General features: G+C 52.0%; 3 protein-coding genes and 1 long non-coding RNA gene across 20 annotated transcripts; 3 read left to right on the forward strand and 1 right to left on the reverse strand.

The window, feature by feature from the left end:
• The first annotated feature begins 8993 nt into the window (after positions 1 to 8993).
• Positions 8994 to 87108, forward strand: CCDC85C (coiled-coil domain containing 85C). 7 transcript variants are annotated; one of them, XM_025271089.3, is made up of 7 exons: positions 9035 to 10110; positions 67998 to 68071; positions 74032 to 74070; positions 78102 to 78209; positions 82954 to 83049; positions 83339 to 83437; positions 84237 to 87108. In XM_025271089.3, exons 1-7 carry the CDS (start codon positions 9306 to 9308, stop codon positions 84324 to 84326), a joined length of 1311 nt encoding a protein of 436 aa, XP_025126874.3. In that variant the 5' UTR covers positions 9035 to 9305; the 3' UTR covers positions 84327 to 87108. The 7 variants fall into 7 exon arrangements, with proteins under 7 accessions (XP_044788807.2, XP_044788804.2, XP_044788806.2 ...); XM_044932869.2 differs by lacking the exon at positions 82954 to 83049 and having other exon boundaries at positions 9018 to 10110; XM_025271091.3 differs by lacking the exon at positions 74032 to 74070 and having other exon boundaries at positions 9037 to 10110; positions 78105 to 78209.
• A 367-nt stretch (positions 87109 to 87475) lies between these two features.
• CCNK (cyclin K) lies at positions 87476 to 117473 on the reverse strand. 5 transcript variants are annotated; one of them, XM_025271085.2, is made up of 13 exons: positions 117359 to 117459; positions 104467 to 104538; positions 103090 to 103339; positions 102332 to 102413; positions 100741 to 100872; positions 96389 to 96494; positions 95834 to 95891; positions 94918 to 95087; positions 94328 to 94599; positions 93666 to 93699; positions 91504 to 91557; positions 91091 to 91162; positions 87476 to 88841 (listed from the first exon to the last, which is right to left on the reverse strand). In XM_025271085.2, the coding sequence occupies exons 3-13, from the start codon at positions 103284 to 103286 to the stop codon at positions 88216 to 88218; spliced, it is 1803 nt and encodes a 600-aa protein (XP_025126870.1). In that variant the 5' UTR covers positions 103287 to 103339; positions 104467 to 104538; positions 117359 to 117459; the 3' UTR covers positions 87476 to 88215. The 5 variants fall into 5 exon arrangements, with proteins under 5 accessions (XP_025126870.1, XP_025126869.1, XP_025126872.1 ...); XM_025271084.2 differs by lacking the exon at positions 104467 to 104538 and having other exon boundaries at positions 117359 to 117473; XM_025271087.2 differs by lacking the exons at positions 104467 to 104538; positions 117359 to 117459 and adding an exon at positions 117224 to 117349.
• A 490-nt stretch (positions 117474 to 117963) lies between these two features.
• Positions 117964 to 196604, forward strand: SETD3 (SET domain containing 3, actin histidine methyltransferase). 7 transcript variants are annotated; one of them, XM_025271078.3, is made up of 15 exons: positions 117967 to 118134; positions 122049 to 122112; positions 134335 to 134477; positions 134589 to 134698; positions 136110 to 136202; positions 138343 to 138491; positions 140805 to 140877; positions 141182 to 141438; positions 182197 to 182255; positions 183142 to 183256; positions 188109 to 188183; positions 189121 to 189287; positions 190177 to 190262; positions 193435 to 193595; positions 195270 to 196604. In XM_025271078.3, exons 3-15 carry the CDS (start codon positions 134464 to 134466, stop codon positions 195714 to 195716), a joined length of 1806 nt encoding a protein of 601 aa, XP_025126863.1. In that variant the 5' UTR covers positions 117967 to 118134; positions 122049 to 122112; positions 134335 to 134463; the 3' UTR covers positions 195717 to 196604. The 7 variants fall into 7 exon arrangements, with proteins under 7 accessions (XP_025126868.1, XP_025126863.1, XP_025126864.1 ...); XM_025271079.3 differs by having other exon boundaries at positions 134371 to 134477; XM_025271082.3 differs by lacking the exon at positions 134335 to 134477.
• A 35772-nt stretch (positions 196605 to 232376) lies between these two features.
• On the forward strand, positions 232377 to 235680 carry LOC123330761. The gene is made up of 3 exons (XR_006546875.2): positions 232377 to 232505; positions 234223 to 234460; positions 235418 to 235680. It is a non-coding gene; the product is annotated as an uncharacterized LOC123330761 (long non-coding RNA).
• The last annotated feature ends 47209 nt before the right edge of the window (positions 235681 to 282889 follow it).

A 282889-nucleotide genomic window follows, 5' to 3' on the forward strand; every position in this document is an offset into this window, starting at 1 on the left:
TGCAGGAGACGTAGGAGACGCAGTTTTGATCCCTGGGCCGGGAAGATTCCGTGGAGGAGGGCCTGGCAACCCACTCCAGTATTCTTGCCTAGAGAATTCCAGGGATAGAAGAGCCTGGTGGGCTACAGTCCTTGGGGTTGCAGAGTTGGATATGACTGAAGCAACTTAGCACGCACACAGGTGAGCCTAAGCAGTCGGTGCCCAGAGCTGACAACCACTGATCTGACCCACTGGCCTTGTTCAGAGTTAGCGACTTCCTTGTGTGCTACTTATACTTAGTCACTCAGACGTGTCTGATTCTTTTCGATGGCTCAGCGGGTAAAGAATCGGGAAGATCCCCTGGGGCAGGAAATAGCTGCTTCCTTAGTGTTACTTAAAGTGTGGCCTCTCTGAGCAATGGTATCGAATCAAATCCTGCAGAGAGAATTTTGGGTGAAGTAGAAAAGGGAGAAGGCAATGGCACCCCACTCCAGTACTCTTGCCTTGAAAATCCCATGGACGGAGGAGCCTGGTAGGCTGCAGTCCATGGGGTCGCTGAGAGTCGGGCACGACTGAGCGACTTCACTTTCACGTTTCATTTTCATGCATTGGAGAAGGAAATGGCAACCCACTCCAGTATTTTTGCCTGGAGAATCCCAGGGACAGAGGAGCCTAGTGGGCTGCCGTGTATGGGGTCGCACAGAGTCGGACATGACTGAAGCGACTTAGCAGCGGCAGCAGCAGAAAAGGGTAGCTTTATTGCTTTGGCAGGCAAAGGGAGACACACCAGCTTCTGCCTTGAAAAACTGTGTGTCTCCATTGCAAAGAAGCTGATGAGGGTTTTTATAACACAGTCAAGTGTGTGGGGTCACTGACTTGGGTGTGAGCAGGATGGTCTGATTCTTGATGAGCTTCTCTCATCACGTTCATCTGGCCTCAGGGGGTTTCCTGGCTGCTCCTCCCTTGCTTAGCAACTGTTCAAACCCACACTTTGGAACCAGAGACAGTCATGACGGCTCGAGACGTGCCAATAAGAAATGGGGACAGAAAGGCCTGGGAGCCCCACAGGGTCTTGCTCAGCTTCATTAGGACCCTGACTCATTTACAGGGGCTCTGACAGTTTGGGATGCTAAGATGTGACTCTCCACTGCAAAGTTGGGTCCTGGAATTGGGTCTTGGTGGAGCTGAGCCTATGCTGGAAAGAAGGATTAGCCCTTCTCCTAGACTCTCAGAGTCTCTGGCTGGGCTCTGGGGGATTCCCAAGCCTTTCCCTAGCAGACCAGCACCCCACCTGTCTCGCTGTGTGGCTCAGGGTTTGACTCTGCCTTTTCTCGTGCATTTAAGTGTCTCTCCATCCCAGCAGGAGGAGGGAATGATTCCATTTCCTCGTAAGATCCAGAGCCTCAGGGAGGGGCAGGACGCCCCAGGTGTAGTATCAGGTTAGAGACACAGATTCTAACTCCAGGGCTTTCCTACTTAGCCAGCTCCCTCCTGTATCATTCATTCATCCCACAAACACTCTTAGTTCCCAGCTCTCTGCTGGGAGGACACTGGGGAACGTCCTCTTGTTCAGTGCTGCTCTTGCTCAGTCTCTCAGTCGTGTCCAGCTCTTTGCGACCCCATGGACTGCAACATGCCAGGCTTCCCTGTGCTTCACTATCTCTTGGAGCTTGCTCAAACTCATGTCCACTGAGTCAGTGATGCCATCCAACCATCTCATCATCTGTCACCCCCTTCTCCTTCTGCCCTCCATGTTTCCCAGCATCAGGGTCTTTCATAATGATCAGCTCTTCGCATCAGGTGGCCAAAGTATTGGAACTTAAGTAACAGGCCTTCTAATGAATATTCAGGGATGATTTCCTTAAGGATTAACTGGTTTGATCTCCTTGCTGGGCCAGGGACTCTCAAGAGTCTTCTCCAGCACCACAGTTCAAACGGCGGTAGACAAAGAGGTGGACCCAACTGATGGTTTGGTTGGTAAAGTTACGCATGTCACAGCTTCTGCCCAACTGCGGGCTCGCCTGGGGGCTGGAGGCGGGGGGCAACTTCACTACAGCCCAGCCTCACCCAGATCAGGTCACAGGAGGAATTACTGTTACCGCTGTTGTTGCATCAAACAGGAGGGGGCAGGCTGGAGAGAGTGGGAAAGGCTGGTCTTGGAACTGGCAGCAGCCACATTAACAATTAAGGTCTTCACTGACTTCATTTCCACCATCAAAGCATGAAATATTCAGCAGTGGAGGAGGCTGGTCTCCGATCTCCGCAGAGGGCAGGGCCGGAAGGGCAACTGCCCAGGCCTGGCGGGCAGGGCATCTAGAGGCTGAGGTGGGGCCTGGGGGTGGGAGTGGGGGGCCTCTGGGGGCGTGGCCCAGAGGTATCTCAGGCAGATGGTGCAGCCGCAGACCCCCCATGAACACGGCTGGGAGGGTCCCAGAGAAGGGCGGACTTTGTCCTGGAGGAGGGTACAGCTGCAGGCAGGCAGATGGAAACCCCATCACAGGTGGGACTGCTCGCCTGGGCTTCCCCCTTCCTAGCGCAGTGATGAGGGTCACAGAGAAGCGCCGCTGGCCTCAGAGACCACGCGTCTGGGGTCTGGAACTGATCACCTGGAGTAAATCCTGTGTATCTGACAAGTTAGCATGAGTCATGTCTCACTGGTATCTCTGCACATTTGAAAGTGTCAATTTCGATAAACATTTCAAAGAAGTCACAGTGGGCAAACCTGCTCTACTGTTTCTTCCTCCCACCCCCCAATATACTGGGCACCTCCAGTATGAAATTTAGCCAGGGTTTCTCTTGTGCTCTGAGAGCCACGAGGGTACAGACCCAGGAGAAGCTTGTGCTTGTGAGCATGAGGACACAGACGGCAGTATAACTGCCGTTACAGCAGAAAACTAGAAACAAAGGTCCTTCAGCAGGAGAAGAGAAGTCAAGGTAATGTGTTTGTGCGACGGGAATTAGACGGCGGAGTTCTCAGCTGGGGAGGTTTCGCTCTCAGCGGCCATTTGGCAAGGTCTGGAGACATTTTTGTTCTTGTTTTTTAATGTTTATTTTATACTGGAGTGTAGTTGATTTACAATGTTGTCTTGGTTTCAGGTGTACAGCAAAGTGATCCGGTTATATTTATCTATTCTATTTCCATTTAGGTCAGTATGGAATACTGACTAGAGTTTCCTGTGCTATGCAGTAGGCCCTTGGTGATTATTTCTTTTATATATAGTTCCCTGGGTTGGGAAGATCCTCTGGAGGAGGGCATGGCAACCCACTCCAGTATTCTTGCCTGGAGAATCCTATGGGCGGAGGAGCCTGGTAGGCTATAGTCCATAGGGTCTCAAAGAGTCAGACACCATTGAAGTGTATCTGTTAATTCCAAACTCCTAATTTATCCCTTCCGGGCACCTCCTGCCTCTGGTAACCATGAATTTGTTTTCTAAGTCTGAGTGTCTGTTTCTATTTTATAAATGAGTTCATTTGTATCACTTTTTTAGGTTGGAGACATTTTTGGTTTTCACAGTAACAGGGGCAGGGGTGTCACTTCCATCTATTGGGTCGAGGCCAGAGAAGCTGGTAAACATCTTACACTGTGGAAGACGGCCCCTCCCCGCCCCTACAACAAAGACTTCTCCAGTTCAAACTGCCAACGGTGCTGAGGCTGGGAAACCTCGCTATACAGCCAGCGGTGCAAATAAATGAACCCCAGCGACATATTTCAACACAATAATGCATGACTTAAAAGCTTGCTGCCAGAGAACACATGAAGTATAATACCATTTGAATAAAGTTCAAAAGCATTCAAGATTAAGCAGTATATTACAAGGGGGAAATACAGCACTATGAGATACAGGAACAAGCAATGCAACATTTAGGATTGTGCTCACCCTGGAGTCAGGTGGGCTGGCCAGGTGACCTGGGAGGGGCTTCAGGGGCCAGTGACATCGGTGATTCCTTAAGCTGGGCAGTAGGGTTCCAGGCACCTGCACTGCAGTTTGCTGCGGTAGGAAATCACTTGTAATGAGAAGACTAGTGTTTTGAAGTGCATGGAGCTGGGAGCCCATCCTTCAAACAGCTCTCCTCTCTAGGTTTCCCCGAGGTTTCCTCCCCTCCCCCTCCCCTCCCCCTCCCCACCGCCAGTGCTTTGCTCCTGGGGGCAATGTCAGCAGCTGCAGGGGGAGGAGGGTATTTCATTGGTTCCAGAGGGGAAGGGAGAGGCAGGGAGGGATCCCCCACCACTGAATTGATCCCTAAAGGCAACTTTCTGTCACTTCTGCCCTGGCCTCTGGCCGGCCTGGCTTTGCAGTCTTCTGACTGTGTCTCAGCCTCAGCTGACTCTCTCTGATCCATTCTTCCCCTCACAGCTCCAGTCACTTGCTCTTTATCAAACAAAACCTTCCAGGTCTCTCTTCTGCTCTGTACTCTTCTGTGGCTCCCACTGCCCTTAGGTTGAGTGCGTGCCTGTGCTCAGTTGCTTCAGTCGTGTCAACTCTGTGTCACCCCAGGACTGTAGCCCACCAGGCTCCTCTGTCCGTGGGATTCTCCGGTTAAGAATACTGGAGTGGGCAGCCATTTCCTCCTCCAGGGGATCTTCTCGATGCAGGGCTTGAACCCCTGTCTCTGACATCTCCTGCATTGGCAGGCGGGTTCTTTCCACTAGCACCCTCAGGTTAACGTTGAGGCTTTTGCCTGTGAGATCGGTGGTTCTGGAAGCTGTGCAGTGCATCACTGACTTCCTCATCTCCAGCACCCAGGGGCCTGGCAGCTGGGTAAGGATGTGAGTGAGTGAGCCCACCCTCCCCCTAGACCTTCCAGTGCTGTGCTCCAGGGGCTGATATCCCAGTAAACTTGCCTGCTAGTGGCCCAGAATCACTGCAGTTTCCCCACTTAAAAATGTGAGAATTGAGACCCTTCATCACTAAACCTGATATTCTGTGCCGCACCCATCCCAGAAGGAAGTCGGTGGCAGCCCAAGGCCATAGCATCCTTTGTAGCCCTGTTTGCCAGGGGCAAGCACTAGACTTCCTGGACAGCCCTTGTTTCAATGTACCTCAGGGTTTGCATCTGGAAAATGGGTGCAAATGTCCTTGTGGGAAGATTGTCCTGATCCAGAGGATGGGGAGAATGAACAGGGAGAGAGGCACATTTCTCCAGGCTTTGACACTGGCCCTGTGAAGGAAGGCTCAGAGGAGAAAACTGGCTCAGAGAGGGTAAGGGACTGGCCTAAGGTCACCCAGCAAGTGGGTGAGAGAAGAGCTGTGAGACAGAGCTAACAACACACAGTGATTGATCTGTCAGCAGGGAGAGCTGGGAAGCTCTACCCAGGGTCCCTCCAGAGGCGCAGGGAGTCTCTCTGGCTTGGGGACAATGGGGAAGGAGGAAGCGGGTGATGGGCGTGGTGCGGGCAAAGCGCAGGCCTCCCCATTGTTGAACCAGAGTCACAGTGAAAAGGGTGTTGCCAAGCAGTGGCATGCAGGAGGCTGCAGTCTATGGACTCAGAAGGTCGTGGGTTTGAATCTCAGCTCATTCACTTGCTTGCCTTGTGACCTGGGACAAGTGACCTAGCCTGTGAGCCTTGGTTTGCCCCTCTGTAAAACGGGGATTGAGGACTGCATTGAGGACTCGGTGGGGCAATCCCTGTGAAGCCTTGCCCAGGGCTGGGTAGATATGTAGCAAGTGCTCCGCAAACGCTGCCCTTTATTGGTAACAATTCCAGTTGCTTTTCCCTGGGCCCTGATTTCACTGCGGCCTCTCAGCTGCACATGGTGACTTCCCCCGCTCAGGAGTGCAGGGTGGGGTGCAGAGAAGAAGCCCCAGAGTCCGGCCCTGGACCCGTCAGCTGCCATCGCCTCGCTGACCTGCAGAAATCCTCAGCCACCACACAAACCTCCACTGGCCACACCAGAGTCCTTGGACATCCACCACCCTCTGAACACTGCCCATACATGTGCACTCAGTGATCTGAGCTTTGTGGAGACAAACAACACAGCCAATAGGAATCCATGTTAAATCCTCCAAGGTGTTAATGATGTCATTCTGATCATCACGTGAGGGCTGGTTTAGGACCCCCGGCACCCACTGGGTGTGTGGTAAGAGGTGATGGTTATTATTATTGCTGCTGCTGCTCTTAGCCGTCAGAGCCCCAGGAAGGGGCCACACTTCCTCTGGAACTATCCCCTGCTGTTCTCTGCCTCTTTCTACCCCTCACCATTGCTCACCTCTGGGCCTTGGCTTTGCTGCTGCCTCCACCTGGATTATCTCAACCCTCTCCTCCCCCATCTACAGTCTGATAAACTCTTACTCTTAAGATTCCCCTCGGTTCGGGGTGGGGGTGAGGGTCACCGCCTCCGTGGCCTCAGGATGCTCCTACAGTGACATGTTCTGCTCCTCTCTTCTGTGGTACTTACCACACTGCATTTCCAATGCATATCTGATTACACACATACATATGCATTTATGCATAAACACTCAATTAATTATGTTTGTGTGTTTAGGAAATCAGTGAATGAAAGTGACCTTAGGCAAGTCATTTCCCTGCTGGGGCTCAGTTTCTTCATCATTAAATGTGGGACTTAGACTCAACTGATCATGCATTTACTCAGCAAACAGCAAAGAGTGGCTGCTGGGAGGTCTATGCTCAGGGCCCAGCCACAGAGGGATAAGAACCCCTTTCCCTCCCAGTGTGGAGACAATTTACTTACCCCTAGCGTGCTCTTACCATTTTCCAGGTTCACAGACCGTGTGACCGGGAAGCATTTTGTCTACTAAGTGTACTGGTTGTCACCCTAGCTAGCTCTCAAAAGCATTTGTGGGGCTTTAAATGGACACACACAGCCCTGGAGATTCAGAAGAAAAAAAAAAAAATTGAGGAGTGGTGGTGGTGCATCTTTATTTTTTCCAAGACCCAGAGCTACTTTCCTCACTACCCTTTCCTAAACATCTATCTATATGGAGAAAGGGGCGGAAGGGTGAGGAAGGGAGTAGTGAATCTGTACTATCCTGCGACACCACACCCCACCTCTTTTCCACATATGGGCCAGAAAAAGAAAAGAAAGTGTTAGTCAATCAGTCCTGTCCAACTCTGTGCGTCCCCATGGACTCTGGCCCACACAGACTCCTCTGTCCCGGGGATTTCCCAGGCAAGAATATTGGAGTGGGTTTGCCATTTCCTTCTCCAGGGGTCTTCCTGACCCAGGGATCAAACCCAGGTCTCCTACACTATAGGCAGCTTCTTTACTGTCTGAGCCATCAGAGGGAAGCTCTTAAAAGGCAAATCGGGTTATGTTGTGTCCTGCTAATTCCCCCCCACGGCTTTCCCAGCTGCCTTAGAATCACGGATGATCTGGCCTCTTTGACCTCATCTCTCACACCTCTTCCTTGAATAGGCCACTTAGAGCCAACCCTAGGGCCTCTGCACTAGCAGTTCCCTTTACCTGGAGTGCCCTCCCCCTTATCTTTGTCCTCCGTCACTCAGACAGCAGTTTAGACCGCACCTCCTCAGAGGTCCTCCCTGACTACGGGATCTAAAGTAACTGATAATCACTTTCTGCGACAGCAGCTGGTCTTAATCCCCTGCACAGCACTTATTACAGCCTCACAGTTCTCCAGTTTGTGGATTTTCTTCTCGCCCCTCCTCCCCGCAGAGTGCAAAGACCCCCCAGCGGGCAGTGGCCGCCGGTCCCCTAGAGAATCCCCCAGTGGTCCAGAAGAAGCCTGGCTTAGAGGAGGCGCTGTACACGGTTGTCCAATGAATGGTTGGGTCTCTGTAAGCCGGGACAGCCGCTGCCGCGCGAGCGCGCGCGCCGGGCCGGGGCGCTCTCTGTCGAGGGCGCGGGTTTTATCTCCAAGCGGGTCCCGGGGGGAGGGATGCCCCCCTCCGCCCGCCTGGCAGCAGACTCGCCGTAAATGCACTTCAGGGACGCGAGGATAACGAGATGGATTCGCACAAGCTGGTGGGGGGAGACCCGGTTGCCAGGCGAGGCAGCCGGTGGGGAGAGTTTTTTATTTTTTTTTTTTGCCGTGGAATCGGCGCCCCCGCCCCGAGTTAAGACCCCAGTGAGAGACCTTCCCCTCCCCAGTGGTCTCCACGTCGCGAGTCACAGATTCCCTCCCGCATTCCGGGACGAGCGGTCGGGTTGGCGGGGGAACGGTGCGTGTTTCTCAAGCCCTCGCCCTCTCGGGGCAGGGAGGAGGGTACGGGACCTCGATCCGGGACGGCGGGTGAGGCCCCCTGGCCCTCCTGGGGCGCACACGCCGGCGCCGCAGCCCCCGGCTTGAGTGGAAAACGCTGCAACCTCGGCGCACTCCAGGCTGGGGACCACGGTGGAGACCGGGGTGGAGGAGGAGCCGGGGGTCGGGAAGCGGACAAAGAGCCGCTCTCCGCCGGGGAGAGAGACCCCCCCCCGGGCCTGAGTCCTATTGTCCGCCGTATCTCAGACTAAGCTGGACTCTGGTGCCCTCGGCAGAGAGAAGGGGAGCTGTCCTTCCGATCGTGGGTATTTGTTTATTCGGGGCGGGGGACGGCGGGCGGGGCGCGCGGGCCCAGGAAGGGGCTGGGCGCCCTTTTCCACGCGTCTCCTTTAAGGGAAGCCCTGCCCTACCTTTCCCACCGTCCCCCCCCCCGCCCCTCCCCGCCGCCGTACCTGCATTTTAAAAGCGCCCTGTAGCCCTGGGATTGGCGGAGGCCGCGTCCTCCGGCCGCAGAAACTTGAACCGCGGAGGAGGGGGGCGGTAGGCAGCCCGGAGGGTGGACTGTACCATCTCCCGCGGCGTCCCCCGAGTGCGCCCCGCCCCTCCCACACACCCCCGGGGAGGCCCAATCGGACGGGCGCGGGGGTGGGACCACGGCTCGAGCCCGCCTCTGGCTGGGCGCCGGGCGGGCGGGCGCACAGCGCGGGGGAGACGTGGGGACCCGCTGCGCCTCTGCCCGCCCGCCCGCTCACTCCCCCCGGAGGCGGGGCCCGGGCCTCGTGCGCCCCGCCCCTTGCCCGCCTGGAGTAGGCGGGGCGGCTGTGGCTCCGGAGCTGGGCCGGGGGCGGGCCTCCGCCTGCTTAGCCGGAGCCGGGAGAGATCCTGGCACCGCGGCAGCCGACGCAGCAGCGCTCCCAGCTCGCCGAGTCTCGAGACTCACCGATTCCCCCGGGCGGCCCGGGCGGCGGGCAGGCGCTGCGTGAGGGCGCGCGAGGCAGCGCGGGGCGGGCCGCACGCTCCCCCCGGCCGCCACCACCACCCCCACCCCACTCCGCCGCCCGCGCGCGGACCGGCCCAGCGCAGCCCCGGCACGGGGAGCGCCGGCCGGGCGAGGGCGCGGGCGATGCCGCGGTGACGGCCCCGCCATGGCGAAGCCCCCGGCGGCAGCGGCAGCGGCGGCGGCGGCGTCGGAGGAGCTGAGCCAGGTGCCGGACGAGGAGCTGCTGCGCTGGAGCAAGGAGGAGCTGGCGCGGAGACTGCGGCGCGCGGAGGGCGAGAAGGTGGGCCTCATGCTGGAGCACGGCGGCCTGATGCGCGACGTGAACCGGAGGCTGCAGCAGCACTTGCTGGAGATCCGCGGCCTCAAGGACGTGAACCAGCGGCTGCAGGACGACAACCAGGAGCTGCGCGAGCTGTGCTGCTTCCTCGACGACGACCGGCAGAAGGGGCGCAAGCTGGCGCGCGAATGGCAGCGCTTCGGGCGCCACGCGGCCGGCGCCGTGTGGCACGAGGTGGCCCGCTCGCAGCAGAAGCTGCGCGAGCTCGAGGCGCGCCAGGAGGCCCTGCTGCGCGAGAACCTGGAGCTCAAAGAACTGGTGCTGCTGCTGGACGAGGAGCGCGCGGCGCTGGCGGGGGGCGCGGGCGGCGCGGGCGTCGGCGGCGGCGGCGGCGGCGCCGGCTCCCGCAGTTCCATCGACAGCCAGGCCAGCTTGAGCGGGCCACTGCCCGGCGGCGCGGCGGGCGCGGGTACCCGGGACGTGGGCGACGGCAGCAGCACGTCGAGCGCGGGCAGCGGCGGCAGCCCCGACCATCACCACCACGTCCCGCCGCCGCTGCTGCCTCCCGGGCCGCCCAAGGTCCCGGACGGCAAGGCCGTCGCCACGCGCCGGTCCCTGGACGACCTTTCGGCGCCGCCGCCTCACCACCGAAGCATCCCCAACGGCCTGCACGGTAAGGACGGCGCCCGCCGGGCAGGGCGCGTCTCGGGAGCAGAGCCCTTTTCCCCGCGGGCGGCCGCCACTCCGGACCCCTCCTCCGGCCGGCGTCGGAGAGATCGCCATCCCGCCCGCGGTGGGGCTTTTTTTTTTTGGTGCTGAGTTTTCCGGTTAAGCGATGGAGGCGTGTCCCTGCTACGCTGAATCCGCAGCCTGTCCGGGACCCCCAGACTCCTCAAAAGTTTCTCCAATCTGGGACCGTAGGGCTGGCTGGAGGTGCCGCAGCTCTGCCTGGAAACCCTGGCCCGGGACCGGGAAGTTTTTAATGAGGAGGCGGGGGGTGGGGGGGGGGAGTGAAAGTGAAATTTTCCCTCTTCTTGGAACAACAGGCAGCCCTCAAGCAATGATCACCTGTGTGCCGGGGCGGAGCTGGCATTCCACCTGGGCTTCTCCGTGCTGTCTGTCCCAGGGAAGGGTCACAGGCCGCTGGGCCCAGAGTACTGAGGTCGGAGAACCTTCCTGGTTTGCTATTACTCCTGCCTTTCTCAGCGCTCCCCCGACTCCCCCTGGGAGGGGGGACCTTTCTCAACTGAGGCTCTTAAGATTTCCCAGAAGATTATAGGCTTGGACTGGATCCTGGCATTCTGTCTCCTCGGGCCTCAGTTTCCTTATCTGTAGAATGGAGCTGGTAAGCCCTACCTCCCGGATGTGAGGCAGAGATAAAAGCCTCTGAAGGGGTCTGTAAACTGCTGCTCACTTTCCTGGAAGTGCCAATGTTGGCAGCAGCGGCTGGGGTGTGGGTGGGAGGACCTTTGGCCTCGGGAAAGCCCAGCTACTGTATTCCAGCCCATGTGACTGCCGGGCCCCAAGCACTCTGTAGGAGTGGGGCAGCTGGTCGCCCTCCCCATCCCCAGCCCTCTGATCGGTGGCTGTCCCTCCTGCCTCGCTCCTCTCCCTCCTCCCTGTCTTTCCACATTTTTGGTGGCTTGGCTCCTGCTTCTGGTGGCTGTTCCTGCTGCCTGAACTATTTGCCTGAAGGTGGAGATTAAACAGCCCTTTCTGGTTCTCTTTGAAGGCTTTCCTAGTTCAGAGAAAATGTATCTAGGCCTTAAATGACTGTTCTTCCCCTGAGTGACAGCCTGGGAGCCGGGTGGGGACGGGACGCGCTCTCTTTGCTTTGGTGGCCAAGTGGCCTCTGCAGGTGCCTCGGGGTTGGGGGTGGGGTGGGAACTGGACCCCTGGGGAGGTGGGGCACTAGCCCTTGGCAGTTTTTATTTACCTTCCTAGCCTGTGGGTTGGGGCAGGGCTAGGTGTAGAGGCATATTTTGTTACTGATTAGCAATCTAAGGCTACAACTTGGGTTTCTCTCCAGTGACTCTGTATCCACCCCACCTCCCACCAGCAAGCTCCTTAAGGCCAGTGGGAGTAGCTCAGAGTTAGGTGATTTGCACCATTTGGGGAATGAGGAGTCTCAGTCTCAGCCTCTCTGGTCTTGTTTTCTGGGGCTGGGGTGGAGGGGTGGGGCTTGGGAGGGTCAGATTTCTGGGCCTCGGTTTCCCCAAGTGCGGTAGGAAGTGGAGGACTGCGGCAGTCTGTGGCTAGGAAGCGAAATGTTTCTGGTTTTCAGCTGCGTCATCAGTGACACTTGGCAAGGGTGTTTCTCTGCAGGGCACTAAAGTGTCAGGGCATATTGGCAGAGAAGTTCTGGCATATTTTGGACAAGGAGACATGGACCCTGTCTTCGTTTGCTGCTGCTGGCAGCAGAGCAGCTGTGGAGGACTGGATCCCACCTGAGGTTTCCCAGCCCACTGAAGGGCAGGGTGGGTTCGAGCTGTAGGTTTTCCTGTAGAACCCACGCTCCCCCAAGACCCGTGCACACAGGGAACAGGACTGCCACGATTCTGTGGTGACACGCTTTGGGTCGGGGTGAAATAAGCACTCAGCGTTATGATCACAAATTTCACTCATCAGTGGGATTGTTGTCAATTTAGTTTTGTCTCAAAGTTGAGTGTAGCCTTGACATGTTCTCCCAACAGTATGAGTGGGATGTCTGGAAACAAGGAAAGTCCCTTCTCTTCAAAGCCACTCTTCTGCCCTTGGACCTGTAGTTTTGGGTGGAGAGCAAGCTGGAGATGAGGCAGATAACAGGCCCCAGTCTGGGTGGTGGAAAGTGGAATCAGATAACAGACTGGTGCCTCATCCTTTGCCCTCTCAGCTTATCCTCACAGGAACCCTGCGAGGCAGTATTATCCCCATTTTACAGTCAAGCAAGTAGAGGCTCAGAGATGTTCTGAGCAATTCCTGGGAAGGCAACTGAGACTGCAATGTCAGCTGTCAGTTGCCTGGGTGGTGCTGCGGGGGTCCTGTACTGCTCAGGCCCCGGGCTTGGCTCTCATCTCTGGCCTGTGGTCATTTTGGCTGATAATATTCATCAGCACACACTGCTGACTCCCCGTTCTCGATTCCGGCTCACGTTTGCCCTGCTTCTCCTGTCCCAGCAAATGTCACTTCCTTATCGGTGACCCCTGAGCAGATGGTTGATAACCTCCGTGCCCGGAGGGCTCAGACAATCTCCTGTTTGAATCTCTTCCCTCTTCCCTCTGGCCAGGGACTTTCGTGAGCCTCTCTCTGCTCCTCTTCTGTAGAGGGGGTCCTCCTCTATCCCTGCAGGCAGCGGGCCTCAACCGTTGTCAGGACCTTGTCATGCATGTTTCTCCCAGGGATCCTCATGAGAAAGAGAGGGACCCGTTGGGGGTTTGCCAAATAGACATCGGCCCTTCTCTTTGAAACTCTGTTTGCTGTTTAGACAGATAGCTCTCCCAAGCTGGTGTCTGGTTGCACCTCCTGGGGCGCAGTGGCCCTGTAGTCCTGTCCCGAAGCTGCAGGGTACCTGCAGCCCTGCTGGGCGCCCTCGGGGCCCTAAGAGGCTGTGGTGGGTGGCGGCCCATCTGTATTCCAGGTCCTCCCAGGCTGGGCCTGTGCCTGACCGGCCTGTGAATAGGAATTCAAATAGGCCTTAGTCTTTTTTTTCCTTTTTCTTTTTTGACAGAGGTCTGGGCTGAGCTGATTAAAGTCTGGACTGGGATGCTCTTTGCTCTAATTTAGTGGTGGGTGGGTGGGGGGGGCAGACTGGGACAGGCAAACCCCAAACATCAGAAAATCAGGTTTGCATTTTGAACTAATGCAGTTTTCAAACAAAAGTTATTTTTAACAGTTCTCCCGTTCCCCTCCCTGTCCCGCGTGTCCCACCTTCTTTCTTCCTCCCGCTGCCCACCGTGTGCCCATTCACCTCCATCCCAGCCCTCCCATCACGTCACATGGCCCACTCCCCCTTCCGCTAACCCCAGAACGAGGGCCTCCAGCAGCCCTTTGTACAGGCCCCGTTTATACCTTTAAAAGTTTGCATAAAGAGTTTGAGCTTCTCAAAATAAGATGTGTTTGTTCTCCTGCTTGTGTTTTTTTTGTTGTTGTTGGTTTAAAGGGAGGATAGAGTGAGGGTGGTCTGGGTCTTTAAAAAAAGAAGGAGCCTCTGGCCTTGAATAGGTCTTTTATGAGGGGAATCCCAGCTCAGCAGCCCCGGGGCAGGATGCTAATGTGCAGCTTTTCCTAAACCCAGCCAGGCCTGGGGGCAGAGGTCAGTGAAGACAAGGAGGCGGGGTTGAATAAGCCTTTTCCCCTCCCTCCCCATCCTGACCCCACCACCCATCACTGGCCTTGGGGTACCGTGCCCCCAGGGCCAGGAGCTCGCTGGCTGGTAACCCAGGGCAGGTGCCCTGTGCTTCACAGTTTATACCTACCGCAGAGCATCCCAGTCCCAACTCCATTGTGTTCAGAGCTCCCAAGTTGGTCCCATATTGCAGATGGAGAAACTGAAGTCTGGAGAGGTGTGGTGACTAGCTCCCAGTCCTGTGGGCTGGCTGGGGCAGAGAGGGGTGGCTGGATCAGTCCAGCCTACCGCCCCTCTGGGCCAGGACAGTCTGAGGACCACCCCCCACCTCTTCGGGAGGCCCCACCAGCAGTGGAAGTCTACTCGGAGCTTAATCCTGGCAGGGCCCCTGTGACCTGTAGATGGACCCAGGCAGGGTGGGGCCCATGTAGCTAAGGTGTGGCTCCCCTTCTCAGGCCAGACCCAGAGCCTCAGTCTTGCTGTCCTGTTTTCCTTGTCTGAAGTTCCTGGCCCCAGAGATCTGTGGATGGGAAAGTGCCAGCTTCCATGCACCGGGTCACTCCTCACTTCTGTTTTCATTCCCTGGCTTCCCTGCCAGACAGCTTCCCTCTGGGTCGCAGCCCCACCAGGCCCCTCACTCAGGGCCTGGCCTCTGAGTTCCTAGGACACAGACTTGGTTTTGTGTTGATCCTGGAGTGGGGCGATTAAACCCTCCACTGCTCATGGTCTGTGTTTTGCACCCGTGGGGGATTTCCTACGCTCTGCTTGTCCTCCTCATTGGCACAAAGCATTGGGGGCCTGGACCCTGCTCGAGTTCTGGGACCTCTGTTTTCTCATCCGCAAAGTGGGAAGCCTTGACCTGCCTCTGGTTGAGGAAGGAGGAGCGTAGGGTTGTGTCTAAGGTGAGCAGCGTGTAAGAGGAGGCAGCTTACTGCACATGGAAGCCTCGATTTCCTCATCCGTGTCCCGAGAACTGAGCCTCAAAGGATGGGCTCAGGGACTCCCCTCTGTCACCTGGACTCCTGCAGACTTGCCTCCTTGGGGTGGGGCTGCGGGATCCCCATCACATGCTTGTGAAGGGGTCCTTGTGCCTGCCCCCTGTCACAGCCACAGGAGACCTTGTCTGGTTGAATGGAAGGGGGTGGCATTCCAGCAGCAGAAGCAGGTCTGCAGGTGGGTCTGGACCAGGGGTGCTGAGAGCCCAGGACCTGCAAGGTGCTTTCCCAACCTGCGGGGAGGCAGGGGGCCTGGAAGCCTCTTGGGAACAGCAAGAGCCAGCGTGTTGAGCCAGGAGATGAAGGGCTTTGGAGTTGGTGAACTGCCACTAGATGGGCCGTCAGCCCAGGGGGGTTAGTGCTGTGTGCAGACCCCCAAAGTTCCAGCAATTCGGACTTCAGCTCCCGCAAAGAAGCGTGGTCCAGGCGGGCCTGGTGGCCTCTGGAGGTGGGGAGCTCCCCATCAGGGGAGGCATGCAAACCCAGGGCATTCCTGAACCCACTGCAGTGAAGCGCTCAGACAGCTGGGCAGCTGGTTGTGCGAGTCCAGAACAGAGCAGAGAATAGTCTGGAGGCGGGTGGGTGGGGCAGGTTGTTGAGAGAATTCGCCCTTCAAGCAGGAAGGAAAACAAGAGCAGACGTTTGAGCGGTTACTCAGTCTGAGAGTGCCACGCGTGGTGATTCATGTAGCTGGGCTTGGGGAGTGGCAGCTTGGGAGTGTCCATCTGGAGTCTGTCGTGGTGTGGGCTGGGTTGGGGGCCTCCGGGGTCACAGGAAAGAACCTTCTCTGCAGGGCCTCAGACCAGGCGTGTCTGCCCCAAAGCCCCGCCTGCCTCCCTGTGACTCCTGATGTCTGGGGTCAGGGGCTCCACCCTGAGCTACTGGGGTGCTCAGGCAGAGCGGCACCTGTGGGTGACACACCCTCTCTCTCTGCAGCCTCATTGTGCCTGTCCATGGAATACTTACACCCACGGTGGCTCTGCCCACGCCTACAACCTGGGTGCCGGGGAGGGGGTTGAGGGGGGTGGTCCCTGCAGGGAGTGCCCTGGGATTTCAGAGCTGGGAAGAAGGCAGCACTTATCTCCCTGGAGCGAGGTAATGACAGGACCCCACTGGCTTCCCTGAAGCCTGGCAATAGAGGAACAAGTTGGTCTGCGAAACAGACCTGACGCTCTTTTGATCGTGAACAGGCAGGAATGGGCCCCCACACCCTCAGCTTCCAGGCACCGAAGCTGGTCACTGTCATCTGTCCCCTCTTGCTGTTCTCTGCTGCCGCAGGCAGGCAGGCACGGGCAGGAGGGTGGAGGGCAGGTCTGGAGCTGGGTCAGTTCCCTAGTGATGGATGCCTGCCTCTTCTTGAGCAACTCACTGTTGGTCTCCACTGTCCAGGGAGCAGGGCAGAAAGATCAGGAGTTGTATTGATTCGTCGGTAAATGTTCTTTGGATCACCCTGTGTATGGTGTTTAAGCAGAGGTGTGGAGCGTCATTTAACCAGAGCAGAGGCCAGGGGCCCTGGGGAGTAGGTGAGGGTCTGTTTCCCTTTCCTCCTTCCTGCTTCCCCATTGGCCAGAGGCCCTGGTCATTTGTTATTTCCTGAATTCGAACGTGGGCTTTCCACTCCTCTGTTGCAATGCGGGGTTGCGTCTTAGAATCAGCGTGTGTGTTTACTGCAGGGTCTTCCCCACCCTCACTCTGGAAAATCGGGCATCTGTGACTGATGGTATCTTAGAGAGGAGGAAATGCCATGCCTGGGAAAGCCGGAAACTTGGGAGCAAACTGCTCGGAGCCCTAAAGGCTCTCAGAGGAGACTGGGAAGGGAAGGGGACCCGCCCCAGGCTTGGCCACACCGGTGCCGAGACGCACCGGGGCGGGGGTGGGGTGGGGTGGTAGGGGTCCCCGTTTCTGCTGAGGAAGGGGCTCAGGGCAGAGAGGCAAGTCACATCAGGTCACTTGGGGGTGGGGAGGGGGCCGTCCACGTGAAGCTGCAGCCTGTATCCCGGCCACCGCTGTGTTACTTTATCATGCTCCCTTTGCTGCTCTCACAAGTGCCCTGGTTTGGCTCTCAGCCTCTTCAGGGGTGCCCGGAGCTGAGTGGAGGGGGGTGGCTGGGGCTGGGAGCTGAGACGGAGCAGGTCCATGCAAGCAGAGGAGAGCAGGGGAGAGGCCAGGCGTGGAGGGAGGAACAGCTGGAGCACTGGCACATCTGGCTCGGCGGGGCAGCGCTGACTGCGCGTGCTGGGGCAGGTGGCTCTGTGGCGCTGCTCTCACCGCGTCCCCCGCTGCAGTCCCTGGGCTGGGCTCTTCCAGCTGTGAGCGGTTCCAGCTGTGACCTTCTCTCTGAGAGTTTTTCTGCAGTCAGCTGTCCCGGGCGCACTCAGAGACTGCCACTTTCCATAGTCCGTCTGCTCCCTTCCCCTTGAACTCCGCTGAACACACACACGGGGGCCCCAATGCTGATACAGTCCCCACATCTGGGGCGGCTTCAGGGGCATGGGTGTGCCCCCTCCCACCCCCCGGGTCAGGGCTCTTTGTGTGGATTGAACAACGCAGAGCCAACGGCCGCAGCCCCCTCGTGAACTGACCTCACGCAAGCCCCGTCTTCTCTCTGGGCCCTCGTTTTGCCCCTCTGTAAAATGGGATGCTTGGGTGGGCCACGCCCAGGGTGCCAGAGACCCTCACATCCTCTGGCCCCTTGACTCAGCGTTCCTAGAACTGGCAGAGCCACAAGGAATGGGCCACCTGCCCTGTCCATCCTGCCTCTGGCCGTCACCTTTGTGGTTAGGTCTCTTGAAGGGGCAGGTCTGGGTGGTGGCAGGGCTGTGGCTGCCGAGATGACAGGCGGGCTCCTCTCTGTCCAACACTGAGGCCAAAGCCAGTGGCTGGCCAGCCTGTCCTCGTGAGGAGCCATTGTAAGGGCCCTGGTGGAATTACCTGCCCCTGCCATCTGATCGCCTTCTGCAGGCCTGGGTGCTGCTAGAGGAGAGCGCTGGGCTCTGGTCCCCTGGTGTGGGTTGCCCGGGACAAGACCAGCTGTTCTGGACGTACGCCATTTGCTGTCCTGTCTGTCCCCAAGTCCATAACCTTCCCCAGGGCAGGGTCCAGTCTTCCTGGCATGTGGTAAGTGCGCAGTAAATGGTGGGATGAGAAATGAGCAACCCAGAGGCGTTGGATGAGTTCTCCCTCTGGTTTTAAACCCAACGGTGGTCCATCCACTTTGGCCACCTGCCTTTCTTTCTTTTTTTTTTTTTCCGTTTGTGCCATTTGGCGTCAAATGGCCTTCAACTACTTAAAAAAAAAAACCACATCACCTCCCCAACCTCCAGGGTGGTGACTTGTGCTTCCCACTGCCCCTCCCCCCCGCCCCCTGACTATTGCCTTTTAACAGCTCCTTAGAAGTACATCTTTGCTTTTATCAGTGGTTCTCAACCTTGGCTGCATATTAGACGTCACCTTTGGGAACTTGAAGAAATGTCAGTGCCTGGACCAGTTCTCGGAGATGGGCCCAATGGGTCGGGGGTGTTGGAGATGCTCCCTGGGGGCTCCTCCCCAGTGGGAAGCTCTGGGAGACAAGCTGTGGGGTCCACGGGCCGCCTGAGCTGGAGGTGGCCTGTCTGCAGGTCAGCTGGCGGCAAGGACACCTCCCCACACTGGGGCATCACAGAGCCCAGCCTGCGGGCCTGGAGGCTGGTGTCAGCTCACGTTAGCCGTGAGCGTGAGACAGGCCCGTTTGGATGGTCGCTTGCCCGTATTTGCCGCCTGGATGCCCAGGGAGCTGGCTATGGTCTGCCTGGAGGACAGTGGAAGGCTGGGTCTGAAGCTGGCCTGACGTTTGCTGAGCACCCGCCCCAGCCCTGGTCACGGCTCGGCCTGGTGGTCCCCCCAACCCCCCTGCCCCCTGCCGCCCCCCGGAGCCAGAGCAGGCTGCCAGGCATCAGGCTGAGAGGCACTGACTGCCTTTGTCAGCCCCGTGGAGCAGGCGGTGGGTGGTGGTGGGGTGGAGGCTGGGCCGCCCCAGAGGGGCTGGGGGCCTGCTTAGGGCTGCGGTCAAGGGGACAGAGGTGGGCAGGGCTGACAGCACCCAGACGGCAGGAGGGCCGACCCATTTCCAGAAATAGCCCACGCACTGTCAGGGAACCGTCTCTTTGTCTTCCCCGATCTGTCTTTCTGTCGGCTCTGGGCTGTAAGGCAAGAAGCAGGCGCGCTCTTGTCTTGGAATCAGAGGCTCCGGGAGCCGCCCCCCCCCCCCCACCGCCCCCCACAAGGGTCCGATTGTGCGGCGCCCCTGAATGGGCCCGCCCCGCCCCGAGCGCACCGACTCCTGTCCTAATGAGCCCGCTCTGGGAGTGGCCCTTTGTGGCGGGTTCCGGCCACACTGCCTGTGCCAGGGGCTCCCAGAAGGCTCGATTCACATCTCCTGGAGCTCCGGGGGTGGACAATGGGAGCTCCCGCCCTGCCCTTTCGCCTTTTCCTCTGTGTTTTCTGTATTTTGGGGGAATGCGCACACACACTCCACTTCTATACGGGACAGAAAATCAAACCACAGGTTTCTCGCCCTCTCTGCAGCTTCCAGCCTTGGTGGGGGGACGGCCGGGTTCCCAGCCCCTCCTGTGGGACCTCCCTCCGCCACTGTCCCCCTCCTCTTGTTTCTGGGTCTCTCCTGGCTCCTTTCCCCTGCAAACAGGCTCATGTTTCCTGGTCCAAAACAATAAACAAGATCTTCCCCCTTCTGATCCCTGCCCCGCTCCCATCTTCCACTGCTCACTTCTCCCGGGAGCATCGAGGCCCAGCCCACCTTCCCACCCACCGCTTCTTGGCCCCTGGCAGCCCTGGGCCCCAGGACAGGCAGCTCCCGCTTGGCCCATTGGCTTCTCCTCATCCTGACCTCCCAGTGGTGTTTGATGCCCACCATGGGCTCGTCTGCTAGAACAAGGCTGTGGGCCGCTCAACCCCGACCTCCCTGGCTGCAGCGTTTGGGTGTCCAGCTGCCTCCTGCCTTTGCCGGGCATCCTCCCTCCAGGAATGAGCCCCTGGTCTTTCTCTACTTCTCTCTCCTGGCCTGGATGTCCAGCTGTCTAGTGTCCTGCTCAGCATCCGGCTGATGGTGCCCTCTGAGTCGGGGCTCCTGTGTCTCACTGACACCCCTGTGCCCTCCAGCTGATGGGTGGCGACCCTGCCCCAGGGTTTACTGGCTCTGGTCCTGAGCTGCCCACTAGCCACTGGAGGCTGTTTCAATCCGAGTTAATTCAGATTAAGTAACAAGAGCGGTTTGGTTTCTGAGCTGCACTCAGGCTTCTTGCAAGCGCTTTGCAGCTTGTTGTCAATGCAGGAAAGGAAGCTCTCTGTTGTTCCAGAGAGTTCTGTGGGCAGTGCCAGTCTGGAAAACGCCTGGCTGGGCCTTCCGCTTGGTCTTGTGCACAGAAGGAAGCAGGTGTCAGGGACTCTGCCCCTCCCTGCCAGGCTCCACGCACCTCCCCAAGGTTCGCCTGCCTCGCAGGTGCACAGCAGGCCCTGAGGGCTTCTGTTGGCAGGAACCCCCTCTCCTGCCTCCTGCCCCCATGGGAATCCCGCTCTTCCCTCGAGGCCTAGGTCTGCCCTTCGAGGTGGCCGGTCACCAGCTGAGTGAGCAGCAGTCCGCATCCTCTCGTCCACTGGTGTCCGCAGGAGCCTCTTGCTGGGTGCCCTGCAGCCATGGATCTCCTGCTGGTGGCCTTGTGTATGGGTCCACAGATCTGTGTAGGAAGCCCAAACCAAAGAGGCCACAGGCAGGGCTCCCGGAGGCTGCGGAGGTCACCCCCTCAGAGCCCAGCCCCTGCTCCCAGCCTCAAAATGAGACCAGGAAGCCTGCAGGATCAGAAAACAGAGAAACGGCTTTTGAAATGGCGGGGTGAGGTGAGGGGAGGGGTGCAAGGGAGGGGACCCAGGGCCTCCGCTCTGTCTCCTCCCCGCCGTCCATGCCGGCAGCATCCTGGCTAGTTGCCAGCCCCCAGCAGGGTCCCCCTGCCGCCCTCTGTGGCTGTGACGGGCAGTGGGCAGGCACACCGTTTCAGGGTTAAATGAGCTGCCGGAGTCCAGCCGTGGGTTGTTATGCCAGCTGGTCTCCCTGGCAGATGAAGCCATTATGCACCACACCTGGGGTCCAGCCCTGGGCTCTGCCTCGCTGATTGCTGCCCCTCTATGAGCCCACTGTTGGGTTTTGGCGGGGAGGGCAGAGGGACCAATGAGATCACAGCTGGATGGTGCCCCCGTGCCTCCTCCCCCTCCCCCCTTGAGGGCCCGCTGGGGCACTGGGTTGGCCTCTGGAAGACGAGCTAATATTCCGGCCTTCCCCACCTTGGGGGCCAGAAGGGTCCAAGGAGAGCCCCTTCCTAAGTCATCTTCCTCTGGAAATGCAGCTGATGGTGGTGGAGCCCTTGGTGGGCGGGATCCTTGGCGTCAGCTCCCTGGGGGTCCACTGACCCCTTCTTCTGCCGCTGCTGCCCCTCTCCCTGATCTGGGGCCGTGGGTTTCCTGGGAGCCCTGCCCCACGCCAGCCTGCAGCCCCCCAGTCGTGGGAACCCCTCCTGCTGACCGGGGGCCACTCTCGAGTGTGGTCAGGAGGTCCGGTGGATGCTTCCTGCCCTCCCTCCGAGGTCCCGGCCCTGGAGGGTGGTCCTCACCCTCGAGGTGATCCCTGACCTTGGAGGGTGGTCCCCAGTGCAGTTTAATTTCATCTCACGCCTCTCCCTGCAGGGTCCTTAATCCCTGTCGTCCCCCCAAGTTGAGACCTGGTTCCCGTGAGCACCGGCCTGGCTGTGGGCAACGTGATCCGCTCCCCAGTGTGTGTGGCTGGGTCCTTGTGGGCAGTGCGGGATGAAAAGACCCCTTGTTTCTGGTGCAATTCAAACTCTCTCAAACTGGGCAGGAGAGTGGCCAGCGGGCCGATGGGCGGGGGTGGGGTGGGGGTGGTGTGGGGAGGCCAGCCTGCCCTCTTGCTCTCCAAAACGGTGCTGCAGGTGGGGTCCCTGGAGCTTTCTGGCCTGGGGCTTTAATTTGGGGGTCATGATAGGAGGGAGACAGCCAGGCCCCCTCAGCGTCCTCTGGGCCCTTGGCAGGCCCTGTTGCTTCAGGGTCAGCTGTGCCCCGCCCTGTGCTGACCTTCGGTGGACACGCGTGCAGTGGTCTCCTTAACCCGGGCATGACAGGCTTTGGGGAAACTTGGGTCCCCAACATGACTGCTCTTGTGCTGTTTCTAAGAGGTGGGGTCTATGGCCCAGGAAAGACCCAGAACTACGTTGGGAGAGACAGTGAAATCCCTCCCTGAAGGTTTTAAAACAATTTTTAAAAAAATGTATATATATGTGTATATAAAGTGAAAGTGAAAGTGAAGTCGCTCAGTTGTGTCCGACTCTTCGCGACCCCATGGACTGTAACCTATGAGGCTCCTCGTCCATGGGATTTTCCAGGCAAGAGTGCTGGAGTGGATTGCCATTTCCTTCTCCAGGGGATCTTCCCGACCCAGGAATCGAACCCGGGTCTCCCGCAGTGCAGGCAGATGCTTTACCGTCTGAGCCACCAGAGAAGATAATTTTTGTTTAGTTTCTTTTTTAAAGTTTTTATTGACATATAGTTGATTTGCATTGTGGTTTTAGTTTCAGGTATATAGCAAACTGATTCAGTTGTACATATGTATATAAACATATATTCTTTTTTTATATTTTCTTCCATTGTAGGTTATTGCAAGATATTGAGTGCAGTTCCCTGTGCTATATAGTAGGTCTTTGTTGGTAATATATTTTATATGTAATAGTGTATATATTTTAATTCCAAGCTCCTAATTTATCCTCATCATCTTTGCCTTTGGTAACCATAACTTTGTATTTGTCTGTGAGTCTATTTCTGTTTTGTAAATGAGTTTGTGTCTTTAAGATTGCACATATAAGAGATATAATATGAAAATTTTCTTTGGCTTATTTCTTGATACAATCATCTCTGGTTCTTGCCATGTTGCTGCCATTGGTGTTATTTCCTTCTTTTTATGGCTGAGTAATATTCCATTGTATATATATCAGTATTTCCCTTCATGGGATCTTCCCAACCCAGGGCTTGAACCCAGGTCTCCCGCATTGCAGGTGGATTCTTTACCAGCTGAGCTGTAAGGGAAGCCCAATATATGTTGTATTACACCTTTATCCATTCCCCTATCGATGGACATTAGGTTGCTTCTCCGTGAAGCCTTTGAAAAATAAGAATGAATGAGCTTAACGCACGCCTAGCCAAGAGGCTCCATGCAGGACGCAGGGAGTGAAATCAAATGGCCTCTCCCTTTGCTGAGCGGGCGTCCTGGACACCTCCCATCTTGGATTGAGCCTGTGGTCTAGCAGGTTTGGAGGTCAAGTTCTGGTTCACCCCCACTCCACCATCTTCAGAAAGTCACGCCTCTGCTCCTCTCTCTTTTTTAAAGAGTAATTTTATTTGTTTGTGTATTTATTTTTGGCTGTGCTGGGTTTTCGCTGCTGCACTGACGTTCTTGGGTTGCAGACAGCGGGGCCGCCCTCTAGTTGCGGTGCGTGGACTTCTCATTGCGGGGCCTCTCGTTGCAGAGCACAGGCTGTGGGGTGCGTGGACGTCAGTAGCTGCGGCTCTCGAGCTCTGGAGCACAGACTCAGGAGCTGGGGCGCACAGCCTTAGGTGCTCTGTGGCGTGTGGGGTCCTCCCAGCCCAGGGATCGAGTCCGTGGCTCCTGCCTTGGCAGGTGGATTCTCTACCACTGAGCCCCCCGGACGCCCCTGGTCCTCTCTTGCAGTTAAGGATTCAGGCTTCGGTAGTTGTTTCCAGGCACGTCTCTGCTTCCTGACTTTCTCTCTGTGTGTCTCTTCCCTTCTGCCTTGTTTTCCTGGGGCCTCAGTTTACCAGCTGGGAAATGAGGCAGCTGGACCAGGTCCATGGGGGCTCAGAGACCAGAGAGGAACCTGGGGCAGGTTCTGGACGCGGGGTTCCTTCCGGGCCTCAGTGTTGCCCTGGTGGGCGTTCCCAGCCTGGCGCCTTCTCCCCTGCTGAACCAGTGCCACTGGGGCTTTTTTTCCTCTGTGACATTGTTGTCTGTGGGGCTTCCAGGATCCACGGTGGCTCAGTTTCTAAACTCAGGCCTTTGCCTTCCTAGTGCCTGCCCAGGTGGGGGCTGCCCTGACCGAGAGTCAGAAAGCAGCGCCCGGGAGGGTTGGCTGCCTGCCCTCCCCCACCCCCTACCCCCCGTACGAAGGCTTAGCTTTCCAAGCTGGCCCCCCGCCCCCCCGAAACCAGAGGTGCACGGGCCAGCTCCCCGAGGCTGTGGGCACGGCGGCCATCACTAGCGGGAACAGAATGAACGTGGGAAAGTCTCCTAATTTCCTTCTTTTGAATTGCAACCTCCCTCTTCCTGTAGACCGGGCCTCTGGTGACTTTTGAATCGGTCTGTGGGCTGCCGTTCTCTGGCTGAAAATACCTGCATTAGTGCCTCCTTCGCCTTAATGAAAACGGCAGGCTTAGGGCATCAGGGGAGGCCTGGGGCGAGAAGGCGGCTCTGAGTCTGGACTGATGGGCCAGTGCCCAGCCTGTGACTTTGGCTCTGAAAGGTGCTAATGTGCTCGTGTGCTGGCTGGGGTTTTCAGCCTTCTGGGGAGGCTTTGTGGGTTCGAGGGAGCCCTGTGCCTAGCTGAGAGGCCTTGTCTCCCCGCGTCGTCCCCACTGGCCCCTCCGTGGCCTGCTGATGGGTGCCTAGAAGAAGTGGGAAGGACACTCGCAAAGGGGAGAATGGGGTCTTGGAGGCCTCGGGGGTGTGTGTGCGGGGCTGCAGGTAAGGGGTGGCCGAGGGCAGACGAAAGGGACCGGGCTTGCCGTGTTCCTCACAGGGACGGGGAGGGTGGCATGGCTTTGTCATTGGCGTGGCAGACGTTTCTAGGGCTGCCCGTGGTGCGGGCCTCAGGGCGGGAGTGACCACCTGCTCCAGTGTCCTATTTCTGCACCTGGCAATGAGGCTGCGGGAGGAGGGGTTGGCCCAGTGCAGGCTGGGGTGGTGGGGACGGGCAGGGAGGGCCCCGGGGGCACCTGCGCTGTTGTGACTGCCCCGGGCAGCGCGGTGCACCCGGCGCCCAGCCCTCAGACCTGTGTCTGTCCTTGGCTGGTCCTCTTAGGTGGGGGGAGCCCCTCAGGCAGGGGAGCGGTGAGCTCCCACTCCCCCTCCCTCCCATCCCCTCCCCCACCATCCCTTCCCCCTCCCCCGGGCGGCTCTGCTTTATCACTGGTGATGCAGACCCTGGGGTTAGGGATCTGAAAGGGCCATGCTGCAGAGAGTGGGAATAAATCCACCTACACCCCTCATTGGTTTTTTTTTTTTTTCTTTCTTTCTAATAAATTAGAAAACCAATATCCACAACCTCCCTCAGAGGTCTTAAGTAAGACTCAGTTCTGACCACTCTTATCAGGTACTGAGGCTGTTTTTGGTTCGTAGAGGATGATGGGGAGGGGGTGGTCCTGGAAGGGAGAGTGACCCCGGGCAGTGACGGGGGGTGGGTGTGTCCGGGCTGAGTCTGCGCTGGACTCTGGGCCGCCCCCAGAGCAGGCGGCTGCCTTGGATAATGTGCCCTCACGTCCTGACCGCTGTCCTTAGAGTTTATCCTTTTAATACCCCGAGGGGCATGAAGTGTCTGGTGGTCCCAGGAGGGGAGTTTGTGGGGAGGAAGGAGGTCCTGGTGGGTGGCTGCCCTGCTGGGGGAAAAGGGGAGCCGGCCTGGCCCCACAGGAGCCTGCGGGGCCCCAGGTCAGAAAGGCAGGGGCCCTCGCGAGCTCTGCAGGTGTGCCTGTGGCCGCAGGGCTTAGCTGTGACTTGCCAGCCCCGAGGCTGCCTGGGGTGACTTGGGGTCTTGGATCGGCAGCAGCAGGGGTGGGAGAAGAGGCAGTCGGGGGTCCTGGGGTTCGGGGGCGGGGGGTGCCTCGCTGACACGTCACCGTTCCTCTTCATGTCCAGAGAGGCTCAGACAAGGAGGTGCTTGTGGGCAAAAGAGTGATGAGCTGGCATCTGGAAATGACGCCTCAGTACAGAGCGTGCTTCCTAAACATGCGTGCATGTATCATGAAGGGCCTTCAGGAGGAGTCCCCGGGTTGCTGTGGCCCGGATTGGGGCCTGGATATGGGGAGGAGAGCTGGCCCGGCCCCACGGCACAGAGCGGGGAACGCAGGCCTCGGGCCCATAGGATTTCACAGGTTCCCCCCAGTCCGTCCCTGAGCCCAAGTCCTTGCCTCTGTCCTGGAGGGAGGGTGGGGGTGTTGGTGGTCTTCTCCGCTCCGCGCCATGCTGTCTCCAGCAGAGTGCCACCAGCGATGCGGGGTGGCAGTGGTGGATGGGACCCGGGCCCCAGTACTGCTGACCCCTGCGTCCCTCCCCGCAGGCTGCTGGTCCCCGCCCAGGAGACAGATGGAGTTTGATGTCTGAGTTTGCACCTGTGTGTGTGTGGGAGGGGGACAGTTTTCTCTGGGAGCCCTGGAGGAGGCTCAGGGAAGGTCCCCCGTTAAAAAACAGAGACATCACTTTGCCGACCAAGGTCCAACTGTGGTGCGGAGAAGACTCTTGAGAGCCCCTTGGACTGCAAGGAGATCCAACCTGTCAATCCTAAAGGAAATCAACCCTGAATATCCATTGGAAGGACTGATGCTGAAGCTGAAGCTCCAGTACTTTGGCAGCTGATGCAAAGAGCTGACTCATTGGAAAAGACCCTGTTGCTGGGAAAGATTAAAGGTAGGAAGAGAAGGGGACGACAGAGGATGAGATGGTTGGATAGTAGCATCATCCAGTCAACGGACGTGAGTTTGAGTAAACTGTAGCAGATAGTGAAGGACAGGCTTGCTTCAGTCCACGACAGAGTAACTGAACAACAACAGAGAGGCCCCAGTGACATGTTGGGTGGTCATTACCAATGACATGTTGACCCAGCAGTGACATGTTGGGTCATCATTACCATGGTCTGAGCACCACCCAAGGCAGGCAGGGGCCACGGGGAAAGAAAGTCCTGCCCAGAGTGGGACAGTCATTGCTGCAGAGAGGATGGGGGAGGCCCCCGGGTAGCCGGCCTGGCCCTTGTCCCTGTGTCCTGAGCTCGACCACCGCCCAGCCTCTGACCTGAGGTCCGAGGGAGGAGGGGCCTTTGGCCTCTCACGCTTGCCACTGCGGGGCTTGGTCAGGGCCAGCTTGCTGGGTGGGTTTCATCTGGAGCTGCGATTCAGTTTCCTGGCGGGCACTGGGTGCCACCTGACAGGGTCCAGATGGAGGATCCTGAGCTCTGGTCGTGGGTCCACCCGTGTGAACCCAGGCAGGTCACACAAACTCGAATGCCTCACTTTTCCATGTCTGTTTGATGGAGTGACCTTGTCCTATTCATCTTAGGGCTGTTGAGAATGGATCAAGATGTGTGCGTAGTAAGAGCAAGAGCAGCCTGGTAGGAACAGTAGTGGGTGTTCCGTGCTATCTGTGTATCCACGTGTTGAACCTTCAGAAGGCACAGGCACTTCAGTTTTCCTGTGTGGACGGGAAGAGGAAGCGGAGACCCGGAGAGGCTGAGCAGCCCAGATCCAGGGGAGAGAGGGGAAGAACGGGGCCTGGCTCCGGGGCCCGCATCTCACACTGGGACCCTGCACTGCTTCTCTGCGCACACGACGCAGTGCACAATCAACGCATCTTCTTCTTCTGAAATAACTGCCTTGAGAATTCCCCAGCGGTCCAGTGGTTAGGCCTGGATGCCCTGGTTGGGGAACCAACATCCCACAAGCCACGTGGCATGGCCAGAAATAAATACATAAATGACAATGCCTGTTTATTATAGAAAATTTGGAAAAATAATCACCGTGGGCTCAGCACCCAGATGGTGTCTGTGAACCAGAGTGATGTGGCCTGAAAGTCATGGGTGCATTTTCCCACTTTCCCTGGGGGCACTGGCCATGGGAATGGGTGAGTTAAGGAGATAATCAGCAACATCCAGTTTGAGTGTGATGTTTCTCCCCTCTGCGGGCAGTGGGGCAGTTGATGGACTTGAAACATACATGTCACTGGAACACTTATCCTGGAATTTCTTGGCTCCAAAGCCCCGCAGGGTTTACTTTTCTGCAGCATGTCCTACATTACCGAGTCTTCCCAGGGCGTCACTGCTCACTCCCCTTGGTCCCCCCCACCCCCCATCTGGGATGCACAGCCCCCTGTTGCAAGCCTGAGCTCAGCCTTCCTAATTTATCCTGAGATCCCCTGAAAAGAGTTGGGCGGGGGTGGTGGTGAGGAGCCCTGGACATCATTCCCCACAAATGTGTCCAGCTGGGGCTGGGGACACCCCTCCAGCTGCTGTGCCTCACCTGGTCCTTTCATGCCACAGACGCCACCCCCTGGCTTATCCTGGTGGGGATACAGAGTATTGCTCACACCTGAATCATCCTTTGCTTATTGTGTGCCCGTCAGGGAAGACTTGGAAGGTACTGAGAGAGTCAATGTTTGAAATTTGAAAATCGCCTATAATCCTGCCCTCTGGAGAGAACAGGTATTAACATTTTGTTCCTTTCCTAAAGGAAGAAATAGATGCTGGCTCGAAAGGGAGGTTTGTGCACACCTTTTGTTGACTTAAAAAAGCAGCAAGATGTTGAATACAGTTCACTGTGCTACACAGTAGGTCCATGTTGTTTATTTTATGTATAGTAGTATATATCTGTTAATTCCAAATTTATCCCTCCTCCCCAACTTCCTCTTTGGTAACCATAAGTTTGTTTTGTATGTGAGTCTGCAGGTAATGCCATTGGCAGCAGCATGGATGGACTTAGGATCATACTAAGTGAAATAAGCCAGACAGAGAAAGACAAATAACATATATCCCTTATATGTGAAATCTAAAAAAAAAAAAAAAAATCCATTCAAAAGAACTTACGTAAAAAACAGAAAGAGACTCACATACAGAAGACAAACTCTGTTAACTTTTTATTTTGAAATAATTGTAGACTCACCAGAAGTTGCATTTGTGCTGCAGAGGGCTCCCTCATGCCCTTCCGTACCCCCACCCCCTCACAGGGGCATCTTCGTGAGAATGAGCATTATTGAAACCATAGCAACGATGATGAGGCCACACAGTGATCGGACCTCAGACCCTCCCTCTGACCGGCCGTCTTTCCAGTGTTCTCATTCCTATGTGCGTGGAGAGTTTTATGAGCTCTTGCCACATGGATAGAGTTGTTAGACACAGTTTTTTTTTTAAAAAGTGTTGCTGTTTAGCACCGTTTGCAGATTTACAGGGCCACTGAGAAGACAGCAGAGCCACCCGTGAGTGCTGGGCCGCGTTCTCCTGCTGCCTGCTGGCCCTAATGGTACTGGTACGTTTGTTATGGTTCCTGAGCCGACACTGATTGTGTGTGTTAACTAGAGTCTGCACTTCCAGATCTTAGCTTTCTAATTCTGTTCAGGATGCTAGCTAAGACATGCTTTTTTTTTTTTTAATATTTGTCTATTTGACCACGCTGGTCTTAGTTGGACACGTGGGATCTTCATTTCAGCCTGTGGGATCTTTAGCTGTGGCATGTGAACTCTTAGTTGAGGTCTATGGGACCTAGTTCTTTGACCAGGGATTGAACCCTGGGCCACCTGCACTGGGAGCTTGGAGTCTTAGCCAGTGGACCACCAGGGAAGTCATGGACATCCTCCAGGTGGTAATCCCACCTTTTCTTTTTTTCAGTTGGTAATCCTACTTTTTTTTTTTCCAGTTGGTAATCCCACCTTTTTTTTCCTGGGAGCTTGTTGAGAATTTCTCTCAATTTATTAAAGTATTGCTGATTTACCAGATTGTGTTGCCAGTGTCTCAGCAAAGCATACTGGGCAATTCTCACTCTTCATTTTGAGTGGCCCTCTGCTTGTCCCATCTGTGAGCCCCACCGGGACCTTCAGAAGGGCCACTGCAGTCCCTCTGGGCTCCTTTGGTCATGTCAGTGTCCAGCCTGCCCCATCCCCCGATGGGGGGGGTGCAAGGAGCAGACCAGGCACCCCTTTCTCCTGAAGCAGGGCGGCTTTGGGGGCACACGGACCTCTCCCAGAGCGCCCCTGGGTCCCCCAGACTGGACGAGGTCATATAAGAGGGCAGAATGTGGCAGTGGGGTGGTGTGGGGTCCAGGAGGAGCTTGGGGCTGGCTCTGCCCTCCAGGGCCCCATGATCCTGTTGGGGGGGGGGGTGGGTCCCGCCACCTGTGTACGACCTTGCAACCCAACCATTGCTTGGCTTAGAGTAACCGCTCAATCTGGGGCCACTTCTGAAGGGTCACTGACCACCACCCACTCTGTGGCCTCTCCCGGCCTGGCTGGGAGCAGCAGGTCCCGCCAACAGGATGTTTCTCCCCAAGCCCGCTGAGAAATCCTCTGGAAACCCTCCTCTGACCCTGGTGCAGGCAGGCGAGAGAATCATGGACAATGGGACCGCGAGACAAAAGGTAGCTGTCAGCAGGGTCAGTGGGTGTCCCGCGCCAGGGCGGGCCGACCATCAACCGTTGGGCAGGTCACTCGATTTCTGCCCGCTGGGTGGGGGCCATGAAGGAGGGGGGAGTCAGGCCGGGCCTCAGGCCCCCAGGTGCCACGCTGCATCCTTTAGAGCTCAGAGTTTTAACTTCTGGGCTGTGTGCTTTGCAAGAAGTCCAGACCCCTAGAGGGTCTAACCCGGCTTGGCATGGCGTGGTCTGTGGCTGCTTCTGGGGCTCCATCCCCCTGCTCTGTCCCGTCTTTACCTCGACTACCTTGTGGTTTATGGTGGACCAGTGCCACTGTGGGCATGGGTCTGCAGTCTCCAGGCATGGGTGCTTCCACCCCGATCCCTCGGTGCTGAGACTTCACCCCCCAGGCCCACTTCTGCTCCAGTGTTCCTGGAGCCAGCCTCTCAGGTGGCCTCCCTGCCTCCAGGGTCTCTACCTCCAGCCGTCACTCTGGCCTTCCAGAATGTTCTTCTGAAAACAACAGTCCCTACCTTGCCCCCAACCCATAGGGACCCTCAGCCTCAGAATCAAGTTTAGCTTCCTGGGGACAAAGTTGGAGGCTCTCGGACTCTTTTTCCACACACCTCACCCATCCCTTCTAGAAGCTTCCATGACCCCAGGCCCGTAGCAGTTCCCGAGTGCCATCCAGGCTTCTGTGTGCCCCCCTGCCTTTGCCTTGACCATCTCCTCCACCTCCAATTCCCTTCCCGTTGACTCGCCTCCCGCCACTTGTTTGGAAGATCCCGCCTGTTTGCAAGCTATGGCTGAGATGCTGCCCCCTTTTCCACATTTCCGGCCACCCCTTCCCCCAGCACTGGGGGTGGATCTCTGAGTCGGGTTTCATTCTTCCTGGGCCATGGCGGTTTCCTCGTCAGCCTCCTGCCTGAATTCCCAGGACGGCCCCGCATCCTGACTGTCACGGGTCTGGTACCCACTGCCCGAGTCGGGAGTGCCCTGTGCTGGTCCGTGTCTCCCCTGCTGGATGCCAAGGGCCACGCTGAGTGCCCAGCTTCTCCTCCTCCATCTGGGCCTTGGTGTCCAGGCCCCCTGCTTCCTGCCCCCAGGGGCTCCATCCGTCTCGATGACCGGGTTCCGGGGTCACTGTGTGCCCCACTCCCAGGCTGACACCCGGAGTTGTGGGACCCAGCCAGATGGGGGTGGACAGGGGGTGTCTCGGGCCACCCGCAGTCAGGCAGCCTGACCCCGTCTGTCCTTGTTGTCCTTGTTGGTAAGATGCGGATGGTGAGGGTCAGGAGGGGTGACGGCTGGCAGGTGGTGGTGTGTAGGCCCTTCCCACAGAGGCTGTCCCAGCCTTGTAGCAGGTGGGGGTGGCCAGGGCCCTGCGCATCACCAGGCAGCCCCCCTGGGTCATGAGGGCACCCCCTCTGCCCTCGGCAGTCCTGATCCTGTTCCTGGCGTTTTGGGCTCTGCCTGGTCCTTCTGTTTCTTGCCTGGGCTCTTTGGGCTGGGTTCCGGGCAGGCTCAGAGTCGAGTGGACTGAGCTGGTCAATGGCCCCTCGGCTGCCAGGGGGCATCTGGAGCACCAGGGACCCATCACAGGTGGCCTGGGGTCCTGCGGGGTGAGCTGGAGGAGGCTGGGGGGTGGGGGCCCGCCCCACTGGTCCCTGAGCTCCGAGTCTCCTGACTGTGGAGTCAGCCACCAGCTTCGCGGATTAACCAAGCTGCAGGGATGACGCAGGGTGCTGAGGGAGCGTGGCCTTTCTCAGCGTCCTCTTGACCAGGCTCCTGAGAACAGGGTCTGCGTTCTCCCTGAGCTGCCCTGGGCCCAGTGCCTGGTGTCAGGCAGGAGTGGGGAGAAGGTTCCCTAGGGGATTGGGGGCTTCCCAGACGGCGCTAGTGGTAAAGAACGTGCCTGCCGGTACAGGAGACATAATAGATGTGGGTTTGATTCCTGGGCCAGAAAGATCCCCTGGAGGAGGGCACGGCAACCCACTCCAGTATTCTTGCCTGGAGAATCCCATGGACAGACGAGCCAGGTGGGCTACAGTCCATAGGGTGGCAAAGAGTCAGACACGACTGAAGCGACTTAGCATGCACTAGGGAATTGGCTTAGGGAAGACCCGGGGTGGGAAGGATGGAAGGTGTGTGAGTGTGTATGTATATGGGAGAGAGTGTGTGTCTGTGTGAGGGCCGGAGTGTGAATCAGAAGGTGCATGTCCGTGTGTGTCTGCGAGTGCCTCCATGCTTGTGTGTGTAAATGTGTGTGAGTGTGTGTGTGTGTGTGTGTGTATGAATGAGTGTGTGAGTCACCAACCCGCCCACACAGCCTGTCCCTGCTCCCCTCGGTCATGTTCAATGGCCTGAAAGCATCTCTCCCCACAGCTATTTTTGCTTTCGACCTTTAGTTAAATGCTCACAATGCTGGGCTGTTGGTGCGCTGCCGAGTTTATGACATGTAATTGGGAGAGAGGACCGTTCGTCGCTTTGGGCCCCCATGCTCCTCCCCACCCCCAGCCTCTTGCAAGAGTAGAGCTGACTTCTGCAGGCTTTCTCCCGGGGTGAGGATTTGATGATCTGCCAGGTGGTGTGACTGTACCCACGGAAGGTTCTAGGTTTCAGTGGATGCTGTCTGTATCTGTATTGATGTTTACAGGCTCATGACACCCTCCCACCGTCCACACATCCGGGTTGTGAGAGGGAGGCAGTTGCTGACCCACACCCCCGTGGTGCTGGCAGGGGTCGGAGGCTCTGGGAATATTGACCCTTCTTTCTGCTGAGTCTTAAGCCTCCATGCAGGTGAGGAAGCTGAGGCCTGGAACGTGGAGGGAGCTGGCTTGCTGAGAGCCAGGCAGCCCTGAGCCCTGAGGTGCCCCTGGGAGATGCCAGAGCAACAGGACAGAGCCGTGGAGGGGTGGTGTCCTCAGCGTGGAGTCCCCCCTGGCACACCCTGGAACCCAGGGGCCAGTGGAGGAGGAGGAGACCTGGGGCATTCCGGGGTCGGGGGCCCCGTGTGACTCGCCGCCCACTTGCTGGGCAGGTTGTCCCCCTCACCCAGCCTCTGTCTCCTCCTCTGTTCAGTGGGCTCAGGGACACTCAGGCAGTTCCACGCGCTGCACTGGGGACCCACGCCCAGCGCAAAGCAGGCCGTTGATGGGAGAGATGCCTTTGTTCATCCACCGTGTGTGTTAAGTGCCCTGAGCACCGGGGATGGCCAAGGCACAGACTGGAGAGTAGCGAGGAGGCAGGCTGGGAGTGCTGTTTCTGGGGTTGGAAGCACTCCAGCGCGGCGCAGTTGCGCTCGCATCCCCTGCCGATGTCTGCTCTGACTCGAGGCCTCCACCGGCTGCAGAGCGAGCGGATGGGGGTGGGGGGCGTCCCTGGGGCATCCGGTCACTGGTGCCCGCCGTGCGCCCAGGCCGCCTGGGTGGGGGGGACAGCTCATCGGTGGGTGCAGGAAGGGCTTCTGAGGCGGGCATCCAGGCTGATGGGGCGGGCAGGGTGGTGTGGAAAGCGTGCTGACTCACTGTGCTACCTTGGGCGTAGTCTTACCCTCTCTGAGCCCTGATTTCCTGCTGAGTGAAGCCTCTGGCCCTCACGCCCCGCCCCGAGTCCCCCGAGGGTGCTGCGGCGTGAGAGGACGGTAAACCCGAAAGAGGCCGTGCCAGCCCTCAGCAGGGTCCTGCGGCCACGAGGCCTGGCGGCTTGGGGCGAGTGTGGACTCTGGGGGAGCTCTGTCGCCATCCGCACCCCACAGGCCCCCAGCACTCCAATGTGGATGTGGGCCTCGGCTCCTCGTTGATTACCTCCTAGATCTCCTGTTCTTGGAGGTGTGGCTGCCTCCCCAGAGAGGCAGGTCCCACCGGTGAGGTTCATGGCACGTGAGTGGATGACGCTGTTCTGTCCTGGGGACACGATGGCAGGCAGAGGCGGGGGTGAGCCTCCTGGGGGCTCCTTCTCCTGGGCCAGCCTGGTCCTGTGCATTGGAACCGGAAGGAGCACCATGCACTGTCCGGCTGGCTCACCCCATTTGCAGTGACCCACAGGACCACGCTCAGTCTGGAGGCCTCTGGCCCTGGGTGTTAGATGTGGTCCATGGGGAAAGTTAGCAGCCGCTCTCTGATTTTTATTTTACTAAGGGGTCTGATATTCCCCACCAAATATCACAGCTTGCCTTGGTTATCTGTCAACCCCTGGGATGTGCCCTGGGCCCCGCTTATGGGGTTGGGGCTCCTCTTTGAAGATGGGGGAGATGTGACCATCATTCAGGCCATGCCCATCAGAGCTGCACAGACAGGGGAGATTTGTGGGGTTGGGTGGGGGATGTGGCTGGCTTTCCCTAGGGTTTCCTATGGTGACTTGAGTTCTGGATGTTTGAAATAGAAGGGCTCACTGGCCCACAGGCAATTCAGATTCTCGATGTCCACTCTTGTCTGCGCAGCTGTGAAACACAGGCCATCTGTGAGGATCTGCCTGTGGGGAGCATGCCAGCCTTCTCCCCTGGGTGCCCCAGGGTGGGCTCCTTGGCCTGGAAGCTGCTTTTTCGTTGGCTTTCCTTTCTCTCTCATGGCCTGTGACTGCCCCTGTGAGGAGCCGGGAGCCTGGAGTGGGCTCATCTCCGTGCAGGGCCTGGAGTGCAAATATCCTCCGTACAGATCTTGGCCCGGAGACGGCCTGGATCAGGTGAGGGCATGCAGCTTTGCACAGACATTTGTGAATGATCTCCTCCAGGGTGGGCCGCTGTGAGCCCCAGGGAGTCTCCTCTGTTTCTTGCTGGGTCCTCACGGCAGCCCTGCAGGGGGGTGCCTGCCACCCACAGAACGGGACCAGGCTCATGGAATGGTCCCTGGGTCCCGGTGTCCTCAGAGCCCTGTGGAGTGAGCGGTGGGCAGAGGGCCCAGCACCGTCTGCGAGTCACGGGGCCTCCGCGTCTCCCGGGGCCCTTGCTGCCTCCCTCGTGCGGGCACACACGTGCCTGCTGAGTGTCCTAATTCCCGTGCTGGGCCCAGGGTCAGGAAGCGGGCCCCACCCGGGGCTCCCGTGTCAGGGAACTTGGCCGGATCCTGGGGGTGTTGCCCGTTGAACAGGAAGGAGGAGGCCCGGATGCAATCCTTAAGGCCACGCTCTGGCTGTAGTCCCCGCCTCCAGGACTCCTTTCTTCCTCGTTGCTGGTCGAAGCCATTTGCTTGTTGACCTTGGCAGTCCCTGGCGTCTCAGGAACCCTGGGCATATACATGGGATGACCCACGAATGGGCAGCAGCATCCCACTGATGGCCCATTCACAGCCGGGCCTGGGCGAGGACCCAACGCATGACCTCGTTAACCTCCAGAATGCCCTGTGGCGGGCCCTCCTGTGGTCTCGCCCTACACAGGTGGGAACAGGTTTAGGAATGTTCGTTTCCCCTGGTCAGTGCTGAGCCTCCAGCACTGCCTGCCTCCCTGCCATTCTCCCCTTATCTCCGTACATTCCCTGAATTCCAGGCCCTCCTGCCTCCTACCTCCTGCGTGCCCCGCATCACCTGCCCGGCTGAGCCTTCCAGGTCATCTTTATCCCCACGGAGCCCCGGGTCTGGGTTGAACTTGCTGGATTCTCTGTGCCTCGCCCTGGGGGAGGGGTGTGCTGGGCGTGTGTCAGGCCCGAGTTGAGGGGAGAGCCCGCTGTGGTTGGGATGGTGTCCAGCAGGCATCTCTGGCTCCCTGGGCCAGGGGCGACTCCAGCTGAGATCTAGCTGCTTCTCCTATGAACACACGGAAAATCCCCAGAAGTTTTCACTTCTCCATTGAGCTGCTTGCCCCCAGCTCCCCACGCCCGCCGTGAGGAGGGCTCCCCAGTCCTCAGCTGTGAGCTGGTGGGACGGCAGAGAGGAAGGAGCAGGTGTCGCAGAATTTAACTCCGACCCAAAGTCCTGGTAGCTCAGTTGGTAAAGAATCCACTGGCAATGCAGGAGACCCTGGTTCGATCCCTGGGTCGGGAAGATCCACTGGAGAAGGGATAGGCTACCCACTCTGGTAATTCTTGGGCTTCCCTTGTGGCTCAGCTGGTAAAGAATCCACCTGCAATGCGGGAGACATGGGTTTGATCCCTGGGTTGCAAAGATCCCCTGGAGAAGGGAAAGGCTACCCACTCCAGTGTTTTGGCCTGGAAAATTTCATGGACTGTATAGTCCATGGGGTCACAGAGTCAGACACGACTGAGCAACTTTCACTTTTAAAGCTGGCAGGCGGACGCCCCCTCCGTCAGCCAGGATGCACGGCTGAGACCCCGGGTTCCAGGTGGCTGCTGCCAAACATAGCCCTCCACGTGTGTCCTTCACACCCCAGGGTGGTGGGCCGGAGGACTCCAGCGAGGCGGGGTCAGGCCCCTTCCTCGGGGAGGTAGCCTCTCATTTGTGGAGGGGCCGCGGTGCGCTTGCAGAAACCAGAGGCCTTCTGCAGGTTGGGGGCTGGCGTTAATACGCCCGGGAATCTGAGGCTCAGAGATGCGGAGGGACTTGCTCAGGGTCACCCAGCAGCTGCCTGGGCCTGACCCGGGCTCCTCTGTCCCCACCCTCACCCTTGCATGGAAGAGGGGCAGAGGGCGTTGAGGGTCCAGGTGGGGTCGTGGGGAGGAGTGCATTTGGGGGACAGTGCTTCCTGAAGTCCTCTTGGAAGGCTGTCTCTCCCCGCCTCCTCCCCCCAGCAGCAGCACACCCCTGCCAGCCTTGCTGGAGGACAGGGGACCGTGTGTAATGGGTGCCGCCCGGGGCTGTTTAGAGACAGTGAGGTTGGAGCCCAATGATGCTGCCCAGGGCGCTGCCTGGGGGTGGGGGGTAGGGTGGGGGATAGGGGTGGGGGGGTGCCCTCTGTCCTTGGAGTCAGAGCAGCCGATCTCAAGGGCCTCATCACGACCAGCAAGGCCGCGAGCAGCCTGCGCCTCGAAAGGGAATTGAGGCCCGGAGTGGAGAGGGTGGTGGTGACCTTGATTGAAGGCACAACCTCAGCCAGTGCCTGTGTTCGGGTGCCGGCTGAGGGAATGTGCTCTAAGAGATGCCAGATGACGCTCAGTGATGTGGAGACAAGCCCGCCCCCACAGCGGGCAGTGCGGGCCACTGGGGCAGCCCCCTTCCTTTGTCCCTTTGGGTGACTGTCACGGAATACCCCTGCCTGGGGGTGTTATCGGGAAAACAGAAGTGTGTTGCTCCCATTTCTGAAGGCTGTTGGTCCACGATCAGGGCGCCGGTTCCTAGCTGCTGCCTCCTCCCTGTGGCCTCACTGGTGGCAGGGGGAGGTGGGGGGGGGGGGATGTCTCTTGAGCCCCTCGTGAGGCACTCATCCCATTCTCGGGGCGCCACCTTCCTGGCTTCAGCCCCTCCCAAAGGCCCTGCCCCCAACAGCATCACCTGTGGGGGTCAGGACTGCAGTATGAACTTTGGAGACACACAGACTTTCAGACCATAACAACCCCTACACCAGGCAGAGCCAGCTCCCCCGGGGGGGGCGCCGGTCAGAGTCCCGGCTGCCCACGGCTCCTTCCTCTGCAGGGAGCCCCCCCGGGGGCTGACGTTCACTCTGGGTGGTCGGCCCAGCGGTGGGTGTGTTGAACAGTGGCAGCAGCAGCATTGGCAGAGACGCTGGGGTCTCCAGGAGACGCTGAGTGGTGTGTGGGTGGTGGGGCGGCCGTCTCTGCCTGGTTTCTGATGTCCCCAGAAATAGCGGCAGCCTTGCCTGTCCCCTTCAGCATCGGGCTCTGTCACTTGGCGTCTCCCATGGTTACCATGACGTTCTGAGGTTTTCTTCATCCCGTCTTATGCACGGGGATGGTGGATGGAGCTCAGAGGTCCAGGAGCCTTCCCAGGGTGGTCCTGATGCCACCAGGGAGAGGGGCAGGAGCCCAGGCTTCCTGCCCTTTACCCTCTGTAGTACTTCAGACGGGAGCTCTCTGTCGGCTGTTTACTGAGCACCTGTTTCATGTTGGAGCCTCGTTGCCATGCTCCTGGATAGTCCCCGGAGCAACACAGACAAAAAACTCATTGGGGAGTTTGTTGTACAGTCACTAAGTCATGTTCGACTGTTTGCAACCCTGTGGACTGCAGCACCCTAGGCTCCTCTATCCTCCATGATGTTCCAGAGCTTGCTCAAACTCATGTCCATTGAGTCGGTGATGCCATCCAACCATCTCATCCTCTGTCGTCCGCTTCTCCTCCTGCCCTCAATCTTTCCCAGCCTCAGGGTCTTTTCCAGTGAGTCGGTTCTTCATATCAGGTGGCCAAAGTATTGGAGCTTCAGCTTTAACATCAGTCCTTCCAATGAATACTCAGAATCGATTTCCTTTAGCATGGACTTGTTTGATCTCCTTGCTTTCCAAGGGACTTTAAAGAGTCTTCTCCAACACCACAGTTTGAAAGCATCAATTCTTTGGCGCTCAGCCCTCTTTATGGCCCAACTCTCGCATCCATACATGACTACTGGAAAAACTATAGCTTTGACTATGTGGACCTTTGTTGACAAAGTGATATCTCTGCTTTTGACTATGCTGTCTAGGTTTGTCATAGCTTTCCTTCCAAGGAGCAAGTGTCTTTTAATTTCATGATCGCAATCACTGTCTACAGTGATTTTGGAGCCCAAGAAAATAAAATCTATCACCCTTTCCACTTTTTCCCCAGCTATCTGCCATGAAGTGATGGGAGCGGATGCCTTGATCTTCGTTTTCTGAATGTTGAGTTTTACACCAGCTTTTTCACTCTGCTCTTTCACCCTCGTCAACAGGCTATTAGTTCCTTTTCACTTCCTGCCAGTTAGTTTGGTATCATCTGCATATCTGAGGTTGTTGATATTGTTCCCGGCAATCTTGATTCCAGCTTGTGATTCATCTAGCCCGGCATTGCGCATGACGTACTCTGCATAGAAGTTAAATAAGCAGGGGGAGACAAACTAGCAAACAAGTCAATGAATAAGAGAGGTGTGTGTGCTGGTGAGCACCGGGAAGAGCAGACAGGAGGCGGTGGCTGCCATCAGGGAGGAGCGGGCCGCCTGGACCTCAGCCGGGATGAGCAGGAGCTGTCCCTGGAGGTCTTCCAGCCCAGGGAGGATGTGGAGGCGGGTGGGAACCAGCCTGGTGCTTTCCAGGACAGGATGCAGGCCACTGTGGCTGGAGCCTGGTGACCAAGGGGGCAGAGTGGGCGGGGCGGTTGGAGTTAGGATTTTATCTAAGTTGGGCAGAGGTGACCGTCTCATTCACACTTCTGCGACGGCTCTGGGTTGCCTGGTGGAGGATGGGCTCGGGGTGGGGCGGGGCCCCTGGGTGGAAGCCCCTGCCGTGTCCTGGCGACAGAGGCCACACGCGCAGCTTTCAGTCTCCTTGCTGAAGACTAGGCGGGGAGGAGATGACACCCCAGCTTTTCTGGTGTTGGGACTTACGTGATATTTCTTAGAGAAAAACAATTCATTAAAACACAAAATTCATTTTTGAGGGAGGCGTGGCTCTTTCCCTGGGGATGGAGGAATTTCGAAGGAGGGAGGGCTGTGCCTTGGCCATTCACAAACATTCCATCCGCCCCCCCCACACCCGTGGCCAGGGATGCAGAAGTCTACCTTCTCGGGCTACCACCCTGTGGAGGGGAGCCCATGGACTTGGGGGAGCATCTAGGGGATCTCACCCCTACCGCTGATTTCCAGAGACTTCCAGAGCCTGGGGTGGGGTTACAGGACCCCGTGTGGGGACCCTCTGGGCCTCAGGTTTGTGCAGACGCCCTGGTGGGGGTAGGGGGCCCACACTGAGCAGTTTCTAGCTCCTTTACCCTCTTGCCCTGTCCCTTCAGCCCCCCTCCCTGTGACTCTGGGCTAAGATGAAGGGCCAGGAAGCTGGCAGGTATGACAGTCCTTCCCTCCTGCATGTCAGGAGGCAGGAGGGAAGGGGTCAGAGAGACTTGATTTCGGGGACGAGAGTGATTTGATTTCTAATCAGCCTGATGGGGCCTGACTCAGGAAACCAGCCGCAGGGGCCTGGAACTCTATCTGCCCGCCCAAAATACGTGCATCCGTCAGACCACAGATTACCCCGTGCCTGTGATTCAGCTTCCCACCCACCTTTCTCTCCAAGGAGTTCCTGGCATCATAAATCTTGCTGCAAACAGAGGGCAGGAAAGGAATCCAAGGTGGTACGGGGCACTCTCACATCCATGGCTGAGTCTGACCTTCCAGGCGGTGGAGGACCCGGCCGGCTCCCGTCTCCAGCAGCCCATCCAGGGACGCCCTGTTACCACAGCCGTAGGCCGGCCCTTTTCTCCTCTGAGCTGCCACTCACCACCCGTCACTTGGGGCTGGAGTGTGGGTTCAGCACCCCAGGTGTACAAAGGGTACTTGGTTGTCATGGCAGCCAGAGCTGGGTGTTCTCATGAATTGGTGACCGTTATTATTATTGTTGGCTTCCCAGGTGGCTCAGTGGTAAAGAATCCGCCTGTCAATGCAGGAGACATGGGTTCAGTCCCTGGAGAAGGAAGATCCCCTGGAGGAGGAGATGGGGTGGTCCCTGCTGTGGTCGCTTATCTGTAGAGTGGGGTTGATAAGGGACCCGCGTCACAGGGCGTGTGTGCAGCACGGGGCTAGGCACGCAGGCCACCCCCACGTTCCTCCACCCTGAGCGCAGTGGGAGGAAGCTGGGTGAGGGCCCCTTTCAGGGTTCTCAGCAAACCCCAGTTTAGCTGCTGTGTTACCTTGGGCTGGCCGGTTAACCCCTCTGTGCCTCTCTCCTCATGGGTCAAGCGGGGGATGCTCGAGCCTTCCTTATTGCAGCGCGTGGCGAGCGCCGGCTGGGGTGACGTGTGTGTGGTGCTCAGGCGTGTCAGGATCCAGGCCGTGATGGCTGCACGCGGACGTCACCCCCGGTGGGTGGCACTTGGCTTCAGGAAGTGTATTTCCAGCCCCACATTGAGGGCTCCTTCTTCAGAGCCAGCCTTGCCTGCCCAGGTCCCCTCTTCTGCCCATGAGCTGCCCAGTTGAGGCCGACCCTCAGCTCCAGATCCTTCCCACCAGCCCAGCATCAGCAGATGTCGCACACGAGCCTGTGTCTGGGGCAGGAACCTGGAGAGAGGTGCTCATGGCAGCTCTGTGTGCTCTCGGGAGCCCCCCGTGTGCGGCCCCTCGGCGGCGGGAGAACCAAATGGAGGTCTCGGGCTCTCATGGGGCCTCCTGGAGCGCTGCGGGATCCCGGTCTGAGGTCTGAGATCCTGGTCTGAGCCCCTGGCTCAGGTGTTGGTTCCAGAGTGTTCTGGCATCGTGGTCTCAGAGAGCAGCTGGGACCCTGTCTCTTGCCTTCTTCGAGCCTGTCTGGATAAGAGGCTTGGACTTTCGTGGCTTCGAGTTTTGTCTTGGCACCAGGGGACCCCGCCAGCCGTCATTGCCGAGAGCCCTGGGCGGTGGTGACCACCGCCAGCCATACTCACCATTTTGGGATCCTGCCTGGTGCAGCTGAGCAAAAACCACACTGGCCAGTGGTCTGTTTGCTGGGGGACTTCAGTGCTTCAGCAACCAGCGCCCTGTGTCATGTGGCTCCCGGCTTCCGGGTTCCTGGGTTTAGCTTCCTTGACGTGGGGCCACCCCTGGGAATTTGGATCTTGCTTTGTGGATAAGGCATTGGGTCACATGGGTCTTTAGTTGGAGTTGGCCATGGTGTGGCCGGGTTTGGGAGCAGGGGCTAGACAGTTAGGCCAAGAGTTGGGGTCTGACCTTCCCCAGGGCGGTCTCTCTCTGCAGCTCCCCCTCCCGATCCCCGGGACCCCTGTCAGCCCACCCGTGTTTCTGAGGCTCGCTCCTGCTGCCGTGCCAGGCACCAGCCACTCCAGGAGAGAGGGCTCTGCCCACTCCTGAGACCACGTTCGAGGTGGAGCTGGGGGTGGGGACCCTGGAGGAGCCCCCCGACAACGCCCCTGCCCCCCCCCCCCCCCCCATTTCCAGCTCTGTCTCTGACGAGGTAATCCTCTCCTTTGTTGACAGCCTGACTGAAGTCATGTTTCATCTGCCCTTTTCTCTGAGCCTGTGTCTGGCTTTTGGCCAAACCCCTAGCAATCACACAACTCGCAGTAATCCTTACGTTTGCGGGATGTGTGGGCTGGCCGGCCCTGTCCCGCAGTCCCAGGAAGGCTCAGCTTCCTCCTCCCTGAGGGCCCCGCACTCCTGTCAGCTGCTCTGCGTCCCCCTCGCTATCGACACAGGGTCCCACGGCCACTTTTGTCCTGATCGGTGTATTCACATCCTGCCAGCCCATCAGGAAGGTGCTGTCTTCTGAGGGTTGGCGTGTGTGTCCAGGGGTCCACAGAGGAGGTCTCTGCGGCTCTCCCCGACCCTGCAAGGAAGCTGGGGAGGGGGGATGTGCCTTCAGATGCCTGGGGGCAGAGGTTCCAGGACACAGAGGGGCAGAGGAGGCTGGAGAAGATTCTGAGGGGTCCAGGGGCCCTCTGAAATTCACACACGTGGCTAGTAGCACCTCCGCCCTGGGGCTGCAGGCCTGGGTTGCACAGCAAAGAGACCTCCCCCTGCCGCTCTGCTGAACAGCTGTGGATGCCCCCTAATACATAAGACTGGCCCTCCACTCCCAGCGGAAAATGGGCACAAGGTGGCAAAGCTGGGGACTCTGGGACCCCGTCCCCCTAGGCAGAGACAGCAGGGCACAGAAGCTGGCCCAGGGCCCTGATTTGGGTGGGTCTGGTCCAGGGAGGCCAGAGTCGGGGAGCTAATTCACGGAAAGCGGGGAAACATCATAGACACAGACCCCCTGAAGACACCCATCCCATTGTAAATAAGCCTGCATCTGCCGTGCCCTGGACAGGGAATCCCTTCTGCTCTGAGAACGAAGGCTCTGATGGAGCTTTTCTGTCTTTATTTCTTTTTGCATTTTATTTTTATTTATTTGGCTGCGTCGGCTCTTAACTGTGGCACGCAGGATATTTACGGAATCCTTGGTTTTGTGGCTTGCAAACTTTTAGTTGTGGCATGTGGGATCTAGTTCCCCGACCAGGGATTGAACCGGGAGCCCCTCCCTGCATGGGGAGTGAGCTGTCTTAGCCACTGGACCGCCGGGGACATCTCACCCCATGGAGCTCTTTACAAAAAGTCCAGGGGTCCTGATGAGGGCCTTAGCAGAGGGGTCCTCTGCCGGTCACCACCCCGCCTGGTCCACCCGGAGGATTCCTGTCCCTGCTGCGCCCCCTTCCTCGGTTCCCGTGGGTCCCGGTGCTGCCCCGTCTCATCGGCCGCCAGACTGTGTGTGCTGCTGCCTGGGTCGGAGCAGGCCTTTCCGGGGGCCCTGGGACTGCTCCTGCCACGCCATCCCCTCGTCAAGCCAGACCAGAGATGGGGGCTGCCTTCCCCATCCCTGAGACGCGGGGCCCGAGCGGAGGTCCTGACCTGGGCCATGCTGTCCGCTCGGGGACTCGGGGCAGCTCTCGGTGTGGGGTAAGGGCAGGGGGTTGGCATCTGCAGGCCTCGCCTGCCCCGTGATGTCTGGGCATGGCGGGTGTGGCAGCGTAGCAGCGCCCTGACCGTGGCCGGCCCTGGGCATGGTGGGTCTCATGGAAGTTCTGGCTCCTCTGGGCTTCCGAGATCAGAGCCCCTGGGTCCCTTGCTATCAGCGGAGGGCGAGGGACAGCGAAGCGACCACGAGTCCACTGCTGCCAGCAGGAGGCAGGCCCCAGCTTGGAGGGACACATCTGGGTCTTAGGGGGTCGATGGGCGTGGAGCTGGGTTTGCTCAAGGCCTTTTCAGGGCAGCAAACACCAGGCAGGAGGCGGGCACCTCCTGCCCAGACACCGACACTGTGAGGCTCCCCTGCTGTAAATGGGTGCAGAGGTCACAGGGTCAGCCGGGGGTGTGTGCATTTTTGTCTCAGGGAGCTGAGGAGGCCTTGGCACCTTACTCACTCTCCAGGAGGGTGTGGACAGGGCGCCCCACCTCCCTGGATGGCTGGCGGAAGGGGAGGGTGGGGGGCGGGCAGCGGGGCGGGGAAGGGGGAGAGTCAGGAGGCCATAGGTTAGTGATGAAGAGTCCAGCTCTGAGTAGATCAGTCCTGGATGCAAAGTCTTAGACCCACCCAGGAGCATTCTGGGTGATGCGGGCACTTGACACCACCCTCAGGAGCCTCACTTTTCCCATCTGTGAAATGGAGCGACGACAGCATGTCCCTCGTTGGCCTGAATAATTCGTGGTGAGCGAGCCTTCCCCACAGTTGGTGCTTGGGAAGGACTGCATGGTTTAAGCCTGGAGGATGTGGGGTCCTCGCCGCCCCCTCCCTGATCTCTGGGGATCCTCTTTGACGTGTCCCTGGCACTTCTGGGTCATGCCCGTCCATCTGCTCGGCTGGGCTCCCAGCGGCCTTCGCTTGCCCTGGGGTGGGGGCTGCCTGCATGCCCCTTCCTGCACCATGATGCCCCCCGCCCTGGCCTGGCCCGCGGGGCCCGTGTGTGTTTGTGGCCATTCCTGTGTGTGTTCTGCTCGTGTCAGGCTGCCCGGCACAGACTCCTCTTGTAGTGGAGCAGCAGGTGATGGTTATGAAGCAACTGGGGCTGGCGGGGTGGCCGTGGCAGGGGGTGGGGGTGGCCTGGCGTCCTGCTGGGCTCCACGTTCATCACAGTGGCAGCCTGTCCCGCCTCTTGCTCTCCGGGGCCACGTAAATCATGGGGACACACACAGGCCCCTGGGTGGGGCTTGTTACCTGTCTGACTTCTGGGTCTCCATGTGCTGGAGCCAGATTACTGCCACTCAGGTTGGATCATCTCTGGGAGTGAGTGTTCTCGATGGCCTGGTTTCTACCAGGGAGGCTGAAATTGCTCCCTCTCAGTATAGCATGTTGTGTGCCAGAGGGGTGCCTGGCCCGGCGCCCCCTCACGGGAGTTGGCTCTCCTCTGCCGTGGACCTGCTCCCTGAGTCCTGGGAAGGACCGCAGTGGTCTCAGTGGAAGAAGGACCTCTGTAAGGAAGGGGCTAGCACCACGTGGAAACGCCCCGCACAGGAGCAGCAGCCTTGAGCTGTTGGCAGAGGTGGGAGGGGCTGATTGTGGCTCAGGCCTCCTCCTGGGGCTCACAGAGGCCCGTGGTGCCTGGCATGGCCCTTCCCATCTGATGTTTCCAGACCCCCCACCGCCTGCCCCCCTGCTGCCCTGGGGAATGCCAAGGGACTGCCCGGCAGTGGGACTCAGCCACCCTCCTCCCCTCAACTTCCTCCCCACACCCAGGCCCTTCTGTCCCCATGTTCAGAGACCCCGGCCTCTCGGACTGGAGTTTTCTCGTGACCACCCCTGGGCCTTAACCCCTGGGCTTGCAGAGGGCCAGAGCAGTGCTCTGAAGCCGTGCTCTGCTGTGTTTAAGCAGGCTTGTGGTGTTTCCACGGCCCCCTCCCCCTTTGCCGTCTTGTTTGCCTTGACGGGTACCATGGATGGATGCCGTCGGTGGGGCGTGGAGCTGTGTCTGGGCAGGCGGGCGATCTGGGCACACTTCCTGCTGCCTCAGTGGCAGAGGGAACTTTTTCAGTTGTGGACTCTCTCTGCACCCTCAGTGTCTTTGTGGGTTAGATGGGAGAACTTAATGTGAGCCGCTTGGTGAGGTTGTGGTGAGGCTCAGACAGTGTGATGGGGCAAATGAGCTTTGTGTCTGTAAAGAAACCTTCAAGCTTTAAAGAGCCGCAGGACAGACATCCCAGCTTCATGTCATCAGCAGGCACGAACGCTGTGTGCCCTGAGACAGTGAGCTCCTGGGCAGGAGCCTCAGGCGCTGCAGCCCCGGGTGAGGCCCGGGGCAGGGGTGGCACCCCTTGTCTTAGGACCCCCGACCCCCTCTGCAGCCTCCCCTTTCCCCCTGCCCATCTTTCCACCCTGGGTTCCGCGTTGAGGCTTCGGGAGGCAGGGGTCTCCGAAAGGTCAGCTGAGGATCACATGGGTCAGCTCTCCCGGGTGACCTTGTTCCGTCCTGCTCAGAGCCCCCCAGGACCTGACCAGCTGGGTCCCGTGACTGCCACCCGTCGTGTCGTGGGGCCCTGGGAGCCAGTTCCTTGCCCACTGGATGGGCGCACAGCCTCTCCGCCCTGTGGCTGTGAGAAGTACCTGGGGGAGCTGGCTGGGTGGAGGGCAGGGGTCGCAGGACTTTCTGCAGCGCTTGGGGACCAGGGACCCGGGAACAGGGGTCCCCTCATGGTTGTGCTGTAGCCTGAGCTGACCGTCCCTGGCCAAACCAGCGGGGGGGACAGTGGGCCCAGTGGCCTGTGACTAAGCTCTGCGTGCAGCCGCTTGGCTGCGCACTCAGGGGCCCGGGGCCACCCGGGGAGGCTCCGTTTCCCTTCGCTGCGGTTGGTTGTCCCCAGCGGCCGCTGCTCCCGCCCGGATTCCTCGCAGTTCCTGAGTGTTCCCTGGACAAGCACACGTTCCTCACGGCCTGTTTGCTCCTTTCTGCCCCCAGCTGCTCCCCACCCCCGTCCTGTCGCCGCCCCCTCCCCCCCACCCCCAAGCCGGCACAGTCTGTCCAGAAGGTCTCAGATTGGCTGAATGCCCTTCTTTTTCTGTAAAGACAGTTTAATTTGGGCTGTCCCTGAGAACCCGTGACAGGCTGGACATTGTTGGTTGGTGTCGTGAGATGAGCCCGGATGACCCAGTATCCAGCCCACCCGCCCCAGCTTCGTGATGGCCTTAACCAGACACTCCCCACAAGGGCCTGTCAGTCACCACCCGGGAGGGGACACATGGGACCTGGGAGAGGCACACAGTCAGATGGTGGAGGCTGATTTTGGGGAAATGGTGATACAGTGAGGCAAGAATCACAGAGAGCTTGAAGGGCTGGTGCAGAGGGCAGGCGTGTGTGCGTGCTCAGTCGTGACCTATTTTTTGGGTCCCCCGCCCCCGCCGTGGACTGTAGCCCGCCAGGCTCCCCTGTCTATTGGATTCTCCAGGCAAAAATACTGGAGTGGGTTGCTTTCCTTCTCCAGGGAATCTTCCTGACCTGGGGATGGAACCCAGGTCTCCTGCACTGCAGGCAGATTCTTTACCCACTGAGCTAGGAGGGAAGCCTGCTAGGAGGGGGAGGGAAGAATACTGGAGTGGGTTGCAATTCTAGAAGGCTGTGTGGGCGAGGGGGTGTCGGAGAGGTGCTGCCTCTTTCCTGACGAGCTTGACCCTGGTCTGCAGCTGCAGGGAGGCCCAGGCAGATGGACGTGTCTTGGGGTCACCTGGGTCCTGTTCCTCTTTCCCAGCCACTCCGGGTATGGATGGTGGGGGTGGCAACACTCACCAGGGGAGGCACTCCCCAGGTGAGAGGGCCAGGAAGTGGCGAGGAGGCCACATGTGGAGCTACAAGGTGTCCAACTGGCTAACTCCTTCTCTTCGGAAAATGAAGGGCAAGCCAGAAAACATTCCTCATACATAACGGGAGACGGATGCTCTCACGCCTGCTAATGGCAGTGTGATAGGGCCAGTCCCTCTGGAGGGCAATCTGGTGACTTTTAGAAAATCGCAGAGGCATGGCCCCTTTGGCCCAGCAGTCCCTGTGCCAGGCATTGGCCCTCAGCAGGCGTGCAGATGGGGCCCGCCCCAGCCCTCTCTGCGGCCGAGCTCATGATGGCTGAGTTTGGAGACAGCCCAGGAGTCCCCTGCCGAGGACCCGTGCCTGCCACCCACCCCAGTGCCCTGGGAGCCCAGCTCAGAGGGAAGGCGGGACTCATCCAGCCCCGCCTGGCTCGTGCCCAGGAGCGGCCCGGCCCACCTGCTCCCTCATGGGCCGTTCACAGGACTCCTTGCCCGAGGAGAAGCGTGCAGGGGCTGCTGGCACATGGAGGCCCCAGGCGGCCCCCGGGAGGGGTGATTTATGCCTGCCTGCTGGCAAGCTCTGCGCCTTCTGCCAGCCCTGGGGGAGCGTGGCGCCTGGTGTCTCCCTGCTTGCTCTGCTGCCCTCCCCATCTCGTCCTGGTGTCTTGCAGATACTGAGTGACCCCTTAATCACCAAGCAGTTTGGCCTCCTCCCCTGGGCGGGGGATTACACCTGCCTGAGGTCCTCTTGATGGCCCAACTGGGCTCCACGCCGCCTGTGTCCGTGGGCTGGGGACTGGGAGGCAGTCAGGGCAGGGGTGAGCGAGATATGCCTTGGGCCAGTTCCCAGGTGTCCTGCCCACAGCCCCTGCTGGGTCTCGACAGGATGAGCGATTGGCTTGAAGGGGCTGCTGGCCACGCCATGCCATCTGGCGGGGCTATTGTGGGCCACACAAAGGATGGAGCGCAGCAGGGCAGGGGCCGGCTGCGCAGTGGACGGAGGGACCGGGAGAGGACCCTGGCCTGCCGGCCCGCACCCAGCTGGCGGGAGCCGGCCTGTTTCTCCCTTCTGTGGCCGCGGCTTCAGAGCAGAGACCTGGTTTATCACTTCCCGGGGCGCCGAGGGGGCAACTCCTCACCCCCCGACCCCCCTGAATCTTCGGCTAGAATGCTTTAAACAACTCTGGTTCCGAGCTGATTTATTGCTCTGCTAAGATGCAAAGGCAGTTTTATGTAGTAGGTAATTAAGTGGCATTACGGACGGCTTGAGAGTAAGTGGCTGCTGTTTTAATAATTAAAATAAATGACCCCTTGACTGCTTCCCGACTCGATACTGTTTTCTCAGTGTTGAGACCCTGGAGAGGGATGGGGCACACGTGTGTGTGTGTGTGTGTGTGCGTGCGCGTACGTGGGTGTGCGTGTGCGTACGTGCATGAGTGTGAGCTCCGTGTGTGAGTGTGAAGTGCGCAGGGGAGGAGGAGGTGGTGGTGCCTTCAGGATCTCTGGTTTCCAGGACGGCCCTCAGGGAGCGTGTGTCACTCGGAAACACCTCCCTTTCCCCCTTCAAGGCCAGGCTGACCCTGGGCGGATGCTGGGCGTCACCTCCCCCCACTGTGGGGCACCCCTGACTCAGCCAGCTCTGGTGCCCTGTGGCAGTGGCCATGCTGCCCCCGGGGAGGCTCGGTTGCAGTTCTCGTACTGCGAGGTAATAGCCCCTGCCTCCCGTGGTGGGCATGTAGGGCACCCAGGGACATGCCAGCCCTCCTTCACTGATGGGGAGGCGGTGAGCGCCAGCTCTGCGTGGGCACTGGCTGGGGGCCGCCGCTGTCCTTGAGGCTCACATGAGCTGGGGGGGTGGGCACAAGGTCACGGGTAGCAGAAACACCGCGGGGAGCAGGACTCAGTCCTGGGAGGGACCTCGCCCCCGGCTGGAGCATCTGTCCGTCCAGACACCTGCCACCTGCTGGGGGCTGTACACACTGGGAGGGGCTCGGGCCAGCCTGCTGGGGGAGGCCATTGTCTTCTGCCCTAGACTGTGCTTTTGTTTTGTGGGGGAATTGCCTTCCCCAAAAGATGTGGGTATCACACAGTGGCACCTCCGTAGTGTTGCCCCTGGGCGAGCTGCCTGCCAGGCATTTCTGGGTGGAGAATGGCCCAGTGAAGGAAGCAAGGGGCCTGGTGGGCAGTTCTGCCTCGAGGTCCTCACATGAGTGACCCAGGAGAAGGGGAGAGGAAGGAGGGAAATGTACACATTTTGGGAGGGCCAGGCCTGGTACTGGGCTCCCTGTGTCCTGCGGAATCGAGTTTAACTGAACTTCCCCAGGGCTTCCCAAGTGGCGCTAGTGGTAAAGAACCTACCTGCCAATGCAGGAGACATAAGAGTCATGTGTTTGATCCTTGGGTTGGGAAGATCCCCTGGAGGAGGGCATGGCAACCCACTCCAGTATTCTTGCCTGGAGAATCTCCATGGACGGAGGAGCCTGGTGGGCTATGGTCCACAGGGTCATATAGAGTCAGACACAGTGGAAGCGACTTAGCACAGCACAGCTCTGCAGTGATGGTACTTCTTTCACAGCTGGGAGGGTGATAACTCAGAGCCAAAGCCACACGGCGGGGTCGGGCGTGAAACCCCCTCCATCCCGGCCCTCCACACTCGGTCTGTCCTTCACTGAGGTATCCTAGGCCCCAGCGTGGGTGGGCACAGTGTCGGGAGCTTGTGGGTTGCCAGGCCAGCTCCCTTGCCATCTCGTGGCCCCTGCCTGGCCCAAAGCCCGACATTGAACTTGCAGCCCTGGGGGCCCCCAGGAGTGCCATGTGGCCAGCAGGCGCCTCCAGCATTCTGGGCCTTGGTGGTTCTTTCTGGAGCCTGGAGTGTCTGAGGCTGCTTCTGGCCTTTGCTGTGCCCGGCTGTGCCCTCTGTGACGACGTGTGGAGGGGGTGGCACACCGGGGTCGAGGGATGCGGAACGTGGCTGGGCCGGCTGGGCTCCCAGGCAGAGGCAGGCCCTGGCACAGCCTGGCCCTCGGAGGGCATGTGCCGCCCTGTCTGCGGGTGCCTCACCCTGGCCCCCCTCCCCTTCGCTGCTATGAGCTCCCAGGGCAGGCCTTTGTCCTCAGAGTCTGCCTCCGGGGCCAGGCACAGAGGACACACCTTCTGAGTGTGATCTGGGCCTGGGTCTGTGGTTTGAAGCCCCTCCTTCCTGACCCTGATGATCTGGGAGGCTCCAGCCTCCCCGATGCCCTTGTCTTGGGCTAGTGAGTGTCTTTTCCAGCCGGGTAGATGGATGGGAGGTTGCCATGGTGGTTCTGTTGCCAGAGGGACTCGCCCAGGTTCATGCCAGCCCAGGGCTCAGATCCAGACACGCTGAGTCTTACTTTTGCCTGTCGCAGCGAGGGCAGCCACGGGAAGGTCACCCCTGGGTGTGGGTGCTTCCTGCGGGATGGGCACAGCCTCCTGAAGCTGCCCCCTGAGAGCGGTGGCCTGGGGTCCTGCCTCCTGGGGGCAGAAGAGAGGCACTGTAGGCCCAGGAGGGAGATCGGGGTGTGGGGTGTGTGTGGGCAGGGCCCCTCTGTGCTGGGGTTCCCTGAGGACCTGCTGCCGCCTGTCCCACCCCTCCCCTGGTCGCCATCTGCATCATCCCTGAATTTTGGATCCTGGACGCTGAAGATGCTCCTGAAGATCCAGGAGATCGCGCGGCCCCCAAGGCTGTGAAATAAGCCTCACTCCTTCCCCTCGTGCCCCTTGACCCTGGGAGAAGGGCCGGGCTGCCTGAGGCATCTCTCCTATGGCTGAGTGAGCTCGGGGACAAGCTGTGTTTGGGCCTCGGGGTAGGAGGAACTTGCGAGACCAGGTCAGAGGTCTTCGGGTCCAGCCCGCTGGACAGGCTGAGGCCACGCCATGAGGCCATGGCTCCGCCGGGTCTGGTACAGAGTGGCCACAGCTGCCCCCACGTTCTGCCCTCCAGGGGCAGTGCCAGCTGGTGGTGTGTGCATGTGAGCGAGTTGTCCTAGCTGACGGAGGGCCCTGACCTGTGGCTACAGCCAGTGCTCCCAGTGCAGCTGGAATCCTGGCGTCCCCCCTGGACTTGGTGGTGGGGGTGGGTGGGTGGCTTCTCTTCCTGGTTCTGAAACTCCCTGGACCCCTCTCTAGATCCGGGTTCCCCATAGAAGGGATTTCTCATGTTCCCGGGACTCTGGAATCAGGGCAGAGCTGGGCGGTGGCTGTTGATGAACCAAACTGCACCCTTGGGGAGGTGTGTGACCCGCACAGCGACTCCCAGCTTGGAGTGTTTCTGCACTTGGGCCCTGCTTCTGGGGGTGGGGCTGGGGTGGCAGGGCAGCGCATGCATAGCTTCCTCCCTCCGGGGGCCTCTGAGAGCGAGCCTGTCCTTGGCACTCTCACTCCGTGGCATTGGAATGCCCACGGGGGAAGGGCTGGGCCCACTGGACATCGCCAGGCCTCTTCCCCTGCCTCTCCAGAGAGAGCCTGGCGCCGGAGGACGGGGGGGCTGTAGAATTGCAACACGGGGGTTTTGTCATTCCCCGGGCACCCTGTGCTTCTGTGCCAGGCGTTCCTGCCAGCTGCCTTCCCGTGATCTCACCTTGTGTGTGGTCGTCACCGTGTCCCAGCTGGGAAGCCCAGACTCAGAGGGCTCACCCCAGGATCGCCCAGTCCAGACCCTCTGCCTGCCTCTGCGCTGGCCTGAAGACCCCTCTCTCTGCCGGGATTAAGTGGGCAGCCTTGGGAGGCCACTGGTCAGAAGCAGCCTGGCCTGAGAGTTCCTGGGTCTCATCCTTGGGGTCCAGCACATGTCTGCCTGGGGAGGCAGCTGGTGTGAGCTGATTCCTGTGACAAGAGGAATTCCAGGGCTGTGTGCTGGGAAGGGCCGTGAGGCCCAGGCACAGATTTGATTGATTTTATTTCTAAGGGGATACGTATTCCTCAGAGAAACAGGAAGATTTGGAAAAGTAGAAAGAAAACCAAAACACATTTAGCACAGTACCCCCTCCCACCTCTGACCCTGCTCTGAAGGGTCCTTCTGCCTTGCAATGAGCCGTTGACATAAGCCTGTTTTGTTCATAAAAACATAAGAGTGTTTACTTTCTCCCCGGAGCAGGCGTGTTTTGGTGGCTGGTTATCTTACTGGGGGTTTAATGCGGAATCTGGCTTTTTTCACTCAACATTGCACCAGACGCCCTCTTCCTCTCGGTCTTCCTAAACCTTGTTAGTGTCTGTATGACGTCCCTTCAAGTGAGTTAACCAGAATTTACGTGACTGTTGCTCTGTTGTTGGAGAAACACAGATTGTTTCCTGCATGGGGGTGCTTTAGGTTAGCGGTCAGCCTCTGCTGACCCAATGGACATGAGTTTGAGCGAGCTCCAGGAGACGGTGAAGGACAAGGAAGCCTGGCGTGCTGCAGTCCGTGGAGTTGCAGAGTCGAATACGACTAAGCGACTGAACAACAGCAACAGCCTCTGCCTGGGAAGAGAGGTGTTGGTTTGGGGGCCGTGGCGGGACTCTAGGTCCCCTCGTGGTGATACTCCAGGCAGCATGGCAAGGTGGCTCTCAGGATGGCTCTCGTGGGAGGTGACGCTGTGCAGCTGGAATTCCTTGGCTTTTCCCATTCTTGCCCTTAAACGTCCGTAAGAGCAGGTGCGTTCGTTTCCCAGGGCTGTCCATCCCTTGCTCATTCCTTCTCTGCACGTGGGCTTTTTTTCTTCCCCTGAACCACTTGAGAGGAGTCGGGGTTAACACACACCTTCAGCCCGCGTTTTCTGGGAGCGAGGACTTTCCCTTAGGTGGTGACCGTATGGGGACGGTGCCCGGGGGTGGAAGCTGGCCCTCTGCACAGCCGGCACTTTACAGCAGCTGCTTTCTTTCTTAAAAAAGTATTTATTTATTTGGCTGCCTCAGGTCTTAATTGCGATATGGGGTCTCTAGGCGTGGCATGTGGTCTCCAGAGCTCCTGGGCTCAGGAGTTCCAAGGCACGTGAGATCTTGGTTCCCCAACCAGGGATTGATCCTGTCTCCCCTCCAGTGATTCGTAACCACTGGGCCACCAGGCGAGTCTCTAGAGCAACTGCTTTCTGATCGGGGGCCCCGTGCAGGGTCACACCCTCCCCTTGGTCGTCCTTCCTTGGGAACCTTTCCTCCATCCTCCTTTGATGGTTCACGGTTGTTTTGAAGAGCAGGGAGCAGCCGCGTGCTTGGCTCTCGATTGGATTCCAGGCTGTGTGTCTGGGGCAGGAATGGCCCCAAGGGGACGCCGTGTAGTCAGCCCGTCCTGCCGGGGGCGCCTGGTACGGCCCATCTGGGGAGCAGACTTCCCTCCGTGGGGTCAGGAGGTTTCCCACGGTCAGCCCACTGTGCGGTCAGTACATGGAATTCTGTGATTAATAAACCACCCGTGGGAAGCACTTTGATGCTCACCGGATGCTCACCCTCGAGAGCCTGGCGTCCACTGGCCGTGCTGGTGGTGACTTTTCATAACTTCCTCCGCGCACCTGCACTCAGCAGCTGGAATTCTGCCGGGGCGGGGGCGGGGGCGGGGGCGGGAGGGAGGGAGGACTTCCCCTTCTCGCTCAGCAGCCTGTGTGTGTGGATGTGCTTTTATCGGTGTGGATCCTTATTTTATCCACCGTGATTGCGATCCCTGGCTTTCTCTGTTATCGTCATTGTCACCTTGCCCGGGACAAACAGCTGGCTAGATGCCAGGGAGGACAAGGAGGGAGGTGGACTTTGATGTGTGTGCCCACAGTGGGGCCAGCAGGGCCCATGACCTCGGGCAAGTTGGGGAGTATCTTGGGGTCCCCCAGTAAACCCTGGTGTTAGGAAGAGGGGCTGGGAAAGGCTGACCTGCAAGGCCCTTTTGCTCCCTTGGGGGGTCCCCTTTCCAGGCTTTGTGCTGGCTCCCTGCTGAGACTGAGCGCTGGCTGTGGGGCAGCTCCTGGCTGTCACCTGTCACCTGTGGGCGTGACTACGCGGAGGGTGGCGCCTTGGCCCCGCCCACCTCCCGCTCCCCCTGCGCCTCTCCAGCAGGGCCCTTCCTCCAACGGGCTGAGGCCCTGTTTGTTCTCGTTGGTAACGCTGACCTCATCCTGGCACCGGCTCTCCTGCTCTCCTGACCTTCGGGTCTGTCTGCGTTCGTCTCTTTCTTAAAGAAACAGCCACGTGGGCAGGGGTGCTGCTTGCAGTGATGGGCCCGCCCCCGCTGTGCCCACCTGTGCCCACCGTGCCAGAAGGGCCCCCGGAGGCCTTCAACTTCCTCGTCATACAGAAAAGGTGTTCCGGGGCCCAGAAAAGGCAGGCAACCTGCCCAGGGTCACACCGCGAGTGGTGGCAGGCCCCGGGCCCTGGTGCCTGGACTCTGCTCCCTCGCTGCTGGTGACCCTTTGCCGTGACAGCCTCGCTGGTCCCCTCGCTGCCCAGGGTGGGTGTTTGATGCTGGGGAGAGGGCTGAGGGTTCCTGCTCTGTGTAGCATACGGGATGTGAGGGTTAGCCACCTTCTCTACCCAGAAACGTGCAGAGGGCCTGCGCACTCCAGAGGCGCCCTGGGGGAGGACCTCCCCTGCCGGAATGAGCAGGCGCTGGGGTCTCCCTGGCAGCTGAGCCTTGACTAGAGGCGCCATGGAGGCCTGGCTCACCAGTCCTATTTGGACCCACCCACTGAGGTCGCGGTGGGAAGGGAAGGGTTTTCTGGGCCCTGCCCAAGGTGAGCGGGTGACCTTTGAATCCTGGAAGCTCGTGCACCCCCTCCCTCGTGGGGAGAGCGGAGGGTCCAAAGGGCAATTCCAGCTCCGTTGACCGAGTGAAAGGCAGCCTGGGCCAGAGGGTTGTTCAGAGAGCTGATGGCAGGATGGGAAGGCACCTGGGGAGGCTGGCGGGGCCAGGTGAATCCCCACCACCCCGGGCACCCTTGTCAGCACCAGCGCCTGCAGGGTTGTAGCCCCTCTCTGCCAGGGTCTTGTGCGGCCTTTTGGGGGGCCCTGGGAGCCTGGTCTGTCTCCATGGTATGCATTGAGGGATGGGCGGGGATGGCTTGCCCGGCAAATGCAGCCAGCCCAGACCCCCCGCCCAGGCGCTCCTCGCAGCGTGGCAGGGATGAAGCTGTGTGTGCCTCCTCCCTGCCAGCTGTAGCCCAGGGCCTGCCTGGGGCACTCCATGCCTCGTGAAGGCCCCCACGATGACCCAGGGTGGACGTGCAGGTCTGTGAGCTTCCTCAGAGGGGCTGGGTCATGCAGCAAAATCATAGCCCCACCAGGCGGTAGCTGGCTCCTGCCCATCCCCCCTAGGTGCTGCAGGAGACCCCTCCATCCACGTAGCGTGGGGCTGTCCGGGGTACAGGCTCCCCTGCCCGGGAGGAGCTTCGTCCTTCCTCTCCCTGAGCCTCATGCCTGGACCCCCAGCTTCGGGGTTTGACCCCATCCTTGCAGCCTTCGAATCAGACCTCCAGGTGACCTGTAAACGCATCCTCCCTGGCCTTGCTCAGCCTGGCTGTCGTTGCCACGAGGGCCTGGGGTCTGGTGAGTGTTGGCTTGGGTCATTTCTTCTCTCGCCACGTTCCTTTCTTCTTTCCTGGACCCGCCTTTCTGCCTGGGTTTGGCTTGGGCTGCCTCTTGAACCCTGTTTCCTGGGGCATTGGACTGGAGAGGGGGGAGCAGTTTGCTAGGCAGTCGGGGCTGAGCCTGGACTCAGGCTCACCTGCTCGCGCATTCCTTCCCCACTCCCTGTAGGCCACCTGCTATGCATCCGTGAACACGGGGCTGGGTGCTGGGGTCTGTGCAGCCCTAGGGGTCCATGCACGTAGGACCCTCACTGGTGCCGGGACCCTGTTTACGGCGGGGAGGCCTTCCCTGCGGTCTATGGAACCGGCCGCGGTTTGTTTCTCCATCACAGTCCGCTCAGTGGTCCATACACTCCACGCTCTGCAAGAATCTCAACTTAAAATAGAGAAGGGGGCATTTGTTTTATGAGCAAACAGTACCACCCTTGCTTCAAATAATCTCTGGGTGTGACGGTCCTAAATTGGATTCATAGCCCACTTTTACAAGCTGGTGGTGATGCATCAGCCTCGCTAAATGTGAAGGCGAGGCAGATGCAGGGGGCTCGGGTGGGCCAGGCCCCAGGTGGGCAGTCATGCAGTGGAGGTGTCTGTGGCCGGATGCCGCCGTCTCCGTGGTGACTTGGTGCTGGTAGCACAGTTCAGAGGCGGGGTGCCCTTGGCTGGCAGCGTGGAAGCCTCTGCTCACCACTCCTTCCCATCAAGGTCATGCCGCTGGGACGTGGGCAGCGGAGAGGATGGAGCTGGGTTCTAACTGAGCATCTACTAAGTGTACCAGGCACTGAGCCGGGGGCTTCCGGAGCAGCGTGCTACCTTTCTCAGCTTGCGTAGTCCTCGTGGCAGCCTCCCAAGGCTGGTCTCTCTTGTCTCATTTTAAAATGAAACGGAGACCAGAGTGGCTGGGCATGTCACCCGAAGCCACACAGCCACAGCTTTTATTCCCACGGCTGCCGTCACAGAGGACAACCTTGGGGCAGCGTACACAGCACAGATGGGTCCTCTTACAGCTCTGGGGGTCAGCAGTGCTAAAGTCCAGGTGTCGGCAGGCCTGACGGGAAACCCGCCTGTCCCACTTCTAGATGCCACCTGCATTCCTTGGCTCGTGGCCCATCCCTGTCTTCAGAGCCAGCAGTAGGTGCTCATTTCTGACCATTCCTCACTTCACACGTCCCTCTGACCACATCCAGGAACGGCCCTCCGTTTTTCACACGCTCATGAGACTAGGTTGGGCTCCCCTGCATCATCCGGGCTAGTCCCCGCTCTTGACTGCCATGACTTTAATCACGTCGTCAAAGTCTCTTTGACTGTGTAAGGTCACATATTCGTAGGTTCCAGAGGCCAGAGTGGGCATTTTTGGGTGGACAGCAGTCTGCCAAGTCCAGTTCGTAAGTGCAGGCTGATATCATATCGCTTGGGGTTACAGAGGCTCGAGGGTGGAGCTGGGACCCTTCACCGGTTTGCTCCTCTTGAGACGTACGCTGGCCACGAAAGGAGTTGGTCCTTCACCGGCTAGAAGGGTGCGCCCTCCCTTGGACCTCGGGGGAGGCACGCAGGAGTCAGGCTTCTCCGTGATCCTTCGGTCACCAGCCATCTGCTGTGGGTGTCCTATCAAGTGGGAAGGGCGGTTTGCTGTCCCACGCCGAGTCTGTGTCATTTTAACGGGCGGGTCCTCACTGCTCTGCCTAATTGCAGGGGTGCTGCCCTGCAGGGGCTCTGAATCACCTCCCGGTCCTGCCCTCAGCCCTCTGAGTCACCTGGGCCTCCTACCCATACCACTCTGGGCCTGGGCAGGGGAAGGGGCTTGTTCAAGGTCACAGCATGGTAGGGGGCAGAGAGGGGACCCGCCCTTGTCCCTGAACTGCCTGCAGGAGGGTGGCTTCCCGCTGCTGTCAGCCTCCCATCCCGGTGGGCCCGTCCTCTCCCTGCAGGCTCTGACCTGCCGCCACTGGGCTGCTCCCAAGGGTTGGGGGCGGCAGCAAAGGGGTGTTTGCTGTGGGTGTTTGTGAGGTTTTCCAAAGTTGTTGGTTTTGTTTAGTCGTTAAGTTGTGTCTGACTCTTTGCGGCCCCCTGGATGGTTGCTCACCAGGCTTCTCTGTCCACGGGATTCTCCAGGCAAGAATACTGGAGTGGGCTGCCATGCCCTCCTCCAGGGGATCTTCCTGACCCAGGGATCGAACCCAGGTACCCTGCATTGGCAGGCAGATTCTTTACCATCTGAGCCACCAGGGGAGCCCAACTCATTCCTGTTTTTATGGAATCGGCAAAACTCTGTCCAGATGTGATGCTGTCTCCAGAGCTCGCTGCCCGGAGCCCCCTCTTTTTCTTGCTCCCAAGGCCTTGAGCCAGCTCTGCAGCTCACCCACCGGTCTGGGTTCTTACTGAGGTGTCTGACATCAGAGCTGCTGGCTGTACCTCCAGCCCCTCCCCTGTATCTGGAATGGGGATCCCTGGGTCTGAGGAGCCAGCCACGCCCAGATTTTCCCTGCTTCACCTGCCACGCCTCTCCCCACATCTCCTGCCCCTGCCCACGGCTGGAATGTGCCCTGGTGTCCTGCCCCCTCCCTCCAGCCACCTCTGCCTGGCCAGTTGGCCCCATTCTGGCCCCACCAGCTTTTCATGCTTGGTTCATCTCAGGTCAGTCGCTCAGTTGTGTCTGACTCTTTGCGACCCCATGGACTGCAGCACACCAGGCTTCCCTGTCCATCACCAACTCCCGGAGCTTGCTCAAACTCACGTCCATCAAGTCAGTGATGCCATCCAACCATCTCATCCTCTGTCGTCCCCTTCTCCTCTCTCCTTCAATCTTTCCAGCATCAGGGTCTTTTCCAAGGAATCAGTTCTTTGTATCAGGTGGCCAAAGTATTGGAGCTTCAGCTTCAGCATCAGTCCTTCCAATAAATACTCAGGATTGATTTCCTTTAGGATTGACTGGTTTGATCTCCTTGCAATCCAAGGGACTCTCAAGAGTTTTCTCCAACATCACAATTCAAAAGCATCAATTATTCGGCACCCAGCTTTCTTTATAGTTCAACTCTCACATCCATACACGACTACTGGAAAAACCATAGCTTTGACTAGATGGACCTTTGTTGGTTAAGTAATGCCTCTGCTTTTTAATATGCTGTTTAGGTTGGTCATAGCTTTTCTTCCAAGGAGACTGCTTGGTAGACACGTACCTGATATCTAGTCAGGAAAGCGAACTCTCTTTCCTGCTCAAACCTGCAAGGTCTCCACTGTGGCTGCCAGAGGGTTTGGTTGATACGTTCTGGGGTCCGTGACCTGCCCCCTCCTCCCACCACTTTTAGACATCCCCATGTTCTGGTCTCATCGGGGTCCCTGTAGTACAGCTGTGTTATAGGATTTTAGCCCCAAGGAATAGTCAGGGCCAGGCGGCATGGAGTCCCTCGGGGAAGGAGCCCAAGAAGGGGACCATTTGAACAGTCATTGCTCAGCATAGATCAAGGGTCCCCAGCCCATGTGCACGTTAGAATCACCTGGAGGACGTCTGAATTGTGTGTGGACATCCAGGCCCCTTCGCTGGAGTCCAGTTTAGTGGGTTTCAGGGGAGAAGAGATCAAATGTTAAAAGGTCCCCAGGGAGCCAGGTGCTGTGGCGGAGAGACAGGCCAGGTGTGACTTGGCTTCTGTGTGTTCCCCCTTCTGAGGGGCCTCTCGCTGGTCTGTTCAGCCTCTGTCAATGATTCCGAATCATTCAGAGCGAAATCGGGGTTGGCTGGGGAGGAGACATTAACAGGCCGACGCCTGCCCTGGCACCTAAGCACACAGGCTAATTTCTGGGCCTGCAAACTGAAGTGAAGTCGCTCAGTCGTGTGCGACTCTTTGCGACCCCATGGACTGTGGCTTACCGGGCTCCTCTGTCCGTGAGATTCTCCAGGCAATAGTACTGGAGTGGGTTGTCGTTTCCTTCTCCAGGGGATCTTCCCTACACGGGGATCGAACCTGGGTCTCCCACATTGCAGGCAGATGCTTTACCCTCTGAGCCAGCAGGGAAAACTGAAAGTGTGGGGGAAAAAAGTCTCTTTTTCCCTTTTCCCCTGGTTTCAGTCTGGCTTGTCAGGCTTCCTAAGCAGTAGATGGAGAAAATGAGTTTGAGTTTTTGGCTTGAGAACACACGCAGCTGCAGGTGGATCCAGACCTGGGCAGGTTCTAAGTTTGCTGGGCCGGTCCCTCCGGATTTCAGGGTGGGTTGAATTAAACGCCGGGTGGCCCCAGGAGGGCAGAGCACCAACCTGTGTGTCCCCGGAGCTGTGCGCGTGGTACTCGGAGGGGCAGGGGGCCACCAGGGGCAGCCATGTGCCTCGTCGGGAGAGGGTGAGTGGCTGGCGTGGGGAGGTCTCAGTTTTCATCTGTGAGGTGTTCATTTCTCTGTGCCCATTCATTTTCTTGCCTCCGCAGGATCCGGTTGAGGAAGGTGGGGCACGGCTGTGTTGTTTGAGCTGGAGAGGTGGGATCTGAGTTTTCCAGGGCCTGTTGTCTCAGGGCATGGATGGGGGAGCCGGGGAGGGGCTGGGTGCCAGCCTTTTGGAGCCTTGTGACCCCGTGAGGTCCAGAGCCTGGGGGCCGGCAGGTGCACTTGGCGGAGGGGAGTCCGAGGGGAGAGAGAGCCAGGAGAACGCTGTCCAGGGTGGAGCTTCCTGGGGCCTGGGCCCTGCCTTGGAGGCGGAGAGTTTCCAGAGCTGCCCCACGGTGAGAATGTGTGCTCAGGGAGAGGGAGGGGAGGGGTGGGGAGCCGTGGGCCTTCCCGGCCTTGCCCTGTGAGCCTTGATGGGTGGCCTGAAAGAGCCCCAGGTTTGGGGATGGACACACACACACTCACACACACTCACACACATGTACGCATGCACATCTCAAGTTGCAGGCCTGCTTTTATGAGCTCTGTGATGGGACCGGTTCCTGGGACCCTCTGAATCTTGGTTTCTCCATCTGGGGAATGGGTGAAAACGCTGTTCCCCTGACCGGGTCAGGGCTGTGGTTGAGCAGCGCTAGTTCCCATGGCCTTGACGTTCTGAGAGGCCCAGGGTGATCGTGTGGCCCCAGGGCTGCTGAGGGTGCTTGGAGGGAGGGCGGAAAGAGCCTTGGCTGTAGACAAAGCTGGGTTCACATCCCAACCCTGCCGTGTTCTCGCCGTGTGACTCTGGACTCTCTGGGTCTCAGTCCCTCTGCAGTAAACAGGGATGGTGTGCAAGGGTCACAGGGGTGCCGGAAGGATTGGGCTTTTGCTCAGCGCCTGCTGACGGACAGTAGTGTGCGTGCTCGGTCCTGTCCCACTCTTTGCGACCCCGTGGACTGTATCTGCCAGGCTCCCCTGTCCTTGGGACTTTCTAGGCAAGAATACTGCAGTGGGTTTCCACTTCCCTACTCCAGGCATACAGTCAGAGCTCAGTAAAATTTGTGTTCTCGTTTGTTCTGTGTGGACGGGAGAGGTCTTTCTCACGCCCGAGGCTCTGGAAGTCAGCTGCCTTGGCCCACATGCCCTGCGGACCCACTGTGGGCAACTCAGGTGGGCTGGCCTGGCTGGAGGAGGGAGGTGCCGAGGCAGCCTGCCCTGCTCAGCGCTGCCCCTGCTAAGCGGTGTCCTCACAGGAACCTGATGTTCCTCTGATATCCCTGCCGCAGCCTCTCGCCTTCATCCATAAATAATGCCTTCTCACATTCAGCCCTCACCTCCTGGGGCAACGATGGGTGCCAGGAGACAGATGCCAGTGGGCACCGGCCCAGGTGCTCCTGAACCTGCCTGACCCATCTCCCTGCCTTTGCTCGCTCTGCACCCTCAGCTGGGACTTGCCTTCCATCCCTGCCCCACTTGCCTGCGGGTCAGCATCCTGCTTGCTCTTCAGTGCTCAGCTCAGATGCCGCCTCCTTCAGGCAGGACTCCCTGATTTCTCCCTGTCAGCACATCCTTGCTCTCTCTGTGCCCTGTCATCCCAGGGTGAGCCTCTTCACTCTACCCTTTCCCTTTCAGAAGATGTGGTTATTCCTGCAGCTCCTTCCTTAGGCTGGGAACCCCTTGCAGAAGGGGACCATGCCCTGGGACAAGCCTGCTGACTGCCGGTCCTGCCAGCATCTGGCCCTGTGACCTTGGGTGGACTCAGGGTCACACTTGCTGAGTGTTTTTTTCCTTCTCTGTAGGTTGGGCTTTCTGCCGCCCACCTGGCAGGGTCCCTGGGGGGAACTAGATGGGAGCAGAGTGAGTGCTCCCCATGCCTTTCCTCCCAGCCTCATGGGGAAACCTCAGTGTTACTGGGGCTTCTGTCCAGCCTTCAGGCTCTGCTTGCTTCCCGTTAGCAGTGGGGAGCTCACTCCCTGCTGGCAGCCTGGACTGTCATGAAGTTGGTGACTCGTCTTTCTAGTCCTGGATTTGGGGACTGTCTGCTCTGTGAGAACGCAGTGCTCTGGTGACCTTTGGGATTGCCCAGGGTCGGGAGTAGGTGGGTCTGGGATTGGAACACCCTTTAAGTCCTTTCAGGACACAGGATGGTCCCTGGGCTCAGCTGGATTAGTGTCCTTGTGGTGGTGGGGGGTGGTTTAGAGGGGTGGGGGGTGGACCTGCATGGCTCTTTCATTAGAGGTGAAGGCAATGGGAACATCATCCTAGGGCCTGCCAAGCCCCGTCTTCAGGCAAGTGCGCCTTGCTCTGTGTCTGTCTTAGTCTGCTCCAGCTGCTCTGGGTGGCTTATAAACAACAGGAGTTCCTCCGTCTGGAGGCTGGGAGCCCAAGGTCAAAGTGCCAGCAGATTCAGTGTCTGGGGAGGGCTACTTCCTGGTTCATAGATGGTCTTCTCCCTGCTGTGTTGTCACAAGACAGGGGGCGAAGGAGCTCTCTGGAGTCTCTTTTATTAGGGCACTAATTGCGCTCATGGGGGCTCACCCTCCTGATCTAATCACCTCCTGAAGGCCCTGCTTCCTAGCACCGTCTCATTGGGTGTTAGGTTTCAACATGTGGATTTTGCAGTGGGGGCAGACACAAGCATTCAGAGCATAGCCCCGTTCCTGGAGCTGGTCGGAGCCCGCTGGGGCTGGTGCTTCTGGTGGCCCTTGGCTGTGTGGCTCGGTGCGTTGCTGCAGCCTGTGCCTTGTTGGGGGCGGGGATACCTCCCAGGGGGTCACCTGTCGGAGGCGACAGCGCCACCAGCTGGGCAGGTGGGAGGCGCACGTGGAGACTGAGCCCCGCGGCGCAGAGCGGACATGTCTTCTGGGCCCACCCTGCTTGGTTCCGATTTCCATGGCCGCAGGCGTGGGTAGTGCTCACCTGCCCCCTTGGAGGTGAGTCCTGAGGTGGGGGAGAAAGCAGAGAAGCCCAGAATGGCTCCTGGGAAGGCAGAGATGATTTTAGGAGCTGCTCTTACCCCTGGGGCAGATGGGGGAGGGAACCTGGAGCAGTGAGAGGGCCTCGGCTTAATAAGACCTTTCAGGCCCGATGGAGCCCCCAGCCCTGCTGCCGCAAGTGACCTCTTCTTAATGAAGCGGGAGGAGAGAGGAATTGAATCAGACGTGGAAACGTCAGCCGTCTCCAGGCAGGGCATCCGGGCGTGAGCCCCCACGGAGGGCCCCAAGGCACGGCATGGCTGCATCTCCTGTTAGTGACCAGCCACAAAGCCTGCCTGTCCCCAACCCCTTACGGGGCCCCTGCTCAGGGAGAGGGGGCTGGCAGGGATCAGGGCTGGTGGGGACCCTGGGAGAGGCGGCAGCTGCATAGTCACCTGTGTCGCTGTGTGTCACGGCGCCCGCCCCCCAGCCTCCATCCCCTTCCTCCCGTGCAGAGAAGGAGAATCGTACTTCCTCCTGACCATGGCAGGCACTGTTGGCGCCCTCCCAGATCCCCCTGGCACTTACCGCTTCTGAGCCCACCGCCCGCTTCGCCTGCCGGCACCTGCAGCTCTGCGTGGGGGCTTGTCCCGTCCCCCGTCCAGGTGGGCAGTCTTGGGGCACGCACACCCTTTGTCTGCTAGGAGCAGTTCCTGTCAGCGAGCCCCTGGCTTGGCGAGTGACTCCGAGGCCCCCGGAGCTCCCCAGAGGGTTGACACCCCCTGTCCTCGGCTCCTTCTGGTCCCCCCTCACCTCCCCATGCCCCCGACCTGAGCTTCCCAGGCCTCCCCACCCCCCCAACCTAACCGCTTGCCCACGCATCCGTGTCTCATCCAAACTAAGACGAAAGTTCATGGTGAGACAGCATGAGTGCTGCGGGCTGAGGTCCGGGGAACACCGGCCCTTGGCCGCTGGCATTGCTCTGCCCTGGGTGACCTGGGGGTGCCATGTCACGGTCACAGGCTGGGTGCTTCTGACTGTCTTTGTTGCTGCTGCTGGGGGGAGCTCGCAGGATTGAGAAGGTCGACTCCTCTGGGGAACCAGTCCGACCCACCCGAAAGGATGAATTCTCCTTAGGTCCTTAGGTCTCCCAGGACCTTCTGGGCGCCCAGCAGTGAGGATTATCAAGGACTTTGAGGAGGCGGCCCCATGGCCTGTTAAACATTATGAGCTAGGTGGGGAGGGGGTGATGGGTGATTGGACATGGCCTCTGGCCCCCAAATTCTTGCAGTTTGGACTGATGCTGAGGCTGGAGTGACATTGCCTAGCCAGGCGGGGGAGCTGGGCCAGGAGGGGAGATGTGACCTGGCGGCTTCCGGGAGGGCAGGGTGGCCTGACGGTCAGGGCCAACACCTGGCACAGGGCTCCTGGGGGGAGCTGACCAGCGCCGGCGGGGAGGGGCTCAGAGACCTGCAGCTCCGTGACTCCCCCTGCCCCATGGGCCGCAACCCCGGGAACAAGGATCCTTGAGGAGGGGTGTACAGAGAGCTGGTACTCAGGCTCCTGGGAGTGAGACCATTGCGGGGGGCGCTCCCTGTCTCCTCGGATGGAAGGTGGATCGTGAGTCCCCCAGAATTGGACCAGTCAGGGGAGGTCTGAGGGATGGATACCTTGGCCAGCCCAGCTCGGGGATCCCTTCTGCAGTCAACCGCCCCCCTTACACCCCCCTCCCACCCCCACCCGCCTCCGCCCAGACATCAGGCCAGGAAATGACGCTTCCCTCCCTGCTGGCTCCACTCATTACTGCAAACCCTGGGATTAATTTAATTACACGCTTGTCTCCTAGAGGCTGGGGCATGGAGGCGCCCCATGGGATCCCAGTTGCCCAAGGCTGCTGGGGAGGATGAGGGAGCCAGGCCTTTTCTGCCATCTCCTTCTCCTACCGCCCCCCACTACTTAAGGGTCCACCTGGCTCTCATTCTTCCCCACCACAGGGCACCTGCTCTGATCCCCGGGTGACCAGATGTCCAGCTCCCTGGCCCCAGGCAGCATGCACAGGCTGGTTTGGGGAGTTGAGGGTAGAGACAGTGGGGAGGGGTCCCGTGGCGCAGGGGAGGTTTATCCGGAATTTTGAGAAAGCGGCCTCATCGCTGTTAAACCAAACAGGGTTGGGCAGGCTCAGGGCTGGGCTTGGGGCTCAGGAAATGCCCCCAGGCCAGAACTGGGGGACGTGGGCAGAGGGTGGGTTAATGGGGTCCACTTTCCAGGCCATGCTCTGGGCCCCCCTTGACATCAACAGGGGGCTTTGTGATGTGGGAGGGAATCATTTAATCCCTCCTCCTTTTTTTACAAAGAAAGATCTCTCCCTATTCTAAAAGCAGATTATTGGAAAACTAACAGGCAATGGTGTGAATAAATAAAAGATCACCCGTCCCCTCGTGAGCAATGCTGCGATCAGTATTTCCGTGTGCCTCCTTCCTGGATTTATTTCAATACACAGATATTTTTAAACACAACAGTAATTATATGTGTGCTTTTGCGTCCAGTTCTTTTCACTGGCGTTGAAGTGTTTTGTTTTTTTTCTCCTGTATCATTGAGGAGGGAAGCTCTCCCAACCATCATTTGAATGATGACAAGGGTGTGAACTGTCTGCTGTTGTTGAACAAGCAGTTTCAGTTTTGGTCACTGTAACACCATCTGCGTGGAGCTGGGAGGGTCTTTTTCCCAGGTGGTGGTCCAGGGAACCCTCCTGCCAGCAGCCCGTGAAGGATACCAAGTGTTGGGGAGCCCAGGCTGCACCCCATCTCCGACTTGGTGCTCAGAGGGCCCAGCAAACCACAAACACTAAGGCCCTTCCCATCAGGCCTGTACATAGGTGTGGACGGGTGTGGGTGCATGTGGGTGGGTGTGGACGGGATGTGGGAGCTGCTGGTCAGTTTGGGCAGACAGATGGGTAAACTGAGGCGGGGGATGGCACAGGGCATGGACTGTAGTGACCACTGAGGGCCCCCTGCTCAGGCAGGGGAGATCTACCCAGCCCTGACCTGGGTGCCGTGTCCTAGTGGGGGGCCTTTTTAGTCACCCCCCAGGTCCAGCCCCCCTCCACCACTGCCCTGCGTGTGTATGAAGAAGCCCCTTCACCTCTTGGAGACCACCACGCAGGGCTCCCTGCAGAGCTGCCCTGTGTCTGCCGGGGTCCCCCGTGTAGCTGGGGGTGGGAGGCTGGCGGGCGAGCGGTCTTCTTCCTCTAGAAGCCTGCACATTCCTGAGAGGTGACTGGTGGACAGCAAGGGCAGGAGTCGGCTGTGTAACTGGGGTGGGGTGGGCTGCCCCCATTCCTGCCCAGGGCTGGGCCGCAGTCTCCTGGGTCTGGTCCCGGGCTGGGCACACAAGCCTCCCAGGTCCTTCTGAGGTGCTCGGGGCACAGAGTGACCCCCAGCAGGCAGGTCAAGGGGCAGCCGGGCACTTGCAGGGGAAGTGTCTCCCAGGTATCTCAGAGGGCAGAGCTCCTGATGGGCAGAGGCTAGTGGAGCCGGGGCCGAGCTCCAGTGCAGGGGAGGGGTCATGGCACCTGGGGAGGGGGCCACCCACTGCCCGGTCCTCACAGGGCACCAGTGGTCTCTTCATCGGCCCGCAGGCTCCGTGGGGAAGGGGTGTGATGTCCATGTCACACACAGGGACCCTCAGGGCTGGGGGCTCCTCTGGGGTCATGGCTGACTCTGCTGCCTTGGTTGCATGACGGTCCCAGCTTGTCCTCTGGCAGCAGCCAAGCCCCCTTTGCCCCCCGCCCGAGAAGATCGAAAGCCCTGTGGGGGGCGGTGTTATGGGCGGGTTAGGGAGCTGGCTTACGTCGAAGGAATGGTGCCTTCTGAGATGAAGGTTCACAGTGTGAGGTAGGAAGACCCTGAGTCCTGTCATGGGCTGTGGGGGGGGCAAGGCAGGAGCAGCAGGCTGGCCCGGGGTGGGCAGGGTCCTGGCTGGCTCCTGAGCCAGGCGCCCGTGGGACTTCAGAGGCAAGTGGCAGGCCCCTCACAGGTGCCCGCAGACCTGGGGAGGTGGCCACACTGTCACCGAGGCATTGGCCCAGCCTCCTCCCTCTGCCCCTGCTGTGACCTCCCCTGCCCCGCGTCCTGCCTCCTTCCGCCTGCCCCCTCTCCTTGCCAGCTCCCTTGTCCTGGCCTGGAGGGACTTTTCTCCTCTGAGCCCATTTCCAGCCCCGTGGGGAGCTGGGGTGGCAGACTTTCTCCTGCTTCTGAAGCAGCAGACTCAGTGAGTCAAGGGAGGGTGGGTTTTACCCCCCTGCTGCGTTTAGAAACTGTGGGCATGTGGTTGGGGGTGTCTCTGGCCTGGCCCCTGACCTCAGGAAAGGTGCTGGGTTACGCCTACAGTTGTTTGTAGAAGTTCAGATGGGACGGATCGGGGGAAGCCCAGTTGCCCCCACTGCGTGGGGGAGGGCCTCCCTGCACTGCGGGCCCTGGGGGGGCTGCCCCGGGGTGAGGGGGCCATCAGGGACCTCCTTTTGGACCTGAAGCCCTGCGGAGGCTGAAGGCATCAGCCCAGGACAAGCTGGTGAGAGCACCCCTCACCCCTGTTCTGCAGGTGGACAGGGGATACCGGGCCCCAAGGCCCACCCGGGGGGCACGCAGGGGAGAGCCCTCCTGCTGGAGACAGTCTGCCGACGGGTGACGTGACTCCTGTGTCTTTCAGATCCCTCGTCCACCTACATGCGGCAGCTGGAGACCAAGGTGAAGCTGCTGGAGGGTGACAAGCTCCTGGCGCAGGTAGGTTGGCTGCACCCCGAGGGCCGCGGTGGGCCCTGCCACCGCCCACCGCTCCAGGGCCTACCCCCCGCCACCAGCCCCAGGTGGCCTCCGGGTCCCTTCCCACTTCGTGCCCCCAACATCCCACCTGCCCCCCACTCCCACCCAGAGTCACCTCCAGGGACATCTGCTCAGGGACCCACAGCCTCCGGGCATCCCTCCATCTCGGCCGTCCGCTGTCTGTCCCCTCAGTGTCCTGCGAGCTCCTCGGGGGCCTGGAGATGCTGTGGAACCCACACTTGCTGAACAAGTGGGCTGCTTTGCCCCTCTGCTGGGTACATCAAGGCCCGAGAGGCAGACAGGCTCGCCCTCGCTCAGACTCATAGGGAAACTTCCCTGGTCCTGCTGCGCCAATTTCTTTATGGGCTGGGGTCCACCCTCCGCCCTCCTGCCTGACCTGGGGCCACAGAGAGCTGAGGCCAGGCCTGACCCCGGCTGTCCCCAGTACGGGGACAATGGGTCGGAGATGGGTGATGAGGTTGGGGCAGGGAGGAGACGGAGCAGGGCAGCTGCGGGCGGCTGGAAGCATGGAGGGGGCCTGACTGCCCGGATGAGGATGAGGGGCCCTCCCCGCTGCGGGCGGGGCACTGCTGGGAGCCTGTGGTCAGCTTGGTCAATCGGGGTGCCCGGTGTGGGGGTGGGCAGCTGGCTGGGCGGACCCTCCAGCCTCTCTCCTGCTTGTCCTCAGCCCTGACTCCATCTTAGCACTCGCCTCTCCCCAGCCACACCTGCTGGCTCATAAGCGGCCAGCCTGGGTCCCAGAGCGCGTTTCTGGGAACCGACCTCAGGGAGGGCTCAGCGGCTGTGCCCCGTTGCTAGGCGACCAGTGCCACTGCCCACCGGGTGGCTGCTGGGATGCTCACAGCCCCGAGGGCAGCCCCACGGATGCCGTCCCACCTCTCGCCCTCGCATGGGCGGCTGGAAGGTTCCCTTAGGTCCGCAGGACTCTGGGGAGTACGTGGTCCACGCACCCTGGCCTCGCTCCTCCATGGCCGCCGTGTCAGGTGTGCAGCCAGGCATCGGATTGCAAGGCCCGTTTTCAGATGTCGGGTGTCGGGTGTCGGCTGCTTAGCCCCACGTGTGCAGGCTCTTCGGGCCTGGTGAGGGCAGGGAGATTGGGGGCTCGCCTGGCTGTGAGCTGGGGCTCCCTACACCCAAACACTCCCCGGGGGCTGGTCCTGGTTGTGAAGGAGGGTGTGTGGTGGGGGGTTGCGGGAACTGTAGGCAGAGGTGACCGGGGGGTGCGCAGCATCAGGACTTCGGGGCCTTGGCTCTGGAGCTGGTTCCTGTCCAGCAAGTAGGGGAGAATGGCACTGTTTCTGGGGAGAAGCAGGTTGAGAGCGTGGACCCCGAATTCCGGATGCTGTTTGCAGTGTTGTTCCACGGTCCAGCCTGGCTGTGGCTTGTGGTCCTGTTTCCAAGGACCAGGGTGGACGTGTCCCCGTGGCCCCTGCTCTCCTAGGCCGCGCTGTCCCATCGAGAACATGCACCCACTTGCACGTGGTGGACTTGGCCTTGTTGCTTGTCATTTAGTCGCTCAGTTGTGTCCGACTCTTTTGTGACCCCAGGGACTGCAGCCCGCCAGGCTCCTCTGTCCATGAGATTCTCCGGGCAAGAATACTGGAGTGGGTTGCCATTTCCTTCTCCAGGGGATCTTCCCGACCCAGGGATCGAACACGCATCTCTTGCATTGTAGGCAGATTCTTTACCACTGAGCCACTGGGGACTTGGATGTGTTCAAAACCTACACACGCTCAGACCTCCTCCCTGTGGAACACCGCTGTGGGTGTTCCTCACAAGGAACACCCCACCATGGCTGTGTCTACTTGCCCCCTGCCACATGGGCAGAGGTGGAGGTTGACAGGGGCCCTGTGTCTGGAGCATTGGGGTATGGCCACCACCTGGGCAGGGGGTGTCTCTGTCTGGACCCTCCCCTCCCCAAGCCTGCTCTGACCTGCTCCCTGGGGGCCTTGCCCTGGAGGCAGCAGCAGTGGGGTTCTGTCCCCGTTTGCGCCAACGCTCAGGCCAGGCTCTCCGGACACAGACTTCCATCCTTCAGGTGGGGGAGTGGCCTCCCACCTGGGCCCAGGCTTGCTGGCTGCAGGCAATCAGATTGGGCTTTAGGGAATAAGAGCATCTTTTTGCTCAGCTTCTTGCTAGTGCAGGAGAAGTGCTGGGAACTCAGAGACTAGCCAGTGAGCACTTGCCCCGAGCTCTCTTTGCACCGCGGGCTGCTCTTGCTGAAGGGGTTTTGGGATCCTCCCTTGGGGAGTTCGGGCCCCACCTGTGCTGGAGTGTCAGCTCCTCACGGACCAGGCTGCAGGACCTCAGTGGTCACATCCTCAGTGCCCAGCTGGACTTGGTGGATGCATCTGGGGAGCCCTGGCTGTATCCCACCCAGTCTTCTGGGTCAGAGGGGAGACTGGTTCTTGCCCAGAGTGAGGAAGATCTGCTTAACCCAGGGAGAGCGGCTTCATAAGGTAGTGAGTGTATCATCTTTGGAGGTAATCAAGGGTGGATGGGTGGGAGTATGGGAGGATGGATGACCAGGTTTAGGAAGGAGACTGCTGCCATGGGTGGGAATCTGGCCACAGCCTCGTGGGCTCTGGCTTGTGCGATTTTATGATTCTGGCACCTAAGTCTTGTCAGTGAAATAAAAATTGCACAGGAACCTCCAGCCCTTTGCATAGGAACCTCCAGCCCTGTGCAAAGCGGAAAAATCTGCCTTTTGGTGAAAATCAGCAGAGAGCAACATTATTCTTTTAACCATCTTCAGATGATGTGGCTTTGGGGTTTGGGGGCAGGGGCAGAGGGCCTCCGCGGGTTCCCTTTCCCACTGCCCACCCCTCCCCCTCCCCCCACTGCCTATATTTAGCTGCAGAATAGCTTTAATTAAAAATGCACCGGAGCGTCCACAGTCTAAATTAGTGTATTGCGGTTCGTATTTTCTTTCTCGTGTCAGCTTTAAAATTTCATCAGCGCAGCTGCTCCCCCTGCGATGATTCATCTGGAGCTGGGTCCGTGGTATGATTCTCCCTGTGGATTCCGTGCCTGGCAGGGCTGGGCTGGGGGCGGCTGTCATTGACGCCACTCTGTGGTTCCCTCCGTTCACTTCCCTGCAGGGCTGATCAGCAGCGAAGGCTCCACGTGCGTCCAGAAGCCAGCTTCACAAAAGAGCAAGAAGCTGGTTGGGCAGGAGCGGGTGGCCCTCTGGGGGTACAGAGGCAGTGGTCCAGGCTGGCAGCTGGGCTGGGACAGGCTCCAGGTGCCCGCGCCTCCTGGCCCCAGGGCCTGCTCGTTCTGTCCTGCCATGCCACACAGAGTCGCTGAACACTCACGTTGGAAGCGACCCCAGGATTTACACCGAGCCGGGATGGGGAAATTGAGGCCTGTGTGGAGGAGGATTTCCCGGAATGGGTGATTGATTTGGTTTGCTGGGGCTGCCCGAGAAAAGAGCCGTACACTTGGTGGGGGTGGGAGGGTGGAGAAGTCGCTTATGCAACTGAAATGTATTGAATGTATTGTCTCATAATTCTGGGGGGCGTGGGGTCAGCAGGGCCATGTATAAATCTCATTGAGACACAGTTCAACCTGCCGCCGTGGGGCTGTCGGCCTGACGGTAAGAGAAAAAGCGGGTTTGGGCCCCGGAGGAGTCTGGGTTCAGACGATGCCTGCTCCAGCTCTCACCCTCTGTGTGTGTGGCTTTAAGCGGGGTGTCTTATGCCCCGGGGCCTCGGTTTCTCCTCCCGTAACCCAGGGATGGCGGGGTGCCCACTGCAGCGCTGGCCGGAACCTGGGGTGCCCTGGGCAAGTGTCTGCCCTTCCCTCCTTTTCCTGGTCTTGGGAGCCTGGGATTTTTCAGGGTCTGGCAGACTGCACCCATTCAGCTGGGCTTGATGCCTGATGAACGGCTTGCTCTGTTTTGTACTTTGAGTTTTGAAGCATCCAGGTCTTGGGACTGAGAAACGGGCCTCTGCTGTCCGAGCCTGTGGCTGACGCCTCCTTCCTGTTACCTGCCTTCCTGGCGGCGGGGCTTGTTCTGTTTGGTGGCTCCCTCGCCCACGCCCTCCGGAGGTGCGGGGCTCACAGTGGGTCTGCTCCTCAGCATCCTCTGTGACGTGCCGCTCTGCTGCCAGGCTCTGGACCACCCCCTCTCCCCTTGTTTGATGTCTGCGGTGGGTCATCACTTCCCTGTCCTCTCTGTCATGGGTGACATGGTCTCCGGAGGGCTTAAACTGGTTCCTTAGCAGAACCTTAGACCCAGTCCAGCCTCTTTCTCAGCCAGGGAGATCACCCCCTCTTTCCATTATCCGATGGATGGTCCGTCTAGCGACGTGGGCAGGAGGAGAGACTAGGAATTCACCTCTGTACCTGAGGCTCAACCTGTGTCCATTGTGAGACAGTGGACAATAGCCCTCAGCCTGGCTAGAGGGTAACCCCAGGACTTTAGAGCCAGAGGGCCTGGTTCAAATCCCTCAAGGTGGGTGGGTGGCACTGGGCCAGTGGCTTAACCTCTCTGTGCTTCCATTTTCCCAAATATAAAACGAGGACACTAACGGTGTGCCCAGGACTAAAAGGCAAATCACGGAAGGCAGTGAGGGCCAGGCCTGGCTGGTGGTAAGGGTCGCGGGTCAGCGACTGTGACCTCGCCTGGGGGTCACTCAGCAGCTGAGTGTCTTGTGGACCCCATTTGACATGCAAGAGACCAGGAGGCAGGGGAGCTGCTCGGATCTGTCACCTGTGATGGGATTTGGATTTAGCAATGTCTGTGAGCGACTTCATTTTCACTTTTCACTTTCATGCATTGGGGAAGGAAATGGCAACCCACTCCAGTGTTCTTGCCTGGAGAGTCCCAGGGACGGGGGAGCCTGGTGGGAGGCCGTCTATGGGGTCGCACAGAGTCGGACACGACTGAAGCGACTTAGCAGCAGCAGCAGCAGTGCCCTCCAGTGGCTTCCCAGGGGGCTCAGTGGTAAAGAATCTATCTGCAATGCAGGAGACACAGGAGTTGCAGGTTCAATCCCTAGGTGGAGAAGATCCCCTGGAGGAGAAAATGGCAACCCACTCCAGTATTCTTGCCTGGAGAATCCCGTGGACAGAGGAGCCTGGAGGGCTACAGTCCACAGGGTTGCCAAGAGTCAGATGCGGCTGAGCACGTGCCCTCCAAAGCCCCCGTCTTCCCCCTGTGGAGGTCACATGGCCTGCCCCCCAGTCACCGTATTGTGCCAGGGGACACAGGAGCAGACAGTGGTCATTGTGGCTGAGACCTGGTCTTGTGGTACCTGTTGGTCACAGGCCCCACGGTCCTGGGCCATACTCACATCCCAGGTTGAGAGCCGACGCTGCGTGGGGAGTACGGCAGTGCCAGCTGTGGATGAGAAATACCAGCCATTCATTAACCACACCTGGATGCCACGTGCCTCATCTGAGGTCCGATCGGAGAAACCCTCTGGGCCCGGGTCACCCTGCAGCCCTTGGTTCAATGGCCTGCAGATGAGTTCTTATAAAATAAAAGGGGGAAAAAGGAAGGAAATCTGGCCGGCAGGACCTGTGGGTTCCCGTGAGGGACCTTCGCCCTGGGGACACAGCAGAGGCAGATCCCTGGCCTCCCCGGGGCTGGCTGGGGTCTTGGGGTGCCTCCCAGGAGGGTAGCTGTGTCCTGGGTTCTGGTGTCAGCCTCGTGGAGTCCGGGGCTGGCCATGTGCTGGGTCACATTCTTGTGGAATCTGGAGTTTCTGAAAACGTGGGACTCTGATGAGGCACCTTGGGGACCCCACCTGGGCCCTGGGACCGCCTCCCACTCCAGCCCAGCAGAGCTCCTGGTGGCTTTGGGGCAGTGGGAGTCTCCGGGGCGGGGGAAGGGCAGAGCTAAGGGTGGTGGGAGGCGTTTGCGGGATGACACGTGCTCTCTTCCCTTCCAGCTGCCCCGCCCCTACGGCCGCCCCCGTCGCTGGCTTCAGGTAGCCCTGCCCGGGGTTGGGGGAGGGCTGGTGTGCAGTGGCGTGTGGGGTGGGGGCGGCTTGCAGTGCTGTGTGATGGCCTTCCTGTCCCTTCCCCGGGGAGCTGACCACCACCCAGGGTCCGGCATTTAGATTCATCTTAGGCTTTGCCTCCTCTCTGAGCTGGTGTTAATTCCCAGCTTTACAAAACAACACCCAAGAGTTTCCAGGCAGGGCCTGCTGTGACGCTCTGCCCAGGCCCCCCTCACCCACCTCTCATCCGATCTGCCCAGGGTGCGGGGTCGTGGCGGGGGGCGGGAGGGGGCGGCGCTGCAGGAGGACAGGTCGTGATCCACACTTTGCAGGAGAACCCGCAGTGCCTGGTGGGGCGAGGGGCTGGCTGGCCAAGGCCCCAGGGGTTAGTGCTGGCTCCTGGCTGGCCGGGGTCCTCGGGCGAGGTCTCCAGGGGTGCCTGGTGGTCAGAAGAGCCCACCGGCGCCCAGCGATAGGCTCCCAGCCCCAGCACCCCTGGGAGGCAGGCATTACCGCCCTCGGTTACCATTCTGGAAAGCAGGGCTGTTGTCACCTGGGATCAGAGCCTTGTTCCTGTCACGAGACGCTGACACCGCCCTGCCCTGTGAGGGCCGGCAGCCCGAGGGATGGTTCCCTCTGAGGGGCCCTGCCCCTGGTCGCTGCGTGCAGATCGGCCCGGGGGCCCTGAATCTGAGTGGTCACCTGCGGGCAGGCTGCCTGGTGGGGACCCCGGGCACCCCCGTGTCAGTTCTCGCCTCCCATCACCAGAGCCGCAGGCCTCGCCTCACCTGTCGGGTGCCCCCCTTGCTCAGGTGTGTACACAGTCAGTGCTTAGCGACCAGATCTGGGGGTAGCGTGAGGCCCACCCGAGGGGCCTCCAGCACTTTGGGAGCAGGAGGGCGGGGTGAGCAGCTGCCTTTGAGCCCAGAAAGGAGCCCCAGTGGAGGGGCGGGGGTGGGCACATGGCCCCCTTTTCTCTGAGTTCCATTTATCTTCAGCATCTCCCCTGATGGTCCTCCCCAGGAGGATCTGGGGGTGCCGCCCCCCCGCCCCCACCAGCTTTGCAAGCAGGATTCCCTGGGAAGCTGATGACCACCGTTCCTGCTGCTGGAACCTCCTTGCAGCTCTGCAGAGGCTCGGAGAAGCTGGGTGGCCTGAGTTCATGCTGCCCACTGCGGCCGGCTCTGAGCTGAGGGCCCCGGATGGAGGCCTCTGCAGCCTCCTGGGTGCCCCCACTAACCCAGCCTGGCCCCCCAAACCCTATCCAGAACCATTACGCTGCCCTTGGCGTGGGCGGGACCGGGTAGAAGGGGATTTCAGCGCTGGGATCGTTACCTTCTCTTTTAAGGATTCGGGCAACCCGGTTCCAGCTCCTGCTCTGTGTCCGATCCACCCCTCCATGTCCTGAGGGACCCCATTTGGGAGCCTGGTGTGGGCAGGGCGGTCCTCTCCTGGGGAGCGGCAATGAGCCTCATCCCTTGCCCGCCCAGTCACCCTAGAAGACCGCTCCCCCTCAGCAGTGAAACCCTCGGGGATTTCATCTTCCAGGGCACTGGCGGGCAAATAGCAGGATTTTTAATTTGGATTTAAGTGCAATTACATTTCTTCATTTTGATGCGTCATTAGGCGCATTGCCCCTCATGAAAGCTGGTGCGTTCTCCCCGCCAGCTTTGTAGCTTGCTCCTCAAGCGCTGTGGGCTCGCAAATATTGATGCACAACACCCATCACCGAAGGCAGGGGTGGGAATTGCATGCTGCTAATTAAAATCTCCCCGCCCCCTTGCACACACATATACACCTCCTCCCCAGGGAATCGTCCGGGGGAGGGAGGAGACGTACAAACCAGTGTTTTCAGAAGCAGCACGTGGGCTGCTTGTGATCCCATTTGTTCCTGGATCAGAGACCCTGTGGACGAGGGGAGCTGCAGCCCAGGGCAGTATCTGGACTGCATGTGGGCGGGGACAGGGAGGCATCTGCCTCCTGGTCCCTGGGGCCCACGGGAGCGCCGGAGTTCCAGTGCCCGGCCCTGTGGCCACATCCACATCCACACGTGTGTGTGTTGGGCCAGCTGGGCCTTATGCCTGGTCCTTTGGCTTTCTCTTGCCAGGCAGGCGGGGGCGGGCGGGGGGGCTGGTGGAGAAAGGCTCCAGGGCCCGGGGGAGACGCCTGTGGCCCCAGGCGTGGACAGTCCATGTGTTGGGTTTAGAACACACTCTCAGAGGAGATTTTGCAGCTGTCAGTGGAGATCTACCCAAGAAAATAATTTGGTTTGGGAGTTTTGCTTTTAAGTGGAGCTGGGGTGAGACCTTCCTCCCACCCTGCTGAGGTAGGCAGGGGCGCCCTGGGGGAGGGAAATCCCAATGCTGGGGGCAGGCGCGGGGCCTCTTATTTTTGCGGGCTGTTGGTAGAGGTTCCTCCACTCAGACCCCTGGCCGGGCCAGGGAGGGTCACTGTGCCTGGGACGCTGATGCTGCAGGTTGACCTAGACAGGCTGTGATAGGGCGTGACTGTCCCAGTTTCAGACAGAGGGCTGTGCCTGAGGTCCCCGAGTGAGATCCTGCCCGCTTCTCCCTACTCTGGGTTCCCCCAGGCCATGGGAACCATGTTTAGCTGGGTGGCTGGTGTCTGTCTGACCGCTGAGGGTGGGGGTGGGGCTTGGGGGGGTTAATCAGGGAGTGGCCGCCTGTCCGCTGTTCTGGTCGCCTCCACTCTTGGCCTGCAGACACAGGGCGCTAGAGACTGTGAGGCTTGAGGGGGTCAGCCCTGGGCATGATGGGGGGGCAGGAGAGCAGAGCCCAGGGACTCGATGAGGGTGAAGGTCCCATGGGAAACGGGGAGCTGGATCCAGTGGCTGGTGAGAGGGCGGCAGGGTGTGTGCAGATGCCTCTGGGTGAGGTGGGGGGCGGGGGTGCTGATGAGAAGGAGGAGGTCCCCCAACCCCAGCCCCCCGCCTGCCCCAGCGAGGCTGCTGCCCGTATTTCTCACCCCTGCCCTCCTCCCCTCGAAGGGTTTGTTTGGGCAACTCAACAGCCTGCTGATTTATAGGACATTCCACTGAATTTTATCTGCCCAGCAGTGTTCCCGAAGTTCCTTTGAAGTAGAAGAGGGTGTTGGGATCAGAAACGCCATCCCAGGGTCGAAGGGACTTAGAGGGCCCTCAGACCAAGGCTTCTGCTCGGCTGGACTGGGGGCTGTGCTGGTTTGAGTGTGGCCCCTGGGTCCTCCCCCTGTCTGGGTCCAGCCCCAGCTTCTGTACGGGGACTGTGTGTTGCTTTGCCCAAGCGAACCACTTAAGGGTTGTTCATCTTGTTCATTCTATATGAACAAGAATGAGCAATCTATACTTGTTCATTCATTCATTCATTCACTCTCTCTTCCCTTGTCCACTCCTTCTAAGCACGCCTTGGGCTTTAGTCACGAGCGCAGCGGCACTGGTCCCTGTGGACACAGAGGGCGAGGTCCGGGGCTCACATTTGGGAGCTCCCTGTCCGATGGCAGAGGCTCGTGGGCAAGTGTCAGAGAGCTGTGCAGGCTCACTCCGTAGGCAGCCCCCAGCCTCATGGTGGTGGGCGGGCTTCCCCCTACCCTGGATGTGAGCCCCAGGGCTGGAGAGGCTGTTCCCCAGGCCTTGCGGGGGACCCCAGGGGCAGGATGCTGGCGCAGAGGGGCGAGGGTGGAGAGGGGTGGGGAGAGCCACCGACTCACTCACCTGTTTATTTGGCCACTCAGCAGATGTTTATAAAGCATGCAGCAGGGAGCGAATCAAAGCCCCTGGCCTCGTGGCTCTGACGCTTGAGTGGGGAGAGGCATGTCAAGGGCTTCTGATGGCCATGGCAGTGAGGATGGATAGAGGGGGCGAGGAAGTGAGAAGGCACAGGCAGGGCCCCCTGGCAGGTGCCCTGAGGACCAGGCTGGGGCGTCTCATGCAGCAGAGAGGCCAGCAGTCCTCAGCCCTCCCGGCGCAGCCCCCCACCCCACATCCAACCCCGCCCCCTTCTCTCTCTCTCTCTCTCTTGCAGCAGGCAGGCCCCGGGGAGTTCAGGACGCTGCGGAAAGGCTTCTCCCCGTACCACTCGGAGTCCCAGCTCTCCAGCCTGCCGCCCTCCTACCAGGACTCCCTGCAGAACGTAAGTGCCCCTCCCCCAAGGCCCCACCATGCCCAGGAGGACCCTGGACCCCCCCGGGGAGTTGGAGGGGTGTGGCTCAGACCGCGCTTGCTTGTAACCTGCCCAGGGCCACGTGGGCGGTCACAGCTGAGCTAGACTGGGGACCCTTGGCTTCTGCCCAAGGTCTTCCGGGGCAGCGCTTGGGCCCCTGACCCTTGACCTCTGCCCTCGACCCTTGGAACCTTGTAAGGCTCCCAGTGTGTTGGTGGGAGGTGGAGGCCCAGCTTGAGATGCCATCCCTGGCATCGCAGGCTGGTGTAGTGGCCATGAGGCCCAGCCACAGTCTCTCTGTCTCTGTGGGCATGTGTCCCTCTGTGGATGCAGCAGGGAGATGCTGCCCAGCTGGGGTGTGGCTGGCCTGAGTCTGTGCGGGGGTTGCTACCCCAGGCTTGAGCTCAGGTGTATGCTTGCATGCTTCAGTTCTTGCCAGGGCCCCCACAGTTGTCCTGGGTTCTCGCCTGGGCCCTGACCTGCCCTGGGAGGGCAGCAGGGGGCTCACTCCCCAGGATGTGCATGGTCAGCTCAGGACCGCTCCTTGTGGGTGAATGCGCGTCATCCCTGGTGACTCTGTGTGTGCAGAAGGCAGGGATCTATAGAGGCAGAGAGTGCGGGAGTGGTTGCCAGGGGCTCGGGGGAACGGGGAGGAGGTGATGAAAGTGTTCTGTTGGGTGACTGCACAAATCAGTAAATGTGCAAAACCACCTCCCCCAGAAGCACGCGTTCGGGTGAGCCGTGTGATGCTTACTGAGCATCTGTTACGTGGAAGGCTGTGCCGGGCTCTCCCCACGCCCAGAAGCCTTGTCACAGGGCGGGGACCTCACCGTCCCCGCAGAACAGATAGGAAACCAAGCCGGCCTGAGGTCACGGTGGGCCCGACTCTCCCCCAGGGTCCCGGCCTTGCTGCCCACCTCCATCCCGGCCAGTGAGGGTGAGCCTGGGATGCCTCCTGGGACTCCAAGCTGGCGCGAGAGGGCTGGCGCCGCTGCTGGCTGCCGGCGGAATCCTCTGCAGTTTCTCTCCGAGGCCTCGCACCTTCTCCAGGAATGTAGCTGCTGACGCTGCAGAGGCGGCAAAGCCCGCTGACGACAGATAATCCAAATATTTACCCAGGAGCCCCATGGCTCAGTGAGGCTCCAATTGCTTCCTGATGAAGGGCTCTGAAAAGCCCAGCATCGCCCCCACGGGGGGCGGCTCTCCAGCCCTTCGTACCCTCTCCCTGGGCTGTGGGAATCCTCACCACTGATAGTACTGTGCGCTGAAGCCTCGGCAGGCTGCAGACTGTGAAGTGCTGTGTAACCTGTAAAGTGCTTTGCAGGCCCAGCTGGCTCCGGTGGTGCCAGGAGCCAGGCCTGTGGGATGTAAGCAGAGGAAGCTCGCTCCTCCAGGCTGAGCCCCTGAAGCCTTGACAGTGCTGCTTGGGCTGTCGGAGGGACGGAGGCTTCTGGAAGGCTTCCTGGAGGAGGCTTTAAGAGGGGCCCCATGGGCCTCCCTTAGGCTGCCCTGCGTGGCCAGGGGTTGTCACCCTACTTCAGAGGGAAGGCAGCTGAGGCCCACCGAGGAGAGGTAGGGTGGATTGCCAGGGTCACATGGCTAGTCCATGCCAGAACCCAGGCCAAGCTGGGCCTGGGGGCTGGGGACCAGCCCACAGCTCCACTGAGGCTGGGGGGCAGGTTCCTGGGGTGGAGGGGGAGGGTTGGGCTGTCTTGTGGGAGGACGCCACAGAGGGGCCCGAGCTCAGGTGGAGGCTCGCGGTCCAGGCCTCTCGGGCTGTTTATGGGGCACGGAGCCTCTCTGGAGCGGCTGAGCGCTGAGCCCCATGTCCTGCGTACGGATGCACCAGGAGAGGAGGCTTGTGTGGGGAGGACCCTCTGACGCTGCCAGGGGTGCTGTCTCTTCTGTACCTGGGTGTGGACACTCCTTCTGTGAGGCTATTTTAAGTGTCCATTTCAGTGGATTTTAGTATCTTCACAGATCTGTGCAATCCTCGCAGCAAAATGTCTCCCTCACCCCAGAAAGCAAGCCTGTGCTCATTAGCAATCCCTCCCCACCCCCTCCTGCCAGCCCCTGACAATCACTAATCTGCTTTCTGCCTCTGCGTTTGCCTTTTCTGGATATTTCTTATAAATGGAAGCATAACACGTGTCAGTCTTGGTCCCTGGCTTCTGAGCACTGGGTTTCTCGGGTGAATCCACACTGTAGCAGGTGTCAGAGCTTCGTGCCTTTTTCTTATTAAGCAGCCCCCCACCGTGTGGGTACCCATGTTTTGTTCAGCCATTCGTCAGGTGCTGTGCATGGCTCTGTTTCCATTTTTGCCTCCTGTGATTGTGCTTCTCTGAACACCTGCGGACGGGGCATTTGTGTAGACATCTGTGTTCAGTTCTCTGGGGTGCACACTCGTCTCCCCACTTTGGGCACTGGTCCTTGCATCCCACAGCCCCGGGCTGGAGGCTTGGGCCCCCTGGTTTACTAGCTATTTGGCCTCAGGCAAGTCTTGCAGCCTTCCCTTCCTCATCTGTAAAATGGGTGCATAGAAAAGATGGCTTCAGCACAGAGGGTTGCAGTCAGCCCTCGGTGGGCTGCCCTGCTCCGAGTGGGCACTTAGGGAGCTGGGGAGGCATCCTTGGGCCTTCCAGGCTGTGATCAGGGTCAGGGGGGGTCAGTCTTCCAGGGTGAGCTAGTTTGGGAAATGCTCTCAGGTTCACTCCTCCGCATACTCATTGAGTGAAGTTGCTCCGTTGTGCCCCACTCTTTACAACCCCATGGACTGTAGCCCACCAGGCTCCTCTATCCATGGAATTTTCCAGGCAAGAATACTGGAGTGGGTTGCCATTTCCTTCTCCAGGGGATCTTCCTGACCCAGGGATCGAACCTGGGTCTCGCACATTGCAGGCAGATGTTTTACCATCTGAGCCACCAGGGAAGCCCCATTAGCACCTGGTATTGGCCCAGCGAGGAGGCCCAGGAAAGGGCTGGATTGCACAGCTTCCCCCAGCCACTCCTGGCTTTTGTTTCAGGAACCTGTCCCTGGGCCCAGAGCTGCCAAGGGCCAGGCGCCTTCTGGGGCTGTGTGTGTGTGAGAGACTGTCGCCCCCTGCTGGCCAGTGCGGGGAGGGCCGCCTTCTGTCCCAGGTGCAGACTTGGCTGTGGCCCACACCCTCTCCAGCCCCCTGCCCCCCAGGACCGTGTTTGGTTCGCCCACATGACACCAGAGACCAGGCAGCCTGGGCCAGAGTTAGGGAACAGCATCCCAGGGCTCTGCACATGCCTTGCAACACACGGAGACCCTGGCTGAGAGACAGAGACGGAGATACAGAGTGGGTTGGGCCTCCCTGGAGAACCATGCCCACGCCCAGCTTTCCCAGACCCCAGGGCTGGGGGGTCTTGGCCTCTGTGTGGAACCGGGAGCAGGACGAGCCTGCCAGGCTTCCCTGGGAGCAGGTCCAGGCCATGCTGGCAGGTGGGGTGACTGCAGAGGTTGGCTGCTGGTGGTGGAATGTTCCAGACCCCGAGGGTCCCTGCACAGCATGGCCTGGCTGGGCAGGATCCTGGGGCCATGGCCTCATCTTCTGAGCTCACTGAGTCGGCCTGGTTTCTGGAGGGGTCATCGGGCGGTTGATGGAGAAGAAAACCCAAGAGTCAGAGATGGGAGGGACGCCCAAGACCCCAGGGTCTTCTCTCCCTCATGCACTCCCTGGGGACTTCTCGGTGTTTTCTCTCTGGCTTCCAGCACCTGCTGCTTTATCTCAGGCCCTGGCCCAGCGTCTCCTGACCTTCTGGCTCCTGCTGGCCCCAGGGCTCCAGCTGTCTCTGAGTGTGAGCTCCTTCCATGCGGCCTTGAGTCCTTCCTGACCTTGCTCTGGGGCCTGGGGTGTCCCCACTGCAGCCCGAAGGCCTGCCTCCTGCCCCACGGCTGCCTGGCCAGCGCCCCTTGCCCAGGAGAAGCTGGGCAGATGCTCGACCTCCAACACTGGCAGGCAGGGCAGGCAGGGAACCGGAGGCTGGATCCCTTCCTCTCCTGGCCTCATCTCCTGGCCTCCCAGGCTGTTGTGGGAGCCCGGCTCCTAGTTGCCAGTTAGAGTGTTTGCTGAATGTGGTGGCCATTCTCGGACAGGGCTGGGAGGGTCAGGACTGGGAGGCCTGGCTCAGGGCTTGGAAGCCCCACGATGGCCCTAGAGGATGGAAACTGGGCCGGGAGAGGGGCCTTAGGAGTCAGGCTGCGTGGGGTTAGAGCCCAAGCCCTTCCGCATCTTCCTAGGTGACCTGCCAAACAGAACAGTAGACCTTCCCCGTGGGCTGTTTACAGGGGCCTATGGGAAGGGGATGCAGAGGATGAGATGGTTGGATGGCATCACCAACTCCATGGACATGAGTTTGAGTAAACTCTAGGAGTTGGTGATGGACACGGAGGCCTGGTGTGCTGCAGTCCATAGGGTCGCAAAGAGTTAGACACGACTGAGCGACTAAACTGATGGGATTTGGGAAGTGGGGAGGTTTCTTGGGAAGGGGGGAGGTTTCTCGCTGCTCCTCTGCCCTGGCGCAGCCCTCCCTCCCAGCCTCCTCTCCCCCCATCACCTCAGCCCCCGTTTCCTCCCACCCGGGCCCTGGCCCAGACGCAAGGCCCTCTGCCAGCCGCTGGTCGCCCTGTGGCTGCCCCCGGGAGCCAGCCAGGGCGAGCTCTGAGCTCAGATACAGTCCATTCTCGCAGGGCCCAGCCTGCCCGGCTCCCGAACTGCCCTCGCCCTCCTCCGGTGGCTACAGCTCCGTGGGGCAGAAGCCCGAGGCTGTGGTGCACGCGATGAAGGTGAGGACCCGGCCCTGACAGCTCCCGCTCCCTCTGGGGGCCCCCACCTTGGTCCCTGCTGCTCTTCCGGATTCGACCTTGGACCCCACATTTGCCCTCTCTGGGCCTCGGGGCTGCTGAGCAACAGGGCAGGGAGGCCGAGGGGGTGCCCTGGCTGCCTGGAACACTGTGGGGGAGGGGTTTGGGGGTGCCGGGTGGCAGCCGGGGGTGCTGAGGCCTGGGGGAGGTCAGGTGGGGGCGGTGGGCAATGCCCAGGGCCTGCCTGGTGATCTGGGGACCGCCCCTTCAGGTCCTGGAGGTGCATGAAAACCTCGACAGGCCGCTGCAGGACAGCTGTGAGGAGGACCTCAGTGAGAAGGAGAAGGCCATCGTCCGCGAGATGTGCAACGTGAGGTCCCGGGGCAGGGGGCTGCTGGCTGGGTCCCACTGGAGGGGCGAGGGCCTGGGGTCTGGGGGCAGGCTCTGGGGCTCCAGGAGCCCTGGCCTCTCCCTGGCCCCCTCCACCTCCTCCTCCCCTCCCCCTTTCCCTGCCCCATCTTCCTTCTTCCCCGCTTCCCCTCCCTGAGAACAGAGTCCCTGATCCTGGTCTGGTTTGCCCCGCACGTCCTGACCCTTGACCCCTGACCCGTCTCCCAGTGTTGCTCTGGCTGCTGGCAGCGCACAGGTGGTGCTCAGACTGTGGGTGCCCGTGGGACCCTCTCTGCTCTGCGAGTCCCCCAGCCCGGGGCTGCCTTGGCTTTGGGAAGCTGGGCCCCTCTGGGGCTTCGGGGAGGCAGAGCATCCTCCTCCCGTCTGCCTTGTCGATGCGTGCTGTCCCTGTGGGACCTCGAGGAAGCCAGGAGGGAAGGGGGGTCACGGGGGCTGCACCCAGGCCCCACTTGGGGTGGTGTGTCCCGAGTCCCTCTCCTCTGCCCGCGCCCCCACCCCCACCCCCGCCCCGGGTCTGTAGACCCCACTGGACGATGATGAGGCCAGGTCCGCACCCAGACGTGCTGTGCGCCGGGGTGGGGAGTGGTGGTGAGGGTGGGCGTGCACAGACTGGGTCTGAGGGTCTCCTCCGTGACCCCCCTGGCCCCAGGGCTCTAGGGGATGTGGGCGATCTTGAGCAACGGGGCAGTCTGTGCCCACAGGCCCCCGGGGCGTCTTGGGGCGGGCCTTCCCCTCACAGTGCCCCCTCCCCCCCACAGGTGGTCTGGAGGAAACTGGGAGATGCCGCCAGCTCCAAGCCCTCCATCCGGCAGCATCTCTCTGGGAACCAGTTCAAAGGGCCTTTGTAGGCCGCTCCCCTGCGGACGTGGACTTGGCCCTGGTGCCGAGCCGCTGGCTCCTTTCTCCGTGGTGCACTGTACATAGACGCTGCCTGTCGCGGCCTGGCTGCCGGGGCGCAGCCCCTCCCGCCTCTCAGACACCAGCACAGCGGGGAGACGGCTCCCCAGCAGAGCGGCCTGGACGGCTTCCTTCCTGCTCCGGGGCCCGGCGGTGGGCTCCACTGGCGAGAGGATGAGGAGTGCTCGGAGACGCCCAGCCCCGGCAGAGGGGCACCCCTGGCTGCCGCCTGCCCGGGACAGCAGCCGCCGGCTGCCAGACTGCCCCCACAGGGCTCCGCTTCTGAGCCGCCGGCCGGGGCCTGAATGCCGGCTCCCCGAGCACAGTCCCTGACTCTCGGGTGAGGGGGGCTCCGCCACGGCCCCTCCTCTAGCCCCCAAGCCTGGCGCCTCCCTGATGCCAGCCACTGCTTGTTTTTAGACTCCACACCCCCACCCTTGGCCACACACCCTCTGCCATGTTCCCTCGCCTTGTGCCAGGTGGTGCCCCATCTTTCTGGGTCCCTCATGCCCAGGGGCCTGAGGCACTTCCGGGTCTGTGCTCCACATGATGGGCCGGGTCTGTCTCTGTGCAGATGGCACCAGGCCGCGGCCGGGCCCCTGCTCAGGAATGGTGCCCCCACGCCTGGCCCCCTCCTGGGTGACTGTGTGCGGAGCTGCGTGGCTGCAGGTGAAGGGGTTCTGCCCTCCTTGTGAGGGGCCCCCCTGGGCTCTGGCTTTCATTTTCCTGTGTGACCTTCAGCAAGTCACTCAGCATCTCTGGGCCCCTGGTGGGGAAAAAAGGAGGACTCAGAGGATCAGGGCCAGCAGCTCAGGCACAGCGCGGGGGCCAGTGGGGACCCTCCTGCTGGAGGGGCGGCTGGTGGGGGGTGGGTTGCGGAGGAGTCCCGCTGCCTTGCCCCCCCTCAGTGGGTGGCCACCTTCCTTTCTGAGCTTCAGTGTCCTCTCCTGTCAAGGGCGCAGCCTAAGGCCCTCCTTGCAGGGCTCTGAGGATCAAATAAGACCTTTGGTGTAAAATGACCATGTATAAAACTGTAAAGCGAAACATGTAAATGTTAAGATGTATGTGGGAGGGGAGTGAGGCCTGGAGGCTAGAGGCCTTTGTTTCCAGTTCCTCCAGCACTGCTGAGCCCTGCGTCTCGGTACCGAGAGCTTGGCGGTCTGGGAGGCTGTCTTGGCCGCGTCCAGGCTCACGTGAGGGGCGGGGACCAGGTGAAGGGACGGGTGAGGCTGCCCGGGGTCTCCCCCTGGCGGGGACTTGGAGCCGGCCCCACTGCCTGTCTGCCGTCGGCACCCTTGGGTGAACAGTCCCCGGGGCGAGGCCCGCGCCCAGGGAGTGCTGAGTGGGTGCTGCTGCTGGCGTCAGGCATGGTCCTGATGCCCCGGGCGTTACAGAAAGCTGTGGGCGCCCTGGGAGGAGCTGGTCCTTAGGCCAGGTGGTGAGCACCCCGTCTCTAGGGGTGTGCACTTGGAGCCGGGTGATTCCTACCCAGGTGGGCAGCGAGCTGGAGGGCAGAGGCTCCCCCCCACACCCGGGTCCTGGGTCTCCTGGGTGGGAGCCATATCCGAGAACCCCGTGTGTTACGTTTGGGTCAGGCTGGCTTGGCCACCAATGAAAATAAGCAATAAGTCAGGTGTCCTGGTACCTGCGGGTCTCCTGCAAACTGACCTGGGGAACGGGCCTCGAAGGGACCTTTCCCCGGTGGAGGGAGGTGACCCTGCCCCTAATGCTGCGGTGGCGTCCGGTGCCGAGGTCTCCCTCCTGCCCTGTGTCCAGAGCCAGCGCTGCCTGGGAACGGCTTTCCAGGACACAGCCGTACCTGGGATACCATCTCATTCACATAAGTTGTTGGAAAGCCTGCAGCGCCTCTGCCCGGTCTGCGCCAGGCCCGGGGCCGTGGCTGCAGCAGGAACCCACGGCTGGAGGAGGATCCCGGGGGCCAGCTCAGGGGAATCCCAGCTCTGCCACTAAGCAGGGAGTGTGCGCAGGGCGACCATGGCGCCCCTCCTCCCGTCCAGAGCCTTAGCTCTGAAGCTCGAGGGTGGGGGTGTTGCTGAACCTGGTGTCCTTTCATGAAGGTCCCTGTTTCAGATACTCTGCTGCCGGAGCCCCATGGGACCCCTGTGCTGTGGCTTTCATCCCCACTGTGCTGGATGTCACCCTTCCAGCCTCATCCCTGGTGGCCAGGCCCATCCTGGAATCGGAATCCACTGAGCACATTTTTATCCAAAAGTTATTAGCCACACATCAGTGTTTGAAAGAGAAAAGTGACCTTTCATTTTTTTTTTTTTTTCCTTGAAAACTTGAGAGGAAACCATGCATACTACTGACCTTTTTTTTTTTTAAAGAAACAAAGGAAATGCATGACTGCAGAGCGGTAGAGGTGTATATTTTTCATAACGTGGGGGAAGTATTTGTGCTGCTCTCTGGGAACGGGCGCGTGCCTGGCTCCCGTCCCCGGGCCGGCAGCCACACTCTGTCTTCCGTGGGACGTGATGGCTGGAGCACGGGCTGACCCCACCCCAGCTCCGGGCAGCGCCGGTAGCCCTGGACTCCTGTGCCCGTTTCTACCTTCTATTGAACCACTTTGATTTGGGGAGAGAAAAAGAAATAGAACTTTTTGATAGTGTGGTAAAAACACTGATTTGAACTATTTTAGTAAAAGGAGTTAACAGAGAAGATTGTGATAGTGTATACTTTGCGCTAGATAAATAAAGGCTCCTTGCAAGCCTCCGTGCGCAGTGCTCATTTGTCTCTGGCGATGGGGCCCCTCGGGGCGGATGGTGGGGCTGACGCCTGCTGCTCCAGGGCCTCCAGTCACAGACCAGCAGGGGAAAGGGTTTCCAATTTAAACCCAGGTCTGACCCAGGGACCTGCCTATGGAGGGAGATGGACCGTCCCAAACCAGCATCACATTCAACTACTTACTCCAGAGAAAGCCCGGTGCCTGATGTGGGGGGCGGGCCCCTGAAGGCCCTCCTGGGCCATCTCCTGGGGGCCATTCCTCCATGCCTGCTCCTGTACCCCCGGAAGAAGACCTGCTTCTGGGCTGCAAACCCCAGGAGCCCCCCCTTCTGCCCGTAACAAACCAAAGGGGCCATTTCAGAACTGATTTTATTGGGTAACTGACTGAAGGAGTCTCATGAAGGAGTCTCATTTGTAACCAAGATGGAATTCACAGTATGTTGTTACATTCACACTTAAAAAATATATCTCTATGTATAGGAATTTGCAAATTGATGTAAACATACATTACTTCCAAGAACATCTCTCCCTTTCTCCCTGGAGGAAAAAGAATAGAGCCATCCAATCAAGGCAACCCCTTCAGAGTAACTTGAACACAAAGGGTGTGGGTTTCTCTAAATCAAACAGCCGTTCACCTGGCCTGGGAGCCACGGGCGAGAACACCGTGAGTGACAGCAATGATGGGAGCTTGACTTCAGAGGGAGCTGGACTACGGAAAACTGCGTTTCCAGGGAAAATAGGCACTGGTTTCTAGAAGGAAACGCACTCCTCGCTGAAGCTGCGTGTTGGACCAACATGGCTGGTGAATGGTCTCACCAGTGTTAAGTAACCTGTTGCAGGGCCCGAGGACGCACTGAGACCAGAGAGGCGGTGGGGTCACAGCCGGCGGCCTGGGCCCCCCCGCGGGCTGCTATGCCCACTCTCCAGGTGCACAGGAGCACCCTGATTTCATCTCCAGGGTCCCGTCCACTTCTTCCCATACTGCAACTGTTGAGATTATTCAAGGTACCCTGCTGCTTACCCACTTAAACTACTTTTCAAGTCGATTAGAAAAACTTTTAAAAAAACAACAAAGGAAAAGAGAGGCGTCAAAGGTTATCTCATCCAGGCTGCCCGCCCCAGTCCCCCGACAGGAGGCATGCCAGGTGGGGGGATGGGCGGGGGCACCGGGGGCTGTCCCCCCGGGGGCACCGCGGGGGGCGGGTAGCTGGCTGGTGGCAGGCCCAGGCCCGGGGGCGGGTGTGGCGGGACCGCGTGGGTGGGGGGCAGGCGAGGGGGTGGGGGCGGGAAGTTGGGGTTGTAGGTGGGCGGGGGCGGAGGGTAGCCAGGAGTTGGGGGAGGGATGGCAGGTGGCGGGAAGGAGGCGGGGGGTGGGGGCACGGGCGGCGGGGGCGGGTTGGGTGGGTAGACGTGGGGGTGGTAGGGCAGGTGGGCCGGCGGGCCGTAGGCGGGGGGCAGTGCCCCGTAGGAGGGGCCCTCGGTCTTCATCATGGACTGCAGGCTCTGGTAGCCCTCCCCGGACATGTAGGAGCTGCTGGTGGACATCCCCGTTATGTAGCTGGAGGGCGGCGGCGGTGGCGGCCGGTGTGGCAGCGGCGGCGGCTGGTGCACGGGCGCCGGGTGGGCCGGAGGAGGGATCTGGACCTTCGGGAGGTCGCTGGCTTCCACGGGGCCTGGAGGCTCGGCCTCACCCAAAGCGGCTGCGAGGGGTGGCTTCCGGTCTGCGGAGGGGAGACGGGTCACTGGCCGGCCCAGGCCGCTGCCTCCCAAGCAGGGCGGCATGTGGAGGCGGGGGACAACGCCCCCTCCGGGCTCCAGGCGCAGCCCAATCACCCCTGGGGCTCCGGGCCCTGTCGCAGTGCCGTGGGCCACCTTCCCAAGGAGCAGCAAGCAGCCTCTGTGGCCGGACAGCATGGCCCGCGCTCGCGTCCTGAGGCTGTTGGCTCGTTTTCCGCCACACAGGCTCCCCACCTTGCTTCCCTTGGTCCCGAGCGCAGGAGACACGGGCGTCCCTGTGCAGGAAGCCCCTTCCACTCCAGCCCCCCATCTAGCACAAACACGTGCGGGCCCCTTCTTTCTGCCCATCTCTGCCCCCAGAGAAAGGCGAGCCCAGGCCGGGGCCAGACCACACCACTGTCTGCTGAGAGATGGTCACGCTGGTGACCTGGTGTCAACAACACATGGGTCAGTCTCTGACCACCCCCCTCCGCCCCGCGGCAGGTCTGACCGGTGCCCTGTCCCAGGTCCCTGGGCCCCCAGAGGCTCAGAGGTCTCTGGAGCACCTCCCACACACCCATTTCCGCCTTCTCTAGCGAAATGCTTCGCCTTCCAAAATGATGCCAAAGGTAAAGAGGGGAAGCTCTTTACAACTTCCCGCCTCCCTCTCTAGTGATGTCGCGGAGGCGTCCTAGTTGACTGGGTGCCTGTGCAACACTTCTCATTCTTTCTTCTCCAGGTGACTCCACGTACAACTGCTTCCTCTTCAAAGTGTACTGAGAAGAGACGCTGCCAACAGAAAGCAGGCGCCAGAGCCCGGAGCCTGAGGTCTACTGCGCTCCTGCCCAGACTGGGTCAATGTTCCTAACTTGGCAGGGCTGTTGTTTTCCTAAAACTAATTCTAAATTCATTTCTCCTGGGTAGTTCACCATCTCTGGATACAAGAGATCAGAGAATATTCAGATATGCTTAGAATTCACAACATCCTCACTTATCTGGCTGTAAAAACAATTTTCTGAGAGGAGCTGTGGCCTGCCTGGGTGCCGGTCGCAGAGGGGCCAATGGGGCCACTGCAGCAGGGCTGGGGCAGGAGGGACGGGCGGCGAGGCGGCGGCAGGGGCCACTGCCACCACTGCCAGCAGGCTGCAGCTTTAGGAGGAGGAAGGGGGGCAAGAGGGGGACGACGGGCACGGACGTGGAGGGGGCAGAAGCCCTGGATGTAGACCTTATGCAGCTTCTTGGAGTCACATGTAGGCCAGAAAAATGACACCTCTGACGGGCAGAGGGAGATTTCAGGTCAGTGGACATAGCCATGGATTACTTCTCTGGGATGCTCAAGCTGGAGTGCAGACTCACCCGAGCCCCTTCCGGTCCAGCCCCCTGCATCATGCCCCTTACCCCACTTCCCGGATGCACCCACACCACCCCCGCCCACATCCTCACCACCAGCACCATTCATGACAGGAGCTCCATCTCGGATGTCTCCCCGCTGGGGGCCCTCTAAAGAGTTTAGCTTGGGGTCTGCTGGGGGGCTCCAGGGAATAGACCCTCAAGAACGAGACAGGAGAGAAGACTTCCAGTATTTTTCAGGCCTGAGGACTGGGACTGCCCTTGGTATAAATCTGTGAATTTTTCAGAGGGGAAGTTGTTTCCACTGTGGAAAGTGTATCTGGCTGCAGAGTCCTCACGTGAACTCAGAAATGTGAAACAAGAAAAATATATCCAGAGGGGGGAAAGGGGGTAAGGGGCTGGATGGTGTGGAGTCAGGGTAGATAGAGTGGGAGAATGAGGTTAGGGGAGGGGGACTGGGAGTTGGAGAGGGTGCAGATGACTGGGAGACCCTGTGGGTCATCAGAACACATCTCTCGCGGTCAGTCTGCACCCTCCCCAACTCCCACCCGCCTGGACCCCCTTTGTGTTCCAGGGGCTTCCCTGGTGGCACAAACAGTAAAATCTGCCTGCAGTGCAGGAGACCCTGGATCAATCCCCTGGGTGGGGAAGATCCCCTGGAGGAAGAAATGGCAACCCACTCCAGTATTCCTGCCTGAAGAATTCCATGGACGGGGGAGCTTGGCAGGCTACTGTCCATAGTTGCAAAAAGTTGGACAACACTGAGAGAGTATCCACACCCATGTCATTAATGTCTTTTTAAATTTCTGAAATTCTTCTAGAAATTTTCCCCAGGACTTCTAAAATCTGTCCTTCAAAAAGGCAGAGAGAAAAACTGGTCTTCCCAGAGACCAGCAGCACTCACCTGGAGGTGGATGGGCTGGAGGCAACGGAGGGTGAGTGGGCTCGATTTTGGGGATTTTAGGTGGTGGTGGTTCTAAAAAGAAAAAATATATTTTAAAAAACTATTCTTCATGTAGAATAAACATGTCACAGAGAGAGAGAGAGAGAAGGAAGAGAAGAATGTACCGTTAAGGAATTTTTTTTGGGAAAAGGCAGATATGAAGGCTTTAAGGGAAGCTAAGGACAGACTGGCTAAACCATCCTTTTAAAAGAACAAAAAGGAAATCGAACAAATACATCCCCCAGTTCCCCCGACTGTGCCCCCCCCAACGCCCCACACCTCTCACCACCTCCCCCCCAAAACAAAAATGGCCAGCCCGTTTTCCGAATCTGTCCGGTTTCCTCCTGACCACCTAAGACAAGCCCTCCAATGACCTGAGAGAAGTGGAGTGAATCTCAGGTGCCAAGTGGTATCCATCGGGGTCCACCCTAACACAGAGAACACAAAGAAAGGCCCCGAGTGTGCACAGGAGCAACTGCCGCTGTTTAATTCTTGCTCAGGCACATCCGAGTTTATTTTCTCACAAATATTTACTCCCAATTATCAGCACATTAACTGGAGGCTGGATGCGAGCAGACCTAACAGCAAAGCAGTCGGGACCACTTGGGGCAGAGCACACGGCCCACCCTTTGGGGTGGGGTGGCTGCATCGAACTGGCACCCCCAGTGACCACTTGGCTAAGTGGCCAAGACAGGCTGCACTGCGTCCAGTATCTTCCGGTCACGAGGAGAGAGAGTATGCATACAACCAAAAGAGCACTCTATCTTCTCGTATGTATTTTTGGTTCTTTCTTCCTCAAACTTTCTCTATTGTAGCTTGTACACTGCTCTGCTCTGGAGTTGCTCAACATTCCTGGCTTCCTCCGTCTCAGACACAGGCTGAATTCAAGGTCCAGGGACGGCCCCTCTTTGCCCTCTTCCCGAGAGATCCCCCCGACCCCATTCCCCAGTCTCCGTGCCGTGAGTACTGCCAAGAAACTTTCTGAACTGAACGAGCTCAGACCGTGCCATCTCCTGCTCACACATCTCCAGTGGTGCCCCAGCTTCTGCAGCACCCACCCTCCACTAGGTGGGCACGGTCACTGCTTCCATCCCATCTTCAGTTCTAGCCAAAGCTATTCCCCTTTAACCCACAGTCCAGTAAAACTCCTTTCTCTTGTTTTCTCCCAAATTCTCAATTCCACTGATCACTTTTCATCTACCTAAAAACTCCACCCTGTCAGCCCCAGCTGACTGACGTCAGTCCTCCTCCGAGGCCCATCGGGCTTGTCTCTGCCTCTCACAGGGTGGCACCGGCTCAGCGGATCGTGCACCCACGTGAAACAGAGCACAGCCCCCTCCCTCTTCTGTGTCTCACACTTGCTGCTTACCCATCTGGAGTTAAAAAAAAAAAGATCTCCCCTGTACTGAACTCATCATTTCCCCAAAGATCCTGAGAAAAATGTAGCTTTACTGTAACGTGAAGATCTCAAACAGTTCAATAAGTAATTCCCGGGGTTCCTACCCTGGAACCAAGCAACAGAGAAAACAGAGAATCAGAAATATGCCCGGTCTGTGCCTGCACAGGGGTCAGCACCACCCGGCCGGCTGAGTCGGAGGCAAAGCGCCTCTAGTCTTCTCTGTGACCGTCCGGGCTTCCCTCACCCTGTGGTTTCCAGCACAGAAATAAGTGAACCAATTCTGGGCTCCACAAATATGGGGCAAATAGGTGCTGCAAAGACGCCTGGCCCCGTAAGCAGCAGGCAGCACCCTGGCTCGTGGCTCCCGTCCTTTCTACCTGCACGCTGCTGCTCGCTGCTCGGCCGGGGGCCTTTACTCTGCTGACTGCGGTGGGCTTAACCAACCTTCAGAAATAAATGCTGCTGCAGCAGTTCGCCTACATGCCCATTTTGATACAGTCGGCCCCTTGCACCTGCAGACAGGGAGGGCAGACCATGCAGCTCAAGTATCTGGGAGTCTGGTATCCAAGGCAGGTCGCGGAGGCCGCCCCCTGCTGCTGACACCAAGGAACGGCCGCATGTTGCTGAGCACGTTTTCACTGCCGCTAGTGTTTTCCACTCCAGTCCTCTCGCCTGGAAAATCCCACGGACGGAGGAGCCTGGTGGGTTGCAGTCCATGGGGTCGCTAAGAGTAGGACACGACTGAGCGACTGCACTTTCACGTTTCACTTTCATGCATTGGAGAAGGAAATGGCAACCCACTCCAGTGTTCTTGCCTGGAGCATCCCAGGGTCGGGGGAGCCTGGTGGGCTGCTGTCTATGGGGTCGCACAGAGTCGGACGTGACTGAAGCGACTTAGCAGCAGCAGCAGCAGCATTTTTCTTTGTACTGACACTTTCTGTTAGAGTACAACCCAAAAACACAGAGTCAGGGAACACAGAGAGGACAATGCACGTAGGGTACAGTTTTGGATGGGCTCCAAAGTTAAATTTTAAGGTCAATCTAAATCTGAAAGGAAATGATTTTTTGATTAAGAATATAAAGTTTTGATAAACAACACATAAAACTAAAACAGGAAACACAAGAACAGCAAATTACCTGCTGCTTTGTTCTCTTCTTTGGGAGAAACAACCTGTTACAAAAAAAAAATACACAGTGGTTAACCAAGACTCTGAAAAGTAATCATCAGAAAAACCAATTATTCAGGCACTGAAGAATCACAGCCAGAACACGGCCTCAGACAAAATTTAACCTTGCCTTGAACCTGCAGAGCAAACCAAGGCACCTGACAGATTTCTGCCTTCCTCCTCTTTCCCTTTCAAATAGGACAGGACTAGCTTTCTTGTGCAGTGAGCCCTGAGCCCTCCTCGAGCTGTGGGCACCGTGGTGAGCGGGGGCTGCTGCCTTGCCACTGTCCCGCAGGGCTTCCCCTACCGTGGGGAGGGACCTTTAGATACCCCACGTCACTGACAGACCGGGAAGATACCTACCCCAGCCGTGTGCGGACGCGCAAATGACCCCTGGCAGGTTCTGGGGCCCCGGCACAGCAAGAGCAGTGGCTGGAGGACAGAGCTGCCCTGGCTCCCAGAGGCCTCCCCTCCCAGCACACCAGCGGTCCAGCTGCCCACAGACATGCAGGCGGTGAAGCTGCAGTCCAGGCAGCCCCTCAGCGAGGGGACCACGCGCAGTGTGGTGTGTCGGGGGCGGGGGTGGGGCTGCTGTGGGGAGCCGGCCGCCCGGTGCTGAGCCCGTGCACTCACCACGGCTCGCTTCGCCTGGCGGGGGGGACTAGGCTGCGGGGATGCTTTCTTGGGTGGCTGGGCCGGCGGCGGCGGCGGCTGCTGGGCCGGCTGCTGCGAGTCCTTCTGCGGGGGCTGGGGCGGCTCGGGGCCTGCAGGCGGCTGTGACGGTGGCACGGGTGGCGCTTGCGGTGTGGGCTGGAGAGACGGGGGCTGCTGCAGCTGGTGGGGGGTGTGATGAGGCATCTGTTGTTTCCCTTGGGAGTACAGATCCAGGATTTGGTGGCAGATGTCTAAACGAGAGGCAACAACTGCGTTCCTCACAAGGTGACGTTCTGAGATCCCCCCGTCCCTTGCAGCTGTGATGCCCCTACAAGGACCATTATGCCAGGTCGTATCTGCATTAATTAATCACCCATCTCTGGTGTGCGCAGCACTGGTGTGCATTTTCAGTTCACCAAAACAATGTGCTCGGACAGAATGAACACTCTATGTTAGAGAATTTAATTAAAGAATCGTTTGCATGTACCTACTGGGGAAAATCCATTCTCGGGACTCAAGGCTCCCAGGGAAGAATGATCAGCCTGCAGAAAACTCAGCAAGCCCCGTACCTTCCAAAACATCCACAGGGACGTCTTGCACGAACTGCTCCCACCATCTCCTGTACATGGGTTTGGAGGTCCATTCCTGTATTTCAAACTTGCACAAACGCCCCGCAAGATACATCACCGCCACTGCTATGATCTCTGGCTCCCACTGTAGTGACAAGGTCGTGCAGAGACTAGCTCAACAAGAAAAAGAGGTGGCTTGACTTGCATGATCAAACACTTACGACTAACCACATGCATGGAGATTAGATGCTGTATCCATATGTCTGTTTGCTTATATACCCCTATACATGATCAAACACAGTATATTAATTAGCAAGTTTTTAGCCTTCTAAATGTACTGAAATGAGTTACTTAACTATAGCTACTAATCTGTCTGTTCCTTAAAGAGGCAGAAGAATTCCAGCACATTCAGAAACTGCTGTGCCATGAAATACGGGTGAATTTAAGTTCTTAAGTGGCTGGAATCCTGGTGCTGATGCTTCTCCTCACGTGAGGCAACGCTACTCACGGGCATTTTGTTCCCCATACAATACCTCATTAGATGTCTGGGCTACAAGAACATCAAGGCTCTAGAACCATCACAAAAAGTATAAAACTGCAGATACATACTCTGCAACTTTTCCAAAATCAAATGGATTTAAGTATTTACTTGTCAAAATTCTCTGGTATATTGTGTTGGACTTCTGTTTCAAGCCGGTGGTAAGGCTTCAGCATCCTGTACCACCATGACGTAACAGGTTACCCCTCTGCTGGGAAGCAGATGACCTGGATTTAACCCCAGCTCTGCTGTATACTGGGCCCTAAGGCTGGGGCAAGTCAGTCTCCCCACTACAAAATAAGGGGTTCGGGTTAGATGACACATGAAGTCCCTGCCTGTTTGAAAACACCGTGATTAAACCCATGTGAACACGTGTACCTGTCATTGACGAATGTCCATGCCATTTGAACCAATTTTTGAATTTTGTTTTTGTCACCTAGAGATGGGAAAGAGAAGGCAAATTAGTAGCAACAGAAAGAAAAAACAATAAACAAGAGGCAACGAGTACTTATTTAAAGCCTACCACGTGCTCAGCAGCGGTCCTAACACGCAGCAAAGAGCTGCTGCCGGGGAGCCAAGGCCAGATGAGCAGGCCCAGGGCCTGCCTCTGTGCTCCTTCTGCATGACCCACACCAAACCACCATTTACGGGAAACCTGGCTTTGAGGCTGATTTTATTAGGCTATTTAAAAAATTCTGACTCATTTTCCTGCCTCATATCACTTGGCAACTGGATGACAGAGTCTGTTTATACATAAAAGGAAACAGCATTAGCAGCTATAATATGAATTGTCTGGCAAGCTATGGCCTGGGTACTTCACACACTGAACTTTCTGCTTTTCTCTCTTGAAAAGTGTAATCTTGAGTGTCATCAAATTATTATACAGATGATTTCAGAATGAAGAGGTTCTCCTCATAACGTTTTCCCCCTCACCTTTGAGCTGTTTCGCATACTTGAGCAGGAACTGGTACGGGTGTTCTACCTGTAAATCGAACTTTATGGTCTGCAGTAAGATTCTCTCCAAAACCATTACTTCTTCCTAAAAATGAAATAACAAACGCTGGGGTAGTCATTTCAATCACAGGTCTGAAATAGCATTAAAAAAGTGAGCTTTCCTTTTATTCTCTCTCCCAAGTTCTATTTTATAAACTATTTTTCATTCCCTTTCTCTTCTCTCCCACTCAGGCCTTTAACATGCTCAGGAGATGATATAATTCTCAAAAGAACTACAAGTAGGAAAACAAAACAATCAGAGTTAATTTTTAAAACTATTGGAAACAAACATTCTCAGAAATGTTATTACTTTCAATACACATGAGCCCCCTTTACAAAACAGATCTTTACTTTATAGATACATTAATAAAACTTGGTTTCCTTCCAAACTTCCATTAAAAAATGCAATCTTTCAGGCATTTACACTGAACATTTTAAGCAAGAAAGATTATAACAGTGGCAGCTTCATGGATACCTGGACAGTGAATTGTACCAGTTAAAAGTGTGTGTGTGTGAACGAGGCACATCATTACTGTGTTTTAATCTTTCACCTTCCTGAAGCAGGCTTCCCCAATGTCATTTATAGAATAAAGCATCATTTTCTCTTTTATCAAACTACATCCTAAGCTACCTATACACACACACGTGTGCTCACATACAATCTTTTTTTTTATTCACTGATCTGTTTGTCTATTTCTGTACCAGGACCAAAGAGATTAAACATCTGGAAGGGACAGTTCAATTATTACTTCTCTTTTAAAAAACATTTCTTGTTTTTGCATGTTCCCCCTAACACCTGCATTTTAATATCATTTTATTTGGTACTGTTCTAGAAAAAATGAAGGCCACTATGTTCTGATTGGGAACTCACTGATTTATAGAATGGACCTTTTAATTACACTATCTTCCTATCAAAAATTTGTTTATGAAAATCTTCTTTCTAGTCCTTTCATAGTTCTAAAGTCTCCCAGCCCCAACATGGTTTCCATAAATTTCTTTTAAGGTTTATTCCTAGATATATTATTTTACTGCTGTTATTGTAAATGGGATCTCTTTTGATTATACTTCCTAACTAGTTAATAAACAAGAACTTCTTGAATTCAACCGCTGTACAGCCTGACTGAGCACTTTTATTAAGACAATTTCACATAGTATTTCAATTGTAAAATACTATCAATATGCTCTGTGTGGCAAGAACAGTTAGAATCACTTGTTTGAGCTGAAGAAGAGGATTTTCGAGAGACTGACAATCTCATTGTTAACAGTTACATAAATCTGTTAACTCTGGGAAGAGAAGCCATGTAGATAACTGGTTTTAGGTTCAAGTATGGTGTCAGTTCACAGGATGCAGAGGATTCTATCAAGACAGTTATTCCAGATGGCAGGGCAGGCAGGGCGAATGTGCTTCCACCCAAGTTTCCCAAGTGTTCTCTCAGGAAAGTTTTTTCAAGTCTTAACACTTTCATACAGTATGAAAAAAAAAAGATGCCACCATCACGGTCTCCTCCACCCCAACCCCTCGCATTTTTGCCCCCACCTGTTTCCCAGAAGCGTCACAGTGTCCTCTAAATTTGGAAACACTCTTTAACAAGTGTCCAGACTGCAGCCCATGCAGCACAGTATCAAGGCCTGGCCTCCCTTTGTGTTTCAGATACTCAATTAAAGGGATAATTACAGGTCTGGGTGCCAACATCATCCCTCGGGGAGCTTTCCCTCGGCCCCACACTACTTGTCTGGAGCACCTGCCTGGGTTCCCAGATGGAAAGCCCTCACCACACCTTTTAATAACCTTTCACACCATTTATCACAACTCATAAGCAGATCACTGGCTATCTGAATATTTGATTATAAAATCTGTCCCACCGCTCGACTGTAAAATCCATGCGAGCAAAGGCCATGCCTGTTTTGCTACCTGTGAGTGTTGGTTTCCCAGTTCGTGACCAACTCTTTGTGACCCCATCGATTGAAGCCTACCAGGCTACTCTGTCCATGGGATTTTCCAGGCAAGGATATGGAGTGGGTTGCCCTTTCCTTCTCCAGGAGATCTTCCTGACCCAGGGATCGAACCCAGGTCTCCTGCACTGCAGGCAGATTCTTTACTGATGGAGCTATGAGGGAAGCCCTACTGCTACCTATGTCTAGAGATTAACACAGAGCCTGGAACAAGTGTTTGTCGAGTACATGAGATATTAACGAAACAGGGAGAAATCACACAGTTGGGGCCAAGTTTATTAGGACACGATTCAGGACCCTGTTTTCCTTATGTGCTCACGTGGCCTCCCTCCAATCCGCCCTCCTCTCTTCTCCATCGAGACAGCGCCTGTCAGTGTCCTCACCGCTCCCAGACCCAGGTTCTTTCCTTCGGCCCTGACACCCAGTCAGGCGTAGGGAGACTGTATGTGAGAAAGCAGTGTGGGCTACAAAGCCCCTCCACCCCGTGGGTCAAGCTGGCCTGCCTCAAAAGCTTGATGAGCATGGCCACTCCCCACTTGCTGGCTTCTGGGCACTGAGCCCGGAGAAGGCACTGGCACCCCACTCCAGTACTCTTGCCTGGAAAATCCCATGGATGGAGGAGCCTGGTAGGCTGCAGTCTGTGGGGTCGCTAAGAGTCGGACACGACTGAGCGACTTCACTTTCACTTTTCACACACTGGAGAAGGAAATGGCAACCCACTCCAGTGTTCTTGCCTGGAGAATCCCAGGGATGGCGGAGCCTAGTGGGCTTCCATCTATGGGGTCGCATAGAGTCGGACTCGACTGGAGCGACTTAGCAGCAGCAGCAGCAGGGCACTGAGCCGCAGAACGTCTGCCTCGCTGTGCCTGGTCAGGGTCTCAGGTTCCTGATGTGCTGGTACAGGGGGTTAAGGTCGAAAGTAGAAGAGGACTCCTCCAAAGGCGCCTTGGACGACACACACCAGCAGCTGCAGCGTCCAGATCTTTGCGACTCCCCCCAAGTAACCATGGCTCGTGAGCCACAGGGTCCTTCTGCCCGTGACCAGACCTGACTAAAGCACAATCCGTTCCTACAAAAGTCTCTGTGCTCCATGAAAATCAAAAACCTATGGCGTCAGAAATATCCGATGCTACATTACTTTCATAAAAATACATTTTTGACCGTTGTTAGATATGAATTTCTCATAGGTTCACATTTTTATAAACAGGTGAACGGATTTATAAATAAGTTCAAGGGACAGGGTTACCCACACTGACAATACTTACTCAAAAGACCACCACTTAGCGCAAAAACAGAATGTGCAAAAGCATTCTGGCCTCTGTCACCTCCTTGAAGTGAGAAGGAAAACTAACAGACACGTGTTTTATACACATACACACAGATTCTGTGGGGTGCAGGGAGGGTGACTGCCATGGGAAGCAACACCAGCTGACTAGGAGAAACGGGGCCGTGGGTGCGCTGAACATCTGTGTCTGGGTCAGCTCTCATTTCTGTGAATCTCAGTTTCTCCCCACAATCTCAGTCTGTCATTTAGTCAACAAGTATCTGCTGTTGTCCAACAAGTATCTACTCTGTCCAGCCAGGAGAGAACACAGGCACCAGGCAGAATAGACAGGGTCTGAGCTCTTACAGACTACAACTGAGAAAAGGAATACTCTTTGTGTGATGACCTGGTTAAAAAAATCTACGTAATTATGAGCTGTGATAAATGTCATAAAGGATAACTCTCATCAGTGCTATAAGGACCATAATGGGAGATCCTGACAAGAACAGGGAAGAAGGAAAGCTACTACCAATCACTGAAAATGGTCTTTTTAGAAAACAATAGAAGAATGTGTACAATTATTTTGCCACCATTTCCTAACAGTAGCAGGTGCTGTGGGGAAGGGACAAGATGGAGTCTGTTAATCTGGTTGTCTGCAAATGTCCGTATCTTCCACCATTCTTGGGAAGCAGAAGACACGCAGCATGTGTACATACAGCACCTGTAGTCTCTTCTGCCCAGAAGCCGGCTAGAGATGAACCTCAGAAGCCAAACTGCTTCTGGGCCTGAGAGCGCTAACGGCCACGAGAACTCTGCTCCTACCACTTCTGCGTGCTGCTGCTCCTGAAGGCTCCGAAGCCCACAAAGCACATCAGCGGCTGCCACCTAAGTGTGGGGCACGTTATCCCTGCTGCTTACTCACAGACGCAAGGAAGAGCGTCCTCTGTACAAGGGCCTCTTAGGGATTCCAGGGACTGGCAGACACTGGGGCCACAGCCATTGTCAACACAAGGAACTCTTCCACAATGCTGCCCTGAGGAATCAAGACCTGAGCACAGGAAGTTATGATTCTTACCTTTGGGTCATCTCCAAACTGGCCAAACTGTACATCATTTAATAAACTCCGTGCTGTTTTGATGATATCTTTACATTTTTTTGGTGTTTCTTCTACTTTCCCAGCCAGAAAGAGACAACAAGCTCCTGTTACCTAAAAGGAAGACAAAAGCTCTTGATCTCACTATCAAGGCTCACCCAGAAACAGAAAGATTTGGGGCCTTCTCAACAACCGGGGCGCCTCCCTTCCTGCCTTGCTCTTCTCATTCACAAACACTAGGGCACTCTAAAAGCTTGAAGCAAAGTCCACATACAAACATTCCACCCTGCGACCTCCAATTTGGCTTCACAAATTATTTTAAATACAGTTTTCTGAATAAAATGCCATGTAAATCATGTAGACGGAAGAAGTCATAGAAACAAACTTTCTTTTCATGCTGTGCTCTTAGAGACACTGCCTCCCTGCCCAGTAGCCTTGCTAGAGAGCGTTCACCCCGTACCACGGCCCGCGCTCTCCTTCCTTCCTCCTGCTGCCTGACTCCAGGCCCCGCTCCTCCATCACGGTGACCTTCTCACTGCTCTGTCTCCAGCTTTCCTTTGCCTGCTTGCTCTTCTACGTGCCCCTCCATTCACAGAATCCTGACCACACGTTACACAGCAGTCAGGTACCGTGCTGGAGTACAAAGCGGATCCTGACATGGTCTCTCCTCTGGGAGTGTCACAAACTAGTGAGGAAGAGATGCGTGCAAAACTGAGTAAATCTCAGCAAAAGGAAGAAGCCTCAGCAGACTAACTTCCTGTTATGTCTAATTCAGTCTTCTTCATAAAACTCTCCCATTGTGTCAGCTGACCTACTAAAGTCACAGTTCCCCGGTTTGGAATTCAAGGCCCACAACAGTCTAGCTCGGACTACTTTCCCACCCAGAGTCCCACCATGCCCTTCCTGCCCACGGGCCTCCTGGCTGGCTGCACGCCTCCCCCAGAGCTTGGCTCAGGATGGTTTCTGGTGGACAACTGCTCTATCTATCTCAGCACAGCAAGGTCCCACTCACCGCCAAGGCTTAACTCAGGGCTGGCCCCTCCTTCCTGGCATTTCCCCCGATTTCTCCAGGATGCAGTGAACCCCTCCCCTGGAGTGCTAGCCTCCGGTGCCTCTCCCACGGCCTCGCTCCCTACGGGTGCTTCGTATTCATCAGATCAGCTGTCCTGGACCGGAAACTACTGGAGGTGGAACCTCCACAGGGCAGGTTTAAAAAGTAACTGAAGACTCACTGACATAGAACAAAGAACTCCTAGGCCATCTGGCCTTTGCTGGGTCTCCACCATAAGGCCAATCTTATCTTGGGAAAAGTAACAAGGAAGTAAGTAAGTACACTAAGTACTACACGATTATGGCTCATATCGACCTAAGTAAAAAAGTCAAAAAATATTTTAATACAGTTAATTGGGAAAAAACAAAGTCTGAACTTGATTTTGTTTATATCTAGTATGTACCATACAAAAAAGAATACTTCCTGGAAAATATAATAAAAAGAGAGGCTACAATCTGTCCACTGAACTATGCAGAAATAATAACACATGATAAAGAATTGCAATATAATTAAAATACTTACATATCTTGGAAATTGCTTGAAGGAATGGAACATATAGAAGCGATGAAAATAAATTATTCCAGTTGCCAGGGTGTCATAGTGTCTGTTGTTCTGGTTAAGGACTTTGGCCAAGAGTTATATCTTCATTAAATGCAGAAAAACAATAAAAGTAAACAGCAACAACAAGAGAAGTGGGAAAGCAAATATTATCAGTGACAAAGCAGGTGAATGGGCGTCTCAAGGTGTCAGGACTCTGGTGAGAACTGAGGCTGTGCTTTAACAGTGTGCGTGCTGTGTGCTCAGTTGTGTCTGACGCTCTACGACCCCATGGACGGCAGCCTTCGAGGCTTCTGTCCATGGGATTTTCCAGGCAAGAACACTGGAGTGGGTTGCCATGCCCTCCTCCAGGGACCTTCCCAGCCCAGGGACTGGACCTGCATCTTCTGCACTGGCAAGTGGATTCTTTACCACTGAGCCGCCTGGGAAGCTTTCAGAAGGCAGGGCTTCACTATCCTTAGATACACTTCATCTGCGATCAGTGGGTGGGTGCTACTTTCCAGACCAGTGGCCACAAGCTCAGTGGCTCTACACATTTAAGTGGCAAAAAGGAAACAGAAACCCCCTAAGGAGCCAGGCAAATCTGAAGTAGCATTTAAATAAGAAAGATATTTAAAAGCTGTTTTACTCAGGGATGTTACTCTTTCATCTATAATGCCTAATTTAATTCTTGGTGGTGGTGGTGGGGAGCCCATCTATTGTAGATTCCAGAAACAGGATACAGTCCCAAACGTGTGCCCACATCAAAGATGAACCGTGCCCCTTCTCGGCGGTACCGGGCCTCAGTGGCCGGATCAAGTCCTTCTAGCTGTGAGGGTGTATGAGCCAAGTCTTTTTTATCCCAGTACCAACATGGTTTTGTGTGGTCCAGGTTTGCTGAGGTTACTGAAGGGCTTGAATTTTCTTTATTCTCCTTCATTTATTGAAGTAGACTTGGTCTTTCCAAAACACTTTCGGAAAAATGTTAGAATCCTGAGAAAAAGAGAAGAAGTAATGTTGGAAAGGGATACCTCACATTAAACAATCTCCATTATTATAAACAATCTACAATCATAGATTTGTACTTGATAAAATTTCCAATAGAAGACACACTACTCATCAGCATTTAGAAGACCAGGCTCATCTCCAAACACAATTTAACACTTAAGTGACCTGTAGTATGATAAATCCCATATTTCACAGCTTAAAAGGAAGAGCATTTGTCTCATTTCTTTCTGCCTTTCTTCATTAGACCTAGCTCCCTCATGCTGGTCTACATTCTGTTCTTCAGTAGAAACTAGGTCTGTCCTAACCCCAAAGACTTATGCTCCAAAATTATCCATTTCTTCCATCTAGCATCCAATCAAATTTTCCCTTTCTTAGTTTCAGTTCAGTTCAGTCGCTCAGTCGTGTCTGACTCTTTGTGACCCCATGAATCGCAGCACTCCAGGCCTCCCTATCCATCAACTCCTGGAGTTCACTCAGTCTCACGTCCATCGAGTCAGTGATGCCATCCAGCCATCTCATCCTCTGTCGTCCCCTTCTCCTCCTGCCCCCAATCCCTCCCAGCATCAGAGTCTTTTCCAATGAGTCAACTCTTCGCATGAGGTGGCCAAAGTACTGGAGTTTCAGCTTTAGCACCATTCCTTCCAAAGAAATCCCAGGACTGATCTCCTTTAGGATGGACAGGTTGGATCTCCTTGCAGTCCAAGGCACTTTCAAGAGTCTTCTCCAACACCACAGTTCAAAAGCATCCTTCAGCGCTCAGCCTTCTTCACAGTCCAATTCTCACATCCATACATGACCACTGGAAAAACCATAGCCTTGACTAGACAGACCTTTGTTGGCAAAGTAATGTCTCTGCTTTTCAATATGCTATCTAGGTTGGTCATAACTTTTCTTCCAAGGAGTAAGCGTCTTTTAATTTCATGGCTGCAGTCACCATCTGCAGTGATTTTGGAGTTTACTTGATTCAATTTAGGTACTTTCACTTAGAAAAGCCACCATACTGGATGAATTAATATCTGAACAAGCCACTGAACAGAGCAATGTAGATCAAATGGGTGTAGTGATCTGGGGTGAGAGGGTGAAGGGAGGTGGTCTACAAGTGAGAGAAGTACCTTTAAATTTTTCTTGCTTTCTCATCGTCTTCTCTTTCATTCAGAATGAAGAAATTCTCTAAAACCTCTAAGCTGAGAAAAGAAAACAATAACTAAGGATTCTCACCTAGAGATCATTGTAATATGTAAATTATTTGTAAATTGGATCAGAAAACAGGAATTTTCATACAGGGCAGAGAAAAGTTTCTAAAGAGGCAGCTAGAACCAGATTGGTCTGGTTCAGCAAGAAAATAGCATCCGGGCAGCCAGGCTCTGGAAACCTAACTTCTGGAAACCCTACTTCTGGTCGGAAAAGCGACAGGGGGCGGACCGCTCTCCTTGCACCTGCGAGCTCTAAAGAGAATGTGGTCTTCCTCCAACAGGAAGAATGAAGTACTACCTGGAGACAAGTAATCTTCTTGAACTAATTTTACGCTCTGTGTGACTGAACTGGGCAATGGATGGGGGCCAGGGGAGACTGACGCAGTATATATGAAGAGCTCAAAATCAGATGCTTAGCAAAAATCAAGAGCTGGGTTTTTCTTAATCTTTGATCTCATTTATATACGTGTGTGTATCTATATGTTTTTTTTGCATTGAAAAACTTGATCTTCAGTTGTACCATTTATATATTTGCTTTATCTTATAATATACCCAGAAAATGGTATATATATCAGATGTCGTACTGAGATATCATTTCTCACCCATCAGATTGGCAAAAAGCCCAAACGTTTGACAATATATTCTGCTGGCAAGGCTGGAGAAAAGCAAGTAATCTCATATGCTGCTGGTGGGGGTACAAAACACAACAACTCTCACAGAGGGGAATTTGGCAATATGTAACAAAATTGCAGTGGCATTTGCTCTTTGATTTAGCAGTTCCACTTCCAAGTATCCACTCAGACAATATCATCACAAATAGGAGACAAAGGTGCACAAGATCATTCAAAGTATTGTTTCTAACAGCAAAAACTGTAGACAATGAAACGCCCATCATTAGGGCACTAGCTGAATAATATGGTACATTAACACAAATGGCGTGCCACGCAGCTATTATGACAGACTGAGGAAGATCTTTAATTATGGGTGTGGAGAAATTTCCAGGATCAGCATACACAGTTACTAACATTAGTATGTATCTATGTAAGAAAAGACGGGAAGTAAGAATAGAGATCTTTACTTTAAAAAAAAAAAAAAAAACTAATAAAAAAACTGGTTACCAATAGGGAACGGGAGAACAGAACGTAAAGAACTGGGATGGGAATGAGATTTCTCTGAGTACAACCTTTTATAAGGCTTTCACTTAAAAACAACAACTTTTTATTTAAAAATAATTTTACATTTATAGAATAGTTGTAAAGACGGTTGTAAAGATGAATTTTCGTATATCCTAAACCAGCTTTGCCTAAAAAAAATCTATTTTGGAAACTTACTAACTACACTATATAGCCTTGATTTGGATTTTTAATTTTTCCAAAAACCTCTTTTCCGTTCCAGGATCTAATCCAGGATGCTACATTGCATTCAGGGGCTCACATTTCCTTAGTATCTTCTAATGTTTCTCATGTTTTCCTTGTTTATCTTGACCCTTCTAGTTTTGAAGAGTACTAGAAGCTAATAACTGTCTTGATTTAGGTCTGTCTGATATTTTCCTATCAATAGACTGGAGTTCTGAGGAAGAGTGTCATAAAGCGCCCTTCTCATCACACCACGCGAGGAGACAGTGACGCAGAATGGCTTACTTTACTGCTGCTTTACTGTGGTCATTTGTTATGATGGGGTCTGCCAGCTTCTCACTGTAAGTCACTATTTCTCACTTTCTATCTTCTATTCTTTAAAAGTAAGCCCCAAGGTCCAGGCCACACTCTAGGGTAAGGGAAATAAGGGAATTAAGCGCCACTGCCTGAAGGAGTTGTGCTGAAGGATGTGTGCGGACTTATATCAAAACTACTGCAGTATGAACGGCTACGTCTTGGGGGGGGGGGGGTGGTGGTATTTTGCAATGCAAAGCAGTATGCAAAGTACCTGTTTCTCCAGAAGTATCAGCTATTAATTTTAGCATTCCTCTGAGGATCTTGCCTGCAATTTTTACTGTGGTGTTCTAGTAATTTCTATTTCTTTCCTTCCTTCAATATCACTTGGAGTTCTTTTGTAAGAAAGATTTGTTCCTTCTCTCCCTCATTTATTTATTTGATCATTTATTTAAACAAGGATGGGCTCATCAATACTTATCTTATTCTTTGAGTTATAATCCCACCACTACCATTATCTGCTGCTCCCACTGGTCCAGTTTACAGCCACGGGAAACAGCTCTTTCAGGCTAGCTCCTGAGTCCTAAAAGTCAAAGTTACAAAAGGACTCAGAAGCCAGCCTTAAGAGCATTATAGTATACAAAAAGAAAAGTAAACCCATTTTAAGCGTATAGCTTATGAATTTTCACAACATGAACATGTTTGTGTAGCACCATCCAGTCGGTAAGTAGAACATTACCAAAACCCCAGCAGTTCTCAATCCTCTCCTAATCACCACCTCCGGAAAGATAACCACCGTCTTGACTTCTATTCCCATCCGATAGTCTTTCCTGTTTCTAAAGGATGTGGAATGAGATACTATCACTCTCTTACAACTGGCTTCTTCTGCTCAATATTATGCGTGTGGGGTTCGTCCTTGTTGCATTCTCATCATTATACAGCAGGGGTTTCAACCTGGGGTGAGCTCGCCCCCCAGGGCATGTATTTTGGCACGTGCATGTGGCAATATTTTGGCGGGCCTATCCTAACTGGGGGGCTGCTGCTGGCATCCAGTGGCTAGAGGTCATGAATATAGCTAAGCATTTTTCTAATGCACAGAAGAAATCTCTCACAACAAGGGATTAAATGCACTGAAGCTGAGATGCTCTGCTGCACAGTATTCTATTCTGTGAATATAATGGTTTTCTATGGAAACAGATGGGGAAACGGTGGAAACAGTGTCAGACTTATTTTTTGGGGCTCCAAAATCACTGCAGATGGTGACTGCAGCCATGAAATTAAAAGATGCTTACTCCCTGGAAGGAAAGTTATGACCAACCTAGACAGCATATTCAAAAGCAGAGACATTACTTTGCCAACAAAGGTCTGTCTAGTCAAGGCTATGGTTTTTCCAGTGGTCATGTATGGATGTGAGAGTTGGACTGTGAAGAAAGCTGAGTGCTGAAGAATTGATGCTTTTGAACTGTGGTGTTGGAGAAGACTCTTGAGAGTCCTCTGGACTCCAAGGAGATCCAACCAGTCCATCCTAAAGGGGATCAGTCCTCGGTGTTCATTGGAAGGACTGATGTTGAAGCTGAAACTCCAATACTCTGGCCACCTCATGTGAAGAGTTGACTCATTGGAAAAGACCCTGAGGCTGGGAGGGATTGGGGGCAGGAGGAGAAGGGGATGACAGAGTATGAGATGGCTGGATGGCATCACCGACTCGATGGACATGAGTCTGAGTGAACTCTGGGAGTTGGTGATGGACAGGGAGGCCTGGCGTGCTGCGATTCATGGGGTTGCAAAGAGTCGGACACAACTGAGCGACTGAACTGAACTGACTGTGGATGAACACTTGAGATGTCTCTGGTTTTCAATTATTAATAATCGTAATAAACACTTGCGTGCATTCTTGTAGAGCAGAGGGAAACTGGCCAGTTGCCTGAGGGGACAGACATCTCAGCATATCTAATTTATTCACAGTACACTAGTTGGGAGTCTTTAAAACATATTAACATAACAGTTCTCCATGTTCAAATATTTTCCCCATATTCATTCAAATATGTCTCTATGTTTATTCAAATGTTTTCTGCACATTTACTATGAGCCAGGCCTCAATGACATGACAGGAAACAAGAGAGGCAAGCTCTCAAGCCCACCAGAAGCTTACATTCTAGGCAGACACAAAGAGAAACAGATATGTCAGTGTCTGTCAGGGAGTCTCAGTGTCAAGGAAAACAATAAAGCATGGTAAGTGGGGGGAGTGATGCCTCAGGGGCAGTTTAGAGACACGCTGAAGGAAGACCAGTCAGAAGACTGTAACAGCTGCTGAAACTATGCCTAACCAGGCCTCGGCCCCACAAATGGCCTTGGGAGAAAGATAGGCATCACAATTGGCCACGAGGCAAAGAAGAGCAAGAGAGGACTCGAGTTTACTCTCAGAGAAGGTAATGTTGAAGAGAAAAATGGGGAAGAGAAAGAGTTTTGTTTTTTAAATTGAAGTATAGTTAACAAAACTCTTTCTCTTCCCCATTTTTCTCTTCAACATTACCTTTTCTGAGAGTGAAGTTAATTTGGGCTTTCCTTGTGGCTCAGCTAATAAAGAATCCGCCTGCAATGCAGGAGACTTTGGTTCGATTCCTGGGTTGGGAAGATCCCCTGGAGAAGGGAAAGGCTATCCACTCCAGTATTCTGGCCTGGAGAATTCCATGGACTGTACAGTCCATGGGGTCGCAAAGAGTCGGACACAATTGAGCGACTTTGACTTTCAGTTAATTTACTATGTTTTAAGTGTGAAAAAAAAAGTTGGTTTCGATAGAGGAGGGAAAGAATGTGGTTCTATAATTACCAGATACTTATGCAGAAATAACCACCAGACCCATAAACAGGGCTACTGAACTCTAGAAAGGATTCATCTACTTGGGATTCACCTATATAGGCGTGACAGGTAACGTCATGTTCATAGACAGAAGGATGGAGCGTGAAGACAGGGACACAACTCTGAAGAACTTTAAGAAGCAGGAAGGACAGAAAGGGAAGGAATGGTCAAAAGGTAGGGAAATTTCCACCCTTAATTACATAAGAAATCAAGGGAACACCAGCTTTAAGTAAGAGGCACTGCTGCTGCTGCTGCTAAGTTGCTTCAGTCGTGTCCAACTCTGTGCGACCCCATACATGGCAGTCCACCGTCCCTGGGATTCTCCAGGCAAGGACACTGGAGTGGGTTGCCATTTCCTTCTCCAATGCATGAAAGGGAAAGGGAAAGTGAAGTCATTCAGTCGTGTCTGACTCTTAGCGGCCCCATGGACTGCAGCCTACCAGGCTCCTCCGCCCATGGGATTTTCCAGGCAAGAGTACTGGAGTGGGGTGCCAATGCCTTCTCCAAGAGGCACTAGCCAACAGCAACAAATGCTAAAGAAAAATCAAAGGATAAGAAAAAAGAAAAGGTTACTAGGACTGGTGGTTAGTTACGAAACATTAAAAATTCAGTGTAGTAGTGGGTGCACAACTCACTTGTACCTTTTTAAATGGGTGATTTGTATGATACCTGAATTGTTACCTCAATAAAGCAAACATATACACATGTGTAAATAGAAGAAACTTTCTGGAGGTGCAGTAGGGCAGAAGGAAAACTGTATGGGTGATAAAAAATGAACAGGCTAAAAAACAGGTTATTGCTTCTTCAGCATAGAGGAGAATGAAGGATGTCGGTAGCCAGGAGGAGTCACTAGAAGAGGCTGAGCAAGCCACTGCGCAGTTAAGGGGCCAAGAGATAATAAAAAGCCTAGGGATAATAAAAAAAGAGCTTGCTTTTTCTCTGAGACAGAGGGAAAGAAGAGTGTGAGAAAGATATTTTAAAAAATCATTTAAGGGGGAGAAAATAAATCATAAGAGAGCATCTCCATTCTCTTTGGGAAGTGCCAAGACTTCTGCTGAGAAGAGAGGGACAGAGTGGAAAAAAAGGATCAGGAACAGTCCAGAAGGGATTAAATAGGGATGGAAAAGAATTCAAACCCATTTTACCTTGCTGTCATCGCCAAAACCCATGCTAATAATCTACCCTATGTGCTGTTAGACTCCAGGACAGGATGAACAGGCGTTAACACAGCGAAAATAAGTCACGTAAACAGAATAGAGACAGTCCTCTAAATCAGTTACCCCTGAAACAGTTCCAACCTCGGTTCTAGAACCCTGTTCCCTATTACTCTTCAATTTTTTTTTTCACAAGACTCTAGAGTTCTAAATTTTCTCATTAGCAGTTCATGACTACTGTGAAAATGATGGAGAGCTTTATGAGCTCCACAAAGTAAAATTCTCTCCGTAAACAAGCGGCATGTTAAGGCATTTTAACAACATCTTTCAGGAATGTGCTTTAAATGTATCACTTTAACTGAGAAAAGATTAAATGCATTTTCAACATTTAGAATTATGGATACTTACAAACTGGAATCAACTGTAAAGGTCACTACTCAATTTTCTCATCTGGTACACAGACTGCCTCTAAACAGTAACGTTTGGTCATTCACCTTCAATTGGCCATTTCCACTGGGACCTTAATAGTTGACAAAGCAGCCTATGGTATTGCTAGGTATCAATAACTGGTTTTTACATTGCTTTTGCATTAACCTTATATTGATTTTTATCTGTTCTATTCATCCCCGGGATCTGGTACATAAATGGCGCAGAATAATGAATGAAAGAAATCTACCTTTCAACAACTTTGTAGCTCCCACCTAGCCCCCTAGGCCTTGAAAATACCTTTCCCTTATCTACTGATTGACTTTGAAATATGTGAAGACAATTTTTCTTTTCCTTTCTCTTTTGGGTAAAGAAACAGCTCTGTTTTCTCAATGTGGCTTTTAGTATTTCAAGAGCCTCTCTAAACATTAGCAATCAACGTGGAAAACAACATTCCCCATATGATCTGCATACTATGAGTGAATATACTAACATTCACCAACATGCCCACTGTGTGACTGCCGAGTTGCAGCATGCCCGCAAGCTATGCTTTCTTATCCTCACAATTTATCCCTGAGAAAATGGAGCCAAAGAGACATGAAGCAACTTGCCTAATTCCACAGTCAGTAAATGGGAGAAACACAATTTATCATTAGAGCGAAACACCACCTTTCCCCTATCTGGGGAAAACTCTATAGTTCACTTCTGTAAATGGAACATTACATCATACAACCTTTTTTTTTTTCTCCCAAGTCAGGTCTTCATCTCAAACACACACACAACTAAATTTTTGTGAATTCAGTAATTCTTGGCAAATCTACATCTTGTTAATTTCGGTTTATAAGTTCAGCCTTTAAGAATGCTTTGAATCTAAGTGCCATCTAACAAACTTGCTATTACTACAGATTTTGAATACATTTATTAATTTGAGAAGCATGCCTCATATATTTAAAGTTGGTAACAAAAAAAAAGTGCTAACCAGAGTGAAAGCAAGACCAGAGTGTCCTGCAGCTTTATCTCCAAAGAACTCTTTTCAAGTTGACATCAACCTGCTGATCAGCATTTGGGATTTCGTAATTTGAATGGCTATAAATCCACCTAACCAGACCTTATTCAGTGTACATTTACCTCTGGTATCTATTACATGAAGTGGGATTATGTTCAGTGTCCTTAGGAAATTATCCCCCATCAGTCTAGTAAACTTGTAACAAAAGGAAATATGATTTGTGTCACTAGCTTTCTTTTAATGGAAGCTCCCCCAGTTTGGGGCTATGAGCCTACTTTTCCAAATACTCAGAAACTCTTTTTGCTTATCCTCAAGATCCTAATATAGATTAGTAATAAGCTCTGGAGTATGACTTCAATGGGGGACTGAGGGACCTGTGCTCAGCTTCTCTTGCAAGAACACCAAAATTTGCAACTAGCTGCTGAACAACCATTGACAAGAGAATGTTGGATCACACCAAAAAAAGATACTCCACATCAAGGGCAAAGGAGAAGCCTCAACAAGATGGTAGGAAGGGCAAAATCATGTTTGGAATCAAACCTCATACTCGCCAGAGACACTGAGAGGGCACAAACAAAACCCTTGTGTGCACCAGGACCCGGGGCCGCACAAGAGACTGAGCCAGACCTGCCTTTGAGTGTGTGAGTGTCTCCTGCAAGGTGTGGATTAGCAGGGGCCGCCGTGCGGACAGGGGCTCTGGCTGCAGCAGAGCCGGGAGGAGCAGCGCGTGGCCTAACTCCTCTTGGAGGAAGTTGCCATTAGCCCCACCGCAGAGCTGCTGAGCAGATGACCCACAAACTGGAAAACAATTATACCAAAGAAGTTCTTGCACTGTTGTGAAAGTTCTAGGCCCCAGCAGATTTCCCAACTTGGGGATCTGGCAAAGGGACTGAGAACCCCCAGGGAATTTGACTTTGAAAGCCAGTGGGATTTGCATACAGAACTTCCACAGGACTGGGGAAACAGACTCTCAGAGGACACAAACAAAACCTTGTGCACACCAGGACCCAGGAGAAAGGAGCAGTGACCCCACAAGAGACTGAGTCAGACTTGCCTGTGAGTGCCCAGAAGTCCCTGGCGGTCGCGTGCGTTGACAGTCAGGGGCACTGAATACAACAGTCCTGGGAACTGCAGGGTGCTGGCCTAAGTCCTTTTGAAGGTGGTTTCCATTAGCAGTTTTCCAATTACTGCTACCACAGTTTGACCTCAGGTCAAACTACTGGGAGGGAACACAGCCACACCCATCAGCAGAAAATTGGATTAAAGATATACTGAGCATGTCCCATGTAGGACCATGCCTTGCAGGGCCACCTAAGACAGATGGGTCATGGCAGAGAGTTCTGACAAAATGTGGTCCACTGGAGAAGGGAAATGGCGAACCACTTCAGCATTCTTGCCTTGAGAATCACATGAATAGTATGAAAAGGTAAAAGATGAATTCCTCAGGTCAGTATGTGCCCGATATGCTACTGGAGAAGAGCAAAGAAATAGCTCCAGAAGGAATGAAGAGGCTGAGCCAAAATGGAAACAACGACCAGTTGTGGGTGTGACTGGCGATGCAAGTAAAGTCTGATGCTGTAAAGAACAATACTGCACAACCCGGAATGTTAGGTCCATCAATCAAGGTAAATTGCAAGTGGTCAAACAGGAGATGGCAAGAGTGAACATCAACATTTTAGGAGTCAGTGAACTAAAATGGACCGGAATGGGTGAATTTAATTCAGATGACCATATATCAACTACTGTGGGCAAGAATCCCTTAGAAGAAATGGAGTAGCCATCATAGTCAACAAGAGAGTCTGAAATGCAGTACTTGGGTGCCATCTCAAAAATGACAGAATGATCTCTGTTAGTTTCCAAGGTAAACCACTCAGTATCACAGTAATCCAAGTTTATGCCCCAACCACTAACGCCAAAGAAGCAGAATTTGAATGGTTCAATGAAGACCTACAAGACCTTCTAGAACTAACACCAAAAAAAGATATCCTTTTCATCATAGGGGACCGGAATGCAAAAACAGGAAGTCAAGAGATATCTGGAGTAACAGGCAAGCTTGGCCTTGGAGTACAAAATGAAGCAGGGCAAAGGCTAACAGTTTTGCCAAGAAAACGCACTGGTCATAGCGGACATCCTCTTCCAACAACACAAGACAAGACTCTACACACGGACATTACCAGATGGTCAATACTGAGATCAGATTGATTATATTCTTTGCAGCCAAAGGTGGAGAAGCTCTATACAGTCAGCAAAAACAAGACCGGGAGCTGACTGTCACTCAGATCATGAACTCCTTATTGCCAAATTCAGACTGAAATTGAAGAAAGTAGTGAAAACCACCGGACCATTCTGGTATGACCTAAATCAAATCCCATATGATTACACAGTGGAAGTGACAAATAAATTCAAGGGATTAGATCTGATAGACAGTGCCTGAAGAAATATGGACGGAGGTTCGTAACACTGTACAGGAGGTGGTGATCAAAACCATCCCCAAGAAAAAGAAATGCAAAAAGGCAAAATGGTCATCTGAGGAGGCCTTACAAATAGCTGAGAAAAGAAGAGAAGCTAAAGGCAAAGGAGAAAAGGAAAGATATCTGAATGCAGAGTTCCAAAGAACAAGGAGAGTTAAGAAAGCCTTCCTAAGTGATCAATGCAAAGACACAGAGGAAAGCAATAGAATGGCAAAGACTAGAGATCTCTTCAAGAAAATTAGATATACCAAGGGAACATTTCATGCAAAGATGGACAGAATAAAGGACAGAAATGGTATGGACCTAACAGAAGCAGAAAGTAATTAAGAAGAGGTGGCAAGAATACATAGAACTATACAAAAGAGATCTTCATGACCCAGATAACCACAATGGTGTGATCACTCACCTAGAGCCAGACATCCTGGAATGAGAAGTCAAGTGGGCCTTAGGAAGCATCACTATGAACAAAGCTATACACCATCTGCTTTTAAAAAGCAGAAACATTACTTTGCCGGGAAAGGTCCATATAGTCAAAGCTATGGTTTTTCCAGTAGTCATATAAGGATGTGAATGTTGGACTATAAAGAAGGCTGAATGCCAAAGAACTGAAGCTTTTGAACTGTGGTGCTAGAGAAGACTCTTGAGAGTCCCTTGGACTGCAAGGAGATCCAACCAGTCCATCCTAAAGGAAATCAGTCCTGAATATTCATTGGAAGGACTGATGCTGAAGCCGAAGCCCTAATACTTCAGTCACCTCATGTGAAGAGCTGACTCATTGGAAAACACCCTGATGCTGCGAAGATTGAAGGCTAGAAGAGAAGGGTACGTCAGAGGATGAGATGGTTGGATGGCATCACCGACTCAACGGACATGAGCTGGAGCAGGCTGCAGAAGACGATGAAGGACGGGGAAGCCTGGTGTGCTGCGATCCAAGGAGTGGAAAAGAGTCTGACGTGACTGAGGCACTGAACAACGACAACTGGCTCTAGCATCCAAAGCCATTCAGTTGTTCTCTGCAAAAACTGACACATTTACCGGACTTCAGTATTTATCATTAACTGCACTTTTAAGATTCCTCAAGTGTTATGAACAATGATTTCACAATCTTATCTGTAAATATTTTGGTATACTGTTTATTTGACCCTGAAAATATGAATCAGATTTAATCCAATTAAGTATTCTTTATAATCACTATTCCCTTGACCTTAATCCTTCCCGGTTTTGTCTTGACCTAGTTTTAGGGAAGGAAATGGCAACCCACTCCAGTGTTCTTGCCTGGAGAATCCCAGGGACGGCGGAGCCTGGTGGGCTGCCATCTCTGGGGTCGCACAGAGTCGGACACGACTGAAGCGACTTACCAGCAGCAGTTTTAGAGAAAACAGAAAACATTTTTTCTTTTGTATTCTTACCAAACCCATTGCTTTCAAATATAATCTCCTGAAACGAGCAATTTATTTTGTAGGCCAAACCATGACCATTTTTTCTTTGCGACATTCAATTTTAGAAATGACGCCTAAGACATAACAATCTCATTAACAATTAGAATGTTTCTTTATTGCCTGTTGGTGCAAAATAAGTTCCATAAAATGGAACAAATGTTTAACATGCTTTTATGCAAGAATCAACTAATGTTTTTCAACAATGCATCCCAAGATAATCGAAGTGATACACACACACACACACAGAAGTTGCTCAGTAGTGTCTGACTCTTTGCGAACCCATGGATTGTAGCCCACCAGGCTCCTCGGTCCATGGGATTTTCCAGGCATGAATCGAAGTGAAACAACAGTTAAAAAAAACGAACCACTAACATTACACACCAATGGTAGTCATTCCAAATAAACCAAAAAAATCTTGGATAACTATTATATTCACAGTCAACAGGCAGGCATCTAAGAACACTAAGATTCTTAACCAATCAAATGTCTATGAATATCGCCACTACTATCAGCATCCATGCATTCATTCCATGATAGCTCAGTTGGTCAAGAATCCGTCTGCAATGCAGGAGACCCCGGTACGATTCCTGGGTCGGAAAGATCCGGTGGAGAAGGGATAGGCTACCCACTCCAATATTCTTGGGCTTCCCTCGTGGCTCAGCTGGTAAAGAATCCACCTGCAATGTTGGAGACCTGGGTTCGATCCCTGGGTTGGGAAGATCCCCTGGAGAAGGGAAAGGCTACCCACTCCAGTATCGTGGCCTGGAGAATTCCACAGACTGTATAGTCTGGGGGGTCGCAAAGAGTCGGACACGACTGAACGACTTTCACGCATTCATTAAGCAATACGGACAGATTATCCTGGCAGTATTTTGGGTGCTGAGGATAGAGAGCTTTGTGCAGCTCTCACTCTAGTAACATCACTCATACAAACCGTAATCAGCGCTAAGATTGCAAGGCATGGTGCTGGGTATCTTTAACGAGCGAATTAGAGCTACCCAAGCATCATCAAGTTTACATTAAAAACAAAAAAAGGCCGCTTTCAACCAAGTGCTCTGAGCAGTCGTTCCTAATGTTAGAAGATTTAGCGAAAGCTCCGTTTTAACTGGCAGGCCAAATTTCGGGAGCGTTAACCACCATGTTTTGTGCGGGTAATCTGAGAGCTCTGAGATATGCCTCTGGACTTAACACCTCAACTTTTAAAGAACAATCCCTCCAGTAACAAACCAAACAACCCTGGAGAGGATCTGTAAGCGCGACGCGAACGGAAGAACGGAACTATTAATAATCGCGGAAGTGCGTTTTCCTCATTCCAGTCCCACCTTCTTTGCACCGGTCTTCAAACTCCGAAGTCAGAGCATCCTAGCTGTGGAACAATACGCAAAGACTCAAGCTTTACCAAGGCTGGGACCGGCACACTGCGAAATGACTGGAAAGATGTGGACAGTCTGCGGTTATATCGCTGAGTGTGTGAGAGTGCATAAGACCCCCTGCCCTTTCTCTCCACTTTCCAGAAAGCCCCTGAACCACAACCGCCTTTCACTTCGTGGGTTGCTACCTGCTCTAGAGTCCGAGCTAGGTTCCCTGACCCGCTCCTGGGCCTCAGACCCTCTCCCCGAGCGCGTCTCGGAAGCCGCAGCCCCGCCATTGCCCGCTAACTTTGATTCGCACCGGGGGGTAGCGGAGGGAAGCGGAATCCAGGAAGAGAGACTCCACCAGAGGCTGGAGGCTGGTGGCCATACCCTAACCCGACCTCCAGGTACGCGGGACTTAAGTGGCGCTGCCCGAAGTCCGTCGCTCACTCACCCCTCGCCTGAGGTAAGCCCCTTAGCGACGTCTCTCCTTGCCGACTGCAGCCATCTTGGACGTGGAATGTCGGGGCTGTACGTCATCGCACTGCGTCTATGACGGAAAAAAATGAGCGACCGGAGGAAAGCCGGTCAGCCAATGAGAAGAACTTAGCGCTCCCAAAAGAGGAAAGAGCCGCCAGTCTCCTCCGGGCCCCGCCCCCCGAGTCGGCGGTCGCGGCGTGAGGGAGGAGGGGCCCGCTAGAGGGCCCATCCCGTCGGTCCCGCCCCCTGGGAGGTGGGGGTTGGGGGGGAGAGGGAATTCTGGAGCAACCGAACCTGCTAACGGAACTGAGGCGCGAGAGGCGGGCCCCGGGGGGGGCGGGGAGTTCCGGTCCTCCAATCAACACTCGGGCCTGGGCTCTGCCTAGCCAATTATGGCCTGGAAGCTGGCGGGCCCAGCTGGCGACTCCGGACCCAGGAGTTCGCCCGTCCAATGGCTGGGGAGGAACCGGCGAGGAACGGTCAGGGGGCGGCGGGGCGGGGCCGCGCCCCCTGCGTCTGAATCGCGGGCCAATGGGCGGCGGCGGCGGCGGCGGCTCGAGGGCGGGGCCCGGGGGCGGGCGGAGCGGGGTTGGGCCGCGGCGGCGGGGCTGTCTGAGGCAGCCGTCCCGCCCCCTCCCGTCCGGCCGCCGCCGCCACCGCCGCCGCTAACTGGGGCTTGGCTGAGGTGGCTTGTGGGTCCCAGCGGAGTGTGGCGCCGCCGCCGCCGCGCGAAGGGGCAAAAGTGGGCAGGTGAGTGCCGGCGGCGGCCCTCGGAGCCGACTCGCGCTGCCCTCCGCCACCGCCAGCTAGCCAGCCCTGGAGCTCTGCGCGGCCGCCCCACGCCCGGGCCAGCGGCCCTCGACCGTGGTCAGGCCCGCGCCCCGCTGGCCCTTCTGTGGGCCCAGAGTGCGGGAGGCGGTGTGCGCCCTGGGGGCCCGGCGGGTCGGGCCTTGGGCGCCGGGAGTCTGGCGAGGTCGGCGTGCGCTGCACGGCCTCTCTGCCCTCCGGCCCTGCCCGGGGCTGTGGCAGGGGTGGGGTGGGGCGCGTTCATCCCCTCCCGGCGCCCAAGGCCCCCTGGTCCCCGCTCCGCCTGCCCCGAGACGGCGGCAGCAGGTGCAGGAATGCCCGGCCTCTCGGCGCCCACCGGGTGGGGCCGGGGTCCGTCCCTCTCGCGCCCGTGGGCTCGGCCCTGCGTGCGGCCGGCTCGCGCACCCGCTTCCTTCCTCTCTCCTCCCTCCTTCCCGTCGTCACCCCGCCGCCTGGGCCAGGGCTGTGTGGCTTTAGTGTTCCTCTCTTCACACCTCAAGGGCCCGCGGGGGTGCCGGGGACTAGCCGCCCCCCCCCCCCCCCCGCCCCCCGCCTCGCCCCGCTTCTCTCCCTCACTTTCCAGTTATAAAAACGGTCGTTGAAAATAGGTCATCTCTCTTCCCACGCGCCCCTTGGCCATCTTCCCCACGCTCCGTGCCCTACTAGGAAGAAGAATTCAGTGCTTTGGAGTTTATCATTCTGGGGTATCAAACTCTTCTTCCTCGTGACTCCAGCTTGGCGATGCATGTCTGCACCCCCTCTCTCCTCTGTTTCTACTCCGGGGTGGGGGCGTGGGGGTGCGGGTGCGGAAGGGAGCCGATTGGTGTGTCGGGCGCCACTTGCTGCGGGGGAACGGAGCGGGGTGGGGAGTGCTTACCCTCGCTGTGTGTTGACAGGTTTAGGATCATTTGGAGTGTATTGTGTTGCATTTCCAAATGCAGGAGGTGATGTTTCAGAAGCAAAAGTGCTTTTAAAGTACGTTGACAGGTGACTTTTGCTTTTTACATCCTCTGCGGCGTTAACCCTTTAGCGACGGATCCGAACATAACTTGCTTGCGGTGTATGGGTTTGTCAGAACTGGCAAAAGTGTGGATTTTATCATGTGCAAATGATACCTCTTGCCCATTTTTCTGCTCCAAAATGACCCCACTGCTATTTTCAAACTGAAAGAACCAGTAATTAGGAGAAGTTTTTTTTTTTTTTTTTTTTTAACTATTTGAAGTGAATGCATTTAACTTGAGAGTATAGCAAAATATAAAGCAGCTTTTCTCCACCATTAAAATTTGGAAAGACTTACTTGAGCCATGATATAGTGTGTCTATTCGGGCTACTATGCATGCAGTCTCTTCTTACCAGATTAGTCCCTGGGGCTGTTGTGATTGATATTTTGGAAAGGTTCCAGCATTTTAAGGAGGAGTTTTCCTCTGGCCCAGGGAAGTAATGTGCAAAGCCAAGTTCTCAAATAGCTCCAGAACAACTTTTATTGGGCCCTCAACAACCTCAGTTTTCCTTCTACTACCCTGTATATATATTTTTTCAAAATTGTAAGTTAATGTGTGCAGTGAAACTCTGTAGTCTGAATGAGTAAAATAGTTGCTGCTTCTGGTCTCTTCTCCAGTGATCCCTGGAATAGGAATGATGTTGGACTCGAAGATGAAACATTTATGCCTGCGTGTCTGTAGTCATGAAAACTTCTGTTCATCAGTCAATAGTTGTGCAATAAGATTGTCAGGAAGACACACTAAGCTGCTCTTCAGTGTAGTGAACATTTAGGCCACATTTTGAATGATGATTAAACCTTTGCTTTAGAAGCCATTGGAAAATGAGAGAGCTGTGAAGCTTGTACTGAAAGTTTTCCTTTCTAAAGTTCAGCCCCTAGAAAACTGTTTTGTTCTGAGAGCTCTGATAACTGGTCACAACCTTTCCTTAGAACTTGCTGCTCTCATGATCTTGAAGATGACAAAGACAGGGGTGGCTGGAAGAGGCTGTCTACAGTATGACCGAGGTTGCTCGCAGTAAATATCTAGTAGATGATCATTGAATTCAGTGGGAACCAGGTACCTAGTTTGTGGCTTGTGGAATTTTAGTGAAAATATGAGTAAAAATCTTAACTCCTGGCTCAGGGTTTCTCTTATTTTTGCAGGGTGTCAATCTAGTTTGAGATATTCCAAGTCTCTTAAAATGTTTGAACTACCTAGTCTCTCTCTCTTTTTTTTTAATCACTAATCTGCAGTAGTTTTTAGAAATGTAACTAGTAATACTGTATCTTTCTTGATGCAGTTTGATGAGTATCTGTCACTGGGAGGTTTTTTATCTTTAGAAACCTGTTTTCTCAATTAAAAAGTAATATATTTGGGCCCATTGATTTATCAGAAATAATATTTTGATTTCCTGTGCATCCTTTTTTCTTTGTACAGTTGAAGAAGTGTTATCTTGGCTATCAGTTCATTTTTAATCATATTTAACTGCTTACAGGTATTAGTTTAAGGATTCCTTGCTTTTGAATTTTCCTGATTTTCACTTTTATTGCCTGTACAAGTGTACCTTACTTGGCAAAATTGACTTCTGTATCCTGGATTTCCTTATGTCATCTCACTTTCCAACTCATAAAATTGGAAATTGTAAAATATTTTTATCTGCAAATATAATTTACCCATCAAGTGAAGTCGCTCAGTCATGTCCGATTCTTTGCGACCCCATGGACTGCAGTCTTCCAGGGTCCTCTGTCCATGGGATTTTCCAGGAAAGAGTACTGGAGTGGGTTGTCATTTCCTTCTCCAGGGGATCTTCCCAGCTCAGGGATTGAACCCGGGTCTCCTGCATTGCAGGTGGACACTTTACCCTCTAAGCCACCAGGGAATTTACATAATGTTTATTCTCAAAGTAAATTTCTAACAAAATAGTAATATAGTTTTTTTTAATTATGAAGGAATTGAGACTTCTTTTTTCTAAGTCACTTAATCGTCTTATGGGGAAAAAAGTCAATTAACAGAATTGGCAAGATTTAGCAATCCTTTCTGTTAAATTCCTTCAGTAACTCAGGCCAGAGATTAGCTGTGTAGACTCCTTTTCCTTTTAGTAGTTTCTTCTAGGTTTAGAAATAAACAGATTGTAAAACCAGAAGTACAAACACAGCTATTGACAATTTTCAGCTGAAATAAATTTGAATGGAAGAAAAATGATTCCAAATGATTATAAAATTCAAATTCCAAAGTTGAGGCTTTGAAAATTTTTTTTCTTATTCAAGTCCTTTCCAAGTATTATTAGAAGTTAAATAAATAGTCAAGATAAGTCCAAACACTTTTGGCTTGCAATGGAAGATGAAGTCTAATTCTGAAGTTAAGATTTTGAGGAAAAGTGGTACTGATTACCAAGCCAGAGTAAAATTTTAACCTCTCACATGTTAATACTATTGGGCATCTGTGAAGTTGGACACCGAGCTCTGCTGATGAGGCTCTGCTTATCACGTTGCATAAATTGATTAACCTCGATAAACTTGACCTTTCTCATCTGTAAAGTGGGCATAGTATCTTTCTTTATCTACTGTGTAAAATGTTTACCTCAGTTCCTGATACAGAGAATGCCTGAATGGTGCAGTTAGGACAAAGGCGGTCATGTGGGAACCTGCCCCGGGGCGCACACACTTTCAACAGCCTGGAAACAAACAAAATGACAGTTAGCCTGGAAACAAACAACATGACAGTTAGCATGAATAATTGCATTTGGATTAAAACTGCATTTGGATTTATTGTTTAATAAAGCACATGGATCTAGCCGAATATCTGTTTATGTAACCAAGGGTTTAGTTGGTTATCACTTTATCCTAAAGGCTGTCTTAACTTATCTTTCCTTTGCAGATTACTCAAGAAATATGCTCTGAATCCAAGTGTGAATTCACTTGTTCACTTGGCTGGTGGAAAAGTAAGGCTGTTTTGGCTATACTGATCTTCCTCAACTTACGATGAGGTTATATCCTGATAGCATTTGAAAATATCATTGTTGAAAATGCAGTTAGTGCACCTAACATACCAAACATCTTAGCCTGGCCGACCTTAAACATGCTCAGAACACTGACATTAGCCTACAGTTGGGTGAAATCATCTAACACAAGCCTGTTTCATAATAATGTGCTGAATATCTCATGTTATTTGTTGACTGCTGTCCTGAAAGTGAAAAGCCGAACGGTGGTCTGGGTTCAGAATGGTGGCGAGTGTGCTCTTTGCCTGCCCTCGTGCCCCACTGGCTGGCTGGCAGCTGAGACTCGCTGCTCAGCACCCAGTGGGCATTGCACTGCCTGTCACTAGCCTGGGAAAGGTCAGAATGCAAGGATTCCCCTGGATGCCTATGGCTTTTGCACCATCTCTATTACAGTCAAAATAGTCTGACCTGAACCATCTTAAGTTGGCGGCCATCCGTGTTAGTAAAATATCCTTGAGTCGAATTTGGCTGTGGTTCACAAAGCACTTTGACAACCATACCTGCTACCTAACATTAGATGTCATTGTTTTAAAGATGTTCATGGTGAGAACACAGATAATAAACCCAGAGGTCTCTTCCAAACCTGACATTCCACAGTTTGAGAATCTAGTATCCTTATGGGAGGAGTGTGGGTGGTTCGAAAGTAACTTCTTGACAGATTACAGCTAGCTGTTTCTTCACCCTTGAGCATTTTTCGTTTTTCTTTAAGAAAGATATAATAGGAAATGATTATTTATGATACTGAATGATTCTTTGCTTTATAAAGAGGGGTTTTTTTTGGAGCAACTTGCTTTAAATAGAAGCCTCATTTTAATTTAATTGTGTTTATAACTTAATTCAACAGCAGTTTAAAAGTGCACCTATTATGTATTGAAAAGTCAATCAAAGATAATTTAAGCATCTATAAAATTATCATGTATGTTAGTGGAAATATTGTAAAACATTGTAGAAAGCAAGAAATATCTGTTTTTTTTTAAAAAAAGATCTCAAGTTTGTGTGTTTGTGTATCTGTCTATCTGACAGCCCAACTTGTTCTGTATAAAAATTGGAATTTTACTTACAGCTTATAGGTCTGCCTTCATCTTGCTATGTGTGTAGCTACTGAGTTGAAATTAATTCCACTGTCTTGCCTGTCTGCCTGCCTTGACTTCTTGGTGGTTGTGAGTTGTGACACACAACGCCTCCTTTGATAGAGATTGGAATGGTGGGTGCTCCTTAGCCTCTTGAAGTGGGATAAGTTAATATGACTTGACTGTGTTACTAGATCCTGCCACCGTGCAAAGAGGGATGTTCCTGACATTTGAGTTAACATGGTGCCAATGCAAGGACTATGTACACCTCATCAGTTTTTGTAGCAGAGAGAACTTAAATACTTTTCAATTTGGGAGCGCTTTTATTTGCCTAGGCCGCCATCCTGTAATTTGTGTACTTAATTCAGAATGTCGTCCTCTGATCCTAATGGCCTGCAAGGGATTTCAGTGAGGTTCTTTTCTTCCTCCAGAGATCAGGCAGGCTTTGCACTCCCTTCACACACCTTTACAGCTGGGAGCCCAAGGTAGGAGAAAGCCCGAGGGCCATCCTCTCCCTTAGTCGATCCAGCTACAGAGTTGAGAGGAACGATGCAGGATGTGTTGAAAAGCAGATGCTGGGCTTGAGCAAAGGTTTTCTGGGTGAATTACCAAGTAGTGTAATCAGAAATGTTTATTCTAGTTGTAATTCAGTTCAGTTTAGTCGCTTAGTCGTGTCCGACTCTTTGCGACCCCATGAACCGCAGCACGCCAGGCTTCCCTGTCCATCACCAACTCCCGGAGTTCACCCAGACTCATGTCCATTGAGTCAGTGATGCCATCCAGCCATCTCATACTCTGTCGTCCCCTTCTCCTCCTGCCCCCAATCCCTCCCAGCATCAAAGTCTTTTCCAGTGAGTCAACTCTTCGAATGAGGTGGCCAAAGTACTGGAGTTTCAGCTTTAGCATCATTCCTTCCAAAGAAATCCCAGGGCTGATCGCCTTCATAATGGACTGGTTGGATCTCCTTTCAGTCCAAGGGACTTTCAAGAGTCTTCTCCAACACCACAGTTCAAAAGCATCAATTCTTTGGCGCTCAGCTTTCTTCACAGTCCAACTCTCACATCCATACATGACCACAGGAAAAACCATAAAGTCTGACACTGTTTCCATTGTTTCCCCATCTATTTCCCATGAAGTGGTGGGACCGGATACCATGATCTTCGTTTTCTGAATGTTGAACTTTAAGCCAACTTTTTCACTCTCCACTTTCACTTTCATCAAGAGGCTTTTTAGTTCCTCTTCACTTTCTGCCATAAATGGAAAGCAATTCAAGAGTAATGCACATTTACAGTCTTTCCATTTAGAATATTTGGGGGACAGAAAAAAAGAAGCCCACGCAGCTGAATTCAATCTCAGTCTGTTCAGTAAGTGTGAACTAGGTTTTGTAAAAATGGGTGAAGTATCCAGCACCCTGCCTTACCACTCCCACCATCCCCTCAGCCAAGCTCCCTGCACGCTCTGTGTTCACGTTTCTCCCCACCTGTGCAGATGATATGTGAAAGAATCACTCCTTTGATCAGAAGTGGTTGTTGATTACAGATGCCACTTGCATATTAGCAATTTAAATAATAATTGAATATGCCATCTATTTTACTGTTTTCTAAGTCTGTTCCATCTCTTAAGTGGAGAAGTTGTTGATAGTCTTGTAAAATAGTTTATGGTGTTGTAAAGAGCCAGATTTTGAAGATTCTGTAGATTTTTAAAAAATCTTGAGGGTGGAGAAATGTAGATATGTGTAAAACTCTTAGCTTGCTGTTCCTTTTTATTGATGGTCGTTCCTTTGAAGGACTGTCACCATAGTAACTGTTTATTGTAGAATCCATTTGCTTGTCAATTCAGTATTGCTTTTCTACATAGTATTTTCTTTTGTCTTTAAGTATTAAGTCCTTTTTTTTAAACCATATATTTGTTTCCCCTAAGATAATTCAATAAGAATTAGTAATTTATGCCAGATTTTGATGTAAACTCTAAGGAAACATCTTTTATTTAGTATTGTACCTCTTGACTGGAATTTGGAATTTAACTTTATGTATGTATGCTGCTGCTGCTGCTAAGTCGCTTCAGTCGTATCCGACTCTGTGCGACCCCATAGACGGCAGCCCACCAGGCTCCCCCGTCCCTGGGATTCTCCAGGCAGGAACACTGGAGTGGGTTGCCATTTCCTTCTCCAATGCATGAAAGTGAAAAGGGAAAGTGAAGTCGCTCAGTCGTGCCTGACTCTTAGCGACCCCATGGACTGCGGCCTACCAGGCTCCTCTGTCCATGGGATTTTCCAGGCAAGTGTACAAGAGTGGGTTACCATTGCCTTCTCTGTTATGTATGTATACACAGATCTAATTTAGCACATATTTTAATTTTTCTAATCATATTTGAAATAAATATTGAAGATAAATATTGAGTCTTTGTAGGAAGTTGATGAATTAAACTAAGCAGTAGTTTTTTTCCACTGAGAACATTAAGAATATTCAGGATACCTATTTGGCTCTTTCATTTGCTAAAACTTGGAATCCTGCCCCAAATTCAGCTGAACTCACAATGAAAATTATTCATGGTGTATAACAAGTTTTTGAATCATAAATAAACAGGGTAGGTAGTTATTTTAAATCCTTGGTGTTGGGGACATCTTCGTTAGCTAAGAAAGGCAGAAGGGGGTTGAATTTAGGAGACTACCCAGACTGGATTCTAACACTTTTCTCCGTCTGAATCTTAGCATCCAGTCGTTCTTCTTCAACTGCACTTTATTCTCTGCCCCTCTTTGTTTCGTTACTTTTCTCACACATTCGAGGAGTTATCCAGGCTCTGTCCTGGGTGCCCACTTCCTCATCCTCGAGGCCGCAGGCCTGACTGTCCCTCACTTGTTCATCTTCTGCTGTGACCGGCATGGTCCTGGCACAGGGATGCCGGCGAGCTTCTCTCATTGTAAATGTGCTGGGCCTAACACAGGACTTCAGGTTGAAGCTGTGGGTCTACTGCTTGATGGCTATGGGCTCTTGGCCAAGTCGTAGCTGTGTGTGAGTCCCCTGATGTGACAGTGGTCATGCCGGCCTCAGCGGGCTGTGGCGGGGATGGTGTGACCGGGGAAGTGCTGTGCTGACGCTCGTGCCCCCGTCACAAGTGTTCCTGGATCTTGAAGTCATGTACGAGTTGCAGCTTTTCCATTTCTGTCGGAAATGAACTTCTTTCTGCTTGGTTGCTTTATAGAAAGCAGAGAGATTCTTTTATGAAATTTAATATCTTAAAACTTTTCTGACAAGAAACTGTGGATTTCCAAAGGAAGCCATCTTTTGAGTGTGAATTTTATATCTCTTTATGTGTATAAAGTTGTATTTTGACTTAAGAGTCATCCTAGTTCTTTAGAGGTAGTAGTTAAATATTAAGTAAATGTCTCATTTTGGCTTCTGTCCTGTCAGTGGCGGGGGAATATATCAAAATTGTTCGTTGCTGTACAATCTTACTATAGTGATGGGAAATAAATCACTCACAAGTAATATTGTGCTTGCTCAGTTGCTTAGTCGTGTCTGACTCTTTGCGACCCTCATGTACTGTCACACACCAGGCACCTCTGTCCATGGGATTTCCTAGGCAAGAATACTGGAGTGGGTTGCCGTCACCTCTTCCAGGGGATCTTCCCAACCCAGGGATTGAACTCCTGCACTGGCAGGCAGATCTTTATGACTAACGCCACCTGGGAAGTGTACAAGTAACACTAGTGCATTAAAATGAGATTTTCCTTCATTCAGCAAATATTTGACCCTCAACTGTGTCTGTCACACCATACTAGACCCTACAGATAATTTCGAAATGGAAGGTGGGGGTTTTTTTTTTGCTACAACATGGAAGCCCACTCCAGTGAAGAGATAGCCCGTAAATGAAGTCAACCAGAGTGGGTGAGGCCGCAGAGGTTCGGGGCTGGGCTCTGGGTTCAGAATGGGGAGGGAGCTCTTGGTAGGTGGGGTTGGAGCTGAGACTTCAGCGTCTTCACCAAAGGCTCTAATAGATCAGGGGGTGGTGCCAGGCCAAAGGGGGTTACAGTGGCAGGAAGTCCTGGTACTTTCTAGGGTGAAAAGAAATGTGCGTCTCTGAGGTGCTTCTAGTCAGGTGTCTATACACAAATACTAGAACAGTTGGTGCCGAACCACATCGAATCCAGAGGCAAATGAATCTTCCAGACACTGATGGCTGCAGAGTTCAGAAGAACCGCTGAACTGGGCCATAGAAGTGGGTACAGAGACCCACCACCCTCCTGAAGCGTGAGTTCTTCGGGTACCCTTAAGGCTTGAGGATGCCCCTGAGTCAGTGTGCAGGGGGGCTGAGTGGTGGGGGGCTCCTGACAGAGTGGGCCAGGTGACTGGAGGACTTTCCTGGACAAGGTCGCTGACAGCCGGGCTTCTGGGTAGCACAGGTTAAGAGGTGGTCTAGACCTAGGCTCCTACACCTCAGGGGCAAGGACGGGCACCTCCCTAACCCTTCTTAAGGAAGAGTGAGTTGACAGTGCTTACCTGGAGGATTCCTACTGTCTAACCCATCAGCAGAAAATTGGGTTAAAGATTTACTGAGCATGTCCTGCTCATTAGAGCAAGACCCAGTTTGTCCCATAGTCAGTACCTCCTATCAGGAAGCTTCCATAAGCCTCTTATCCTTATCCAGCAGAGACCAGACAGAATGAAAACCACAATCACAGAAAACTAACCAAACACGGATCACACGGACCACAGCCTTGTCTAACTCAATCAAAGTATGAGCCATGCCGTGTAGGGCCACCTAAGACAGACGGGTCATGGCAGAGAGTTCTGACAAAACGTGGTCCACTGGAGAAGGGAATGGCAAACCACTTCAGCATTCTTGCCTTGAGAACCCCATGAACGGTATGAAAGAGCAAAAAGATATGACACTGAAAGATGAACTTCCCAGGTCAGTACGAGCCCAATATGCTACTAGAGAAGAGCAAAACAAATAGTCCCAGAAGGAATGAAGCGGCTGAGCCAAAGTGGAAACAGTGGCCAGTTGTGGATATGTCTGGGGAGTGAAAGTAAGGTCTGATGCTGTAAAAAACAGTATTGCGTAAGAACCTGGAATGTTAGGTCCATGAATCAAGGTAAATTGGAAGTGGTCAAAGACGAGATGGCAAGAGTGAACATTGACATTTTAGGACTCAGTGAACTAAAATGGACCGGAAGGGGTAAATTTAATTCAGATGACCATTATATCTACTACTGTGGGAAAGAATCGCTTAGAAGAGATGGAGTAGCCCTCAAAATCAACAAGAGAGTTTGAAATGCAGTACTTGGGTGCCATCTCAAAAATGACAGAATGATCTCCGTTTGTTTCCAAGGCAAACCATTCAGTATCACAGCAATCTAAGTCTCTGCCCCAACCGCTAATGCCGAAGAAGCAGAAGTTGAATGGTTCTGTGAAGACCTACAAGACCTTCTAGAACTAACACCAAAAAAAAAATGTCCTTTTCCTCATGGGGGACTGGATGCAAAAGTAGGAAGTCAAGAGATACCTGGAGTAACAGGCAAGCTCGGCCTTGGAGTACAAAACATAGCAGGGCAGAGGCTAACAGTTTTGCCACGAAAATGCACTGGTCATAGCAGACACCCTCTTCCAACAACACAGGAGACGACTCTACACACGGACATCACCAGATGGTCAATACTGAAATCAGGTTGATTATATTCTTTGCTGCCAAAGGTGGAGAAGCTCTATACAGTCAGCAGTAACAAGACTGGGAGCTGACTGTGGCACAGACCATGAACGCCTTATTGCCAAATTCAGACTTAAGGTGAAGAAAGTAGGGAAAACTACTAGACCATTCAGGTATGACCTAAATCAAATCCTATATGATTACACAGTGAAAGTGGCAAATAGTTTCAAGGAATTAGATCTGATAGATAGTGCCTGAAGAACTATGGATGGAGGTTTGTAACATTGTACAGGAGACAGTGATCAAGACCATCCCCAAGAAAAAGAAATGCAAAATGGTTGTCTGAGAAAGCCTTACAAATAGCTGAGAAGAGAAGAGAAGTTAAGGGGAAAGGAGAAAAGGAAAGATATACCCATCTGAATGCAGAGTTCCAAAGAAGAACAAGGAGAGATAAGAAAGCCTTCCTCAGCGATCAGTGCAAAGAAATAGAGGAAAACAATAGAATGGGAAAGACTAGAGATCTCATCAAGAAAATTAGAGATACCAAGGGAACATTTCATGCAAACATGGACAGAATAAAGGACAGAAACGGTATGGACCTAACAGAAGCAGAAAGTAATTAAGAAGAGGTGGCAAGAATACATAGAAGAACTATACAAAAGAGATCTTCAAGACCCAGATAACCACAATGGTGTGATCACTCACCTAGAGCCGGGCATCCTGGAATGCGAAGTCAAGTGGGCCTTAGGAAGCATCACTATGAACAAAACTAGTGGAGGTGATGGAATTCCAGCTGAGCTCTTTCAAATCCTAAAAGATGATGCTGTGAAAGTGCTGCATTCAATATGCCAGCAAATTTGGACAACTCAGCAGTTTTCCAGGACTGGAAAAGGTCAGTTTTCATTCCAGTCCCAAAGAAAGGCAATGCCAAACTCCCAAACTACCACACTACCACACAATTGCACTCATTGCGCACCCCAGCAAAGTAATGTTCAAAATTCTCCAAGCTAGGCTTCAACAGTATGTGAACCGAGAACTTCCAGATGTTCAAGCTCGATTTAGAAAAGGCAGAGGAACCAGAAATCAAATTGCCAACATCTGTTGGATCATCAAAAAGCAAGAGAATTCCAGAAAAACATCTATTTCTGCTTCAGCCTTTGTGTGATCACAAGAAACTGGAAAAATCTTAAAGAGATAGGAATACCAGACCACCTTACCTGCCTTCTGAGAAATCTGTATGCAGGTCAAGAAGCAAGAGTTAGAACCTTACGTGGAACAATGGACTGGTTACAAATTGGGAAAGGAGTACGTCAAAGCTGTATATTGTCATGTGCTTATTTAACTTCTATGCGGAGTATATCATGGAAAATGCTGGGCTGGATAAAGCACAAGCCAGAATCAAGATTGCTGGGAGAAATATCAATAACCTCAGATATGCAGATGGCACCACTCTTATGGCAGAAAGCAAAGAGGAACTAAAGAGCTTCTTGATGAAAGTGAAAGAGGAGAGTGAAAAAGCTGGCTTAAAACTCAGCATTCAAAAAACAAAGATCATGGCCTCTGGTCCCATCACTTCATGGCAAATAGATGAAAAAACAATGGCAACAGTGAGAGACTTTATGTTCTTGGGCTCCAAAATCACTGCAGATGGTGACTACAGCCATGAAATTTTAAAAGACACTTGCTCCTTGGAAGAAAAGCTATGACCAACCTGGACAGCATATTAAAAAGCAGAGACATGACTTTGCCAACAAAGGTCCTTCTAGTCAAAGCTTGATTTTTCCAGTAGTCATGTATGGATGTGAGAGTTGGACCATAAAGAAGGTTGACTGCTGAAAGATTGATGCTTTTGAACTGTGGTGTTGGAGAAGACTCTTGAAAGTCCGTTGGACTGCAAGCAGATCGAACCAGTGCATCCTAAAGGAAATCAATCCTGAATATTCATTGGAAGGACTGATGGTAAAGCTCCAACACTTTGTCTCCCTGATGTGAAGAGCTGACTCACTGGAAAAGACCCTGTTGCTGGAAAAGAATGAAGGCGGGAGGAGAAGGGGACAACAGAGGACGAGATGGTTGGATGGCATCACTGACTCAATGGACATGAGTTTGAGCAAGCTCCAGAAGATGGTGAAGGACAGGGAGGCCTGGCATTCTGCAGTCTGTGGGGTCACAAAGAGTCGGACATGACTTAGCAACTGAACAACAACCTGGGCGAGCTACTTTATGTCTTTGGGGCCTGTATCCCTGTGGGAGGGACACAGTCCAAAGAGAATTCCCAAAGACTGATCTCAACGGTAGCTTCCCTGGTGGGTCAGTGGGAAAGAATCCTCCTGCCCGTGCAGGAGTTGTGGGTTCGATCTGTGGGTCGGGAAGATCCCCTGGAGAAGGAAATGGCAACCCACTCAAGTATTCTTGCCTGGGAAATCGTGTGGACAGAGGAGCTTGGGGAATACAGTCTATGGGGTTGCAAAGAAGTCTGACATGACTGAGCAACTCAACAACAACGAATCTCAAGGTAAGCCTGCTGCTAAGTCGCTTCAGTCGTGTCTGACTCTGTGCGACCCCATAGTCGGCAGCCCACCAGGCTCCCCCGTCCCTAGGATTCTCCAGGCAAGAACACTGGAGTGGGTTGCCATTTCCTTCTCCAATGCATGAAAGTGAAAAGTGAAAGTGAAGTTGCTCAGTCGTGTCTGACTCTTAGCGACCCTATGGACTGCGGCCCACTAGGCTCCTCCGTCCATGGGATTTTTCAGGCAAGAGTGCAACCTTTAGCATCTGCTGATCACATTGAACTTGACCCAGTCTTACTGATTTCCATGGAAGTGAAGTCTGCATGGAGGACCCAGAATTTCCTCAAGGCCACTAGGGACATTTTGACCTGGGTATGTGAAAAATTGTTGTCTGGAGGAGGCAGGGGGAGCCAAAGGTAGCTTTCTTCCAGAAAGGGGGGAGAACATGAGCAGATCCTGACGCTGTGCTGTGTAATGGGTGATGGGAAGAAAGCGGGGCAGGTAGAGTACGGTGACAGGTTGAAGGGCCCTGAGGGCTGTGCCTAGGAGATTGGGTGTCACGTTAGACCTGTGGAAAGACCTTGCCTTGAGCAAAAGAAGCCTGCGTGTTGCGTAATCCTACTTGTATGAAATGCAAGAACAGCTGCTCTCCCAGGTGCTCATTTCCTGATGTGTTTTGAAGTTCCACCAGTGTTGTGTTTCTGCACTCGTTACTCAGTGGGGCAGACTTAAGCGGCAGGGGTGGGCGTGTGCAGGAAGAATGCAGGACAGTGTTGCGGTCTGAGCAGGAGGTGGATTCCAGAGGGGCAGGTCACCTGAGGACCTCAGGGGTGGCCCCTTGTCTAGGAGCTGTCCAGGTTGGGTCCGCCCTCCTGCTCCCTGCAGAGCGCTGTGCTTTCCTCTGCGTTTTACAGGAGCCGCCGGGCGGTGGCCAAGCTCAGGCTTTAGAGTCCTCGCTGCACCTTTTTGAGGACTGCATCTATTTGAGAATGTCCTCTAGAAGAGAAGGTTAATGTCTACTGATGAGAGTGTCTGGGAAGATCAAACACATCTTAGCTGTGTGTGGCAAAGGTTAAGGATTGCACACAGAGTAGCTGCTGTTGTTTTAATTAAGGATCCTTATCTCAGGGCAGGTGTCTAGATGCTGGGGCGGGATGGGAGTTAGAGGGGGATTCCTGAGGAAGACTTGCGGGTTGGGCACAAGGGCTGCAGGCAGAGTGGAGGAGCCTGTTCTGTAGCCGTTGGGTCCTTGCCCTGAGGCAGCCACTGTGGGGGTGGGGGGGTCTGGCTGGCTCGGCCTCACTGTGCCCCAGGCCTGCTAAGAATGGGGCAGGGTCTTCGAGCTCCTGTTGGAGTGATGTTTCCAAGTTGCTTGGCTTCTGACACACAGAAGGTCATGACAGCAGGGCTGTAGGGAGAGGCCAACAAGCCCTCTCCGAGTGCTCCCACCAGGCCACATTTCGGAGTGTGATAGAAGCTCTTCTTTGCAGACTTAGCGCCAGTCTTAGTTGTTTTTAGGTCAAGTTCAGTGGTCCTCTGCAAAGATGCCCTCTGTAGATGTGGAGGGCCTGCTGCAGAGGAGAGTGGCAGGCGCGCTGGGAGAGCCAGCGAACAGGGCAGCTTCCTTCTCTTTAGTCCTTGAGTTTAGGAAAAGGTGCTTAAACTGTTTCTCTGCCTGCCCCACACTTAATATTTTTTCTCCTGCTTTTGATCTCAAAATAACTCACTCTCTTTGCTGCACAAGTTTTAGGTTTTGTTACTTGTTTCCTTTGGTTCCAGGATGCCAGATACTGTGTGTTCTGCTGCCTGTGTTAGAAGGCTGATTTGATACATAAGTTACAAAGTTACATCAGAGACTGAGAAGCTACATAGGCAATCCTTGAAGAGAATGCGTTTCCTGTTGTTTGAGTACTGCCTGTATTTGCATGGAGTCATTATACTGGAGTGAGTGAACAGCTAGACTGTGGGAGAGCCTGCATTTTAACCCTTTGTCCCCTCACAGCTCTCCCCACTTCAGTACTTGTTGCTCTTTGTAAAAAACCAAGTAGGTCAGAGTGGGCTTTCTGGCTCGCCCTTGAGGTGAAACTTGCTGGTGAGGGTTCCCTGGAACGTCACCACGGCGGACCGGTAGTGTGCAGGGGGCTCCAGTCGCTGCTCGCCTGCTACTCCCTATCTTCCCGGGTGGTTGTCCTCAGGCACTTCTGACTTAGGAGGAACCCTTGGGTCAGAGTCCTTGGGCAGCAGTGGCACCCCTCCTGCAACTGGGGTCTTCTCTCTCCCCACTCCCCACAGGCTCCTCTCCAGGTGGGGCACGTTCACCCCCCCCCCAACCGGGCCCCCAGGTGCCCCCCTCATTCTTGCCCAACCTTTGAGTCGCCTATTCTTTCTTCACACGTCCCAGTCCCTTGCTTTCTTCAGGACACGTCTCCTGACTCGCTGCCGTCAACTGTTTGCTCACAGATGTTATCACGTCTCTGCCCCGAAGCCCCTGGCACCTACCTGTCCTACTGCCTTGTCTCCTGTGGCCATTTATCTGTTAGACCCCTGAGGCCTCCAGGGTGGTTGCAGTGCCAGATGGGGAGGCAGTAATGGAGACCTCTTTTGAGGCTCGGGTCTGCCAGCGACTCCTGTGAAACCCTGGGCAAGTCACTGTGGATTTTCCTTGAAACGAGATTGAGGAATTGGATTAGCTCCCTGAAGTTTCCTTGATCTCCAAAGTGCCTTCAGTGTTTGTCCAGAGAGTCTGATCGGTTGCTTATGATATAGATACTCTTCACAGGAAATTATTCTTTTAAAGCAAAGTGAGGAGAGACTAGATTTTTGCGGCCACGTGAGTTTGTGACACATGAATATAGTGTCACAGAATAAACACAGTAGAATATACAGTAACGTGTGTGTAATTAAAACAATTCTAGAGTAAAACTTGCTTCCACTGTAGTTTTTGTAGGTGAACAGGAGTGAACTTTTCTTCCAGAGACTACAAAGCAGCATTTTTCCCCCCATTTGAGTGCCTCCAAACAATAGTGTTTGTTACACGTTGCTTTTTCTGGAAGGAAACTTCAGGAATATGGCTCCTGCAAGGTAAGATCTTAATGTTTCCAGGCTGAGCCACTGCCGTGCCCTTTTTTGTTACCCGATTTTGTTCTTTGGAAATGTAGGGCTTTTCTCTTTGTCTTTTCTTTCTCTCTATAGTCAGAAAATGGGTAAGAAGAGCCGAGTGAAAACGCAGAAATCAGGCACTGGTGCTGCAGCAAGCGTGTCCCCGAAGGAAACCTTGAACCTGACCAGTGAGCTTTTGCAGAGTAAGTCCTGACTCGGCTGCCCAGCTTTTGGGGGCGTGTGAATCTGTCTTCGTGGGGAGGGGTCCCTGGGTCTGGGGAGCAGGAGGCAAAACAGACTGTTTTCAGATCCCAGCTGGTTAGCCATGGAACCTGGCACATTATCTATCTTCCCCGGCCTGCAGTCTCCCCACCTATAAAAATGGAGAAACGGTACCAACAGGTAACTGTTACCTAACAGGTACGGTACTGGCTGTAACTGTCCCTCCCTGAGTGCTCCCATCCTCTCTTGTGGGGTCCCCCCCGCAGATCAGCGTGGGCCCCCACAGACACATTCCCCCTCCTGCTCCTTCCCACGTCTCCTCAGATAGACTGTAGATGGCCTAAGGACAGACTCCCGTGTTCCAGGGCCGCAGTCGGTGCTGATGGAAGAGTGGGTAAGACTGGCTAACCTGACAGTTACACACCAGCACGTAACTGGTGACTATTCGGTGTTTACCACATCTAGTCTTCTCCTTAGGGAACAGAGGGGACCTGGAGGTCTAGCAGAAATGAGGGGTGGGAAACAGGCAGCTGTTTAAAGAGGGAAGGGCCCTGGCAGGCAGGGGGCCTGTGGCCCTCCACAGTGCCTGTTCTGGCCCAGCGATAGAATCCTCGCTGCTGTTTTAGCAGTAACTGTGCCGTCTCTTTTTGTAACTCCCCCAGAGCGCTTATTATAGAGCCTTACACATGGATGCGAAATGTTTGTTGACTAATTGTCCTTATGTCCAATTTATCTGGTTCCCTCAGGGAGTCATTGTTATGGGGTTTAACTCGAAATAAATGTTGACTTTTAACGTACCTCCTTCTTACCATCCACAAGAGTTTTCAGGAAAATGTTTTGCATTTGAGCTTAGCTTTTAACATTTTCCTGTTTATGAGCGTTTTCTGAGGAAGTGTGATCAGAGGAGCAAGAAGGAGGTAGAGGCAGGCTAGGTGCCCACATCTGTGTCCTGTGGGCACCGTGTAACACTCGGCCTGAGGGGTTTCAGAGGGTTTGTGTGCGTACTCAGTCATGTCTGACTCTTTGCGACCCCATGGACTGTAATTCGCCAGGCTCCTCTGTCCATGGGATTCTCCAGGCAAGCATACTGGAATGGGTTGCAGTTTCCTCCTCTAGGGGATCTTCCCGACATAGGGATGAAACCCCTGTCTCCTGCATTGGCAGGCAGATTCTCTATCACTGAGCCTCCAGGGAAGCCGAACTCAGAGGATTCACGTGCTTTAAAAAAAGCACACCTGGTTTGTACTTCTCACTCTGGTCATCACAGCCACGTGTCTTTGTCCTTTAAAAATAAACCAACAGCGGTGACAAAACCCAGGTCCTCTTTCTTCTGAAGGCTAACAGGTTAAGGTGAAGGAAAACTGTTCGCATGCCGTGGTTTCTATGTTACAGAATGCAGTAGCCCTGCCCCTGGCCCTGGAAAAGAATGGGAAGAGTATGTGCAGATCCGGTCTCTAGTAGAGAAAATACGAAAAAAGCAAAAAGGTAAATTTCCTTGAGTGATCTTATTCTAATAATAATCTGTGGAGACCTGGCCCAGCCAAGGCAGAGTGGTTTTGAGAAAGAAGGTCTCCGCATGAAACCTCAGGCCCCCATGCCTGTCTGGAGGGTGTCTGTGGAAGGGCTGCTAGGTTGGAGGGGATCTGCGTCAGAAAACCATCAGGGTTTTTCCCATTTCTGAGGCGCTATGACTGCTTTGGAAGGAATAAAAACGTTAAGCTTCAGGTGGGGGGAATGTGTCTGGGGACTAAAATGGTACAACTTTCATTGATCCTTATTTTATGAAATATGTTTTTAAATCTGTTTTGGTATCCTGTGTTTCCTTCAGGGTTTCAGGTCAGTACATGATGTTGTATGGTCAACACACAAATATATCCAGATTGAGTAGTGTCTCATTAAATAAGATTTATGATGAACTCAAATCTACCTTGATTGAGAGAGTTAGTTATATTTCTCAAGCTGTGTTTTTCCAGGGTGTATTCAGTAGGCATCTTAATGATTCTCAGCCAGGCTGGCAACAGGGCCAAGTGTCAATTTGGAAAAGCTTGTTCAATATACCTATTGTTTTTGTGCTATAAAGCACAAAAAGTAGATTTGTATGCCGGCCACAGGGAAAGTGGAAGGAGGAAACACAGTAAGGAGCCTGCATTTAAAAGGATGAAAGAACTTGGCTCCCTTTTTATTGATGGCCATGGAAGTGGGAAGGGGGTTGGTTTTTCACTTGCGCTGGTAGCTGTTAAGTGTTGGTGCTCTCCTGTAGCATCTGCACACGTGCAGGCTTCAGGTGGGATGGTCTCAGACCCTCCGTGGGGACTGGCTCTTTTAGAGTGTGTTTGTTTGCACTAATTGGTACACTGTGATCATCCTGGCTCACCACGTTGATTGCCAAAAAGTTCTTGTCTGTCCTGAGTTTCTGTTCTGAGTAGAGCTCGTTTACTACCGCTGGCACTGAAGTTAGGGCACTCATTTGTTTTCAGTAAGGGAAGAGTACATTCTGTCTTAGAGTATCCCTCACAAACTCAGTTTTCTCCAGTTAGCAGATCTCACCTGGCGCAGCCCCGGGATCTAGTTAACCGTGAATTCTGTCCTGGGGACGTGGCCACAGGCCCTGGGCTGGGTGCCAAGCCCAGCATCTCATGTGGTTAAAGTTCCTATTCTCTCCTTATTCCTCAAAAAAATGATGATTTTTCCTATGCATGGCTTTTCACTTTTTTTGATATTTCAAACGTGCTGCGAGGCCCAGGAGATCACCGCTAAACATCCACTGTATCATCTGGACACATGCCTGAGTCTTGTTGGGTCAGGTTCTTTTTCCTTCCTTTGCACCTAATTGGTCCCATCTCTTCCCCTCCCTCTGTGCTTTGATTGGTTCTTATATTTGTTTTTAAGAAAGGAGGTGTCTCAGGAACAGCTGAAGCCACACACTTCACCCATTCCCCCACCCCCACCCCCCGCCCCAGGGGGTTTGTCTTTCCAGTGATTGTGTTTCTGCTTCATTCATAACCCCATACAAATAGATGGTACTAATTGGTATTTTAACTGTTTACTTAAATGGTATCATACTATTGCATCTTCAAAAAAAAAAAAAAACCATTGTGAAGTTTTGTGTTTTAGTTACAGTGACACGTACGGATCCGGCTCACTGTAGATGCTGGGCGGAATACAGAGCTCAATTTTGTGCTCTTAATTGGGGTCTAGGGCTCGCCTTCCACACGTTTCCTCGTGCACACGTGTGCATTGCTGATCTTGGTGTCTGTGGGAGTTTTGAGTGTGTGTATGAGAGAGGGCAGGTTGCTCTGGAAACCTGCATGGTCAGAAGGCTTCCCATGATACCATCCCTTGATAGCACCTGATAGAACCTAACAGCCAGTGTTCACATTACCTGGGCTCCGCAGCTATTGCTCTGTAACCAGCAGGGGCATTTAGTGTTTTAACTTGCCTTTCCTGTCACTAGTTAAGGTATGCACTGTGACTGGTGGTCAGTTTTTATTTTTTTTTGAGATTGATGTCTTATTACTATTTCCAGGTAGTTAGTTCCAGTAGTCTATTTTTTATTTTTTGTGGCAGCGTGACTGATACATGTCCTAAAAGTAGCTCTTGTTTCTTGACACCTGGATGAGTATAGGTCTGTCTGTTACTTTTGATGGAAAAAGAGAAGATTACTTTCCTGATCTAATGAAATGGGCCTCTGAAAATGGAGCCTCTGTTGAGGGTTTTGAAATGGTGAACTTCAAAGAAGAGGGCTTTGGTTTGAGAGCAACAAGAGATATCAAGGTGAGTTGTAGGTAAGCTGTGGGTCTGGGTGGGCGGGGAGCTCAGTGTTTGGGTGGTGTGTGGTGTGGAGGGCCCAGGACCTGGGGACAGATGCCTTGGGCTGAGTTCTGAGCCTGAGGGCACCTCGACGGTGCAGTCCACAGCCCCCTCCCTGCCCTGCAGTCTCCTAGCTGGTCTCGTGGGTCTGGAGGAGCCTCGACTCGGGGTTCAAGGCAGCCCCTTCCCGGTCGTCCTTGGAACTGTACTGTTAAGCAGTGACCTTGTGATGGATTGGATGCAAGATGGGGTGGAGGATCGACAGTGTTGAGGGTGGAGACCTGTTTTCTGGATGGATAATTAGTGCCTGGAGGTACCACTTACTGAGATGGCAGCTGCAGAGGCGATGGGAAAGAAGGGACAAGTGCTCTTCTCCAGCCTCAATCCTTCCCTGCAGCTAAGGGAGCAGCGGCCTCCCTGGCAGCAGCCTCCCAGCAGCTAAGGGAGCAGCAGCCTCTCTGACCGGCTCCAGGCCTCCCTCTGGCACTCACTCCTGCCTCTCCTAGAGAGGAGGCATAGCAGTCTTGACGGTTCTGGAAAAAGGAACTGGGCTTTTTCTCCATGGAGCTGGTTGCCGTGTGTGTCCACCTCCCCACCCTGGGAGTTTACAGGGGCTCCTGTAACTGTGGGGAGGAGGCCTGTGGGGCTCCAGTCCTGCCTGTAACTAGGTGGGGGAGTCGGTCTAATTCTGGGATTCCGTAGGTGACATTTTGTGTGACCATCTGTTGTATTCTTGTGTCTCAGTTGGTTCAGAATTTAGGTGGAGGAAATGGATGTTATTTATTTGGGTCCCCTCAAACTCCCAGCAACATTGTTGGTCAAGTTGTAGTTTACTTTTCAATGATCCATTGATAAGCCATATGCTGCTTTATTAGATACCTGTTGAATAGCTAGTATGTGAATAGTCCCTTGTTTATCATCATACCATGCTTCCCCAGACACCGGGCTCTTTGCCTTCATGATGCTTATAATGTCTAGTAAGGGACCAGACACGTGTGAAAGGGAACGGGAGATGCCGGTAAGAGGCCCGAGCAGACAGATGTCTCAGAGGAGCAGCCCTGGGAGTATGGACGCTGCCTGCAGTGTCTTGGTGCCGGTGTCTTCACGGTGCTCATGTGTTTTATTTTTTAAGCTTTATTGAAGCATAATTGATACCCAAAACTGCACATCTTTAATGAATACATTTTGATGAGCTTGGACATAGGCATGTACCTGTGACACCATCTCCTCTCTCAGGTACTACTACAGTGTCCATGCTTTGGGCAGTATAGACACATGCAGGACTGCCTGAACCCAAGCCTTCATGTTGCCAAGACAGTGAGGTAGCGCTGTTGGAAACAATCGGTAACCACAGCATGTCTTATGGGCGTGTGCTCTCACTGGTAACTGAGCTAACTGTGCTTGGAGGGCAAGCATGTAGAGGAAGGAGGTTACTCTGGCCTCAAAAACTCCGTAGTGATTCACATTGGCAGGTTAGGCTTTTTGTGGGAGGTAGGATTTTGTTTTGTCTTTAGAATTAATGTAAGTATAGCAAAGAGTGAATAAACTGGGTGGTTAAGAATCCTCCTTTCAAAGTAAGGGACACAGGTTCAACCCCTGGTCCAGGAAGATCCCATATGCCGCAAAGCAGCTAAGCCCATGTGCCGCAACTACTGAGCCAGCTCTCCAGAGGCTGTAATCCCCGCTCCCGAGCCCAGGTGCAGCCACTCCTGAGGCCTGCCGCCCCAGGGCCCGCACTCCGCAGCAGTGAGAAGCCGCACACAGCCTCTAGGCAGAAGCCCACACAGTAACAGAGACCCAGCACTGTCAGAAATAGATAAATCTAAAGAAGAGTAAATAAACACCCTGTGCTCTATCCCACATTGTTCTGTTTGCTTCAAATTCAAGTTGAAAGCCGCTTTTTTCATTTTCTTCTCAGTATCTATAGTTTTTCTTTGGATGATGTTGTTTAGTCACTTAGTCGTGTCTGACCCTTTGTGACCCCATGGACTGTACCAGGCTCCTATGTCCATGGGCTTCTCCGGGCAAGAATAGCGGAGTGGGTTGCCATTTTCTTCTCCATTTCCTTGTATACAGGATTCAAGATCATGCCTATACTCATTAAACTATAACACAAATATTTATATTTAGAAGTATGTTTGATAATTAGAAATGAAATGCCAGTTGGCAGCTGTAAGTTGTGTTTCCTTGTGACTGGATTTCTGACCATGGATGTGCTTGGATTGACAGTTGTAACATGTTTTGGTAATTCTAGTCTTCTTATTTTTTTCCTCCTAGGCAGAAGAATTATTTTTATGGGTTCCACGAAAATTACTAATGACTGTTGAATCTGCTAAAAATTCAGTGTTGGGTGAGAATAATTTCTGTTCATTGAAAGAGCAAAAATGATAAAAATATATAAAATTTCATTTTGTGGGGCTAAGGACTATCTTTGGTTGTTTTCTCAACTAGTGAGATATTTCCCGCAGTCCCCATGAAGTGTTTTCCACGCTTGTAATCTGACATAGTAGGAGAACAGCAAAAGAGTGGGGCACTTAATCTTTAAATGCTATGAGACTCTCAGGTTGCTCCTGTAACTTTAATGTATCTTGTGAAATGAACACTTTGTAAAGCAGTTTGTGGCACTAATGCTGTTAACTTCTGGGTTAATTCAGGGCCCTTGTATTCTCAAGACCGGATTCTTCAAGCCATGGGAAACATCACACTGGCCTTCCATCTGCTGTGTGAGCGGGCCGACCCTAACTCGTTCTGGCAGCCCTACATTCAGACCCTCCCCAGCGAGTACGACACCCCCCTCTACTTCGAGGAGGATGAGGTTCGCTACCTGCAGTCCACACAGGCCATACACGACGTCTTCAGCCAGTACAAGAACACGGCGCGGCAGTACGCCTACTTCTACAAGGTCATCCAGGTGAGTGGGTGCTGACGGCGCGGGGGAGGAGGAGGCCTGAGTGCTCGAGTGTTGCCCTCAGACGTTTTGCTTTCTAAGGGAAGAGGCATGGAGTGCGTGTTCTGTTTTTACCACATGTCACTGAGATGTGGTTGGAATACATGATTGCCTCGGTGCCCACTGTGAAAACAGGCAGTGGTTACTCCCATCTCATGAGAGTCGTGACGTTGTTCTGGAGACAGAAGATAACCTTGGAATGTTAGAAGTCGCTCAAGTCTGATACAAGAAGATGCTCCAAGTCTAAATCTTCCAAGAAAATGAAAGCCCCTTTATGGATTCTTCGTGTATACGTTAGTAGTAAAGTACTGACGGTTGATTTCTTTATGTTTCCCAAGTGTACGCTGCATTGTGTTCATCGTAATTGGTTCTGAGTGGAAGTGTCACGCAGAAGTCTCTGTGGGGTGTCGAGCGTTTGTTTTTCGCCTGGCTGCTCCTTGCTGTGTTGCAGCGGTTCAGCCAGCATCCCAGCATCTACTCTCCGTTCAAGGTGATCGGCACTCAGATGGTGGGGGCCAGCGCCACGGCTCCCGTGGAGCTGAGAAGGGGCGGGGTCTCTGCTTCCTGAGGCGCCCTGTTTCTCATTTGCCCACACATCAGCTCCTGGGCTTGTGGACCTAACGAGTGGCCGGTGAAAAGTGAGCTGCTCCCTTCTCTTTTCTTTGGGCAATTTGATAACCTGAATTACGCTTGATATAGTTGTTCCTATAGCTGGTCTGTCTCTGCTGTGTTTCATCTGCAAGAAATGGTGATCTCATTTCATTGTGACAGGAAATAAATGTTTGTCTATTCAGCATGCTTACTGCACAGGAATACTGCACTCAAAAATTACATCCTTCAGTGGGTCAAATGCTTCAGATATATAAAAAAAACTGTATGACTCCTACCTTCAAGTAGAAGTCTCTGCTTTTCTAAACTTTAAACTTCAGGAAGTTGTTAAGAATTATCATACAGCATCTATACATTGTTTACTTCAAGTGTGCTTGACTTGAAAAAGTACTGATGGAGCCAAATCAAAATTTTGGTTATTCGGTTACTTTGCACCTACCATCCTGCAGTCTGAAGTTTGATGTGGTTCTTCGTGACCTGAAAGGGTTGTGTTTTTGTTCTAGTTCTTATTCGTGTGTCTTAGTGATTAAACGTGAAGCTGACCCTGGCAGGTCTAAGCCTCTGTGTCATGTCCTATCAGTAGGCAGCAACCTGGAAACTAGCTCTTTCCATGAATGTCTTTCTCACGTCGGGGTGGTTAGATGGCGAGTGCCAGCGGCTTGCCCTGAGAGGGAAGGTAGCGCCTCCGCGGTCAGGTCAGGAATTCTGGAACTATGCCGGGTCTCCTGACAGCTGGCTTGGCAGAATGATCTCTGGGTTTTCATTGCACTCACCGGTCTGTTGATTTCAGTCTTAATGAAGTAGCGCAGTTTTGCTTAGGCAATGAGATTTTTAAAGACTGAGTCACTAAAATACTCTCTTAACAACCCTCTGTAATAAACCCCCTTAGGTGATGCTGAGGTGACTGAATTATACCACAGTCTAGGTAGTAAATTCTTTTTATTGTGAATATCTCAGGAAGTAGAGAACATTCTAAAAATAAACTTTAATTCAGAGGTTTTTCTAATAATAATAAAATTCTCACATAACTAACAAGAACAGTTTGTATAAATTATAGTGCATCCAAATATCCTTAAAAAGAAAACCCACAATCTTAAAGCATTAATGGCTCTATTTATCATTATTCCTTATTTTCATTGTTGTTTAGTCACCAAGTCGTGTCTGAGTCTTTTGTGACCCCCTGGACTGTAGCCTTCCAGGCTCCTCTGTCCATGGGATTTCCTTATTTATTATTCCTTTTTATTGAAAAATTTAGCCAATAATCATGAAACAGGATATATCAAATGTGAAATTATAACTATCAGACAAATGTTGGCTTTTTTGCATAATTTAGTCTTGAGTATTTGAAAAATAATGGTCATGGGTGTCATGATTTTGAAAAGGACTAAGAGGGTCAAAAGGTAAAAAGAAAAAACATTACAGAATTATAAAGTGTAAAAATATTTAGGGTGACATGAAACCGTGTTTTTACTGAGTGTCAAAAGTATCAAACTGAAGAGAGAGCAAAGGGTATTTGTGCCCACATAGTAGGTTCCTCTCTTCTACATCAGTGCTTCTCAGCTGGGCGGTGGAAGGGTATTTGTCCTTGAGAGAGTGTGTGGTGATGGTGTTGGTTGTTAGGTGTGGCGGGTGGAGTGCGGGGGTGGGGGCCTGCTGTTGAACTTGCCGTGAGTACAGGGCAGCCCGCGAACAAGGCCGCGTCAGTAGTGCAGAGGCGGACAGCCCTGCTTTGTGATTATGCAGTGAGATTCCACAATCCCTAGGGATGGGACACCTCGGGTCTGACTGGCGTGGGTTGCTGGTAGGTCAGAAAGTCTTCCTGGGCCACTGCCCCCCCCCACCCCCACCCCCCGCCCCCGGCATTAGCTGGGGGAATACGTTTGAAGTGCTTTTCTGTTGCTGTCATTGAACAAATATCGCTTCTTTTTAAACATTTATAAGTCTGTAACTAGGTTTGGAGATGTCTGAGTTGTTAAGGAGTCAGGATGAGATCCTTGTAATCACATTTTGAAAGTGAACTCTATTTGGTGGACTGCCATCACTGCTCCACATGAGCTGTGAGAGTTCAGTCAGGAAGAGGGCAGTGGACCGAGAGAGGGCAAGGACCACGTGCCCCAAACGGGGCTGCCCTCACTGAGGGTGGTCTCAGGAAGGGTCAAAGCAGCAGTGAGATGATCTGCCCGCGAGAGAGGCTGCACAGAAAAAACTCAAGCTCTGTGGTACCAGACAGACCTGAATTGAAATCCAAACTGCTTTTGTTTGCTTAGTTGCTCAGTCGCATCCGACTCCTTGCAACCCCATGGACTGCAGCACACCAGACTTCCCTGTCCTTCTCTGTCTCTCAGAGTTTGCTCAAACTCATGTCCATTGACTCGGTGATGCCATCCAACAGTCTCATCCTCTGTCACCCCCTTCTCCTTTTGCCTTTGATCTTTCCCAGCTTCAGGGTGTTTTCCAGTGAGTCGGCTCTTATCAGGTAGCCAAAGTATTGGAGCTTCAGCGTCAGTCCTTCCAGTGAATATTCAGGATTGATTTCCTTTAGGATTGACTGATTTGATCTTTTTGCTGTCCAGTGGATTCTCAAGAGTCTTCTCCAGCACCACAGTTTGAAAGCATCAACTCTTTGGTGCTCTGCCTTCTTTGTGGTCCAACTCTCACATCTGAACAGTATGAAAAGGGAAAAAGATATGACAGCGGAAGATGAGCACCCCCCCCCCCCCCAGCCCCCAACCTTATGACAGTGGAAGATGAGCACCCCCCCGCCCCCAGCCCCCAACAAGGTTGGTAGGTATCCAATATGCTACTGGGGAAGAGCAGAGAAATCCTAATAAATGTATTTATTAGTTAAATTAAGTGTGGCTTGGCATTAGTGGCTTTACCCTACCCCTCTGTGTTTGTCTCCTAATCTGTTAGATAGAAGTAGAGCCATTTTTCAGCATAACTGTTGCCAGCACAAGTTGGGTTGTTTGGCAAAGCCCTCAGCAGAGTCCAGAGCCACGGTGCCTGTGGTGTGTGAAACACGACAGAGATCGTGGCTGAAGCCACCCCCACTGGGTAATGGAGAGGGTGGCCTCTGGAGCTGGCCTGCCAGGGCTCCAATCCCCATAGCTTCATTCTGGGCAAGTCTCGGTGCTTCTGATTCCTTTTCTGTAAAGTGGGCTATTCCAGCATCTGTCTCCCAGTGGCTGAGTGGGCACAGTGAGTTAACCTGTGTGAGGCACTCCATCCGGCAGTACTTGGCATGAAAGTGCTCGTCCATTTCTGTTTTGTGTTTTATTATTTAAATTGCACCTCCTTCGTCCTACAGTACCTCATGTTAGTGTTTAACTTTCCTACTAAATCCCTACTGGCCGTGGATAATAAAGCGCATTCTTGTAGGACTTAGGCCTAGAGCCAAGTGACTCTTTTTTCATTAATCAGTTAATTTATGGCTGCGCTGGGTGCTGGTTGCTGTGTGTACACTTCCTCCAGCTGCAGTGAGCAAGGGCCTCTCTCTGTGTCCCGGTGTGCAGGCTCCTCACTGTGGTGGCTGCTCTTGTTGGGAAGCGTGGGCGCTGGGGCGCATGGGTTTCGTTGCCCTGTGGTGTGAGGAATGTTCCCAGAGCAGAGCTCAGACCCACGTCCCCTGAATTGGCAAGGCAGATTCTTGACCACTGGACCACCAGGGAAGTCCTCTCAAGTGACTCTTTACAAACTTGAAGTTGCTTCCGTACCTCATACTTGTGTTGTTATTGTTGGGTTTTTTTAAATCTCATGTTTTTAAATATTAAATGTTAGTCACTCAGTAGTGTCTGCCAGGCTCTTCTGTTTATGGGATTCTCCAGGCAAAAATACTGGACTGGGTAGTCATTCCCTTTTTCAGGGTTTCCTGACCCAGGAATTGAACTTGGGTCTCCCACATTGCAGGCAGATTCTTTACCATCTGAGCTACCAGGGAAGCCCCTTAAATGTTAAAAAGTCATGCAGTTGTTTGTTTGCTGAAGTTTGAAAATCGTGTGAGGTGACTTACTGTCAAGGTAGATTGGCATTGTAGGAACCAGCACTGTTCTCCCATGACCCTGCACGCCACCGCGCACCCCCAGGGCCCAGGACCCAGCAGGAGAAGCTCGGCTTTACGTGCAGTGAACACCCTGAGCCCCTCGGTGTGGTCAGTCTAAGGGTGGTTCTTTTTTAGGAAAAGCAAATGTGACACTCACTTGAAGTTAGTAAGAATGGGCAGCAGAAGAGATGATCACAAGTTGAAACTACATCAGGTTTCATAGAAAATTTCTTTCTTTCCCCAAACTTTAACCTTTTTATTTTGTATTGGGGTATAGCCGATTAGCAATGTTGTGGTAGTCTCAGGTGGATGGAAAGGGACCCAGCCATACATGTGCGTGTATCCATTCTCCCCAGACCCCCCTCCCATCCAGACCGCCACGTAACACTGAGCAGAGCTCCACGTGCTGTACAGTAGGTCCTTGTTGGTTATCCGTTTAAAATGTAGCAGTGGGTACACGTCTGTCCCAAATCCATAACTGTCCCTTGCTTCTGGCAACCATAAGTTTGTTTTCTGAGGCTCACAGAAAATTTCTTAATCAATTATTTAATTTCTGTGTCCATTGCAGTGAAAGCTCCAGGCAGCCCAGAATGAGCTGTATTGCTGAAACAACCAGAGGGTCTGGGCTGTGGAGAAGAGGGTTTTTGCATAAAAATTCATGACAAAGAAAAACAGGTGTAAGCAAGAGTTATCTTTTTAAGAATCATCCTTGGAGTCACGCTGTTTTTCTAGTTTCAGGATGCTCTCACTGCTTATAGAAGTCTTCAGTAATCATTAAGAGCGAACAGGACTGGTAGCTTGGTGCTGCTGTTACTCGTGTGTTCTCACCGTATGCTTTTCTAGGCTTGGATATTGGGTTTTGGCTCCCGGTTATTCGCACACAGATTACTTCAGCAATGAATTATCCCCCAGGGGTAAGGGCAGGATCACAGCAGCCCGCAGTCCACATTTTCAGTGTAGTGACCTGCCCTGTAAACCTCTTGCAGGGTCTCGAGCGCTCTGTTCCTGGAGAAACACGCCTGTGTGCTGTAATGACAAACCCTGGCCTACCATTTGGGGACTGAAATTCCAGAAGAGTTTTCTGTTATGACTTGCAATTTAAAGTCATTTTCTGGGACCTATCGTAAGCGCTGCATCTGAACTAAAGCCCATTCTTTGTCTTCTGAGCTGACCTCTGGCGGGAGGGTGTGCCGGCCGCGGCCTCCCGGTGCACTAGCGGTGTGACCCAGGCACGCCGCGTCTGTGTGTCTGGTGGCGATCCCAGCTCCCTGGAGAGGAGCCGGGGAAGTGTCCGTCGTCCTCTTGCTTCAGCTTTTAGCTTGTTTGTTCTAAAACAAAACTAGCGCTAGCACTCACATCTAGGCACCGTGAACTCCTCTGCTGCAGTCCTGTGCTGCGCTGCATCTTTGTTTTAATGTCTCTCTCTGCTTGTTGTTGCCTCAGACCTAGGAAGATCATTCCCTGTGTTCTTGCCTCCCAGCGTATCTCTCTGGTCAAGGGTTTTTCAGTGCGGCTGTTTGCAAGTTCAGGTTACTTTCCGTCTTTAGCTTACTTCCCAGAGTTGGTTCAAAAGCCTTTCCAGGCCTCTGTTGATCCTCACCTGTGCAGCAGAGCTTGGGCTTTACAGTTTTTCAGGGTTTTTACATTATACCTACATCGTATTCTTCTTGAGATGTGCAGTGTACAGGGTGTTTTTAGGGGCTCAAAGGTGCTGGTATGTAACCAGGGCCTCAGACTCAGGGACTTTGTCATGCATACCTGTGTTAAGATCTAACACCTGCTGGTGAAACATTATACTGCAGCTTCATGGTTGAGAAATGTCCACACCCAAACTCAGGAAGCTAAAGTTAGCAACTGTGGCTCAGCCAAGTGCTGGAAAAGGCCCGTGGGGATTGAGAGCCTGCGTGGTGGGGTTCTGTCTGTCTGTGAAGGAGGGGCCCGGGAAGAGGAGAGGGTCAGTGGTGGAGGCAGAGCTTGGCCTTGCAAACTGCTGCAGAGCTTCAACCAATGAAAAGAACCTAACAGGCCAGGGCATTCCAAAGTTCGGCTCCAAGTTGTGACTTTTGCATGGGAATATGACTAGTTTTGTGACAGAAATCAGTGGGAATAAAAAGCAGGATTTAGTTTAAACCCAATTTTGAAGCAGTGTGATCATGAGAAAGGGAAGAAAATCCTATCTTGACTCAACGTAGATGAATAATAGTCCAAATGTGTCTCACCCACGTCAGTGAAAAAGAAATGACTAGATCCTGCGTGGTGGACCAGGCCCTGGGTGGGGGCCGCCAGCCTGTCCCAAGGTTGAGAGTGCTCTTGGAACGTGCACCTTTTCCCGTGCTATTGACTTTGAACAGAATGCTGTTCTAAGTAAGTTCAAGTGTTTGGGGTTTAACAGCATAGAGGTGTATCTATAACAATACTATTTCTGGTTTATCTCATCACATAAGTGATTTGTACACCTTCCTTGGGTTTCCTCCTTTGCACTGGTTGAATCTCAGAGATGCAAAGGGAGGGGTGTTGAGGGGAAGCTCACTTGTGTGCCCAGTGCTGTGAATTTTAATATTTCACGGTGTGTGTCCGTGGCAGTGGGCTTCCTCCTTACCGGCCTCATGCTGCGGGGTAGGGGGAGGCTGTGTGATGGTGGTCGTCATCCCGGACAGGCAGCTTCCCCCCCGCAGGCCCTCGGTGGCGAGGGACCCAGGCAGCCGGCCTCCCCGCCTGCAGACGACAGGCTGCCCCAGAGCCCGAGGCCTGCAGATGACAGGCTGCCCCAGAGCCCGAGGCCGGCGGCATTGCAGTCTCTGCAGCCCGGGAACGCGGCTGAGCCCCGGGCGCGGCCCTGCCCCTCGCCGCTGTCCTCGCCCTGGCGGAGCCAGGCGGGCTGCGCAGTTGTGCGTTACCTGAGGCGGGTTTGCCCCCGTGTCTGTGAGGCTCGCGTCTGCATGGAGAGCTCTGATTGTGCCGAGGCCTTCAGGGCTGAGCAGCGGCCTTGAGTCAAGCCCCTGGGCCTCCACAGACTTGAAAGATCCAACGTCTTGACTTCTGCGGCTGATGTGCGTGAGTGTCGGGTGCTGTTCGGCACACATGTGAATGTGTGCGCCTGAGCGGCACCACAGGGGAGGACGTGCGTGTGCGTTCATGGAACTTGACCTCTGCTGGTGGCTGAGGCGGTGGCGGGCACCCCCCCGGGTTACGCGTGGGTTTATTCCAGGTCGTCCCTGAGGCTGCGGGTCAGGGGCACTTGGGGGATCTCCGTAGCCAGCTTCCCCCTCTGTCGGCCTTTCCTCTCCTCCTGGAAGCCTGTGTAAGGGTCCTCTCTCCCAGGCAAGCCCGCCCACCTGCCCCTCCTGCCCTTGGGCTCACTCCCCTTTCTTTCTGTTTTCACCCACTGTTCCCTCCTGGTTGTTGAGTCATTCATCTGCTGTTTATTGAGATCTCCAGTGTGAGGCACCACACCTGGGGGACAGGGACAAATGTCCCTGGGAGTACAAAGACTTTTCTGGAAATTTTTATTTTGAAATGATTTTCTTGGCTTACAAAAAAGTTGCAAACATAATACGAAGTTGAAAACCTGGCTGTGGGCACTGCCTCCTGGACACCCTGCTCCTGCCCTGGGGTCCACTTGAGTTTCTCCTCGAAGCCCCTGCCTTCCGTATGCAGCGCTCTGGCTCTCAGCCTATTTCCGGATGGCGTCGTGACTTCTGATGGAGAGCAGGGGTGTGGAGCGCCACAGAGGTGAGGCAGGGGCGATGGCGGGAATGAGAGGAGGCGCTTCAGGGGCTCGGGGTGTCGAGGTGAACCCGGGTTCAGTGGTCATGGCCTCAGTGGAAACGCAGGATGTAATGGGGAGAATATAATGCCCTCCAGTCTCAAGCTGCACCCAGAGGCAGCGGGGCCTCTTCCCGACCTGGGAGTGGGGCTCTGTGCTGGGTGCCCCAGGGCCCTGGCCATTTCAGGGGTGGGAGTGGCTCCCGAGCCCGCTGCAGGGACCTGAGGTCACTAATGAAGATGCTTCGTGGGGACAGAGCCACCCGCTCGGGTGACCCTCCCTGGGCCCCTCCTTAGGGCTTTGGTCCTGACAGTCACCCTGCCAGGGAGCGGCAGGTCCTCCCTTTGCAAACGAGCAGTGGTAGGTGGGGGGCGGCCCTCCTGAACCGGGGCCGGTGGGACACAGTCTGCCTCTGCAGCCCTTCCTGGTCTTCACTTTGGGGACAAAGAAGTGGTCTAGTTTCAGGGCAGAGCAGTCTTAATTCGTCTCCCTTTGGGGCTCTCATTTCGCAGAAAGTGGGCTGTTCCTTGGGCCTGCACAGGGTGCCTGCTGGAGTTCCTTCCATTCCTGGAGGAGCCCCTTCCTGCCTCAGCTCCTCGGTGTGCAGTGGCGGGAGAGGGTCACCTGCAGAGGAAAGCCGCCTCTCCCCTCGCTGGGACTAGTGGTGGTCTTCTGTCTCTCTTCTCCTTTTTTTCCCCCTTATCCTTACTAGCTTGGCTTTTAATGTTAGAAAAATTGTGGAGACACTGGAACCTAGGAGAATAGCTCCAAGCTTGTGTGTTCTCTGGAGGGTTTCCAGGGCCTTTGTGATCTTAATAGAGCCCCCGGCTATCTTGCTGAGATGCTGTGGCCCGTGTCCTTGCTTGCTCCTGATAGCTGGCCTTGAGCAGTGTTAATCTGTGTTAGAGCCCCTGGCCGTCTTGCTGAGATGCTGTGGCCTGTGTCCTTGCTTGCTCCTGATAGCTGGCCCTGAGCAGTGTTAATCTGTGTTAAATGTATGAGTGTTGTCCTTACCATGCCCTCCTTTAAGGTTTCTGACTTTGTGGATTATTCGTCCTAAACATGTGTCTAATTTTCACCATTTTTATAAACACAGGCTGCAGATAAAGACATTTTAAAAAATCCTAATCTCTGTTTTTAGTTGTTTACTTGTTTTGTATAAAATTATAACAATTCAGAGAGAGACAGACTTCACCTTCTGGGAATCGTGTTGTTTCTTCCAGTTTTTGTTTCCACAGCCCCAGGAAGTGCAGTGCCTTTTCTCTGTGTTCTTGGTTCTGAGTGGGAAAAGCCCTGCCTGTGTGCGGTTGGTGGCATGTATTCCATCCTGGCAGTGAAGGGAGGGTACTGGTTTGTGGTGTCTGTACAAGGGGAGACACTGGGCAGCCCCATGCTCCGGGTCCTCCTGTAGTTTTCCAGGTAAGGCTCTGGGGTCTATGGGCTGCTGTGTGGCTGTCTCTAGCCCTTGCCTGGCCGGCTGGCGCTTCCCTTTGGCCATCCTTCTGTGAACTGCAACCTTCCTCCCGTACGCGTCACCGGGGCCCCTTGCGAAGAGCTCCCAGCTTAGCGGTCAGAGTCAGGGATGGGAGTCCAGCAGGGCCATCACCATCACGCTGGGCAAAGCTGGCTGTGTGTCTAGCACTGGGGGAGCTTTCTTACCTTTTATTCCAGGAACTACTGCCTTCCCATAAGAATCTGAGACAGAATTAATCAAATTAGATTCAGCAGAAACCCCCAGGCCCAGCCCCAGGTCGTTGGTAGTGTGATTCATTACCCTGATTGATTCATGGTACCCAGAGCTGGGTGCCACCCCCTTTTACAGGTGAGATGGGCTGAGCAGGTTTGAAACCCAGATCCGCCTGACCCTGGAGGCTGTTTTTCCCAACTTCCCTTGCCTCCACAGACCTGGCCTCTTTACAATTCCTGTCTCCTCCTCCGGCCCACGCTTTACTGGTCCCGGGTCTTTCCCACAAGTCTGATCAGTAGAACTTTTTGGAAAATACGAGTTTAAAAACAAAAGCTCCAAAAAACTCTTTCTTGAAACCTGCTTCTTAAGCCCCCTGAGATCTGTATCTGATGATTACATTCCCTATCCTCTGGGATAGGATTTTGGAGTTTTACTTTTTGTTTTGAGTGTGTTGATAAAGCAGGAACCTGCTTCTATTTCTGAGACCTCTGACAAGCACCCTTACAGGAGTAGCCTTCCATGTTAGCAGCATATTTGCAGCCACTCGTGCTGGTTGATGTTGACGCCCCAGTTCCTTTCCTTCCTGCAGAACCGTTCCGCTTTTGTAATTGCACATGACCCAAGAAACTAAGGCTCAGGCTGCCCGCATCCCATGGCCACTCTGTGTATTGTCCTCACCTTCTCTCAGGGAGAGAAACATTTATAGTGGAGTCACGAGAAGGAAGGAGACAACAGAGGAACCTTGTAACACCAGTTTTTGTATTATTAATATGTCATTATCACCCGAGTTGAGCCTGGGGCCTCTCGGCAGCTGCATGTGTGAGCACAGCTGGGACTGTCCACCTCCGCTGCGCTTTAATACCCAGTGGAAGAATGAGCTTGAGTGAACTTACAGACTTGTACGGAGTGAGGTGGTGAGGACAGTCGCTCTGAGAAGACAGGCTGGTGACCTTCGGAGAGCGGTCAGAGGTGCCCGTGTTTTGTTGCCCTTATTCCTTGAGGTGCCTGCCGTGGGTTAGACACACCCAGAGTCCAGGCTGCCTGGCCTCCTTGGATCTGAGAGCTGGGGTGTGGGTGGGGCTTTGCTGTTGGTGCCGTTGGGGTTGCGTGCTTCCTGCTTTTGCTCTGCACACTGACTCTGCCTGGGACTGATGCTGGCAAACAGCCTGATATGAGTATTCAGTGCATCGTTCTAGCCCTGGTGGGTTAGACCAGGTGGACCACATCTTTTACCATCACGGAAACTCTTGAGCAGCATGTTTCTGCTGCTACAGTTTATTATCCAGAAGATTGGCCCATGCGATCTAATAATTTTCAAATAGTCTTGTTAATAGCAGCTTCTACATGAGCCGTCCCTCCTGCACCTAGCTTGCCAGTTTTCAGAGAAGTCAGTGTCCTGTAGAGGAAGGAACAGTCCCTTGCAGTCTGAGTGTGTTACCTGCTGGGTGCATCTGCACAGGTTAGGTTGGAGTCTGCGTCCCTTATGTGTAGAAAGGAAATACGGGCGTCTGCTGGCCAGGCCATGTAGAACAAAGAAGGAGGCACCCTGCAGGCCCAGCACCCAGGAGCCAGCCCATGGGAGCCAGCCCACAGGCACACTCTGCCGGTCCCCGCCCGCCCCAAGGCCACCCTCTGATTTTTGTCGGGCCACTCAGGGTTCAAGCCTACAAGGTAGCCCTTTGCAGTATGAGGACCACTTAGAAGGCCAGCCTTGTACGGAGGCAAAGTCTACCTCCCTAGAACCATTGTTCAGAGCCGTTTCCTACCTCCCTAGAACCATCGTTCAGAGCCGTTTCCTGACGTTTAGAGTGAAAGATTTCGCCTTCTGCCATGACTCCTCCTCTCCCCATCTCCCCCTGCTGCCCTCCGGCGGAGGCCTTCAAACACCTCTCTGAAAGGTCCACCTGCTTGGAGCCAGTGGTTTACAGAGTTAGTCAGGAGCTTGCTTGCTGGCCCTCTGTAATCAGTCCAGTAGAGAGTGATATTTGGACATCCCTAGTGGTCTGGTGGTTGAGGCTTCCCCTTCTACTGCAGGGGCTGTAGGGTGGATCTCTGGTCAGGGAGCTCAGATCCCACACACCAAAAAACACATGCAGAAAGCACATGGAAGTAATATTGTAACAAAATTCAATAAAGACTTTAAAAATGGGCCACATCAAAAAAAGTATTAAAATGATATTTAGGGGCATAGATTGAAAAACTAAACATGGAAGTTCAGAGAAGGAAGAGTCCATTCAGCTGAGAGGTTGAGGAGGACTTTTTGTTTTTTGTTGCTTTAAGCAGGGAGCAGTGGTGGTTGGAGAAGGTGACCTCAGAGACGGACCCCCCTGCTCTCTGCCCTCACCTTTGGCGGCTTTTCCCCCCAGCGCGTGTCGGAACCTGACAGCGTAGTGTGCACCTCTCCATTCCTTTGTCTGTCTGCCCAGCTGCAGTGTCAGCGTGCTGCAGGCAGGTGCTGTTTCATCTTCAGCTGGAAGGTGCCTAACACATCCCAGGGGCTCAGTTCTTTGTTGATCGAGTAAAGCCACCAGCCGGTAGCCGAAACAGCAGGCAACGGCACTGAGCAAAGCTGATCAGACACTGCCTTATTTTGTTTCCTTCTGTCAACAACCAGTGAGAGGCACAATTCCGCTTTACTCCTGAAGGACAGGCCTGCCAGGCCTCTCGGGTGGTCGGTAGCCAGGCTGGGTCTCGGCTCAGCTCAGACCCCAGAGGCCCTGCTCTCCGCATGCTACCGCCCTCCCCACCCAACTCAGGGTCCCAGAACTCGGGCCACCTGTTGCTTGGTCGTCTATTTCTTGGCTCCTCAGGAACCTGCACGGAGAAGGCAGTGGCACCCCACTCCAGTACTCTTGCCTGGAAAATCCCATGGGTGGAAGAGCCTGGTGGGCTGCAGTCCATGGGGTTGCAAAGAGTCGGACATGACTGAGCGACTTCACTTTCATGCATTGGAGAAGGAAATGGCAACCCACTTCAGTGTCCTTGCCTGGAGAATCCCAGGAACGGGAGAGCCTGGTGGGCTGCCGTCTATGGGGTCACCCAGAGTCGGACACGACTGAAGTGACTTAGCAGCAGCAGCAGGAACCTGCAAGGGGTCAGGAGCAGACTTCTGTGTTCCCTGGCTTACTTTTCTTTTTTATGGGGAACTTTGCGTGTTTCTTGTGTTTAGACCGCTTTCTAAAATTGTCCGTGGTTTGTAAGAGATCACCAGCAATGACTTTGTGGTCGCATTTCCAGGTTCTTTCAGTGTTCAAGTTGGTTATTTTGTTGTTGGTTTTATTTTCAATCTGGAACAGTTTGGACTTGTTAAAATGGCTGGGGGCTTTCTTACTGTCATTTCTTCTTTCTTAGGAATTCATTTTCCTTCCAGTGATGACAGACACCATCCTCCCTTCCAGAGGGTTTCTGCACTTTTGATCTCTCCTGTCTACATCTGAGTAGAACCAGTGAGATCTTTTCATAACGTGAACTGTGTCATGCCACTGGTACCGTTATACTTGGGAAAGCCTGAAAGGCGGGGCTGCCGAGGTGGCCGCTCCTGCCCACTTCAGGTGCATTCTTGGGCCCCCTCCTCCCCATCACTGCTGTCTGCCCCCCATGGCTGTGATCAGTTCCCCGGTGTTGCCCAGCCTCTCTGGCCAGTAGCCGAAAGGGCTTTGCCATCTGCTTCTTTTCTGCGGGGGCTTCCCCCTGGTCTTTGAGTGACTGCTTCCTTCTCAGCCTTCTGGTTTCAGCTACAACATTACAGTTTGAGTGTGCCTTTCCTTTCTCTCAAGTAGATCTTCCTTATCTACTATGTTAGTGTGTTAGGTAGGACTCTTCAGAGAAACAGAACCAATAGGCTGTATGTATGTTTATTGTTCAGTCGCTCAGTTGCATCCGACTCTAACCGCATGGACCATAGCATGCCAGGCTTCCCTGTCTTTTACCAACTCCTGAAGCCCACTCAGACTCATGTCCATTGAGTTGGTGATGCCATCCAACCATCTCGTCGTCTGTCCTCCCCTTCTCCTGCCTTCAATCTTTCCCAGCATCAGTGTGTTTTCTAATAAGTTGGTTCTTAGCATCAGGTAGTCAAAGTTCGGAGCTTCCAGCATCAGTCCTTCCAATGAATATTAACGATTGATTCCTTTAGGATTGAGTGGTTTGATCTCCTTGCAGTCCAAGGGACTCTCAAGAGTCTTCTCCAAAAGCATCAAATCTTTGGCGCTCAGCCTTCTTTATGGTCCAACTCTCACATTCACACATGACTACTGGAAAAACCATAGCTTTTTATATAGAAGGAGTTTATTTTAAGGAATTGGGTATCATGATTATGGAGGCTGGCAAGTCCAAAATTCACAGGATAGCCCAGCAAGCTGAAGACCCAGGAAAGAACTGTTGTTTCAGCTCAAATGCAAAGGCCGTCTGCTGCAGACTTCACTCTTGCTTGAGTGAGGTCAGGTTTTTGTTCTGTTCAGGCCTTCAGTTGACTGGATGGGCCCCCCCACCCGGACCCTGCACTAGGGCGGCCTGTCTGCTTTACTCGAGTCCACCAGCTTAAACGGTAAACTCCTCCAAAAGCAGCTTCACAGGAACGTCAAAATCATGCTTGACTAAACATTTGGGCATGTGGCTCAGCCAAGTTGAACACAAGATCCACCTTCACAGCAGGCTTTTGTAAGATTGATGTATTAGCCTGTAGAATCCTCCTCTGGAGGGACCCTGCTCTTCGGGCCCAGTTGACACTGTCTGGGACCCGCAGAGCGTGGGCAGAGTTTGTTCTGTGGGGGAACCGATCACCCGCAAGTTTTCCACCTGACTCTCACATGGCCAGGGCCTCGTGGGAGGTGAGTGGCCAAAATCCAGCCCGTCCCCCACTTCCTAAGCTGTGTCCCCGCAGAGCTGCCGGCAGCCATTTCCAGTTTGTGCAGAGGTCCGTGTCAAGGTGCTAAGCCTAATGGGCCCTCAGAGGAGCCACGTGGATGAGGGCTGCCTGAGTCCAAGAGCAAGGCCTGGCTGTGTGCGCGGCGGCCCTGGAGGTGTGTGCCCTGGTCTTTCTTCCAGGACACGAATCATGCGGTGAGGGGAGGGTTTATCAGATCCTCTGCTTTTAGCAGGCTTACTTTCACTGCTTCCACATAACTGATGTATACTTGGGCACTCTTGGGCAACTGTATTTTCCTCTGTTAAAAAAGATAGTCTGTATTTTCCAAAAGATTAGGTAACATGAAATGTACTTCACTGCGCTGTCGGCTTCTGCTCTTTCATTCTTACCTGGGGGTTCCCACGGCCAGGCTCTGTGGCTTCGAGTCAGAGTTCCCTGCAGGGGCGCTGGGGGCCGTTCTTGTTCACTTCCCACCAGCTCTCCTGCTGCTGCTGTGTCCCGTCTGCTCCAGCCAGGGCTCCCTGACTGCGGGGGCCTAGTGTCCCCTCCTCATGTGGCTCCAGTGAGCCGCCCCGGCTCTGCGTGCTGCCGTGTGGCCGTCTGAGGCCGCAGGCATCCCTCCTGACCCTCTTCCTGGCTGTTTCCTCCTGAAAATTACCGGGTGTCTCCACCTCGCATACAGCTTGTGGCAAAACGCCCTGCGATTATCGACAGTTTGAGCCTGAATTATATTTTTAGAGAGCTGTTACTTTTAGGCCCACCTGTGTTCTTTAGTCCTTAAGCTTTGTCACGTGTTACGACTTGAGTTATTTTGTCCTTTCATGAATCAATTTTATTCTTTCAACTTAAGAGAAAAAGTGAGTCCTAAATATTAGTCATTGAAAACATAGCATGGATACTGTATTTTTATTTACATTCAGCCTCATCAGGAAAAAATTACCATAGTATTCATTATAATTTTTTGAAAGTCAAATAAGTACCTATTTAAAATATCTTCTAACAATGATGGTGTTTTGCTGAATGCTGGCTTCTCCTCCCAGTCAGTGCTGGGAGATAGAAAAGTCCTCTGAGGCCCTTGGCTGGTGGGATTTTAGAGAGAGAGAGGAGGAGGACACCCAGCAGGAAATGTTGAAGAGCAGAAAAAAATGTGAGGCCGTGACTGCTGTCCGAGCTCCTGGGGGCAGTCAGGTGTTAACTGAGTTGGGGCTTGAAGGGGAGAGTGGTCTGGCCGAGGGAGGGAAATGCTGTCAGCCAAGGGGTGGCATCAGGGGTGGCAGGACGTGTTCTGAGGATGGGGGACAGCGTGGCCTGCCGAGGCCGTGGCTGCGGAGTTGAGGGAGGTCATGCAGGGGCGTGCCGCAGGGACCAGCTCCCCGAAGGCGGGTCCGGGCGCCTCCCTGGAACGCTGGCAGCCTCTGTGGCTCGGGCCAGTGTGGGATGGAATAGCTGTGGCCTCCGCAGTTGCATTTTATGACACCTGCTCAGGCGCCTCAGTTTCCACAGTCCCATCCAACCCTGTCTACAGCTGACATCAGGGGATAAAATGTGGTTTTAAAACATAGCATCCTGTTAACATAATTCACCAGAAGCCAGATTTGAGCATGTTTCAGTGATATCAAAACAGAAGGCTCCAGTAGTGGACATAAAGGCAGGAGGCAGAAAGGCCTGTTGCCAGGAGCTGGAGGGAGGGAGGCCACGGAGGCCTTGAGCAGGCCTTGGGGATTGTGCCCCTCATGTCACAGGGAGCCCCGGGCAGCCGAGTGGTCACATTGCCTGGGTTTGTTTGCTTGCTTACAGATAACCTCGCAGCAAGGAGGTCAGAAGACCAGTTAGCCTGAGGACTTTGAGAAGTATTTAAAGGTCGAATTGACAGTATCTGGTGACAGACTGGCTGAGAAGAGTTTGGGAGACAGTTAGTGTAGGATGACCTTGCAGTTTCTGGAATAAAATCCTTTGAAGTTTATTATGTTCCCCTTGTTCCTAAACTGATTTCCCCACCCTTTCTGTATTTCTAATCTTTATGGTTTAGAAAGGAAACTTTTGATCCTAAATTTCTAGCTTATTCTAATTTATTTAAACCCAAGACACTGAAAGTAATCCTTGTATCTGAGTTTTCAGTCCAGACAGGTTTGTTTTATACTTTGGAATATATGTTTCAAGCAGAAATCTTTTGTATGCAAAAGTCAAGCCTGGAGCAAATCTTTATTGTGAAATTATAAGCTTGCGAAGGTGAAGGTTTTAATGGAAGTGCTCACTCAACCTTAACGGTGGTGACATGCACACAATAGCACGTCTGAACGAAGGGCTGTCAGATGAGCAGCTTTCAATTTAAATATATCAGTGATTTCAAGGCTGTCTCTAACGAGTTCTAAAATCTTTATGTCAGTCTCATTTTTTTCCTTAAATGCTGTGAAGTCCTTTAAAATTAATAAGCCCGTTTTTTTTTGTTTGTTTTTTTTTTAATTTGACGGTGTTGACATCAACTACTACCATCGGCTTAGAGGTCCTGGCTCTTGTGTGGTCTTCTCATCAGTCTAATGGGAGTTAGTGGCCATGGTTGCTCGAACCAGAAGGACAGCAGCTCCCTGTTAGCAGGCCAGTGGGCTGGCTGGGGGGACTGCCTAGACACGGCTGCTGTGTCTAACGCTGCTGCGCCGCCACTGAGCATGGGCGGTGCAGGCACAGGATCTGTTTGAGTTGCAGCCGCGTAGACGCGAGTGAAGCCTCCTCAGCGAGCGCAGTGTTGGGCCGGGGTGCATGGAGGACTCAGGAGGAGTATTCCCAAACCGAGAAAGAGCTCCTGGGAAGGATCTCTCTCTCTCTCTCTCTCTCTCTCTCTCTCTCTCACACACACACACACACACACACACACACACGTACGTCACACAGTCACGCAGAGGTCCCAGTGCATCCAGGCCTTTCCCTTGCTACCCAGCACCACTGATGTGAGAGGAGCCCTGGCGGGTGCTGGGCTGCAGACATGGTCTCTGGTCTCAGGGCGCTCCCTCTAGCGGAGGGTCAAGCCCATCCCGGGAGAGGCAAGAGGGGCTGCGGGGGGCACTGCCCAGAGGTGAGGGGAGCAGCAGCAGCAGGCCTGGGTATCCAGAGAGGCTTCCGAGGGGGCGGGGTGCAGGTTTGCTGAGGAGGGAAGGGGACCAGCCTGGCCTGGTGTGCGGGGGAGGGGCAGAGGAGGGGTGGGGAGGCAGGCTGGAGGGCGGGGTCAGCCAGCGAGGGCTGGGTGCACTCTGAGCCCTCACCACCACCCTGCTGTATCTGGCTGCTGCTCCCATTTGACAGATGAGGAAACGGAGGCCTCTTTGCTAGTCCAGGACTTAAACTCGCCCCTGGAGGTTGGTACATGAGGCCTTAGATTCCCGCCTGAATCTGAGCTCCCTTCTCCATCTCTGATGCCATGCTGACGTCACCTTGTACCCCAGAGCCGGTCGCTCACTCCATCGACACGTGCGGTGCTCACAGCCCAGCCATCTGGTTTGCACTTCACCACAAGCAGTAGAAATGCCTCAGGCGTGCGTGTGTGCCCCCGAGTCCTATGGAAGTGAAAGCCCCTCAGAGTCAGGGCTTGGCCAGTGCCTGTCGGGCGCCTAGAGCAGAGAGTGCTGGTATGCAGCGAGAGCCGGGGGCCCGGTTCCCGGGGAAGAGAGAGCGCTCCTGGGTGAGGCCAAGAGGAGGTGGGGACCGCCCGCAGGGTCGGCACGTTTGGATGCCATTCTGGGTTTCCTTTAGTGTGTGGGCGGCACCAGCTTCCTGGACAGGCTGCTCTGGGAATGAAAAGCACATGAGAACATAGCTGTGGGCCAAGTCAGACCTGCCCTGAGAAAGAGTCATCCCAAGCCGGCTTCACTGACTGTTCTGCTTTTTATTTTAAAGAAGATGCTTCATCTCAGCAAGGCACTCACTCACCCTGGTGCCGCACAGAGGAGTGCCTTGGACGTGGTCGGAGAGGTGACGAGTGGCGTCAGGCTGACTTCCTGGGCCTGTCCCGCCCACACACCTGTCGGGACTGAGGACCTGGGAGGCATGCCAGTCCCATGTCTGGGTGATGAACAGCCAAGGAGACTCCCCGTGTAGACTAAGCCTCTCTTGATTCATGAAGCTGTTGGCCACGCTAGAAGGATGGGATTGAACAGGAATCACTAGGAAGGCAGAGGGCACTCTGGGAGGACTGGTGAGTGGATCTCAGAGCCCTGGAGGCCTGTTCCCAGCATTAGCTCGCAGTCGTCGTGAGCAGAGACCTGTCCCTCATGCTCCCTCAGTCTCTGTCACTGAAAAGGGGAGCCTGCCCTGTGTCACCCGCAGGCATGTAAGGCCAGGTGAGGAGTGAAGGGAAGCTGTTCTTAGGTAATAGAGCATTTTACAAATGCCTGTTTCTTAAGGAGAAGCTGCCTGTCACTGCCCCCTGGGGGTTCTAAAGAGGCGAATCTCAGATGAGGTGTGAAGTGAGCTGTGTGGCCAGCCTTGGTTCCTCCCAGTTCAGAGGAGCATGGAGTGGCCACTCCAGTCACGGCCCGGTGGGTGCAGGGGCTTGCTGTTCTCTGCTCCGTCTCCTGGGGGAAGGGAGACAAGTGGGGAGAAGCTGAACGGCAGCAGAGCATGCAGGTGACAGTTGTTGGCAGTGGACGCTTTCGCTGGTTGGTACAGGGTCGGTTACCAAAATTCTAGACAAAAACTTAGAGGCAGGGAAGGTTTGAGTGGTTTAAGAGTTTATCACATAAAAATATGGCTGTACTGTAAAGACAGTAAAGGTCAATAATCGCTTCCAAACATCGAACATTATAAACTATTTTTAAAGTAAGATTATCTTTAGTCTCCCCAGACATTATACGTGGCAAATAATTGAAAAAGGTAAAAATGATGCATAACTATTGATGAATTATTTCATATATAAGGAACAGGCTTTTGAGTGTGAGTTATTTAAAGTGGTCAATATTGATAGAATAAATATATAGTAGAAAAAATAAAGGGAACAGCCCTCTAGTTACTCATGTGAGCAACACTCATCATGTGATAAAGATGAACAGTTTGGGAAATGTTCCGCTGACTTTTTAAATTGAGATTTAATTTACACACACAAAGCACACAGGTAGTAGGTACAGATTCGTCTGTACGCTGATTACCAGAACCGAAATCAAGATACGGAGCATCTCTTCCATCCCAGGGATCTCCCAGACTCCTTTGTGCCCCCCCCACCCCTTTTCCACAGGTGACCCCTGCTGGATTCTGTCACCGAGGGTTCCTTTTGCCTGCTCCCCAGCCTCCTGTCATGAGGGTTGTGCAGTGTGACTCAGCTCTGCCTTGCTGTGCTGGGGCAGCGTCTGTGAGCTCGTCCACGTTGCTGGGTGTGGCAGTGGTTTAGTGTTTTGTTGCCGAGGCACAGTTCTCCGGTGCGTGAATATACCACAGAGCATTTATCCGTTCTCTCATGGATGGATGTTTCGGTTGTTACTGCTGTTTGTCTGTTGTAAACGAAGCTGCTATACATAATCCTGTATATATCTCCTTGTGGACATACGCATTCCTTTCTTCTGGGTGCTCTTGGAAGAAGACTTAACTGGGGTGTGGGGCGGTCATGTATGTGACCACCCAGCCTCGGTAGACGTTGACAGACCATTTTCTGAAGCAGCTGAACCCAGTTGGTGGCGGGAATGGTGCATGAACCTCCTGGTTGCTCAGCTCCCTCCCAGTCCTGGGCCTCGGGGCGGCCTGTGCATGTGTGTCTGTCTCCTCGTGGTCCCGGCTTCTATCCCCAGTGACTAGCGGTGCTGAGTGTGGTCTCACCTGCTTATTAATTAGTTGGACACCTTCTTTAGGCAAGTGCCCATCACAATCTTATTCACTTAAAATAAAATTATAATTATTTTATTTAACCCAATATAGCCAAAAGATTATCCTTTAAAAATATAATCAGTTGACTTATGGTATATTTTACCATGACTTACGGTATATTTTATAATGAATCATCAAAAGCCAGAGTGTATTTTGTGAGTGTAGTACTATATTATGTTACTAAGCCTTCAAATTATGGCAAAATATATGTAACGTAAAATTTGTCAGTTTGACCATTTTTAAGCATACAATTCAGTGGTAGTAATTACATTCCTAACGTGCAGCCATCATCTCTATGAAAATCTTTTCCTCATCATGAACAGAAACTCTATAAATGTTAAGCAGTAATTCCCCTGCCCCCACCTGCTTCCATTATTTGTGTTAATAATTTGGCGTTTTCTTCTGTATGATGATGATTTTAGTTTCTCAGTCGTGTCTGACTCTTGCTACCCCATGGACTGTAGCCTACTGGGCTCCTCTCTCCGTGGAATTCTCCAGGCAAGACTCCTGGAGTGGATTGCCATCTCCTTCTCCATTTCTTCTGGATATGTGCCTTTTACAAGACGTGTTTTGACTGTCTCCTCCCAGTCTGTGGCTCGCCTAGTCGCCTTCCTAATGGTATCACTGGATGAATAGAAGTTCTTAATTTTAATGAAGTCTGATTTATCAGTCTTATTTTTAAGGTAGTATTCTTCATGTCCTTGTTACGAGTTCCTTGCCAAGCTCAGGGGCTCTCCACCAAGAGCAATCTTCCCTCGGGGAGAGAGACATTTTTGACTCTCACAACAGGGCCTGGGAGGCCGCCAAGCATTCAGCACACAGGACATTCCCCACAACAAAGACTCATCTGGCCTGTAGCATCGGGAGTGCTGAGCTGGGGAGAGCCTGGCCTGGCCAGGACCATCAGGGTGTTCTTGTACATTCGCTTCTGGAAGTTTTCCCGCCTTACCTTTAACAGTTGTTTGTGATCCATCTCTCTGGAACCCAGGTGAATGGGATGAGAAGAAATTGAGAGAGATCTTGATTCTTCCGCATCTGGGCCCCCCAGCCTTTCATTTAAAACAAAATTCAACTCATTGTCAGGAACTGTACATGGAACGTTTTCACATATAGAACTGAAGTTTCGGCGTTTGGTGGTCTAAAGGCCAGTGTTTGGAGCATGAAGTGACTGTCTGGCACGTGAAGAAACTGAAGGGTTTTTTCCTTTTCCAACTCAATTATTAAGGACTTGATAGAGTTTTTGTTTCTGTGGTTTTTTAACTTTCAGGTTACAACTGTAATGAAAACACCCACACAAAAGATGCAGCTCACAAAATAAACTGACTCTCAAGTGTGCTGTTTTTACTAGACTGTTACCAGAGTCTTTGAGGGGCTTCCCTGGTGACTCAACTGGTAAAGAGTCTGATTGCAAGGTGGGAGACCTGAGTTTGATCCCTGGGTTGGGAAGATCCCTGGAGAAGAGATGGCTACCCATTCCAGTATTCTGGCCTGGAGTATTCCATGGACTGTATAGGCCATGGGGTCGCAAAGAGCTGGACATGCCTTAGCGACTTTCACTGACCTGGTTCTCTGCAGATAAGCGTCATGATTAGAATTTGCCAGACAGGGAATTGTTTAGTTTCCCCATTGTAGTTCAGTGGGATTTCTACTTGTCAGGTCTTCCACAAAACTGACCACTTAAATATTCAAATCCTAGTAAAATAGGCTGTGACATTTTAGGATTGCTAGGAGGAGAACCTAACTTTGCAAGTGGTGCCTTTAACCAATGTGGACAGCTGTTCAGGAGGACGGCAAGGACAAAAAGGTTGTTGTGAGAATGTTCCCCTGTGTTTAACGGTCATGTCCAGTACATTCATGATATTCTTTAAAGTCTAATTATATATAAGAATTTGTGGCTGTTGAGTGGTCAGATGGGGAAAAGAAATCACTTTATCTAGCATATGTTGTGGACAGGTAACTGCTTGCTGTTGAAACTGACCCTGGCAAGGGGACCTAGGGGTTTTAGGGTTAGATACTTAGATCTTGCTTTAAAATCCTTAAAAATACTATAATGTTGCTTTTTTAGGGCAACACTGGTTCCCCCTTTTCTCCGTATGTGTGGCTAGTGTGCACCAGAGAGGTGCCAGTTTGGAATCAACACCTGGTTCTGAGTCATGGCTCTGCCTGTAAGTAACCCAGGGGTGGCTCAGCTCCCCACTTTGGTAGGGGAGGCACTGGCCGCTGTCCCGTGTGGGTCCTGGAGGACTGACTGAGGAGTGGAGAGCTCTTTGTGAAGTGCAGATGCTCACAGGAATGGGCAGGGGCGGGGGGCCCATTTGTTCAAGGGCTTCCCTGGTGGCCCAGATGGTAAGGAATCTACTGGCAGTGTAGGAGACCCCGGTTCGATCCCGGGGTTGGGAAGATCTCCTGGAGGAGGGCGTGGCAACCCGCTCCAGTATTCTTGCCTGGAGAATCCATGGACAAACCATGGGGTCAAAAAGAGTCAGACATGACTGAGCAGCTAACACACACCCATTAGCTCGTGGGTCCACCACTTGTTTGTGATCTGTGTTGTGTTTATACTGAGGCAGCACATGAAATTAGGTGAGTGGATTTGGAAGGACCTCCCCTTCCTCGCCAGGTGACCTGGGGCTCGTTTCTTCTGGGGCGTCGTTCCTTATCGGTAAATGGGGGTGATGGCGGTACCAACCTTACAGGGATCCTGCGAGGTTTAAGTTTGTTAAGCTGTAAAATGCCTACGATATTTTATGTGCTTGGCATATAGTAGATACTCAATGAACGTTAATTATTTTATTGTTACTGTAGAGTTGATTTGAATAATAATGAAATTCAGTGTCTGCCTCAGTCAGACCCTTTTCTGCACGGGCTGACCAGGCCTCTGAAAGCTGGTGTGATGAGTCCCTGACGTAGGGGTTGTGGTCCTCCACACTGTGAAGCCAGGGAGGGGATGATGGGCACTGAGGGCCTGCTGCAGGAAAGAACGAGACATGTGAGCCAGGATGCACCGCATTTACCCGTGTCTTCACTGCTCAGCAGATTCAGAGTTTAATTGTTCATTAGTGACTCACCTGTTTAATTTCACTGGTTTCTTTAATGGGGCCATTTTCAACATCGGAAGGGCTGAGAACAAACTTACTTTGATTTTGTTTCCACTGCTCCTAGCCTGATGTTTGGCACCTGATAAATGTATGTTGAGTAAATTTTGATGATCAATTATTTGCAGGTCAGGTCCAAAACTATGTTAGGGATCCCAAGAAAAAGTCATGTGGCCAAAAGAGTCATGTTAGAGGTCGTTAAGATTGCTTTAGAGAAAAAAGTAATGTGGCTGAGTCTTTGGCCTTGGTGTCAGAGGCCTTTTTGACTTTTTTTTTCTTTTTTTTAAGTGGAATTATTTTTAAAATTGGAAACCATACATACATGTAATAAAAAATACACAGCAGCTTAAGGGGGAAAGTTAAGGTTTTATATGTTCTATTTGGCAGAGTTTCAATGACCTGGAGCCTCAAGTGGGCAGATCTGGACACAGATGGGGCCAGAAACCTTAGTGTGAAATGTAGCTTCTCCCAGACTGCATTCTGCCTCCGTTCATCTGTGTGCACATATGTACATGCGAGGCGTGGGGAGGGCTTGATCAGATCGCAGAGATCCTCACTGTCTCCTCCTTGGTGGCAGCTGGCAATACACCCAGTTCCTGGATCCAACTCGAGTGAGCGTAAGTCACCTGCAAACTTGTTAAAAACAGTACTTCCTGCACTCTGCTCTCGGGGTCGGTGGGTCTGGGCTGAGGCCTGGATGTTGCACCCAGAGAGCAGCACCCTGGACTGTAGGACTCTAGAATAGCAGAGAGCCTGCTGTTGGAGCCTGGCCAGAGTATCTTACAATCCCCTTTATGCGGCACAGTTTTCATCTGTTTTACAGAACAAAACAGGTGTATGGAATCGAAGAGACCAAAATAAATCCATAAGCATATAAGATGGGCCTTATGGAGGCCTTCAGAATGCCTGATTTTCATGAGGAACTTTGGAAATTAAAGAGACTCAGATGGGTTTCTATATTGGACTTGATTCTGTTTGAGGCTGCCAGTGTAGAAGCAACTGTTTATCACATCTTAACTAGCCAGTGTCTTTGTTCAGAGTACATAGCATATGTTTCAAAGAGCTTAGATGTCTGCAAAAGCTGTAAGTTTAGGATTGAAATAGAGTATTAGTTTTCAGGTGACTGAGTGAATGCTGAGCTCAGATAGGGGCAGAAGGGACCGGAAACCATATCACCGCACTTGTAATGGTCGAAAAGCTGACCAGATGCCCCTCGTTCTGAGCAAAGTCTCCGGCCTCCAGTTTGAGGTGAACTGAGGTGTTTTGGCCACCTTTCGTTTCTGTGGCTCCTCCCTGTTCTCCTCAGAGTTCCGTGTAGCTTCACCCGTCCTTTTTCTGCACCTTTCGCTGCTCGTCCAGACAGCCCTTCTGCCTGTGCTCTTGGCAGCGGAATGCCCCCGTGTCCTTGTTCTGTCACTTACTCCCTTTTCTGTGCCCCTTCTTCCTTTTCCTGCTAAATATGGCCACTTCCTCTTTCCTAAAAGGCAGAAGCTGTGAGCATTTACTGAAGACACCTGTTACTGCAGCAGCTCCCAGCCCATCCTGACTCAGAAGGCGCGCATGTGCTCGTGTGAGCTTCTTGAGAAGCTCTCCCAGGCCCATATTTTTGTGTTTGTGTGTTTCTTAAAGGCTTAAAACAGTGTGCATTTGTCCCCTCATGGTTGGTGTGGGAATCCAGGCATGGCCTCTCTGGGTCCTCCATCCCAGGCGTCTCTCAGTCTGCAGTCAGCGTGTGCTCTCCTCTGAGGGCTTGACTGGGATCCATGTCCTAGCCCCCTCTCATCGTTGGTGGCAGGTCTCTGCTCCTTGGGGACGCAGTTCTTACTGCTGGTGGCTGAGGTCTTCCCACCTCAGACCTATGGTTTTGATCAGATTCACAAACTACCAGCCCCTTCCCCATACTCTCTATTTCCTTGGCTCTGTTTTGATTCATCCTTTGGTAAATTACTTTCCCTGAAGAAGACCCTCTTTGAGTCCCTGGTGGCCCACTGGTTAGAATTCAGCAGTGTCACTGCTGTGGTCTGGTTCAGTCCCTGGTTGGGGGACTGTGTGGTGTGGCCAAAATATTAAATATAAAAAAGCAGCTCCAAGAAGACCTTCATCATTTCTGTTAATTTACCAACGTCTACTAAAATGAAGTCCCTCCCCCTGGAAGGATACTAACTTGCTGATGCCTCCTCAAGTACCAGCAAACCTAGGGGGCCGGGCACTGTCTTCCTGTCGTGGGTGAGGCTGCTGATCGATGGTGGAGGCCGCTGCAGAGCCAGTGCCCTGGGCCCTGACCCTCCCCTGCAGGGCCCTCGCCCCCCACCCGCCTTCCACCTGCTGCTGCTCTGCGCGTGCGTTTCCACCCAGCACACCTCAGCCCCTCCTTGTGAACTGACCTGCCGGCGCTCTCTACCCAGGACGCTTCCTACCTTCCTGCTCAGAGACTGGATTCACGTGCCCCCTCCTCCGTGAGTCACTGCCTGATCTTGTTCCCAACAGTGTCTGCAGCCCCTTCTGTGTGATTCCAGCACACGGCATGTCGTCTGCTGTGACACATTGTGTTTTGCCCATCCGGACAGCCTACCTGCAATGATGTCATTGCCCCTGAGTATGGGGAACCAGTTTTACTGATTGTCCCCCTTGGGGCTTGACTCCTAGCGGAAACAGGAAGTGGGAACAGTGAACCGGGGTCAGTCTGTGTTGGTCAGCTCCTCGTATGTGACGGGTTCAGCAGGGGAGCCCAGGGCTGCCTCTGCTTGCCCCTCCTCCCTCCCCGCACCCCCTGCCACCTGCCTGGCTGGACCACCCCTCTGCTCTGCCTTCCTCCTCTCAGCCTGTCCTGTGAGCTTGTCTTACCCAGCAGACAGGAAGCTCCAGGAGGGTAGAAGGCCAAGACATCCTGTTCACTTGTTCCCCATCTGGTACAGCACTTCACTCCAGAGCAGGCACTCGGTAGTATTTGTTGAACAAGGGAGTGACTGAATGAATCAATGAATGGAGCAACTCAAGAACAGTTTAATATGGTGTGAAGTCAAATGCTAGGTGGTATTTTGCAGACTTCTGTGTTAGAAAAGCACAGGTCACTGGAGGTCATCTAACGATTTGAAATAAGAGGAATCTTAAACTGTCTTAGGGTTGGCAAAGTGAATCACTGGATGGGAGGCAAATCGTTCTACTCTGGGAAGTAATAACCAAACACTAGTTGTGAAAATTGCAGCTTTTTTTTTTTTTTTTTTTTTTTAGAAATTAGAAGATGGCTGAAAAAAACAAGGGTCATTTTGCTGAGCATGGAGTCTTAATTGACAAAGCTAATGATCTAGAAAAACCTATGTTGGAAAATGTCACTTTATTATAGGCGTCTGCAAGTGCAGATGGGAAAACAGGTTTTTTCCTTTCTGCAGCAGATTCATTAAGTGTTTAGAAAGAGGTTCTCTCTGCACCGCCTTCCCCAGCCTGAGTAGCTTGAGACTAAACCTGAACCCTTGTTGTCTCGCGTCTGTTAGGAAGGAGGCGTATGCACTGCCCTTTATAGCGGATCCTGGGCCTCCATGCCAGCCTCTCTCAGCCTCTGCTCGCAGGCCCAAGAGCATCATCAGGAGTGTCCCGGTGACCGTCAGCTCCGAGACAGGCCAACCCCCGCCTGGCCAGAGAGATGCCTCGTCGCACCTTGCTGACCGTCTCATCTCCCAGGTGATGGTTCAGAGTCTCCGCAGCCCTGAGCTGCCCCCAGGTTCCCCCATTGCTGCTTTACTACGAGAGAGCTCAGACACGGTGACAGGCATTTCTCCTGTTCCTTGCTGTTTCCTTCTCTGTTTCTTTGTGTCTTTGCCTCCCTTGGTCTCTCTGAGGAGTCCTGGCCAGCAGTTAAGTTGAGCCTGGTGGCCTGTGCCCGGGGCTTGTGACATTGCTCTGGGTGCCGTCTCTCCATCCCCATCTTTCCTTCCTTCCCGGCTGTAGCCCCTGGGTTTACACAACATCCCTGTGCCTCTGAGATAACGTCCTGTCCCCTCTGTCTTCACTTATGGCGTCTACCAAGGATGTTTCACACTTGAGAGATCTTCAGGCCCCTGGGTCTGGGCGCTCCCATCGCCAGCAACGCGCCCTGGTGGGTCCCATCCGCCCATCCTCCTGCCCGGGGCCTCCTGCTGCCTTGCCTCCTTGGCCTCCCCAAGCTCCTGCGGACCCATCAGGCTCTCTTCCCCGCGCTTCCTTTACTGCCGTCCCTGCCCCTGAACAGGGGTGCTCCCCAGCTTTTGGGACTCTGGGTTAGGACTTAGACCTGGTTTTCAAAACCCAGTTCTAAAATATTCTCTCATCTCTGAATTTAATCAGAAGCCATCTTACGTCAAAAGGTGACTTAAGCTAATATAGTCGATTCTTTGCCTTTGGTTCCAAGTGAACAATTTGATAATTGTCTGTATTATAGGTAGGGATTAAAAGCTGTGCACTGGTTAAACTGCTCTCTCACTGGAAATCTGTTTTCAGGTATTGACTGCTCCAACAAAATGGTGTTTAATGGTGTTATTCTCAGAAAGTGAGACAGCATTTTCTCTGATAAAAGCAAGAATGAAATCCATCTCATAACTACTGATCAGTAAAGCATTTAATTACGGAAATATAAGGCAAAGAATTTTTTTTTTTTGGTGGAAAAAGAAGTAGATTTGCATTTTCTTGCTTTTCCTGCTGGGCTCTCAGTTGGCTGGGTCTCAGAGGTGGGAGCCAAGCAGAGTCTGGTGCAGACAACCCTGCACAACTTGATCAGCCCTTAAACCTTCTCAGTGTCATACCCGGTTTTGTTTCAAGGTAGACTGTAATTCTACAGAAGAATTTTTCTTTATGACTTTTTTCCGTTAGAAATTTTAATGCCAGTAGAGAAATAGCTAATAAATACATCTTAGTGCCACTTTCTTAATTTTTATTTTTTGATAGAACAGTGCTCAAAAGAGTTATGGACTCTTGAAACGAGAGTGAATTTTTTTTTTTTAATCAACTGAAGCGGAATATAAAATAATTTTGCTTAATCAAAAAGAAAGCTCTCAGCTACTTTTCCCAAAGGCATGGGCATTTTAAATTATATTTGGTTAGTCAAGTGAGTTGTCTTGACTTAAACTGTAATAACATTCTAGTGTGACTCTAATAAATTGTAGCCTATAATTCAGTTTATTGCAATTTTAATGGGGGTATTATTTTTTTACCAAAACATGTTAAAATATTTGTTTTCTTTGTCAAATCTCAGGGTGATGTGTTTGCAAGTTCCCTTTTCAAGGGATACAGAAAAGGTTCCTACACTTTTCTCAGCAGTAGTTCTCTGCCAGTGACATTATATTGTTCACCTGAACCTCCGCCTCCCTTCTCTCTCAGTCTTTCTGTCTGTCCCTCTCTCCTGGAGGTGCGGGGAGCTTTCCTGTGTACCGGGCCGTGGGACAAGAGACGTGTGCTCACCTCGTGTTCCGTGGCCTCCGTGCCTCTCGCCTTGGTTGTAATTTTGCTCTACTGACAGGGACGCAGAGAGGCAGTGCTGGGGATTTTCTCTCTGTCGGGCCCCTCTCGAGCACAGTGTAAGTGTCCGAAAGGAAGGGATGGGAGTGGTCCTGTGGTGGAGGGGGGCCAGCACCCTCACCAGCGGCCGTGTTCTCTCTCTCACACCCCAGCGCCGTCAGGGGCGGTGGAGATGCCCTGACCTCGGCGCTGTGATCTCAGCCTCGCACCCTCACCACCTCCCTTGTGACCAGCAGCTGGCTGTGTGCCGCAGGGACCTTTGCCCTAGATTCTGTTATCACTGGGGTTTACCAAAGCAAACTCACAGCAGCTGGTGACAAAGTAGCATACATGATGTATGGGCTCATACGACGTGCCTCAGAGTGTGGAGGTTCCAGAGGCTTGCTCAGTTGTGGGGACCCTCCTGAATCCTTCAGATCGATGCATTACATCAGAAGTTGGCCCATCTTGATCAGAATCCCAAGTCTGAAATATGTGAGTTCTCAGATTCTGTGGCACACCCCTGGGGTTCATTTCTCACTAGCTGTTTGTGACTTATTCAACTTCCTTTAGGCTTAAAGGCAGAAAATTTAAGGGACCAAAGTTCATTTCTAACATGACAACTAGGAGAATTGAAAGTAGCCCAAAGAGATAGTGCCTGTGCAAGAACTTGGAAATAATACTGGTTTAATGATTGATTAAAGCTGTGGGGTGTCTTAGAGGCTGTTCAGAGTTATCGTGAAATGATAGGGGTTCCAGATAATGTGGTATTGGAAGTTTTCAGGACACCGATGTGGCATAATTTTAATGAACAAAAAAATACCAGAAAGTGAATTCCAGATATGACCCCTATGTTTTAAAATGTATTGAAGGAAAAGAGTATACATTTCTACATGTATTTGGTACACGTGTGTTTTCTGGAACCAGGGTTCTTCATGTCCAGAATGACCAGGGAATTGGGCTAGATGATCTCTAAGTCAACACCTGGGTCTGAGATTTCACGACTGTAGATAATGACTTTAAATATGGTTTCCTTTCTGGTAATTTAGAAATAATAGATTCAGTCTTAGTTTTGCTAATATTGCCTGCCTCTAAGCTTTGTCATGTCCTTAAAACATCTCTGTGCTTGTGCTGAACCTTTTTAAACTTTAATATTCATTTCTTCGTTTGGCTTGCTGGGTCTTTGTCCCTGCGTGGGCTTTCTCTAGTTGTGGCCAGCGGGGGCTCCTCTCTAGCTGCGGTGCACAACCTTCTCATTGCAATACCTTATCGTTGCGGAGCGCAGGCGGGCTCTAGGCACACGGGCTTCACTAGCTGGGGCTCCCGGGCTCTAGAGCACAGGTTCAGTGGTTGTGGTGTATGGGCTTGCTCCACGGCAGGTGGGATCTTCCTGGATCAGGGATCGAACCTCTGTCTCCTGAATTTTGGCAGGCAATTCTTTACCCCCGAGCCACCCGGGAAGCCCTCTGTGCTGCATTTTAAGTGAGAGCAATATTTACCAAGGATTTTTCTAGCATTTCAACAAGAAAAAATGTATTTACCGTATCAGAACTTAAACTTAATTTATAAAAGTGGGACAGTTGATTATTCTATGCCTTTCAGTAAACTCCAGAAAACTGTTGCCTGGCCATTATCCCGCCCCTGCCGTTTATTAAGTGGGTAATAACCTTGGACACACTGTTGATTTCTCTGTCCCTCAGTTTTTGCAGCAATAGAGTGGGCCTAATAATAGTGCCTATTTCCTAGGAAGCAAGATGATTAAATTATGTAGTACATGGGCCTATTTCCTAGGAAGCAAGATGATTAAATTATGTAGTACATGGCACGTTCACAAGACTTCCTTGCACTGAGTGCTTAGCAAATGGTGGTTGTTAATAGCATCACCAACTGAATGGATATGAATTGGAGCAAACTCTGAGAACTAGTGGACAGAGGAGGACAGAGGAGCCTGGCGTACTGCAGTCTGGGTTTGCAAAGAGCCAGAGACGACCTAGCAACTGCACAACAGTCCCTCCCTCCTTCCTTTTCAGTTCCTCTGACTCTGACCTTTTCTGGGACAAGGTCTATTCCATCTCTGAATGTCAGTCCAGAAGATGGGCTTCATCATGGTGGTCAGAATTCTCTCCTCTTATGAATGACTGGTGGCTCCGATCATGCTAGCTTGATTTACTTAGAGTCCACAGACTCTATTCTAAATTGTTAAAATCGAAAGTAGCTGACTGGGGAGGCCTTACAAATAGCTGTGAAAAGCAGAGAAGCGAAAAGCAAAGGAGAAAAGGAAAGATATAAGCATCTGAATGCAGAGTTCCAAAGAATAGCAAGAAGAGATAAGAAAGCCTTCCTCATCGATCAATGCAAAGAAATAGAGGAAAACAACAGAATGGGAAAGACTATAGAGATCTCTTCAAGAAAATTAGAGATACCAAGGGAACATTTCATGCAAAGATGGGCTCGATAAAGGACAGAAATGGTATGGACCTAACAGAAGCAGAAGATATTAAGAAGAGGTGGCAAGAATACACAGAAGAATTGTACAAAAAAGATCTTCACGACCAAGATGATCACAATAGTGTGATCACTCACCTAGAGCCAGACATCCTGGAATGTGAAGTCAAGTGGGCCTTAGAAAGCATCACTACGAACAAAGCTAGTGGAGGTGATGGAATTCCAGTTGAGCTATTGCAAATCCTGAAAGATGATGCTGTGAAAGTGCTGCACTCAATATGTCAGCAAATTTGGAAAACTCAGCAGTGGCCACAGGACTGGAAAAAGTCAGTTTTCATTCCAGTCCCAAAGAAAGGCAATGCCAAAGAATGCTCAAACTACCACACAATTGCATTCATCTCACACTCATGCTCAAAATTCTCCAAGCCAGGCTTCAGCAATATGTGAACCGTGAACTTCCAGATGCTCAAGCTGGTTTTAGAAAGGGCAGAGGAACCAGAGATCAAGTTGCCAACATCTGCTGGATCATTGAAAAAGCAAGAGACTTCCAAAAAAACATCTGTTTCGGCTTTATTGACTATTCCAAAGCCTTTGACTGTGTGGATCACAATAAACTGTGGAAAATTCTGAAAGAGATGGGAATACCAGACCACCTGACCTGCCTCTTGAGAAACCTGTATGCAGGTCAGGAAGCAACAGTTAGAACTGGACATGGAACAACAGACTGGTTCCAAATAGGAAAAGGAGTACGTCAAGGCTATATATTGTCACCCTGCTTATTGAACTTCTATGCAGAGTACATCATGAGAAACACTGGACTGGAAGACGCACAAGCTGAAATCCAGATTGCCAGGAGAAATATCAATAACCTCAGATATGCAGATGACACCACCCTTATGGCAGAAAGTGAAGAGGAACTCAAAAGCCTCTTGATGAAAGTGAAAGTGTAGAGTGAAAAAGTTGTCTTAAAGCTCAACATTCAGGAAACTAAGATCTTAGCATCTGGTCCCATTACTTCATGGGAAATAGATGGGGAAACAGTGGAAACAGTGTCAGACTTTATTTTGGGGGGCTCCAAAATCACTGCATATGGTGATTGCAGCCATGAAATTAAAAGACGCTTACTCCTTGGAAGGAGAGTTATAACCAACCTCGATAGCATGTTCAAAAGCAGAGACATTACTTTGCCAACAAAGGTCCATCTAGTCAAGGCTATGGTTTTTCCAGTAGTCACGTATGAATGTGAGAGTTGGACTGTGAAGAAGGCTGAACGCCGAAGAATTGATGCTTTTGAACTGTGGTGTTGGAGGAGACTCTTTAGAGTCCCTTGGACTGCAAGGAGATCCAACCAGTCCATTTTAAAGGAGATCAGCCGTGGGATTTCTTTGGAAGGAATGATGCTAAAGCTAAAACTCCAGTACTTTGGCCACCTCATGTGAAGAGTTGACTCATTGGAAAAAACTCTGATGCTGGGAGGGATTTGGGGGCAGGAGGAAAAGGGGATGACAGAGGATGAGATGGCTGGATGGCATCACCTGACTCGATGGACGTGAGTTTGAGTGAACTCCGGGAGTTGGTGATGGACAGGGAGGCCTGGCGTGCTGCAATTCATGGGGTCTCAAAGAATCGGACACGACTGAGCGACTGAACTGAACTGAAAGTAGCTGAAATAAAAAGAATACTGTGAAGCTGATGATAAATAATTCTAGCCTGCTTTTTTGATTCAGGTATATTCATCTAAAATGATAGCTGCTTTTTACCATTCTATTTGTTTCTGGTTTCTTTAGTGATAAGTTGAGAAGTTGCAAATATTGCTTTCGAGCTGTTATCTTTTTGCAGACCAGAAAAGAGATACGATCATGGTTTAGAGTCCTTAAGTTGATCTGTAGATTGAGGTATTTGGGGGAGAGGAGTGTCAAAGGCAAATAAGCCAAAAGATTTAAGAGCTTAGAAGATAGAGGTCTCTTGTCTGGCCCCCTTTTCAGATTCACAGGCTCGGGGTCAGGTCATCTGAGGTGACCAGGAAGGACAGTGCTGTTTAAAGTGTACCTCTGCTGGGGTGCATTGGAGTGTGCTGGAGGGACATTTGTTGACCATTTGGAACAGGGAACAGCTGGGCTTGGTCCATTTTGCTCCTCAGTGGATTCTTTTTTTTTTAATTGGAGTATAGTTGCTTTATAATGTTGTGTTGGTTTCTGCTGTAGAGCAGAGTGAATCAGTTATATGTATACATGTATCTCCTCTGTTTTGAACCTCCCTCCCACCCCTCTGGGTCATCCCAGAGCACTGAGCTGGCACTGAGCACTGAGCTCCCTGTGCTATACAGCAGCTTCCCACTAGCGATCTGTTTTACACATGGGAGTGTGTAGATGTGAGTCTCGGCCTCCCAGTTCATCTTGATCCCCTTTGCATCCTTCCTATATCATCACGTCTGTTCTCTACGTCTGCGTCTCTGTTCCTGCCCTGCAAGTAAGTTCATCTGAGCCATTTTTTTAGATTCTACAGATTTTTTAAAGTAGAGCTTTCTTGAGTAAATGTGTTTGAAGTTAGATTTGGGGGAAACAAAAAACAGAGAAGATCCTTTGGCCCTATTGTAGAAAAATACCCCATTCATAAGAGATGGAAGACAGAGGCAGAGGAAACCCAGAGCTGCTACTCTGGAAGCGTATGGTGCTTTCCCTGGGTGGCAGGGGTGCCCACGGGGCACAGCCCTCTGAAGAGGAATGTGGAGACCAGATAACCCAGGGCTGTAATCTGGTCACAGCCAACTTGCCTGGTGACCCTGGTGCTGCCTCTTGTCTGCTCACCTGTCATGGAGGCCACGGCAGGTTCATGCAGAAGAAATCCTGTAAGCGCGACGCCAGCTCCCCCCACTGCCCAGGGCAAAGGGCAGGTGGAGTGTTTGCCTCTCACTTGGGTGGGCAGGCAGTGAGGTGCCCGCGAGACACTGGGGATCCCCGAGTGGTCAGACAGGACATGGCTCCTGCCCCCCATGCCTCCTTGGGCCAAGAAACATAAACCAAATGTGCACGTATGTGTGTGTGTACACACACACAGACACAGACACACAGACACAGACACAGACACACACAGGCACAGGGCTGGGCCGACACAGCGGGGAAGCCTGGGGGTGGAGGAGGGTGTCTGGGCTGTAACTTCTGGCTTCACCTTTCTTTTAAAGTCGCTTACCTGACTGCTGCCAGGCAGGCCCCCCTGAGAGTGGTGACCGCGTTCACCTCTCAGAGCGTTGTGTACCTCAAGACAGACAGTAAAGACAATGTTTGTTGAGTTTCTAGTCCTAGCCTGTTCATCTCTTTTTGGAGTCAGTGAATATTTGTTGAGTGAACAAATGATTGACAGTCAAAAGTGTAGATTGATTATGACTAAATTTGATTCGTGGCCGATTGCCCCTCTTCAGGGAATACAAATGGTAACCAGTAAAGTTTTTAAACAGCCATATTTTTTGCAGTGTTTCGTAGATTTCAGTTTAATCTAACCTGGATGTAGGTTATAGATTTCAGTGTTTCTATAAAAGAAAACAATTCTTCCATTGTAAAGTAATTTTATAAATTTATTGAACAGTGTTGATGTTTTTCCACTAATCTCATTTTCTTAATTAAATTTTTTATTTTAAGGTAATACATATTTGCTATAGAAATTATATATATAAGCAAAAAGCAAGCAGTTTAATATGTATTGATGTTATTTATTTGATCGTATTGAGTGAGTTCAGAGAACTTTATGATGAAAAATTCCCTGAAGAGTCTGTGTTTAAAAATAAAAGTCTTAAAAATTGATTTTTTTCCCTCAAGAGCCAAATGTATGAACCAAGTGTGCTTTGATTCTGATTTATGGTCATCAAAACTAAATTTTAGATTCAATAGATATTTTGCAATTTGTCATTCTGTTAAACTGTGTTATATCCACTTAGAAAATGAAATATGAGCAGGAGGGTTGACGGACCTACTAGAAATCGCTGCCTGACACGCTGCTTCTAATTAGCCTGCTTTTGGAGCTAGAAGGGGAACCTCAGTGTTCTAAGTGTACATTTTCCTTCTCCTCCTCCCTGTCCCCTGCCTTTTAGTATGTATGCCAAATACAACTTGTGACGTGTTATGTTGGAAAGTTCTAATTGCGTGCTACTGTGGGTTTAATCAGAGCAACTAGGCACAATTTCTGAATTGTATTTTGTCATTCCTGATACTGTAGAACCGTCGTTAAGTCACTGAACTACCGTATATATTTTTCAAATTAACAATTGATAATATATTATAGCAGGCTATACATTTTTAAAAATACAGTATTTAGGAGTCTTTTTTTTGAACTGCACTACTTTCCTTTTAATATATTTAAATGCCTCATGGAAGGTGATTATTAAATGTATTCAACTCAGTTTTCATATAAAAACTGGTTAAGGTGAGAGATGAGTATTTTTTAGAAAAGTAAAGATCTAATTTTGAGAAGTGTTTATGTCCTAGAGACCACTTGTGTGTTTTAATCCTTTTTTTTTTTTTAATTTCCTCAGAGGATGTTGAGTCTTTCTTCCAGATAAATGTGTGTGGGGTTTTTTTTTTTTAAAGAATTGTTTTAGGAAATACCTCTCCATGTCGTTCTGAAAGTGCTTATCTTTATTTTTGAAATGTTTACTGTCAAATGTTAAAAACAAAAACCAACCCTAACTCGAAGGTGTTTTGTCTCACGTGCAGAGCTGTTTCAGAACCGTTTCACATACGAGATGCTTTTGAATTAGGAATTCACATAGTAATGAATTCTGCTTATTTTGCTTCTCTGCGAAGGTTTGTTGTGTGAGCTTAAAATAAGACTGCAGCTGATTCGTGCAGCACATATTAACTGTTTATTTAGTTTAAGTACATGACTGTATCTTTCATTTCTGATCAACCTGAGGAATTTGCATGCTACACAGCAGCCATCTTCTTTTATACTTTATTAAATATCTGTCAATTATAAATATCAAGGTTTTACATTAATGTCAAGATAGTACATCAAAAATTCATGGAATATGTGACTTTTTCCAAGGGTATTTAATACTTAATGCATTTGTGTCATTTTTCTTTCTAGAGATATTGACAGGTTTTATTAAGTGTTTGTTAGGGAGATTTCATTTTTATCAAGGGACTATAAAGAGAAGCTGCATGCTAAATCAATTTTTAAAAGCCAGAATATTGTTCATTTTTTTCATATTCAAACTCTTGTAATCCATAGGTTTTTTATTTAAATTTCTTCTTGGTTTATTTTTGTTTTATGTGAGTGATAGTTCAAGACAGAACTTTAATAAGGATGAAATATGCTGACTGTAGTGGTTTTTAATTTCCTTAAGCGTAGCGACCAGACCCAGGCAATACGGTAAATTCTTCAAAATGTCATACTTACATATTTAGCAATATTACTTCTTTTTATTGAAGCCAAACAAATGATTTTAGATACTAATCTTTCCCAAACACAGTGATTATTTTGTACCAGGTACAGTATTATTGTGTCTCATCTGGAATGCCTCTTCCGCTAGAAGAGGGACTGGGGAGGGCTTCCCTGGGCTGCCGGGCTTGACATAAGCAAACAAGAATCTTCTTTTAAAAGTGAGCTCTGCAGGGCTTCAGGTCTCATCATGAGCTGCAGCAACTGTTCATATCTCAACTTCGAATATTTATAATGCATAAGAAAGTGAAAATATCAGTCACTTTAAAAATCTGCAGAAAACCTATGGCTGGTTTCTAAACTGTGTTTATGGGGTCACTTGTCCAAGCCAGACAGCCCCTCCCCATCCAGTGTGTAGGCAGGTACAGCCTGGAAACAGCGGTCTCAGCTTAAATCAATTAGCCGCATCTTCTGCTTTCATTTAGATTTCTATTTTTAAGGTACCTGTTAGGACTGTCTTGTACTGGAGATAAACAAAACCCTTATAGGATTTTGCTCTATAAAGTGAGGAATGTTCAGTTATCCTCCCCATAAAGTATAAGTGTAGTAAGTTTCATCCAAGAACATTTTTAGGAACTTGCAAGTAACTTCAGATTAATATTGTAATTTTTGGAAGATGTATTTTTAAACCTTGAGACTTAATGTGTTAAAAAAAAAATCTGTCCAGAGTTTAAACAGTGTCTGGAATAGACACATTTCTTATTCTTGTTTATTTTTTCAGGGCGTGTGAAAATACTTATATTTAAAGTTAAATGCAAATCATGCAATATTTGCACCCATGCAAATCATTTCAATATTTGTTTCAAGATTCTTGTAAAACTATTATATAATAATCTAAGGGGGCAGGATAGATTTTTTATTTTTAACAAACCAAATTTCTCTTGAGTGAAGCTGAGCTAGTAACCACTCTGGATAAACCCAGTTTGGGTTTAGGATAAGTTGCTCTGAAGGCCTCACACCCTGACTCTTAATTGAAGAACCTTGCGGCTCTAATGCATTCCACTGTGGTGCCAGTAGGTGGCGCCGGTGTCACAGTAGTGAGAGCCCCGTTGACATGGCAGTTACTTGCCTTTCTCTATAGCCTCAAATTCCACTTCAGTCTGTTAAGTGAATGTGTTTGGCAGAGCATAAATATTTTTTTAAACCAGAATTACGTACAGTGGGCACACCTTATTTTTTAAGCACATAAGAACAACTGTTTCTAAGAGAGTCTGCAAATATTACATAACTCTATAGCGAAAATAATCTTCAAAATTAATCTGCAGAAAGCATTTGCACATTTTTTTTTCCTTGAGTTTTCTTTATGACTTTGTCAGGACAATGAACATGAACTTGTATTTTTGGTAAGAAATGTATATAAATAGTAGGAAGGGAGACATTTTCTTTTTGGTCCTTAGGGAAGTGGCCCTTGTTTGAAGAGTTTTCGTAGAGTCCAAAGCTATTTAAAGATGTTTGAGTGTCTGGAGCATTCTTCCTCAAGTCATTGTGACATTCAGCGTTCTAATTTTGAAAACTCATCTTTCTCCAATAAGTCAAACTTTTTGAGGGGGAGGGGTGAAATTTTTAATACTTATCAGTTTTAGCATTGGAATTTACCAACTTTGAAAATACCGTAGTGCATTCTGCAGTTTAAGTGAACTTAAAATATTTTAAAATAACAAAAGCAGCAACGCTTTCCCACCTCCTAGAATTTGAGGAGAGATGGGCTGAGCCACATTTCTAGTATGTCAGACTGAGAAACTTCATTTCATTATAAGTGAAAGGAAATTCTAGCAATAGAATTCTCTAAGTTTGTGAAGCTTTTCTATGGTACTTATCACAGTTTGGGGTGTAGGGAAGTTCCTGTCTGCTGAATTTGTACTTTTATGAGAAAAAAACGTGAGCACCGTTGTGGTCAAGTTCCATAATTAGATGGAAAGCATCTTTAGGAGTCTTGGAGCACAGCCTTAACATTTCATCTATTCAAAGAAGAGGTAATGAGAAGCTTCTCCTCCCATCTTTGCTGTGCTTGACCGTGGTATAGGGTTTTGTTGTTGTTTTTAACCAGAAACAGGATTGCCTAATCTTCCTAGTTAGAAAATGCAGCAAGAGAATGCCCCTGGGCAATAGGTTATTTTTATATTAAATTGCATCTTCTTTAATTTCATTTTGATTATTATCACATTTTTATTATCACAACATCACAATATTGTGTGACTGTATTTCCTTATGTTGACTTTTCTTCCAAAGGGTTAAAACTCGGTTGAGGGTTAGAGGGGAGAAGCAGGCACCTGGGAGCTAGCACCCAATTGGCAGCCTCTTGTAATATATAATTTGCCTAAAATTGCGTGCAGAGCACCAGCTTTTGTTTTCTAATTGATTTACGGTTTGAGCCACTTTTACCTCGTCCCCCACTGTCCTGCGTTCCGGTGCCAGCGAGTACATTACCGTGAGCGATGATAAATAGCCGTGTACTTGTGATGCTAATGCGTCAAGAGTAAAAACTGCATACTACATGGGGCTTCGTGCATTAACCGTGGTGCAGAGACCGTGCAGCCGATTGCATGGGTGTCTCGGAAATCACCGTTTGTTCATTTGATCACTTACAGCAATCTGTCCATCAGCCTGTAATGGAAACCGAAGATTAAAATTATACCGTTACAGCTTTTAATTTCTTAATTGAGACAAAGTTTTTTAAGTGCTCGAAAGGTCTAAGGTGTGTGTGGGGAGAGTGTTATGGAGCGAGAACCTGAGATGTTTAAAATTTTCTCCAATGGGTGAAATTTGGGATATTTTTATCAAATGATCTTTTGTCTAGAGAAAAAAAAAGTAGTGAAGTTTAAATGTGCCGATCTCAATTTTATCTTCATTATATTTATTTGTAAAATTTAATTCATAATTTACAGAACTGTATTTTTTCTTGATTTTCTGTATTTGAGCTGCGTCTGCCGTGTGTGTGATTCATTTGCACATAACAAATTGATTTCCTTGTAAATGATTTTAAGTCAGAGGTTAATGAGAGAAGTTTCAGTTTATTCGAGTACCTTTAATTGCTCCTTTTACTGAGGTAAGAAGAGCTTTGGACTCTTTGTAAGGGCTGTCCCACACAGTATGGGACAGGATGTGGAGGCAGGTGGGACCTGACTTGGGCTCTGGGTTTCTTGTTGATCAGATACTCACCGTGCGGGTGTGCCTACCTTTTGTAAACTCAGTCCACCTTAAATTTTATTTGTGTGCCTTGTCTGTGGGCCCTGGTATCAGAATACAAGCAGCAGATTTATGGCGGCTGCTGGGCACAACAAATTAAGTTGACAGTGATGTATGAGCGCATAATAGCACGATGAGCCCTCGGTACCGCGGCTGGACGCCTCCTGCTTCATTTGGCTCTTGTTAGGATCCGTTAGGCAGCTAAATAATGAAATTCTGCTGACTGATTTCTGTCTTCCCTTTTTCTCTTTTCACCTCTGCTTTCTAAAACTTCCTCATTCCCAGACCCATCCTCATGCCCACAAACTGCCCTTGAAGGACTCCTTCACTTACGAGGACTACAGGTTGGTGTGTGGGAGGGTGATGGCGGGGGCGGGGGGGGGCGGGTGGGGTGGTGTGCATGTGCATGAGGCATGTGTTGGAGGGTGGTTCCTGAGTGAATTTGGGGTCTCAGAAGTGCGAAGAGCTTTGATAAGAAGTGATTTGCATGACCATTTAAAGGCTTTAAAAAAAAAGAAGTCTTTCCCAAGTTTCCCCGGACAGCTGGGGTAAGTAGCCGCATTTTCATAGCCATGTGGAAATTTCCACTAACCTGTATTGGTGGGGATTAGTTGTTGTAGCCAAGTGCTGCCTGAGAGTAACATTAGTGTGGCGAGGTCGTGGGGATCTTTTTTCTTTCTAAGTAGACTATTTTAGTGCTTTGAAGTAGGGGCTTTTTTTTTTTTAAACAAAAAGATTCAGTGTAGCGCACAGCATAGTAAAAAATAGCATTCCACATTTTGAAGCATTCTTAGAGGATTTCTGATCAGAAAGGAGTTATATTGCTTGCTTTTCACTGAGGCTGCAAGGAGGAACAGAGTCAGCGTTTGTGTGAAAGAGGCCTGGGGTCCCCCTGGCCGCCCAGCTCGGGACCTGCAGAGGACTGGCCAGCTCTGGTCTCAGCCAGCCCTCCTTCCAGGCCGCTTTCTTCCCCAGAAGCACCCCCACCCTTAACCGCTGACTCCTTGATTGCCCCTGGCTTCCTTTCCTTCCATACCCTCCCCCCCCAACCAACCCCCCCAACCAACTCTACAAGTAAATTGTAAATGACGATGAAGGTGGCCACTTGTCACCTTTGCAACTTAGGAAAGAATTTTGGGAAGTCAGGTACCTCGATTTTGGTTGAACTGTGACTGCCCTGGGCTCTGATGTGCCGGCCCTTATCAGCCTCTTTTCTTTGGATTGTTGCAGGTGGGCGGTCTCTTCCGTTATGACTCGACAAAACCAGATTCCCACGGAGGATGGCTCCCGGGTGACCCTGGCTCTTATTCCCCTGTGGGACATGTGCAACCACACCAGCGGCCTGGTGAGCACCCACTGCCCGGGTTGTGTGTAGTCGGGACGGGGCGGGCTGCCTCAGGTCACCCTCCCCACTGCCTGTCTTGGGTCCTGCCTGTCTTGGGTCCTGCATAGTCAGGAAGGGGCAGGCTTCCTCAGGTCACTCTCCTCACCTCCTGGGTCGTGCGTAGTTGGGAAGGGGCGGGCTGCCTCAGGTCACTCTCCCCGACCTCCCCTCCCAGAGGAGCAAACAGAACCAAACCTGCCACCTGCCCTGCCCCCCTCGAGTAGAGGCTGGGGGTTTTCTCCCTGTGTTTATTACTTAATCCTGAAGACGGGAGTCTTATGTCACTTTCAGAAGCCACAATGAACAGCATTTATGTGCTAAGCCTAGACATGCATTTTCTTATCTAAGGACCACAGACTAAACCCAAGTTTCTTTTTCCTGATTCTTTAAAAAATACTGATTTAAAAAAAAAGAAAGAAAGAAAGAAAGAAACCTATCTCCTTCCTGCTGTTTCCTTCTGTGTTACTGGTTTTCTCTCCTTGCTGACTGATTTCCAGTTCCTTAAGCTTCTCTGATTCTCTTCTGTCCCCTGGCCCACTCCTTCACCTGATAGGTGAACACGTCCTCAGCCCCCTCGATTAACCTGGTGTTAATTGTCCTGGTGCCCCTGGCGGTGGGGCGGGGGAGGTGCACTTGTCCTCAGAGCACTTGGCATCAGAGGACACTAAGGAGACAGGGAGATGCCGCGATGATGGTTAGTCAGGACGCGCAGAGGAGCCTGCCTTCGTGGCTCAGCGTGCTTTCAGCCGTGAGCCACAGAGGAGAGTGCTGCTCTGTGCAGAGATGGTGTCCGAGAGAGGTTTCCTGAAATCAGTGTCGGAAAGGTAGTCAACTTCAGGATGTTTTGAACTTATATGTTATAATCATATACTGGTTTGGCTGGTTTTTTGTTCATCTTTTCTCACTGTCAGCTTTCTTTGTTATTATTAGCAGTATTATAAATAGATTAGAAAAATGCTGCAAATGAGTATTTTACATGTAATTCCACAAAATGGCCAGAACACATGTAACATTTGCCAAACACTTAAGATAGAACACCCTAGTGCTAATCTGGGAAGGTCTAGCAACCAGTACACTCTTAAACTGTAGAGAAGAAGACTTTTTTAATTGTACTTTTGCCTTAATTTAGATATGCTTAATTAGCCGTTTTGAGGTGTTCTTAGCATATTTTATCATTTATTTTCATTAATAAATAAAATTTTACATTTTGCTCTTTTCCTTTTCTTTCAGAGCTGTTTTGAACTGATTATCATATTGAAGTTTTAAAAATTTTCGAATAGCTTTTAATCTTTGGCTGTAGCATTTTTGTTTTTCTTCTTTTGGATTAAGACGTTGGTTCCCAGACTTGATTGATTGTTGGGGTTTATTCTTTTCTTTCTTAAATGTAAAAAGCACACATTTATTGTAAACAAAACCTGTGAAACAAAACAGAAGCCTCTGCAAGGTGAAGCTCAGGGTTCCCCGCCAGTACCGGGCCCCGTGATCTGTCCCACTCGGTGGCTCCTGGGCAGCTGGCCACTGGCTTTCTGAGAAGCTCTCCATGCATTTGCCCCTTCACACACTCACACACAGACTGGTTTTATGTTGCTTTCATGTACACTACTCACATTTTCCCCCTAAAAGTTAAAAAAAAAAAAAGTTTATCTCATAACAAAATTACTGAATTGATGATGACTGCTCATGCTATCTTTTTCTACACTATTCACCAAGTCTTTAAGCCACCGCAGCCCGGCAGGAACACTGCTGACCTTGAGAAGGCTCATGTGAGATGTTAGTACTTTTCCTTCCAGTGGTTACTTTCTCCACATACTTAATTCTTTCTGCTGCACCTTTGTTGAACTGTTTGCCATCATAATTGTAAGACTTCATGGGAAATTCTGTCTGGGAGGATTTCAGAATCTATTTTAACACTGTGAAGTTGCATGTCATACATCTGAACAGTTAATCTCTTTTTTAAAGTGAGGTATTTGAAATTAAGGCTCAGCTTTTCAGACAGTAGATTTCTTCTGTGTGTGTGTGTCTGTCCTGACAGCCGTTGTCTGTCTGATCTTTGCCACTGACGGAGGAGACAGAAATTAGTAACCGGGCAACGCCGCGCGCTTCTGACAGCGTGCCCGCGCCTGGTTACGGGGGCAGAAATGGAAGAGTCAGGTTCTGTGACAGTGATTCCAAACCAGCAGCAGCGAAGAAGATCGTGAGGAAGGAAGGGGCTGGCTGGGTGGCTGCCCCGGGCTGGCCGGAGCCTGGCGCAGGGGAACCACTCCCATCCATAGAGAGAAGCACGCAGACAAGTCTGCAGGCATCGTGTTGAGCTGTATCTGAATTCTGCGTGCCTGGGTCAGAACCGGGGGGCGCCGGTCTGCCCGCCCTTCCTTGAGGGCGGTCCGTTTATACAGAGAAGGCCGCTTCCCAGCCGTCCGGGGCCCCTGTACTCGTGCCCACAGGTGGAGCATGTTGGACGATCAGCCCTTGGGTTTGAGTCGTGCCTCTGCCAGTCAGGATGAGAATGGCTTTGGGAGGTTCAGGCAGAACCGAGGGAGGTTCTTCCCCAAGGCCTTTTTGTTTGAGTGTTGAAAAGTCTGAAACATTTAGCTGCGCATCAGGCTTCAGTCTCAAGGCGGAAGCCCAGGTGTTTGCAGTGGCAGAAAAGCCCCTGCTCGACCCGTGACCCTGGAACCTGCACACGCCCACCGCGGGGCCTCTGCACTGACTGCCCCGCTGCCTTCTCAGGCCATGATTTCCTTTATCAAGTGTTTAAGCTGTTCTGTGAGTGAAAATGAGCCAGGACAGCTGGCTTCAGGACGTGCTTGTTGCTTTCCTGTTTCTCACTGGTCTTTGCAGATCACAAGTGTACAGATTTCTCGGTGTGTGTCTACTCAGCTATTGGTTCTGAGGATGCTGGGTTTAGAGAGTAGTGTTGTCTGGCCTGCTTTCCCTAGACTCGGAAGTAATCTTTTGAGCTGTTGACACCTTTATTAGGAAATAGCACGTGAAGCTGTCTTGAATTCTGATTCTCCGGGATAAAATGGGGAGATCAGACTTACTAATGAGCATTTACAGACACTCTAGGGCTTCCCTGGTGGCTTAGAGGGTAAAGAATCCACCTGCCAACGCAGCAGATGCAGGTTCGATCCTTGGGTTGGGAAGATCCCCTGGAGAAGGAAATCGCACCCCACTCCAGTATTATTGCTTGGGAAATCCCATGGACAGAGGAACCTGGCGGGCTACAGTCTATGGGGCCACAGAGAGTCGGACACGACTAAAGTGACTGAGTTTACACGCACAGACCCTCTAAGATATGGGGGGCTGCCCTGAGGGACCGTATTCTTCCCCTGCTGGAGGTTGCTTTGTCAGGCAGATGTTGTCAAGGGCAGGGGCAGTGTCAGGTGTTAGGCATGGTGAGCCAAGCTGCAGGCCCAGAGGTGGCTGCAGGTCTGGCTGGCAGGGGCAGGTGCACAGATAAATGCCCTGCTGTGGAGTGGGAGGGGCTTTGGGGGGCACGGAGGGAAGGTGGGATGAGGGGAGGCCTCCAGAGAGGCTGGGGCTCAGGCTGAACAGGGGCTGAAGGCAGCTGCAAGCACGAGGCAGCGGGGACAGTGGCCAGGGTGGCAGGTCCAGAGGCCGTAAGGAGGCACAAGGCTCCTTTAAAACTGGCCTTGCTCCAGAATTTGGATCTTTTTTTCTGAAGGCAAAGGAGAGCACCACTGAAAGGTTGTAAACAAGAAGTCAACAATGTATATCCCCAGGGATGCAGGAGGGCCGGTGCAGGAATTTGAGACCAGTTGGGAGGGTTTTGCACATGATAAGCCAGGCACGAACAAGCAGGGGGCGATTGGGCGGATGGAATCCAAAGGGTGACCTGGAAGGTGACATGCTGACCAGCTGAGGCCCAGAGAATTAAGTGGGGGTTTAAGTGCTGGGACTGCAATGTTGCCGCCCCCACCCCCACCCCCAGTTCAGGAGTGGTGAGAGATGCAGGGTTTCCTTGTAGTCAATGATTGGGGGGTTTAGAAACTCACAGTATAGCCTTCAGCATAAAGAAAGTGGATAGGATGCACCTAAGCTGTTCTGTTTTTCTTTTGCTTGTCTGAAAGTTTGAATATCTCTAGTTTGAGTAAAATATGTATATAATTTGGAAACAGGATTTTTCTTTTCCCTGATTCTTGATCCAGTAGAAGACTCACATTGGGTTCTTAGTGGCCAAATAGGAGAAAAAGATGCTATTTCCAAGTCAGTTACAGGCTTCCCTGGTGGCTCAGACGGTAAAGCCTCTGCCTACAATGCTGGAGACCCAGATTTGATCCCTGGGTCGGGAAGATCCCCTGGAAAAGGAAATGGCAACCCACTCCAGTATTCTTGCCTGGAAAATCCCATGGATGGAGTAGCATGGTGGGCTACAGTCCATGGGGTCGCAAAGAGTTGGACACGACTGAGTGACTTCACTTTCACAGTTCTCCTGGGATCCTGCTTCATCCTTGGGGAGCGCTTGTCCTGTGTTGTGGGGTTGGGGGTGGATGAGCTCAAAGGCAGTAACTATGTAACGAATAATTGTATTTGGTTGAGACCAGCAAGGGATAATGTGTATATTTTCCGAAGGGTATGTCCCTCATTGCAGGTTTGGGGTCTTCCAGGAGGATGTCTTGTGTGAACAGAATTAATGAAAATAACTCTGCTCAGTTTGATGAAGCAGGGCTGAATGCACCCCTTTAAGTAGCTTTGGGTGTTTCTTATCCTCTAATGGCCAAAAAAACAAAAGGCCCTTCTGAGCCAGAGCACTCAGATGCTGTCCTGTCCCCCTCCCTCCCATGTGCAGATCACCACCGGCTACAACCTGGAAGACGACCGCTGCGAGTGTGTGGCCCTGCAGGACTTCCGGGCCGGAGAGCAGGTGGGTTCCGCCCGAGACCCTCAGCTCACACTGTGCGAGATTTGTGTTTAAGGCTTGTTTGAGGAGCATGTTCTAGGACCCAGGGCCAGGATAAACACATCGTGCTCTGCATGGGACCTTTGGGCCCGCCAGGGAGAAAGATTTGCACAGCTGCCCTACTGTGTGTAACACTGTCCACTGAAAACCAGCTCTGTGTTACGACAGTAGAACAGAGTTCTTCCATTGTATAAACTGCGTTGCTTTCATATCTTTCTCTGTGGATTAGAACCTTCTTTATATGGAGGCTATGTATTTAAGTTGCAAAACCATAAGGGAATCGGGACCCACAAGAGCTGTCTTCTTATACTTTCTCTTGAATCTCTTTTCAGTAATCATTGGGGCGGGGGTGGGCGGGGCTCAGCCTCTCAGTCCGCTTGCAGATATGCAGGTAAGAACACCTGTACTCTGTCAGCCGTGAGCAAGATCTGACACAGGCCACTGACATTTTCGCGGAGACAGAGTGAAAAGTGTCAGCCTGACCAAGTGTCTGGAGGAAAGTTCGTCACCCCCCTGCTACTTGGAGAATTGCCACAGCCTCTAGAAATGGGTTTCCGCCAGACACTCTGGTGGTCAGAGGAGGGGAGAACAAGATGAATTGTAACGTGCAGTTGTAAAGGGACAGTATCGGTGAGCCTGGGCAGGGAGGGGTTATGAGAGAGGCCGGGTCGGGGTCTGGCTCCTCTGTGTGCTGGGAGGCCTGGGGGGGCGCTCTCCTCACCCGGCTGGCCCGGCCAGGTGCACAGGGCCTTCAGAACAGGGTGTGGTTCCTTCAGGGCTGTCCGTCCTTAGTGTAAAGTCCCGCTAAATGTATGAGAACTGACCCTTTGCCCTGCTTTGTACTGAGAATGGATGTTAAGTTTCTTTTATATCCCTTTATTTTTTCTTTACTGCATCTCAGATTTACATTTTTTATGGCACTCGGTCAAATGCAGAGTTTGTGATCCACAGTGGTTTTTTCTTTGACAATAATTCACACGACAGAGTGAAAATAAAGCTTGGAGTGAGTAAAAGTGACCGGCTCTACGCCATGAAGGCCGAGGTCCTGGCTCGCGCTGGCATCCCAACGTACGTAGACACAGTCTGTCAGCTCTCTCCTGTGGTCCTTGAAATACTTCCAGTTGCTGAGTGTTTAATTGGCGAGTTAATGCAACTCCTCCGCTGTAGTTTGTCTTAATCCCTTTATCCCTATTATACTGCGAATTTAAACCGTTAGATGTATGGTGATTTACCAGCGTTTTCAGATCAACATAATCGTGTCGTTGAAAGCATCCACAGTCAGTTCCAGGGGATGTGGCCTGAAATCCTCCTTCAGTTAAATCGGTGCCTCCATGTCATTAATGCCTTTCACCTTGAAAAGGTTAATGACCTGGATCCATTTGTTTCATTTAATTCTTTGCCACCATTAGTTTCTGTAATGAAGTCACGATCCTCAGTGATTTCAAGAATTTCTGGTTAAATTTTTTAAGATTTTCTTGCATTTGAGGTGCAAAATGATAAAGAGGACAAGAATTATGATTTATTGGTTCTCCAGGGAATGGAGGAACCATTCTTAATGAAAATGGATTATCTAGACCTTTTATTTATTGAACTTGTCAATATTTGATTAATGATTAAAATGTGAACTCAACATAAATTATCGTTACCCTCTTGTTAGGAACCGTGGGTGTGCTGGGTTCTCCAGCGTGTCGTGTGCCCCCGAGGTGAAGGCTGTTAGACCGGCGACCGACCGCTGGCAGTGGCGGTCCCCGCCGTCCTCCTGGGCCAGCCCAGCCCTGCTGCATCTTGCCAGGACTGAACGCTGTGCACTTAGAATTCGGGGGAGAAGCAGGGGGGCCTCTGGGTGGCCCGGCGCTCCCTGAGGGTCACCACACCGAGGGCCGGCTTAGAGATCTCCCTGAGGAGCGGGTGGGCAGGAGTGGGCTCCCGGGACTGATGCGGCCTCTTCTCTTGTCAGCTCCAGCGTCTTTGCCCTGCATTTCACGGAGCCGCCCATCTCCGCCCAGCTACTAGCTTTTCTCCGAGTTTTCTGCATGACCGAAGGTAAATCATCTCAGGGAAAAAAAATGTTGACTTTTTTTTTTTTTTAATTCATGAAGTGTGAGGCAGAGGGATTCAGATTAAAGATAAAACTGCTTAAAATTAAAGCACTTTGGGGGAGGAGGTAAGATGGTAATATTGGAAAAAGAAGAAAATGATGTTTCATCCTGGAAGTTTTTTGTTAAATCCTTGATGTGTTGTCAATATTCGCTTGTAATAAACAAATAATTCTCTACTGCCTTAGGAAGAAACATATAACATCTTGGACTATCTAACCGTATCAGATTCTACATTCGTAGACGGGAGTTTTTGATGTGTTTATGTACCTGGGATGACAGAGCCTTGGTGTCTGGACGAGTGAGGGGGCAGTTGTCACTGAAGCTGTGGGGTCGGCTGGGGCCTGTGTGGGCCAGAGGCCTTCATCTGTTAACCAGCTCTGTGGTTTGGATCCAAAATCGCCAGCAGGCCTTTTAATGCCAGGCATCCAGTTGGAGTACATAACACTGCAAACAGAACCTGTTTACATTGCAAAATAGTCTCGTCAACAGCCTCTTACTTCAGGCACAAAAAGAGTTTCTCATATATATATATATATATATAGTATTGAGCATTGATTTTATGTTTCTGTAAGATAAGCCACTTGGGGTTTCTGGTACTGAGATGTGACCTATTGCGGTCATGCTTCATTCTTCATCGGAAAATACACTCCTCCAAATCCCCTGGTCCTGAGGTTCCATTGTTAATTGTGTGTGAGTTTGCTCTTGTTGTAAAGCACCTTGGATCCTGTGCACAACAGATTGGGTGGGAAAGAGTGAGCAAGCAAGCGAGTGCCCCTTGATTGAACAGACAAGTGTGAGGCTGTCCGAGCGTTGGAGCGAGGGCAGCTGGGCCGGAGCAGAAATGCCGGCCCCTGGAGGGAGCCTGCTGGGCTCTGCCACCCGGCTTCCTGTCTTCATGTCCGCAGCCAGAGAAGTGCTGCCCGGATCCGGCTGGTCATCGGGATGGAGATGGGAGAATCTGAGTCCCGAAGCACAGAGAGGTCACTTGGACCCCAACTGCAGAGCCCAGAGATATGCACGATGGTCCTCATTCCTTGTTCATAGCCACACTGCTCTGGACTCCCCGTCACTTGAGTGAGAGCTTGTGCTTCTGGGTGTGGTGGTGAGCCATCACTCCAGCTTAGTGGACACGAGTTTACGGTTAACTGTGGGCTTTTCTTGCGTATCAGGTAGGATTACAGAGTTGAGTGTCACATGTCACAGTTCATGGCCCGAAGAAGCTTATAACTAAGAGCAATGATGACGATGACGACCCCTGGAGTCTGGGAGCCCCACTTTGTGCAGGGCTCTTGTAATAAATAATTCTCTACTGCATTGGGAGAAAACTTACAGATAATCTTGGATTATCTAACCATGTCAGAGTCTGCATTTACAGAGGACTATGGTGCAGGCTGTTCATTCTCAGCCACCTTGTGGGAGGGAGGCAGGGCTTCCCACTTGACTGACATAGAAACTCCTGTGCCATGAGGAGAGGAACTTGGCCACTCAGCTCACAGGCAGTGACCTGGACTTGGGACCAGCTCAGCCAACTCAAGAGTCTGTGCCCCAGGCCCCCTTGTGGCTTCTGCTGGTTTGCAGGAATTGCAGTCCATGGAAGAGATCCTAGCGCTGCAGGGTCTTTGACACGGAGCCAGACTGGGGGCCACCAAACCATGCTCTCATGGTGGTTGGGGTGGGGGGAGAAGGGGAGTGGTGAGGAGCCCTGTGAGTGCAGAGAATCCAGGACGGGTCTGTGAGTCAGGGAGGAGGGGAAAGAAGTCTGCTCCCGGAGGCTGTGTTCATTTCCCAAGTGTTGCGGGCAGGTGGATGGCCTTTCCTAGGTTTCATCTCCAGTGTGTGAAGTCAGGCCGGTTTCACTGAAAAGCAGCAGAGAGAAAGCTCTGCTTCAGCTCCTTGGCTTCCCAGCATTCATTAAAGGGTGAAACTCGGGTAGCTTGAGGAAGAAAAAAGATAGGAACCTTAGTATTGGGGACTTGTAAAAAGATACCTCTTCCACCCAAGAAGTTTATATTCTTTATACAAAGAATAAAACTATGGGCTCAAAAATGTAAAAATCCTGAATTTTTTCATGATCTTTTGCTAACAAACTCAACTTAATAAATTTCTGTTTTTGAATATTAGATTAACTTCTATTTAAAAAAAAAAACCCTGCTTTTGAATCATTTTAGGTTCGTTGATTCTCTTTAGTTTCTCTGTAGTCATAGACAGTTTGTCATGTCAAGACAATTGATGCATCCTTTGAATCATTCTCACTAATACTAATAAAAGTTGGGTCTGCTGGCAGCAGCAGTTCTTCCATTTGACAGCTGTGGGGCATTTTGCTCTGAAAGAGACACTGTCGCATAATTACATAAGAAGCTCGGGTGTGCTTCCTGAGCGTGAATAGGATTGGCACGTTTTGGTCTTTTGAAGATAATGTGCCAGGAGATAAAGTGCTCAGAGCAGTTGCTGAATTCTTTCCTCTTCTTACATGTATTTGAAGGTAATTGAGATGTGCACTTGTGTTTGTTTGTAATTCCTATTTAAATGCCTGACAAGTGAGGGGTATAGGCACATTTTTTTCATTAAGATTTTTCTGGTCCATTTTCTTGTTTCACTTTGTGGTTTACTTGTTACAAGATGAGACAGATAGCTTTGTCAGGTCAGCCACTGGAACTGGTACCATCAGATTTCAATCTGGAAGGGTCACTGGGCCCTTGTGCTGCTGTTTGTCTTCCCTGATTGCATTGCTCACCTGGATGTCTCTTCTACCCAGTAGGTGTGACTGGGCTCACGGTTTGTGGGAAGGGTGTTCTCAGAATAAGGGGTGTGTCTCTCCAGATGGTCTTTAAGAAGCATCTTCTGAAACCATCTAAAGGCTCTCAGGACCCCTCTTAAAAGCAATGAGACGCGGAGTGCTGGCCAAGCAAGGCTTGATCTGGATGCCGATCAAGGAGACCTCCCCGCTTTTTCCTTCCCTGAGACAGGGCAGGCTCTGACCCTGCTCTGACTGACCGGGGAGAAGGGAGCACTTCGCCGTGGGCGAGGACGCTGCTGGGAGGCTGTTTGGTGAGGTGGCCGCTGGTTATTATGAAAGGAGTGCTGTTTCCCTAACAGACACTATTTGCTTCCTGTAGAGGAGCTGAAAGAACACTTGCTGGGAGACAGTGCCATTGACAGAATCTTCACCTTGGGGAACTCGGAGTACCCTGTCAGCTGGGACAACGAGGTCAGACTGTGGACGTTTCTTGAAGACCGAGCCTCGCTTCTTCTGAAAACATATAAGACAACCATTGAGGTGATTCAGTTGATCAAGCAAGGATTTGTGCTTTGTCATGTTTTAAAAGATTTTTCATGAGAGATTCTTTTTTATTAAAAATTTATTTCAGTTGGAGGCGATTCACTTTATAATATTGTAGTGGTTTTTGCCATACATTGACATGAATCGGCCATGGGTGTATATGTGTCCCCCATCCTGAATATCCCTCCACCTCCCTCCCCATCTCATCCCTCAGAGTCATCCCAGTGCACCAGCCCTGAGCACCCTGTCTCATGCATTGAACCTGGACTGGCAATCTATTTCACATATGATAATATACATGTTTCAATGCTATTCTCTCAAATCATCCCACCCTCGCCTTCTCCCACGGAGTCCAAAAGTCTATTCTTTACATTTGTGTCTCTTTTGCTATCTTGTATATAGGGTCATTGTTACCATCTTTCTAAATTCCATATATATGCGCTAATATACTGTATTGGTGTTTTTATTTCTGACTTACTGTACTCTCTATAATAGGCTGCAGTTTTATCCACCTCATTAGAACTGATTCAAATGCATTCTTTTTAATGGCTGAGTAATATTCCATTGTGTTTATGTACCACAGCTTTCTTATCCATTCGTCTACTGATGGACATCTAGGTTGCTTCCATGTCCTGGCTATTGTCAACAGTGCTGTGATGAACATTGGGGTACACGTGTCTCTTTCAATTCTGGTTTCCTTGGTGTGTATGCCCAGCAGTGGGATTGCTGGGTTGTATGGCAGTTCTATTTCCAGTTTTTTAAGGAATCTCCACACTGTTCTCCATAGTAGCTGTACTAACTTGCAGTCTCACCAACAGTGTAAGAGGGTTCCCTTTTCTCTGCATCCTCTCCAGCATTTATTTTTTGTAGACTTTTTGATAGTGGCCATTCTGACTGGCATGAAATGGTACCTCATTGTGGTTTTGATTTGCATGTCTCTGATAATGAGTGATGTTGAGCATCTTTTCTCATTAGAGATTCTTAAATGTAATTACTGTAATTCTTTAGCAAAATCATTGCGTATTTGACATTTTTCATTCAACTTATTTGGAGAAGGAAATGGCAACCCACTGGAGGATTCTTGCCTGGGAAATCCCATGGGCAGAGGAGCCTGGTGGGCTACAGCCCACGGGGTTGTAGAAGAGCTGGGCACGACAGCGACTAAACAACAACAGCCAAATTTAACTTACTATTGTTTTTCTATTTAACACGTTTACCCTCACCAAAAGAGCCAGCCACAAGGCATTATTGATTAGAAGATAAATTTTTAAATTATTTAATGCTTTTTTATAATTTGTAATTCATATGATACAAGCAAATGTAAGTTTTTATTTGTGCTTTCCAAGTTTCCTCCTGGGTCACTTGACTTCAAATACCCATCATTCATCCAACGTCCAAGCACTGTGTGATTTAGGCTCCTCTTTTTTGTTTGACCATCATTTATTTAGATATAATTTACATACAGTGAAATTCATACTTATGAAGTGTACGCTTGGGTGTAAGTATACAGTCATGCAGCCACCCCCACAATCAAGTTCCGAACCTTCTCCCCTCCCCACCCCCCAGTTTCCCTTGTGCCCTCGTCCCCGGCAATAACTGGTCTGCCTTCTGCTGCTATAGTTTACCAGTTTAGCGACTTGTGATAGTTGATTTTGCTGTTTCCTTTTCCAGGAAGATAAATCGTTCTTGAAAAACCACGACCTTTCCGCCCGTGCCACCATGGCCATCAAGTTGCGCCTAGGTGAGAAGGAGATACTGGAGAGAGCTGTCAAGAGCGCGGCCGCGAACCGGGAGTTCTACCGGCGGCAGATGGAGGAGCGCGCGCCGCTGCCCAAGTACGAGGAGGGCGGCGCCGGGCTGCTGGAGGGCGTGGCGGACTCGCGGCTGCCGCTGGTGCTGAGGAACCTGGAGGGGGAGGCGGGCGCGCAGGAGGCCTTGACCCTCAGCGAGGCCGTCCGCAGGGCCCAGGCCGTAGAGCACGGGCTCGTCAACGGCGAAAGCTCTATCCCCAACGGGACCAGGTCAGAGAAGGAAACTGTAACTCAAGAGGAAAGTAAAAGAGCGGCTGGAGACGCCAAAGAACCTTCTTCCGACAGCGCCGAGGACGTTGCAAAGTAGACCCGGGTTCGCCCGAGGTTATGAACAGGCCCGTTTACATCGCTGTGTTTCCCTGTTCACGGTTTTCTTTCTGCTGAGAGAAAAATATGTTTTTGCTGCTTTATATAAAAATGATTTTTTTAAGTTATTTAAAAAATCTAGCTTCCCTTTCTGATTATGATTGCCATCTTGCTTCTAGGCCAAACCAACCAGTTGCCCAAGCAGAACACAGAGGGGAGAGGCGCCTCGGAAGGTTCTGCAGGCCCTCTGCGGGCAGACCCCTTTTCTTCCTGGGAAAGGGTGCAGCTCCCGGTCCGCGGTGCTGCTGTGGGCCTGGCCTCAGCAGCCAGGGGCAGGCCCGCCCGGCCTCCTGCCTGACGGGGGCGCTCGGGGGTGCCCAGCGGAAAACGGGCTTGAGGTTAGGGAACCTGGGAGCCTGGGCAAAAAAAATGAAATCCTCTCATTTTTTTTTTCCTAAAAAAATAATGCCCCAGTACCAAAAGAAAAGGAAAGGTGGCAACCTTATTTTTAATAGTTTTAAATGTTGATAATCCTAATGATATAAACACGCAGAGAGAGACACACACACACACACACACACACACACACACATATCTAGTGATTTCTAAAGATTTGTTTACTTTGTGTTTTGTTTTACTGTGCTAAGAACTTGTCCTTCCTCCTGGAATCAAAGTAGGACATGCATATCCTGCCCCTAAATTTCCGCGTTGGCTCTGATTGTAAAGCGGTGCGTTCGCCCTCCACCCCGGCGTCGGAGAGCCCATGAGGGCACCGCGGCTGTGTTTAGGCGAGGCCGCTCCGGCTTCTCTGGTTGTCACAACAAGCTAGAGATTTTCAAAGCTACACTTTTGAGTAAAAAGCCTTATTAAAAGGAAAACGTGATTAATATTTTTGTCTATTCCTTTTCTTTGGAGCGTGACAGGCCTCTTGAGTCGAAAGTGAAAGTGTTAGTTGCTCAGTCGTGTCCTGCTCTTTGTGGCCCCAGGGACTGTAGCCGGCCAGGCTCCTCTGTCCATGGGAGTTCCCAGGCAAGAATACTGGAGTGGGCAGCCATTCCCTTCTCCAGGGGATCTCCTGGGCCCAGGGATTCAACCCAAGTCTCCTGCATTGCAGGCGGATTCTTTACCTTCTGAGCCACCAGGGGACCTTTTATGTAAACCCTGCTGCTCGCCAACGGGCAGGTTGTGAACCTGACCTGTGCTGGGTGGGTTTGCTTCCCCTGGAGACTCAAGATGGGTGAGAAGCCTGTGTTCAGCACCCTCCCCTACCTGCAGCGGGAGCTCGGGGAGGCCTGGCAGCACCAGGAACACTGGAAGGGGGTTCTTAGTGTCGGGGGAGGTAGAGGCTTGGGGTGGTGACCGGGGGTGGGGTGGGGTCCCTCCGCAGAAAGCCACCAGCCTTCAAGTTGCTCATTGCCAGTCATCCTCAACTTCGTGTTGATATTTTCACGTCTCCGAAGCCCTATTAAGTACATCACTTATTTTTAAAAATGCCAAGTGAACTCTTGGCCCGACCGTCTCAGTAGCATCACTGCACACAGATGTCTCCAGGACGTTCTCAGGGTTTCTTCTTGGAGAAGACACAGCTCTGTCAACCACTTGCTTCATTCTCTACTGAGGACACCCTGCCTCCCCAAGCTTGGCGCATCAAGTGTACCCGCCGCGTTGGACACTCAGGGCAGGTTTCATCTTTCCATGAGGTCGGCACCCGTTAACGTCCTGCGTTGTTCATGCGATCACGGTTTCAACTTCCTCCTAAGAGGCTGCCTGTGACACCAACTCTCCCATCAGCCCTTTACCGAACTCCTTTGTCAAAGTATGAGTCTGGGAGACATACGTGGCTAACTTCCAAAAGGCAAAAGCACAGTGGTATTCAGGGAGTTTTCTGTCTGGAGCAGAAGCCCCAGAGACAGGAATGCTTATGACTGATTGTAGATGAGTTTCTCATTGGATAACAGCTTTCAAGTCTAATGTGAAGTGTATCCTCTGAAAGGTGCATGTCCGGTACAGACAGACTAGCTTCATGAGATGGGATGGTTTCAAAATACTCCCTGGAAAAGATTCCAGTTGAGGTGGAGATGGACTGGGGTAGGGACGTGCCCTGGTCCTCGGGCACCAATGGGAGGGTGTGTGGGGGAATCCCACGCTCTGAGCTCAGTCCCTTAATTTACTTGGGAGATGAGAGAATGGCACTACATTATCAGCAGTCCCTGCTTAAAAATTGGGAGACTGCTCTGTCCACTAATTCCACCAGGGTCTGCTTGTTAAGGTTATTGGACCAGAAAGCAGTTACACAGGTTAGGCTCCAGCGGAGGAGACTCGGACAAAAACGGTGCTCGTAGAACGCTTTCAATGTCGGAAGATGGTGCGGTGAACAACGTGATTTCCTAGGTCGAGGAGAAGCGCCCTGGCAGGACCCTGGCGGGGTCAGCAAGACCACGGTGCGTGTAACCAGCCCCCCGTGCCCGAGAGGTAGTCAGTGCTCCCGCACAGACACATGGATTCACAACTGAAGCATTCGAAAACTGAGGAAAAGTGATTAAATTGGCACTGAAGAGCCCTCACTGCCATCTGTCATGGAGATAGACCTTTCTCTCAAATCATTTTAAAGTTGACTCTCTTCTTAGTGCTTTTGGATAAGAGGCTGCTCAGGCTAGTCATTGGGAAAACGCCAGCTTCTGCTTCTGTTTCGTTAGCTCTGCGTTATTTGTGTAAACAGTTAGCAATTAGATTTCACCAGCCCTAGAAAAATCACCCCGTTTTTCCACACAAGCTGGCAATCGATGGGTGATTTCCCCCAATAGTTTCTAGAATAGGCTCACTAGAAGATGTGTTTAATTTTTCTGAGAGATGGGGTAAGACATTAAAAGTATAATATTCCCAGGTTCCCAACATACAGGGTTGTACTAAGTCAAATTTCCACTTAAAAAGGAGGGAATTTGTTTTCTGTAAATCATCACTTAACTATATTTTTGGTGGTTAATGCATACATGTTGGAGTGAAAGAAATAAAAAAAAACCCAGAGAAAGTACCTGCAACTTGGGTTCAGAACTAAAATAGCAGTGTCTGTAAAGAAAATCAGGAATCATGGTTACTGGGGGTTGGTTTAGGGGGTGAGTTTCAGAAAACCCAGACCCTGAAGCATTGGCTGTAACCATGGCTACAGTGAGAGGCTTTTTCTGTGATACATTGTGCCACGTTCCCATTATTATCGATCTGGCAAAATGAATGTGTTTGTTAACAGGCTATAGCCGATCACCTGACCAAAGAATTGGGCTCACTTTTAAGTTTCAGGTAAGCGTAGAGTAGAATCCAGTCACCTCATTAAGGGTCACCCTACTGTTTCTTTTAATCAGTGGCACCTTGTGTACTGTAAACCTAAAATCGTGTGTGTAAATGGAATTTGAGGAACTCAGATTGCATTCAGATGCACTGTCGAATTTGTTATTTAAATGAAGCTGCGGTGCTGGTCCTGGGTGTGAGGAGCCTCCCTGGAAGGAGGGATGGGACTCTGGGCACAACCCTGGCCAGTGGCCGGGGAGGCAGATCCCCGCCGAGGGAGGCTGCTGTGCCTGTGGACCCGGACAGACCGCTGGCCGTCGGAAGGGGTGCCTGACATGAGGAGCGTGTTCTAAGTGCCGGGGGCTGATTTTATTCATCACAGTACAGGTGGTCCGTGCTGCCTGAGAGTGTAAGTTCCGGGGCCCACAGTCTCAGGCTGCTCTCCCGGGCCCTACAGACAGTCCCTGGGCATTTCTGTACTTGTCTTTAGGGTATCTTGTGCTTCCTACCTCCGAGGGGACAGGGAAGACCGGATGAGGTAATGGGGATAAAAGCTTCTGGCACAGTGTCGGCTGCATGCTAAGCATTCAGTAGATGTGAGTTATTACTATTTTGTCAGTCTGAGCCGCTCCCGGGAGGCAGGAAATGTTCGTGGGACTAGAGGTGGGGGGGCTCAGGGGGTGGGGGGAGCACACGGGTCCCTGCTCTGCGGGCAGGCTGCTCGCATCTGTCCAACTGAGACGGGAACTTCAGACCCGGGCGGAGCAGCGGTCGTGTTCCTGGTGCGACACCAGGTTCTGTGTAACTCAGATTCCTAAGAAGCCTGGGCTGCCCCCAAGGTGGCAGGGCAGCCATTTGAACAAATAACCATCAGCCCGGGCAGAGCTCGCCGAGCTTCAAGAGAAGGGGGTGCTCTGTGCACTTGGGAACTCGGGGAAAAGAAGCGCTGGAGGAAGTGGGACAGGCACATTCAGGGCTTCCCCTGGGGGCAGAGCAGTGCCTGGCGAACCCCACAGGAGGCTCCTGAACTGGGCTGGGGCTCAGGGACCCCCAGGAGAGCACCTGCAGAGTTTCAACCCCCTTGCAGCAAATGAACTTCAGATGGAAAAATGGAGTGGTGGCCAGCTGGTTTAAACACAAATGCCACCATCAGTATTTCCTGTAGAAACACGATCAAACTGCAGAGAAACCCGTGTTCACAGCCTCCGTCTGACTGTGGGGTTGGGAAAGTTAACCCAGATGCTCACACTCATTTCAGTGCCAACTCCCAGGCTTATTTACAGTCTCCTAGTGCCCTCTTACGACTCAGCTGTACCTGTGTGTGAGTCCATACACACACACACATACACACACACACACACACACATATATATATATATACACACACATATACACACGCATTTGGGCTTCCCAGGCAATGGCACCCCACTCCAGTACTCTTGCCTGGAGAATCCCATGGACGGAGGAGCCTGGTAGGCTGCAGTTCATGGGGTCTCGAAGAGTCGGACATGACTAAGCGACTTCACTTTCACTTTTCACTTTCATGCATTGGAGAAGGAAATGGCAACCCACTCCAGTGTTCTTGCCTGGAGAATCCCAGGGACGGGGGAGCCTGGTGGGCTGCCGTCTCTGGAGTCGCACAGAGTCGGACACGACTGAAGCGACTTAGCAGCAGCAGCAGTAGCAGGTGGCGCTAGTGGTAAGAAAGTGAAAGTAAACGTCGCTCAGTCGTGTCTGACTGTCTGCGACCCTATGGACTGTAATGCAGTCTATGAAATTCTCTAGGCCAGAATACTGGAGTGGGTGGGTAGCCTATCCCTTCTCTAGGGGATTTTCCCGACCCAGGAATTGAACCGGGGTCTCCTGCATTGCAGGCGGATTCTTTACCAACTGAGCTATGAGGGAAGCCCAGTAGTAAAGAACCCGCCTGCCAATGCAGGAGACATCAGAGACGCAAGTTCCATCCCTGGCTCAGAAAGATCTCCTGGAGGAGGAAATGGCCACGCACTCCAGTATCCTTGCCCGGAGCATCTCATGAACACAGGAGCCTGGGGGGCTACAGTCCATGGGGTCGCAAAAAGTCAAGACACGACTGAGCGAGTAAGCGCAGCACAGCTCGTCACGTCAGACCCGCAGCTCGGAAAGGCGGTGCTGTCAGTCACAGGCGTGTCTGCCCCAACTACCAGCAGCTCGAACAAAGGTGGTGGTGCACAGAAAAGCATTTCCAGTGTGCATTTGGGCGGACTCAGCTGCCAAGGGTTCTGAGGTGGACAGCAGCCTGGTTGGGTGTGTTCCTGCCACCTGTTGAGAGGCTGGGGGAACCATTAACTCGTGGGTCAGCAACACTGACGAAAGCTCCCGAGTGTTTCAGGCGGTGGCCCTCGCTCTCCCCCATAAGATACCTGGGTGGAGTCCTCAGAGTGCCAGGAGAGCCTGACCTTCCCACTTGTCCTTGTCGGGGCAGAGTGGCTGTCTCCTCCAGATACTCAGCCCTGCGACGTGAGTGGGGGGCGCTCCAGCCAGGCTGAGCAGGGCCCCACGGGACCCAGCGGTTTTCCAGGGCTGTCTTCTCGGAGCTCGGACAGCCTTCAAGATGCGGGTTCTTCTCCACGGGGACCCAGGCAGCCCCGGCCTGCTGCTCCCCCCACTGCACCGGGTGGCCAGGGCTGGGACAGGGAGGAAGCCCTGTTTTCCAGGTGACAAAACGCAGGTCCAGGCGCCGCCAATGGCCACAGGGTCTCATCCTACTTTCTCTTCCTTAATAAGCTTTGATTCAGTGACACCCGTAGCTCAGTTGGTAAAGAATCCGCCTGCAAGGCAGGAGACCCCGGTTCAATCCCTGGGTTGGGAAGATTCCCCTGGAGAAGGGAATGGCAACCCACTCCAGTATTCTGACCTAGAGAATTCCATGGACTATAGCCCATGGGGTCGCAGAGAGTCAGACATGACTGAGTGATTTTCACTCAGTGACACCCATAGATTTGCCCACAGTTGTTTGAGTATCTGATTGGGGCTGGGGGGACAAAGAGTGCAGGCCCCGGGCCCCTCGTCCACAAGGAGCCCCAGGAGAAGCAGGCCCAGCGCCTGCCCGTGTCTGGAGGGTGCAGGGGGCCTTCCAGGGGAAGTCACCCCCAAACCAGGTCTTCAGGTACATACCCATTGGGTTTTTTTTTTTCCTATTCCTAACATAAACGAGACTGGCCAGGGCTTTTAATGCCACAATCTACAAAATGGTAGATTACCTTGGTTCTCTCTTAGCCTAATTTTTATTCCTTCTCTCTCCTCCACCCCAAAGGTTCATTTCTATTACCAAGTAGTAGAGAGTTTAAGTCTGATTTCTTTTCACAACTTACGTGCTTTGAACACATGCCTCAGGGAACTAGAATCTTCTTCATGTTTATTAGATACTACATTTCCAGGTTTTCTAACATTGTGGGAATGATAAGAGGGGACCCCAGCATCATAGCTTTGGGGCGACTTGATTAATAACAGTTTTGAAATCCCTGTTTCCTTTGCTGAAACAGAAACAACAGAACCTGTTACGAGACCGGTGTGTGTGAGTGTGAATGCAGGGCATTAGCCCCGTTTCCTCAAACTAGTCTGCAAACACCCATCCCCGAATGATAGCATCTAAAAGACCACTGCTCACTGCTTACCGTAGCCAAGACATGAACACAACCTAACTGTCCATCAGTAGAGGGATGGATAAAGAAGATGGGGTACGTATACACAGCGAAGTATCCCTCAGCCAATGAAGAATGAATAATGCCATCTGCAGCAACACGGATGGACCGAGAGATGTCATACTGAGTGAAGTAAGTCAGACAGAGAAATATCATATGATATCCCTCATATGTGGAATCAAAAGAAATGATACAAATGAATTTATGAAACAGAAACAGACTCATGGACTTAGAGAATGAACTTGAACTTATGTTTACCAGGAGGGAAAGTGCGGAGAAGGATAGTTACGGAGTTTGGGATGGACATGTACACACTGGTATAATTAAAATGGATAACCTACAAGGACCTACCGTGTAGTACAGGAACTCTGTCTCAGTGTGACAGCCTGGATGGGAGGGGAGTTTGGGGAAGAATGGATACGTGCATGTATGGCTGAGTCCCGTTGCTGTCTACCTGAAACTATCACAATATTGTTAATCGGCTATACTCCAATTTAAAATAAAATGTTTAAAAAAATAGAAAAAAAAATTAAAAACCACCTGTTCATCCCATGGAGTTTGACTAATCCACACCTACTTCATTCCATCTCAAACTGACAATTAACAAGGAAATGAGAGGATCCAGCCTCAGTGACAGACCGCATCTGGGCACAGAATCTTGTTTCCTGTTTCCCCATCATTCCTGTGACAAGTTTTGCTGTTCACTGACCAAGCTGCCTTTGGCCAAAGTGGCTAGGCTCTTTGTCCAGGATATCTCAATCTGTTAGAAATTCAAATGAACAAATATACTCCCCTGGAACAAATATAAAATGACTCCTGTAGGTATCAAAAAATTCTTCAGGCTATCTCTTAAGGAAGCCAGACTTTCCAGCAGCAATTAAATTGCATAATTGGATACAGGAAAAATGTTATAATTGCTCACAGCAGCAATTTACTAGGATAGATGTTACTTATGACATGTGTCAAAAAGGTCAGAGTTTATATTTCCTTGGACATGAACCTAATCTTTGAAACTCTAAAAGTTACACTTTTTGGTCATTAATTTTTTTTTACAAGCAGAGATTTTGACAATTAACCCAGTTAATAAAGGTCAAATTTCATTTTTTCCCCCAATTTCTGGAGCACTTATTTCTTTCTGAAAATGGGAAGATAGAGGATGATAAATAGTTATTAAATGAATACAGGGATGTAGTTCGGCTGTCAGGGTGATGATTATAGAACAGCTGATCCTGGAAGAACAGAATCACTGTGTATCTGATGGGAGGGAAAGTAGATTACAAGCCGGGGAAATAGAAAAATTAAGCCCAAATACTGTACGCTGTTAGTAGGATAATATGAGTATAGGCGCTTGTTCACTCACCTCAGGATTCTAGTCATTCAAATTATGCAGACTTCAGGCTTCAAGTTTCCAATCTGCCCATTTTAAAATAAGTAATTTCTGCAAACTTGCAACAAAGTACAACGTGAGTTAACCAAAAGGTTCACCCTGAATCCCTGTAATGACCCACAGGCAGACGAGCAAACAGAGCCATCAGGCAGCTAGGTCACCGGCGACCAGAGGCCAAGGGTGAAGCTGAGCGATGGGCAGCCTGCCTGCCCTTCCCCCGCACCACCGCCGCGGGCATCACCCCAGAGCCCTGTCCACGAGGGATGGAATTCTATCATCTCTTCCCGGCACGGGAAACAACGGAGAAAGGACCGTAAGACTTCCTCCGCCCCAGAACAAAAGACAAACCAAGCCTCCCTTTCCACTCTCAACACAACCCACGCCCTCCCTCCAGCCCTGGGTCATCTCCCCGCGGCCTTTGTAGGTGGTCCTACCGGGGCCATCTCCCTTCCCCTGCTCCGCGTGCGCCCCCTGGTGGCAGTGCTAGCTGGGACAACCCGCCCACCGGGAAGCCGCCGGGGGAAACCGCGCTGAGCCCTTGCATTGCACCGCCCTGTGAGCAGGTAGCTTCCCAGGCCCAGCCAAGAACTTGATTCTAGAGGTGGGCTTTTGCTGGTGTTGGGTGTCTGGGGCTTTCTGGTGCTGCCGTTGTGTTGTGTAAATAAACGCTTCTCAGCACTGAGATGCTCAATATTAAAGGAACGTTTAAGACCTACAATTACACCTATTTATCCAAAAGATACCGATGATATGCATGGAGCCAGGACCCGGCCTTGTCCACGGGTCCCTGTGGCCCTGGATATCCACCCCTGCCCCCGGCTATCCAGCTTCTGGACCCTTAAGCTGTGACTGAGGTCCTCCCTGCATGCCCACTGCCGCACTCCCGCTGCGAGATTTCACTTTGCAGTTGATCTCCGACACCCCATTTACAGCTCCGTGTGCCCACTGCTCCTTTCAGAGAGTAGGTGCCCAAAAAAATGCCCTAGAAGAAGAAAGTTCAAGCCATTTAGCTCAGCAAGAGGTGAACTAAAACTGAAACTGTAAACAGCCAAAAAAATAAAATAAAATAAATAAATAAGAAACAGTCTTTTACGCTTTTACAAAATATAATTTGGAAAATGGTTAGAATGGTGACTTGCACTAGAATGCTTTATTCCGAACAATTCCACAACATTCCACCTGCAGGCAGAGGGGACAGATGGACGGATAGGAGCTCACAGGGTGACTGCATACTTTCAGGAAGGAAAGGTCACTTTCTTGGAGAAATGTGGTCTGCAGGCAAAGACACAACTGGGTTTACAGAATTTCTGGGAGCAGCCTATCTTCGGGGACACCTGCCCCTCAGAGGGTGCGGAAGGGAAATGCAGGAGCGCAGAGCAGCATCTGCCGATCCCGAAATATCCCTGCAGGCTTCGAACCTGTGTTAAATCTGAGCGCACCTGATGCTCTGGGGTCTTCGCGGGGCCTGGTATAAAGAGGCCGTGGTGTCTTAGCCACGGAACTGTAGGAAGGTGACTCTGGCCTGCGCTGGTTTCCTGTTGAACTCCCGGGCCGTAAGGGACCCGGTCCAGTCCTCTCCCATCTGCCCACTCCTCCTGCCCCTCTTCCCTCCCCGGCTCCAACCCCTCTTTCCGCCCCATCTCTCCTCCTCCTTGTCCACAATAGCTTGTTTCAGACATTTTATTGGATCTATAGTCTGCCCAGTACCTACAGGGGAAGGGAAAGTGAAGGTCGCCTGCTGCTGCTGCTGGTGCTGCTAAGTCGCTTTGTCGTGTCCAGCTCTTTGCGACCCCATGGACTATACAGTCCATGGCATTCTCCAGGCCAGAATACTGGAGTGGGTAGCCTGTCCCTTCTTCAGGGGATCTTCTCAACCCAGGGATTGAATCCGGGTATCCCACATTGCAGGCAGAGTCTTTACCAGCTGAGCCACCAGGGAAGCCCAAGAACACTGGAGTAGGTAGCCTATCCCTTCTCCAGGAGATCTTCCCACCCAGGGATCAAACCCAGGTCTCCCGCCTTTCAGGTGGATTCTTTACCAGCTGAGCCACCAGCGAAGCCCACCTACAGGGGAGCAGACCCCTAAACGGGATGGAATCAGGGTTGGTCTGGGCACATCAGAGGGACGCAGGGGGGCTCAGGGGAGGTGGCTTGGGAGCCTGGCCGTAGCAGACAGCAGTACTGTCCCGGTGGACAGGGAGGCAGCTGGTGCCTGGCTGTTCTGCGCTGGTGGGCTGGAGCCAGGGATGGGGCTGAGATAAAGGAGGCGTCCCTGAGATGGCTGGAGGCTGGTTACAGAGCCGCCCACGACACCGACCCCCCCCTCCCCCCGCAACCTGGTAGAAGAAATGGGGCTTTTCTCCTGCAGGGGGCGCTCTCTGAAGTGCAGACAGATCCCCGGCGCTCTACACGGTGCTTGGGGGTTCAGGCTGGAGTAGGGAGCCGCCCGGGCATCTGCAGCATAAACCCCAGGGCAGGCAGAAGGTTCAGGAGGAAAGGCAGGTGGGTGGGAGGCGCTTGTGGGGGAGGGCTGAGCCCAGGCCCACAGCCCGGGGCCTGCAGATGCCATTAGCCGAAACTGCCCTGGGGATGGGTTACGGGTCTCCTGGGGGACAAATAAGCCCCCGCCCCACCTCTGCACAGCTCTTCCACCACGTGACCGGATTACTTAACTGACCTCCAGTTTCTCCACCTGGACCACAGGTTAGCAGCTAAAGAACCCGCCGGTAGAACACCAGCACCAACTCTCCACGCTCAGACGGTCCCCTCCCCACCCCTCTCCACGCATGCTCCAGAGGCATGGGACCCTGCCCTTGACTCTGCTCTCACTGTGAAATAAATCAACGTTTTCACGAAGCATGGGATTTCGGCTCAATTTCAGCAAATCTACCCAAATCTGAAGTGTTTGGGGAGCTACCTGTTTAAGTGAGTACCTTTGGAATCCCTTCAAGCTCCACACTGAACTGGCCTGTCTTCTATTTCCAGCAGAGCTCTCCACCTTCCCACGCCTGTTCCTTTCCCCATCCCCATTCCCCACTTTAAAGGATGGCACTCAGGGGTAGGTGAAGACTCTCTAACTTTCCCTCAAAACCCAGTATCAACACAAGATGGATAGATTTGACTGACCACATAACTGAAAAAAAAATTTTTATTGGATTATAGTTGAGATCAAACCAGTCAATCCTAAAGGAAATCAACCCTGAATATTCATTGGAAGGACTGATGCTGAAGCTGAAGCTCCAATACTTCGGCCACTTAATGACAAGAGCCCACTCATTGGAAAAGACCCTGATGCTGGGAAGGATTGAGGGCAGGGGGAGAAGGGGAAGACAAAGGATGAGATGGTTGGATGGCATCACTGTCTTAACAAACATGAGCTTGAGCAAACTCTGGGAGATGGTGAAGGACAGGAAAACCTGGCGTGCTGCAGTCCATGGCTCACAAAGAGTCAGACATGACTTAGCGACTGAACACCACCACACAATTGATTTACCATGCTGTGTTAGTCTCAGGTACACAGCAAAGGCAATCAGTTATACATGTAAGTGATCACAGAACATTGAGTAGAGTTCCCTGTGCTGTACGCTAGGTCCTTGTTGGTTATCTATTTTGTATCTAGTGGCTGCTGCTGCAGCTGCTGAGTCGCTTCAGTCATGTCCGACTCTGTGCGACCCCATAGACGGCAGCCCGCCAGGCTCCCCCGTCCCTGGGATTCTCCAGGCAAGAACACTGGAGTGGGTTGCCATTTCCTTCTCCAATGCATGAAAGTGAAAAGTGAAAGTGAAGTCGCTCAGTCATGTCCGACTCTTAGTGACCTCATGGACTGCAGCCCACCAGGCTTCTCCGTCCATGGGGTTTACCAGGCAAGAGCACTGGAGTAGGGTGCCATTGTCTTCTCCATATATAGTGGCATGTGTATGTTAATCCCAAACTCCTGATTTATCCCTCCCCCCAGTGTTTCTCCTTTGGTAACTATTAGTTTGCTTTTGATACTTGTAACTCTGTTTTGTAAATAAGTTCGTTTGTATTATTTTTTTAAATTAGATTCCACGTATGCGTGATGTCATATGATATTTGTCTCTGTCTGCCTTACTTCACTTAGGTTGATAATCTCTAGGTCCACCCATGTTGCTGCAGATGGCATTGTTCCATTCATTTTTGCGGCTGAGCAATATTCTACTGCATATGTAACACATCTTCTTTATCCACACCTCTGCTGATGGGGACTTAGGTTGATTCCATGTCTTGGCTATTGTAAACAGTGCTGCAGTTAACACTGAGGCACCAGTATCTTTTCGAATGACGGTTTTCTCAGGTACATGCCTAGAAGTGGGATTGTTAGGTCATATGGCAGCTCCATTTTTAGTTCCTCACTGCCTGTATGTAATTCATCTCTTCAGTGTCTGTTTTTATTCCTGTATTTCCTTTGCATAAATGCGTGTATTAGACTGCCTTCTTTCTCCCGTGAAGGGCAACGTGCTATAGGAACTCTCTTGCACTTGGCGTTTTTCACTTCACTGCATGTCCTGGAAATCACTCGGGTCAGCTCACGATCTTGCTCCTCCACTGTGTGGAGGTAGCAGAGTTGATTCAACCCCTCTCTTATTCATAAACTTCTAAGCCGTTTCCAGTATTTTGCAGCAGCAAACACTACAATGAACGATTCTGTGTGGATCTGTTTCACACGTTGCAGCTGTGTCTTCAGGACGGATTCCTAGAAGGGTTCCTGCCCCGACAGGTACCCGCATACATAGCCCTCTGGGGTATTGCCACATTTTCCTGCAAGGGAAGCATTAATTTGCATGAGTGCAAATGCAGAAGTGCCTGAGAGCACCTGTTTCCCATAGTCTCACCAAGAATACATGGTTGTATTTTAATTTTTATTAGGGGGAAAATGGTATATCGGTATTGCTTTAAATTGCATTTCTCCACAATGAATGAATTTGGACACCGTTTGCATGCTTGAGGACTTTATGTGTGTGAATTGCGCATTCATGTGTTTCCCCCATTTTTCTCGTTGCTCCCACGAGTGGGGAATGGAACCAGGTGGCAGGGAGGGGGCTGGGGCGACTGGGGTCTGCAATGTTTCCCAGACTTTCACTTGTCCTTCACCTTGCCCCCAAAATCAAACAAACAGAGATGTGAGAGTAGCCCCAAATGGAATAACCCCCACCAGCAATGAACCAAGCCACGCTGCACATGAATAGTACACCTACCCTGTAGGGTATGGGGAAGGAACTAACCTAAGTAGCTTTGGAAATCAGTGTCTTGACTAGACGCTGTAAGGTCACAGGGGAAAGATCCAGTCAGGAAATGAGTCTCTTGAAGGGGAATGGGTCAGCAGGCAATCCTGAAATTCCTCTGTTCGGCCACGAGAACGGAACTAATAATCATTATATTGCAGATTCCAAGAGCTGGTTTTCTCACTGTTGGAGAAAGAAGTTACAAAGAAGGAGGAGAGGAAAGCTAAAATTCTGTATGAACTCATGGTTTTTACTGTGTATGATGAGACAGGGAGACCGGGATCATGGATGTGTGTGCATGTGCTTAGCACATGTAGAACACACGTGTTTCCCAGCTCTGTCCACTGAGCAGGCCTGGAAGCAAGTACACCCCAGGAACAGTGAGCTCCCCTAGTGTCTAATCTTGGTTTCTAAGCACCATCCTCCAATAAAGATTCCTGGGAGAATCGGTCTCAGGACTGGAGCAGGGAAAATACAAGATGAGCTTGGATTGGCCATCTTGTGGTGTCAGGACGTTAGGAAGTGATAAAAATGATGGGCCAGTTTATGCAACAAAAGAAATAATGGTAGTATTGGATCATAATACACAGATTACAACATCTGCCCATGAGTCCATACTGATATAAACAATCAATTCAATAAATAAATGGAGAAAAAGGAAAGTTCTTCCTTACAGTCAAATTCCTATTTATTAGCATAAAAGAAAACAGAAAGTGATCATTTAGCAAACATCACACTATTAATTGTTGTGGACAAGATCTACCAATGGATGCTAAGATTAATGGGCGAACGTTTGAGAAGAAACAAAATTTGCATGGCCTCAAAGTACCTTTCTCAAGACATGTATTAATTAGAAAGGAAAGATAAGAGCTTGACAGTGGAGAGCCTGGCAGACAGCACCTTAAACAAGTGACCAAGGTCAACATGACCAGTGAAGAGACACAGGCATCATGAACTCCTGATATGAGGCAGCGAGCAGGACACAGCATCACCTCTGTGGGATTTTCGCCAAAAATGGACAATCTCAATCCAATCCTGACAAAACAATCACACAGACCCAGATTGAGGGACCTTTTACAGAACAGCTTATCGATACTCTTCGGAAGTGCCAGGACCGTGAACAACAAGGGAAGTCGGAGGAACTGTTAACAGACTGGAGAGGACAAAGGAGCCAGGAAGACGAAGGGATGCGGGATCCTGTGTGGGACGCTGGAACCTGCTAACATCCGAGGAAGGGCTGTGTTCTTTGCTTGCCTTTGCTCGCTACACTCTGATCATGCAAGACGTGAGCGTGAGGCCAAGCTGCGTGACAGATACGTGGAAACTTTGCACTGTTTTTATAGCTTTTCTGTGAGTCTAAATTCAGTTCAAAAATACAGAGCAAGACCCTGTGTTCTGGCTGAGACTGCCTGGGCCTGCAGCCCGCACTGTCCCTTCCCGCAGGGCACTGGGGTCCCAGGCCTGCCCGCGTGGACAGGGTCTCCACGAGAGAGTCTAAGGACCGTGCCCAGGGGCGGCCCTGTGTTCTCGGCACTGCGAGGAAATCAAGCTGCCAGGCTGCATGAAAATTTTTTTTTAAATTTCTTTTAAAAAAGTACAGCAAGAACCGCAGACAAATCTGTAGCAGCACATAAGGGTCCAAGTGGTGCTTTTTTGTTTTTGAAATGAAATGCTGAGAGACTGGTAGCCCACACAGAGGGAAAAGGACAGGGTTTTTCAGGCAATTGAAAAACTCAGCCAATAGCAACACATGCTGGTGCTCATCTCTAGGGGAGAGGGTCGCATGCACGGAACGCTTACCTGTCTGGTGGGCTTCCAGGTGCTAGCCCAGCGTTCCCAGCCAGCCAGGGAGGGCGGGTCGTGGCGCCACCTCACCGATGCTTCCTCCAGGGCCCGGGCCCCCCTCCCCCTGGCCTGGAACCCCCTGGAAGGCCCTCCCTGCCACCGTCTGCCTGAAACCCCCCTCCTTTTCTGGCTCTCCTTGTCTGCCGCCCACCTGTGCCGTCCCCCACCCCGTGGAGCTGAGCCCTCGCCTGGCCGGGGGAGCAAGCCTGCCCCCCACCCTGTCATCAGGACGTGGGTGCTGCGCGGGACCTGGATTATGGTCTGCCTCTGAGGCCATCTGAGTCCCCCTACCCCAGGGACTGGTAGAGACGGAAGAGCTAATGGGAGGGATGCCGAGCGCGGCCCCATGGGCGCTCCCTGCGTGTCAGTCACGTCCCTTCGAGGCTCCGGGGCCATCTGGCTTGATGACCCGGGAAGCTGAGGCGCAGCGAAGTTAGTGCATGTGTGTGCCTGCATGCGTGACCCTGCATATGTGAGTGTGAGTGTGTGTGTGAGTGTGCATGAGCACACGTGACTGGGACCTGGGCAGCCTGGCTGCAGCCCTCCCCCCACGACACGACGAGCTGTGATGACAGACAAGGAGCCAGGCCCAGAGAGGCCTGGGACGCCCCCCACCCCTCACCCACCCCACGGGCACAGCCAGGGGGAGGCTGCCCAGGGCTGCCCGCTGAGCCCACTGCCCTGGCCTCAAAGCCTCTGGCAGCTTAGGAGGGGCCTTCGGACCTCAAGTGACCAAGAAGCCTCTTGCAACGAAGACAGAGACCCTTTGCCTGCAGGACGTCACTCCAATGGCACCTCCACAAAATAGGGAAACCCTTCCTGCTGCCCCCCTCTGTGCCCTCCTTGTGTGCGTGCCATGTGCACGCCAAGGCACTTAGTCACGTCCGACTCTCTGTGAGCCCATGGACTGGAGCCCGCCAAGCTCCTCTGTCCATGGGATTCTCCAGGCAAGAATACTGCAGTGGGTTGCCATGCCCTCCCTCCTCCAGGGGATCTTCCTGACCCGGGGATCCAACCCGAGTCTCTTACATCTCCTGCGTTGGCAGGTGGGCTCTTCATCACTGGTGCCACCTGGGAAGCCCCCAAGGGCCTTTAGTGACTTGTTTCTGTGTCCACCTTCACCACCAAAGTGTGACCTCCTCAATGTCAACGGTTCCTCAAATTCAGCCTTCAGTTCAGTCACACAGTCATGTCCGACTCCTGAGACCCCATGGACTGCAGCACGCCAGGCCTCCCTGTCCATCACCAACTCCCGGAGTTTACTCAAACTCATGTCCATTGAATCGATGATGCCATCCAACCATCTCATTCAGCCTTCAGATATTCCTTTTTCTAAACCCTGCTACTGCTAAGTCACCTCAGTTGTGTCCGACTCTGTGCAACCCCATAGACAGCAGCCCACCAGGCTCCCCTGTCCCTGGGTTAAATCCCGGCAAGAACACTGGAGTGGGTTGCCATTTCCTTCCCCAGTGCATGAAAGTGAAAAGTGAAAATGAAGTCGCTCAGTCGTGTCTGACTCTTAGCGACCCCATGGACCTGTATAACCTAGTACCAGCCTTGACAACACTCATTTCTTTACCCAGGGAGACATAAAGATAGTATTAATATAATGGACCTCACAGTACTTCCCTGAGTCCTTGAGACTCAAAACCCCTTCTACTTTCTCCACCAAATTGCCAGGGTCCTTCCATCCCTGAGGCCTTGAAGTATGGTAATGAACCTTGACACCTGGGAAGAAGGTGGGTTACCCCCATTTTCTAGAGGAGGAAAACTGAGGCCCCAGAGGCCAAACTGACTCCCTCACACTTGCCTGGAGAGGATGCTGCGACTTGAACTCAGCTTCGGGACTCTGGTCCCGGCCTCTTCCCACCACTCGGTGACCAGCTTGCAGCACCCCTCCCGGGGCTGTGTGTTTACTCTGTGGGCCTCGGAGGCTCTCCTGCAGGGACAAAGCATCTCACCTCTCTTTTCTCTTATTTAAAAACAAACTAAGCTATTTTTCACCACCCACACGCCGCATCCAGCTATATTAAAACACTCCCTTCCTTGACTATATTCTATTATGCGGTATTACTTTTCCACCAGCTATTTATCTTGCAAAAAGAAACCCGGAAGCAGCTTTGTCTCCATCACAGTAAAGAGGCTCAGCCTTTATTAGTCTAAGTGCGTCCGAGGGACTGAGATGGATGGTGTGCCCGGGTACCTCGAGGACCAGTGAAGGCACTTCCGACATTGGGACAGGCGCGTGGATGCTCCAAGAAATAAACAGGCCCATAGAGCATGAAGTGGCATCCACTGGGCATTTCTCAGCTTTCAGTGAGCCGCTCAGTAGAGGGCAAACGGGTGGGCCATCTTCATACCCTACCATCTAGAGGTGACTTGCAATCCCATCTGACCTTCCCTGTGGCCTGAGATAGGCGGGTACGGGGGCTTGTCTATCTCATGGATGAGGAAACCAGGTCAGAGAGAAGAGCTGGGAGAGGAACACAGGACCTAGGCTCTGGCCAAGTTCGGTTCCTAGCTTTTGGGGATCCTGGGCCACTTGGGTCCCCTTTCAGGAAGGGAGGAGAGGGCCTGGAACTCCTGGGGGGCTCCCGTTCTGGAGGGAGAATCCTATAACACGCCAGGACACAGCTAAGATGGTGCCAGAGGCTGGCAAGGACCTAAAAGAAAAGAAAGCAGATAGGCAGGGGGCTGGAAAGGGAAGATCCTTTGCCCAGCGAGGGGGGTTGAGGAAGGTCTCCCAGGAGGTGCAGCCCACAAGGAGCTGCAGCAAGTTCCCCAGGGAAGGAAGGGACTGGGAAGCTGTGTGGTTTAAGGCACGGAAAGGCCATCTTGGCCAGGGCAGGGCATCCCCACAGCTTTGGGAAGGGGTGTGGAGGGGGGCCGCTGGAGGAGGGAGGGGATGCAGAGAGGGCGAGCTGGACTTGCTGTTGGGAGGGGTGATGAAGGTCAGGGTGTGGCCGTGGCCGCGGGCCTGAGATGAGGTGGATGGTGAGACCACAGGAAGCAGGAGGTCACAGCACTGGGCAGCTGAGAACTTGTCCCCCGGTGGCTGCAGGGGTCCAGGCTGGGGTGAGGCTATAGGCATTCCAAGCACGGTTCATTCTTTGTTCACCAAGGACATCATTTATGGCTTGGCCAAGGGCAAGGGACTCCCCCACCCGCCCCAGGAAGGAAGCCCCTTCTCTTACCAGGAGGCGGAACACTGCCAACAGAACTGGTCACCCCAGCTTTATTGAAAATACTCAGTAATTTCTGATAATGACCAGCTAGAACTGAGAACAAGCTCTCCCGAAAGGTCATTTCTCCAAGAGAAGAAAATTACTCCTTTTCCTGGAGGCTGTCATCTTTTGCTTTAATTAATATCATACGTGTGCACGCTTGGCAGTGACTTCAAACGTTTGAGTGGACTTCCTGTGACATTTCTAATACAAAAAAAAAGAATGTAAGTCCTCCAGGAGGTGTTCATCAGAGCCTTCTGGGTTGCTAGGATGCTGGCATGGCCAGCAGGTCAGTGAGGGTCATCGCCACCCTCCCCATCCCCCCGCCCCAGGGGACCACATCACCACGACAAGGACTTCCCTGGTGTGTGTGCTGCTCTCTCCATCTATTCTCTGGGCAACGATATGAAAGGATAGAATTGCCTGCGTTCACATAATAGCTGCCTGGGCAAGTGCACTAACCCCTGCCTCAACTTCTCCATCCATGAAATAGGGCAGTAACAGCACTTTTTCACATGGTTGTTTCCTGGATTATACCAAATTCTCTATGTGGGCTGCTGAGCACAGAGCAGAGACCGAGACTGAAGCTGGAGCGACTTGTCACTTACGCTCGTCCCCACACGCCCCACTGTGTAGTGTCAGGATGACCTGGACGGATGAGCCGAGTCTGGTGGTTTTGCTTTCCAAATCCAGGGTGGCTACTGGCCTCTCGTTCCTTCCTGGGGGTCCCCTGGCATCTGCCCCACTGTGTCGTGGTTGTCAATGTGCCTGTGATCCTCACCAGACTGAAGGCAGCTCACGTCTGATGTATCCTGGTCCACCGGGATCCAACTCCAGGGCTGGCCGATCACAGGGCCCCAGGAAACAGAAGTCGGCATGAACCAGAACTCTGAGGGGGTAGGAAGGGTGTGGTCCAGGGGTCCAGGTGAGGATGCCAGACCCCCTAACCGAGACTGGGACTCTAGCTTTTCTACATAGCTGCAACTACCTGTCTAGTCCAATTCCTTTATTATTATATCTATTTTGCTAACAAGAATATTGAAGTTTGCCCAAATCATGAAGCCAACCTATTCCTTAAGGAATCGAGAGATGAACACAGACCTAGGCACAGCCCTTCTCTGATAGGCAGGCTGCCTTTGTGATCCCCAAACTCCCCCTTTGAAGACCATCAACAGGCACTTCCCTGGTGCTCCAGGGATTAGGATCTCATCTTCCAAGGCAGGGGTGCAGGTTCACTCCCTGGTCTGGGAGCTAGGATCCCACACCCCTTGTGGCCAAAACACCAAAACATAGAAAAAGAGCAAAAACAATTGTAGTAAATTCAATAAAGACTTTAAAAATGGTCCATATTTTAAAAATTGTAAAAAGGACCATCTATATAGTGCCTATCATGTGCCGGCACCTCCTTGGTGATTGAGACAGACCCAGCCTATCATGTGCAGGCACTTCCTTGGTGATTGAGACAGACCCAGCCCGCTGCTGTACTCATGGTGCAATGATGACTCCCATCAGCTACATCCACAAAGGCTCAGGTAGACAAGGCTGGTGCAGAAACCTTTCTTTTTCTGAACACTATTTGAAGATGCCCACACATGCACCACCAACACTGAAGCCCCCCACCTCTGCCAAAAAGCAACAAGTCAAAGCAAAAAAACCATAGTGTGCATTTCCTGCAAACAAGGACATTTTCCACCTAATCACGTTACAACCACCAAGGCAGGAAATGAATGCTGATGCATTATGACCATCGATGCTCAGAGTCCATCCAAGTTTCACCAGGGGTCCCAGAAGGTCTTTTATAGCAAAAGGATCGCAGACCACGCCTCATGTTTACTGTCACACAGGTGGCACTATCGGTAAACAGTCCGCCTGCCAATGCAGGAGACGCAAGAGACTCGAGTTGGATCCCTGGGTCAGGAAGATTCCCTGCGGGAGGAAGTGGCAATCCACTCTAGTATGCCTGCCTGGAACATTCCATGGACAGAGGAGCCTGGTGGGCTAAAGTCCAAGGGGCTGTAAAGAGTCGGACCCCAGTGAGCAACTGAGCACATGCCCATACACACCCACCTACATACACAACATCTTTAACTGTCTTCATCTGGAGAATTCCTTGCCTGTCCTGATCTTTCCACTTCCAAGGAGCACAGGCCTGCTCTTTCCCATAATGGTCTCAGCTGGGGTTTGTCATGTCTAGATTCAGGTTCTGCAGCTTCTCAGGAACCTACAGAAGTGATGCTGTGTTCTGCTCCCTGCATCATAGGAGGTGGGACAAGATTTCTATTGTTGCAGAGCCTACCAGGCTGACTTTGTTCACTGGATTGTGGTCATTTCTGCCAGATTTGCCGACGGTGGCCTTACTTTCGCCACAGTGAAATGGGTGCTGTAACGGTCCCATTTTATAGATGGAGAAGTTGAGGCAGGGGGTTAGCTCATTTGTCCACATCTCCTGTGTATGTGTGTGTTGGGGGGTTACATTTGTATGTGTGTATGAGTGCTAAGTTGCTTCAGTTCTGTCTGACTCTTTGCGACCCTGTGGACTGTAGCCTGCCAGGCTCCTCTGTCCATGAGATTCTCCAGACAAGATACTGGAGTGGATTTCCATGCCCTCTGCTAGGGGGTCTTCTGGACTCAGGGATAAAACCCATGTCTCTTAGATCTCCTGCATTGGCAGGTGGATTCTTTACCACTAGCGCCATCTGGGAAGCCCTATGTATGTGATATGCAAATAGCCCTTTCCTCTTCTATTACTATCATTATTATTATTTATATATATTTTGCTTCTGTTGTTCAGCTGCTGAGTTCTGTCCAACTCTTTGCGACCTCATCGATTGCAGCCCACCAGGCCTCCCTGTCCTTCACTATCTTCCTGAGTTTGCTCAAATCATGTCCACTGAATCTGTGATGCCATTGAACCATCTCATCTGTCATCCCCTTCTCCAGAACTTTTTTTTTTATCATTATTTATTTTGATATTCAACTTGGTCCTGATTTATTGGATTCCCTGGTGGCTCAGACAGTAAAGAATCTGCCTGCAATGCAAGAGATCCGGCTTCAATCCCTGGGTTGGGAAGATCCCCTGGAGGAGGAAATGGCAACCCACTCCAGTATTCTTGCCTAGAAAATCTCATGGATGGAGGAGCCTGGCAGGCTACAGTCCATGGGGTCGCAAAGAGTCGGACACGGCTGAGTGACTTCACATTGGTCCTGATTTGGCCAGCAGGTTAGCCTTTCAAGCTGACTCTGGTCCTTATCATTCTTTGAGCACTTCCTTACCCTCTGTCACAAGATACTCCAGCTGTATCTTGTTCTTTCTCTGCCCCAGCCCTGGAGCATGCTCTGTCTCTGTTTAGTGGAGTGAGGTGTTAGCAGCCAAGGTCTGGACAGGAGGTGTGCTCATTGCTGCTGGGATGTCAGTCTCCGGGCTCTCTCTGTGGACAGAGCTAAACACACATATGCTTACACGTTCATCTGTTGCCATATTTCTCTGTCTCTATATAATTCATTCCTCCAGTTCCATTCCAACACCCCTGAGTTCATCTGAGCGTTCTACCTTCCACGTTTGTAGCTCCGTTTCCCAACAGTGAGATGCTAGGCCCCCATATCCTCAAAATAATTGCTTATGGGATCAATACCCCCTGGGTAGGTGATCAATCTCTCATTGCCACCACCATTACCCTTGTGTATGGGGACCCTCCTCACCTCTCTCTCTCTCTGCTTTGGCAGCGATACCCTATGCTCAGCTGCCCGGGCACCCTCTCACCCCTGTGGAGTCTTTGATTCCCCATGTCACTGGCCCTCAATGTGGAAAATCTTGCCCGCTTGGACCCATTCAGTCTCCTACAGCAAAGCTGAGCTGCCGTGCACTCCTTACCTCTGGTGTGGGTACCTACCCTGCTCGGCCTTATCTAACAGCTTTTGGTCTGACTAGACAAGAAGAAAAGAAGTCAGGCAGGCTCCCTGTGAAATTTTCAAAAAATATTTATTTGACTGCACTGGGTCTTATTGCTACGTGTGGGATCTAGTTCCCAACCAAGGATCTAACCCAGATCCCTTGCATTGGGAACACAAAATCTTAGCCACTGGACCACCCGGGAAGTCCCTGAAATTTTAATAGATCTTGCCAAATTGGTCTCCAAAATGGTCACCAGCAGTGTATGAGAGGACCTATCTCCCTACACTTGATGTTGACACATTTAAATATTTGCCAATCTGATGGGGAAAATGTGAAATTAATTTGCATTTCCCTCTTTTACTAAATAAGGTGAGCATCTTTTAACATGCATCTTTTTAAAATTAATTTCATTTTTGGCTGCACTGGGTCTTCTTTGCTGTGCTCGGATTTTTCTCTAGTTTTCGGAGGGCTGGGGCTCCTCTCTAGCTGCGATGTTCAGGCTTCTCCTTGCGGTGGCTTCTCTTGTTGCAGAGCGCAGGCTGTAGGCGCATGGTTGTGGCCTACGGGCTTAGTAGCTCCACTGCATGCAGAATCTTCTCGGATCAGGGATCGAACTGGTGTTCCCTGGATTGCAAGCCTGATTCCTATCCACTGTACCACCAGGGAAGTCCTAACATGCATCTTAACCCTTTATAATTTCTGTTCTGCATCTTATCCTTTCATAACCTTTTCCTATTTTCTTATTAAAGAATGCTTTGTATATTTTGGATACTTATCCTTAGTTTGTTATATACGATGTAAATCTTATTTGCCACTCTTCTTTTAACTTACATTATCTTTCTTCATATAGACTTAAATCCTATAGTGAAATTGATGAATTTGCTTTTCTTTAAATTTAGTTTAAGGTTACTCAAGATCATAAATACATTTTACATTTTTTTATTCTATTTTTCTTCCAGGATTTAAAAAAATATGTCTTTATTTCATTAATTTTTGTTAACGGAATGAAGAAAAAATTTAATTTTAAGTTGTTCCATTATTATTGACTAATCCATCTTTTCCTCATTGATTTGAAATGCCACGTTTCTTCATATCCTAAATTCTTTTATTTTTGTTCCAAGAATCTATTTATCTATTCATGTGCTAATATCACATTATATTTATTTAAATGACTCTATAATATACTTTGACATCTTGTCGGACGAAATTCCCCTCTTTGTTCTTTCTTTTTTCAAGCTGTCTTGGCTATTCTTGAACATTTACACTTCCAGCTGAATATTAGAATCAGCTTGTCAAATCCCATTAAAATCTTGATCAGGTTTTGATTGGGATTGTGTTGAATTTATAGATTTATTGAGGGGATTAAGAGGGAGCAAAAATATTAATTCGTGGCATTGTGATATGGCCTCGAGAAAGCGTGCGCTCATAAACAGGCTCTCTGGACCACCGACGCCAGCTCTGGGCCTGGGGTCCCGGGGCCTCGTGTGTGGCCCGGGTCACACAGGGTCAACGGGGCCCCCTCCAGGGGGTGCTGTGGGGCCCTCTCTGGGACCCAGAATCCTGGTGTGGAAGGACTGATTCCAACACCATTCACCCTCCTCAAATGCGCACTGAGCACCAGCTGGGGGCATCCAGGGGTAGGTGTTGAGGGTGACCAGGGGACCAGGCAACGAACCCCTGCCTGTGGAGCAGGGAATGGGGCTAAAAGCAGCTAAGAGCCGCCAGCTGCGGCCTCGAGAGGACAGGCTCTGAGGTCAGCTTTGCAGAAGGAGTCAGCTCTCCGGGCAGTGCAGGGAGAGGACGGTGGTGTGGACAGGAAGTGGGGGGAATGGGGTGGCCTGTGTTGGGAGGAAGGGCAGCTGGTGATGAGGTCCCTCAGCACGAGGTTGTATTCAGGTCTGCCTGGGCATCATGGGTGCCATGCAGAGGGCTGCCCAGGGCAGGCACCAGGTGGAAGCCTGGGGCTGGAGGCAGGAGGTCTGGGCAGAGCATCCTGTCCATGGGAGCTGGGACCAGGAGGAGACCACTGGGCCAGCCCACGGGTAGCTGAGTCTGTATGTTTCAAGTGCAGATGGAATTTACTTCCATGTAGATCTCGATGTTTATTAAAGGTAAGTAATAAAAATACTTTAAAAATCATTAAAATTCAACAGTAACTGTAGCCATTGTTTATGCATCAGACCAGCAGAAGATTTTTTTTTTCCCCCAGAGAGGGTTATTTATCACTGACATTGTATAGAATTGCAGGCACATGGTGATAATAAAAAGCAGACGGACTTTCAGTCAGTTTTATTATGTTTTAAATTCTTTACAAACAATGTACCTGGTGACCACCCCTACCACCCACACGTCCAGGACAGCGCCACCCTGACCCCGTATGTCCCTTTAGCCACCTGCTCCTGTCTTTGTTCCCTTTCACAGCAAACCCCTGGGTCCTCATAAACCACATTCTCTATGAAATGCTTGCTGAGTTCAGTAGTGGGACTCAAAAAAGAGCATTTATGAAAATGCATGAGTTAGAAGGAGTAACCACCAGGAACCCCAGGGCTACCCGGGGTACCCAGTTTAAGAAAGTGCATTGGGAGAGTGCATTGACCTGGAGGCCCTCTGTTTACTGCCCCAGGCCCCATTCCCTGCCCATTTTCCCTCGAAGCCATCACAGGCCTTAATTTCTGCCCATGTTTCATTCTCCTGCTGTTCTTTATTGTTTTACCACACGCATGTGGCCCCAAACATGACATTGTTAGTTTCGCATGTTTTTGATCTTCAGGTAATTGGGTCATTCTGTGTGGATCCTTCTACCCTCTGCTTTTTTCCCTTTTCATGATGTCCCCAGACTATCTGCACGGCGCAAAAAGCAGGTCATTCTTTTTCACCACTGTGTAGCATTCTGTCCCGTGAACGGACCACAATTTATGGATTCGTTCTTCTGCTGCTGAAATTTGGGTGGTTTCCAAGGATATTTTTTCCCTTTGCTCTCGTGACAGTGTTTCTTTAACGAGGCCAGGCTCACGGTGCCCCTGGGCTGGAATTCTGTGAGGTTCATAACCGGGGCTAGAAGCGCTGGGTCATGGGGTGTTCTTTTCCTCAACTTTATCACATAATGTAACAGTGGTTTAGGTAATTTTTGATTTCCACCAGCGAAGTTCCCAATGTTCCAAATAGTTGTCAACAATTGATATTGTCACTGGCCACAGAGTAAAATCTAAAATGAAGTGTGGCACTCATATTTCAGTGATAGGAACGATCGTGACAAACGCTGGTCTGAAGTCACTACCTTTTTTTTGCCCCCCTCAATGGAAACGCAAACATTTTCAGATCCAGAGGGCACCCCAAGTTTCAGGCAGGATCAGTCTGTTGAAATTCCTAAATTCTAGGGAAAACCTTTTTTTTTTTTTTTTTTAAAGCTTTCAAAATTCCAGGTCGAGGAAAAATGTTTCTAAGAGAATCTAGACCAAAGTCAGACTTCTCATTTGCTGTTCTGGAAGTCCGAAGACTGAGGAATAATGTAATCATTGCAACAAACGTGTAAGGTCAGAACTGTTATTATCTCCTCTTTATAGCTGAGGAAACAGAGGTTGAATAAGTTCTTTAAGGTTGCACATCTAGTAAATAATTTACAGTTCAGACTTACCCTGTCTGACTCCAGGATACACACGTTTAACTACAATGCTCTCCTAAGTAAGAAGGAAGATACTAAAACTTGTTAAACATGTAAAGTCCTTTTGCCTAAACTGATCAGTGAACAGAAATTTTAAAGCCACTGTCATTAAAATTAGGACTAAGAGAGGATGCCTTTTATCACCACTAGTTTTGTTTTTGCTGTTGTTCAGTCGCTCAGTCGTGTCTGACTCTTTGTGACCCCATGGACTGCAGCACGCCAGGCGTCCCTGTCCACTATCTCCTGGAGTTTAACACTCAAACTCATGTCTATTGAGTCTCTAAGCAGTCACCAGTATTACTCAACACTATCTGGGCTAAATGTACCATTATAGAAAATGAACAAAGACAATGTAAATATGTGAAAAGAAGTTATAAAATTCTTTATTTTCAGATTATAAATTATGTGTCTAGAAAATTCAACAACAGCAACAAAAGGCTAAGGTGGCTGGATACTAGATAAATAAGCAACCACAGAGTAGCTTTTCATTAGACTAGCAATAAACAAAAATGGAAATGGAAAAACCATCATATTTATGATGGGAAAAAACTATTTTTTGTAAATATTTAAAAAACATACTTGAAATATTCTATTTATGATAGTATCAAAGTGAATAAAATAGTGAGGAAGAAACAATGAAAGTAGCACAAAATTTACACTCTGAAACTACAAAACATCGTTGAAAGAAATTAAAGGTCTAAATAAATGGAAAAGCATCTCATATGCAGAGACTGTAAGACTTAAAAGTGTAAAGATGGCTATACTCCCTAAATTATCCATAGACTCAATATAATCCTTATCAGAATCCCAGCTGATTCCTTTGTAGAAATTACCAAGATGATTCTAAAATTCAAATGGAACTGCAAGGGACCCGGAATGGCTAAAACAATTGTGAGAAAAAAAGAAATTTGGAGGACTCACAGTACTGATTTCAAAACTTAGTACAAAGCAAGCATGTAATGAAGACTGTGTGCTATGGGCACGAGAACAGATATATAGATCAGTGTGACAGAGCTGAGAATCTAGAGATAAACCCATGTGTCTATGGTGAACTATTTTTTAAATTAAAAAAAAAATTGAAGTACAGTTGATGTACAGTGTTATATAATTTACAGGTGTACAATATAGCAATTCACAAGTTTTAAAGATTACACTCCATTTAGTCTTATTATAAAATTTGGCTCTACTCCCCATGTTGTACAAAATATCTTTGTAGCTTACGTGTACCTCCCCCTCCCCCTGCAATATATAGCGTCTCCCCCATCCCTCTCCCTCCTGGTAAGCACTAGTTTGTGCTCTATACTTTTGAGTCTGCTTCTTGTTTTTGTTATATTCACTAATTTGTTGTATTTTTTAAAGTCCACATACAAGTGATATCATACAGTATTTGTCTTTGTCTGACTTATTTCACTCTGCACAATGCCCTCCAAGTCCATCCATGTTGCTGCAAATGGCAAAATTTCCATTCTTTTTTATGGCTGAGTAGTATTCTGTTGTACGTCATATAAATACAACATCTTCATCCATGATGAACTCATTTTTTTACAAAGGTGCCAAGACCATTCAGTGGAGAAAAGGACAATCTTTCCAACAAGTGGTGTTGGGACGACGAGACAGTCACATGTAAAAGGATCAGATTTGCCTTGGTGGTGGTTTAGTCACTAAGTCGTGTCCAACCTTTGCAGCTCCATGGACCCTAGCCCCCTGGGCTCCTCGGTCCATGGAATTCTCCAGGCAAGAATACTGGAGTGGGTTGCCATTTCCTTCTCCAAGATTTGCCTTACACCATACAAAAAACTCAAAATGACACAATGAACTAAACTAACTCAAAGCAAAGCTTATAAAACTCTTAGAAGAAAATACAAAGGTAAATTTTTTGAGAGTTTTTTTCATTAAAGGATAACTGCTTTACCATATTGTGTTGGTTTCTGCCGTACATCAATGTGAATCAGCCATAGGTATACATATATCCCCTCCCTCTTGAACCTTCTTTCCATAGGTAAATCTTAACGATCTCAGTTTTGTCAGTGGATTCTTGGATATGACACCAAAAGCATGAGCAACAAAGGAAAGGATGGCTCAATTGCACTTCATCAAAATTGAAAATTTTTGTGCTTCAAAGGACATTGTTAATAAAGAGACAGCCCACTACAGAATGGGAGTAATATTTGCAAATCATTTATCTGAGAAAGGGTTTATATCTAGAATACATAAAGATCTCATAAACTCAAAAAGACAAAAAATCCAATTTACAAGTGGGCCAATCACTTGAACATTTCTCCAAAGAAAACATGCAAATAGTCAATAAACAGCTGAAAAGATGCTCAACTTCATTCATATTTGGGGAAATGCAAATCAAACTACAATGAGATATCATTTCATACCCACTAGGATGACTAGATCAAAAACTCAGATAATAGTTAAAAAAAAAAGTCAATAATAGTAAGTGATGAAGATACAGAGAAACTGGAACCATCATACACAACTGTTGGGAGTATAAAGTGGTGTAACCATGTTTAAAAACAATTTGGCAGTTCCTCAAATGATTAAACACAGAGTTATCACATGACCCAGTAATTCTACTTCTAGATATATGCCCAAGAAGAAGAAAACATTTGCCCACATAAAAACTTGCACAAAGATGTTTATCTACATGATGTTTATTGCATCCTTATTCATAATACCCAAAAGGTGGAAACAAACCAAATGTCTATCAACAGTTGAATGGATTTAAAAAATATGGTACGTCCATACAATGCAATACTATTTGTCCACAAAAAGGAATGAAGTACTAACAATTGCTATGACATGGATGAACCTTGAAAATATGCTCCGTAAAAGAAGCCAGTCACAAAGGATCACAAAGTATAAATTGTCCCATTTATAGAAAGTGCCCAGAATAGGAAAATTTATGGAGACAAAAATTAGGTTAGTGGTTGCTTAGGACTGGGGAGGATGGGATAATAAAGGGGTGAACAGTAAGGGGGTAAACCATAGCTAAATGGTATGAGGTTTCCTTTTGAGGTGATGAAAATTTTCTCAAATTAACTGCAATGAAGATTATGCGTATCTGTGAATATACTAAAATCCATTGATTTATATGCCTTCAGTTCAGTAGCTCAGTTGTATCTGACTCTTTGCGACCCCATGGACTGCAGCACGCCAGGCTTCCCCGTCCAACTCTTGGAGTTTGCTCAAACTCACGTCCATCGAGTTGGTGATGCCATCCAACCATCTCATCTTCTGTCGTCCCCTTCTCCTCCTTTCTTCAAGTTTCCCAGCATCAGGGTCTTTTCCAGTGAGTCAGTTCTTTGCATCAGGTGGCCAAAGTATTGGAGTTTCAGCATCAGTCCTTCCAATGAATATTCAGGACTGATTTCCTTTAGGATTGACTTGTTTGATCTCCTTGCAGTCCAAGGGACTCTTAAGAGTCTTCTCCAACACCACAGTTCAAAAGCATCAATTCTTTGGTGCTCAGCCTTCTTTATGGCCCAACTCTCACATCCATACATGACTACTGGAAAAACCATAGCTTTGACTAGATGAACCTTTATCAGCAAAGTAATATCTCCACTTTGTAATATGCTGTTTAGGTTGGTCATAGCTTTTCTTCCAAGGACCAAGCATCTTTTAATTTCATGGCTGCAGTCACCATCTGCAGTGATTTTGGAGCCTCCCAAAATAAAGTCTCTCACTGTTTCCATTGTTTCCCCATCTATTTGCCATGAAGTGATGGGGCCAGATGCCATGATCTTAGTTTTTTAAATGTTGAGTTTTAAGCCAACTTTTTCACTCTCCTCTTCCACTTTCTTCAAGAAGCTCTTTAGTTCTTCGCTTTCTGCCATAAGGGTGGTGTCATCTGTGTATCTGAGGTTATTGATATGTCTTAAATGGGTCAATTGTATGTTATATGAATTATGTCTCAATCATGCGTATGTGTTTTTAAAGAATAAGTTGGGGCCTCCCTGGTAGCTCCATGGTAAGGAATCCACCTGCCAATGCAGGGGATATGGGTTCAATCCCTGATCCAGGAAGATCCCACATGCCACGGGGCAACCAAGCCCTGTGCCTCAATGACTAAGCCTGTGCTCTAGAGTCCACGGAGCTGCAACTGCGGAAGCCCAGATGCTAAAACCCGTGACCTGCAACAAGAGAAGCCACCACAATGAGAAGTCCACGCTTTGCAACTAGAGAGCAGCCCCTGCATGCCACAACCAGAGAAAGGCCCACACAGTCACGAAGACCCAGCACAGCCGAAAACAAAAAATAAACAGATAAAACATTAAAAAAAAGAGTAAGGTGGAATAATGACCTGGAAAGATTTTTTTATAAGTGCTTAAGTGAAAAAAGAAAGTTGCAGAGTGTTATGAATTGAACTGTAACTCTGTTCTCCTTTCCCCCCCGCCATTCATTTATTTAAGTCTTAACTCCCAGAACCTCAGAATGAGACCTTGTTTGGAAATAAGGTTGCTCCAGATGTAATTGTTAAGATGTCCTATTGGATAAGGGTGGGCCCCTAATCCAATGTTATGGAGTCCTTATAAAATGAAAAGAGGAACACCACCAAAGCGAACTTTAGTGCAAATTGCGGACTTGGAGTAAAAATGTGTCAGTGTAAGTTCAGCTGGTAACAAACGTCCTGTTCTGGTGTGGGGTGGTGATGCGGGGAAGGATGTGTATTTGCAGTGTATACGGAAAATCTCTGTACCGTCTGCTCAAGTCTTGTGTGGACCTAAAACTGCTCTAAAAAATAAGGTCTACTGAAATTAAAAAAACAAAAAAAAGAAACTTGGACACAGACATGCACATATCAGGAGAACACCAGGTGAAGATCAGACTTCCACTGTCAGAAGCCAAGGAACCGCCAGAAGTTAAGAGACGGGCCTGGAACAAATCCTCCACGGGCACATTTAGAGGCAACGCAGCCCTGCAGTTACCTTGGTTTCAGATTTCTAGTGATGTTAGATTACTGGGAGATAATAACCTTCAGTTGTTTAAGCCACTCTGTGATACTCTGTTATGGCAGCCCTAGTGAACCAAAGAGCCTCTTAATGAGGGTAAAAGAGGAGAGTGAAAAAGTTGGCTTAAAACTCAACATTCAAAAAACTAAGATCATGGCATCTGGTCCCATCTCTTCATGGCAAATAGACAGCGAAACAAAGGAAACAGTGACAGACTTTTTATTTTCTTGGGCTCCCAAATCACGGCGGACGGTGACTGCAGCCATGAAATTAAAAGACGCTTGCTCTTTGGAAGAAAAGCTATGGCAAACCTAGACAGTGTATTAAGAAGCAAAGACATCACTTTGTCAACAAAGGTCCGTATAGTCAAAGCTATGGCTTGTCCGATAGTCATGTATGGATGTACGAGTTGAACCATAAATAAGGCTGAACACCAAAGAATTGATGCTTTTGAACTGTGGTGTTGGAGAAGACTCTTGAGAGTCTCTTGGACTGCAAGGAGACCAAACCAGTCAATCCTAAAAGAAATCAACTCTGAATATTCATCTGAAGGACACACGCTGAAGCTGAAGCTCCAATACTTTGACCACCTGATGCAAAGAGCTGACTCATTGAAAAGACCTTGGAAAATGCTAGGAAAGATTGAAGGCAAAAGGAGAAGGGGATGGCAGAGGATAAGAGAGTTAGATAGGATCAGGGACTCAATGGACATGAGTTTGAGGAAACTCCTGGAGACAGTGAAAGACAAGACATTTAATTAATTAATTACTCAATTAATTTTTGGTTTCGCTGGGTTCTCATTGCTGCACACAGGCTTTCTTTAGTTGTGGCAAGTGGGGGCCGCTCCCTAGTTGTGGTGTTCGGACTTCTCATTGCAGTGCGTGGGCTTCAGCAGTTGTGGTGCATGGGCTTAGCTGGCATGTAGAATTTTCCCGGACCAGGGAGGGAACCTGTGTCCTCTGCATTGGCAGGAGGACTCCTCACCACTGGATCACCAGGGAAGTCTGGGCTAGACATTTTAACCGCCTTGTGTGATGGTCTTCCTTTCCAGCCCCCGCATTTCTTGGGCAAGCATACTCTCAGAAGCAGTCAGGAGAATTTCACAGCACACGGGGGAAGGTGAAAGCAAGGCGGGAGTGCAGCTCCTGGCGTTCTGGCTTGAGGATGAAGGCTGTGATGGTGAGGATGATGGTGATGGCGGAGGTGATGGAGGAGGACGGGGAGGAGGGGGATTAAGGCATGCTGAGAATTCCAGTTTGCATTTCCCCATCCAGCCTGATTTAATGCTCCAAGGCAATGGCTCCCATTTAGAGATTTGGAAACTGAGGCTCAGCAAGGTCACGTGACTTGAGCCTAAGTTGTGGAGCCTGGATTTGAGCCTGGATTAGCCCAGCTCTGACACCCTTTTCCTTCCAACTCAAAGATGCCTCAAACACCACAGAGGTCAGCAGTGGCACAGTGCCGCTGGATGCCTCTTCCCCCGACCTTGCCCCACATGTCAGGCCTCATCCCTCACCTCGCAGGCACCTCCTGGAGTTCGAAACAGCCATGGACTGGAATGAAAAATCAGAAGCCCACCACCCTGTCTCTCTGCAGTTTCCTAGCAGCCCCAGTTGACTCACTTGGGGTCTGCATTATTCAAGCCCATGGAATATTCAGACTGTCGGGCAGAGAAGCTGAGCCTGTCGGGGCTGGCTGCGCTGCTCTCTCTCAAAAGGCCTCCGGGGGCTGGCGCACTGCAGGGCTCTGGGAGGCAGCCTGCGCCTTGTTGCCGAAACAGATGTGTGTCGTCCCAGCCCGACGCAGGCGGAGGCGCGGGCCGCCGCTGCCACCTGATCGATGTCCCCATTTGGGGGGAATGTATTATTGAGTACCCGGGCTCGTTCCAGCCAGACTCCTGGATGAACTGGCTCAGCTGTGTTCCTCGCTGGTGGGAGCCCCCCAGAATCCATTCCCGGGGAGCTGGCCCAGTGTGCTGGGCACCTTCAGGGCTGTGGACACTCTTTCCTCAGTCCCTACAGGGAGCTGACCTCCAGCACGAAAACCCGGAACTCAGGATGCCCTGTGGTTTCAGCACTGTGTCAGCCATGTGACTGCAAACATGCCAGACTGTCAAGTTGAAAACCCTTGTGTATGCTCGGGCCATCCAAGATGGCTGTCTTCTTGCTCAGCCTGCTTCAATCCCCTGCTTGACCACGCCTGCTCCCCCCAGACCCTACTCACACGACTAAGCTTCCTATGTACTTGCTCCCACTGCAACTAGTGGAGATCAGAACATCTCCACTACGGCAGTTTATAAGGCAGTGAGGGGCAAGCCCCTCTTGGTAGTTCCTCTGGTTACCGATGAGCCAACCTGACATCAGCTGCCCCTATAACTGGAAACCTCCTCTTCCCCCCGGGAACCAAGACTGCCACCACGTCCTGCCCACTGTCTGACACACACGGTGGCGTGTTGCTCCAGGACCTCGATTCAGAAGTGTAAGATCCCCCATGCATTAAACCACTGATGCCTCTATTGCTAACTCCAGGCTCCCTCTTGGGTATTGACGCTGGGCAAGTACAGGCCTTGCTGGTCTGCGGGATGCAGCCCACCACCCTGGTTGACTGTGCTAGCTGGGCTTCCCTGAGGTCAAGGCGAACGGGGTCCCTAAGCTGGAGGTGGAATACCAAAGCCCACGCTTCCAGAAGCATCAAGGCACATGTCTTCTTGAGCCTTGGCCTTCCTGCACGCTTGGCTGTGGAGCTAGGGTCAGAAAGTCAGGAGCCCGGCTCCAGAATCCCAGAACCATTGGCTCTAGAGTCCTGGTGGGCAGCTCTGGAGGCTTGGGGGTGGTTTCTTGAATCTCAGAGTCGGTGGCTGGAGAACTGGGGATGGTTCCAGAACCTGAGCTCCCAGTCGCACTGTGCAGAGCTCACCAGCCCCCTCCCGAGCTCAGCTTTCTGGGACAGAGCCTGTCATGAAAAGATGGTTTATGGCGCACCTGGCAGCAGTGAATGCCAGGGTCTGGGGCTTGCTCTTAAAGACACGATTAAGGAAGAAATCCTGGAATGTTCTTTGAACTTTTGACACAGCTCTCTGGCCTCAATTAGGGCTGCCACTGCTCCTACCTTCCTGGGCTGATTTACATGCGTGGAGAGAGACCCTGGAGGCCCCTTGCTTCCTCCGGCATTCAGGGGAAGCACGGTCCCCAGGAGGGCCCCCCTGATGCTCACAGCTCCCTCTGGGCAATGGCGGGTTTGGGGGGCTTGGAAGACTCTGACTCAGTGGAAGTCTGCCCATGCTGTGGTCACCCCAAGACCCGGGTTTCTCAACCTCAGCACTATTGACTTTTTTGGTTTGGGTAATCCTTTTGTGGAGACTGTTCTTTGCACTGTAGGCATTAAGCAGCACCCTCGGCCTCTGTCCATTAGATGCCAGCCTTCCTCCAGCGTGACAACCGAAAATGTCTTCAGATAGGAACAAGGGTCCCCTGGAGGAGAAAGTTTCCTCCAAGTGGGGAACTTTGGTCTATGGAAAGGATTCCTGAGCCCGGGTTGATACTGAGATGGGCTTCATAACTGCTCTGCTAACTCTGCGTGATGCCTGATGACCCTTCTTCCCAACTTGAGATACCCCATTAGGGTCCCAAGAGAATAATCCCATTGTCCCTATTTTTGAAAGAGGAAGCAGTGGTCCCGAGTTTTAAAATGAGGTTTAAATTGAGTCCTGTGGACTGCAAGGAGATCAAAATAGTCAATCATAAAGGAAATCAATCCTGAATATTCATTGGAAGGACTGATGCTGAAGCTGAAGCTCCAATACTCTGGCTACCTGATGTGAAGAACTGAGTCATTGGAAAAGACCCTGATGCTGGGAAAGACTGACGGCAGGAGGAGAAAAGGGCAACAGAGGATGAGACGGTTGGATGGCATCACCGACTCAATGGACAGGAGTTTGAGCAAACTCTGGGAGATAGTGAAGGACAAGGTAGCCTGGTGTGCTGCAGTCCATGGGGTTGCAAAGAGTCGGACACAAATTAGCAAATGAAAAACAACAAATTATTCAAGGTCACACAGCAAATCAGCGGCAGAATAAGGATTCAGACTCATATCTGTTTCTTTCAACTTTACCACACTGTCTCCTTGATTCTTGCTGAGATCCTGAGCTCACACAGCCAGTCAACAAACATTTACTGAATACCTACTATGGACCAGGCTTTATTCTAGATGCTGAAGCAACAGCAGTCAGGAAACAAAGACTCTTACCCTCACATAGCTGATGTTCTAGCGGGGAAAAGTCAGAAAATGAACAAATGCCCAGCTTGGCATCAGGCTGGAAGGCAAGTGAGAGAACCCCCGCAAGGCGCTTCAAATGCCCCCTCCTCAGTGGGGTGGAGACTCAGGGCTACAAAAGCCACCATCAATAATAAAGCAGGTGCATTCCCCCCTCACCCACTGCCCCCGGACAGTGGAGCCCAGAGAAATGCTAGTCCTAGGCCTTCTCTCCAGCCCCCAGAAGATCAGATTCCTACAGAACAGGGCTGAGAGCCAGGCCAGGGCAGCCGCTCTGGGCAGGCCCTCCTCTGGGAGCTTTTCCCTTCTCCCACATCTGTCCAACTGCGAGCAAGCGGCGCCCAGCCTGGTAGCGCAGACCCAGACCCCCATAAATTATGCACATCGCTCCCATTTCTAGGCGGAGGCACTGGAGAAATTATAACTCCCATTAACTCACATTGCACAGGCAGTCCAGCTGTTTCTCCAGCTCTGGCCCTCCTGGGCTGGAAGGGAGAGGCTTGGCCACGGGAGGGCCGGAAATGCTCAGCTACTCTGGGCCTTAATGCGTTGGGCTTCTAACTCCTTGGCAGCGAAGAGCCTTCCGTCCACAGCAGGAATGGTGTTGGTGCCCCGCTTGCTAGCTCGATGCTCGAAAAGTTAGATGGAGAGGAAATGGTCGTGGAGAGGCCAGGCTACGTGTCGCAGGTGCTGTCTGCACGCTGTGCATATAAGGGGCTGGGGGCTTTGGGCTGCCTTCCAGGGGCCATCTTCCTCTTCTCTCCCCCTCCTCACGCGCATCCTCGAGGTACCATGCATGTAGTAGCTGGACTGACCGCTCCTGAGTGTGGCGGGAACTGGCCACGAATCACTCCCGGGGTGTGTTGTGGGGTGATATGAACAGCACAACTAGGGGATTCCACTGGACCCATTTTGCAGATAAGAAAGTAAGTGACTCATCCAGCATGTCTGTGTCTTTAGGGGCGGTGGCAGCTGGGGTGACCGCAGACTCCTGGCTGCAGGCCCTTGGAGTGGCCACTGCCTCTACTCCAGACAACAGCACCAGGTGCCCTCCTGTGTAGCTGATTGGACCAGGGCTTGGGGGCGGAGCCAAAGACAAACAAATGGGTGGTGGCAGACGTAAGCTCTGTCCAATAGGAATGCTCCATCTATAAGTGTGGCAACCTGAGCCAATCAGAGCCTCTCACAGAGAAGCTATAAAAGCTCAGTGCGGCCTGCTTTGGGTGCGACCACGCTTCTTTCTAGGAGGTACCTGTTCGCCTGTACCTGCGTCCCTAGCAGCTTGGGAGCCCTGCCAGTGCCCCTGGAACTGAACTCCCAGGTGGTGCCAACAGCCCCAGGTGAGAACTTGGAGGTCCCCGGCCCATGCCTTTGGAGATTAGCAGAGGCCCTTGTGGTAGCAGCCGGCTGGGCACGAGTTTCAGTGATGTCATCACTGGTGATTTCGTGTCTGCAGATGGCCTGTTGAAGTTATCAGTGGACAGGCCTAGGGACATTGATCCGCCTCCATATTTATGAAAGACGCAGCTGTTTCTGTATGAAGGGTGCCTGTCTGCTGGCCTTTAAAGATATTAATTCTTAGGCCCGGAGATATCAGAGCGGAGGGCCTGGAATACCCAGACAACCCACTTTGCAGGCTGGAAAGCTGGCCCTGGCAGGAGCAGAGGTCAGCCCCTACCCAGTCTCGGGCTCTCTGTTTTCTTTGCACTGGAATTACTCTAAGGTCTCTTTGTGTGACCCTGATCTATAGGTGGCAATAATTAGAGCACGTTTATTGTGCTGGGCACCTTATATAAATTCTTTCTAGATAGGTAAAGCTCTCAGTGTAAGCTTTCTTGTCTTAACCAAGGCCTGCAGAGTTAAGTGATTTACTCGATCATAGCTCTAGAAAGTGGTGGCAATGGAGCTCAGCCTCAGCTTCCAAACCCTGCCGTCAGCTGCCTGGCTGGCCCTCGAGTTGGGTCTTGCGGGAACGTTCATTCACTCCCTAGTGTACCCATTCATTCAGCATGCTCATTCCACAGTTCTAGTATTGTCCTTCTTAGGCTTCATACTGTCATTTTTCCAGTTTCTTCACTCGCTTTCTTGTTTGTGTGTCTCTCAGCTAGACCGTGAGCTCCATGAAGGCAGAGCATATGTGTATTTTATTCGTTCCAGTATCCCCAGTGCCAGGCTTAGCACTAGTCCTCAAAAAATGTTGGCTGAATGTTGAATGCATTATAGGAAGTTATATCAAGAAGTCGAGGCTTATTTAGTTGTTGACTGAAAGTGCAAGTGATCAAGGCTGGATGGATACTTGAATGAATGAAAGGACTCATGTCCTCTCTCCTAGCCTTTTCGCCTGTGAGGTGAGGATGCTACCATCTACGTCCCTTGGAGAGGGTTAGATAACACATGTGTGATAGTTGTTAGGGCTCGTCACAGATTTTCCTGATCCTCCATGGGGTACACATTAGGAATGCAGGTCCATGCCTCTTTGAAGTTGGGTGTGGCCAAGTGACTTACTTTGGCTAGTGAAATATGCATGCTAAGTGATGAGTGTCCCTTATGCATAAAAACTGTAAGAGCCAGTGAGAGACTGAAAAATTCACTCTACCCCCCGGCCCCTACGACAACCATAAAGCACGTAGCCAAGCGGACCCTCTGGATATCTAATGTGACTGAGATGTAAATTTTATGTGTTGCGTCAGTGAGAGTTTGGGTGGTTGCCACAGCACGACCTAGCCCATCCTGGCTAATGGAGTGTGGGTACACAGCGTGTGATGCCAACGGTAGAGCGGGGGTTCCGCAAAGGGCACCGGTGAGATTCCCCTGCTCATCACGGCCTAGCAGGCCGCCTCTCTCCTGGATGCCACGGGCGCTGGCTAGGGACAACGGAGACATTTTCTCCCGCTCTTTCCCAGTTGGCTCTGCTGCAGGAAGGCAGAGAAACCCAGACATGAAGTCACCGCTTGTTTTCGCGAGAGAGCAAGAAAAAAGCCGTTGCAGTATTGTGTTTGCCTTATTAAGGCTCATTTTCTCATTACAATTTTCCCTCCTAATTGCTAATTTTTCCAGCTTCTCCAAGAGCCATTCGACTTCCGCCTTGTTCCTTCCCCCCTTCCAAGAGAGCTGGTGCTTCGAGAAACTGCCACAGATGGGCCAAGGAGAAACACACATGCTTGTTTTTAATTTACTTGAAATCCTCTTTTCTTGGTGCTACTGGGACGGGCGGCTGCCAGGCTCTCCCGGCCGAGCGGCTGGGGACTCGGCCCTGAGGACCAACTCGCTGCAGCAGAGGGATGAGCTGCTTCAGGTCCAGTCCCTTCCCGGGGGGCCCTCTCCTGGCCAGGATCTCTCAGTCCTTGGATTCGGTCCTTGGGCTGCAGCACCCCCTGAGCCCCCGGGGCTGTGCCCGGAGCTGCTCCCCTGTGCCCGAGTGCAGCCACTGTCCCTTAGCGGGAGGGAGCAGGGGTTCCCCATTTTCAGATGGGATGACAGTCTCAGAGAACCGAAGAGCTTAGAGCAGTGGTACCGCAGGAATTCCCTGTAGGACAGTCTGTCTGTCAGTTCCAGGGGCTCCTTCCACATGGCTGGCCTGTCCAGATCAGCAAGGAGCTGGTTGCAAGTGATAGAAACCTTTCTCCCATCTTCCCTGAGTACCTCATGGCCTGAGGTACTGGCTCAGTGGCGTGGCACCAAGGTCAATCCCTTCCCTCCTCAGGGTCTTGGCCTCTACCTGCTGACTGAGGGGATGGATCAGATGATGCCTGTGGGTCTGATATTTGGATTCCATGAATGATATGCTCTCAAGTCTCCTGATTTGAGAGGCCGGGAGGATGGGGATTTTGACGTGAGAGGGAGAATCAACAGAGTCGTGCAGTAGAGTGGCTTGAACTTGCCATGGCAGCCCTGCTGTTGGTGGGCTTTGTGAGTTTGGGCAAGTTGCTTCACCTCTCTGAGCTTTGGCTTCCTCACTGATGGAAACACAGGCATCGCTGTAAAGCTCTTGGTGTCTGGTGACAAGCACACACTCCCCAAACAGTCGTTGCCACGGCTGTTTATCATTCTCATTCTTGCTGTTACACGGGTTTTGTTTTTTAATGAATTGGAGAAAGTCCCAGCTCTTACATACTCAAAAGGTCTCCGGTCCAACTTCTGTTTTTTACAAACTGGGAAACCAAGTCAAGAGAAGGGAAATGCTGCTCTCAACCTGGGATCAAAAGAGACTTGGAAGAACTCTGTTTTGCCCTCTGCCTTCTTTTCCCCACAGATGGAGAACTAAAAGCACATGCATTGAGGACTTCCCTGGTAGTCCAATGGTTAAGGATCTGCCTTACAATGCAGGGTATGTGGGTTTGATCCCTGGTTGGAGAACTAAGATCCCACGTGCCGAGGAGCAGCTAAGCCCATGTGCCACAACTAGAGAGTTACGTTGTACTGAAAGCTCCTGCCTGCTACAACTGAGACGTGGGAAGATCCCATGTGATACAACAAAGATCCTGATGCAGCCAAGTAAATATTTTTTAAAAAACACCTTCATTTGAAAACAACTGCAGTGACTTGTCAGGTCCCCGTGGAGAGGGACCTCTCAGGGACACTTCCTGCTAAATACTGAGTGGTCACCAGAATGGGGGAGGCCTGCGCTCCATCAAGTTACCCAAAGGCTGGGTAGTGGCAGAGGCCCTGGGAGTTGGCCCCAGTGGTCACTTCGGGGAGCTGTGGGGTGGGGTTAATGTCATGGGACAAGAAAACCCCCAGCCCAAGGTGTCTGCCCAGGACCCCTGAACTGCTCAGAAGCAGCTGTTCTCCAAGGAACATGAACCCGCATTACCACCATTGTTGACCAGCCCTGTCTTACTGCTCGTTGCACTTGGCGTGGTCATAGCCTGGGATTGAATGATTGAAGTCAAGCCCTGCTTCCCAGGCCAGCTGTGGGCCACAGGACTTGGAGTTCAGCCCTTCATCCCGTAGGAAGCCTTGGTCCAGAGGACCAGCGGCCCCTGGTGCTCCATCAGAATTGCGCTGCTTGGGGCCGTTTGTGAGACCACGTCCCTTTCTCAGCTGCCATTCCCTTTGCCTGCCCTGGGAACCGGGAGTCGTGATTTACTCCTTTATACCACCCTTGGGGCTTCCCAGATGACGCAGTGGTAAAGGGTGTGCCTGCCAATGTAGGACGTGTAGGAGACTCAAGTTTGATCCCTGGGTCGGGGACATCCCCTGGGGTAGAAAATGGCAACCCACTCCGGTATTCCTGCCTGGAAAATCCCATGGAAAGAGGAGCCTGGTGGGCTACAGGCCATGGGGTCACAAGGAGTCGGACACAACTGAGTGACAAGGCGTGGACACACACCCATCCTCAGGGAGAAGGCGCAGGCACCTCGGCCCTTGGGACAGAGAGCTGCTCGTAACCCAGGTGGATCTCTGCCACCTCTCCCTAGAGCAGACAGGAAGGTGATTTTTAGTGTACTTGGAGGGTGGTTTGTGGAATTTGAGTAAAGTTTTCAACTGCTTAAAACACACAGACTTGGAAGTCACTGGTCTTGTCCATTTCCTTGTTTGATGGATGGCCATTGCAGTGCCAGGGCAGGACAGGGTCTTGTCAAAAGCTAGTAGTGACTTGTCAGTGCCCCCTGCTAATACTCGATTAGGACCGAATCACTCCCTGGAGGTAGGGAGGGGGTTGGGGGTGTAGCCTCCCCATCAGGGCAATATGGGTAGCAAATAGATTCTACCCCACATGCTACGTCCCATCAGCCTGGAGCATTAAGCCTTAAGAAGGATCCTGAAACCATGTCCCACCTCAGTGAGGAGTCAGGTCAATAAGATCTGCCAGGGGCCTGAGAGGAAAGAGCAGCCTGTGTGTGGGGGGTGTGCGTGCTCTCATGGTTCCTGACCATAGAGAAACATTTATCCCTTAGGCTAGCACTTAGACCTTTTATGATCTGACCCTGCCCACTTCCTGGTGTGTTTTCCCACCGTTAACCGTGTACATAACGCAGGCCTGTCTTTCCCACCTCGGTGCTGTTGCTCACTCTGCTCCTTCATGGAGCATCACCCTGTTCACCTGTTCAAATCTCTGCCCTGTCCCTCCTGTCTCTCCTCCTCCCAGAAAGCGTTCACACTGCCCATCAGAGTTGACCTCTCCCTTCCAGGGTGCCCACTGCCCTTTATCTCAGCCTGCCTATGACCCTTTGCGGATTCTCCCTACTGTTACTGTCAGAAGTGCGTGCTGTCTCCTCCGCTGGCCTGGGACGGATGGACAGGGTCTTCTGGTTGAGCCACTGAGCTGGAGCCAGCTGAGGCAGAAAGAGGTGTATAGCCAGGGTGGACAGCTGAATCGTGGGAAGGGTGAGGGTGCTGCAGAGATGCAGGGAAGACCAGAGAATGAATGGCCCTGGGGTTTTCTCCCCATCTCTCATCTCTGCCTCTCACTGTGGGCTGGCCTCACCCTCTGTCTCTCCCGACCACCTTCTCCAAAGGTTCACAGCTTATCACCTGACGCAAGGTCAGCCTCTCTCTCCCTCTCTCATTAGAAAAACCTCAGGACAGGGATCTGATTGGCCTGCTCTCCCCCGGACTGCTTGGCTGTGGTCAGTAGGTGGTCTAAGAACACAGCCACAGGGCAGGTGATGGAGACCCCAGGGGCATTCATTGTAGCTGCCCACTCCTCCCATGTATCATGTGGCCATGCCCTGCGCGGACCCGGTGCACAAGGTGTGGGGCAGGGAGGCAGGAGGTGGGTTGAGTGGGTGGGTGAGGCCAGCCACAGGGGGTGGTTTTTGAGAGCCTGCTGGGAGACAGGGGTTGCGGGGGCTTCTTTCCATATTTCCTCTTGGATTTAACCTTCACAATAATCCTTCTGAGTGAGTGAGGATTCTGTATCTACTTGGGTCATGCAGGTAATAACAAGCCAAGAATGCTGAGCACTTAGGTGCCCCCCAGGGAGGCAGACTCACTTCCCTCCTTACAGATGGGGACAGCTGAATGACTTCTCAAGGGCACACGGGCTGGTGGCCGAGACTGGCTTCAAACTCACACTGTTTGACTCCCTGGCTGATGTCTCTTAAGACAAAGGAGCTAAGAGATTTTTTTTTTTTTAACCCTGCAGCTCTGTGGTCCTTCAAAAATCTTGGGGGGTAGGGGTGGGGCTTTGGGAAGGCATAATGGGGACTTTTCTCCAAATCTAGGGGTCACCCTGGAGCTCTCTCCCTCTCATTCTTGTTTCTGCTGCCCTGAAGTTTTCTCTGCCTCCGTATGTTAAAAAGAAAGAAAACAATTTAACGACAACAACACAAAAAAACTTAGATCATTTGAAAAAAAATACAAAAAAGTCTGACTTATGTGAAATTTAATTTAATTTATTTTTATACCAGCAGCTGTCAGTTCAAAGAACAACAACAAAGTAGCCATCTGTGCTTAATTTCATCAATCCGCTGCCGATGGTCACGTGAGCGTGGCTTTTGGACTGAGGCAGAGCACGTGGCCAGATCCCAGCGCCCCCAGGCCCCTGCCCCCCAACCCCTGAGCCGTCGGTCTGGGCAGGAGTTTGGTGGCTTGTACGGGGAGCCAAGGGGCACGGCGCCCGGGCGCTCAGGCCAAACTTGTCACCAGTGGGGCAAAGCCGGCAGTCTCTTTCTTAGACACAGCAGCCCCCCTGACTTTTCACGTTATTTCTGCTAGTGCTGAGTAGGCTTCTCAGCCCTGCCGAGCAGATGGGGAAACTGAGTCTCAGAGGGGTCTCTGGCCCAGGGTCACATAGCTGATAAACAGATCCAAATGGTGGCTTGTCATACTCCAGAACCCATGTCCTCATGAGCCAAGTGGCTTCCTGCAAAGCTACTGAAGCTCCCGAGGACTTAGGGGATCAAAGACAGCAGGGTCCTAGGTGGGAAGCCACCCTCCCATCTCAGACCTGAGCCCCCCCGCAAGCCAGGAGGCACTTGATGGCAGTGGACGAGATCTCTCTGCGTGGCTCCTTCTCCGGGGGGTGAGCACACTCATTCCTTGGGGCTGTGAGGAGCGTGGGTGCTGGCACCCTTCCCTAGGCGCAGCTCAGGGCTGAAGACTTGGTCCCCCACGTGGGGAACTTGCCTGAGGTCACGTAAGGAGTGAGTAGCGGAGGCAAAAACATGGTGCTTGTTCGAATCACCAGCAAATCTGTCCAGAAGAATCCCAACCTGCACTGTTGAGCTGCAGGACCTGGGGGATCCTCCTCCTAAGGCCTGAGAACCTGAGGCCTGAGGGACAGAGGGACCCGCCCAGGGTCACGCAGGGTCAGCGGCAGAGCCCACCTGGACCAGTGCAGCCTCAGGCTTCGTCCATACCTGTGCAAGGCCAACTTGTCACCTGCCACGGCGGGCTGGCCCCTCGTGAGTGGGCTGGGTTAGGAGGGCTTTCCTGGGCCCCCATCTTCTTTGTGATTCATGGAGCAGACCCTGGGATTGAACTTGGCCTCTTCTAGCGGCAGAATCAGGAAGGGTGTCACCTGGCCAAACCCTCTTACTCAACTCGCTCCCCCCACCAAAAAAGACCCAAACCCCCAAAGCAAAATCAGAAGAAACCCCAGTAGGGATTCCTGCGCAAATCACAGCTTTATTTACTGCTGAATTAAGAGAAGTAAGAGTGAGCAAGTCAGAATCATTAAAATATAGATCAAGAAAGTCACATTTCTCGATTTGCCATATTAAAGAGAAGCAGGGGAAACACGCCAATTGGCTTGTCATCTTCTCATTAAGTAACAGATGGTGGCTGAGTCACTGCTCATGGCAGTCAGGACGCTGTGTCTGCCGGCTCCCTCGCTGGGCCCAGCCGCTCGCTCGGGACTGAGGGGGCCGGTGGCGGGGAGGGGACAGAGGAGGAGGAAGCCCACCTTCTTCCGCCTCTTTGACCATCCAGCCCCCATCCCAACCCCCTACCCCTCGACTCCCAGAAAGGCCCATCTATTCCTTCTCAATGATGGTGTGAACACCTAGAGGACCCAGCCTATGAGGCAGACAGAAAACGGCAACAGCATAGTACCCTGAATTCAGGGTTATGGGAGAGGATGCCCAGGGGCTGTGGGGACCCAGCAGCTGAGCCTGACCAGCCGGAAGGGAAGGCGACCAGGCACCACATAGACCGTGGCCAGGGGTTCTCGTTTCTGAAGATCACCCAGGCAGCCACCCCGGGAGGTCTGTGACACCCTCCAGCCCCCTACCACATATGCCTGCCAGAGCCAGGGGTGGGCACGTGAGGGCAGAGACCCTTTCCTCCAGGGGCATTTCTGGCCCATAGATGGTCATTCCTGGGTCCCTCTCCCTGACCAGCTAGCTCTCATCATTGTTATTTTTGGGGGCTGGCGTGTAGACCCCATTGCTGTCGGCATCTCACCTGGGCAGTGTGATTCAGACCACAGGGCTCATGATGGACTGAGCAGAGAAGTAGCGTCTCTTGGAGGACAGGCCAGAGGGCTGTGATGGGCTGATGACTTAATGAGGCCCCTTTCAAGAGTGATCTGGGCCCATCAGAGTTTTGATAGGGATTGCACTGAATCCATAGATGACTTTGGGTAGTATTGGACATTTTAGCCATTTTGATTCTTCCAATCCAAGAACATGGGATATCTTCCCACTTGTTTGTGCCTTCTTCACTTCCTTTTATCAAAGTCATGTAATTTTCATTGTACAGATCTTTCTTGCCTTTGGTTAAATTTATTCTTGAGTATTTTACTGTTTTGACGCTCTTGTGAAAGGAATAGTTTTTAAAATTTCTTTTTCCGATGATTTTTTGGTCAGTGCATAGAAACACAACTGATTTCTATATGTTGATTTTATATCCTGCAACTTTACTGAGTTTGTCGATTAGTTCTGACAGGGTTTTTCTTTGAGCCTAACAGTTGTTAGGAATTTCTATGTTTAAGGCCACATCATCTGCAAATAATGACAATTTCACTTCTTCCTTTCTGATTTAGAGGCATTTTTATTTTTTATTTATTTATTTTTTTGCTTAACTTCTCTGGCTAGGACTTCCAGTGCCATGTTGAATAGTAGTGGTGGGAACGAGCACCGTCGTCTTGTTCCTGATCTTAGGGGAAAGACTTTCAGACTTTCACTGTTGAGTATGGTGTTTTTGTGTGCTTGGCATAGATGACCTTTATTATTTGGATGTAAGTGTTCTTGCCTGGGAAATCCCATGGACAGAAGAGCCTGGTGGGCCACAGTCCATAGGGTCGCACAGAGTCAGACACGACTTAGTGACTAAAGAGCAGCATGTTTCGTCTGTTCCCAGTTTGTTGGGGATTTTATCATGAAAGGATATTAAATTTTGTCAAATGCTTTTTCTGTAACTATGGAGACAATCACATGCTTTTTATCTTTCTGTCTATTTCTGTGATGTATCACATTGATTTGTGTATGTTGAACCATCCATGCATCCCAGGGAAAATCCTGCTTGGTGTAGGATTCTTCAGATGTGTTGTTGAGAATAATTTGGGCCAATGGGGACTCTCAGCTCACATTCCTTGGTTTCTTCTCCTGTGTGTTAGAAGTCTCAGTTTGAGTCCAGGCCTCACCAGCTGAGAGGTCCTGTGTTTGCAGGACTTGAGACTTTGCTGTGACTGATGGTAAAAGTCATGACTCTGGTTTGTATCTTACTCAGCAGGAAATAACGAGCAATTCTGCCCATGTAAAACACCCAGGCACCTCTTATACATCATCATAGGTATCTTGCGAACCAGTCCAGCTAAAAAGAAGGAGCTTGGTTTGGGAGTCCAAGTCAATTTGAACTGATCAAACATTCATTCTTTTTTTATTTTTTAATTGGAGAGGAGTTGCTTTACAACACTGTGTTAGTTTCTGCTGTGCAGCAAGGTGAATGTGCTCTACGTGTACATATATCCCCTTTGTTTGATTTCCTTCCCATTTAGATCACCACAGAGCACTGAGTAGAATTCCCTGTGCTATACGGCTGCTTCTCATTAGTTAATTATTTTATAATGTAGTGGGTATATGTCAGTCCCAATCTCTTAATCCATCCCACTCCCTTCCCCCCTTGGTTTCCATATGTTTGTCTCTCTATTTCCACTTTGTAAATAAGTTCATTTATACCATTTTCTAAGGGCTTCTCTGGTGGCTCAACTGTAAAGAATCTGTCTGCTAATGCCTGCCTAATGCTGGAGATGCGGGTTCAATCCCTGGGTTGGGAAGATCCCCTGGAGAAGTAAATGGCAACCCACTCCAGTATTCTTGCCCAGGAAATCCCATGAACAGAGGGGCATAGCAGGCTTCAGTCCACAGGGCCACAAAGAGTTGGACATGACTTAGCGACTGAGCAACAGCAACATACCATTTTCTAGAGTACACATATGTTCATTAAAATGAGATACTTGGATATCTGTTTTTCTCTTTCTGACTTAATTCACTCTCTATCACAGTCTCTAGGTCCATCCACATGTCTGCAAATGGCACAATTTCATTCCTTCTTATGGCTGAATAGTATTCCATTCAGCCATATACATATTCATGTGTATATATGCACCACATCTTTTTTATCCATTCTTCTGTTGTTGGACATTTAGGTTGCTCCCATGTCTTGGCTATTGTAAATGGTGCTGCAGTAAACATTGGGGAAAATCTGTCTTGCTGATTATGGTCTTCTCCTGGTGTATGCCTCAGAGTGGGATTGCTGGGCAGTTCTATTTCTACTGTTTTAAGGAGACTCCATACTGTTCTCCATAATGGTTGTATTGATTAACATTCCCCCAAACAGTGTAGGAGGGTTCCCTTCCTCCACACCCTCTCCAGAATTTATTGTTTGTAGAGTTTTTGAGGATGACCATTTTGACCAGAGGGCCTTAGGAAGCGTCACTACGAGCAAAGTTAGTGGAGGTGATAGAATTCCAGTTGAGCTCTTTCAAATCCTAAAAAATAGTGCTGTGAAATTGCTGCTCTCAGTATGCCAGCAAATTTGGAAAACTCAGCAGTGGCCACAGGACTGGAAAAGGTCAGTTTTCATTCCAATCCCTAAGAAAGGCAATGCCAAAGAATGTTCAAACTACCGCACAATCGGACTCATCTCACATGCTAGCAAAGTAATGCTCCAAATTCTCCAAGCTAGGTTTCAATAGTATGTGAAATGAGAATTTCCAGATGTTCAAGCTGGATTTAGAAAAGGCAGAGGAACCAGGGATCAAATTGCTAACATCTGTTGGATCATAGAAAAAGCAAGAGAATTCCAGAAAAACATCTACTTCTGCTTCATTGACTTCGCTAAACCCTTTTACTGTGTGGATCACAACAAAGTGTGGAAAATACTTGAGGAGATGGGAATACAAAAGATCACCTTACCTGCCTCCTGAGGAACCTGTATGCAGGTCAAGAAGCAACAATTAGAACCAGACATGGAAAAATGGACTGGTTCCAAATTGGGAAAGGAGTACGCCAAGGCTATATATTGTCTCCATACTTATTTAACTTCTGTGCAGAGTACATCATGCGAAATGCCGGGCTGGATAAAGCACGAGCTGGAATCTAGATTGCCAGGAGAAATATCAATAACCTCAGATATGCTGATGACACCACCCTTATGGCAGAAAGTGAAGAGGAAATAAAGAGCCTCCTAATGAAGGTGAAAGAGGAGAGTGAAAAAGGTGGCTTAAAACTCAACATTCAAAAAACAAAGATCATGGCATCCAGTCCCATCACTTATGGCAATAGATGGGGAAACAATGGAAACAGTGACAGACTTTATTTTTTTGGACTCCAAAATCACTGCAGATGGTGACTGTAGCCATGAAATTAAAAGACACTTGCTCCTTGGAAGACAAGCTATAACAAACCTAGACAGCGTATTAAAAACTAGAGATGTTACTTTGCCGACAAAGTTCTGTATAGTCGAAGCTATGGTTTTTCCAGTAGTCATGTATGGATGTGAGATTTGGACCATAAAGAAGGCTAAGCACCAAAGCATTGATGCTTTTGAACTGTGGTGTTGAAGGAGACTCTTTAGAGTCCCTTGGACTGCAAGGAGATCAAACCAGTCCATCCTAAAGGAAATCAATCCTGACTATTCATTGGAAAGACTGATGCTGAAGCTCCAATACTTTGGCCACCTGATGCAAAGAACTGACTCATTAGAAAAGACCCTGATGCTGGGAAAGATTCAGGGCAGGAGGAGGAGGGGACGACAAAGGACAAGATGGTTGGATGGCATCGCTGGCTCGATGGACATGAGTGTGAGCAAACTCTGGGAGATGGTAAGGACAGGGAAGCCTGGCGTGCTCCAGTCCATGGGGTCACAAAGAGTCAGACACAACTGAGGGACTGAACAACAACAATTTTGACCAGTGTGAGGTGATACCTCACTGTAGCTTTGATTTGCATTTCTCTAATAATTAGGGATGTGGACATTCATTTCATTTTGATATTTGGCAAAACTAATACAGTTATGTAAAGTTTAAAAATAAAATTAAATTAAAAAAAGAAAAAGAACTCACTCGATCCCAGTCCTAACTCCAAAGCTTGTGTGGAAATGTGCCGTGCTGGCCCCAGCAGTTGGAGCTGGGCAGTCCCCTTTCTTCTCCACCCTTCGGGGTCCCCTCCCCGCCGCCCCCCACAAATGGTGGAAACAGCCCTTGTGTCCTGGTGAGGATTCAAACAAATGGGATGGGCCTGGCCCCGGCTAGGGGACAATAGCGACACTGAGTTTTCAGGTCAAGAGTGCACCAGAGGAGGCGTATTGAGACTGTCAAGGTCATCTAGGCTTGCTCCAGGAGCCTAGCGCTGGGACACTTGGATCCAGAGGTGGCCGCTTGTCCGTGGAGGCTCTTTGCCCGCAGTGCAGGTGTTCACAGAGGTGTGTGTCTGACACCGCCTGGCATCAATTGGTAACGGGGGATCACACTTACCGCCCCCACTGGAGAGTTCCCGGCTGACCTGGAACTCCAGGCTGCCTGGCCCAACCTTAACAGCCTCTTCTTGTCTGCAGGATAAATTATGAAATTCTTTGCATTTTTTTGTCCAGCAACATCTGGTCTCCTTGATCCGCAGCCCCTGATGAATGGGTATCGGGGTCTTTTTCCTGTCTTCCCTCGCCGGCTTGGATTTTCCACCTGTTTGAAATCAGTATTCTCGGGTGTAAATCATGACCCATCCCCCGAACTGCACCCGGCCTGTCTCCCTCTCCAGACAGCTCCGTGGGTGCTGGTGGCCCCACGCCCTGCCGGCTCGCTTTGTGAGATGACTTCTGCGAGCTTGGCTGGCAGCTCACTGGGCCCAGCAGTCCCATCACCTGGACGTCCCCTGACATCCACAATTCAGCAGGTCCTGAAAACTCACCTGCCTCTCCGTATCTGCTCCTCCTGGCTCTCTGATCTCTACAGAAGCCCCCACCACCCACCCAGTCACTCAACCAGGAAACCTGCACACCTACAACCCCGCACAGAAATTTTGTGGCATTACCTCCTAAAATGGTCTAGAACCCTCCCCTTTTGCTTCCTGCTGGTCAGAACTGTTGAAGAACTCTTGTGTTCCCTGGCCTCCAATCTTCCTCCTCTCTAAGCCATCCTCCACTGGCCATAGGAATGACCTAGTGGGTTGCCATTTCCTTCTCCAGGGGCTCTTCCCTGCCTGGGGATTGAACTGGTCTCCTGCACTGACAGGTGGATTCTTTACCACTGAGCCACCTCTGCGTCCTTGTGATCTATAATGCATCCAATCACCTCGCTCCCCATCTCATTCTCTGTCGTCTTAGAGACGAAGCCTGGGCTCCTGGGCCTTGCCACTGAGCCCCCTTGCTCAGGCTCAGCCCTCCCCGCCCCCTACCTGTTTTCACTGCTCTTCCTCCTGTCCTCAGTGAAGAAGGAGCTCTCTTTTCACCCCCAGCAGGTTGAGAGACTTTGGTGACTCTTAAAACCTCAGTTCTGTCCAGACTTAATCTGCACTTCTGAGGCTTAGAAATACGTCTGGTAATTTCCTTGTCACTTGTCTGCTCCCCACTTCAGTGAGGAGTCAAGGTTGGAAGGGGTTTCCCCAGGAACCCCTTCATCTCACTGGAGCCCCGGGATTAGTTCTTGCCCTCAGAACCCGAGGATAAAGCAGTATGTGTTGCTCCAGCAAGGAGCCCAAGAGGCGGATCCCTCATCCTCTCTATTATCCCTTCACGGGGCGATGCTCCTGAGCACAGCACCCTCAGAGCCACACGCACGTAGAAAATGTTGGAGCCACATAGTGGTAGGAGCCTGAGGCTCTGAATTCAGACGTAGAGGGGAGCTGCCAGCAGAGCAGAAATCAACATATAGCAGCAGCTAACATATGGTTTACTCTAAACCATAGCCCAAGGGCTGAATCTGGCCCGCCACATATTTTTTATAAATAAAGTTTTATTGAAACACACACCCATTCACCTCCACATTGTCCAGGGCGGCTGTCACACTGCACACAGTGGCAGAGTTGAGTGGTTGTGTCAGAGACTTGTTGCTGTTCAGTCGCTCAGTCGTGTCTAACTGTTGATGGCCCCATGGACTGCAGCACGCCAGGCTTCCCTGTCCTTCACTGTCTCCCAGAGTTTGCTCAAACTCATGTCCATTGAGTCAGTGATGCCACCGAACCGTCTCATCTGCCACCTCCTTCTCCTCTTGCCTTCAATCTTTCCCATCGTCAGGATCTTTTCCAATGAGTTGGCTCTTTGCATCAGGTGGCCACAGTATTGGAGCTACAGGATGACCTGGAAAGGCCCACATAGTTCTCTGGCCACTTGCAGAAAAAGTTCACCAACCTCTCCTTGAAACTAATGTACTTTTCTGAATGATTTATTGCTGCGTTTGATTCCTCGTGAGTCTAATTCATCTACCTGAAGCACCTGGCATGGTACGGGTCCAAAGATGCCCCTTCAGTGAACGGATGGATGCTGCTTACATGGTCATTGTTAATTTCCACTGGTGTGTCAGTGGTGAGCAACCTTGTGAAAATATTCCTTCATCTGGACTTTAGTCATCAGAATATCAGATAATGCAGATGAGGCCTGGGTCCACGGACCTCCAGTCAGGGGGAAAGGTAACAATAGCGTGGAGAGAGCCCTTCTCCCACTTCTGTCCAGAACTCCGAGAAGCCTGGAGACTCATTCACGCTCCTGGTCCTCATGGTCCCAGCATGCAGGGACCTTGGTCGGGGCGGTGGGGGTGGCAATTAGCAGTCAGTGGTGCTCCAGGAATGCGGGGTGACCTGCAGGAGCAGTGGGTGCTTTTCTGGGGTGCTGATATCAGGCAGTGGGGGTACATGTGATGGAAAAGCTGGTATCAGAGGGGAAAGGTGGGTCCGCCCATGCCTGTCTCACAGTTACTGCTCTTGAGTGTAAGGCTGCCTAAGCCCCTTCAGTGGGAGACCCCCAAACACCTGAGCTGGTGTGTGTGTGTTTATTGGGGAGATTTGTAGGAAGCTGTGGGCCTTCATTAGTAGATAGGAGCAGGAAACGGTGGCACGTGGGCCCTGCATTTGTTCATTAAATGAACACATTGGTGGAGCTTTCACCAGACTTTCCCCTTGTGAGCGAGGCCTCTTGGGGGTCAGTGAGGAAGCTGGGGCTCCCTCAGTCCTTACTCCAGGGCTCAGCAGGTGAGGCCACAGACAAACATCAGTGGTTCCCTTTTGGCTTCGCCCACCTCCCTCCCATCAGGAACCCCATATTTTGGGAAAAAATGTCTATTAAACACAGAACATTTTAAGGTGATATTTGATTTGTTCTCAGGTTTTTTTTTTTTTTTTTTAACCAAAGATGCATAGAACTACTGATGTAGCCAGACTGATGGATGTCCTGTAAAGAAAAGTCATGTGCTGTTTTAGTTTGAGTGAGACTGGAACATGGGTTCCGTTGAGTTTCTATTCATACCCTTGGACATGGAATAACTTCCCAGTCCCACAGTTACTGTCGTGGGGGTCTTGGTATTGCCAGCCTTTTCCACGAGGCCTCTGTGCACAGGGCTGAGTTCCTGGGGCAAGAAGAGGCAGAACAGGGGAGGGAGGGTCCCTGAGTCACAGTGGGTTTGGGAGTTGAAAGAATTAAGAATAAAAGGCTAGTATTAGGAGATTCATGTTTCAGGGATATACTAAGACATGCTTTTCCTTTTATGAGCCTAACCATCCAGATGCAAGCACATTTTCTACACGTCACTCCCTGGCTTGGTCCCTGGTTACCTTTGGAAACGTGGGGCCTGGCTTCTCTGGCCTGGCCTGTTAAAGCCTCTCAAAGGCAGGACCTCTTTCTTCCTCATCTTCTAGACAGGCTCTCCTCTGGGCCCTGCCTCCTCCTGGACCCTGCACTTGGATGGCTCTGCCCTTCCCTTGGGTAGTTGGTCGGGGCTCGCCCAACTCTGCACCTCAGCACACGGAGCTCTCTGCACCTACCACATCCTTAAACTTGATCTTCTTGGCTTCCCAACCCAGTTCCATCTAAGATCTAGTGGGATCTCTCCCCCAACTTGTGACATGACCAGTGAGCCTCCCCCAGCCTTCCTGGAACTCCATCAGGACTTCTGGAAACCCCAGAAATGTTATCCAGAATGTTGCATAGAACCCTATCAAATTCCATGTGGCCACTCCAAATGTTTGAAACCCAGGCAAAATTCCACAGGGTTTTTACAAAGTCTATTTCTGCATTTTACCCCCTGAAGAGAGCCCTCAGGCCTTAAAAAAAAAAAAACAGTGCTTGCATGGAGTGATGGAGTCAAAATGGGCCTATGACACAAGATTCGCTCCTTCCCCTCTACCGAAAGTGGGTTACGACTCAAGCAAGCTGAGATGGACACATAAACGAGCTAAAGCCAGGATACGTAGGACAGATGCGTCCTCTGGGAACATTCACTCATCAATGTGGCACTTAGAGTCAAATAAAACCCAAGTGTAATAATGTAGTGTGTGTGTTGTGTTCATCACTCAGTCGTGTCTGACTCTTTGTGACCCCATGAATTATAGCCCACCAGGCTCCTCTGTCCGTGGAATTCTCCAGGCAAGAATACTGGAGTGGGTAGCCATTCCCTTCTCCAGGGGGTCTTCCTGACCCAGGGATCGAACCCTGGTCTCCCACATTACAGGCGGATTCTTTGCCCTCTGAGCCACCCGAAGCCCTTATACATGGTGTTTGTGCTGTGCTTAGTCGTGTCCAACTCTTTGCCACGCCATGGACTGTGCCCACCAGGCTCCTCTGTCGGGATTCTCCAGGCAAGAACACTGGAGTGGGTTGCCATGCCCTTCTCCAGGGGATCTTCCTGACCCAGGGATCAAACCCTGGTCTCCTGCATTGCAGGCAGATTCTTTACTGTCTGAGCCACCTGGGGCAGTCCTAAATACTACAGTACAAGTTGATCCTGCCCCTGCAGGATTGGAGACAAGGAGTGGTCCACGTCAGCCATCAGCAAGCTCAGGGCAGGCTTTGGAGTTGGAGCACATGGTGCAGTACCTGCCCCGACTATCTCCTGGGGTGTTGGAGGCTCAGGTAAGACAGTACCTGGTCACTGGTATGATGATACTTGAAGTCAGGAGCCTTTGGACTCATTTGGTGGACCAGTCAGAAAGAAGAGGCTCACCCAGGATCACACCACAGGTGTCTACATACCTTGATTCTCCATCCAATTAACTATAGATACAAATTTAAAAGTGCCCACCTGTGCATGGCACTAAGTGTCTGACAGTTGGCAAAACATTATGCTTCTATCCTAACAATAATCCTATGACGTCGAGGGCAAGGATTTTCATTTTCATTTTGTTGAGGAGGAAACAGGCACAGAAGAGAAAAGGCTGCCTGGAGACTGAGGTTCAGACACACAAATGCCCAGGTGCTTCCCTCCTGCCTCCCCTTCCCATCCTTCCTTTCCCAGGGAGGCTTAGGTCCACCTCCCTCCCTGCACAGAGAGGAACTTGCAGAGCTGTGATGGGACTTGGAGATCAGCTAGTTGGGAGCCCTGTGTGGCAGCTGAGGGTACAGAGTCTCGAGGACATTGTAGGACCTGTTCAAGATGCCTCAGGGGTCCAGAGGGAGGTCCTTGGGTGCAGGGCAGTGTCCTTCCCATCAATGTATGTGTCTAACTGCATCTCTGCCCCCTCAGGGCAGACATGGAGGACTCAGAGGCACCTGGTTTGGCACTTTTTCAGCACTGGTTAACTTGCCCTGTAGTCACACGTGGTTCCACTTCATCATGCCCCTCTGCTTAGAAAGCTAGGTGGTCTTGCTTGAATCTTGGCAGATTTTCCCATTTGCTGAATTCTGACCTGGGTTCCAGGGATCAGAGAGAGCCTCATGGTGTGACGGTCATCAGAGAGTCCCTTGCTGGGCCCTGCTTCCTTGGGGACTGGCTTGTCTGTCTTTGTCTGGAAGAATTATCTCCACCCTAGGTCAAATGGCAGTCAGTTAATTGCCCCATATTTCTGACTTTTGGGCAGTCTCCTCACAGTTACCTCCTCCTTGGGTTACCTCCTGACAGCGGATTCCATCCTGGGCCAAGTCTTTCCCTCTCTGGCCTCATTTCTTATCTGAGAGGGAAGGCTGTGTGTATGTGTGTGTGTGTGTGTGTGTGTGTGAGTGTGTACCTGTGTGTTTATGCACGTGATCTGTAAGTGCCTTTCCAGGCTCCATTCTTTATGGCACCGGCTCTCTGCTTATCCAGGATACAAGTGCTAGGCTAATGGATTCATGCACAAAGTCTGACACTGTTTTCTCCATCACAGCCTCATGCTTTTATACCCGAGGATCCTCCAGCAGAAAAAGAGGATCAGGTCCTATGAATACTGAGACCAAGCTCTGCATTTTCATGTACAACTGATCCTCTTTCAGCCCTTGGGAGAATTAACACACACACTTTTACTACTCAAGTTGATCAGCCTCAGAGCCCGTCACCCTTGTGGATCCTGGAGTGAAAGGTCGGGGCTCCCTCCCTAAAGTCTCCTTTGGTCATGACCCAAGGACTTTAGGCAGGGACTCAGCAAGACTCTGGTACCTGCGTCGCCACTGAGTCCTACTCAGACAGTCCCCCTCGAGGCTGGGGGTCTTTATCACGGCCACTAGAGAAGCACGGTCCTAACATAGATAGGCTGGGACTCCCAGGTACGGCTTTTTAGATGCTCCTTTTTGTGCCAGGGTGACCAATCAAACCGCCTTCCAGCAACAAGCACCACCCCCCTCCAAGAAACTCAAGTCACCTAATAAGATCTCTTATTCCTTACCATACTTTTTCCTTTCAGGTGTCCCTGGAATCTTCTACCAGCTGACCTTACATGGGGCCATCTCAGTACCTTGATTTTTAGCCCACCCATTGCTGACCATCCCAAAGACTGTTTCCCAGCTTCCCTTGTAGCCAAGTGAGTCATTTATGGGCAAATGGGATATGAACAAGCAGTGTCCTATGGGACTTCCAGAATTCATCTTAAAAAATTAGGAGCATGTCCTTCTTGGACCCTTCCTGTGCCTGGCTGTCTGGAACATGGGTGTGATGGCTGGAATGCTAGCAGCCATCTGAGATCACAAGGGTCACTTTTAGTGATGGTAGAGCAGCGTGCTAGAGAGAACCAAGGTTCCTGATGGCCTTGTGTCCTTCGTATCAGTTCTGTATTTCCTACTTCTGGGTCTCTTTAGTGTGAAAGAGAAATAAAGTTCTCTTGTGTTTGAGTCACTGTTATTTTGAGTTTTCAGTCACACGTGGTTGAACGTGATCCTTACTGCTACACCAAGCAAGCTTGATTTCTAAACAGAGAGGAACTCTGAGGGTATTTGTGGACCTCACATGTTCCCTTCTCTGTGGCAGCGATAGAGCCTGTCTTCTGTAAGGGGACACACAGATCCTTGTGTACCTCGCTTAAGAACAGGAGACAATAGCGACAATCTGTTAAGCCCATCTGTTTCCCGGAAGAGGGGATAGTGGTTACATGATGATGATGGAAATTCTTAGGCTGGGTAGAGGGGATTTTCCCTGAGTGTCCCATAACAGGGATGTCCCATAACAGAGGGGAGGGGACAGAAAAAGGAGGCACTTGTGGAGCCAATCACAAGGGATTTATTTATCTCGCACTCACAGTTGGTGACTTTCAAAGCCCCTTTCATTCACTACAACCTGTTACCTCCTGCTCCTCTTTCTCCTACTAAGTACTCCCAATGACCACGTTACCATCCTCACTTCCCAGATGGAAAACTTTCGGCTCAAAGATTTGTGCGTGTAAAGCAGGTCTGGCTCCGTTTGTTCTATTTTTTCTTAGAGGAGGAAGAACGATCTAGCAACCACCTAAGCTAAACTTTCCAGAAAAGTTTCTAGTTCATTCAGTGTTTTTTTTTCTCCTAAAGAATCAGTTCAGTTCAGTTAAATGCCTCAGTCGTGTCTGACTCTTTGCAACCCCATGAACCGCAGCACACCAGGCTTCCCTCTCCATCACCCCTCCTGAAGCTTGCTCTAACTCATGTCCATCAAGATGGTGATGCCATCCAGCCATCTCATCCTCTGTCGTCTCCTTCTCCTGCCTTCAATATTCCCAGCATCAGGGTATTTTCCAATGAGTCAGTTCTTCGCATCAGGTGGCCAAAGTATTGGAGCTTCAACTTCAGCATCAGTCCTTCCAATGAATATTCAGGACTGATTTCCTTTAGGATTGGCTGGTTTGATCTCCTTGCAGTCCAAGGAACTCTCAACAGTCTTCTCCAATACCACAGTTCAAAATCATCAGTTCTTCAGTGATCAGGTTTCTTTATGGTCCAACTCTCACATCCATACATGACTGCTGGAAAAATCATAGCTTTGACTAGACGGACTTTGTCGGCAAAATAATGTCTCTGCTTTTTAGTATGCTGTCTAGGTTGGTCATAACTTTTCTTCCAAGGAGCAAGCATCTTTTAATTTCATGGCTGCAGTCACCATCTGCAGTGATTTTGGAGCCCAAGAAAATAAAGTCTGTCACTGTTTCCATTGTTTCCCCATCTATTTGCTATGAGGTGATGGTACCAGATGCTGTGATCTTAGTTTTTTCAATGTTGAGTTTTGAGTCAACTTATTCACTTTCCTCTTCCACTTTCATCAAGAGGCTCTTTAGTTCTTCTTCGCTTTCTGCCATAAGGGTGGTGTCATCTGCTTATCTGAGGTTATTGATATTTCTCCTGGCAATCTTGATTCCAGCTTGTGCTTCATCCAGCCTGGCAATTCACATGATGTACCCTGCATATAAGTTAAATAAGCAGGGTGACAATATACAGCCGTGACATACTCCTTTCCCAATTTGGAACCAGTCCATCGTTCCATGTCCGGATCTAACTGTTGCTTCTTGATCTGCATACAGATTTCTAAGGAGGCAGGTAAGGGGATCCAGTATTCCCATCCTGAAGAATTTCTTCATCTCTTGAAGGAGAAAGTGATTTTCTGTTAATAATGTATTCAGAAGTAGAATCATTTATTAATTCTCTTCCAAATAGCTGAAAAAGTTCAACCAAACATTTCCTATGCTTTTTAATCTGTGGATCTTGTTCTCAGTTCAAGTGTGTGTGTGTCATTATCTTTCTCTCCCTTTTTTGTGCCCATGCTGCATGCTTGTGGGGTCTCTGATGCCCCAACCAGGGACTGAACCCAGGCCTTGGCAGTGAAAGCACAGAATCCTAACCACTAGGCCACCAGGGAATTCCCTGTACCTTACAGAGGGGAGAAAAGATCAGAAAGACCTACACCAGAGTATTAACAGCTTATCTACATTGGGTGTTCAGTTCAGTTCAGTGCAGTCGCTCAGTCGTATCCGACTCTTTGCGACCCCATGAATCGCAGCACACCAGGCCTCCCTGTCCATCACCAACTCCCGGAGTTCACTCAGACTCACGTCCATTGAGTCAGTGATGCCATCCAGCCATCTCATCCTCTGTCGTCCTCTTCTCCGCCTGCCCCCAATCCCTCCCAGCATCCGAGTCTTTTCCAATGAGTCAACTCTTTGCATGAGGTGGCCAAAGTACTGGAATTTCAGCCTTAGCATCATTCCTTCCAAAGAAATCCCAGGGCTGAGGTTGGGTGTGGTTATAGGCAATCTGTTATTTTTTTCTGTGTTTCCCAAGTTTTCTTCACTGAGCAGAGAGGTATTAAAAAACAGGTTAACTATGAAGGAAGAACAAAAAGGCTTGTTTTAGAGTTCTCCTCTGAATACTACACACTAGGAGAAAATAAAGCCTTTCTTCAGAATTTAAAAAAATATTTATTTATTATTTTGATTTACTCATTTATGTGACTGTGCCGGGTCCTCGTTGCGGCACTCGAACTCTTGGTTGCAGCTTTCAGGATCCTAGTTCCCTGGCCAGGGATCGAACCCAGCCCCTTTGCATTGGGTCTTAACTGGGGGACTATCAGGATGTCCCGCTTTTCAGGATTTTGAGTGGGAAAATTTGTGGGCCAAGAGTTAAGTCCCCAGTCAAGCATCCTTCATGAGTGAAAGCTATAGGGAAATATTCTTAGACAGGCAAAGACTGGGAGAGATATAGTTCATGTTACCTTAAAAAATTGTCCAGCGGTATCCAGCCAACTGAGCCACGAATCCAAGTGAAGACCTCAAGCATGGAAACCAGTAGTGTTCAAGGCTGGCAAGGCCTGGAAACCGAGTGAACACATAGGGGCAGGTGTAAAGGCTGCTGCCAACTGGGCAACACAACAGAATGAAAAAAGCCGAAAACAGTTCTTACAAAAAGATTTAGAAAAAAAAAATTATCTTTATAAAAGGCTGCACCTGTAACGCAAAACTGAATCAACAAAGTCTTGGGGAGGGGCAGGGAGGAAGGAAAGCAGGATGAGTTACTAAAAATACACAGTGACCTGTCAAGGCTTATTCTATTGCTCTTGATTTTGGCAAATACAGACATACAAGCTTGAGGGCTTCCCTGGTGGCTCAGTGGTAAAGAATCCACCTACCAATGCAGGAGACACGGGTTTGATCCCTGATCTGGGAAGATCCTACATGCTGTGGAGCAACTAAGCCCGTGCACCACAGCTATTGAGTCTGTTCTTTAGAGCCCATGCTCCACGACAAGAGAAGCCACCGCAACGAGAAGCCTGCACATCACAGCTAGCGAGTGGCCTCCACTCTTCATAACTGGAGAAAGCCCACGAGCCCATGAAGACCCAATGTGGCCAAACATACATTCATAAATGAAGCTATAAAGCATATAAGCTTGCGTGTGCACTTGCTCATCAGGAAGGAGATTACTAATAGAGCTAAAAGCTTGTACCAAAATATATTAGATGAGAAAAAGCCATGGTAGAAGGTTTTTTCACATTTGTGTAAGAGGAAGATCCATATACCTGTAAGGTTTGCACAAAGCTGGACCTCTGCTGGGGAGGGAGCCTGGGTTCCACGGGGTTGATCTCCAGCGAGTGTTCAGATCTTTTAGAACTATGTGGCAGGCCTTTAAAAAATGGTGTTATTAAGGTATAATCGACATTCTATAATTGCACATATTTCAGATGTACAATTTCACACATTTTGGCATAGGTGTGCACCTGTGCAGCCATCATCCCACCCAAGACTGTGAGCAAATCATCACACCTAAACACTTCCTCAATCATCCCTCCCTCCTCCTTCTCCAGGCAAAGAGGTGAAAGTGAACAATTCCTTATATAGATAGCAAGAGACAGAAGAAAAAGCTAAGAAGGAAACTAAGAAACAAAGCAGAAAATAAGACAACAGAAAGGCTGGAAATGAGTTAAATAATTTTTAAAAGGCTGAAACTGTCAGAATAATAATATTAATAAAGTGTCGACCTTAAATTTTTTTTTAATTTAAAACTTTTTGGCTATGCCGTGTGGCTTGCGGGATCCCAGTTCCCTGCGCAGGGATTGAACCCTGGCCCTGACAGTGAGAATGTGGAGTCCTAACCTCTGCACTGCTGAGAACTCCCAAGTGTCTACAATTTTACACACAGATAAAGATTTACCTTATTTTCCAGCATCTGTGGGACATTGACCAGAGTGGCGGATATGCTAGGTCATAAAAATCCTACTGTGTTCCCTAAAATGTAAATTTCATAAATTCCATTTTCTGAACAAAGCAAAATTAAACCATAAATAACTAATTTTTTAAAAGTCTTTTAAATAACAATGGGAACGTAGGGGGACAAAATACATTTGTAGACTACTTTGAAAGTAATGAAAATAAAAACACTCTACCTGATAGGAATAGAGCTATTCTCCCAGGTAGATCCATAGTTATTAAATGAATTATTTATCCAGAAAGAGAGTTAAAATGTGTATGATTTAAGTGTTCAATTCAATAAATTAGGAAAGGAGGTAAAGCAACCCCAATAAAATAAAAAGGGGCTCCCCTGGTGGCTCAGACGGTAAAGAATCTGCCTGCAAAGCAGGAGACCTGGGTCTGATCTCTGGGTCCGGAAGATCCCCTGGAGCAGGGAATGGGTACCCACTGCGGTGGTGAAATAAGAAAAGATGAAGCCAAACTTAATGTAGTAAAAAATGGAGCTGACATATAAACATGAGTCAATTTGAAAAAATAGCCTTCAGTAATCTAGTGACTGTAATTAAATAAAAAGATACGAAATACAAACAGTACAATAAAGAGGATATAATTTCAGAAGTGTAGTTTACAATAAGAATAATATATATAATTATGCAAATACTTTGCAAATCTCTAAGAAAATAAGCAATTATCTGGAACACAGTAGATTACCAACAATTTTGTGAATATATAAAAACTTCAAAAATAATGATAAAATATTTTATAAATGATTGACCATTTTATAAAACTACTTTTAAAATAAGGTTGTGGGGCCAAGTATTAATAGTTTTATATGTAGTTGTTTGGGATATTTAAGGAAGAGATGTATAGTTCTTCCAAAGCATAGAAAAGACCAAAATTAACCCAAATACTATTGCAAAGTTAAAGTAGTCTTGTCACCAAAAATCTATCAGGGTAACCATGAAATAAATAATCAAACAGTCTCCCTTGTGATGGAGAAGGCAATGGCAACCAACTCTAGTACTCTTGCCTGGAATATCCCATGGACGGAGGAGCCTGGAAGGCTGCAGTCCATGGGGTCGCTAGGAGTCGGACACGACCAAGCGACTTCACTTTCACTTTTCACTTTCATGCATTGGAGAAGGAAATGGCAACCCACTCCAGTGTTCTTGCCTGGAGAATCCCAGGGACGGGGAGAACCTGGTGGGCTGCCGTCTCTGGAGTCGCACAGAGTCGGACACGACTGAAGCGACTTAGCAGCAGCAGCTCCCTTGTGAATGCAAATGTTAAAAATCTAAATAAAATTCTCACAAGTCAAATTCAATAGCATGTTAATTATTCATCCAAGTCCAGTAGACCTTGTCCCAGGAATGTAAAAATGTTTTAATGTTAAGGAAAATCTATTAGTATAAGAAATCACATCAGAGATATATATCATTATATCTCAATAGTGGTTCAGTGGCAAAGACTCTGCTGGCCAATGCAGGAGACCTAGGTTCTATCTCTGGGTCGGAAAGATCCCCTGGAGGTGGAAATGGCAACCCGCTCCAGTATTCTTGCCTGGAAAATCCCATGGACAGAGGAGCCTGTCGGGCTACAGTCCATGGGGTCACAGAAGAGTTGGAGACAACTTAGTGACTAAACAACAATAGATATCTAAAAGGCATTTGGCTCAAATGAACAATTATTCCTTTTCTTAAATAATATTATTTAATATGAAATAGTTTTTGCTATGTGCTAGGAGATTCCCTAGTGGCTCAGATGATAAAGCCTCTGCCTGCAATGTGGGAGACCCAGGTTCAATCCCTGGGTCGGGAAGATCCCCTGGAGAAGGAAATGGCAACCCACTCCAGTACTCATGCCTGGAAAATTCCATGGATGGAGAAGCCTGGTGGGCTACAGTCCATGGGGTCGCAAAGAGTCGGACACGACTGAGCGACTTCACTTCACCAACTTGCTGAGGACTTAATATGGTTTTGTTTTTGTTCAGTCGTTCAATCGTGTCTGACTCTTTGCGACCCCATGGACTGCAGCATGTCAGACTCCCCTGTCCTTCACTATCTTCCGGAGTTTGCTTAGACTCATGTCCATTGAGTCAATGAAGCCATCCAACCATCTCATCCTCTGTCACGCCCTTCTCCTCCTGCCTTCAATCTTTCCCCATCAGGGTCTTTTCCAATCAATTGGCTCTTCACATCAGGTGGCCAAAGTATTGGAGCTTCAACTTCAGCATCAGTCCTTCTAGTGAATATTCAGGGTTGATTCCCTTTTGGATTGACTGGTTTGATCTCCTTGCTGTCTAAGGGACTCTCAAGAGTCTTCTCCAGCACCACAGTTTGAAAGCATCAATTCTTTGGCGTTCAGCCTTTTTTATGGTCCAACTCTCACATCCCTACATGAGTACTGGAAAAACCACAGTTTTGACTATATGGACGTCTCTGCTTTCTTAGGTTCTGCTTTCTAGAACCTAACACTGTCTAGGTTTACCACAGGTTTATGTTAATAAATATCCATAGCAGCTCCCTGAGATGGGTCCACTCCTCTACATAAGACTGATTCCTCCATCATGCATCAAAACTTATCTCCTCCCTTCTCAGGGACCTTACACAATCAACTAATTGGTGCCTCCCCACATCTGGTTCCTTCCTAGTAATACTTAAATAAGCTCAAAATCTTAAAAAGAAAAACACAAAAAAACCTCCCTTGACTCCGCATGGCCCTCCAATGAAGACCTCCCACAAGAATTTCTCTGTTCGCTCTGTTTTCTCATCCTCCACCCTCAGCCCCCTCCAGGTTGGCTTCTGCTCTTTTCAGTCTCCCCAGGTGACCAGCACGCGTGAAATGATGCTTAGAGGGTGAAATGTCATCCCGAGAGGGTGAACCACAAAGGAGCATGTGTGAGTCAGGGTGAGGGTTGAGCTCTGCTAACCAAGGTGCCCCCAGTGGCTTCATGAAGATGGGAGGGGTCCCACTTCCATCAGACCTGGGCGAGCAGGCTCCTTTGGTGGGCGGCTCTGTTCCTGGGGATGGCTCAGGGATTTGGGTCCACCCTTCCATCCTATTTTTTAAAATGCATTTATTTATTTCAGTTGGAGGATAATTACGATATTGTGATTTGCCATACATCAACATGAATTGGACATAGGTATACATGTCCCCCCCTATCATCCTGAACCCGCCTCCCCATCCTATTTCTCATTGAGGAAAGTCATCATCCTTCCTGCACAGATGTTTTTCCACTTTAAAAGCATGGGCCTTTTACAGAGGACAGGACCCCCGTGGGCTATTTATTATTATCCCAGTTTTAGAGATGACGAGACTGAAGCTCGGAGGCCCTCGCCAGGCAGACAAGTATCCCACAATCAGAAAGGCATGGGACCAAGACCAAAACGCAGGTCCTGCCCGTGGCCCCTGAGTCCACTGCTTCTGACGGGCGGTCACCTTTCACAGATGTACAGCCCTGTCTGCCTTGACCCCATGGCCAGGGGAAGCCTGCCAGCAGGTGCTTTCTTTAGACCAGAGGCTCAGAAAGTCCCTAGGGTTTCTGGAATTCTCTTCTCTCCTGCTCTGGAGTTCTTCCAGCAGGCCCGCCAGCCCCCTCCCACATGCGTTCAGGGTTCTGCCAAGAGCCTTTCAAATGTTCCCCAAGAAAAGGCCAGACCCGCTCCTTGGGCTCCGCGGCTGGCCAGACACCACCCTCTTCGGTGCCGCATGGAAATAAAACACGGAGGTGACAAGCCGCTTGGAGGAGTGGAAATGTCAGCGCGACACCCTGAGATCTCCTCCGAGCACGTAACTCGGAGATGGTAAAGGTTGCCCAGAATGCAAACTGTTAGCTAGGAACCGAGGGAAGTTCCTCCTCTGGGTTCTCGGAGCCAGGAGCTCCAGAAGAAACGCTGTGCTTGCCAGGAGCCCACCCCGCGCTCAGGCAAGCTGGCGACAAGCAGCAGCACCCCTGACGCGCTCAGGGCTCCTGCCCTGTACCACTTGTAGCTCCTGCGCACTCTCCTGTCCTGAACCCCCTGGAGTCCCCTTCCTGACGGCCCCTCCCGCCCCAGCCCAGCTTGGCTCTGCCAGGGCAGCCCCCACCCCCGCCCCCGCCCACGCCAGGCAGGCCTTCAGCTTCTAGACTGCATCCTTCATTGCCACCCCCTGGGGCCTTGGCACGGAGGAGGGAGCCTCCACCTGTGTCCAGTGGACAAACAGCGCTTCCTGGAGACCAGCCTTTTGCGCGTGGACTGAGGTCAAGCCTTGAAGTCCTTCCTATCACCTGCTTGGCTGCCAAGAGGAGGGGTCACCTGTGTCTGGACCCCCGAGGTGAGGACAGCGGGTGTGGAAAGGTGGCCAGCCAGGGCCGGGGGAGGTGTCTTTTCCACCACTGGGCTTCAATCTCCTCGTCGGCAGGATGCCGCGGGTGGAGGCCGTCCAGCTGCTCCCCAGGCCGGGCTCTGGGCCTCTAAACTCCTCCGTTTCCTTGAGAGGGTGGTCGCCCCGGCCAGACTCCCGGCCTCGACTTCTGCGGCTCCCCTCGCCCACTCTGACCGGACCCTCCAGGCGAGGGGAGCCCCGAAGCTTGAGCTCCATCCGCCCCGCAGAACACCCGCCCCATGGAGAGGTTCACGTGGGCGCCCCCGTGCGCTGTGTGCCTCTCAGGAGGCCGAGAAGGCGCGGGGCCGTGTGGGCCTGTGTCTTTGCGTGTCACCCCGTGGATTCGCTCAGAGGCAGGTCAGACGAGGGGACGCCCAGCTCGCTGAGGAGGGGGAGGTGTGCGCAGAAGCACACAGGTGCAGGCACTCAGGGTATGTGTGTGTGTGTGGCCGGTCGACGCGCCTGTGGGTGGCAGAGGGTGGATGCGAGTGCTTGGCTGTGTGCGGGTTTGTGGATGTTGCTGCATTTGTGTGTTTACAGGCATTACTTGGGATGTCTGCATGCACGTTCACTCGTGTGTGTGTGTGTCACGTCCCACCTCAGACCTGCTCAGAAGCAAGAGGATGCGTTCTGGTGGCACGTGGAGGCCCCGGGGAGCAGACCTCCTGTCGCCACCACCACTCACCTTTTCTCTTTCTCTTTTTTTTTTTATCCATTTTTAAGTATTGATCGTCACGTCTGAAAATGCTGGAACGGCAGCCGTGGCTCGCTGAGCCAAAGTGCTGTGTGAACTGTGAAAACCGTCTACCCCATGTGGGAGGCGGAGAGAGTTTCCTATTTTAATCCTCTCGGAGACTCCAAAGGTTAGTGGTTTCTGCAGATCACAGGGCAGGGTCAGGGCACCAGAGCTCAGAGGCTGCAGGCAGGAGGAGCCAAACCCTTCCCCGAGGGTGTGATGGGACGTTCTCAATGTGCTTTTCCTCAAACATCAAGACCTGGGAGCCCTAAGGGAGCTCAGAGACACCTGTGGTTCAAGCTTCCCGTTGATAACTTGGTGGGGGGCGGGGTGCTGTTTAGTGAGTAGGTATCACCTCCAAGGTCAAATGGGAGCAGAAAGTGAAACCCAGGTGCATCCAGCCCCCAGGAGGGCACAGGACAAACTCAGGGCCTGCTTGAGAGGGGCGGACAGTGGGGGTCAGACTCAGGGAAGGCAGTGGGAGCCATGGATGGTTTCTGAATGGGAGAGGCACTTGCTCTTTGGCACATTTTAGGGACCTCCGTGGGGTGCAGCGTAGAGCAGGTGGGGAGGCGGGAGACCCCTGGGGTTCTGGGGCAACCTGCCCAGACGACATGGGTCGGGGGCTGCTGAGTGAATGAGGGAAGCACAGGTGCAGGAGGGCAGGGGGGGCATCTGGGCGGAAGAAACTGCAGGTGCAAAGGCAGTGCGGGGAGACGCGGACCTAGCGGTGCGTGGGGGCGTCAGGCGTTCATGCGTGATGGGAGGGTCCCCCTCAATGGCGGCAGTGGCGGGGGTGGAGGCTGGGAAGCAGGTGAGGGCTCTGGCCTCTCTCCTGAGGACCCTGAGGATGCCCTGGGGTCGTGGGTCTGCTCCTGGCCAGAGCCTCACTTCAGAAGGACACCTGAAGCAGTGGGGGCTGGGCTCCTTCCCAGTGGGGCTTCTGGCAAGGACAGCAAGGTGCTAGAGGAGGGAGCGACCCCTCTGCGGGAAGCAAGGGGGTGGGCCGGTGGCCCCAGGGGGACCTCTATGCTTGACCCCTGCCCCTCGCCCCTCCGGAGCTATCTCTGGACACGTTCAGGCAGATAACCATCGGGAGGGGCCTTGACCCCTCCAGGCAAAGTCCAGGGTGAACAGGGGCGTGGTGCAATGGGCACTTTGGTCCTCCAAGGGGCCTGGGGACCAGGAACATCCAGCCCATCGAGGTCAGAGGGTGCAGGGCCAAAAATGGCAGCCCTCCTGCCAGGTGTGACCACACCTTTGCAGGTGGCTGCACTGACCTGGCCCCACCTGTTTGCTGCCCCGCTGTCGCTCTTCGGTGGCCCTGAGCATGCTCAGCCTCATCTGGGAGCTCTCCGGGCTCGTGCCCTTGTCCTGTCGACAACCGCCCCCCCGCCCTGCCCCAAGGGAGGTCACCTCTGCAGGCTCAGTCCTGGGCACATCCCTCCCCCACCGCTGGACTCCCTCCCCCACCTGGCTCCTCCCCCAGCTGGCTCCCTTCCCCACCTGGGTCCTCCCCCACTTGACTCCCTCCCCCACCTGACTCCCTCCCCCACCTGGCTCCTCCCCCACCTGGCCCCTCCCCCACCTGGCCCCCTCCCCCACCTGGCCCCCTCCCTCAGCTGGCCCCCTCCCCCACCTGGTCCCCTCCCTCACCTGGCTCCCTCCCCCATCTGTCTCCCTCCCCCATCTCAAAGTAGAGGCGGCTCTATCACCTGCCTTGTGGCAGGGGTTAGAGGGTGTCTGCTGTGTAGACGTGCCCCCCTTGTTCCTGGGGAGCAGGGAGCCGGCGTGTGCCTCACTGCTGTCCACACTGATTCCCTCCAAATTCCTGCCAGACTCTGTGCTCATTTGCCAAGGCTGCCGTAACAAGAACCACACACTGAGCGGCTTAAACGCCAGCAGTGTACCGTCGTCCCACGGTTCCTGAGGCCAGAGTCCAAGATCAAGGTGTGGGCCGGGCTGGTCCCCCCTGAGGCCGGGAGGGAGGGTCTGTTCCGGGCTGCCCCTCGGGTTCTGCTGGTTGCTGGCGGCCTCTGGCATTCCTTGGCTTATAGACACATCACTCTAATTTTTGCCTTCGTCTGCACGTGGCATTGTCTGTGTGTGCATCTGTGTTCACATTTCCCACTTTATAAGGACACAGTTATACTGGATGGAGCTCCCCTGGTGGCTCGGGGGTAAAGAATCTGCCTGCCAATACAGGAGATGCAGGTTTGATCCCTGAGTTGGGAAGATCCCCTGGAGGAGGAAATGGCAACCCGCTCCAGTATTCTTGCCTAGAAAATCCCATGAACACAGGAGCCTGGTGGGCTACATGGGGTCACACAGAGTCGGACACAAGTGAAGCGACTGAGCATGCGTGCACGCATACTGGATTAAGGTCCACCTTCATGACCTCATCTTAACTTGGCCAACAGCAAAGACCTTATTCTGTGTGTCTCCCATGGGTGTCACGGTCTGGGGAGGAGTTCAGACAGGTCAAAGGCAGGTGCAAGGGGGTGGGAATCATCTGACGCATGATTAGGAGATATGTGTCCTGAGAGGGTGGACACAGGGTCCTGAGCACGGGGTGTGGTGGGGAAGCAGGTGACACAGTGCTGGAGCCCCCACGGCCCCTGGCCTGGCACAGTGTAGGTGCTCTCTGCCTCTTAGCGGTTGGATGGGAGAAAGAGAATGGATTAGAAGAAGGTCCGGCCCTGTCATGTACTAGGAGCACGGAAGCCACTTGAAGAGGCAGGAAGGAATTTCTCACCCCAGGCTCCAGCTCCTTGGGTGTTGAAAGATCACATTCCTGGAATTCATCTCCTCTGTCTCCTGGGCCATCCCTTTATCAAGCACAAGAGCCCCGGAGCCAGGGAGATGCTGGCAGCATGTTAGGGCTTGATGGAGGGGTTAGCTGGGCTCCACGTGCAGCCCGGATTTCAGAGGCCAGCAGAGCCCTCAGGATGTACGTGTGGTCTCAGCACAGACTCTCTCCAGCATCCAGTTGTCTGAAAACTGGAGGCAAGGTCTGTTTGTAATTGATGTTGGTTTCTGGAGCCACAGGGTTGATAATTACTGGCACGGGGACGTCCACCGTCCTGCGAAGGTAGAAGCCCCCACACGGCCCGAAGCAGGGGCAGATGGACAGGGCTTTGCTGACTGCAGAGAAGCTGCCATGCTTTCTGAACCGGCTGGTCGAGTCTGGTGTCTAGGGGGCAGGCATCCGGTGATGAGGCCCCAGAGTGTTTTTACAGTCTTTTCATCTGGTTCAGGGACCAGAGTTGTCCTCTGACAGCCACCCCGGCTGTCTGTGCAATCCTGACAAGTCACATTCCCTCTCTGAGCCTCAGTTTCCCCATCTGTTCAACATGGACTAAGATATTGGGCATAGGTGATTTATTAGAAATATCCCAGTTTGAAGTTTAATGGTTCTTTACAGCTTGAATGACTTTTACTACTATGGTGGAGGGTCTGAAGACCTTCTAAGCTATTCTAATGGGGAACCTGATAATAATCTGTCATTTGGGGGAAAGATTTGGCAGCAGCAAAATGATGTCGAACTTAGCTTGTGGAGGGAGTTGGTGGCTGACCCAGTAGATGCCCGTCCAGCGAGGATTCACTGGGTGTCCGTGTGGTCCAGGCAGGGACAGGTGAGGGCCAGAGGTTCTCTATCACCAGCCATCTCTCAGCCTCTGTATCTCTGTGTCCATTCCTCTTTCTTCCGTCTTTCCCGCTAAGCACAATGCACGTAAAATGGCAAAATGTGGGCTCCTGCCAATGTCACGGTCAACTAGCTCCTTTTGGCGTTAACCAGACGGCTTTGGCCAACATCTGATCTTGGAAGACCAAACCACTCTTTCCAGTATTTTCACCGTTAAGTTGGCACCCCTGGAAGTCAGCATTTGTAAATGTTTCTAGCATGCGGGGGACGCTTTCCAAGTACCATTAATGAGCAAACCTTCTCTGTTTGCTGAACAAACGGATGAGTGCTTATTCTGGGGGCAGATTGAAGGCTGGATGAGCCTCTCTACCCTGCCTACCTTGACACCAGCCAGCTTATCTGTTTTACCCCTAAAGGTCACAGGATTTTGGGTAGAAGAACAAACGTTAGATTGACAAGTAGGACTCTGGTGATGAGGAGACAAGCGTGCAAGGTGAAGCGGATCATTGAAGATGGCACAGAAGCCTGAGCAGAAGGTGGGATGCAGCCTGGTTCTCCCAGCTCTCAGGGCAGACACTCTTATCTGTGATCAGACCCCAGCCTGCAAGCCTATCTGAAGGGCTTCGAGGCGGGTAGGTCCGTCTCCCAAGCAGAAGCATCTTGCCGGCAGGGTGGCCCTGGCACCAGCATTTTGGTCTCAGGCTCTTCACACCCTGGGCTTAAGCATCTGACCTTCAGGTGCCCCTGGGGTCACGTGAACACCCTGGGACATGTGACCCGGAGCAGCTTGGGTCTTCATGAAACAGGAGTCACGGGCCCTGTGTTGGGGACGTAGATGACATTGATCAGTAAACATGCTCTGATCCAAGGGAATGAAGGGGAGTGGGGGGAGGGAGGGAGGGAGAGAGGTCTGTGAGGGGAAGGCGGAGGGTGGAAGCCACACAGGGGCCCTGCACGCATACTGTGGTCACTCTGAGGGTGACTCACACAGAACCAAACCAGGGCAGGGGGGCCAGCCCCAAGCTTAGTCTCTCTGTTCATCTCCCAAACCTGAAGGAAGAGAGGGAATCAGAATAAAAAAGAAACCACAGTAGGGAAGTCAGATGAAGTTGTAATAGTGTCTGGGACACACATACACTAAAGCAATTGTTTCGAGTGCTCTGAAATTCACATTCAACGGGGCCTGCTGCCTTCTTATTCACCAAGTCTGGCAAAGTACACCCCAAGGGGATGGGACGCCGGGGCTGTCAGCACCCTCAAGGTGCCAGCTCCCTCTCCTAGCAGCGTCTTATGTTGTCTGGGATTAGGGGGAAATGCCAAAGTATAGTTCAGCGAGGCCTGATCTAAGGGTCCAGGTGAGGAGGTCCTTGGGTGCTGGGCCCCGGGTGAGCTCTTGACACTTGTGATGGTGGACTTTATGGGTTGCCAAAGACATTTGGTTAACATTATTCTGGGTGTTCCTGTGAGGATGTTTTGGGGTGAGAGTAACATTTAATAGCACAGAGAAAACAAACTTACCGTTATCAAAGGGGAAAAGTTGCAGGGCGGGGGAGAGCTAAATTGGGAGTTTGAGATTGACATATATACACACTACTATATTTAAAATGGACTTCCCTGTAGCTCAGACAGTAAAGAATCTGCCTGCAATGCACGAGACCCAGGTTCCATCCCTGGGTCGGGAAGATCCCCTGGAGAAGGAAATGGCAACCCACTCCAATATTCTTGCCTGGAGAATCCCATGGATAGAGGACACTCGTGGGCTACAATCCATGGGGGTATCAAGCAATTGGACATGACTGAGCGACTAACACTGCTACGTATTTAAATAGGTAAACAACAAGGGCCTGCTGTATAGCACAAGGAACTTGGCTCAATATTTTATAATGACCTAAATAGGGAAAGAATTCAAAAAAGAATAGATACATGTAATGTGTAACTGAATCACTTTGCTGTACAACTGAAACTAACCCAACACTCTAAATCAATGACACTCCAATATACACTTAAAAAAAGAGAGAGAGAGAGACAGATCACTGGAAAGAAAAAAAAGTAAAACAGATTGCTCTTCCTAAGCTGGGCCTTGCCAAATCAGTTGAAGGCCTGAATAGCGCGAAAGGCGGACCCTCCCCCGAGTAAGAGAAAACTCCTCCTGCCTGACTGCTCTTGAGCTAGGACGTTGGATTTTCTGCCTTGGGATTCCCACTGAAACATCAGCGCTGCTTGACTCTCCAGCTTGCTGATTACAGACTTGCTTACCTCCATAATCATGACGAAGAATTCGTTGTAATAAACCTCTTTATATAAAGATGTATATCCTAATGGCTCTGCCTGGACAGACACAGGGGACACCTGTCACCTGCCTGTATGATGTCTGAGGGGTTCTCGGAGCTGCTTTGAGGAGGAAGCAGATTGATTCTTCACCAGGGAGACGTGCTATTTGTTTCTACTGAAGTTCGCTGGGATGGCATAAATCTGCTTTTTAAAAGCAAGGGAAATGTCATCTTCCAGGAAGGAAGATGGGGAGGAGGCATTTACGAAGCGTCTCCTCTGAGCCGGGCTTTCTGTAGGCACCGCATGGTTCTGCTTTCACCCTTGTGTGGACCAGAACACAGGACTTGGTCATTGTGGTCCTTGCTTTATGCCAGATGCTCATGACTGGCCCAGTATGTTTTCATTAATATTTTAAGTCTGTAACTAATAAAGCCCAAGGACCAGCCACGCAACATGAGAACAAGAACATTGTTTATAACTTGCTTCCATGCAGGGCCTCTGCTCTCCCTCCCCAGGGGACCACACTCCTGAATGTTGTGTTCAAAACTTAAAAAGAAAGTTAAATCGCTTTTCACATGTGAGGATTAGAAAAGGTATGTTGTTTAGTTTTACTTTTTCAAAAAATGTCATCAAAAAGCATCTCTTTGGATGAATTTCTCAGGATGCCTGATATATCAGCTTGCACACCCATTTCACAGATGGTCATGAAGAGTCACGGCACAGGGAGTGGTGGAGATGGGGTCTGAACTGGAGCCTGTGTGGTCGATTCTGAGTCTGCACTCCTTTCGCTCTGGGCAGCTAGAGCCCTGATGGACAGTCAGCTCTCATAGGCAGGACTGAGGCTCGGCTTTGCTCAACACAGAATCACCAGGGTCTGGCACTTGCAGGGCCATCAGTCAATACTCGGGTAAACAAATGACACCCTTCTCTGTAAGTCTAGAGAAAGGGCATCCTTAGGAACACAGAGGGCAGGAGGCGGTTGCACAGACCTCATGGAAGCGCACATTGAATCACCCAATTCACCTGGTTTCCTCTAAAACAGAAAAGAAAAAAAGTTTCCCATTAATAAAATCCAGGAGCACAGTCTGACGGTATTTCCCTGATTCAGCTCTACCTGCAGCAACAGGAAGTGAAGTCCCCTAAGAAGGTTCCTAGATGATTCCAGGAGTGGCCCCCTGGTGCCTTCCATTCTCCTCCTTTCTGGTTCTGCACCCCTGTCCAGGGTACCCTCAGATACCGCTGACCCTGAGCCACACCCTCATGTGGCTGCCAGAGCCTGGGCCACCTGCGCTGCTGGACCCCCAAAGCTGACTGTCTCTGCGACACCCCACAGTCTTGGACAAGACTCTGCACATCTTGGGCACAGCCGTAGGTCCCCAGGGCGAGAGTGACAGGGACCCACCATCCTGTGCTCACACGCACCTCTCCAGGGCCTGACGTCCTCCCCAGAAGGCTTCTCTGTCCTTCAAAGGAGCCCTGGAAGCCAAGCCTGCAATCCTCCAGACTAATAATGACACCAATGATAGTCATGGTAACCAGCGCTCAGTCTCTGTGCTAAGCACTGGAAGTGAAGCTGTTAGCCACTCAGTCATGTCCGGTTCTGTGCAACTCCATGGACTATAGCCTGCCCATAGGCTCCTCTGTCCATAGAATTCTCCATGCAAGAATACTGGAATAGGTTGCCATTTCCTTCTTCAAGGGATCTTCCCCACCCAGGGATCAAACCTGGGTGTCCTGCATTGCAGGCAGATTCTTTACTATCTCAGCCACCAGGGACGCCCAGTGCTATGTATGCTAAGCACTGTATATACATTCTTTCATTTAATTTTCACGATTGTCTCCATTTTATGGATGACGACTCTGAGCCTTAGAGAAGCTGGGCAACTTGCCCTGGGTGACACAGCTGAAACAGAGGAGCTTGGACTCAGATTATGGCCCTGGGGCTGTGTCTGTTGACTGCTGCCTCCACTGCCCCAGGAGGAGTGCCCAGACTCAAGGAAGAGGCCCAGAGCAGGGCCGGGCCGGTGGGCAGCCAGAACTACCTATGTCACCAGGGATGGCCCTGGATGGGCACTCAAGGAGTTTATGCCCAAACAACAGGACCTGATGTCCGGGAAGACAGGTGGAGGAGGAAGAGGCTTGTTTTCTCAGTTGTTGTTTGTGAAACACTTGGTGAACACTCACGTGTGTTCCTCCAGGCGTTCTAACCACACTCCAGAAGGCGATACCCATTTCATCCCTGTCTTACAGATGGGGAAACTAAGGCTCAGAGAGGGGAAGTGATTTGCTACTGAAAGGGGAAGAGTCAGGCTTCTCCAGCCCCCTGAGGCCCGGGACACCCCTAACAACCCAGGCAGCTTGCTTGGCATGTGGATGAAGCCTGTCCTTGCTTTCAGAGATGGGAAGAAAAGAAATGATCAGAGGGAAGGACCAGGGAGTCTGATAGTACTCAGGCTTGATGCTAGGTTGAGGGCCCTGGGGGAGAGCCACGCCTGAGGCTGGGCCACAGGAGGGCTTCCTGGAGGAGGAGACGCTGGAATGGAGGAGGAGGGAAAAGGGCAGTCCAGGCTGGGCCTGGCCAGAGTCAGGGTGCAGGGGTGGGTGGGCTGGCAGGTGCATGCAGGACCACAAAGGCACCGTGGAGGGACGGGTGGGACCGGGCACACAGGCTCCTCAGCCCTTGCTGTGTTGGAGCTGGTGTCCCCACTCTACAGATGAGAACACTGAGGCCCAGGCTCTGTGGTGACATAATAGATCAACCCCAAATCTCAACCCTGCTTTCTCCACTCCAGCAGGGTGGTTTTAGAGGCTGGTGCCAGGGTCAGGGCTGTAGCGGGCTGGGAGTTCATGGAGCAAAGACACAGCCACAGGACCAGGTCAGGAGCCAAGAGTTGGTGCCAGTGCTGGGGGAGGAGTGGGGCTGGAAGAACTGCAGACAAAGGCAGGGCTGTCGGTCCCCCAGATGGGGCTGGCCTCCCAGGGCACGGCCAGGGCAGGGGCTCTTGGCTCAGGTCAGGTGGACCCTTCCCTGGACCTTCCCACCAATGGTGGGACAACCGCCCTGGGGAGGGTGACCCTTGGGGGGAGAACCGCCCTGGGAGGGGAGCCTCTTCATCGAGTCCCCAGGATCCAAACTCTGTCACTGGGCAGGAGGATGCTTCCTGGAGCTTTGGAAGGAACAGGAGAAACACGGAGTCCTGGGGTCGCTGCCAAACCCAAAGTTCGCTCCCAGGAGAACGCCGCGGAGGGGAGAAGCGCATGGCATATGGAAAACCCAGTGTCTTCCACGCTGCCTGCCGCCGGGAGCGGCAGCCGCCCCGCCACAGCCTGCCATTCCATTTCCTCCCTGTTCCCTCCGGGGCCTTCCAGGGACATGACTGGGGTCCCTCTGGTCTGGCTCTGCGTGGCCTCCAGCCATGGGCCCTGGGGTCACCGCAGTCCCCGCCCCCCGGGAGTTACAACATGTGTGGAGAGACACAGAGACGGGAGGTGGGGGGAGGACAAATGTGGCCAGCGGGGAAAGGCACGGACTCTGCTTGGAGAGCTCAAGGAGTGCTTCCTGGAGGAAGCGGCGGATGAAGCACACTGGAATTAAGCCAGAGTGGGAGGGGTGTTTCCACCTGGGCGTGTATCTGAGATGTTGAAACACAGTGAGATGGAGGTTCAGAGGTGTTAGGGGAGTTTTGCCCGGAGTTGACATGGGAAGCTATAGGTGAGTGAGGCCAAGGTTTGAACCCAGGCGACCAGCCTGAGGCCTGGGTCTATGTCCGGGCACATGGTGCCACCTTGATTCCCAAAGAGACTTCCTGGGGTGACGGGGAGGCTGCCGGCAGAGGCGTGTCTTGCTCATGCTGGGGTGTGACGAGAGTAGAGGACCCTGGGAGGACTGAGGAAGGGGACCCCCTCTGTTCTCGGGGGAGGAAGGACAGTGGAGGGATGGGAGGGGGACACGGAGGATGGGGTTCCAGACGCACATGCAGCGGGCCCGGGAGACCTTCAGACCCCTTCCCTGAGGTGCTCAGTGTGCCCGGGGCACGCGTGAGTGTGTAACCCAGGTGCGATCGTGCGTGTGCACGTGTCCACCAGCACGCTAGGAACAGGCGGTGAGTGAGCGGGTGCGTGGAAGGCCAAGGTCCAGCAGACCTGCCCTGGTGGCGCCCAGGTGTGTCCGAGGGCCCAGATGCTTCCCGGACAGCTGGCTGTGTGCCCGGTCGGGGTGGCAGCTCGTGCCCTGCCACATGCTGACCACCCACGTGTGGGCAGCCGACCCCGGTGGTTTGGTGGCGGTGCTGTGTGGCTGCAGCATCTGCAGGACGAGGAGGGCCAGGTGTCCCTGGCCGTCTGACCCTGGGGTCCCCTGGCCTGTCTGCTGAGCAGAGAGGGTGGAACAGGAACATTGGAGGAAGTCAGTGGGGGGGGCACCCCCAGAGTGAGGGTCAGGGCTGAGGACGGACCATAGAGGAAAGGGAAGCAGGGGGCAAATAGGTGGGCGGAGGTGAGAGCCCAGCCCAGGCTCAGCCCCCCCCCTCCGCAAAGGCCCTGCCCAGCTGGCCCACCGCCTCTCGGCCAGCAGCCCCGGCTTTGCTCTGAAAGGTCACCCCTCTGCACCACCCCACCCCTCGGCCCCCAGCCTGGGGGAGGGGATCTCCTCTGCAGGGCTCATGTGACAGCACCTCAGACCACATCAGAAACTGGCCTGGGGGGCTCCTGGGCCACCTGACCTCTGGGACTGACCTTTCCTGGCCAATTTGTCCTGGTCAATCCCACCAAACTGGTGGGTCTGGTCCTCCTTGAACCCCTCCGGGAGGGCCTTCCACCCACCCCTGTGTCCTGGCACCACCTGCTGGCTCTCGGCACAGGGTGGCTGGTCCCCTGGAGCCTGGGGTCCACAGACCTCCCTCCAGCCAGGGCCCCCGTGTAGACCAGGGTACCAGGAGGACCGTTTACCAGCTAAGGTGGCGCCCCCGTGTGGCAAGAGCACAAACACCGTTTAGAGCGCCCTCTGCCCACTACCCCCACTGACTTTATATGATTTCTTGATGAGCTTTAAAATGGGTGAGTGTATGGGGGGGGGGGGGGATGTGACTCACCTTAATTCCAATTGTATTCGTTTACTGAGACTTCTGTTCCATCACACTGCAGCAAAGCCCTGCCAACTGGCCTTCTATAAAAGGCAGTTCATTTTGTATGTGGTTTGGATCTATTTTAAAATCACATGCATGCTAAGTCACTTCAGTTGTGTCCGACTCTTTGCGACCCCAGGGACTGTAGCCCGCCAGGCTCCTCTGTCCATGGGATTCTCCAGACAAGAATACTGGAGTGGGTTGCCATTTCCCCCTCCAGGGGATCTTCCCGTCCCAGGGATCGAACCCATGTTTCTTACGTCTATCTGTAAAATCACAGCCCCCCAGTTATTTATATTAAAGAAGTAAATTAATTTCCCAGGGGTCCCCCTCGCCCCATGTCTGGCTTTATCCACAGAACTGGGGTAGCAAGATGGATAGGGCAGGTCTGTGTGCTCAGAGGGCTCATGGCCCATCGGGGAACAGAAGTTCACAGATGCTCCATTTCCAAAGCCTTCAGGATACTATTCCCCTTAACCCGCAGTCTAAGACAGTCACGTAGGTATTAGGAGCCCCGTTTTATAGATGCAGGGCCTGAGGTTCAGGGTCATGCAGCGAGGCAGGCCCTGGGGCTGTGATGAGAATGAAATGCGATAACGTGTGTAGAAGGACTCGGTAGTGTTTGATGTGTCGCGGGTGTGCATTCGATGTTTAAAAATCGGAGATGGGACTTCCCCGGTGGTCCCGTGGTTGTTCAGTTGGCCAGTCACGTCTGACTCTTTGCGACTGCAGCACGCCAGGCCTCCCTGTCCCTTGTGAAGTGAAAGTGAAGTTGCTCAGTCGTGTCCGACTCTTTGCGACCCCATGGACTGTAGCCTACCAGGCTTCTCTGTCCTTGGGATTCTCCAGACAAGAAAGAATACTGGAGTGGGTTACCATTTCCTTCTCCAAGGTATCTTCCCGACCCAGGGATCTAGCCTGGGTCTCCCGCATTGGAGGCAGACGCTTTAACCTTTGAGCCACCAGGGAAGTCCCTGTCCCTTACCATCTCCCAAAGTTTGCCCAAGTTCAGGTCCGTTGCATGGGTGATGCCATCCAGCCATCTCATCCTCTGACACCCTCTTCTCCAGTGGTTAAGACTCCACATTTCCAATGCAGGGGATGTGGGTTTAATCCTATGTTCAGGGACTAGGATCCCGTATGCCTCATGGAGCAGCCAAAAGATTGTTTTTAGAAAAAGGAGATGGGTATCGAGATTCACCATTACCCGCGTCTAACTCTTCTGACCTCTGGGGGGCGCTCTCCTCGCTGCGCGCTGTACGTGATCACAAGGCGGCGGGTGCTGTAGCTGGTTCTGCCGCACCTGTGTGCGGGCAGCACAGGCAACAACGTCTGTTCCTCTGGAGCCGTGGCTGCAGCACAGGACAGGGCATGCAGGGACGTGTGCCCCTAGGAGGTGACCGAACCCAGAGAGGAAGGAGGTGAGGGGGCAGGCAGAGGGCGCACAGTCATTGTTTTCTTTCCAGCTTTTGTTGCGGTTGTGCGGTTGTTCAGTCGCTCAGGCGTGGCCGACTCTCTGTGACCCCCTGGACGGCAGCACGGTGGGCTTCCCTGTCCCTCACCATCTCCTGGAGTTTGCTCAGACTCAGGTCCATTGAGTTGGTGATGCCATCCAACCAGCTTCACTGGTTGGGATCATTTCCGTTTAGGTGTTTCAAACTCTGTTCAATAAGCCTGGGAACCTGGCCCGATGTGTCTGGTTTATAGACCAGTTCTAGGTGGGCTGGGCCCAGACACAAAAATGTCTCAGCTTTTCTGCACTGTCTGGCCCCGTCTGGATGGTGTTACCTCACCCTTGCCCTCTTTTAGCCTCTTGGACCCTTGTCAAAAGCCAGGGCAGCGGAGAACCGCAGTCTCACATCCAGGGCAGGGCTCCCCTCCCCTCTGATTGGACACCTGGTGTCCCCTGGGCGGCCGGCCCCGTCGGGATGCTGACTCTCCAGCCAGCACCCACTCTCTCCCAGGTGGCCGTCTCAGGTGAGGAGGCAGCAGGAGCCCAGACCCATCACTGGCCTTTGGGAGACTCACACATGCCCCTCCCCTCACCCCCTCACAGTCCTCCTCTGCTCCCTCTCCACCATGGTCTGTCTGTCTTGGTTTTTCTCAGCTCCCTGGAGAGGCCCTCTGGGGCAGGGTGGCCCACCTACTGCCCCCAGTGGTGCCAGAGGAGCTCTGGCAGGAAGCTGGGGGAGGGCGATGGTCACTTCCTGTGGTTGCCTGTGGGGGATGGTCAAGGGCAACCCCTCCCCCCACCACCCGGTGCCAGCTGCCCCGCCTCCCTGAGAATGGGCTTTGGTCCTTAGCCAGCAAGGCCACGTAGGCAGCGGCATCCCATGTGGGAAGGGAAAGTGACGCTGGGACGTTTCACAGAGGTGTGAGCCGGGATAAAGGAGCCAGGAGGACGCTGTTGTACCCGGGAGCAGCAGCTCGGGGAAGCAGGGAGCCCAGTGGAGGGGAGGTGCTTGACAGAGGCACAGTCACCCCAGTCGCTTGAGGACAAAGCTAAAAAGGCAAGAAAGACCTAGCCTCCCCCTCTGTCTACCCTCCTGTCCCCAACTGGGGTTTCCCATTGGCTGGGCCCGACAGGAAATGAGGGCATAGGGCAGACAGAGAGGGGCGGGCACTGGATTGTGGATGAGCTGGTGCTGCACCTGAAGATGCTCACCGTCAGTCACCTAGGCTCCGGGTAGCTCTGGGCCCTGACTGCTAACGCCGGGGCCCAGGGGACGCCCCCTGCTCCATCCTCCATGCCCACTCCATTTCCTTTGCCAACAAAGGTCTGTATGGTCACAGCTACGGTTTTTTCAGTAGTCATGTATGGATGTGAGAGTTGGACCATAAAGAAGGCTGAGCACCAAAGAACTGATGCTTTTGAACTGTGGTGCTAGAGAAGACTCTTGAGAGCCCCTTGGACTGCAAGGAGATCCAACCAGTCTATCCTAAAGAAAATCAACCCTGAATATTCACTGGAAGGACTGATGCTAAAGCTGAAGCTCCAAAACTTTGGCCACCTGATGAGAAGAGCCGACTCATGGGAAAAGACCCTGATGCTGGGAAAGACTGAGGGCATAAGGAGAAGGGGGTGGCAGAGGATGAGATGGTTGGATGGCATCACCAACTCGATGGACATGAGTTTGAGCAAGCTCCAGGAGATGGTGAAGGACAGGGAAGCCAGGCATGCTGCAATTCATGGGGTCGCAAAGAGTCAGACACAACTGAGCGACGGAACGATAACAACAATATCCATGACATTCCTGGTATTTCAGAAAGACCCTGGGAAGAGAGGGCTCCATGCCTGCCTGCCTCTGAGGGACCTGTCAGGACCCTGCCATGCTGGGAGTGGCGGGTGGGAGGCCAGGCCTCGGCCCCACTGCATATGCAGAGATGATGAATTCCAGGGTGCTGCAGGGGCTGGGGGAGGTGCAGGCCAGTGGAGCCCCTGAGCCTGGAGCCTGCACAGCACGTTCTCCTGGGCTCCAGACAGAAGGCACATCTTGCAGGCCTGTTGTGTGAGTTATAAGGTAGCAGCACTCACCGTGTATCGTGTGCTTATGCCGTCCTACGGACCGTTTTGGACGCAGCTAAGTTATTCACAAAAAATGCGCAAAGAAAGTATCTCTCACACAACAGGGGTTAGTTTTTCCAGTGTGATCCTTGCCATCCAGGGACATTCTACACTACAAATGCTGATCCCCAGTGGCCGACACCCTCTAAAGGGAAGGAGCCCCTGGCCCACCTGGGCCATCACCTGTGTGTGTTGGGGGGGCAGGGTTGGGGAGCTGCCCTGACTTGTTGAAAGTGAAAGTGTTAGTCACTAAATCGTGTCCAACTCTTTGCAACCCCATGGACTGTAGCCCACCAGGCTCTGCTGTCTATGGGATTCTCCAGGAGAGAATACTCGAGTGGATAGCCATTTCCTCTCTAGAGGATCTTCCCAACCCAGGGATCAAACCCATGTCTCCTGCACTGCAGGCAGATTCTACCATCTGAGCCACCAGGATAGCCCTGACCTGTAACACACCTCCTTGCAACGGAAGCCTCAAGGGCCTTGTTGCTCAGCAGCCATGGGCCCTGGCGCCTCCCACAGTGGGGCTGCCTGGCTGGGCCGGGGTCTCCCAGCCCATGGGCAGAGCCCAGCAGAGCCCTTCCATCCTGGGCTCCCCTTTGCCCAGTGGCTTGCTTCCCACAGTGTGACCAGCACAACTGTCGTTTCTGAGGCCAGTGGTGGCCTCTGGGTGATCATTTACAGATCCGGAGGGGGAGATAAGGCTGGCACGGGTGCCAGCCTGTGTGTCCTTTATGGGTTATAAAGAGATGGCACCGCCGGGGGCCGCACTCCAGTGCCAGCGTCCCCCCCGCCCCCGCCCTGGTCTCTCTTGCCTATCTTTTATTGTCCACTCTTATCTTGCTCCCTCCCCAGGCCCCACCCTGCTGCAGATCGCGAGACCATCGCCTTCTTCAAACCGCTGCTGGTTTTTCCTGACCTTCTGCCCCACGCACAGAAGGTAACTTTATTAGCAGGGCTGGTGAGGGCTTGGCTGGGGCCCCAACCTGGGATGGTCAGAGAAGGGGGGGGGGGGGCGCAGATTCTGCCAGCACAGCAAGGACCCAGAGCTGCCCAGCTTGTGGAAAAGGAATTAAGGATTTGAATCCAGACTGATAGCATCTTGCCTACCTCCAGCGTATTTTCCCCTGTCCTCAGTCCACAGGGCTTCCCTGATAGCTCAGACGGTGAAGAATCTGCCTGCAACACGGGAGACCTGGTTTCGATCCCTGGGTCGGGAAGATCCCCTGGAGAAGAAAATGGCAACCCACCCCAGTATTCTTGCCTAGAGAATCCTATGGACAGAGGAGCCTGGTGGGCTCCAGTCCAAGGGGTTGCAAAGAGTCAGACACGACTGAGCGACTAACAATCCCTGCTCCTTAGAGGCAAGAACTGGGGGGAGTGGGTTCCATTGCTTTCTCCTTGTCTGACCCTTCCCTGCATAGCCACGACAGCTCTGATCAGAGAGCAAGGCCACTGATGGGGACAGCTGCCCCGTGTCGCCAGGGGCCACTAGGGATCCTAGATCTCTGTCTTTGCACCTGGAGATAGATTCAGGCCCTGGCTCTGTGTCCACAGCTTTTCATGATAGTGACGAGAAGAGTTACCCCATGGGTGCGGGCAGCCCCTCCTCAGTCTGAGAGGAGGTAAGAGGACATAGAATCGAATGATGAGGGCTGCAGGCAGAACTCACTCCTTCTTTCTGCAGGGACTGAGCCTCAGTGTCTTCATCTGTGAAATGGAGCCAAGATTCCTACCTCACGGCCATCACCTGTGCTTTCGAGTGGAAAGAGGACAGCTTTGGAATCTTGGGGACTTGGTCCAGATCTCAGTGTCGCCACTGGGCAAGTCTACCTCTCTGGGCTCCGGTTTCTTGTTTGCAGAGAGGGGAGAGTGGAGGCCACTTCTCCAGAGTTGTGAGAACTGGAGTCAACTCCGTCCTTGGCGGTGGCACGTGCTCTGCAAATGGCAGCAGAGGGTGCCGGTGCCGAGAGGAGATGTCAGTGTCCCCGTTTCTCAGGCGAGGAAATGGAGGCTCCAAGAGGAGGTTCAAGTGAATGGTGAGGCTGGGTCGGCCCCAGCCCGTCTGATGCACACACATCCCACTGCCCACTGAGCCTCTTTCCCTCCTTGATTGACCTGGAAGAAGTGTTTGCTCCTGGAGGGGCCTGGCCGTCCTCACACGTTGGTCAGAGGCTGGGGGTGACCGTGGCTGACGTGGCATTTGCTGTCTTTCCCCGGAGCTGCGGTGACAAGCTAACAACTGTTTCCAGGAGTCCTGCTTCCCACCACCAGCAAGGGAGAGATGTTGATGGCATCCGGGGGGTGGGCCTGGGGCATTTGTCCCCCAGCATCCAGGCTGGCCAGGGTTGGGGGGTGAGCTGGTTGGGGTGTGAGCTGGTTGCGGGGGTGAGCTGACTCCCTCCAGCCCCAGATCATTTGAATCACTCCTCTGGTGCCCAGCCCATGTTTGTTTTGTCTTTCTGGGTTTCAGCCCTTTGGCCAGTGGGAGGTTAAAGATTACTGAGGCAGCTGACAATAAAAGTGCCCGGCACACTGGCCTTTGACCATCCATTAGAAGGCAGTGGGATCACATTCTATACAACCGTCAACGGCAGAAGTGGTGAGGGTGTGGGCAGGGGGCACACCCTCCGTGTATTAATATTAAGAGGACAGCCACTCTTGCCTGGGCAGTTGGGCCAAGTTTCTCTTATCTGGAGCCAGGGCCACAATGTGGCATTGTTCTCGGTCTCAAAGGCCACCGTGCGGCCCCAGAGTGGACCCAGACGGACCCCACCTGGCAGAGTAAACAACTCCCCCCAGAGGTGGCTGATGGCAAATAGGGAGAGCAGTTGTCTTCTTTTCCTGGCAGGGAGACTTCCTTCCAGGTGAGCTGGGTATCAGAGACCTCGTGATGTTGCTAACCAACCCCCATCCTGGGCCTTAGTTTCCTCATCTAGACCATGGTTAGCTTACACTCCACGCCCCAGGCAAGGTTCCTAATCTTTTCTGTGCTATGGAGCTGGGAAAGCAGAGGGTCTTAGTGCGTGATATAAATCTGGAAGATTACAAAGGGAACTGATTATACTGAAATACAGCTATCAAGATACTTGAAAGCAAACGTGAGATACAGAAAGACACGTGCTTCTTTACGAATGCATGTCAGTTCCAAGACCTAGCCAATGACCAGATCTACCAACTACTGTCATTTCTAAGTAGTGATGAGTGAAGGTTATATTGCGAGATATCTATAACTGCAAAGTCACAGGAACCATCTGTACCTCTGTGGGGTTTGGTTTTTTTTTTTGGCCTATACTTCTTTTCTCTAAAAAATTTTATTTTGAAATAATGACTTAGAAGACATTGCAAAAATAGAAGAGTGGTCTCGTTTACTCATCACTGACCTCCTTCCAATGGAGAAATGTGATCATAATTCTGTCCATTATCAAAACCAGGAAATTGGTTGGCACAGGTGATGAACTAAAGTACAAATCCTCTCTTGGATTGCGCCACTTTTGGCCTGCGCTGGCCTTTTGGGCTTGTTTTTGGTTGTAATTCTATGACCTTTTGTCACACGTGTAGATTCGTATGGCCACCATCACAGTCTAGGTCAGAACTCTTCTCTTGTGGCAAAGGAGCCCCCTGTGCTTCCCCTTTATAGTCCTACCCCCCATCCCCCGCTGCTTTCTTCAACCACCCCCACCCTAACCAATTTACTCTTCATCTTGTAAATACGAGTTCAGTCGCTCAGTCGTATCTGACTCTTTGCGACCCCATGGACTGCAGCATGCCAGGCCTCCCTATCCATCACCAACTCCAAGAGCTTATTCAAACCCATGTCCAATGAGTCAGTAATGCCATCCAACCATCTCATCCTCTGTTGTCCCCTTCTCCTCCTGCCCTCAATCTTTCCCAGCGTCAGGGTGTTTTCAAGTGAGTCAGCTCTTCGCATCAGGTAGCCAAAGTCTTGGAGTTTCAGCTTCAGCATCAGTCCTTCCAATGAGCACCCAGGACTGATCTCCTTTAGGATTGGACTGGTTGGATCTCCTTGCAGTCCAAGGGACTCTCAAGAGTCTTCTCCAACACCACAGTTCAAAAGCATCAATTCTTTGGTGCTCAGCCTTCTTTATAGTCCAACTCTCACATCCATACATGACCACTGGAAAAACCATAGCCTTGACTAGACGGACCTTTGTTGACAAAGTAATGTCTCTGCTTTTCAATATGCTGTCTATGTTGGTCATAACTTTCCTTCCAAGGAGTAAGCATCTTTTAATTTCATGGCTGCAATCACCATCTGCAGTGATTTTGGAGCCCAGAAAAATAAAGTCAGCCACTGTGTCCACTGTTTCCCCGTCTACTTGCCATGCGGCAGTGGTTAGCTTGCACCAGGCACTGGCGAAACACACCCCAATGCTCTCCAGAGGTGGACACTGAGGCTCAGAGAGGGTGGGTGATGATCTGAGGCTCACTCAGCAGTAAGTATCCAAATGGGTGCTGCCTGCATCCACGTCTTCCCCTTTCATCTTCACCCACAAACCTCACAGTCTCCAGAAGAAATGCCCTGGACGCGAGCTGAGAAACCTGGACTCAGTGTCCAGCTCCGTCTCCTGGTAGCTGTGTCATTTGGGGCCTGTTCTGAACCTCTCTGAGCCTCGGTGTTTTCACTTGGAGGATGAGGGGAAGGTGTTTTCACTTGGAGGATGAGGGGATGAGGGGAGGATAAGCTCACCTTGCTGATATTTGCTGGGTGAACTTGGAGACGAGGGGATTGCACCTTGGTGGAACCACGGGCATCTCCTCAGGGTGAGCTACCCCAACCCAGGTTTCTGAGTGTGTGTGTGTGTATGTATGTATGTAGGTGTGGTGTGTGTGTGTGTGGATTCAGAGCCAGAGTAGCTTGGAAAATCTCAGCAGTTCCTTGTGCACACTCACAATACATATAGCATACACGTGGACACAGGTGATGCTTGGTGTCCAGATTGTCCTTACTCACCCATCATCAAGGTGTCCCTTGATGGCCAGCACACCTGGCCCGAGGTCCTGACAGATACAGGCTTCTGGAAGAAGAGCAGGTGGAGAAGATATCTGGAAAAATTCTGTGCTACCAGTTGCCTGAGGCAGTTTGTGGGAAACTGCCTGCGTTTAGTCTACAAATGGTTGAATAAATAAATGAATGAGTGAATGAATAATCTCAGCGTAGCACACCATGCGGAGTGTTCTAAATTAGCTGAAGTCCTTTTGATTGCAAATGAGAGAATTCCAACTCTTGTTGGGTCGAGGTGTAAAAGAGTTCAGGTGCTAAAACGCCTTCCAGGACAGGGGACTGATGACCTTGCAATGCCTGGAGATAGGGGCTCGGTCAGCATTGCTGGCTGGCTCTCTCCCTCCATCTTTTAATCATCTCAGCTCCTCTCTGCACGTTGCTTCCATGTATGTGCAGAACAGACGGGGAGGAATATAGGGCCCCAGACAGTTCTGGGATCACACGCTCTCAGCTAGTGACTTGAGAGCAAAGATGACTCTTCTCTGTTGGGTCTATTCAGAAGACATTCTCGGGGAGGGCCTGACTGGCCTCACATCCTGTGGCCATGTCTGGACCAATCATGGTGACCAGCAGGCTCAGCCTGGATTGTGGGCTCATCCCATCAGCTAGGGGATGGGATCTGTTCCCCAAACACACAATTGAGGAGCTGGGCTGTACTGAAAAAGACAGCAACAAGATGAAGCTTGTCAGGAAGGTGGCTGGATATCCAGGGAATTGCCTGAGAATGTCCAGAGAAACTCTTCAAGGACAAGAAGGGAATTCAGGAACTGCCAGTACATTGTCAACGACAGCATTGATCACTTGGAACATTTGAATGCTTGCTTGTAAATGTTTATTGAAGCTATTTAATATTCCATCCACATTTGTAGCTCCAAACAAATCCAGACTAAACTAGCAAAGACCTATAATGTGGCCACAATTTAAAGAGACCAGGCCAACAGTCTTCATTCATTCATTCACTTATCCATTCATTCTTCAAGCGTTTGTTGAATGCCTGCAGCCTGCTGTTGGACATAAACTGATAATTTCCTGAGTTTCCCTGATGATGTCACTCATAAACCTGCATGGACTCCCAATGCCCGAGGGGAGAGTGGGAACTGGTGAGCCTGGCCATCGAGGCTTCAGCCATCCAGCTCAGCCTTACTCTCTAACCTCAGTCCTCACTGCCCTCATGGGCAAGTACCTTTGCAGGCCTCTGTGCTTTTGTCTGGCTTTTGCAATGGCTAAGCAGGTAAAGAATCCGCTTACAATGCAGGAGACACAGGAGATGCGGGGTCTATCTCTGGTTGGGAAGATCCCCTGGAGGAAGAAATGGCAACCCACTTTACTATTCTTGCCTGAAAAATCCTATGGACTGAGGAGCCTGGTGTGTTACAGTCAAAATCCCACGGACAGAGGAACCTGGTGTGTTATAGTCCAAAGGATTGCAAAGAGTCAAACATGACTTGAGTGACCAAGACACGTGTATGTGCTTTTGGCAACTCCGTTTTGGAATGCTCTCCCTTAGTCTCTCCCCAGCTCCCCCTGAAGACCCCTCAAGGTCGGCGCCTACACTGCCTCGTCTCTGAAGCCTGGGTCCCCGTCTTTACCTGCAGGGAAGGGAGTGTCATGGCACTAAGATGCTGAGGGTTGAGTGCACTGAATGATGGCCTTTCCTTGGAGCTGGATCCACTTGGAACCCTGGACTGTGCGTCTCCATGGGCACCCTCATGGCTTTCTGAGGTATTTCACTCTGGTTTCTCACAATGGATTCACTGGTTTACTAATTATCTTAAAAACTGTTAGCCCTTTTGGTCTTCCCAATGACCCCAGGGGGCACGGGTAGTAGCCTGTTTTAAAGATAGGAACATTAAGGCCCAGGAACTTCAACTTCAGGTAACACTGTGGACCAAATGGACACTTCTCTTACTGGAAACAACTACAAATCTTGGATTGAAAAAAGATCTTGAATGTGTCCTTGAGATGGTGAGAAAAGAAGGTCTATCAGGGCAGTTTGTGAGTGAAGATGGAGACTCAGGAAGGTCACGGAGGGCTGGAGCATGTTTTTGCCTTGGGGACATATGTTG

Source organism: Bubalus bubalis, chromosome 20 (assembly GCF_019923935.1).
Source record: "Bubalus bubalis isolate 160015118507 breed Murrah chromosome 20, NDDB_SH_1, whole genome shotgun sequence".
Classification (NCBI taxonomy): Eukaryota; Metazoa; Chordata; class Mammalia; order Artiodactyla; family Bovidae; genus Bubalus; species Bubalus bubalis.

What these genes read in the sequence shown, in the direction of transcription:
- CCDC85C (XM_025271089.3), top strand. Translation starts at nt 9,306, where the DNA reads ATGGCGAAGCCCCCGGCGGCAGCGGCAGCGGCGGCGGCGGCGTCGGAG. An exon ending in CATCCCCAACGGCCTGCACG is followed by an intron (nt 10,111 to 67,997) that starts GTAAGGACGGCG and finishes TGTGTCTTTCAG; the next exon opens with ATCCCTCGTCCACCTACATG. An exon ending in CTGTGGTGCACGCGATGAAG is followed by an intron (nt 83,050 to 83,338) that starts GTGAGGACCCGG and finishes CCGCCCCTTCAG; the next exon opens with GTCCTGGAGGTGCATGAAAA.
- SETD3 (XM_025271078.3), top strand. An exon ending in GCAACCACACCAGCGGCCTG is followed by an intron (nt 183,257 to 188,108) that starts GTGAGCACCCAC and finishes TCCCATGTGCAG; the next exon opens with ATCACCACCGGCTACAACCT. An exon ending in ACTTCCGGGCCGGAGAGCAG is followed by an intron (nt 188,184 to 189,120) that starts GTGGGTTCCGCC and finishes ACTGCATCTCAG; the next exon opens with ATTTACATTTTTTATGGCAC.
- CCNK (XM_025271084.2), bottom strand. Translation starts at nt 103,286, where the DNA reads ATGAAGGAGAATAAAGAAAATTCAAGCCCTTCAGTAACCTCAGCAAAC. An exon ending in TCAAGCAATTTCCAAGATAT is followed by an intron (nt 100,873 to 102,331) that starts GTAAGTATTTTA and finishes TCTTCCTTTTAG; the next exon opens with GTAACAGGAGCTTGTTGTCT. An exon ending in ATTCACTCCACTTCTCTCAG is followed by an intron (nt 91,163 to 91,503) that starts GTCATTGGAGGG and finishes TTTTCTTTTTAG; the next exon opens with AACCACCACCACCTAAAATC.